Consider the following 266,899-nt stretch of genomic DNA (forward strand, 5'->3'; position numbering starts at 1 on the left):
TTAGGGTTTCCGTTTCTCCACATTGTTGCCAGCACTTGTTTATTGATTTATTGATGGTAGCCATTCTGACAAGTGTAAAATGATATTTCATTGTAGTTTTAATTTGCATATCTCTGATAATTAGTGACCTTGATAATTTTTTCATATATCTACTGGCTATCTGTATGTCCTCTTTGGAGAAGTGTCCACTCAGGTCCTTGGCCTATTTTTTTTTTTTTTTTCCGGATTGGGGTGGGGGTTTTGGTATTGAGTTTTATAAGTTCTTTATAAATTTTGGCTATTAACTTTTTTAAAAGTAAGTTTATTGTTCAGATTATTACAGTTGTTCCCCATAGCTCCCCTTCACCTGGTTCCCACCCCACCCCATGCCCTTACCTATGGATTGTCCTCATCCATAGGTTTTCAATTTTTGTCCAGTCTCTTCCCACACCCCCACATCCTCTTCCCCCTGAGAGTTGTCAGTCCATTCTCTTTCTATGCCCCTGATTTTACTATATTCACCAGTTTATTCTGTTCATCAGATTTTTAATTCACTTGATTTTTAGATTCACTTGTTGATAGATACATATTTGTTGATCATAATTTTTATCTTTACTTTTTTTTTATTCTTTCCCTTCTTAAAAAATACCCTTCAGCATTTCACATAATACTGATTTGGCAGTGATAAACTCCTTTAGCTTGTTCTTATCTGTGAAGCTTTTTATCTGGTCTTCAATTCTAAATGATAGCTTAGCTGGATAGAGTAATCTTGGTTGTAGGTTCTTGCTTTTCATCACTTTGAATATTTCTTGCCACTCCCATCTGGCCTGCATAGTTTCTGTTGAGAAATCAGCTGACAATTGTATGGGTACTCCCTTGTAGGTAACTAACTGTTTTTCTCTTGCTGCTTTTATTTTATTTTATTTTTTAAATATATTTTATTGATTTTTTACAGAGAGAAAGAGAGAGGGATAGAGTTAGAAACATCCATGAGAGAGAAACATGGATCAGCTGCCTCCTGCACACGCCCCACTGGGGATGTGCCCGCAACCAAGGTACATGCCCCTGGGATCCCTCAGTCCGCAGGCTGACGCTCTGTCCACTGAGCCAAACCGGTTTCGGCTTCTCTTGCTGCTTTTAATATTCTCTCTTTGTCTTTTGCTCTTGGCATTTTAATTATAAAGTGTCTTGGTAAGGTCCTCTTTAGATTCCTCTTCTTTGGGGTTCTCTGTGCTTCCTGGACTTGTAAGTCTATTTCTTTCACCAGGTGGGAGAATTTTTCTGTCATTATTTCTTCAAATAGGTTTTTAATATCTTGCTCTCTCTCTTCTTCTGGCACCCCATAATTTGGATGTTGGTACACTTGAAGTTGTCCCAAAGTCTACTTACACTATCTTCAGATTTTTGGATTTTTTTTTTGCTTTCCCAGTGGGTGTTTTTTTGCTTCTTCATATTTCAAGTCTTTGACTTGATTCTTGCAATCCTCTAGTCTGCTATTGGATCTCTGTATATTATTCTTTATTTCAGTCAGTGTTTGCTTAATTTCTAATTGGTCCTTTTCCATATCCTTGAGAGTCTCACTAAATTTCTCAGAGGTTTCCAGAAGATTCTTGAGTAACCTTATAACTATGGTTTTGTACTCTATATCCAATAGTTTGCTTTCCTCCATTTCTTTCATTTGTGACCTGTTTCTTTGTCTCCACATTTTGGCTGCTTCCCTGTGTTATAGAGTGGCTTTGTGTGCTAGGTGTCCTATAGGACCAAGTGGCTCAGCCTCCCCAGTCACCCAAGTTGGACACTCTTGGTGCACCCCTTTGTGGGCTGTGTGCACAGCCTTGTTGTATTTTAGCCTTGATTGCTGTGGTATCACTGGGTGAAAGGTTATGAACTTCTTGTCAGATATACCCTTCTTTAAAAATTGCTAAAAGAACAAGTTAATTTAAGCCAAACATCAAATGCACAGAAAGTCTCTAAGGAGCTTCTAAGAATACAGATGGGTCAATTTTCTTTTTTTAATTTAAATTCTTTATTGTTTAAATATTACATAAGTCTCCTTTTTGCCCCATTGACCTCTCCCGGGCAGCCCCCACACCCTCAGTACATGCTCTTACCACCACCACCACCCACCCCCATTGGTTATTCTCATATGCATGCATATACCGTGTTTCCCCAAAAATAAGACATCTTATGAAAATAAGACCTACTTACAGGTTTCCTTCTGAGTGAAATATAAGGCATTTCCCAAAAAATAAGGCCCCCCTAGGCTAAACATGAGAGATTTGGTCCACTGATTCTGAAAGAAATGGAGTCACAAGAAATTCACCAGGAAATTCAGGAATTGGATTGTTATGATGATGTTCAAGAAGATGTTGACATGATTGTCATTGAATCAATGAGTAAATTCTTGATACTATAGAAGTCACAGTTTGTCTGGTTTGTGTTGACAACTACCGTACTACCGTACCATATACAGGTAATAAATTTCCTTTATTTTCATTTAACAATAAATGTGTACCGTATTCTTCTTCATGGAAAAATAAGACATCCCCTGAAAATAAGACCTAGTGCATCTTTGGGAGCAAAAATTAATATAAGACACTGTCTTATTTTTGGGGAAACAGGGTACTAGTAAGTCCTTTAGTTGGTCTCTTCCCTCTCACCCCCCTTCCCTCATATGTTGGATAATCTGTTCAATGCTTCTATGATTCTGGTTCTATTTTTGTTTATCAGTTCATTAGATTCCACAAATGAGTGAGATCATGGGATATTTATCTTTCTCTGACTGGCTTATTTTGCTTAGCATAAGGCTTTCCAGTTCCATCCATGCTGTTGAAAATGGTAAGAATTCCTTCTTTTTTACAGCAGTGTAGTATTCCATTGTGTAGATATACCACAGTTTTCTAATTCACTCATCTGTTGATGGGCACTTAGGCTGTTTCCAAATCTTAGCTATTGTAAATTGTGCTGCTATGAACATAGGAGTGCATATATCTTTTCTGGTTGGTGTTTCTGTTTTTTTGCTATATAATCCTAGAAGTAGGGTTACTGGGTCAAATGGGAGCTCCATTTTTAATTTTTTGAGGAAACTCCATACTGTTCTCCACAGTGGCTGCACCAGTCTGCATTCCCACCAGCAGTGCAAGAGTGTTCCTTTGTCTCTGCATCCCCACCAGCACGTGTTGTTTGTTGATGATAGCCATTCTGACAGGTGTGAGATGGTACCTCATTGTTGTTTTGATTTGCATCTCTCAGATGATTAGTGACTTTGAGCATGTTTTCATATGTCTCTCAGCCTTCTATATGTCTTTTTTCAAAAATTGTCTGTTAGGTCCTTTGCCCATGTTTTGATTGGATTGTTTATCTTCCTTTTGTTAAGGAAGGTGTTCCTTATAAATTTTGGAGATTAAACCTTTATCAAAGATAACATTGGTAAATATGTTTTCCCATGTAGTGGGCTTTCTTGTGTTTTTGTTTGTTTTTTTGTTTGTTTGTTTGTTTTTTGTTTTTTTTTTTTAATATATTTCATTGATTTTTTTTGCCCCCCTCCCTCCCTCCCATATATACCCTCCCTCCCCAGAGTTTTATGTCCATTGGTTGTACTTATATGCATGTACACAAGTCCTTCAGTTGATCTATTATCTCCCCCAGATCTTCCTCCCCTCCCCACTGTAATTTGACAGTCTCTATATCTTTACTGCTTTACTGTCTCTATATCTGTCTCTTGGTTCATCAGTTTATAATGTTCTTTATCATCCACAAATGAGTGAGGTCATGTGGTGTTTCTTTTTCATTGATTGGCTTATTTCACTCAGCATGATGTTCTCCAATTCCATCCAGGTTGCTGCAAATGATGAGAATTCCTTCTTTTTTATGGCAGCATAGTATTCCATTGTGTAGATGTACCATAGTTTTTGGATCCAATCATTTGCTGACGGGCACCTAGGCTGTTCCAAATTCTGGCTATTGTAGATTGTGCTGCTATGAACATAGGGGTGCATATATCCTTTCTGATTGGTGTTTCTAGTTTCTTGGGATATATTCCTAGAAGTGGGATTACTGGGTCAAATGGGAGTTCCATTTTCAGTTTTTTGAGGAAACTCCACACTGTTCTCCACAGTGGTTGCACCAGTCTGCATTCCCACCAGCAGTGCACGAGGGTTCCTTTTTCTCCGCAACCTCGCCAACGCTTGTCATTTGTTGATTTGTTGATGTTGGCCATTCTGACAGGTGTGAGATGGTACCGCATTGTTGTTTTGATTTGCACATCTCGGACAATTAGTGACTGAGCATGTTTTCATGTGCCTTTTGGCCTTCCTTCTGTCTTCTTTTGAAAATATTCTATTTAGGTCCATTGCCCATTTTTTAATTGGATCATTCATCTTCCTTTTATTTAGTTGTATAAGCTGTCTGTAAATGTTGGAGATTAAACCTTTATAAGTGGTTTTATTTGCAAATATGTTCTCCCACACCATAGGCTTTCTTGTTGTTTTGTTGATGGTTTCTTTTGCTGTAAAAAAGCTTTTTATTTTGATGTAGTCCCATTTGTTTATTTTCTCTTTAGCTTCCATTGCCCTAGGGGCAGTATCAGTGAAGAAGTTCTTTTGGCATATGTCTGAGATTTTGCTGCCTGTGGATGCTTCTAGTATTTTTATGGTTTCCCGTCTGATGTTTAAGTCCTGTATCCATTTTGAGTTTATTTTTGTGAATGGTGTAAGTTGGTGATCTAGTTTCATTCCTTTGCATGTGTCTGTCCAATTTTCCCAACACCATTTATTGAAGAAACTGTCTTGACTCCATTGTATATTCGTGCCTCCTTTGTCAAATATTAATTGAGCATAGTGATTTTGGTTGATATCTGGGTTCTCAATTCTATTCCATTGATCTATATGTCTGTTCTTGTGCCAGTACCAGGCTGTTTTGAGAACAGTGGCTTTGTAATATAGTTTGAAGTCTGGTATTGAGATCCCTCCTACTTTACTCTTCTTTCTCAGAATTGCTGTGGCTATTCGGGGAGTTTTTTGATGGTTTCTTTTGCTGTGCAAATACTTTTTATTTTGATACTAGTGGCCCGGTGCATGAAATTCATGCACAGATGGGGCATGTCTCTCAGCCTACTTTACACCCTCTCCAATCTGGTACCCCTTGGTGGATGTCTGACTGCTGGTTTAGGCCCGATCCCTATGGACCTAAACTGGCAAGGAATTGGGCCTAAACCAGCAGTAGGACATTCCTCTCAAAATCCGGGACTGCTGGCTCCTAACTGCTCGCCTGCCTGCCTGATTGCCCCCTAACTGCTCCTCTGCTGGCCAGATTGCCCCCAATTACCCTCCCCTGCTGGCCTGATCACCCTCAAGGCTTTTATAAGTATAGATATGATCCTTCACAGAAAATTTTACTAGCCCTGCTTTACAATAAGGGCTTGACAATTGAATCACTGGAGCCAGACACCAAGATTTCCTTTCTTTGAATGGTGGAGGGAATAATTGTCTTTAAGTTGCCCAGAAATTAAAATGAGATAATGACTTAGAAAAGTATAAAAGCACCATATAAAGACAACTGTCTTTTTCATGTACTGAAAAGACAATAAAGTGGTAAAATGAAAAACACTATTTTTATTCTTCTCTCCTTCCTTTACAGCCTGTATTTAAACTTTGAAATTTATAAAGATTTCATTCCTATTTTCATTTCTTTACATTCAGTATTATTTTGTATTATTTTCAGGTTTTATATTAGGTACAGAATAGTGGTTAGACAATCATATACTTTACAAAGTGTCCCCTGATATTTCCAGTACCCACCTGGCATCATACCATCATTACAACACATTGACTAATTCCCTATTTAAGTGACAATGGGTTTACAGGTTCCTTCCACTCTTTCTTTTGTGTTTTTTACCTTTCCTTTTCTTTCTCACTTCTTCCCTCATTTTCCTTACATAGTATCTCAATTGGCCATCAAAGCTCAGTGAAGGCACTGGGACACGCTTCATCCATTTTACAGACCAGGAAACTGAGGCCAATTCCAGTTGGCTGTGGAATTTGACTCAGTGCACAGGAGCCCTCAGAGCCATGCTCTCTGCCCTTCCTAAGGGGCAGCTGCCAGGCAAACAGAACAAACCTTCCCATCAGACTTCCAAACATTTTTCTCACGCACCTCTTCATTGTGGATGGTCCACATTCTTTCATCTCCCTGATCCCCTGATCCCCTGCTCCCATTCTTTACTTCCCCCCCCACACCTCTCTGGAGCAGGTGGTAAGCTTCCTACTCACATGCTCTGCTGTGGGGCAGGGTGGGCATGGGCTTGCTTTGGGCCTAGATGGGAGCAGGAGTGACCACCTCTGAAATGCTAAGGCCGCCTGGGCGAGGCAGGTTAGCACTAGGAGTTTCTTTGAATCACAGTCCGGTACCCTGCAGTGTGGCACCCCTCCACTGAAATGGCTCCATCCTTTAACCCCTGCCTCAGGGCTGCGGGTCATTGCCCCTCCTCTCGGGCATCCTTCCATGCCCCTTGTTCCCCACTAGCATCTTGGGGCCACTGCAGAACCTCTCTCTGCAGGCAAGGCAGATCCCTGCCCCTGCCCAAGCCCCCTCTGGTACACCCCGCCTCGCCAGGTTTTTGCCTTTCATCTATGTATGGCATTGGTGACAGCATGCACCTAGAAAGCCTGGTACCCAGAGGGGCACAGGGTCAGTTCTTTGCCCAGAATGCTAAAGGTTGCAGTAGCATTTGCAGATGTCTCCCAGAACCTGCTCGCGAAGGCAGCGCCTGTGTGGGGTGTCCTCATAGAGGGACTGTGAGGCACTGCTCTGTGCCCCTTGGAATGGCCGCCTCCTGGCCTGCTGCTTCGCAAAAGCCTTGGCACTCACCCTGGAGCTGTCCCTCAGGCAGCCTGCAGTCGGGCCTCACACCTCTGATAAGTCTTCACCCTCACGTGGGTCACCTTCTTTCTTCCACATTGGGCCTTCATCCATCCCTCTCTCCTGCAATGTTTGCACTCCAGACCCAAAAGTAAAGGACCACGACCAAGAAGGACAAAGCCCACATCCCATTCTCTGGATTTCCTCCCACACCTCCTCTCTGTGTCACATCTTGAACGGGCACCCTGTGGCCCAGCCACCTGGACTTCCGGTGGCCTGGTAGAGTCGGTCTCTGCAGAGCTGTGAATCCGTGGCCAGAGGCCTGGGGCTCAGCAACCCCACGCCTGCGATGTTCCTGGGGCCACTCAGTGTGGCTAGGTGGGCCCAGCTGTTCCTCTCTGTAGTGGTAATGTTTACAAGGCCCTGTGGGCTTGACTTGGCAGGCTACATCTTGCCTCCCTGGGGCAGTGATATTCCTAGGGCCCCAAGGGCATGGCTAGGCGGGCCTGCTGTCCCTCCCAGAGCCTGCAATGGACTGGATCCCACCAGATGCTCCCCACCCTGCCTGCATATGCAAATTTACCCACCATATTTGTTGGGTTAATTTGCATATTGCTCCTGATTGGCTGGTGGGCATAGCAAAGGTACAGCCAGTTAGCATCTTTCTCTTTTATTAGTGTAGATAGTCCCATTTGTTTATTTCTTTCTTAGTTTCCATTGCCCTGAGTTGTATCAGTAAGGATATTGCTATGACAAATGTCTGCTATTTTGCTGCCTATGGCTTCTTCTAGGATTTTTATTGTTTCCCATGTTACCTTTAAGTCCTTTATCCATTTTGAGTTTATTTTTGTGTATGGTACAAGTTGGTGGTCCTTTCATTTTTTTGCATGTATCTGTCCCATTTTCCCAACACCATTTATTGAAGAGACTGTTTTGACTTCATTGTATGCTCTTGCCTATTTTGTCAAATATTAATTAAGCATAATGGCTTGGGTCATTCTCTGTTCTGTTCCATTGGTCTATATGGCTGTTCTTGTGCCAGTACTAGGCAGTTTTGAGAACAGTGATATCTGGTATTGTGATCCCTCCAACTTTGTTCTTTTTTCTCAAGATTGCTGCAGCTATTTCAGCTCTTTTTTTTATTACAGATGAATTTTTGGAGAGTTTGTTTTAGGTCTTTGAAGTATGCTTTGGTATTTTAATGGGGATTGCACTGAATCTATAGATTACTTTGGATAGTATGGACATTTTAATTACTGTATTTTCCAGCGTATAAGATGACCCACTAATTTTACAGTTAAAACACTTAGGCCTATATTCGCTGTATAAGACTACCCCCACCTCCGAGGCAACACCAGTTCTTTTTTTAATTAAATTTTTAATGAATGACATTTTTCAAACATATCATAATATACCATACATTGATACGATAAATGGAAAGTCTCTTCACAAATGACAATGCTATGAACTTGACCGAGAAACAAGAAATCCAAAAGAGAACATTAACAATGATGGCATCATCTGGAAAGAAAATTACATGAAGAACTTGCAGAAAACGCTTGTTTGTGACTAACTGGGATGATAAGAGGTTTTTCTAGGCAGAGGAGCATTGTGAGCTTAAAATCCTTCAAAATCCTCATTATGTTCTTCTTCTGACATCATAAGTTCATCAATGACCTCTTGTGGTACATTTGTAAGACAGTCATCAATCATATGGATCAAATTCCGAATCAGATGGTGTGGCTTCAGCTTCGGCTTCCCCTTCATCTTGCCACAAGAAGTCATCCTCCATACCGTCCAAAGAATTTGATATGCCACACTTCTTGAAAGACCTGATTACTGTTTCTTCAGTAATATCATTCCAGGCTTTTATGACAAAGTTACACAAAACATCCAATTGTGGCGCACGCATGTTTCCTCCTTTTGTGAATAACTTTTCGCTGCTAACCATCCACTCATTCCACTGTTCTCTAATGCGATCTTTAAATGGCTTGTTTAGGCGCACATCCAGTGGCTGTACCAATGATGTCAATCCTCCAGGAATAACTGCCGCATCTGTGTTTATTCTTGCCAGCCTGTTCTTTGTTCTGGTAGTTAAATGAGCCTTGAACATATCCCACACCAGTAGGCTACGTTCTTGACGAAGTCCACCTGGTCGCCTACTCCATACATTATCAAGCCATAGCTTTACCCCTTCTTCATCCATCCATCATTTTTCATTCACATGTACAAAAACTCCAACAGGGAACTTGATTTTCGGCATTGTTTTTCTTTTAAAAATAATCATTGGTCTTAGTTTGGCACCATCAGCTGTACATGCTAGTACCACTGTAAAACTGGACTTCTCATGTCCTGTTGTTTTAATTAACACTGTTTTTGCACCTTTTGGATTAACAGTTTTATTTCCAACCATATCGAAATTCATAGGAGTTTCATCCATATTTCCGATCTGACTTAATGCATAGCCATGTTTCTTGCACTGTTGTATTACATATTGATGGAAAAGACTTACTTTGCCGTCAAGATCTACAGGTAATTTTTGTGCAATTTTGGTCTTTTGCCTCAGTACCAGATTGTGCCTTTCCAAGAACCTAGTACTCCAGGATACAGTGGCCTTAAATCCTTTGCTGTTTTCTGGGTTAGATTTGGCCCACTGAAGTGCAAACATATGTATTTTGTTTCGTGTCACTACATAACCATTTTGACGATGCTCAAGAACCATGTCTGCTACATGCTTTTCGAGTTCTGGCCAATAATGCACACTTACTCCTTGGCATACTCTTTAATGCATCTTCACTTGTTTTCCAGTCTCGGACCATCTTTTCTATTACTCCATATTGTCTTGCCGCAGCACAGTTATTGTGTTCCTTGGCAAAGTTTACAACTTTCAGTTTGAAACTGGCTTCAAATTTCCTTCTTCTTGCTGGAGCCATGATGGGTTCTTTTCTACCAGCCATTTGTTGTACACCCACTAATCTTTTAGGCAGGGGTTATACAGTACTGTAGCTTCAGCTACACACAGAATGTTCTATTACGGTACCTTTTAACTCACTGTATGTGTCCTGATACAGCAGCTTTGGCTACACAGAACATTCCTGTGCTGCAACTGTATGTACCATGGTGAGCCAATCACAACAAGCAAAGATTCAAAGGTTATAATAGACCGCCTCTCTGACTCTGGCCAATCTGAGCAAGCTTTTTACTAGAACACAGTGTAGCTTCGGGTACAGAACATGTATAATTTGCATGCATAAAAAGCCTGCTTGGATTGGCTGAGTTAGAGAGGCAGTCCAAGCAGCCTTGCAGTGATTGGTGCGGGATCGAGTTGGAAAATTCATTTAGCGGCATATCGAGAAGTTTTTCGGGATATACTCGGCGCATAAGACAACCCCCGATTTTCGGTTGACTTTTTTTCATTTCAAAAATCGTCTTATACGCCAGAAAATACGGTATATTGATTCTACCAATCTATGAACACAGTATATTCTTCCATTTCTTTATGTCTTCCTTTATTTCTTTTTTTAGTGTCCTGTAATTTTCTGAGTACAGGTCCTTTACCTCATGGATTAGACTTATTCTTAGATATCCTAATTCTTTTGTTACAAGGGTAAATGAGATTTTTTTTTAAAAGTTTCTTTCTGTGAGTTCATTATTGGTTTATAAAAAAGCTATAGATTTCTGGGTGTTAATTTTGTATACTGCTACATTGCCAAATTCATCAATTAGTTCTAGTAATTTTTTGATGGAGTCTTTATGTTTGTCTATGTATAATATGTCATCTGCTAATAAGGACAATTTAACTTCTTTTCCAATCTGGATGCCTTTTATTTTCTTCTTGTTGTCAAATCGCTATGGCTAGCACTTCTAGTACTATGTTGAACAGGAATAGTGAAAGCGGGCATCCCTGTCTTGTTCCTGTTCTTAGGGGAAATGATTTTAGTTTTTGCCCATTGAGTATGATGTTGACTGTAGGTTTGTCATATAAGGCTTTTATTATGTTGAGGTATAATTCTTCTATTCTCACTTTGCTGGGAGTTTTTATCAGGAAAGGATGTGGGATTTTATCAAACACCTTTTCTACATCATTTAATATGATTATATGATTTTTGTCTCTCAGTTTGTTTATGTGATGTATCACATTTATTGATTTGTGGATATTGTATCATCCTTGCATCCTGGAATAAATCCCACTTGGTCCTAGTGTATGATCTTTCTAACATAATGCTGGATCTGATTTGGTAGAATTCTGTTGAGGATTTTAGCATCTATGTTCATCAGGGATGTTGGCCTGTAATTCTCTTTCTTTGTAGTATCTTTATCTGGTTTGGGGGATAGGGTATCCCAGTCAATGCTTCTTTTCACAATAACAGCTGGATAAATCAAAATAGAAGATAATTTTATTACGAATTTTTTTTTCTTATAGTGGGAATAAACTAATAAGCATACAGAAATTTCCCTGGGGAAAATTATCTGCTATAATTAGAATTTACCACAAACTTCCAAAACCAATATGTAAACACTAAAAAGATAATATTGAAAAAGAACTTGGTTCATAACATATAAAAAGGTAATGTGCTTGTCTTTAGTATTAATACCCAAGGTTAACCTGATTGGCTAAAAAGAGATTGAGATAAAACATTAGTAATAATAGTAGTACTCAACATTTATTTAGCATTTTTCAGTCTTGTGTGTTGCTCATCACTCCAGGAGATAACAGGTCAGAGAATATCATAATACCGTCATTAATGAGGCAGACAGGCTTGATAAACAGTGTCACAGAGCTGGACCCTGGCAGATGCAGGCCCAATCCAGCTTCTTGCCCACTTCATGTAAGTCCTCAGATGACCGTGCTTATTTTCTGCAGGCTCTTAGCTCTGGGGTAACATTTCAACACTAATTTAGAGTGTTGAGTGGTTACATGACCCACACAAGCTATAGGGCTTTATGTCCTGCACCATCTTTCTGCTTGAGAAAGCCAATGCCCATGGACAGCTAGGAGATGAAGTAAAACATGATGTCATATTACATCAGACCAGGAAAGACAAAGGCTTTGAATTAAGGCAGTGTTGGGGTGGGAGGATAGAGAGGAAAAACAGAGACATCTTGAAATATGCCTTGGCAGAACTTAATATCAAATTATGTACTGGCATGGTAGAATTGGATGAATAGGCCACCTACGTGTTCATCTAAATCATGACTCAAGCTTGATTTTAGAACAAATATATATTCATTAGTGACTGTACATCAGGTTGATAAATTGTTTAATCTGCGTCTTTTTAGTAGGATCATCCAGCAATTATTAGCATTTCTCTATTTCATCTACAAAAAAAAAAAAAAAAAAAAAAAAAAAAAAAAAATCATGGAAGACTGGATTAGGAGCCTTCCTTAAATCCAGATGCATTAGGCTGTGGTATTTCCTTGGCCTGAAGTCAACTACACTCTACAGGCACTGTACTTGTGCTTTCAAAGATTTTATCCTCACAGCAATTCTTGGGGGGATGGGGGGAAAGAGTGAGATGATCCCCATTAGAGTGACACAGGAGAGATCAAATAAAAGATACTTCTTGAGCACATGCAGCAATGTGGTGTAAAATGTGTATGGTAAGTCTTCATTCCTGCAAGAGGGCTAGCTAGGGAATGTTTCCAGTAGGAACAAGTCTTAAGCAAAATTTTGAAATACATGGTAGGTAGGTGTGAATTGGGAAACTAACTCAAAAGAATGCTCAGAGTATCACTGTGATTAATTCACCTGGGCAAATATTGAGGCTCTATGTTGCCCAGCTTTTTGTAACATGGAGTAACAAACAATTTAGGAATACAAAAGTACCTAATACATAAAAGACTCAGGAAACAAATAAAGTTACTGCGTGAATGTAACATGCATTTGACCTAGAGAGTCCCCAAAATAGCAGACCGGACATTCTATCAGTTTTCCCTCCATGATGCAAACACTGGACATCAAGGTGTCAAGTGGCATGCTGGTTTTAGTCTTTGTCCTGTATTCCAGGGTGTTTTGTTTTGTTTTGTTTTGTTTTGTTTTGTTTTGTTTTCAATCTGGCTACCTTACCTGGATATATTTAAAAGAAATCAAAGTCAACCTCTAAAATCAAACTCATCTTCTGTTCCTAATACTCCTGAGTGGTGGCATCCTATTCCTCCCAGTTGCTGAAGTAGAAACCCCATTGTCCTCCTCTGTGCACCCTCATCCTTATAATCACTACTTACCTCCCTGTAGCACTCACTTATTCCTTACACTAGAGGCCAGTGCACGAAATTCGTGCATGGGGGGGGTCGGGGTGTCCCTCAGCCCAGCCTGCACCCTCTCCAATTTGGGACCCCTCGAGGGATGTCTGACAGCCCATTTAGGCCCCTGGGATTGGGCCTAAATGGGCTGTCAGACATCACTCTTACAACCCAGGATTTCTGGCTCCCAACCGCTCACCTGCCTGCCAGCCTGATCACCCCCTAACCACTCCCCTGCCAGACTGCTAACTGCTGTCTGGCAGGGGAGTGGTTAGAAGGTGATTAACACTTAACTGTTCCCCTGCTGGCTCAATAGCCCCTAATTGCCCTCTTCTCCTGACCTGGTCCTCCCCAACTGCTCTCCCCTGCTGATCTGGTTGCCCACAACTGCCCTCTCCTGCTGGCCATCTTCTGGTGGCCATCTTGTGTCCACATGGCTGCAGCCATCTTGTGTGTGGGAGTGATGATAAATTTGCATATTACTCTTTTATTATATAGGATTCCTGTCCCAGTGAGGCAGGGAGCATGTATCAGCCATCTCAGCTTCCTTTTGTCAATCTTAATTGCCAGATATATATCAGAAAATCAGTCAAAACCTCTTGTGCAATCTGAGCATAAAGTACTAAGGATCCAAGGACATGCAAAGGAGCAGCTACATGAAACACACCACACAGGAGGCTATAACCTTAGAAGGGATGGAAGGTTGGAACATGATTTTCCTGCAACTTCTTAAAAATATGTCAGATGTGGTTATCATGAACAATAAGATTTATGGAAATTTCTCTATTTGCCCCCATCACTGCTTGAAGAAAAACCTACAAAAGAACCTGTAAGGGAACGTGAAGTCTTTTTTGAATTTATAAGAAGAGTGGACTGAATAACGACAAAGAAACCAGGACTGAACCAGTCTCAGGAAAGAAGTCCCAAGCACAGATGCATGTTTGCATTTGAATTTGCGTGGAAAAATCTTCTGATTTGTCATTATTCTCTTCTATTCCATTATATTTTGCAGGCTAGTTTGAAAAGAAATGTTCCTCACTGAGAGGCAACACAACTCAGATCTTTGTTTAATTCTGAAATACAAGTTATGCTAATGTGTAGAATTCAGCAGGAAGCAAGCCTCAAGGAAATAAATGTCATGAAATTTGGGGGAAATTCTTCTCGTGACTTTTTATGTTGATTCTGCATCAAGGACAGGTTTTGTTTTTTGTTTTTTTAAGCTTTAGAAACTTATTACAAGGCCATCATTACCATAGAAGTAAAATAGAGGTATGTGTCTGTAAGCTTTGGTCTCCCTCAGAGGTTCAAGTCACAGTGCATGTAAGAAATTAGTCTATTCACTTCGCAAACTGGGAGTTCATGTGTGCTGAGCAACCTCAGCCCCAGTCCCCAAGTCCCAAAGTTTAGTTCTGGCGAGGGCTGCGGACCCTCACCCACAAGGTCCGCTTGCGTTTGCAGAAGAGGGACAGTTATTTTTGCTCTTTACCAGTGGTGGGGGAGAAGAGCTGTTAGCTAATCACTTGGAGCAGGAAGGGAGGGTTTTCCTACAACAGACAAAAAGTCCCTCCCTCAGCAAGGATCAAACCTATCATATCTTCCTGCCTGTGTTAAGAGCAGCTTCTTCAAAAGGCTCCATTTTGAGTTTTTTAACTCAAAGTTTTAAGGTTGACTTAGTAGAATATGTTAGAAATAAGGTGAGCCCCCCCAAGTCAGGGGTCCTGGTAGAACACAAAACATACTCAGGAGCCAAGCAGCAAGGCAAATAGATTTACATAGAAGGATGTGCACACATGGTCTGGAAGCGTCCACACCGAGCAGACTGTCTGCTCGGCTTTATAATCCCTGATGCGTGTGACCTGTTGTTTGCTCTTGATTGGAGATCATGCACAGTCTTTTGCAATTGGCTAATTCAAAGGGAGGGGTTGACCTTTGCTGTTTCAAGATGGCAGCCCCCAGGGGAGCTGCAAGCCATGTGGCCAACATGGTGACTGCTAAGTCATGCAGTCCAAAATGGCGGCTGTTTAAACTGTTCTTTGACAGAAAAGATGATTTGTTTATCCTCACAGAATGCATTAAATTTAGTAAAAATTGTGTTTATATTTCTTCAGATACTGCTTTTCAAATGCAGTCTTTGGTAATTTCTTATGCCTAGCTAGTAGAATGAGTTCTTATATTTTACAAAAAAAAAAAAAAAAGCTTGTTGGGGTGGAGAGAAAAGGTCTTTTTCTATTTCCCTAGCTCTGCAAAGGATAACTTGTTGGGGTTCTGCTTGCTGGAAGCTGCAGTGGTGGGTTGAACCAGAGCCATTTTCCAACAAAGCATCCTAAATTAAACAGTTTAATAAAAATGTCACACAAATAAGAGCTTATCCCCCATCCAAAGGGCAGCCACCAAGAGGAGGGCAGGTCTGGTTAAATTTTTTTAATCCTCACTTGAGGATATATTCTTACAGATATTAGAGAGAGAGGAAGGGAGGGAGAGATAGAAACATGGATGATGAGAGTGAAACATTGATCAACAGCTCTGGTTATTTGATGAGTTCTAAAACACACTAAATTCACTTCTTCACAAGGCAGTAAGTTCTCAGATGAAAAAGACAGTGAGACACATCCAGGCCAGATTTGGGTTAACCATTTGTTATAGTAGGAGTAAAAGCGGGTAGCTTGAGAGCAAAGATCATAAATGTACACAAAGAGGATGCAGAGGGAGATTCCAGATAAGCAGTGTAAACAGCCCTGTGGGTTTCACTTCACTCTTATTGTCTTCAAGATGTGTGTTAAATAAGTCAGCTCCACACCTCAGATGGCTCTTTTTGGGCAAACTGATGGCTCACTGTCTATTCTCCAAGTCCCTTTACTTTTTAGTTTGGAAATTTAGAAAAAGAAGGAAGGGAGGGAGGGAGGGAGCCAAAGCATATAGTCTGAATGTTTGTGTCCTCCCCAAATTCACACATTCAATCCTAATGATATAAGATTTTTGGACTGGAACATGTGTTCCCCCAGGCAGGATAGTTTCCCAGATTCTTTGTCAGAGTTAAAGAATGAATCCATGGGCAGAAGAATGTATAGCAAAGGTGGAAATTTATTGAAGAACAAGAACAGACTCTCACGTGGAGACGGGGAAAGAATCTCACAGCACAGACTCCTACATGGCGAGAGGGCAGAGTCCTGCCAGAGCTCTTGTTTCCAGGGTTTATAAAGGCTACAAATCCCTGTGTGGTGATATACCCTCTTGTCAATATTCCCTTTGATTTGGTTACTATGGCAACTCCTGAGTTCAGAGGTCAAATATCACACAGGACATGTGAGGCTCTCCTCTTTCATTGTTCTCCCATTCCTTCTGGACTTTCTTCCTCCTCTATTTTGTAAACATAGACCTTTTATTACTCCCAGTTCCCTTGTCTTACGAAAATGTAACTGCTGCCCCCCCCCCCTTTGTCTTATGGAAATGTAAATTCTGCTGCTTCGACTTACTTGTCTTATGGTAATGTAACTTCTCCCAGTCTGTAGCCCTGTGTTTTTTTCCATGGACCTTTAATTTTTTAAATTTTTCTAAATCCTGCCTATATCCCCCTAAACTTCCTATTTCAGTAACACCTATGTGACAGTGTTAAGAGATAGGTTCTTTTGAAGGCTATTAAGTCATGAAGGTGGAACTCTCATGAATAGGATTAGTGCCCGAATACAGGAAAATCCAGAGAGATCCCTGGCCTATACTACCCATGAGGATATAACCAGAAGTTTACAGCCCAGACCAGAGCCCTCAGGCAACCATGCTTGCACCAAAAAAACTCAGACCTCCAGCCTCCAAAACTGAGAAATCAATTTATATTGCTGAAAAGCCCAGTCTGTGGTATTTTGTACAGTGATAGATCACAAATGGAAAGTAATGTTGAATGGAAGACAGGGAATACCACAGGGTTGCTTAAACAGAAGAAATTTCTTTCTCACTCTTATCACAATCAGCCATATAGTCCTTGGTCTGATCATCAAATATTACATTAAAAGCCCTTTAGTTCCTGAGAGGTCAAAGGCTAGGGGTATTTATTCATCACAACATTAACTGGACTTGTTTTATGAGAGCATTAACACCCTGCTGTCACTCATATACATACAATAGCTGAGCTCCTGGAAACCACTAAGAAAGAACACAGAGGAGCATAAATGACAATGCAATATTGGTGGCATTTGTGTTTGTCTTGTTCTCATTTCAGTGGGTAGATTCTCAGTAAATTAGTACTTGTTCAGTGACTGAATCATTTACTGCTCATTTGTTGAGCACCATACTGGTTGCTATTATATAAATACAAAGAATAAAATCTAATCCTGCCCTCAAGTTGCTAGCAGCTTATTCAGTAGGTATTAGGGCACACATGTCAAACACAAGGCCCGCGGGCCAAATCCGGCCCGCCAGGCCTTGCAATGTGGCCCGCACAGCGCTGTCATCACTGCACTCCGCTGCGTTCCATCACAATGACGCAGTGACATAGGAGGCTTGGGATCTCGCCGGCCGCCTCGCCAGCGCCGTACTTGCTATCTATTACGCATGCGCATAGATAACAAGTCACGCGAGATTCAGGAGGCGTGACCTATAGTCCGGCATCCGATGTGGTTGTGCGGGTGGCAGAGCAGAGGAGAGAGTGAGTGTGCGGGCATAAAAAATACACAGCAGAAGCTGCCAGTTCCTGGCATAAAGTGCAGGCATAAAAATCGCAACAGAATCTGCTATCTGTACCCAGCCAGGCATTTATTGACTGACTTTTTTTTTTCTCCACTCCATCTGCCAAATCAAGCTATCCCTGTGCAGTTTTCAACTTTTTCCTTCTAACGCAGATTTCCAATAAACTATTGATACATCTTTTACTGCCAATATTGATCCCAAAATGTCCAGGAAAAGAAAAGTTGACGGTGAAGGCAGACAATTTAATGACAAATGGGAAAATGAATACATGTTTGTGCTTAGAGAGGGCAAACCAGTGTGTATATTGTGTTATGAGACAGTGTCGGTGATGAAAGAGTACAATATACGTCGTCATTTTGACACCGAACATAATGTTAAGCAAATATACTTTGGAAGAAAAGCATAAAATTGTTAAAGAACTAAAAGGCAAACTACAATCACAGCAGCAAATGTTTACAAAGGCTACAGCGAAAAATGATGCTGCAGTGAAAGCAAGCTTTATAGTGGCTGAAGAAATTGCCCGTACTTCAAGGTGTTTTTCAGAGGGTGCCTTTTTGAAGCAATGCATGCTAAAAGTGTGTGAGCAAGTATGCCCAGACCAGATACAGAGTTTTCAAAATGTCAGTTTGTCAAGAAACACCATTGCAGATAGAGTTCAAGAACTCTCAGGAAATCTATCATCACAGCTGGCCGAACAGGCATGCAGTTATCTCGCTTTTTCACTTGCTATCGATGAAAGCACAGACAACACTGATACAGCGCAGCTGTCCATCTTTATACGTGCTACGAAGACCGACCTCTCTGTCACTGAGGAACTTTTGGATGTAGCTGCCATGCATGGGACGGCGACTGGTAGAGATATATTTGAGGCTGTGGAGAAATCTATAAATAATTTTAAATTACCCTGGGAAAAGTTGGTGGGGCTAACTACCGATGGCGCACCTTCAATGTGCGGAGAAAAGAAAGGCTTGGTTGGACTAATGAAGGAAAGAATGCAAAAAAGTCACTGCCACACACCCTTGATTACTTATCATTGCATTATCCACCAAGAGGCTATGTGTGGAAAAGTTCTGGACATGAATGACATAATGACCACAGTCATTAAAACTATTAACTTTATACGGGCACGTGGCCTGAATCATCGCCAGTTCCAGCAGTTTTTACAGGAGGTGGGTGCAGAGCATGGAGACGTGCCATACCACACAGAAGTAAGATGGCTGAGCAAGAGTGCAGTCCTCAAAAGATTTTTTTGAGCTCAGAGAACAAATTGCTCTTTTCATGGAAAGTAAAGGAAAGCCCTTGCCTGAACTGTCGGATCCCGCCTGGCTATGTGATTTTGCTATGATGTGTGACATATGCGAGCATCTCGCCCAACTGAATCTGAAGCTGCAGGGACGCAAACAAGTCATCACGAAGATGTCTGACATGATCACAGCATTCCAGCGTAAACTTCAACTATGGAAGTCCCAACTGGAACAGGACAATCTTGCCCACTTTCCCGTTTGTTTGAGTATCTCAACCACTATTTCTGGTACTTTTCCTTCCTTAGTAACAAAGTTAGCCGTTTACTAAGTGAATTTGAGCGGCGCTTCTCTGACTTTAGAACACAGCACTCAGGCTTTGACATCTTTGCCAATCCTTTTACAGTTGATGTCAACAATGTGCCCCATCACCTTCAGATGGAGATAATCGAGCTTCAGTCTGACAGTGGCCTGAAATCAAGGTTTCAGGATGTTGAAATTGAGGACTTCTACCCTCTACTGCCCCCTGACTCAATGCCAGAGCTCCGACTTCATGCTGCCCGTATTCTATCCATGTTCGGGAGCACCTATCTTTGTGAACAGATGTTTTCAATAATGAATCTGAACAAAAACAAGCACAGATCACGCATTACCGATGACAACCTCCATGCTGTTTTGCGGGTTGCTACAGCCCAAGAAATAAAACCGAACATTGACTCATTGATCCGGGGAAAACGGTGTCAGACATCTAGCCAGAAAACAAAACAATGAGCATTTTAGGTACATTCCAATATTACTGTTTTGCTTAATAGCATGTGAGTTGGTTAACAGCACTGTTAAGGAAAAGATTGTTCCACTCATTTTAAATTCACATTTCTGGTTAACATTGTCAGTTTATGACTGTTCAGTAAACCATTCGGCCCGCGATTTAGGCTGGATTTTAGATTTTGGCCCCTTCTCTGATTGAGTTCGACACCCCTATACTAGGGAGTCAAAGAAATTTTAGTGCGATGTTGTAAGCCAGACAGGATGTTAAGAGGAAGTAAATTCTCAGCTCCTGAGGAATGTGACAGGTGAGAACTAGGAAAATAAATGAAACGAAGGCTCAGCAGGTCAGTTGGGTGGATTTGCCTACATCCATTTTGAAGTAAGAAAGTCTATGCCTGTGAGATGAGCTAACAAAGGGTTCTGAAATAAAAAAGTGATCATTGCTCAAAAAAACACAGAGACTCAAAACTAGACATTATCTCATTTCTTCTAAAATTAAAAGATGCTATTGTAAAGGGGACTTTAAGTGATGTTCATATTTTATAAATTTCTAGGCTATTTGTATTACAAATAGTTATGATTAAGTAGCTTTAATGTGTGATAAATGTCAATTGTTTGCTGCTGAATCCTCCCACCCTAACCAGAAACTGCATCTGTCCTCTTCTAGCCCCTCATGAACTGTCCTCTCACCCCTCCCATCAGGGACTTTGTGAGAGAGCACCTTTGCCTCCAGTGTCCAGAGTCTTCTTTGCAGCCTGGTTTCTGCCACTCAGTGAGATGGTGTTCTCCAAGATGACTTTCAAACTTCACATCTGCTTTGCCTTCAACCTCATCTTCCCTACTTTTTCTACTGCATGTGACCATTGTTAGCAGACCCAGCTTTACCCTTCATGACACGTTTTCTGTTTATCCTTTGGGTCAGTGTTTCTGGTTCTGGCATGGGTTTCACTTGTGCCTTCTTTCCCCCATCAATTGAGGATTTACACTGGGCTCCAGAGCTCAAGGAAAGAAGCATAACCCACTTTAGCAGGAAAGGGTTAATTAAGGGTATTACTAATTGTGTCTTGACTCGAGCTGCCATAGCAAAATACCACAGGGCAGCTTAAACAGAAGGAATTTCTTTCTCACCTTTCTGGAGGCTGGAAGTCCAAGATGAAGTGCCAGCATGGTCAGGCTCTGGTGAGAGCCCTCCTCCCAGCTTCACGTGGCTGCCTCCTCCTCTGTGCTCACATGGCGGAGGGCAAGTAGCTCTCTTGCTCTTCTTGTCACAGTGCTAAACCCATTATTGGGCTCCACTCTCATAACTTAACTACCTCCCAAAGGTCCCACCTCCAAATACATCACATTGGAATTAGGGCTTCTACCACATATGTGCATTGTGGAAGGACACAAACATTAGGTCCATAACTAGGTACTTTCAAACTTTCTGGAAGGACTCTCAGAAGAAAATACTTGGGCACTACTGTCTTTCACACTACCCCTGGAGCAGTGTGTCAAGAATATATACCTACAAATAAGATCTAGAGATCAGGAAGCCAAAAACAGGCTGTTGCCACCAGACACAACTGCCTCTTAATTCAGAACATAGACCCTCCTCCCCACCCCCCCAACACACACACACACACACACACACACACACACACACACACACACACAATATTTCATGCAGAAACCAAGAGAAGGAGTCGAGGAGGTGGCTTTCAACACACTTGACCTTCTAAACTTGCAGAAGTGTATCTCATAAGTGGTACCTCATTCACAAACAGAATACAGACTATGGCTTTTAGATATCCAGACTTTTTACATGAAAAAGTCTTACCTCTTCCTTGAATCCACATTAACCAAACACATGTAGCTTTAAATGTCTATTTCTGTAAAAGTAGCACCAACTCAGTCACAAAATTTCCAAACCAGGAGATTTCTTGACTCTTCCTCTCCCATATCCATGCCATATCCTGTTATTCTCCCTCTGCCCAGCCTTCCAATTCCCTCCTCTTCTCTCTCCAGGCTACCCTCTGACTCAGCCCCATTTCCTGCCACCTGATCAGGCACCCTCACTGCTCATTCCAGGTCTTTTAGTAGCTATAGAAGACCTTTCTAAAGCACATTGCTTACTTGGTTATGTCATTGCCAAAGATTTGCACTAAATCCCTGTTAAACATTTGAAAAAATGCCGAACTGTTTGGCATGAAACTAACAGCCGTCCACAATCGGACTGTGCACCTCCCACAGGTCTGCCTTTGTCCTGAAGCTGCTTCTGCCCGGAATGGCCTTCTGCTCTACATGCTCAAATCCTGTGCTCACTTCAGGTTGCAACTCAAGTGTTATTTCCTAAGACCAAAAGTAGGATTCCTTCCTTTGATACTGACTTATAGCATATAATTAAATCTTTTTAAAAGCTATTGCACTTTCTACTTTACAATGTATTTATTTGTGAACATGTTTATCGCCCTTTAATTCCCTAAGGTAAAAGGCCACATCTTACTTGTTTTGGGGTGGACCCCTGTCATTATGTCTTGCACTTTATAGAAACTCAGTATTTAATTAATAGCTAATGCATAGTTTATGGAGTTCTTATGCAATCCAAATATTACTCTGTTCTTTCTTCTATGCCATGAAATTAACTAACCTGAAGAGACAGTCAAGAGAAAAAATGTGTCCCCAGCACCAAGCAGTGCCTGGCATATAGTCATTACAAGCTATTAAACTGAACAGAAGGGGAAATGGATCTTATAAGTCAAGGGAGGAAGGTTTTCCAATGGGGGGATAGTGATAGTGTCCAGTGATTCAGATGGTGGGGAATGCTGGGCCATGGTTCCCACTGAATTTGGGAAGTAGGAATAGTGAGCGGAGACAGAAGCCAGACAAAATAAAGTTAAGGAATAACACATGAGGAAATGGAAGAAATGAGTATAGATTATTCTTTCAAGAAACCTAGCCAGAATAATGGGAAGGAGAAATAGCATCTGATATACATCTGAACTCATGGTCATCTGCTTCTGAGGTGCAAAGAGCTTGGACCAGTCCACATGTGAAAGCAGCAGAGAGGGCTGTCTCAGAAGTGTGCCAAAAGTGCAAAATGACTCAATTCATGCTCCTTACCAATCACAGAGCCTGGTAGTCAAGTGCTCAGTATGCTGTGCTCATGTCTATGCACCATAGTCTCATGATAGACATTATGAAGGTTAATTTTACATGTCAGCATGGCTTACCCATAGTGCCCAACTTTGTGGTCAAACACTGCTAGGTGTTTCTGTAAGGGTGTTTTTGGATGAAATCAGCATTTAACTCAGTAACTTGGAGCGAAGCAGATTGTCCTCCATAATGTGGGCAACCTTCATCCAATCACTTCAGGCTCTGAATAAACAAGAAGACTGGCCTTCCCAAGCAAGAGGGAATTCAGCAACATCAGCTCTCTTATCTCTCCAGCTGCTGCCCACCCTATAGATTTTGGACTTACCAGCCTCTATAATCATGTGAGCCACTTCTTTAAAATCAATCAAAATCATTTTCTCTCTCTCTTTTTCTCTTTCTCCCTCTTTTTCTTTCTCTTTCCCTCTATGTGTGCACACACAAATACACCCTATTGGTTCTGTTTCTCTAGCAAACCCTGACTAAAACAGACTTTAATAAAGCAGATCTTATTCAAGGAAAAGAGTAAAAAACAGAATGTCGATTAGCATAGTTAATGAAGCATAATGAAAAGAACTGGACAGAGCTTGGAGAAAATAAGGTATGGTGGCCTTCTGTGGACATTTTAAAAGCTGCCATGTGGGAAGAGGGAACAGACTTATTTATGGTTCCCAGCAAGTAAAATTTCAATGTCCTAAAGGTATAGAGGCTACCTAGTTTCTGCTCAATATAAAAAATTATAAATATTTTACCACAATTTTTTTTAATGGCTTGGATTTGTTGGACTCAAAAAGGTTGCAGATTTGATTCTCGATCAGGGCATGTATGGGAGGCAACCCATCGATGTTTCTTTCTCATGGATGTTTATCTTTCTCCCTTGTTCTCAAATAAATAAATAAATAAATAAATCATCCTAGGGTGAGTTTTTTTTTTAAGTTAATGGAATATAGCAGAAATCATGGAATTACAAACTTTTAAATGGGTGACTTTTATGGTATGTGAATTATATCTCAATAAATCTGTTTAAAAAATAAATCTTTATCTCCCCACTACATTGTGAACAAACTGAAACTAGGAAATGTATTCTTTCATCTTTATTCAGTGAATAACAGAGGGGCCTGATATATGGTGCCCAGCTAGCTGCTCTTCATCAGAGCTTCACTGATGATTACATGTTCTTTCTAAGTGATCTTTTGCCATAACAGTTTCTTCCTGAACCTGCTAGCTATGTTTGCTTTCTTTCCTTACTCATATTGGTGACAGGCTTCAAAAGATAATGTTTTATTGTAACTGCAATTATTTTATCTCCTTTCTTGACTGAATAAACATTTTGCTTTGGTTATGAAATTGTACCTTCCTAAAAGTATCTAGTACATAATAATAGCCATGATTCTTACTTCCTTCCCAATTTCTTTTAATGTCTACACAACCTTTTTTTATTTAGTTTTACCTCTTCAGAGATAGATTAAATATTGTCATATAGAGAAAGTTAAAATGAAGATTGATTTTCTCTTGCTATGCAAAATAACTGTTAATTTATCTTTTTACATGATTTTTGATAATATGAACATTTTATTTTTTCACTCTCTTGATTGACAATTACAGAATGCAAACTTGAACTAGCTGGAATAAAATGTTGAATTTCTTACAGGGACACTGCTACAGTGTCTCACAGCCACCCAAAGAATGTCAACAGTGATTAGGATGATTTTGGTTGCAAATGAGGTAAATCTAAAATCAAACTGGATTAAACCACAAGGAAAAAATTGTCAGGTCACATGCTTATGGGTGATCAAGTGAATAGCAGCTTCTAAAGACTTACTGTACTTTATTTTCATTTGAAACATTGGCCATCTGACTAGAGAAAAACTATAGGTCAAGACATTGATACAAAAGTTCTGGATGGAAATGTGGCCACATGCTTCAAAAGCTTTAAACATGATATAATCTGTTCTGAAGCTCTCCCTGTGCTCCTCCTTATTCCCTGGCATCACCATGCCTCCTCTGAGCCCTAACTTGGCCTGTGTAGGGACAGTTATATAACATAACTGTGTATAATAATTGTTTATTTAGATGTCTCTTTTCCAATAGATTGAGAGCTCCATGGGGTAGGGTCCTTATCTTATCCATCTCTGTTACCACAGCAACTGGCAGGGCACTTGGCTCATAAATAATGCCCAATTAATGCTATCCAATGTATTGGTGAACAAAGGGATCAAGGACACTTTAATAAGGTTCCCAATACCTAAAGGGGTGGTGGCAGGGGAAAAGGTAAGCAGTGATCTCTTCTTTAAGAATGGAAAAAAGGAGGTGGGCTGGAAGTTGGGAAGTGTGATAAACTCTTTTCAGTAGCAAGAGATGTTATCCTCCTATGAGGGAAGGCTGATCCTGCCCTCTGCATATGGTAAGAAGAGGAAGCCTATCACCCAGAGGTAGCTGAGGTATGCCTCTGCCTTAAGGCAGGGGTGGCCTGGGTGAACTCAGGGAGGCTTCCCATCCGTGATCAAGGTTAAACAAGTGAGCCTTTACTGCCATCACATCACAGGGAACAGCCCTACCTAACAGCCTGGTGTGCCTCCTCTACACAACAGGGGCAAGTGTGCTCCGGAGAATAAAGATCTGTGGGTAGCCTCCACACATCTATGCATCCTCTGAATCTTGCAGCGTTGACTCCAGCACTTCCAGGCTGTAGAGAACTGAATGTCTTTGTCTCAACGCCAAAACAGAGCTGCTGCAGGGGGAAAGTTGTTCATTCTCATAGACTTTGGCTTCTGGCCACGCCCAGCACCTTGCACTGGGCCTGCTCTATGCAAAGCCACCCTGTCATAAGGCCTCTCCTGTGGTAGTGAGCATCTGTTTTCCTCTACCCAGGTTCCCTTCTGCTAACCGGCACAGATGATGCCCTTTTTCTGTGTATTCATGCTTCTTGGAGCTCAGATCATGTACTTCTGGTTGGCAGCCTGACTCCTCCTCCTTGGTGGGCCTGTGACCCAGTCCTCACCTAATCCTCAAGTGTGTCACCCACCTGTGAGAGCACAGAACTCCTCCAGCTACAATGCTTGGCTCAGCAGTAAGCATGTGACCAAGGTCGGTCCAATCTGAATTGACCAGGGACTTGCCAATGCTATCATGAATTGGGTATTGTCTCTCCATTGGGGTTGAAACTGAAGGTATTGAAGTCTGGATTTGCTGATGGCCAGCTTTGTCATAGTTTGGGTATGGTGTGTGTGTGTGTGTGTGTAGAAGCGGGGGGAATCTGAGGGAAACTTGCAAGGGAGTGAAAACTATAGCACATAAGATAGCTCTTTTTGGAAAGAATAGCATTTGGAAGTAGGTAATTATTTTTTATTGGCTTTTTGGTCTTGGAAAATTTAAATTCTGTTAGTTTATCCTTGGTTAATAATGGTAATTATCATGAATTGCTCCAATGAGGATCAGATAACCTAATGTATATGTGTTATACAACCTAATATACATGTGTTTAGGACATTGAAATTGAAATCAGATAACCTGATGTACATGTGTTATAATGAAACATAATATAAAAATGTAAAAAGTTATTTTCATTTAATGTTTGTTTGTTTTTTAATTTATTTCAGAGAGAGGAAGGGAGAGGGAGAGATAGAAACATCATTGATGAGAGAGAATTACCAGTCTGCTGCCTCCTGCATGCTCCCTACTAAGGATGGGGCCCTAAATCCGGACATGTGCCCTGACCAAGATTCCAACCATGACCTCCTGGTTCATGAGTCCACAATCAACCACCGACACACACCAGTTGGGCTATTTTCATTTAAATGTGAACTGTTTAGAAAAAACTAAAAGGGAGGAGAAAAAATTGGAAGGAGTTGAGACCACAAGATCAGTCCCATCCTTCCTACCCCCCAGGACCCAGCATAGGGTTTAAATAATAACAAGACACACAGAGTTAATTAATCTTTATTAAATGAGTGAATACAGGACTAAAGGGTTTATTATAATAGTACAATGTTTTAACTGAAAATCATTTTGTGCAAATCTGATGTGATTGTGGTTTCTGTGGGCACTATGAAAATGTGCTGTTCAGATCTTAAAGATAGTCTGCATGAGCATGATAGACTGATAGCCCTAGTTGCTAACCCTTGGGATCCACCACTATCTGTTGTTTTTATTCTAGCTATTTCTGTTGAGTGTGAAGTGGTATGTCATTATGGCTTTGATTTGCATATTTTTGGACAGTTGATGATGAGCATTTTTTCATATTATTAGTTATTTGCATATCTTTTTTGAAGACATTTCTACTAATATCCTGTGTCCATTTTTAATTGGTCTACTTGTCATTTTATTATTGCATTTAAAATTTTTTTGTACACCTGGATACAAATCCTATAAGAGTTAGGATTTGCAAATATTTTCTCTCATTCTGTGGGTTGTCTTTTCACTTCCTTGATGGTATATTTTGCAACAAAATTGAAATGTATAAAATGCATGCAGTCCAATTTTATCTTTTTCTTATACATTTTGTATCATATCTAAACCAAAATCATAACACATTTACAGTGATATATATGTTTTAGCTCTTACATTCTGCCCTGTAATCCATTTTGAGTAAATTTGATATGAGACAGAAGTCCAATTTCATACTTTGGTATGGGTATCCCTCTGTTACTGAACCTTTTTCTTAAATTTTATTATTTTATTTTATTATTTTTTTATAATAAATCTTTATTGTTCAGATTATTGTTCCTCTCCCCCCCCCCACTCCATAGCTCCCCTCTACCTGATTCCCAACCCCACCCCATACCCTTACCTCCACCACTGTCTTCATCCATAAGTGTAAGATTTTTGTCTAATCTCTTCCCGCACCCCTCAGACCCCTTTCCCCCTGAGAATTGTTAGTCCAGTCCCTTTCTATGTCCATGACTCTATTATATTCACCAGTCCATTCTGTTCTTCAGATTTTTTTATTCACTTGATTTTTAGATTCACTTGTAGGTAGGTATGTATTTGATGTCTTTTTGTTATTCATAATTCTTACCTTTACCTTTTTCTTCTTCTTCCTCTTCTTAAAGAGTACCCTTCAGCATTTCATGTAATCCTGGTTTGGTGTTGATGAACTCCTTTAACTTTTTCTTGTCTGTGAAGCTCTTTATCTGACCTTCAATTCTGAATGATAGCTTTGCTGGGTAGAGTAATCTTGGTTGTTCATCATTTTGAATATTTCTTGCCACTCCCTTCTAGCCTGCATAGTTTCTGTTGGAAAATCAGCTGACAATTGTATGGGTACTCCCTTGTAGGTAACTAGCTGTTTTTCTCTTGCTGCTTGTAAGATTTTCTCTTTGTCTTTTGCCCTTAGCATTTTAATTATGATGTGTCTTAGTGTGGACCTCTTTAGATTCCTCTTTTTGGGGGTTCTGTGCGCTTCCTGAACTTGTAAGTCTATTTCTTTCACCAGGTAGGGAAAGTTTTCTGCCATATTCCCGATCTGTGGTTTGATTCTTGGGGCACATTGGTTTATAGTTGAGTTTCTATATATTTTTTATTTTATACTGTGTATGCTTAATTTCTATCTGGCCCTTTTCCTTTTTTTTGTATTCTTATTAAGGTCCTTGAAAGTCTCACAAACTTCTTGGAGGTCTCATCAAGTTTCTCAAAGGTTTTTAGAAGATTCTTGAGTAACCTTATAAATGTGATTCTGAACTCTGTGTGGTCCAGTCTCCCATTCATGACATGATTCTGTGTCTCCTCATTTATCTGCCTCCCTGTGTTGATGGAGTGGCTTTGTGTGGTCGGTGACCTATAGGGGCCAGTAGCTCAGCTTCCCCAAACACCTGAGGTGGTCGCTCTTGGTTCACCCCTTTGTGGGCTGAGTGCAAAGTCTTAGTGTAATTAAGCCTTGATTACTGTTGGTACACTGGGAGGAATTGACCTCCAGGCCAATTCTCTGTGAGGACCTGCTGTGTCTATAAAGGAAGAACTGCTGTGCTGGAGACACGCCTTGTTTCAGTGGGGTTTTGGTGCTCACTGAGTCCATCTCCCGAATGTGTCACTTATGGGTATGAGGGGTTAAAATTGAGCACTAGGAACACTGGCTTCTGGATCTCCAATGGGGTGCAGTTCAGCTACTGTCTGAGACCACCCTGCAGGAGCTACAGTGAGAACTACAGTCCTCTCCTCCTTAGAGCTGTCTGCACCATGTTGCAGGTTTGTTAGGTTAAACTCAGTTTTTCAGCGCTTGTGCCCTCGTGAATTCTCCTCTTTCTCTTTCAGTCTAGTTGTAGAGCTTCCTTTCAGTCAGCTTTCCCTTGGGTCTTGGGTGATAGACGTTTTGTTTTTTATTGTATTTTTGAAATTATTGTGCATGGCAGCAGATTAGTTGTGTTTACCTATGCCATCATCTTCGTTCCCCCTGAACCTTTTTTTTTTTTTTTTTTTTTTTTTGCATATTAGGCTTTTACTAAATAGGATAGAGTAGAAAAAAAAATAACACAATCAGGGAAACAAAAAGAAAAAGCAATTAAAATACAGAAGGACAGGTTAAGGGAGCTGTGTGACAACATGAAAAGCAACAATATTTGCATAATAGGCCGAAACCGGTTTGGCTCAATGGATAGAGCGTCGGCTTGGGGACTGAAGGGACCCGGGTTCGATTCCGGTCAAGGGCATGTACCTTGGTTGCGGGCACATCCCCAGTAGGGGGTGTGCAAGAGGCAGCTGATCGATGACTCTCTCTCATCGATGTTTCTAACTCTGTATCTCTCTCCCTTCCTCTCTGTACAAAATCAATAAAATATATTTAAAAAATAAAAACAATATTTGCATAATAGGTGTGCCAGAAGGAAAAGAAAGTGAGCAAAGGAAAGAGAACATGTTTGAAGAAATAATGACAGAAACATTTCCTAACCTGTTGAAGGAAAAAGTCACACAAGTCCAGGAGGCACAGAGAGTTCCAGGAAAGAAGAAACCAAACAGGCCCATGCCCAGACACATCATAATTAAAATGCCAAAAATTAAAAACAAAAATAGATTCTTAAAGGCAGCAAGAGAAAACAATTTGTTACCTTCAAAGGAATTCCCATAAGGCTGTCAGCTGATTTTTCATCAGAAACTCTATAGGCCAGAAAGGAATGTCATGAAGTACTCAAGGTAATGAAAAGCAAAGATCTGGAACCAAGATTATTATATCCAGCAAGGCTATCATTCAAAATAGATGGTGAAATAAAGAACTTACCAGACCACAAAATAAATAAATAAATAAATAAATAAATAAATAAAATAAAAAAGGCTATAAGAAATGCTAAAGAGACTGCTGTATTGAGAATAAATATATAGAGAGACAAACATAGGCACACAGAATTAAAATGGCAATAAGTAAGTACATATCAATAATAACCTTAAAGGTAAATTGACTAAATGTTCCAATCAAAAGACTCAGTATAGCTGAATGGATAGGAAAACATGACCCAAATATATGATGTCTACAATAGACCCACCTCAGAACAACACTCACACAGGGTGAGAGTAAAGGGATGGAAAAAATATATCCATGCAAATGGAAAATTTAAAAAAGGTGGAAGAGCAATACTAATATCTGACAAAATAGACTTCAAAATAAAGGCCACCACAAGAAATAACGAAGGTCACTACATAATTCTAAAGGGATTGATCCAACAAAAACATATAACCCTGGTAAACATATATGCACCCAATATAGGGCACCTAAATATATATATATATATATATATATATATATATATATATATATATATATATATATATATATAGAGAGAGAGAGAGAGAGAGAGAGAGAGAGAGATCATCCTAATATATAGAAACCCAGGGTTCATATATATACTTCTAGAGGTCTTTAAGGGAGAGGTCGACAACAATACAGTCATAGTAGGGGACTTCAACACCCACTGGCTTCACTGGATAGTTTTTTCCAGACAAAAATCTAACAGGGAAACAGTAATTCTGATACCGAATTTTTGAACTGGAACCCGGATTCTTTGTTCACAGAATCGAAGAATAAATCCACGGACAGAAAGTGGTATAACATAGGTGGAGATTCATTGAATAACAAGTACAGACTTCCATGTGGAAAAAGGAAAGAGTCCCACAGAATGAACTCCCAAGTAGGGAGGGGGAAAAGTCCCATTGGATTCCTCTTCCCTACAGCTTATAAAAGCTGCAGATCCTGGTGCCTTGATATCCTCTCTGATTGGTCACTATTCCCTTAGACTGGTTACTATAGTAAATCCTAGGCTCCCTCCTTCCCTCTGAGCTTTCTTCTTTTCCATCTGAATGAAGGGCTTCCTTCTCTTTATTTTGTAAATAAAGACCTTTCTTGGCTACTTCCAGTTCCCTTGTCTTACTTAAATGCACCTGTTGTGTTACGCCCAGACTTCGTGATCCCCAAGGACCACCAGGGAGCCGAGTCCTATGCAATAAACAAAAGAGCCTTCACCATGCTAGCATGGGCCCCTCCCACCCACGCAGGCAGCATGGCGGAAGAGAGAGCGAACTTCTCCCAGTCCAGGGGTTTTACTCCGGTGGGTGGTGATGTCACTGCCTCGGCTAACCCTGATTGGTTGGGTGAGGGCTAGGGATAACTCTGCCCTGCGGGGCGGAGTTGGGAGCTCATCCTCACCCCGCCCTGCCCTCTCAGTTGCTGCCTCCTTGTCTTATGAAAATATGACTACACCTAGCTTCCTTGTGTTATGAAAATGTACTTTCTTCTAGTCCCTGGCCCTGTGTTTTTTCCATGGACTCCAATTCTAAAAAATCCCTAAGCCTGCCTATGTCCCCCTAAAATCCTTCTTCAATTCTAAAGGACACACTGGATCAAACTGATTTAACATTTATAGAACATTTCACCTCAAAGATGCACAATATACACTCTTCTCAAGTGCACATGGGTCATTCTGAAAGATAGATCTCATGTTAGTACACAAAACAATTCTCTTCAAGTTCAAGAAAATTGAAATCATATCAGCATCTTCTCAGATCACAACGGAATAAAATTAGAAATCAACTATAGTAAAAATACTCAAAAACATTTAAACACATAGAAGCAAAATACCATGTTATCAAGCAATAAATTGGTTACCAATGAGATCAAGAAAGAAATAAAAAAAGTTCCTGGAAACAAATAAAAATGAATGCAAAACAACTTTAAGTCTCTGGGACACAAGAAAAGCAACCTGAGGGGAAAGTTCATAGCACTACAAGCTTACCTCAAAAAAATTTTTTTTCTAATAAACTGTTTATCCCTACAATATAAAACAAAATGCAAGAAAAGTCCAGAATAAGTAGAAAGAAGGAAATAATAAAAATTCGGGAAAAAATAAATGACATAGAGACAAAAAAATATTAATGAATCTAAGAGCTGGTTCTTTGAAAAGATAAACAGGATTGATGAACCATTAACAAGACTCATCAAGAAACAAAGAGACAGAACCCAAATAAATAAAATCAGAAGCAAAAACAGTGAAGTAAAAACTGACACCAAAGAAATACAAAGGATTGTAATAAAATACTATGAACACCTTTATACCAACAAGCTGAACAATGGGGATGAAATGGAAAAATTCCTAGAAAAATACTGTCTTCCAAAACTCAATCAGGAAGAATCAGAAAACCTAAATAGGCTAATACCAACTGAGAAAACAGCATCAGTAATCAAAAAACTCATAGTAAATAAAAGCCCTACTCTAGATGGCTTCACAGGGGAGTTTACCAAACATTCAAAGAACTAACACCTATCCTCCTCAAGCTATTGCAGAAAAATCCAAGAGGAAGGAACAATTCCAAGCTCTTTTATGAAGCCAGCATTATAATCATCGGCAAACTAGATAAAGACAGTAGAAAGAAAGAATTACAGACCATTATCCCCGATGAACGTAGATGCTAAAATCCTCAACAAAATATTTGCAAATCGCTTCCAGCAATATATTATACTAAAAAGATCATGCACCATTATCATGTGGGTTTTATTCCAGGGATTAAAGGCTGATACATTATCCACAAATCAATAAATGTGATACATCACATAAACAAATTGAAAAACAAAAAACACATGATTATATCAATTAAAATAGAAAAAGCATTTGACAAAGGCCAACACCCATTTTTGATAAAAACTCTCAGCAAAGTGGGAATAGAGAGGTCATCCTAATATATAAAAACCCAGTGTCCATAACGACCGAAGGCTCAACTGAACACTGGAAGTCAGTCCTGCAGTCAGTGCTAGGTTGCCGTGATGACCTAGCACTGACTGCCAAGAAGGCTGTGGATCAGGCCCAGAAAGAGGCCCAGAGACAGAGGCAGGGCCTGATCCACAGTTGTTAATCAGCCCTTGCCTCTCTCTTTCTCTCCAGGCCTCCGAGTGGGCTGCTGATCAGCCCTGCCTCTCTGATCAGACCTGGAGATAGGCCCGAAAACACTGACTGGTACAGAAACTGACCACTCAGAACTAAATCTGGGTGAACTGTGAGGAGCCAGTGGCTGCCTAGGAGGCAGAGCTTTTGATGCTGACTGGCATAGAAACCTAATCTGGGTGAACTGCAAAGACAGTCTCTTCAATAAATGGAAAATTGGACAGATACATGCAAAAAAAAAAAAAAAAAAAAAAATGAAACTAGACCACTAGCCTACACCATGCACAAGAACAAACTCAAAATGTATAAAAGTCTTAAATGCAAGATGGAAAATCATAAAAATCTTAGAATTAACCATAGGCAGCAAAATATCAGACATATTGCATAGCAATGTTTATTGATACATCTTCTAGGACACCAGAAACTAAGGAGAAAATAAACAAATGGGACTACATTAAAATAAAAAGCTTCTGCACAGCAAAAGGAGCCATCAACAAAACAATAAGAGAGCCCACTGCATAGGAGAACATATTTGCCAATGTTATATCTGATAGAAGTATAATTTATAATGATTAAAATCTGGAAACAGCCTAAGTGTCCATCAGTAGATGAGTGGATTACAAAACCATGGTACATCTATACAATGGAATACTACACTGCTTTTAAAAATGAAAGAACTCTTACCATTTGCAACAGCATGGATGGACCCAGAGAGCATTATACTAAGCAAAATAAGCCAGTTGGAGAAACACAAATATCACATGATCTCACTTATTTGTGGAATATAATGAACAACATAAACTGATTAATAAAAATTGATCCAGAGACATAGAAGCATCAAACAGACCATCAAACCTTAGAGGAATGGCAAGGGAGGGTAAGGGATGTAAGAGATCAATCAAAGGACCTGTATGCATGCATACACTGGTAAGCATAACAAATGGACACAGAGCCTGTGCTAGTGGACAGGAATGGGCTGGGAGAGGTCAATGGGAGAAAAAGGAAACATATGTAATACTTTTCAACAGTAAAGAATTGAACAAAAACAAAACAAAACAAACTAACAAAAACACACAAAAGAGACTAGGCAGTGTTGTCAAAGACTTAGAGACATTAAATCATCCCTAGTCCTTCCTTTTGTACACAGACCTTATTTTCCAACGCTGGAAGTATTATAGTGATGTTGAGAAAGGATGATTCTGGATAAATACAATTCCTTAGTAGTTCTGAGGCCTGGAGCATGATGAGTGTAAGTGTCTTAGTTGCTAAATGGAACCCAATAGTCTCTACCTTTTTAATGAGAATCCTGTGGACATTACTTGATGCATAGTAGGAAAGGGACCCCTTTGGAATCATGACCTCTGGAGTAAGTGGGGGGAGGAGTTGGATAAATCTGAAATTGGCCTCTCTTCTCTCTTCCATCTTTTTGTGTATGTTGCTGGATTTAAAAAAAAAAAAAAAAAAAAAAAAAAGAGGGATGATCAACAGAGTGGTTTGGTGTTTCTGGCATTTCTGACCAGAATACTACCTAGTAAGTCTCTTGATCTGCTTACTGGGCTTTCTATCACCTGATAATCAGCCCATCAGCCCTTTATATGCCTTTCTATATCCTGTTTCTTTACACCTGTTGGTGATGGTGAAGTTCTCAGAATCTTCAGGGTGTGCTCCCACATCTGCATGGCACCTTCTCTTGTGAACACTTCCCAGTCCCCACCCTCACCAGGAGAAGGCTGAGCCAGGGGAGGATAGTGCCTGGCGATCCTTGCTGTCCTCTTTGTCTGACTTGGTTCCTCACCTATGACTCACCTTTGTCCTCAGACAAACACCTTAGAAAAGGTCTTGGACCCACCTCCAACGGCCCATGTGTGTCCAGGAAGCAGCAGACAGGCCCAGACCCAGTCCGGGCACCTCATTGATTATTCTGGGCACACCTCTTTCCAAAAGTTGCTTGGCTCAGAGTTTAGAATCCTTTTTGTTTCTTTCTGAACATTAACATGGAAAAGAAGGTAGGAAACAGGCAAGCATTGTCCCTTCTGAAGACCAGTAACAGCCTGAGGAGAGATGGAAGATCAAAACAGTTAAGGCAGCCAACCACCTGTAAGTAGAGAGGTACAAAGCCATGGAATTTATCAGCTCCAGGGCAAGGATTTACTACTGAGTTGTTTGATATCTCACTAGTGCTCTCTTTCCCTCCACAACAGCGTGTGTGTGTGTGTGTGTGTGTGTGTGTGTGTGTGTGTACGTGCTGGCCATATTTCACCTCTCTCACTATGAGGAATCTCTGCCACAAAGAGCACTAGACATTTATTTACTTATTCATTTAAATGTTTCTATAGGTAATAGGTTTGGTTTATAAAATTCACCACCTGGCAAAAATACATGTTTAAAACACCTACATATTACAGCTGTAAATAAATCACCCACTAAACAGTGAGTCCTTCAGGTGGCCCCCATAGAAGTCAGGGCTGTTTGCTTGGTATTCACCTAGGATTGACCTTAGGCTTGTCAGAAATCATCCCAACACTAACATAGTCGAGGGCCTGGGCCACCTGAATGCCAGCTGCTTTCTTTCAGTCTGAGAGCTAACAATTGACGATGCCTGTGTGCAGCATTTTGGGAAAGCTGCACACAGGCATCGTCAATTGTTAGCTGCTCCTGCCCCTATGGAGAGAAAACACAGACCAGAATGAGCCCATTTCTAGGCCTTCTGAGAGGAGGGAAGCAGAATAAGACTGCAGGGGCTGGCTCTGTAAGTACATGGGAGCAGGGTGCTCTGATCCTGCCCCTGCATCCTGGATATGTCCCTTTAAACTAGATATAAGTGGCAATGCCCTCCAGTTCTATTTTCTAGCCCTCTCCTTGCTACGGCTCTCCAGGTATGCTGGCCAACTTTCTCTCTCTCTCTCTCTCTCTCTCTCTCTCTCTCTCTCTCTCTCTCTCTCTCTCTCTCTCTCTCTCTCTTTTTCTTCCTGTATCCACACTTGCTGTTTCTGCTGTCTGGCCTGCCTGTCACCCAGATCTCAATAGAGATTTCTCATCCGAGGTCTCAACTCAAATGCCATCTTCTGGTAAAGATCTTCCCATCTCTGCTTAGGACACATCCTCACCAGCACCACCAGTTATACCTTTTTATTCATTTATCAGAACCTAAAGTTATCACCTGGTTTATTTGACTATTCATCCTTTGTCCCTTTCCCTCTGAAATGTAAGCTCTAAAATGGTAGTGACCTCATCTGTCTGGACCACTGTTGAATCCTCAACATTTAGAAGAGAACCTGACTCATCATGGTTACTCAAAAGCAGATAAATTAATTCTAATCACCTACAACCTAAATGAAAATTGCTCCATTAAAGGCGAGCAGTTTTCAGGGATCTTGGTGCAGTTTAATAGTATGGATGGGTTTTGAGAGGTCCATGGAGCAACTAAATATATGCAAAATATTGTATGTATGCCATTCCTGGAGTGAGAGTCTGGAGTTAGCTTCAAACTCCCAGAGGGTTCTTTGACAGCCTGCATGCTTCCCCCAAACAGGGCCAAAAGCTCTGGTGGGCTCCAGTAACCCTCTAGGTCTGAATCTGCCCTAAGGTGGTGTGGGGGCCCTGACCAGAGAACGCTGGAGGTTAAAGGTCCATTCTCTATATGCATACGTGCAGGCATTAACACTGCAGTATTACTATGTTAAAGGCCCCTTTGTCCTACCCGTGCGTGAGGACAATGATTCAACAATAGCACTATATGTACTGTGCAAGGGCACACTTATATAATCTGCTTATGTTAATGTAGCACAGGCATCACTAATTGGCATGAGACCTCTTTTGTTTGACTGTGTATATAAGGTGCCACTGACCAGCCAGTTGTTGGCTGTTTTGTTTGCAATAAAGCATGTCCTACCTACCTATGGTCACTCATGTGTTCTTTCAATCTTCTACACCCAAAGGGGTCAAGTTCCTAGCTGAGGAACTTACACCCAACATTTGGCATAGTCTGCAGGATTCTGGGGTAAGTACCCCATCCACTCCACCGGGGGGCACGTGGCCTCCAACCGGGTTGTGATATCCTGTAATGGCAGTCCTGAGGCCTTGGAACCACCCTCCCCCCCTCCCCCACCTTGAGGATTGGGAGCAGGTTGAGGTAACTCTAGAGGCGTTAGAGAAGGGTTTGTCATCCCTGATGGACTGGATTCCTAAATACCAGTGGAAGGCTGACGGGCAGATAGACTGGTTGCTCCTAACAGCCTTGAAACTGCAATAACACGAGACGCTGGCTTGGGAAGCTAAGATACATGAGTTGCAGAACCTGGAGTAGGCATTGGAGGCCCGGGTATGCATGCTAGAGCAGGAGGAACCAGGAGAACTAGAGCCAGAAGACGGCTCAGAGGACAGTATTACCGCTGGTGTAGCAGCCCTTATTTTACAGGCACAGCTGATTTAGAAAAGGCATCTGGAGCACAATCAGCCCCAGGAGGCGGGGCTTAAGGGCTGCCCATGGTTACTAAATTATCTAATACACCACCTATACCCCGACAAAACTGAGAGTATTAGAAAAACAAAGCTGGCAGAGGCCCAGGGAGCTGATTCCGCATGGTTCCTAAGGTTGTGTGATGGCAGTGCAGATAGCTTGCAGCTGTCTCTACCGGAAACGGAGGAGTCACCTTCCATAATGACCCATCCTTCCCTGAGGCAGCAACTGCAGATCAGTCACTGTTTGGGAGTTGGATAGGGAGATCATTCCCTGATGGACTGGTTAATGGCACCATCTCGAAGCATTTGGCAGGATGCTGGAGAATTACCAGAAACCATTGGTAAATAGACTACATATGTAGATTTAGTGCAAGTTATATGGGAAATGGGCATGAGGCAGCCATGTTTAATTTGAATACTCATGGCCCTGATGATAAGCATTCTACACGTGTATGAAAGACTTGATTCTTGCTACAACCCCTCAGAGGGCATTTGCTTACTGGGAGCCATTTTGACCTCTTTTGTACACCGTCATATACATGAAGTTACGATGGCCATGCCCAGCTTGGAAGATGTGGAAATTAAGTGGTGAGAAAAGGGGTCACAGCAAGACCTGTGACTGTACAGAAGCCTAAGGTATGTAAGGCGATGTCATGACCCGGAAAAGTGGCAGGGACAGAGCCTGTAAAAATCTGAAAGAAATTTCAATCATTATACTGTTGATATTTGGTTCTGTTGACTAATGAGTTTGCCAACCACTGCTCTAGACCAAAATTTCTCAAATTTCTTTTGAGAGCCAAATTTTTAAAACTTAAACTTCTTCTAATGCCACTTCTTCAAAACAGACTCGCCCAGGCCATAGTATTTTGTGGAAGAGCCACACTCAAGGGGCCAAAGAGCCGCATGTGGCTCTCGAGTCACAGTTTGCCGACCACAACTCTAGACCCATATGCCTCCAGGACTACTTAGAGTTTCCGGATGAAGAGGAGTTTAATCTCCTCAACTGAGGGACAGGCGGAGGCAGCCAATTAGGGGGGACCCTGGAGGACCAGCAGCCACATGTTGAACTCACTATATATTGGTCCCCAACTTGTGTTGACACTGGTAGGTACCGTCACAGACTGCAGTTTGCTCTATGGTAACCCAGACAGATATATTGGCCCAGTGGCCCATATTGGTAGGTATAAAGGCCGAAGTGTCTGTGTGTGGCAGGCAACTTTGATGCTGGGGATTGGCCACCTTCCCCCAAAGGAAAGAAAAGGATGAATCACCAGAAAAGCAGCTAAGTGAAACTAAGGCAAGAAATATGTCAGAAAAAGAATTCAGAATAAGGGTCATACAGTTCATAAACTGGATGGAGGAAAAAATAAACAACTCATGTAAAAATCAAGAAGAAATGTATGAAAAAATCAATAACTTATCTAAGATTCAAGAAGAAATGGAGAGTGATATAGCTGCAATAAAAAAATTTAAAAAAACCACCATGGAAGTAGACTAGGAGAAATGGAGGACTGAATTAGCAAATTAGAAGACAGGGAAGCAAAACATACCCAAACTGAATTGCAACTAGAGACAAAAATTAAAAAACAGGAAGAGAGCCTAAGGGAGCTATGGAACAACATGAAATGAAGCAACATATCAATAATAGGGGTGCCAGAACAATAGGAAGAGCAACAAGGGTTAGAAAACTTATTTGAATAAATAATGTCAAAAAACTTCCCTTATGTGGAGAAGAAAAAAGTCACACAAGCACAGAGTCCTAAACAAGATGAACCCCAAAAAGACCCACACCAAGACACATTATAATTACGATGGCAAATGTTCAGGACAAAGAGAGAATTGTAAAGATTGCAAGAGAGAGACAGGAAATTGCATACAAGGGAGCTCCCATTAGATTATCAAATAATTTCTCAACAGAAACACATCAGGCCAGAAAAGAATGGAAGGAATTTTACAAAGTGATGCAAAGCAAGGGACTGAATCCAAGAATACTCTATCCAGCAAGGCTATTATTCAAAATTGAAGGGGAAATATGGAGCTTAAGGGAATTTATCACTACCAAGCTAGCAATGCAAGAAATGTTAAAGCAGGGGTCTTCAAACTACGGCCCACAGGCCACATGCAGCCCGCAGAGGAGTCTGATCCGGCCCGCCAGGTTTTTTGGGCAGTGAGCGCAGCCGAGGTGTTACAGTAGGAATTAGTAGTTCATATAGTCCGGCCCTCCAGCTCTCTGAGGGACCGTGATCTGGCCCCCACTTTAAAAAGTTTGAGGACCCCTGTGTTAAAGGGACTGCTGTAAAAAGAAGAAATAAAAAGGTAAGAAAAAATGCAGGCACAAAAAATAAAAATGGCTACAAAAATTATCTTTCAATAATAACTTTAAACATAAACAGACTAAATACTCTAATCAAAAGACATTGAATAAGTGAATGAATAAAAAACATAACCCATATATATGCTGTCTACAAGACCCACCTCAGAGTAAGGGACTCACACAGACTAAAAGTGAAGGGATGGGAAAATATCTTTTAGGCAAATGGAAATGAAAAAACAGCTGGGGTAACAATACTTATATCTGACAAAATAGACCTCAAAGTGAAGGTCATAACAAGAGATACAGAAGGCCATTTCATAATACCAAAGGCATTGATACAACAAAAGGATATAACCCTGATAAACATACATGCACCCAATGCAGGAGCACCCAAATATATATATTCCTGAAAAATATCAAGGGAGAGATCGACAACAATACAATCACAATAGGGGACTTTAATACCCTGCTGACATCACTGGATAAATCCTCTAGACAAAAAAATCAGCAACTAACTAGCAATCTGAAATAACTCACTAGATCAGATGGACTTAATTGGTATCTTCAGAACATTTCACCCCAAAGGCAAGGAATATACATTCTTCTCAAGTGCACATGAGACATTTTAAAAAATAGACCACATATTGGGTCACAAGCAAAATCTCTCCAAATTAAAGAAGATTGAAATCATATCAAGGACTTTCTCAGACCACAATGGCATAATATTAAGAAATAAATTAAGAAATAAAAGGAGCTCAAAAAATTTAAACACTTGGAAGCTGAATAGCATGCTATTATACAGTGATTGGTTTACCAAAGAGATCAAAGAAGAAATTAAAAAACATCCTGGAACTAATGACAATAAAAAACAACAACAATCCAATTCTATGGGACAAAATGAAAGCAGTCCTGAGAGGGAAGTTTAAAGCACTACAGGCCAACCTTAAAAAAAAAAAAAAAAAAAAAAAAAAAAAAAAGTGATAAATCATCTAACTCTACAACTCAAAGTATTAGAAAGAGAGCAATAAGAAAATCCCAGAGTGAGAAGAAAGAAGGAGATAATAAAGATCAGAGCAGAAATAAATGACATAGAGACAAAAAAAAATCAATGAAACCAAGAGCTGGTTCTTTGAAAGGATAAACAAGATTGAGGAACCTCTAGCCAGGCTTGCCAAGAAACAAAGAGAGAGGACCCAAATAAACAAAATCAGAAATGAAAGAGGTGAAATAACAACAGACCCCATAGAAATACAAAGGATTGATAAAAAAAAAAAAAATACTATAAACAACTCTATTATAACAAACTAGACAACCTGGAGAAAATGGACGTATTCCTAGAAAAATACAACCTTTCAAAACTCAATGAGGGCCAAAACTGTTTTGGCTCAGTGGATAGAGCGTCGGTCTGCGGACTGAAAGGTCCCAGGTTCAATTCTGATGGAGGGCATGTACATTGGTTGCAGGCACATCCCCGGTAGGGGGTGTGCAGGAGACAGCTGGTTGATGATTCTCTCTCGTCAATGTTTCCAGCTCTCTATCCCTCTTCCTTCCTCTCTGTGGAAAATCAATAAAATATATTTTTTAAAAAAACAACTCAATTAAGAAGATTCTAAAAATCTCAATAGGCCAATTACTATGGAAGAAATTATAGCAGTCATCAAAAAGCTTCCAGTAAACAAAAGCCCGGGCCAGACAGTTTCACAGGGGAGTTTTACCAAACATTAAAGGAAGAACTGAAACCTATCCTCCTCAGCCTATTCCAAAAAATTAAAGAGTAAGAAACACTTCCAAGCTCATTCTCTGAAGCCAGCATTACCCTAATACCAAAACCATATTAAGACAACACAATGAAGGAGAATTACAAGCCAATATCCCTCATGAACATAGATGCCAAAATCCTCAACAAAATTCTAGCAAATTGGATCCAGCAGTACATCAGAAAGATCATATACCATGACCAAGTAGGATTTATCCCAGGGATGCAAGCATGGTACAATGTCCACAAATCAATAAACGTGATACATCGCATAAAAATCACATAGTCATATCAATTGATGCAGAATAAGCATTTGACAAAATCCAACACCCTTTCTTGATAAAAAACTCTCAGTAAACTGGGAATAGAAGGATGATACCTCAACATAATAAAAGCCATATATGTCAAACCCATAGCCAACATCATACTCAATGGGCAAAAACTAAAACCATTTCCACTAAGAACAGGAACAAGACAGGGATGCCCACTCTCACCACTCCTGTTTGACATAGTACTGGCAATACTAGCCCTGTGATCAGACAAGAAGAAGAAATAAAAGGCATCCAAATTGGAAGAGAAGCAAAATTGTCCTTATTTGCAGATGACATGATACTGTACATAGGAAACCATAAAGACTACATAAAAATTTATTAGACTTAATAAATGAATTTGGCAATGTATCAGGATACAAAATTAATGCCAAGAAATCTATGGCATATCTATACACCAATAATTAACTTATAGAAAGAGAGACTAAAAAAGCAATCCCACTTACTATTGCACCAAAGAAATTAAGACACCTAGGAATAAACTTAACTAAGAAGATAAAAGACCTATACAGGGAAAACTACAGAACACTGAAAAAAAGAGATAGAAGAAGATATATACAGATGAAAGTACATACAGTGTTCATAGATTGTTAGAATCAACATCATTAAAATATTCATACTACCCAAAAAATCTATAGATTCAATGCACTCCCCATTAAAATACCAATAGCATATTTTGCAGACCTAGAACAAACTTTCCAAAAATACATCTGGAATAAAAAAGACCCCAAATAGCCTCAGCAATCCTGAGAAAGAAGAACAAAGTAGATGGGATCTCAATACCAAAGATCAAGCTGTATTTCAAGGTCACTATTCTTAAAACAGCCTGGCACTAGCACAAAACAGACATATAGATCAATGGAATAGAATAGAGAACCCAGAAATCGACCTGAGCCACTATGCCCAATTAATATTCGACTAAGGAGGCATGAACATACAATGGAGTCTCTTCAGTAAATGGTGTTGGGAAAACTGAACAGATACGTGCAAAAAAAAAAAAAAAAAAAAGAAACTAGACTGCCAACTTACACTATACACAAAAATAAACTCAAAATGGATAAAGGACTTAAACATAAGATGGGAAACCATAAAAATACTAGAGGAATCCATAGGCAGCAAAATCTCAGACATATGCCGAATCATTTCTTCACTGATACTGCTCCTAGGGCAATGGAAGCTAAAGAGAAAATAAACAAATGGGACTACATCAAAATAAAAAGCTTTTGCACAGCAAAAAAAAAAGAAAAAAAACAATAAACAAAACAACAAGAAAGCCTATTATATGGGAGAACATATTTGCAAATGTTGTCACTGATAAAGGTTTAATCTCCAACATCCACAGACAGCTTATATAACTTAATAAAAGGAAAATAAAAATAAATGATCCAATTAAAAAATGGGCAGTTGCTGGAAAACAAATCGGTTTCACTAAGAAAGAGATGTTGACAGGAAGCCAGGAAGGCTGGTCAACAATATTAATTGCTCTAACCTTTAGTTGAGATATTGTTAGCTGAAGCAGAATCTACCTTGTTTGTCCCGTAAAAGTTTCTGTTATTCCTGCCTAATGGCTACATGTAAATTTCTGTTTATGTTGCCTAAGATGTTTTCCCCAAAGCCTCAATAAAAGGGGATGGCAGGGCCAGAGCAGGGAATAGTTCTCCCATGAGAGTTGGACTACCGCCTGGCTCCCCATATCACCAAATTGAATTTCTTCAAGTCTCTTTTCATTTGTGTGCGGCCCTTCTCCAGAACCTGAACCCTGAATTGGAACTCTTTCTACGTGGGCTGTGAAAGAGAGTCTTATAGGAAATAGATCTAAATAGAATCTTTTCAAAAGAAGACAGAAGGAAGGCCAAGAGGCATATGAAAACATGCTCAAAATCACTAATCATCTGAGAGATGCAAATCAAAACAACAATGAGGTACCATCTCACACCTGTCAGAATGGCTATCATCAACAAATCAACAAATGAAAGTGCTGGCGAAGATGTGGAGAAAAAGGAACCCTCGTGCATTGCTGTTGGGAGTGAAGACTGGTGCAGCCACTGTGGAGAACAATGTGAAGTTTCCTCAAAAAACTAAAAATGGAACTCCCATTTGACTCAGTGATCCCACTTCTAGGAATATATCCCAACAGACTAGAAACACCAATCAGAAAGGATATATGCACCCCTATGTTCATAGCAGCACAATTTACAATAGCTAAGATTTTAAGACAGCCTAAGTGTCCATCAGTGGATGAGTGGATTAGAAAACTGTGGTACATCTACACAACAAAATACTATGCTGCAGTAAAAAAAGAAGGAATTCTTACCATTTGCAACAGCATGGATGGAACTGGAGAACATTATGCTAAGTGAAACAAGCCAGTCAGAGAAAGATAAATATCACATGATCTCACTCATTTATGGAATATAATGAACAACATAAACTGATGAACAAAAACAGATCCAGAGACAGAGAAACATCAGTCAGACAGTCAAACCTCAGAGGGAAGGTAAGAAAGGGTGGAACTAAGAGGGAGTGATCAACCAAAGGACTTGTATGCATGCATATAAGCCCAATGAGCACAGACCACATGGGGGAGAGGGCATGATTGGGGGGATGGGAGGGGCGTAATGGGGGAATAAGGACACATATGTAACACCTTAATCAATTAAAAATTTTTTTAAAAAAAGAAGAAAAATTCTCCCAGGAGCAGGCAGATTTCCATGGCTCATCCACCTGGCCACTGCTGCCAATTAGACATGATCAGTTGAGCAAGACTTTGGCAACGTCTCCTGGGACTTTTATGCTGAGCCATTGAGACTCTTATCTGGCAGAAGCATGGCAATACTTGGCCCTGTATTGGTTATACAGTTTAGAGTAGATAGGGGTAGTTGTTAGGGAAACAAGCAGAGTTAAGAGTATCCACAGACATATAAGTAAAGCAACAGTAATGTAATAAGAATTGTGTTTTCAGCTGGCTGCCTCCAGAGTTGTACCATAACATAACCACTACTGTTAAGGTCCAGAAGTGACAGAATAGAAAGTTCTATACCAGCACAAAACCTGTTGATATAATGACTCCAAGATACTTATAGGTATGTAGAAGATATGGTTGGCCCTACTTCCCAGAGCATTAGACAGGATGATGTATGTAGGGTAGGCCCTATATCTCTAATGGGAATTCAGTATACTACCAGTGGCATCAAGTTAAATGGACTCCCTGGTGGTTTTAACCCTTAGCTATATCCCTTCCTGCAGGAGGAGCAATTAAGGTAGAGTAGGAAGTTACAGTCTTAGCTGAGCATATGGCTAAAGCCTACACAACAAAATCAGACCCGGCAAGCCCTTACCCTAATAAAAGATGAAGCCAACTAAATATGCAAAGTGGTACTGCAGAATAGAATAACATTAGGTTTGTTAACTGCTACACATGGGGGCACTTGTGCTGTCCTACATATAGAACACTGTGCATATGTACCTGATAATCAAGAAAATGTAACCAGTGCTCTGTAAGAGATAGACAGGGAAGTGCAGTCTATACAAGCTCTTTCCCATGACTCCCTCCAAGACTCATGGGATAGACTGTCAGGAGTATAGTGCTAGGCATTTTTGAGTTTTGCTATTGGAGCCAGAGTACTGTTCATAGCATGTTGTAGTTTGTATTACTGTTATAGACTCTATGTTCAAGGAGCTAACATATGGGTCAGGATATCCCATAGAAACCATCCAGCATAAAGGGTGGAGTGTGGGGCCCTGACCAGAGTATGCAAGAGGTTAAAGGCCCATTCACCATACCCATATGTGCAGGCACTAACACAGCAGTATTACTATGTTAAAGTCCCCTTTGCCTTATGCATGCACAAGGGCAATGACTCAACAGAAGCACTATACGTACTGCACAAGGGCACCCTTCTATAGCTTGCTTCTGTTAATGTAGCATGAAGCCACTAATTGGCACAAGGCCTCTTTTGTTTGACCATGTATCCAAGATACCACTGACCAGCCAGTTGTTGGCAACTTTGTAATAAATCATAGTCCACCTACCTACAGTCACTCATGTGTTCTTCCAATTTTCTGCACCCAGAGGGGGTCAAGTGCCTGGCAGAGGAACTTACACCCAACAGGTGGCCATGGAAGGAAAGAACAGGGGCTGGCATGGGACTGTCTTTGGGAATTTCTCAAGGTCATTGTTTCTCAGACAGAACCTATAGTCCTCAAGAGGTCCACCAAGGACCTTAGGTGTCATCATCTGAGAGGATGACAGCCACAGGGGACAGAATTTACACCGAACTTCCACCTAAGATTTCATTCAAGGAATGTTTTCTACTGCCTTGGCAAAAGGAAAGCAGTAGAATGGATGAAAGTCCTTTTATGAGTACTTAAATTTCAGTTCAGCTTATTTGGCAAGAGTTTAAAGAAGAGTCTGTTTTCCCAAGTGTTTATTTCAACTCAGCTCTTCCAAAATCTGGAAAAACAGAGATTGAGATCATCCCTGTGGTGCAGAGGCTTCTGTCTGCACCCCAGACAGGGAAAAGGGCCTCTGAGTTATGCCCGGGGTCTGCAAAACTGCAGCCCAGCCTTTTCAGAATGAGTCCTCATAAGAAGCCTTCAATGACCCTAAAGTACTGGACCTTCTAGGTGGCCCTGCCCTATGCCAGCCCAGGGTGCTGAATTGGCCAGGAAAAGGGAGGAAAAGAAAAAAAAAAGAAGTCACACAACATTTAGGTATTGGCTACCATGTGTAAACGGGTCCCCAGGAAATGAATTGTTTACCATGTCTTCTAGTCCTATTACCACACCAAAAGACCAACTGGCACCTCCCCCAAGGGAGTGAATACTTCCCAATACCATAAACAGAAAAGGTAGGGATAGGATTCATGCCTGAGAAAAGAAATTGAAGGAGAACTGGAATGAGCAGCCTGTACATCGTATTGTATTTTATGGGATCTAAGTCCTCCAGGTAGAATGACATTTTATCTCTGGACCAAGCATAGCCTGTGCTGATGACTTCCATCTCCTAGATAGGACACAGAGGTGCTGCATGTCACCTGTCGGGCTCTGCACGTTCTGAGTTTTTTATTAGTCAATTACTGCCCACCCCTCTCTCCACTCACACTCAACCACATTCTCACTCATAAGATGCTCCTTCCAAAAATATTAACGTTGTGTATGCCTCATAGAATTTAGAAAGAATTATTTTTTCCAAGGTAATAACATTCTGATTTGAATTATTCATTTAAAAAAGAGAGAGGTTTCTCATGGTCAGTAAAAATACTAAAGCACTCTCCAGACAAAGTGATGACTGTTCAAATATAAGTGGATTTTCCTGATGTTGGACAGTTCCCGGACACAATCAGTGCTCTAAAAACAAATTTATTGACCATAACCATTAATTATGTAGTAGATCTTTCGAGGATTCAAAAAATAACACCCATAATGAAAATACACCAACTTTCTTTATTTCCCCCAAAACTATTCAGGGTGAAATTAAATAAAATATGCTTGATATTAGGTAGCCAGACTTTTTTTTTTTTAAAGAATAAAGTTTTCAAATATCCTTACTTTAAAATGAATGTTGTGGGATATGATAAAAATAAAAGTTAAGGAAAAAGAACCTTTTGTGAACCACACATTCTTAAACACACCATCTGGCATCGGGGCAGTGCTGTATATGCGGTGCAGGGTGTGAACCTCCCTCCATTGTCCACAAAGTCGAGGGCTCTCCTGGAGGCTCACTCACCGGCCCAATGTGATGGTGGGGAGTTAGGCATAGAGTGTGATTTATGCCTAATACTGGGCACTTCACACTCCCAGCGATTCAGGAACAGCCATACAAGCACATTTTCAGTATTTTCTCAAGTTGTTTCCTAGAGAAAAAGTTTTAAAGGCCAATTGTAAAGTTGAATGTCACACACCTGGTTCAACATCACACACCTGGCCAACTCCCTCCCCTGGCATGGAATCTGACACATTTTACTTGTCTCCTAAATTGAAGTAACATAAATGACAAAAACACATAGTTTATTTGAAGAGAATATTTGTGAATTCTGAGCATTTAATTTTCTCACTCATGTTTAAAAAATTGTGGTAAAATATACATAACATAAAATTGACCATTTTAACCATTTTTAAGGATACAGTTGTGTGGCATTAAGTATATTCACATTGTTGTGCAATATCACCACCATCCATCTCCAGAGCTTTTCATCATCCCAAACTCCTTAGTCATCAAACACTAACTTTCATTCTCCTCCCCATCCCCTGGCAACCACCATTCTAATTTGTGTCCCTAATTTGTAATTTGCCTTTTTTTGGTACCTTGTATACATGGAATTGTACAGTGTTTGTTCTTTTGTGTCTTTAACTCATTTTGTCAGCTCCTTAGATTCTGCATTTAAGGAAAAGGTAGGAAATGTAGCAAATGGCTAGGTGACTTTTTTAAAGAGCTGTTCATTTTTCTTGTCTATTTTGCTATGATTTATAATGCCATAATAAAAAGATTGCTAAATTGTTGTTTAAAACTTGAATGTTTTTTATTGTCTCACTTTGATGTCACCTGCCTCTTAAGAAAAAAACTTTATAGATTATTCTTAAACTCTTTCTTATGATTATTTTAACTTACTTTTTTTTTGGGGGGGGGGGTTAAATATGTTTAATGTAAATATATTTGCACAATTAAACAGAAGCTTATTAACTTAAGGAAACACATCTTTACTTTTCATGAATTTCTGAATAATGTAGTAGATTTTATTATTTATTTATTTATATGTGAATGTTTTTTTTTATTTATTTTAAATAAATCTTTATTGTTCAGGTTATTACAAATGTGTTCTTCTTTCTGCCCCACCCCCCTCAATTGCTCCCCTCCACCAGGTTCTCACCCCACCCTCTGTCCTTTCACCATCCCCCATTGTCCTCATCCATAGGTGCACAGTTTTTGTTCAGTCTCTTCCCACACCCCCTCTCCCCTTTTCCCGGAGAATTGTCAGTCCACTCCCCTTCCATACCTCTGATTCTATTATATTCATCAGTTAATATTGTTCATCAGATTTTTTAATTCCCTTGGTTTTTAGTTTCACTTGTTGATAGTTACATATTTGTTGTTCATAATTTTTATCTTTATCTTCTTCCTCTTCCTAAATAACCCCCTTCAGCAATTCATATAATTCTGGTTTGGCAGTGAGGAACTCCTTTAGCTTTTTTTTTTATTTGTGAAGCTCTTTATCTGGCCTTCAATTCTGAGTGATAGCTTTGCTGGGTAGAGTATTTTTGATTGTGGGTTCTTGCTATTCATCACCTTGAATATTTCTTGCCATTCCCATCTTGCCTGCATGGTTTCTGTTAAGAAATTAGCTGACAATCGTATGGGTGCTCCTTTATAGGTAACTACCTGCTTTTCTCTTGCTACTTTTAATATTCTCTTTGTCTTTTGCTCTTGGGGTTTTAATTATGCTGTGTCTTGGTGTGGTCCTCTTTGGATTCCTTTTGTTTGGGGTTCTGTTCACTTCGTGGACTTGTAAGTCTATTTCTTTTACCAGGTGGGGGAACTTTTCTGTCACTATTTCTTCTAGTATTCTTTCGGTATCTTGCTCTCTCTCTTCTTCTTGGAGCCCCATAATTCTGATGTTGGTTAGCTTGAAATTGTACCAGAGGTTTCTTACACTATCTTCAACTTTCTGGATTCTCTTATCTTCTTGCTTCTGTGGAGGAGTGTCCTCTGGCTCTTTGTGTTCTAAATCTTTGTCTTGATTCTTGCAATCTTCCAGTCTGTTTTTAGGACTCTGTAATATGTTTTATTTCAGACAATGTTTTCTTTATTTCTAGTTGATCCCTTATTATTTAGCTGATCCCTTTTCATATCCTCAAAGGTCTCATTTATTTTATCTGCCTTTTTTTTTTTTTTAGGATATTCTTGAATAACCTTATCACTGTAGTTTTGAACTCAATGTCCATTCTTTTCTTTTCCTCCATCTTCTTCCTTTGTGTCCTGCCTCTTCTCTGCATTTTAGTTGTTTTCCTGATTTGATAGAATAATTTTGTGTGCTAGGTGTTCTGGTAGAGCTCAGTAGCACAGCCTTCCCAGTTATCTGCAGTGGACAGTCTTGGTGTAGCCCTTTGTGGGCTATGTGTGCAGTCTTGTTGTTAAACCTTGCTTATTGTTGGTATCACTGGGAAGCATTGATCTCCAAGCCAATTGGCTGTTAGGATCAGCAGTGTCTCAGCTAGGAGGGCTTCTGTACTCCACTTGGATGAGGAGGGGTCTCAGGGTGGCTCAGACAATCTTTGGCTCCCTGTCAGTCTCGCCTTAGAAAAGTCCTGTTCACAGTGAGTTTCGCAAGATTGGTTGCAGGCGCGCGCACCTCTTTGGTAAAGGTGCAGACAAGCTTTGGATTCCTGCCAGTCCCTCCTTAGAGAAAGCCAGCCTCTGGGAGAGCTTCTGTGCCCAGCTTGGATGGGGCAGAGTCTCGGGTTGGTCAGACAAGCTTTGTTTTCCCTTCGGCTCCTCCCCAAGTCCCACAGTAATGGCCTCTGGCTTCACACACCTCTGAGAGATCTCTGCCTGCTGCCTGACAGTCTGGCCTTTCCCTGACTGGGGCCGTCTATCAGAGCAATAAGGTGGTTCTGTTTTCCTCTCGAACAAGAAAGTCAGCCGCACGTTAGCCCTCTCTGCGTGCCAGGAGTAAGTCAGTAGGGAACTCAGCCCGGCCCTCCCTCTCCACGCACCAGGAGTAAGCCAGTGCCTTTTTATGCGCACAGTTCTCTGTACCTTCACAGTTTCTGAGGGTCAGAGCGCCTTCTCTCTCCTTCCCAGATGGCGGAGCCTCCTCTTAGCTAGCCGTCCGGTGCTTCAGGGCAATGCCTCCGCTGTTTTCCAGTTCTAAATTCAAATTTGTTGTGGTAGGCTGCATTCGGGTGTCTACCCTATGCCGCCATCTTGGTTTCTCTCCTTAACTTACATTTTTACATTTATTAATTTTTTTAAATTAAAATTTTAGGACCCCCTTCTACTCTTACCCCCTTCCCTCTGGAAACCACCACACTGCTCTTTGTGTTCATGAGTTTCATTTTTATATTCCACATATAAGTGAATTGTATGGTTCTTAGCTTTTCCTGACTGACATAATTTCCTTAACAAAATATTCTGAAGATCCAATCATGTTGCAAATGGAGCTATTTCATTCTTTCTGATGGCTGAGTAGTATTCCACTGTATATATATACCACATCTTCTTTATCCAGTCCTCTATCACAGAACATTTGGTTGTTTCCATCTCTTGGCCACCATGAATAATGTTGCAATGATCATAGGGGGTGCATATATCTTTGCAAATACATGACTTCAAAATTTTGGGGCATATACCAAGGAGAAGAATTACTAGCTCTATTCTCTATTTTTTGAGGAATCACCCGACTGCTTTTCAAAGTGGTTGTACCAATTTACATTCCTACCCACAGTGGATGAGGGTTCCCTTTTTTCCACAGTCTCTCCAACACTTGTTATTGCTTGATTTGTTGATAATGGCTACTCTAACAGGTATAAGGTGGTATCTCATGTAGTTTTGATTTGCATTTCCCTGATTGTCAGTGAGGTTGAACATCTTAACATATATCTATTGGCTGTTTGTATGTCTTTTCAGGAGAGGTGTATTGTCAGGTCCTCTGTCCACTTTTTGATTAGATCATTTGTTTGCTGTTGACTTTTAGGAGTTATTTATATATTTAGGAAATTAAATATTTGTCAGAGTTATTGTTTGCAAATATCATCTCCCATCTGGTTGTCTGCTTCTTTGTTTTGTTGTCAGTTTGTTTTGCTGTGTTTGCTCTGCTGGTGGCTTGCCCTTTTGGGCTGCCCTACTCCCCTCATCCCCTACCCCCCCCCCCCCGTCTCTTTTCCCCTCCCCCCTGCAGCTCTCTGTTCCTCCTAGCCAAAATAAGTGCCTGCTACTGTCAGCTTCCTCTCTGCTCCTGGCTGCAGGGCTGCATCTTCAGGCTGTCTGCACTTTCTTCCCTTCTTGTCTCTGTGTTTATTTCTAGTTGCCCACCTTTAGATGTTTCAATGTGTGGGTCTCTCAGGTATGTGTCTATGTTGAGCAATGATTTCTCTGTTGAATTATAGTTGGTCAACTTGTTGACATTTCATGGGAGGGCTGAGTGGACTAGAGCTGTGGGAAGAGAATCCAGAGTTGGGGGCTCTGAAATTAGAGCTTAGAAGGCAGCCACCTTGAATCATTCCCTCATACTGCAGAGGACATCTTTCTCAGGCATACCTTTACCACCCAGGCAACCTGATTATCCTATATAATAAAGAGCTAATATGCAAATTAGACCAGATGGCAGAGCAACCTTCCTGAACAACCAGTGGGTGGGAGGCGGGCCGGCGAGCCTGCATTGCTAGGCAGCCATGGTAATCCCCTCCCCAAACTCCTCCTCCTGCAGAGGCAGCAGGAAAGGCAGTGGCATGGTCCAAGCCCCTTTGCAGAGCCAGGATGGGGTGTGACCATGGTGCCTTAACCTCCCACAGCCCCTCCCCTGGCCAACCTGGCCCCTGATTGGCCCCCCACAGGCTCACGGCTGGCAAGCACAGCAGCAGTGGTGAGAGCCTCTCCCACCTCCGCAGCAGGTGAGTGGTAAAGAGCAAGGGGTCCTAGACTGCAAGAGGGATATCAGGTCTCAGACTGAGAGAGGGCACAGGCTGGGCTGAGGGACCCCTTCCTCCAATGCATGAAATTTGTGCACTGGGCCTCTAGTTTTAAATAAAATCATATATGAGCTAGTACTTTCAGAAATCTTTTTTTGAGGAAATACTTATCCTCTTTCTGTATATAAGGTGAGACAAATATAAACAAAATTATTCTAGAGTGTATTAAACTATCATGACATACTAAGATGAAACTTCTCCCTGTGTATTGAGCCAATGGGAAGATGGCAGGGGAGAGGGAAGAAAGCTGACAGTTGGGGCAGGAGGACACAGCTCAGACAGGCAGTTGCTTTCCTCTCCCATGGCAACGCATTTGGGTAACTGATAATGTCATAACTTAGTGGTGGACCTGAGGAATGAGAGATTTGGTTTAAAGTGAGAGACTTCTGAAAGCTGATGAGGTCTAAGTAAGACTAAGGCCCTTTCCAATGTTTTTGAGATATCCAGACCAGACATGAGCTACTGATGAAGGGATAACAGTTCCGATCAGCTTGACTGCTAAAATGAGAGGGAACTCGATGATGGAAGGGGGGGCAGGTTATAGGAACCAATCAGAGACAGAAGAGGCCCAAGTCCTGGGGCGGGGGGGGGCCTGGAGAGGGGGGAAGGGCCAAGAAGCTCTGGGCAAGGTAAAATTCCAGAAGATCAATGGGATTATGAAGTCCTCCATACATAGAAAGTGAACTCCAAATTTTCTGAAGAGTGTTAAAGATTCTACCAGCTCTGCATGTGGTAGGACTATTTCAGGCCATATCTTTGTGGAGACACATTTTAGCCCCTTGCTAAACTCTGTTATGGTATAGTTTTTTCTCCATCATATATAATGTCGTCACCTATGGCAATTTTATTACTTTTTTAAATTTACTTAATTTCTAAATAATTCTTAAACAATCAATCAATCAATCAAACAAACAAACAAACAAACAAAAAACTTGTTGGCTTGTCAAGGACAAGAGAGGTGGTTTTCTAAATTAAAGGGCTGTAAAGGACTTAGGGCCATTTGCAGCTGAGATTGATGGTGGTGATGACAGTGGCCCCTAGACATTCTAGGGAAAGGAAGAGGATGGATTTACCTTGTAGTGTCTTCCTGCCTACTTTCAAAATATGACCACCAAGACATATTTTTAAAACTCTTGAAGTGTTTGGGATATTTGAGGTCATGTGGTCAGCTTCCCAAACAATGCAGAGCTATTTGTGGCATCCAACTGGTGCTCAAATGCATCCAGGACAAATACTTCGGGAAAAGAGTTTCCTAAAAATGTTAACAGTCAGGTATACTTTCCAGTCGGGTCATGGGTTTTGCATTTGTCTATTGTGTGGTATTATGGTAATATCTTGCAAGAACTTCTGAAATGAACCATAGAGAGGGAGCCTGACTTTCCTAGAAATCCTGAATGAGTTAAAATGATTATGGATTAATTATGGTTATGACTGGGAGAGTTTATTATAGCTTACATATGTGTGATGGTAATAACCATAGTGTTTATAGACAATGTTATTGTTTTAAGAATGTTACTAGAAAGAGTCTGTACAGATAAATAAAATGTGTACATTATTCATTTAATAGATTAATGGAATCCTTACTTGATCTATTATTGCTAAAGTGTGGGCCTGTGTGTGTGTGTGTGTTCCTGGTATCTCAGATGCAGAGACTCTGATTGCTGAAGATTCTGCTACAGGCAAGCTAGGTTTCCTAATTGGTAATTACCATTTGTTACTAATTTGCTGATTTGAAGAAGCTGCAGAATTTTCTACAATAAGCTATTAAATGCTTTACACATACATCTCGCATTATCCTGAGAGTAAGAATTGTATCTTTGTTGTTTTGTGTTGTTGTTTTTTATTTAACACAATGCCTGGCACACAACTGACAATAAAATTTTGCTGAATGAGTGGATGAATGAATATTAAGGGTAATTTTACTTAAGTTTGATCAGGGGTGGGGAACCTTTTTCTGCCAAGGGCCATTAGATATTTATAAACATCATTTATAAACAAGCCATAAACATTATCAGCTTAAAAATTAGCCTGCTATATTTGGTCAAACATTTAATTAACTCACTAATGCCTTAGCAGGTTCAGAGCAAATGATTTCACGGGCTTTATATGGCCTGCAAGCCAGACATTCCCCACCCCTGCTTTAGATGAAAGATCTGTGAGAACCTTTATACTCATCATTGCATATCTAGTTCCTAGAAGAAAGCTTCATACTTATTAATGCTAAATAAATGGCAAATAGAGATAAGCTTATCATCAAGAGAAATAGATATTAATTTGAAAAAACACTAAGACCAAAATACTTTGATATCTGTGGAAATGGGAGAAGTGTGGAATGTAACATTTATCTAATTCATTGACTGATATGAGTGCCTAAAATGTATCATTTCTGGCAGGAAAACCACATTGGGTTTTGAATATATCAACTCAACTTTGTTGTGTAAGAAAAGAAAGTAAAATCAATAATCAAATGAGTAAGCTAGAAATCATTCTTGGAGGGCACTTGACAGCAGAGGTTTAGAGTTTGATAGATCCAGGCAGATTCCTGGATCAGCCATTTCTAGCTTGCCACCTTGGATGCATTCAGGTTCTTTGTTTGGAAAACAAGAATTTTAAACTATATAGGTTGAAGAAAAATATATTTGCTCAGTGTCCTGTACTTGACAATTCATATTCAGGTTGCTTTGGATGGATAAGCATGAAAGAATTGTGTAAGATAAATCTTCAAAGAAGTAACTGCACAATGGATGGTTATCTGAGTTGAGGTAAGGGCATATTATATGATGGCAATCTTTCTGATGAATCTTATTGAACCACTTGATATTTGAGTTAAAATTCAGACTGTTAAAATTACAACTAAAGCCCAAGTGCAATTTAGCACAATTGTTATGAAGTTAATAACTCTTGAGAATTTAGTTGAGCCCAAAAAGACATATTCCTCTATTCATGTCACAAATACATAAGTGCCTACTCTGCATTTGGCACTTATTAGGCATTAGGTATACAGAGGGAACAAAACAGTCAAAACTCTGTACTGTCCTGGCACTTACATCCTAGTAGGAAATGAGAATAAAATCAACAGCTTCTATGGGAAATAGAGGGAAGGGAATATGGAGTTGGGGGAAGGTAGGCAACTTTAAATCGGATGGTCATAGGCAGCCTCACTGAAAACATAACTTAGAAGAGTACTGTGACGAGCCATGAGACATCTGGGGGAAGAGCAGAGGAAACACCATGGGCAGAAGCCCTGAGGTGAAAATGAGCCTGACACTTGAAAGCTGTAGATGTCTACCTTAAAGCACTAAACTTTGCTAAATAATATATTTTTAAAAGCAAAGAAATGGGGCAGAGGGTGGTTTCCTTTAACGCTATTTAAAAAAATATTTTTAATTGATTTCAGAGAGAGGAAGGGAGAGGAAGAGAGAGATAGGAACATCAATGATGAGAGAATCATTGATTGGCTGCCTTCTGCACACCCTTTCTGGGGATCAAGCCTGCAACCTGGGCATGTGCCCTGATCAGGAATTGAATCATGACCTCCTGGTTCATAGATGGACATTCAACCACTGAGCCACACCTTGTGAAAGGTTGGGCCTTTCACAATTACTTTTGTCTGATATTCTGTTGCCTTTATAACATAAGCACCTGTTTGTGGTGGGCCCTTGAACTTAGAAACATGTCATGATGAAATAGGAATTCCGTGCAACTCTTTTTTCTGTATTTTATTTGGAAAGCATTTAAATATCACTTACTACATACTAGGTGTTTTCTCAATACTTTATAAATGTAAAGTCACTTAATCCTCATTCCAATCTTGAGATAGGTATTATTGTTCTCATTTTACAGGGAGGTAAACCAAGATAAACAGAGAGGTTAAATTAACAGCTAATAAACACCAAAGCTGTGATTTGAACCAGTCTGACCAGCTTTAGAATACATGTTCTTATCCTCTATACCACACAGCCTCTGAGAGGGGTACCTTCTCTCCCACTAGTGAGCTGTGTTACATCACAATGTGACTAAATTCTACTGGATTTATTTGACCAGAAGTCAATGTTATCTTGGGTCTTTTGAGTACAGTACAGTGGTAGGAACATGGATTTTTTTTATTTTTATTTATTTATTTTTTTGTGACAGAGACCTGATTTTGAATTCTGGCTCAGCTCTAGTAGGTGGACAGCCTTCAGTATTCACTTGCTATCTCTATCCAGCCGCCTCTTCATTCATAAAATGAGGTACAATAATTCACATCTACTCTGAAGCCTCATGGTGGGGACCCAAAGTGAGGGAAGAACCAAACTGTCTATACATTGTTCTCTCTTTCATATGTCTATATGTCTCTAGATTTGTCCTTCATAGCACTCATCTATATCAAATATCATCTAGCCTGTTTGTTTAGTTCATGACTCGATAACATCTTCCTCACTTCCAATGTAAGCCCTTAGATGGCAAAGCACTGTTTTATTTATCACTGTATCACAGCACTTATAATAGCATCAGGCATAATAGACCTACAGCAAAAAGCTGTTCACAAATGGCCAATTTACATTAAGCTCTCAGCACAGAGCTAGCTCATGGTAAGTTCTCAACACAGCAGCAGCACGTGTGTTGAGAAGTATCTCCCACTCCTTTGCAATCTTGTGGCTATAAATGGGTGGGGTCTCTGGCTAGAGGTACAGCTGGCATATGTGGAAGCCTTGGTGAACATGAACTGCCCCTTCCAGCCCAGAAAATGCATTTATCCAGGCCAAGAGGTTTGGAGGGGTAAGCGGAGTTGCGATTTCAAATATTTATGAAAGGCATTTGACTTGTAGACTTGACATTCTAAGGAGCACAGAGCAAATCTCACTCTCTTTCAAGTGGCATCTGGCAAGGCCTTCTGTTGTCACTGGCTGGTTAGTGAGAATGTGTGGGCAGAGACAATGCGGCTGTTGAAATCAAGTGTCGAATTTCCTGACCTTCGAGCATTTTAAAAAACTCTTTACATTTCAGCTGCTTTGTAAAAGGGGAGTGGACTCTTCTCAGTTGTCATCGTACCTTGAAGGTGTGAGGACATCTGGCATTTTGCCTGGAGATTGTCAATCTGATCATCATTCCGATACCTCCTGCCCTTCTGGGGCCACATTTCCAAACCTCAGCATTTTAAGAGGCCTCAAGAATTTCTAAGCGCCCTTGTAAAGTGGTTTATAATTTTTATGAAGCCTGTGTGGAAAGTGGTACAGGAGAGACCTAAGGGAGGTCACATTAATCATGTAAGAGGTCAAGTAGGCATTTATCTGACTGGGTCCTGCTTCCTATTTATTCACTTCCTGGAGACTTAGCTAGATTTGGCCAAAGGCCATCATAAGCTTGTGGTGAGAGTGCTCCTTCTTAGGCCTTGACAATGTCCATTCTATGCCTCATCTCGTGTTCAAAACACTTTATTCATCTTAATCATAGACTCTGCCAATACAAAGTGCTTGTGCAGTGGCTTCCAAGTTATGAAAGGCCTGTGGGTGTCATGGTTATCTGAGAGCAGGACTAAGTTATCGGGGTCAATACAGGAAGCATTTGGTTTGCCAAGACAGACTGTAGTGGGGATGTGGAATGAGGCTGGTGGAGTCAGGGCACTTGACAGTGGTAGAGTTGGTTCTCCAGAATTCATCATACCCCATTGCTCTTGTGCCCATTAGCACTTAGGTGATGGAGGAGGGACTCCGTCCAGTGCTGCAGGAACCAGCTGTGAATGGGGACTTAGGTGTGCTTTGGCTTGAGTAGTTCTGATAGTATTAAAAGGTCATTATAGCCATGGCCACTAGAATACCCTATTCTTAACTAGCCATCTCTGAGCTTCACCCAGCCATTTCTGGGCAACCTGAGGAGGCCTCAGCCCAAAATATGATGGCCATTTAAATCAAAGCAGCACATCGTTTTGTACTGGGCTGCGAAGCACTTTGGAAACCAGGCTGAAGCACATGACTGAGGTCCAACAGGGCCTCCTCTTTTCTAGCCTTATACCAAATCTTAGCTACACAATTATACCTTATACCAAATCTTAGCTACACAAATGAACTGAAGAGATGAGGGTCTCAAGTATTAGAAAGTGGAAGAGAGAGACTGGCCAGTCCCACTTAGGGTTCTCCACCTGAGGCAGAGCATCAGAGGAAGATGAGGGACTTTGAACTGATGGCCCTGTCTGTTCTACAGGACATGTAGGCCAATTGAGGCCTATTCCTACCTGCTCTCCTGCTCCTTCTGCAGGAGTCAGAGGAGAGAGGGCCCTGTCCCCTCTACTGAGACCCAGAGCCCATAGCAGACATGTAGCTTTTGGGGAAAGGATGATTATGGGTCAATGTATTATATGTTAATTTAAAAATCAGTGTCTTTTTCATTGTCTGAGAGATTTCTCTATATTCAGGTACTTCTGATCCACATGTCTTCTCCCAGAGACCCTAGTGCCCTCTCCTCAGGCCATGAGCCTGGCTAGATGCTGGAGCCTTTCATTCAGGTGAAGGATTAAAATGTTAACTATTTTTGCTTTGATTACTAATTTTACCATTTTCAGTAACCTTATTTTGTAGAGCTAATTTTTTCTTTTTATGCTTCCCTAGCATTATCTATTTTGAGCCACATGATTAAACTCTGACATTTGTTTTCTGTTTATTCTTTTGGTCACAAGTAAATACATGTTTAAGCAACAACTTCATACAACTCTTGGATTATACAATATAAAAATACTAGAGTATTGCTCTAGCCAGTTTTTGGCTCAATGTTTAGAGTGTTGGCCCATAGATTGAAGGATCACAGGTTTGATTTTGGTCAAAGGCATGTATCTGGGTTTCAGGCTCGATCCTCAGGCCAGGTGTGTGCAGGAGGCAACCATCCAAACATCTCACATCAATGTTTCTTTCTCTCTGTCTCTTCCACTCCCTTTCATTCTCTCTTAAAAAAAAAAAAAAAAAAAAATCAATGGAAAAAATATCCTCAGGTGAGGATTAACAACAGCAAAATACTAAGAGTCTTTTAATTTAAGTTTTGTAAGTAATATAATTTAAAAACTATTTCAAATGTAGTTTTAAAGGTTATATATTCTTTTTTTAAAAAAATATATTTTATTGATTTTGTACAGAGAAGAAGGGAGAGAGATAGATAGTTAGAAACATCGATGAGAGAGAGTCATCGATCAGCTGCCTCTTGCACACCCCCTACTGGGGATATGCCCGCAACCAAGGTACAGTACATGCCATTGACCAGAATCGAACCCGGGACCCTTCAGTCCCCAAGCCAACGCTCTATCCATTGAGCCAAACCGGTCTCGGCAAAAGTTATATATTCTTAAATCTAAAAAAATAAGAAGTGGAAAAGTATTCCTTGTTTGTTCTAAAGCATAGGGCCTGTGGTGCTTGGCAGTGCACTTCCCTGCCTCATCCTCCCTGTCAGTCCTTCCAGCCGCTCTGCTGCTGAGATCGCCGTCTCTTCATGCCCATCGCCCATCACAGAATTCCTCCAAGTTCTTTGACTACATGACAGAAAAGAGCATTGTCATGCAGCGTTCTGAAGGCTTTACACACATTAACATGTAAAATCCTCAGATTATGTCTCTGCTGAGGTTCATGCTATTCATTTTTGCACTGTAAGCATGTAGTGCGATGGGCCTATTGGGCTCAATACATATTTGCACAAAGTTGAAAGACTCAAGTGTATCATACAGCTGATGTGGCTTGCTTGTGCCTGAAATTGGGAACAGACTCCGGAGGTTGTTACCTGCCTTTAGCCCACTGTCTGGTGCCCTTGGAAGCTTCTGGGGACCACTGGCTCTTTGCTCAAGCCTTTCAGACCCACAGGCCACTAACCACAGGGCCACCCCACACGCCTCTCCACTCAGCTTTCTACCACCCCATCCTCCTGCCCAAGAGCCTTCCCCACTTTCTCTGCCACTCTGTTGTCTCCTCTGTCTTCCACTGCTTTCATCTCTTGTGTTGGCTTTTTGTGAAAATATAGGTAGAGAACAGCTCACAAGAAATTACAGAAAGATCAAGCATGGTGGCAGGGCGATGGAATAATCTTTATTGTGCAGCCTCCCACCAAAGTCAGGGTCTTGAGCAAAGGTGGGAATAGGCAGCCCAGTCCTTGAGAGCTTTGGCCTTTGATGGCATCACCACCGTGAGTATCTGGAAAGGCTGGAAGAAATCCCGCAGTCCCTTTCCCATTGAGCACATCCAAGACTCAGGGGCTCCCCTGCATTAGCAGCTGTGCAGACTCCATCACGGTTGCCATGTTACCTGGTCTCCACCATGCTTCAAAGGGCCATTCCAGCCAATGAGTCTGTGACCTCTTGATGTCTCCCAGCACACTATAGTCACATCACTTAGTTGATGTCCAGCTGCAGGTCTCCCTCAGCAGGCCTCCACATTGCCCTGGTGCTCAGCTTTCACTGTTCTAGTCACCACTTGCACAAGCTTAGGTGGTTATTCTCTTCTAAAACCAATGCCTCCCACTCCTTTCCCTTGGTGGTTGCTTCCCTTTCAGTTCCCTCCATCTCATCTGAGTCTCTCTGCTGTTCCAGGGCCCTGGATGTGGTCTCTGTGAGCGTAGAGAGAAATCTCTCTGGTCCTTGGTCTATACTTGATCCCTCAACTATGCAATTCAGAATTGCTTGTGTTCCATGTGGTTGTTTCAGCTGTATCACATTGCAAGCTCACATATAATTTGTTGGCTTTTTTTTCATTCTCCTGAGGTCTTGTTCGGTGTTTGTATTTTCCAAAGACTTTATCTCCTTGCCATTAATAACCATGTTTGAGATTCTTGTCCTCCCTGCGTTTTTTCCACATTGGACCTCCCTTTATTTACTGCCCTTAATTATTGCCTCTTTTGATTTGTGTCCTATTCTCATCCTTCAGTGGGAGGCTTATTTAGTTTCAGTTAATGGACAGCTGCCCACCCCTGTCAGGGAGGCGTGTCACAGAGGAAAATCTTTATGGTACAGCAATGGCACGCACCTCCTCTTGCTTCATAGAGTGCTGCTGATTCAGTTACTCCTGCCAACAAGGCCCAGAATAGAAGCTGCTGGAAAGACTCAGATATATGACCTCTGATGAAAGAACAACTAATTGTTTAACTGGGAAATAGACACAACGACCTATCTGTGCTCTTTTTGTGGGTGAGGATTACTGTATCAAGGACAGAGATGAGCTCTATTTGATATTTATTTCACATGATGTAAAAGAGTTAGTGCTAGAAAAAGGAATTAATTTAGCTTTAAGATAAAACTTCTCCATAGTTAGTCCTGAGGCTTGGAATGTGGGACAAAGAAAGATTTCCTGGGCGCAAGAGGGGGAGGGAGATTGTCTTTTTGATCTTTAAAAATAAAACAAGGATTGTTCTATGGGACAGAAGGGCTCAAGACCAACTCATGTAAAATGAGATCCTTAATGCATTTAGACTCTATCAACATGTTCTGGCTTTAATTCCAGCCTTTTGGACATTATTCTCAACAATCTTATTTTCTTCTAGTCAACAATAATCACTTATCTCAGCATCTTTAGAGTTATTTTGGATTAGGAGCATGCCATAAATAACAAATGAGCAGGTTTACAACAGACATGCTTAATCCTGGAAACTTATTTGATCTCCACACTTCTTATCTCAGACTTTGCATGTGCCCTCAACTCAGAAGCTCATCTCCTACCTTAAATAGACAGTTTCAGAATCATCTGAGGACAGATCTCAACTGTGGGACAATTTGAACTGAATTTCTGCACTACTGACCCTTCCTGGCTACCCTCAGCTGCCTGCTACCTATGAAGTAGAAGTGGTAGATGAGGTATTTGAAACAGAATAAGAGGCCAATGAATATGTTGGTGGTTTATGGTTATAACGTGATGACAGATAGATCATAAGTCAGTTGTTTTCCTTCTTGAGGTCTCACTTTTCCCCACACTAACCTATTTATATTCCAGACTTCATTATATATAAGGTCCTTTCCAGCTCTCTGATTTAGTCTATAGCTCTAGGTTGGCAAGATAGAGTGCCTCACTTCATCCCCACTTGGGCTGAGGCTCATAGAATTGGTTGGGGTTTTCAAAATCCTGTATTTTCCATAATGTGCTACTTTTCCAACATTTTTATGTTTGAGAAAGAATCAGCTGAGATATTGTAAGGTCTGATAGATAACATTCTAGTGTTCCACTGAACCCCCAATCTTTAAAAGTTCCTCAGATTTCCACACCTTCCTTCTATCACCGTTGCTCTCCCCACATTAGTCACCAGGGCCCCTTTGTTTCTAAAGCATGGGAAGTAGAGACTGAGCCCAATCTCTTTCCAAAATCCACAATCAGAGAAAGTGGACTTGCCAGTTAGGCTTTCTCAAGATAACCTGGGCCACTGACCTGAGAGAGCTTTACAAATGCCATCCAGCTCTTAATCTCCAACCCTTTGAGAGCCATCACTGGTTGCTTTGGCTGTACTTAGGATGGAATTTGGTTTTTCTCTGAATAGGTTGTATTAGGAATTCCAAAAGAGGGTTCATCTTCATTTTCAGATTACAGTGACTTGAGATGCTTTGAACACAGGAAAACCAGAGACAGTGGTATCCATTCCTTGTTCCTGAGCAGGAGGTTACTCAGCTCCGAGTCACGGAGTTGTCTAATACCCTTCCAGGCACTTGGTTCTAGTAGGCACAACAGGCAATCTGAAATGAGAAATACAGGCAGAGTTGATGCAAAGGGACAGAGATGTGATAAGGGAAATGATGTTTCAGCTCATCATAGCAGAGCAACCCTTTCATTTCACCTTCATCATACTCTTCCTTTCAGTCTCTCCTTATTTGGCCATCCCCCTTATCTTGCCAATTAAATTAAAATGCTATAGTTCAGGTCCAATGTTTCTAACCCAGTTGGGGATCCAATTCAAGATAAAAATGATTAAAAGTTTCTGAGCGCAGGGCCACAGGTGAGTCCTGGGTTGCACAACAGTGAAGCAGGATATCATCAAAACTGTTGCATGGCTCTGGAAAGGACAAGGCAGGTTTTTCAATACTGAGGCCTAAACTAAATCTGGAAGACATTGCCTCCTGCTGGGACAGAGTGCCACGTGAAGCTTGGCTTCAGGGTGTGCAGACCTGTTCCTCTCCTCTGAGGCTCTGTGTGCACAGCACCTGCTCTGAGTGCCCTTTGTTCTAATGAGAAAATGCAGTGGTGTCTGAGGTAGAATGTGCAATAGATAGAAATCTCAACTTCGGCCAGCAGAGTCATGCAAAGGGAGGGTGAGTGGAATACATAGTCTGTTGCTTAGAGGGACTTCATGGGAACGTGAGCCTACGGCCCTCAAAGAAGCCACAACAAAGAAGAAATTCTTCCCCTTCCCACCTCGCACCAAGATGACTGGTATCAGACCAATTGTCTCAGTTTACCTGCTGAAAAGCAGTGCAATGCTGTTTAATAGCTTCCCCAGGGGGTCTCCGGTGCACTCAGAACCCAAGCAGCCCTATGACACAAGGTGTCTGGAGTGATGACACTCAGGGTCACCTATAAGCAATTCAGAGGACTTCCAAGGCACACTGGTCACTACCTCTGAGAAGCTGCACCACAGTCTAACACCCTCCTGCCAAGAGATGGGTCTGATTCCCTGTAAGGTGGGAACACCAGAGGTGATGAGGAAAGGGGAATTTTTGCCCAGAACCTCATAAGGCCACATCAGGAACTGTGCTGGCTTTTCTGAATGCTCCCCAGGTTTTCCTTCCACAATAAGCAGCAAATGAAAACCAGAACCAACCAGCTAACCCAGCAACTTTTCTTACTTGCAAGCATTTGAACAACTCTTCCCAAGAAGGGTGACCTGCAGTTCTGTAGTTGCTTCAGAGGTCTTAAAAAAAATATATATATATACAGTTTTCACAATGATCTTCTTTAACAACCCTAACAAAAATATTTTTTGCCTTAAAATTCATTTGGTCCTTTTTTAAATTTGTTGGGGTGACACTAGTCAATAGGATTATATAGGTTTCAATGTACATCATTTCTATGCTACATGATCTGTATATTGCATTGTAGCCCATACCACAAAGTCAAGTTATCTTCCCTCATCATATATTTGTCCTTTTTTACCCTTTAATACCTCCCACCCCCCCTTCTAGTAACCACCATACAACAATATGCATCTATGAGCTTCAGTATATCCCACATATGAGTGAAATCATATGGTTCTTAGCTTTTTCTGGCTGACTTACTTTGCTTAGCATAATATTTTCAAGGTTCATTCATGTTGTTGTAAATGACAGTATTTCATCTTTTCTTATGACCTAGTAGTATTCTACAGTATATATGTGACATATCTTTTTTTTATCCAGTCCTCTATCATAGGGCACTTTGGTTGTCTCCATGTCTTGGCCACCGTGAATAATACTGCAATGAACATAGAGGTGCATATATCTTTGAGAATAAATGTATTCGAATTTTTCTGATAGATACCCAGAAGAGGGATTACTGGATCATATGGTAACTATTCTTTATTTTTTGAGGAACCTCCACAGTTTTTCATAATGGATGTACCAGTTTACATTCCCCAGTAGTGAATGAGGGTTCCTCTTCCTCTCCAACCTTTCCAACATTTGTTATTGCCTATCTTGTTAATAATAACCATTTTACAAGTGTGAGGTGGTACCCTATTGTAGTTTTTGTTTTCATTTCCCCTAATAGCTATTGAAGTTGAACATCTTTTCATGTATCTGTTGGCCATTTGTATGTCTTCTTAGGAGAGGTGTCTGTTCAGGTCCTCTGCCCATTTTTTAAGATTGGATTATGTGTTTAGTGCTGGGTTTTATAAGTTCTTTATATATTTTAGATATTAACTTCTTGTAGGAGCTGGTATTTGCAAATATCAATTCCCATTTGGTTGTTCTTTTGTTTAGTTGCTGGTTTCTTTTGCTGTACAGATGCTTTTTAGTTTGATATAGTCCCACTCATCGATTTTTGCCTTTACTTCCCTTGTCTTTGAGGTCAAATTCATAAAATGTTCTCATTTATGTTCTCAAAGGTACATAAGCTTAATACATATATTTCTATTGTTTTCGGTCCTTTATTTTGATCTTTGATCCATTTTGAGTTAATTTTTGTACATGGGGAAAACTGTAATTTAGTTCCCCAGACCCAGGTACATATGCAAATTAATCGCCATCTTTGTTGGGTTAATTTGCATACTCACTCTGTGGGTGTAAGGTACAGTCAATTTACATGTTTCTCTATTATTATGTATGATTTTTCTTCTTCTTTTTTTTGTTTAAATTTGAAAAATAGGGTTTGATAAGTGGTATTGTATGACATCCTATATGGTTATAGCCAAGTTCATGAGTACAAATAAAATAGCAGTTTCCCTCATTCTCTCTTCTGAGTTCCGCTCTGAGAAGACAGGAGATGGGAGCATTATTCTCAGACACAGGAGCCCTGCCCCAGGCCGCTCAGCTCCTAACACCTGCAGAGACCTGGATGGAAAGGTATGCAGAGCAGCGCGTTGGAGGAAATCACACTAGCATGTACAATCCAACACACTGACAAAATTCACCCTGCAGTGGGCTGTGAGGATTTGAACTGCACGCCAAGGAGATGAGGCCTTGCATTCATTGTCTTTAGAGAGGAGACAATCCCGGGTGTGGCATGACTACCATGAGCTGCCTCATTCCCTCGCTTCGGCTGACACGGCCCTACCTGTCCTCCTGGAGTGCAGTCACTGCACTGTGACGGAAATGGAAACACCTCGCGCCAGTGCGAGATTTTGTCACATGACCAATCCTGCAAGTGGCCTTACACTTTTTCATTTCACAAAAGGTTTAAATACCTGGGCCCTAACGTAGCACAAGATGCCTGAAATTCAGAAAATTATGAAAATGACTCTTCTCCACCCCTAAGGATATTTCATCTTTATAAAGTTAAAAATACAAAATATTACAATAATTTGGCCTTTCTCCCCACCAAAGAAATCACATTCTCAAAGGATTCCTGAAAAATACAAAATTCACTTCTCCCTAAACTGAGACCAAGAAGCCAATGTTACACTGCCAAGAAGACCCCAAAGTAGGTGGAAAAGACACTTCATTACTGTTTTAGAAAAATATTTTTTCTTAATCTAGTAATATTTATTGCATGTGATATATTAAAAATCATTTTCTTGAAATATTAATGTTTATTGCATATAACATTATTATATTTAAAATATTTTTTGATAAAAATCAACATCTAAATAAATAAATAAATAAATAATAAATAAATAAAATAAATCATCACACACAAAAACAGTCCCTATTTAGGTCCTTTGCCCATTTTTTAATTGGATTGTTTATCTTCTTTTTGTTAAGTTGTATGAGTTCCCTATAAATTTTGCAGATTAGATCCTTATCAGATATAACTTTGGCAAATATGTTCTCCCATGCAATGGACTTTCTTGTTGTTTTGCTGATGGTTTCTTTTGCTGTGCAGAAGCTTTTTATTTTGATGTAGTCCCATTTGCTTATTTTCTCCTTAATTTCCATTGCTCTCTGAGCTGTATCAGTAAAGATATTGCTATGACATATGTCTGATATTTTGCTGCCTATGGATTCCTCTATGGATTTTTATGGTTTCCTGTCTTATGTTTAAGTCCTTTAGCTATTTTGAGTTTATTTTTGTGTATGGTGTAAGGTGGTGGTCTAGTTTTTTTTTGTTTTGTTTTTTGTTTTTTTGTGTTTTTTTTTTGGTATATATCTGTCCAATTTTCCCAACACCATTTATTGAAGGGTCTGTCTTGATTCCAGTGCATGGGAGCATATGTATTTTAAGTAAGGTTGGTCAGGGGAAGGTTCTTAGAGGGAACCTTCTCCTGAACTGAAGTGTACAGATGAGACTGAATCTGCTATTATAGTCCAAGGGAAGGACAAGTGCAAATGCCCAGGCACCAAAAAGAAGAGAGCCAGCAGGAGAGCAGCATTAAATGACTGAGAAGTGGTCAGGGATGGAGTCAGGAGGAACCTGAAGGCCAAAAAGGTTTATCATGTATTCTAGGAATCATGGGCTCCAAGGCATTTGAGAGCCACTCATTCATTCAGTAAATGGTAACAAAGACATTTACTTCCATTATATATAATAAATGGATATTTATATGAAATAAGTATTTTATTTATTTAATATTTGTAATTAATAAATATAATTAAACAAATAAATATTTACATACTATTGATATAATGAATATTGGGCTAAAAAATACCCATTATCTATCAAACACTGTTCTAGGCTAAAAATATAAAAATGGAGAGATAAAATTCCACTTCCTTTTAAAAAAATATATTTTATTGATTTTTTACAGAGAGGAAGGAAAAGGGATAGAGAATTAAGAAACATCGATGAGAAACATCGATTAGCTACCTCCTGCACACTCCCTACTGGGGATGTACACACAACCAAGGTACATGCCCTTGGCTGGAATCGAACCTGGGACCCTTCAGTCCACAGGCCGATGCTCTATTCACTGAGCCAAACCAGTCAGGTCTACTTCTTCTTTTTTTTTTTTTACTTTTTTTTTTCTTCTTTTTTCTGACACTATTACAGATGTCCCCACTTCTCCCCTCATCTCCTCCCCCACCCTCACATTTGCCTCCCCTCCCCTCTGGCCATCACCCCACTGTTCTCTGTGTCTATGGGCTATGCATATATGTTCTTTGGCTAATTCCTTTAGATTCTTTCATCCAGTTCTCCCACTCACTCCCCTCTGACAGCTAACAGTTTGTCCCACGTATCTATGCCTCTGTTTCTATTTTGTTCATTAGATTCCATATACAAATGAGATCATATGGTATTTCTCTTTCTCTGATTAGTTTATTTAACTTAGCACAATAGTCTCCAGGTCCATCCAGGCTGTTGCAAAAGGTAAGAGTTCCTTCTTTTTTATGGCTGTATAGTATTCCATTGTATAAATGTACCACAACTTTTTTTCTCATTTTATTTTTCCCATCACCATTTAACCCCCTATCTTCCCCTAACTTCACCCCCACTCCTACCCACCATGGGTTGTCCATGTTCATAGATTCTTCCTCTTTAAGAAAAATTTTGTTTAATCCTCTCTACCACCACCCCCAGCCGCCACCAGAGGTGTTTGTATACTTTTTATCTCTGATTCTGTCTCTATTTTGCGTGTTAGTTCAGTTTGTTCATTAGATTCCACATACGAGTGAAATCATATGGTACTTATCTTTCTCTGACTGGCTTATTTTATTTAGCATAATGCTATCCAGGTCCATTCATGCTGTTGCAAAGGGTGAAATTTCCTTTCTTTTTATGGCTCAGTAGTATTACATAGCTATTTTATCCACTCATCTACTGATGAACACTTGGGCTGCTTCCAAGTTTGGCTGTTCTATACAATCAAAGGGTAATGTGCAAATCGACCAAACCACGGAACAACTGATCTCTATGATGCACAATGACCACCAGGGGGCAGATACTCAAGGGAGAAGCTGCCCCCTTGTGGTCAGTGAGCTCCACAGGGGGAGCACAGCTCAGCCAGAAGCCCTGATTGCCAGCATTAAGAATGTCTGACTGATGGCTTAGGCCTGCTCTTCACTAAGCCATCAGTTGCACATCCCCCAAGGGCTCCTGGATTGCGAGATGGCATAGGCTGGGCTGAAGGACTCCCCACCCACCCCCAAGTGAATGAATTTTGTGCACTCGGCCTCTAGTTGTAAAAAAAAATGCTACAATGAACATAAGGGCATATATTCTTTCAAATTAGTGTTTTGGTTTCTTTGGATAAATTATCACAAGTAGAATCACTGGGTTATATGGCAGTTCCATTTTTAATGTTTTCAGATAATTCCATACTGCTTCCAAGTGACTGCATCAACCTGCATTTCCACCAAAGTGTACAAGTTTTCCCTCTCCACATCCTCATCAATACTTGTTTGTTGATTTATTAATCTTAGTCATTCTGATAGGTGTGAGATGAAATCTCATTGTGGTTTTAATTTGCATTTTTCTGATGATTAGTTATATTGAGTATCTTTTTATATGTCTACTAGTTAGATGCCCATTGCACGAAATTCATGCATGGGGGAGGGAGGGGGGTGTGTCCCTCAGCCCAGCCTGTACCCTCTCCAATATGGGACCCCTTGAGGCAGGGGTCCTCAAACTTTTTAAAGTGGGGGCCAGATCACGGTCCCTCAGAGAGCTGGAGGGCCGGACTATATGAACTACTAATTCCTACTGCAACACCTCGGCTGCGCTCACTGCCCAAAAAACCTGGCGGGCCGGATCAGACTCCTCTGCGGGCCGCATGTGGCCCGCGGGCCGTAGTTTGAAGACCCCTGCGAGGGATTGAATCTAAATGGGCAGCTGGACATCCCTCTCACAATCCAGGACTTCTGGCTTCCAACTGCTCGCCTGCTTGCCTTCCTGATTGCCCTTAACCACTTCTGCCTGCCAGCCTGATCACCCCCTAACAACTCCCCTGCCAGCCTGATTGATGCCTAACTGCACCCCTGCCAGCCTGTTTACCCCTAACTGCCCTCTCCTGCAGGCATGGTCACCCCTAACTGCCCTCCCCTGCAGGCCTGGGTCCCTCCCAACTGCCCTTCCCTGCAAGCCTGGGTCACCCCAACTTACCTCCTCTACTGGCCTGGGTCTCCTCCAACTGCCCTTCCTGCAGGCCCAGTTGCTCCCAACTTCCCTCCTCTGCAGGCCTGATCCCTCCCAACTGCCCTCCCCTGTTGGCCATCTTATGGCAGCTATCTTGTGTCCATAAGGGGGCAATCATCTTTGACCACTTGGGGGTAGCCATTTTGTGTGTTGGAGTGACAATCAATTTGCATATTACTCTTTTATTAGATAAGATTGGCCATCTGTATGTTCTCTTTGGAGAAGTCTATTTCACATCCTTTGCTTATTTTTAAAAAATATTTATTTATTTATTTATTTATTTATTTATTTATTTATTATTAAGGTATTTTATGTGTACATATCTTTCCATTGCCTCCCTCCCATTCCCCCTTTGCTTATTTTTAAAACTGAACTTTTTTTTTCTTTTCTTAGTATTGAATTTTATAAGTTCTTTATAAATTTTGGATATTAGCCCTTATCAGATGTATCAACAAATATGTTCTCCCATTCAGTGGGTTGTTTGTTCACTTTGTTGATGGTTTCCTTTGCTGGGTAAAACCTTTTTAGTTTGATCTACTCTCATCTGTTCATTTTCCTTGTCCAAGGAGGTATATTAAACAAAAATTGCTAGAAGAAATGTCCAAGATTTTACTGCCTATATTTTCTTCTAGGATTTTTATTGTTACAAGTCTAACATTTACATCATTGAACTATTTTGAATTTATTCTTGTGTGTGGTCTTTGAAGGTAGTTAGATTCATTTTTTATACATAACTGTCAAATTTTCCCAACACCATTTATGGAATACACTATCTTTATCCGACTATATGTTTTTAACTCCTATGTCAAATATCACTTGATTATAGAGGCATAGATTTATTTCTGGGCTCTCTAATCAGTTCCATTGATCTATGTATCTGTTTGTATGCCAGTACCATGTTGTTTTGATAACAATGGACTTGCAGTACAGTGTGATATTGGGTAGCATGATTCCTTTAACTTTGTTTTTCTTTCTCAATATTGCTGTGCTATTTAGGGTCTTTTGTGGTTTATAAAGTTTTGGTTTATTTGTTCTATTTCTGAGAAGTATGCCATTGGTATCTTGCTAGGAGTTGCATTGAATCTGTAGATTACTTTGGGTAGTATGGACATTTTAATGATGATAATTTTTCCTATGTGTGAACATTGTATATGCTTCCACTTATTTGTATCTTCTCCTTTCTTCAGTGTCTTATAAGTACAGCTCTTTTTCATCCTTGGTTAAACATATTTCTAGGTCTTTTATTATTTTTGAAGCAAATGTGAATGGGATAGTTTTCTTAGTTTTCCTTTCTGATAGTTCATTATCCTATTAAAAGGGTAGTATGCAAATTAACTGTCACTCCATCACAAAGATGGTGGCACCCATAGCCACAAGATGGCGGTGCCCAGTCCCCTCAGCCTCACCAGAGTCTCCCAGCCCTGGGGGGTCTGCTGCTGAGAGCAGGCAGTGTGAGTGGCCTGGCAGAATGTTTGCTTCATTGCTGTGGCAACACCCTAGCTGCGGAGGGCCTCTGGGGGACAGGGGGGATTGCCCACAGCCTCTGCAGCCAAGTGCAGGCTGGGAGAGGAGATGATGGGCCCTCTTCCCACGGAAGCAGTATGGCTCCTGTGGAAGCGGCACGGCTCCAGGTGGTGCACCGTGGTTCCCACCGGCTCCCACAGAAGTGCAGGCAGCCTACTGCATGCAATTATCATGCGATGGGCTACTAGTTGATGAATAAAATGCAACTGAGTTTTGGATATTTATTTTGTATCCTGCTATTTTACTGAATTCATTGATCAGTTCTAGTAGTTTTTTTTATTATTATTATTTTTTTTTTATTATTTTTTTTTTATGGAATCTTTAGGGTTCTTTATATATAGTATCATGTCATCTGAAAATAATGACAATTTTACTTCTTCATTTTCAATTTAGATACTTTATTCCTTCTTTTCTGATTGTTGTCTCTAGGAAATCCAGTACTATGTTGAGTAAGAGTGGTGAAAGCAGACATCCCTGTCTTATTCCTGATTGTAAATGGAACACTCATATTTTTTACCCATTGAGTATGATGTTGGCTGTGGGTTTGTCATATATGGCCTTTATTATATTGAGGTAAGTTCCTTCAATGCTCACTTTGCTGATAATTTTTATCATAAATGGGTGCTGGACTTTATCAAATGCTTTTTCTGCATCTTTCTATATGGTCATGTGGTTTATATCCTTCATTTTGTATGTGGTATATCATGTTTATTGGTTTGTGGATATTGTACCAACCTTAGATCGGGGAATAAATCCCAGTTAATCATGGTGTATGATCTTTTTATGTATTGCTGGACTCGGTTTGCTGATATTTTGTTAAAAATATTAGCATCTGTATTCATCATGGATATTGATTTATAAACTTTTTTTTGTAGTGACTTTATCTGATTCTGGAATCAGCATAATGTAAAATGAGCTTGGAAGTATTCTCTTCTCTTGAATTTTTTGGAATAATCTCAGAAGGATAAATGTTAGTTATTCTGTGAATGTTTGGCAAAATTCCCCTGGTCCAGGGCTCTGTAGATTTGGAGGTGTTTTTTTTTTGTTGTTGTTTGTTTGTTTTGTTTTTTGTTTGTTTGGTTTTTTTTGTTTGTTTTGTTTTTTCATTACTGCTTCAATTTAACTAGTTGTAATCTGTTCAGATTCTCTGATTCTTCCTGATTTAGTTTTTGAGATTGTATATTTCTAGGAATTTATCTATTTCATCCAAATTGTCCAAATTGTTGGGATATAGTTCTTTTTCAAGTTCCTTTAAGTGTAAAGTTAAATTGTTTATTGGAATGCTATGAATTTCCCTCTTAGTACTGCTTTGCCTGTTTTTGGGGTGTTGTGTTCTCATTAGAATTTGTTTCGAGTTATCTCTTAATTTCTTCCTTGATCTCACTGTTGACATATTAATTGTGTAGTAACATGTTTTTAGTCTGTGTTTTTCAATTTTATATTTGTGATTAATTTATGGTTTCAATCTTCTTAAATTTATTGAGACGTATTTTGTGTTCTAACATGTGGTCTATCTTAGGAAATGTTCCATGTGTACTTGAATAGAATGTATAATATATTCTTTTGCTTTGAGGTGAAAAGCTCTGAAGATATCAATTAAATCCATCTGATCTAGTGTGTCATTTAAGACTTCCATCTCCTTGTTAATTTTTCTGTCTGGAAGATCTATCCATTGATGTCAATGGAGTGTTAAAATATCCTACTATGACTGTATTACTGTCGATCTCTCTTTTTATCTCCATCAAGATTTGTTTTATATAATTTGGTGCTACTATATTGGGTGTATAAATGTTTACAAGTATTATATCCTCTTATTGGATTGCTCCCTTTATCATTTTATAGTGTCCTTCTTTCTCTCTTACTATATAGCCTTGGTTTTAAAGTCTATTTTGTCAGATATAAATATTGCCACCCCAGCTGTTTTTCTTTTCCATTTGCATGAAATATCTTTTCCAACCTTTACTTTTAATCTGCATGTATCTTTCATTCTTGAAGATAGCATATATATTAGCCTTGTTTTCTTTCTTTCATTTTTTTTTTTTTTAATCCTCACTAGAGGATATTTTTTCCATTGATTTATTTAGAGAGAATAGAGGAGTGGAAGGGAGAGAGATAGAGAAACATTAGTGTGAGAGAGACATATCAATTGGTTGCCTCCTATTCACACCCTAAACAGGGCTGGGGATTGAGCCTGAAAATGAGATATGTGCTCTTGATTGGAAATTGAACCTGCAAACCTTCAGTCTACAGGTTGATACTCTAACCACTCAGCAAAACCATCCAGGGCTAGGTCTTGCTTTCTTATACATTCAGTTACTCTATGTCTTTTGATTGGGGCATTAATCCATTTACATTTAAAGCGATTATTGATATGTACATATTTTTTAAATAAATCTTTATTGTTCATATTATTACAAATGTTCCTCATTTTTTCCCTCCATTGCTCCCCTCCACCAGGTTCCCACCCCACCCTCTGCCCTTTCCCCACCCCCCATTATCCTCATCCATAGGTGCACAGTTTTTGTTCAGTCTCTTCCCGCAACCCCCACTCCCCTTTTCCCCCAGAATCATCAGTCCACTCCCCTTCCATACTTCTGATTCTATTATATTCATCAGTTAATATTGTTCATCAGATTTTTTAATTCCCTTGGTTTTTAGTTTCACTTGTTGATAGTTACATATTTGTTGTTCATAATTTTTATCTTTATCTTCTTCCTCTTCCTAAATAACCCCCTTCAGCAATTCATATAATTCTGGTTTGGCAGTGAGGAACTCCTTTAGCTTTTTTTTTATTTGTGAAGCTCTTTATCTGGCCTTCAATTCTGAGTGATAGCTTTGCTGGGTAGAGTATTTTTGATTGTGGGTTCTTGCTATTCATCACCTTGAATATTTCTTGCCATTCCCATCTTGCCTGCATGGTTTCTGTTAAGAAATTAGCTGACAATCGTATGGGTGCTCCTTTATAGGTAACTACCTGCTTTTCTCTTGCTACTTTTAATATTCTCTTTGTCTTTTGCTCTTGGGGTCTTAATTATGCTGTGTCTTGGTGTGGTCCTCTTTGGATTCCTTTTGTTTGGGGTTCTGTTCACTTCCTGGACTTGTAAGTCTATTTCTTTTCCCAGGTGGGGGAACTTTTCTGTCACTATTTCTTCCAGTATTCTTTTGGTATCTTGCTCTTTCTCTTCTTCTAGGACCCCCATAATTCTGATGTTGGTTAGCTTGAAATTGTCCCAGAGGTTTCTTACACTATCTTCAACTTTCTGGATTCTCTTATCTTCTTGCTTCTGTGGAGGAGTGTCCTCTGGCTCTTTGTGTTCCAAATCTTTGACTTGATTCTTGCAATCTTTCATTCTGTTTTTAGGACTCTGTATAATATTTTTTAGTTCAGACAATGTATTCTTTATTTCTAGTTGATCCCTTTTCATATCCTCATAGGTCTCATTTATTTTATTGGCCTTTTCTAGGAAATTCTTGAAAAACCTTATAAGCGTGGTTTTGAACTCTATATCCAGTCGTTTCTTGTCCTCCATTTCTTTTGTTTGTGATTTGTTTCCTTGTCTCAGCATTTTCGCAGCTTCTCTGAGTTGGTAGGGTGCCTTTGTGTGCTAACGTGTCCTATATGGTTCAGTGGGTCAGCCTCCCAGTTACCTGAGGTGGACAGTCTTGGTGTAGCCCTTTGTGGGCTGTGTGTGCAATCTTGTTATTAAGCCTTGCTTGTTGTTGGTATCACTGGGAAGCGTTGATCTCCAAGCCAATTGGCTATGAGGAGCAGAAGTGTCTCAGCTAGGAGGGCTTCTGTATTCCGCTTGGATGAGGCGGAGTCTCGGGGTGGTGCAACCAAACTTTGGTGAATCCCGCAAGATTGGTTGCAGGCATGCTGGTATAGGCACAGACAAGCTCCAAAGCTGTCTGTCCCTCCCTAGGAGAGTCCTATTTGCAGCAAATGAGAAAGCTAGCCACTGGAACGGCTTCTGTGCTCCACTTGGATGGGGCAGAGTCTTGGGATGTGCAGACAAGCTTTATTCAGCCCCTCCCTATGAGGGTCTGGTTTCCGAGTCCCACAGTAATGGCCTCTGGCTTCACACACCTCCAAGAGATCTCTGCCCACTGCCTGACAGTCTGGCCTCTCCCTGTCTGGGGCTATCAGAGCAATAGGGTGGTTCTGTTTTCCTCCCGAACAAGAAAGCTAGCTGCACATTAGCTGTTCACTCTTTCCGTGCGCAGAGAGTCAGCCAGTAGCGAACTAAGCCCGCCCTCTCCACACTCTGCAAGCAAGCCAGCAGCGAAGTCTGGCGGCCACCTTTTCGTGCTCACAGTTCTCCGCAGCTTCACAGTTCCTGAGGGTCAGTGTGCCTTCTCTCTCCTTCCCAGATGGTACAGCCTCCTCTCAGCCAGCGGTCCACCACTTCAGGGCAATGTTTCCCTTGTTTTCCACTTCTAAATTCAAGTTTGTTGTGGCAGGCTGCATTCGGGTGTCTACCCTATGCCGCCTTCTTGGTTTCTCTCTGCTATGTACATATTTATTGCTTTTATTTTTAACACTATGTCCCTGTTTTTTCTTCTTCTTTTTCTCTTCTTCCTCGCCTCCTCCTCCTCCTTTTTTTTTTCCCTCTTCCTCCTACTCCTTTTTCTTCTCCTCTCCCTCTCCTTCTCCTTCTCCTTCACTTCTCCTTCTTCTCCTTCTTCCTCTTCAAACAGACCTTTATCATTTCTTGTAATACTGATTTGGTGGAAACAAACCTTTTAGTTTTTCTTGTCTGGGAAGCTCTTTATTTCTCCTTCAATTTTAAATGATAGACTTACTGAGTAATTCAGCCTTGGAAGTAGGTTCTTGCTTTTCAGCACTTTGAATATTTCATGCCAATCCCTTCTGACCTGAAATGTTTCTGTTAAGAAATCAGCTGACAGTCTATGGGAGCTCTCTTGTACGTAACTAACTGCCTTTCTCTTGATACTTTTAAGATACTCTTTTTGTCTAACCATTGGCATTTTAATTATGATGAGTCTTGTGAGCCTCTTTGCATCTATCTTGTCTGAGACTCTCTGTGCTTTCTGGACTTGCGTGTCTTTTTCCTTCACCAGGTTATGAAATTTTTCTGTCATTAGTTCTTAAATGGGTTCTTTTATTTTTTAATTTTAAAATATATTTTTATTGATTTTTTTACAGAGAGGAAGGGAGAGAGTAGAGAGCTAGAAACGTCAATGAGAGAGAAACATCGACCAGCTGCCTCTTGCACTCCCCGCCCCGGGGATGTGCCCGCAACTCTGGTACATGCCCTTGACCTGAATCGAACCCAGGACCCTTCAGTCCGCCGACCGACGCTCCACCACTGAGCCAAACCAGTTTCGGCTCAAATGGGTTCTTGATTACTCGCTTTCTCTCCTCTCCTTCTGTAATCCTTATGATGTGGATGAAGTTATGCTTCATGTTGTCCAAAGGTCCCTTAAATTATTTTCACTTTTAAACAATTTTGTTTCTTTTTGATGCTACAATTGGGTGTTTTTTCCTACTTGGTCTTCCAAATTGCATATTCAATCCTCCATTTCATTCAATCCACTCTTTATTTCTTCTAGTGTATTCTTTATTTCAGATATTGCAGTCTTCATTTCTGACTGGTCCTGCGCTATGGTTTCTATGTCTTTTTTATACTTTTGGGCACCCTTATAATCATTACTTTGAACTCTGTATCTGACACATTGCTTACCTCCGTTACAGTTAGCTCTTCTTCTGGACAATGCTCTTGTTCTTTCAATTGGGGTCTGTTTTTGTTGTTGTTGTTGTTGTTTTATCTCCCTATTTTGGCTGCATCTTTGTGTGTTTGGTTCTGTGTATTAGGTAGATTTGCTATGCCTCCCAGTCTTAGTAGGTGGCCTTATGTAGTATGCGTCCCATGGACCCAGTGATACCGTCTCTCTGATTACCTAAGATGAGTGCTCTAGGAATGTTCTTTGTGCACATTATATGTGTTCTCCTATTGTAAATGAATATTGATTGCTGTTGGCTCATTTGTGTGTGAGATCAACCCTAAGGCCGGCTGAATATGAGGCTCGACCACCAACAGAATGTGCAAGCTGTTGTGCTGGCACTGGTGAAATGAAGCAGAATTCACCTCTGCAGGGTTTGGTGCCTGCCAACATCTCCTTGTGATATGTTGTTTGTGCAGTTTATTGGATCCTTCTCTGTTTTTGTGTGAAACTGGCCAATGGGTATTATTGATTTTGGGCCTCTTCAGAGAGACTCTGGTAGAGGTCTATGACAAAAGTTGCCTGTGACCGGTCCTGAACAACTTGTTTGGAACTATCGGCAATCGACGGCCTGTGACTCCCTCTTCTAAGCTTGGGTGAATGCAGAAAGCACCAAGCTGCACACCAAGGCCAGCTTTTACCAGGTTCTGGTCCAGAGGTAAGTCAGCAAAAGTCTCAAAGCACAGAGAGATTAGCCTCCACCTGCAAATTTTCTGTAGGGTTAATGAGTCACTGAAAGAGCTTCTGGTTGTGGCACTCAACAGGGTATAAGTTCCATAAGGTAGGGCAAGAGGCATTTCAGTGGGCTTATTGCTTCCCCACAAGCTAATACAGCATGGAGGAAAGTGCTCTGCCAGAGAAAGACAGCTTCTAAAATATGGGGGAATGACTCAGCACAGGGATTCTGGCATCTGATCCTTCAGCTCTCTCCCCAGAGCCACCAAACCCAGACTCCTCATTTGTCTCTGTCCTTCCTCTGCTGGAGCCTAGGATGAATGGCTGTGAACAAAATTTTGTGTGTTTTCCTTTAAAGAAGTTGCCTGCATTTCTAGCCATCTCTTCCTGTTGGACAGAAACCCTACTGCTTTTCAAAGCTGGATGTTATGTGGGTGCCTTTCCAGGTTCTGATGCTCTAGGCTTAGGAGCCCAGCTTGAGGTTTAGACCCCACACTTCTCAGGAGTAACCCACCCTCCCAAAGCTGAGATATCTCTCCAGAACTTTGACTGCTAGAGAGCCTACCATCACTCTCACACCTCCATACTTACTACCAGTCTCTATGTGGCCTCTTCTATAAGTCCTTGGTTATAAGGCTTCTCTCTAGCTAATCTTCAGTTGGTTATTCAGAATGATTTTTTAAATAATTTAATTGTAATTCCAGTTTGGTCCTGGGAGAAAGCTAGTTAGCTTCCATTTAATATATTGCCATCTTGATCTCACCACAGCTCTTTTATCCATTCCTCTACTGATGGTCACTTGGGCTGTTTCTTGATCTTAACTATTGTAAATCATGCTGCTATAATTATAGGGGTGCATATATTATTTCGAATTTGTGTTTCTGGATTCTTAGGATATATTCCCAGAAGTTGGATCACTGAGTCAAAAGGAAGTTTCATTTTTAATTTCTTAAGGAAACTTCATGATGTTTTCCACAGTGGCTGTACCAGTCTACATTCTCAACAATAGTATATACTAGGGTTCCCTTTTCTCCACATCTTCACCAGCACTTGTTTGTTTATTTATTTATGGAAAACTACACTTTCTATGCTTTTTTTGTTTATTTGTTTGAAGCCTAGTGAGAAGAAAAACATTCTCATAATCAAGAACTAATATGATTATTGCTAAAATAAAAAAGGTATAACAGTGGAAACCTTAGAAGAAAGGACACTTTAAACTGTGCAATGAGTTTAGGGAAGACTTCATCTAGGGATTATATATATATATGCAATTATTTGTTATGAATATTAATGATTTGGACTTGAAATTTGAATTCCCTCAGGAGACCATAAGGTAAGACCAGGAAGTGGGCAGAGCAACAGTGGTTAGAAGATGTGAGAGAGTATAGTATATTGGGAAGCTCAGCCATTTCAATAAGCCTAGAGTATAGATTTGGGTGGAGTGGAGTGAGAGTCTGGGATGAAATAGGAGACTGGATGATGAAGCTGATGTGCTGAACTGGCACCAGATTATGAAGAGCCTTGATTGTCCAATTAAAGAGTCAGGACTTAACATTGTGACAGGAGAGGGATCAAAGGGCTGGAGAAGGAGGTACATAATTGTAGCATTATCATATTAGAAAGCCATGGGCAGCAGTAATGTGGAAGTGGAGATCCCTCTACTAAAGATAGGCATTCAAGATGAAACCCAGCCTGGCGTAGGAGGAAGGTCACTGGATTTGGAACCAACAAACTAAGGATGAAGTTGGGATTCTCTAGGTCCATGCAGCATCTCCATTTGCAAAATGGTCTTGTGTTTAGGATTGGGCCACTGTGTTACCCACCCCAGCCCTCTCTCTTATTCCTGGTCTATCATCCTCAGAACTCTGGGGCTCTACGGATCACCAGCTAAAACTGTTAACCAATCTCTAAGGTTCCTTCTAGCTCTATCCTAGTGTTGTAAGGTGAACGAGGAAGTCATTTGCCCTGTTATAACAATCCCATGCCTTCATTGTGCATAAAAATGTTAAGAAACCTGGGATCTCCTTTAATTTTACTTTAGTATGGAAAGTCACTTCTTAATTGCATTGCCTGGCAAAAAGATCATGGCTTAGGAAGTTATAGATTCAGGTTTCAAATTCCTGCTCTCCCATTTGCTGCACTAAAAAAAAATCTTATAACTCTTTATACTATTTATTATCTTCAGGGCTGGTTATTTAATCTCTTTGTGTTCCAATTTCTTCATCTGTCAGATGAAGCTAGTAACACTATTCATAGGACAGATGTAAACATCAAATGAAATAATTGATGTTAAAGTGTTCCATAAGAGATGTTATCAAATGTTACATATTACAATCATCAGAACACCAAATGAAGAATCAGTTTTAAGTATATTCATCAAAGAAATTTTTTAGTGTAAAAGATCTAGCTGTAAAGTACTGAAATTTTTTCTAAATAAACAAGCCCTTAATATCCAGATAAATATTATCTTCAAAGATGTTCTTTCGTTAGGCAATTTGTTATTCTGACCATGTTGTTGTTACTTAAGATTTCTTTGAAATGTATCTATTGATGCTGTCTCCAAAGTTATTATATTCTTGGTAGTGGTAACTCTTTATTGAAGTGAATTTTGGTGAAAACCCATAGCATCATAGGTAATGAATATAGGGGGCATCAACCTAGATAACTTGAATGTGTTTAAAAATAAAAAATACTGTATATGCCATGAGCTTGTTTTCTTGTGTGGTAGGTTCTACTGTACTTTTTAATGTATGATTTTTCTAAAATTCAGGTTCCTGGCCTACACAAACAAATTCTACTGTTAGTTTAAAGAAATGTGGAAATTTACAATTGAATTAGTTTTCTTACTAATAAAATGGCATTCTGGGCCTTTAGACCAATGTGAGAAATGTCCCAGGTGCCATTCCTAGGCTCCTAAATCCCAATGTTAGAGAGCAGTACAGAAATTTGTGTTTAGAATGATCACAGATTGATCCCCTGGGTGATAATATTACATAGGTGGGGCTGGCTTTTGGGGAAGGGAGAAATTAAGCTTTATAATTTGAATCTTGGGGAACAAGTTTCTACTGGACTCGTGAAAATGATGCTTGGGAGCTGCAAATGATAGAGCTTCTTTCTCTGATTCTGTCTCTGAGACAGGGGCAGAATCACCACCCTATTGTCTGTATCCACAGGTTATACATATATGCACACAAATTCTTTGGTTGATCTCTTCCCACCCACCCACCAACCCCTGCCTTCCCTCTAAGATTCCACAGTCTATTACATGTTTCTATCTATGGATCTGTTTTGTTCATAAGTTTATTTTGTTCATTTGATTCCACATATGAATAAGATCATGTGATACTTGTTTTTCTCTGACTAGCTTATTTCACTTAGTGTAATATTCTCCAGGTCCCTCCAAGCTGTTTCAAAGGGTAAGAGATACTATGCAGCAGTAAAAAAATAAAAAATAAAAAATTACTAGAGATTTTGATTTTAGAGTTTTATGCTATGTTACCCATTTGTTTCACAGGGGACTGTCTTACAATAAGGTGTATTTTATAAATACTTCAAAGTTTGTCTCTTACTTCTTAGTGTCTGCTTCACACTGGCATTGCATTCATAACCAAGTACATACACTGTATAAATGTATAGTAGTATATGGATGAATGAAGGAATGGCCTCTTCTCTAATGGGAATTAGACTTGTATTGATAACATCAAGGGAAAGTATTAAAATTTAATATATCGAGGTGTGTGATGAGTGCCTCTCTGTGAGGCAGCCTGCCTCCCTAATCAGCTATTAAAGGATTGCCAACAGTGTTCTGTAGATCTTCTATTTACTGTAAATAGTCAGACAAGTTAAGGAAAATCCCTCTGCAGTGTTCTGCTGGCTAAATTCAGCCCCACAACAAAACTGATAGAGCAGAGCTATTTCTGTCTTAAATACAAATCCTTAATTCCATTAGAAATTAAGATAAAAAGAAAGAATCTTCTGTTGTTATACACTAATTGAAACCTGCTTCAGAAGACCACCCATGGTTCCAGAAAAGGGGGTTTTGCTTGTTAAGTTTTTAAAATTCAAGTCTTTTGGAGAGGCTAATTTGAAAGCAACCATAAATCACACTAACTCAAATGCCACTGGTGGTTCAAGAAAGGACCTGACCCTGGTCTGCTTAATCTCCACAGCAGACACCTTGTGACCTTCCTCTGGCTGAGATGTGACATAAGCAATGTTACTGTGAACTGTTGACTTGATTCAGTGTAATTATATGTCTAGAATCACATACCAGGCCTTATTGAAAATTCTTAGATATTAAAAATGACCAAATGATACATTTAAGCTGTATGTATAAACCTTATTGGATGCCAAATGGGTTTTTAAAAATCAGAAAATATCTTATTGAGTTAAAATAGGACAAACAGACAAATTCAGGATAAATAGCTAATAGCAAAGAGATCTTAATAATAGTGGTAATGATGAAAATGTCATTTATTTAACTATAGAATACTTTAGATCTCCTGTTAGAAACTCATAAGCTTGATTTACTTTTCCAAATCAGCCTACATAGACACCAATCTACATAAGCCAAGAGGCTAATGGGTCATGGTGTGGAAAGGGAAAGAAACTAAAGTCCTTCCCTTGTGAAAGCCAGTGTCCTTTAACACCACAGACTAATCAGCTGAGAGAATATCTTGCTTTAAAATAGCCCCTTTCCCCCCAGGACGTTTAAAGCCCCCTTTTAAAATCTAATAATACTAAAGGTCTGATGCACAAATTCATGCATGGTGGGGACCCTCTGGGTGGCCTGTGGGGATCAGGTGGAAACCCGTAGTCCAGCGCTGCCTGCATCTCCTACCTGCCACTCATGCTCATCCAGGCCCCACTGTGCCTGCTACAGGCTTGCACCAAGTCAGCCCCAATGGGGAGAGGCTCATGCTGCTACAGCACTGCTCACCAGCCTTGAGCCCTGTGTTTGGCACCCTCCTGAAGGGAGTGGCCTGCAGGATCAGGCCAAAACTCACTCTCCAACATCCCCCCCAGGGGTCACAGATTGCGAGAGGGTGCCGGCCAGGCTAAGGGACCCCACAGTGCATGATTGGAGCCAGGGAGGGACTGTGGGAGGTTTCCAGGGTATGTCTGGCCTATCTTGCTCAGTCCCAATTGGCTGGACCCCAAAAGCAAGCTGACCTACCAGTTAGAGCATCTGTCCCATGGTTGTCAGTGCACATCATAGCAACTGGTTGGCAGGTTGACTGTCTGCCCCCTGGTGGTCAGTACATGTCATAGAAAGCAGTTGAGTGGCCTTAGCATATCATTAGCATATTACTCTTTGGTTGAGCAGTAGACCAGTCACTAGATGACCAAACAATTAGCATATTAGGCTTTTATTATATAAAACTAGAGGCCTGGTGCAGGAAATTCATGCACTGGGGGAGGGTCCTTCAGCCCAGCCTGCACCCTCTCCATTCTGAGACCCCTTGGGGGATGTTTGACTGCCGGTTTAGGCCCCATCCTAGAGTGGGTCCTAAACTGGCGGTCAGACATCCCTCTCACAATTCAGGTCCGCTGGCTCATAACCACTTGCCTGCCTACAGGCTGGATCAGCACCTAATCACTCCCCTGCCAGCTTAATGGCCCCCAACTGCCCTCTCCTGCTGGCCTATTGGCCCCCAACTGCTCTCCTCTGGTGGCCTGATCACCCCTAACCACCTCTGCCTCAGCTCCTACCACTGTGGCTTTGTCCGGAAGGAAGTCGGACAGTAGGAAGATGTCCAGTCTCCTAGTCTAATTAGCATATTACCCTTTTATTAGTATAAATAAAGGCCTGGTGCATGGGTGGGGCTGGCTGGTCTGCCTGAAGGGGTCCTGAATCAGAGTGTGGGTCCCCTTGGAGGGCAGGGCTGGCTTGGGCGAGGGGCTGAGGGATGTTTGCAGCTGGCCATGCCCCCATTGGGGTGAGGGTCCCTGCTGGAGGGTGTGGCCAGCCTGGGCGAGGGGCTGCCGTTTGGGGTTGGTTTGCAGGCCGGCCAAGCCTCCAGCTTTGTCCGGAAGGTCTTCTCTTATTACTTATTACAAGCATATTAATTTTATTAGTATAGATAGGTTACTGAGGGGAAGGAAGGGAAGAAGAAATAAAGGGATTGCGGAAGGAAGGTAAGAAGCTAGGAAGAAAAAGGAAACTCTTACAGTGACCAGTGTTTCTCTGTGGAGTTATCTTTTTATAGTCCATGCCTCTCTAGGAGAAAAGCCTATTGCTGTCTATGAAGAATTGATACCAGTACATAAAACTTCTTCCATAGGTTCTTCCTTCTTTGTGTCATGAAATGAAGGGGAAGAAAGAGATCATAAAATCTTGATACCAAAAATTCTCAAATAACTCAAAGCATTTTCAGTAGCTTGATAATGCCTGAGAAATATAGGCAGTCACTAGTAAGGATTTCAAATCTTCCTCAAAGTTTGAGGGGCCAAAAGGGTTATATTGGAAAGATCAGAACTTAGTGAGACTCTCACATGGGATAGCAATACGGTGTACATTCACACCATCAATCACTTTCTTCTAGACATGAAAATAAGAATACCAGGTAACAATTTTATTCACAAATAAAAAAGGTATTACAAAACTATTCATATAAGAAAATTCCAGTATGTAAAAAAAAAATAATAATGAAATCTAAATTGAATCAAGCTGACTACCTTAAGGCAATGGTATATTTTTTACTTTTTTTGGTTTATATTTTTACTAGCATAGACAGTAAGTAGTGCTTAACCTAGGTGACAGCAACATTAACTTTATCTAAAGTAGAAAAACTTATATTTAAAATATATATTCCGTATACATAAAATTAGAAAACTCATGCCTTTATATTGTTGTCTTTCAAATCCTTGTCTCATTCTTGTAGATGACTCTTTGCAACATTAAAAGTCACAATTATGCATTCCCAGCTATGTTATTACTTAATGAGTTCCCAGCTTCAGCACTCTAGCAATTGAGTTTATTTGAGTGATAGAGGGTATTCCAACAATATGAAATGCAAAGTTGATTTTCCTCAAATGTTTACAAAGAATGTAGAATATAACACTGTATGTGTCTATAGTAGTGGGGTAAAATGTCTTCATATTAATAAAAATAATGCAGGATTTTTCAAATGCAGTGTCAAATCAAACTGACTTTTGACTCTAAATATTTATCTACTGATAAAAAGTGATGTTTCAGGATTTTTTGGCCAGTCTCACTCTCATCAATCTAGCTTTCTCCAGCAAGTGTTTGTCTTTAAGTTAATGAGGGCTCATATGGAAAATATATTCAGGTTACAAAAATGAGCACAACCTTGGCTTACTTGATCATCCCTCTTTCATAACAAAAATGATCAAATTGCATACAATGGAACACATATATGAATTTAAAGAGCATTTTTATAGACATCTTGTGATCAATTCCTAAATATTTCACCTGAGTTTCCTAAAGACAATTCTCATAAGAGTTGGTGAGTTCCAAAGTTTAAGAACTATTGGTTTATGGTTAAACAAAACAAAACAAAAAATACAACACGCAAACAAGAAGTAGAAATGAATCGATTATGACTGGGTGCTCAAACAAAATTGTGAGTTATCATGAGACACTCTAATTTCATATTTCAGTTAAATGAACTGAGGTCATGAGAAGGACAAACCCAGACAAGCTAACATGCACATATCAGAGCCTGAAACTATGGATAGAGAAACTGTTCTAGCCACAGAAAAGGGGATCATTAGGCTTTACTAATCTCTTACAAAGAGAGAAATGTCTGAGGTAATAAATGAGACAATAATGTCTAGGTTTTAAAATGTTTAGTTTAGGCAAAATTCACTGATTTGGATGGGATAATTCTGAAACAAAATATTTTAGTACATTCTAACATACTGATGCTCAAAGGTCTTTCTTTTTTAAAAAGTACAAATGGGACAAAGCTAATGGAATCAGTTAAAAGGCCAGATCTAATCATGTAGGTTTAAGAAAGAAAAAATAAATTCTGTTCAATTAACTTTTCTCTGGGCCATAAAAGATGCAGAGAAATGAGCCATCCCCAGTTTATGTCTGATCTGCATTTATTTCTCTCTTACCTATAGAGATATTTCTAGTGTGTAAATTCCAATGTGAGAAGGGATGGGGTAAGCATCTGAACAGAAGCTCCACACTTAAATCAGAATTGTTTGGCTAAGATGGGACATTATTGTCCTAACTAAGCTGATGAGATCAGAGGGAAACTATAATACTGGTTAAACTACAATGCAGTAGTTATAGGCTGTTCACTCAGAGGCCGCTGACAAACTGCTTTTTCTCCTGGTTATAATATGTAGTGTAGTCTCATAAGATTGTTCACTTGGTGATATGTTTCAGTAGTAAAGGGACCATATATGTTGTCATTTCTAAATTCCTTAGTATGAAAGGCAAAACACCACAACAACAAAACAAAACAAAAAACTCATAGATACAGAGAACAGGTTTGTGGGTGATTAAGAGAAAGAAAAAGAAAAAGATCATTATCTTAATAAATACTTTTCTATAAAAGAGAAATTCTGCATCTTCTGTCACAGAGACAGAGTAACAGATGCTGCCATACCAACTGATTTCCATAGAAATATTCTCATCTTTGTATGCAAGTCTCTAGAATGTGTGTGTTCAGTGGTTTTGGACTCAGGGTGATGGGTGGCCTTTCTCCACCTTGTTCCCTGACAAAGTCCTCTCATGACTAGCTCCAGAAAGTAGGTGTTTGTGAGCTGCTGGTTGAGGTTAGAAATGTTGATTCTTTAAAAGACTTCTTTTCCTCTAATTTCTAGTTTGGTCAATTGACTTCAACTAATAAACCCAATATTTAGGCAGGCAGAATGAAGTCAATTCTAGCCTTCCAAGTCAATTAGTTTAGATGACCAAAAAGTGACCTTCCTCAAATAGAAACATTCATTTTTAACCCATTCTACATAAAAAGTAAGGTAACTAATCTAACATTGACTTTTAGTAGGATAATTGACTATGTAAAATTATTTTAAAAGAAAATATATCGATAGATGAAAACTTATACTTTGGATCTTGAGTCTTGTGAAATCACATTCACCATGAAAATACACAAGAACCAAAATGCATTTCTGGTTCTTGTTATTGGTCCATAACCTTCCTGGCTGCCAACTCAGTGCATCAGTCCTTGAAGACATACTTGTAGCATAGAAGCTTCTTGTTTAGGAAAGATGCAAAGCATCATGAGTGCCTGCAGTCTTGTCCTGTTCTTCCTTGAGGTTTCAGCTTACAGCTGGTCTGGCTCAGAAGCAACTGGTTGAAAGGCTTAAAAAGTCATCAGTTTGATTCAGATTTAAATTTCCCTCCAGAAGCCATGAAAGGTCCAGACTGCTCAGTCCATAAGTGTAAGTGGAGGCGTGTGTGCCCCTTGGGTTCCATATGTGCACCTCTAATCCAGGAAGAATGGAGTCCTAAAAAGCTCCCTAAAACAGCAACAGAAGGAGAGCTTTAAAAACCATACCTTACAAATTAAAACTGGGAAACTGTAACTGTAAAAAAAAAACAAAACCAACAACTATATATAAAACTTTTACTAGTAATTCACATGAATTTAATCACATACAGACAAGAAGCTCATGTAATGGTGTTCATATATCCAGTACCCATGTACTTTGAGAATAAAATGAAGATTCCATAACAACTCATAGTCACTCAATATTTGCAAACAGAACTTAAAAAATGATAATGTAACCCAAGCATGTCAAACTCACGGCCCACAGGCTGTATGCACAGATTTTTGCGGTCCAGCCAATACAACGGTATGTAAGAAATGTTTTTTTTTGTGTTTTTTTTTTTTTAAATATATTTTATTGATTTTTTTACAAAGAGGAAGGGAGAGAGAGAGTTAGAGAGCCAGAAACATCGATGAGAGAGAAAAACATCGACCAGCTGGTACGTGCCCTTGACCGGAATCGAACCTGGGACCTTTCAGTCCGCAGACCGACGCTCTACCACTGAGCCAAACCAGTTTTGGCTAAGAAATGTTTTAATGAAAATTTTGTAACTTAATTTTTACAATATCCTGTTATACATATCTTACCTAATAAAATGGTAATATGCAAATTAACTGTCACTCTGTCACAAAGATGGTGGTGCCCATAGCCACAAGATGGCGGCGCCCAGTCCTCTCAGCTCCATTGGAGTCCCCCAGTCCCTGGGGTGAGGACAGGGGAAGGGGGAGGCAGCTGTTGAGGGCGGGCGGCATGAGCAGCCTAGTGAAGCGTGGCAATGAGGCAAGCATTCCATGCCCAGCTGCAGATGGGCCTCTGGGTCATGGAGAGCCTCTGGGCAGCAGGCTTGGAGTGGCCAGGCCCCATAGAGAGCTACTGGTGCACGGATTTGTGTGCAGGGCTACTAGTTATTAATAATGAATTACAATGTTCGCTAATGACGGATTACTGTAATTGTGTTGCATTCATTTCCCTTACGCACCTTATGCACAGGCATACCATCTCTTTCCTCTAATACTAGCAGTGAATGTTTTAGCAGTCGATTGTCATGTCATCAGTCTTATATTGACTTGTTTAGTGTGCGCAACAGGAAATATTTTGATTTCAGAGAACAAGAAAAATAGTTTATTTGTGTTACGCTTATTAATTTGTGCAGTTATTCAGTGTCTGGTAAGTTAATGTTCAAGAAAAAATATTAATTTTTATTAAAATGTTTTATTACTTTTTGTTAACAATGACTCATTTATTCCAGTCCTTTGTTTTTGGCATGTCTCTCTGGAAATAAACCTACATTTTTATGAAAATTAAAGCTTTTGGTTTTTTTTTTGCAGCCCACATAAACTTAAACCTTGTTTATTTGGCCCATGTTAGCCTTTGAGTTTGACATGTTTGATGCAAATCATAGCAAACAAAGTGTATTAGCAAACAATGCTGATTACAAACTCATTTCAACATAGAAAACCTATTTCTGTGTTGTACTCCTTTAAAGTAGAAAGATCTTAGGAGCCTTTTTACCCTTATTTAAAAGAGCAAAGATGATTAATGAACAGTGCCATTTTTCATCTTTGCATTTAAAACTTACACTAAACTAGTGGAGAAAATTTAGAAATAGTTTGGGAATGAAATTCCCCTTATAATGCTCTCCTGGGTATACTCACACTCTTCATAGGGCTGATGTACTCTGGAAAGTAGATCCCTTAGATTTGTCCTTATCACAAGAGGGCAGTGACCTCACCTCATGAGGGACGAGGCACTGGCCAACTGGACATTACTGTATATACGTAAGATCTTCATTTTATGCATTGACTCTTCATTAACTTGTGTACCACTAATTTGGCACTAGTGACATATTGGATACATTTATGAAAAAAATTCTTCCCGAGGCCTAAGGAGATTGTCTGAAAAGAGAATCTTCTGAAATACTCTTGACAATCAGAGATAGTTTAGTCAAATATGTCAATCAATAGATATAATAATAACCACATTAACATTATTGTGGGAGTCACATTATATTCATTTTGTAAATAAGGATATAGAGATTTTAACAGGTTAAAAAACTAGAATCCAAGCCATTTCATATCTTTCTTACCATTCCTCCCATTGTTTTATGTTGACACTTAAAACGTTGGTTAAAAAAAACATCACCATAAAAGCTTTTCCTATAAGTAAAGAGGCTGGCCTCCTTCTCCCAAACATCAAAGCAAATGATGTCCCAAATATCTTAGGTCTGGGGAGGGAGAAAAATTAAATCATACAGACCTAGGAAGGCTCTGACACCTGCTGGCTTTATTCTGAGCCATAACTCTCATCACCAGATTCTGGGTGGTATTAAACAACCCACAAGAAAGCATTGCATTTGGAAACAAATGCTTCATGTATTAGAAATCTGAACTTTACACCATATAAAGACAAACATGCTGTCTTTATATACACGTGTAGCAAATCATATTGTACAGCTTTAACTTATACAATGTTATATGTCAACTGTATCTCAATAAATCTTGAAAAAAGAGTGAATAGATATTAACAAACTGAAAATATAAGTGAATGCCTAGGGAGGAATTTAAAGTTTTATTTGAAATAAAATAAAATAAATTTTTAACCACTTAAAAAAAAAAAAAAGGTCTGTTATGGCTATTTTTGCCCTTACACATCTCCTAAATGGAAATCCAGTGCTTTCCTGAATTATGAATGAGCCCATGCCAAGGAGCCCAGCTGACTAAAGATGACCTCGAGGAACTAAAAGTCCTATACTTGGTTCATAATAGTAAGCTGCTGAAATCAAATTTTTAAATAAGTATATTCTCTACCTTAGAAAATTAGCCAATTGAGGGAAGTCTGAATTGCTTTTTGGAATCTAATGGATTGGATTCCAGTTAAATATGTAGCTGACCCTTGAAATAAAAAGGATCAATTTCCCAAAGAGATACAGTTGCCACTATCTCCTATTTTATTTTGAAGATTAAGCTTCTTTCACCAAGTTTTCCACATTAAGTAAATGCATCCCAAGAAGTACTTTTCAGAATCTGGAAAATGTTATCTTTTAGAATGGGCTCAAAATATTATTAGCTATTCTTCACCCTAGTTAGTTTTGCTCAGTGGATAGAGCATCGGTCTGCAGACTAAAGGGTTGGAGGTTAGATTCCAGTCAAGGGCACATGCCCCGGTTTCGGGCTCAATCCCCAGTAAGGGCGTGCAGGAGACAGCCAATCAATGATTCTCTCTCATCACTGATGTTTCTATCTTTCTCTCCCTTTCTTTCTGAAATCAATAAAAATATTTTAAAAATATATTATTTGCTATTTTTAATTTTAGAATAAAAATGAAAAGGATTCATTTTTTGAATTCAGAATGTCTTAGATTTACTTAAATTATGTAATAATTATAAAGCATCCTTGTAAAGCTAATAAAAACCTTTCATTAATAAATTACATTGTGCAACTTGAATGTAACACTTCCTCATTCATTTTATGTGTAATTATAACTTTCCAAAATAATTTGTGTTGAAAATAACTTTATGCAGATCATAATCACCTTAAGAACACTCTTTGAAAAGGAATTAATATCATTATATTCACTTATAAACTAAACTACATTTCTAAAATTTTACATTAATATAACTTTGATAATAGTACCTACCAACCCTATGTCCACCTCACCAACAACATAAACAGAAAAAGGTAGAGAATGAGTTGGTTTTTACATAACTTGGTATCAAGATGTTTCATTCCTTAGTATTTACATCACAAAATTGAGGACAAGCTACAAAATTAAGATGAGTGGTAATTCTATTTACTGACAATAACCTGAAATACCAGTAGCACAATCATTTTAGTTACTCAGAATTTCCCCTAATGATGTATGGGAAGATGTAATAGGTATTTGTGAAGGGAACACAAGCAAGTTTGTTATCAATGCCATTTGGATTGATAAACAAACAAACTTCAACATCTTGTACTGAAAATAGAACTCATGAAACTCTAAGAGTTCTATGACTTTTATTTTGGAGTACCTGCCAAGGCCTCCCATTGGGATAGTGAAATTAGTTTTAAAGGGGGTGCAGTCCTCTCTATGCATCTCTGATCTGCTGTAAGGCCAGTTACCTGCTCTGGACTGCTGGGAGTCCTCAGCCCCGAAGGTTTGGGGGCCACAGCCATCCTTGAGACCTACCCTCAGCTCAGCTAACTCTTTTTTTGTTGTTATTGTTAATCCTCACCCAAGGATATTTTTCTAATGATTTTTAGGGAGAGAAGAAGAGACAAGAAAAGACAGAGAGAAACATCAATGTGAGAGAAACACATCAATTGTTTGCCTCTTGCAGGAGTCCCAACAGGGCCCAGGCCTGGGAGGAGCCTGCAACCGAGGTATGTGCGTTTGACCAGAATCAAATCCGAGACCCTTTGGTCTACAGGTCGACGCTCTATCATGAAAGTTATAAAAATTAGGGATGGCTCAAGAGAATAAGGTCAGTAAAAGTCTTTCCCAACTACAGAGATATGCATTTTAAAAAAAAATTTACACCACTAATTATTAGATGCAAATTAAAACCACAATGAGGTACCACCTCAAGGCTGCAGAATGGCTACAATCAATAAATCAACAAACAAGAAATGTTGGCGAAGATGTAGAAAAAAGGGACTTTAGTACACTGCTGATGGGAATGCAGACTGTGCAGCCACTATGGAAAACAGTGTGGAGTTTCCTTTAAAAAATTTAAAAAATGGAACTGCCATTTGACCTAGAGGTCCCACTTCTAAGAATATATCTAAGAAGCTAGAAGCACCAATCAGAAAGAATATATGCACCCTTATATTCATAGCAGTGCTAAAAAAAACAACTGTCATACATTTACACAAATGGAATACTATACAGCTGTAGAAGAAGAAGAAGAAGAAGAAGAAGAAGAAGAAGAAGAAGAAGAAGAAGAAGAAGAAGAAGAAGAAGAAGAAGAAGAAGAAGAAGAAGAAGAAGAAGAAGAAAAAGGATCTACCATTTGAGACAGCATGGAGGGGCATGGAGAATATTATGCTAAGTGAAATAAGCCAGTCAGAAAAAGACAAGAATCACATGATCTCACTCATATGTAGAATCTAATGAACATGATAAACTGATGAATGAAAAACATCCAGAGACAGTGAAGCATGCCATAGAATGAGGTATTTGAGATGGAAGTGGGGAGGGCTGGAAGAGATTATCCAATGAACTTTTATGCATATATGCATAGCCCATGGACAGACAATAATGTGGGGAAGATCTGGGGAGAGGCAGGAACAAGGTGAAGAGGTCAATGTGGGGCGGCAGGGAGGGACATCTGTAATACTTTCGACAATAAAGATGAATTAAAAAAACCCTATAAGTATATATTCTTCTTTAACACATAAGAAGTTATGAAAGATGGCAAACTTTATCAGGTTCCCTCACATATTGTGGAAGGAACAGAATTCATTCCCTATGGTCTTCCAAAAGTCAATGCTTTGTCCACAGTAAAATCAGTCATTGCCTTACCTGGAGGGATGTCTGAGTTTGAGTGGTTCGGTTAATGATATCTCCACTCGTTTGACCTAGCTGGCTTCTAGTAATTAGTGCATCCTGAGTTCGCACTGGTTCTGTCAGTGGGTTGTATCTAAATAAATCAGTAGCTTCTGTAAAGTTTTCAGAAGAAGCTTGAATTGGAACAGTGCCACCAACCAAATCCTGACTACTGTTTGAATCCAAGGATTCATTTTCTGGGTTGAGAGAATAAATATCTTCTCCAGTGAGTTCAGGATAAGAGTCACAAAAGGAGATATCATCACCATAAATGGGATTTTGCATCAGAGGCCAGGCATCCGAAAACTCGCCACAGATGGACTGAGAAAGGGACCCGAAGAAAGATGGCATGGTCTCTTCCACCGGACCTGCATTTCTGAACACATGTTCAAAAGGCTTTTAAGTGTTCTATAGGGAGAAAATACATGACTACAACACAACATTCCAATAATACTTCCAAGTTTTCTAGATGAAATAGCAATTTATTATCAGAATTCCAGTTGTTATAAACTTGCTTTAATACAATAAGCTTAATTCCTCCAATTACTTTAAAATTTAATATACTTAGTTTTAACCAATGTAGTTATACATAATACAATGTCTAAAACATGCAGTTTCTTGGGTTTTAACTGAGTTTGAAGGCTGTTCTAAAATTCTATGAGTACATGACATGTTAAAAATTACTTGCAGATACAGAAGTGTCATAAATAATAAATATAAGACAAAAATAAAATTGAGAAGCCCTAGCTGGTTTTGCTCAGTGGATAGAGCTTCAGCCTGTAGCCTGAGGGGTCCCAGGTTTGATTCCAGTCAGTGGTACATGCCAGGATTTGTGAGCTTGATACCCAGTAGGGGACATGCAGGAGGCAACCGATAGATGATTCTTCTCTCATCATTGATGTTTCTATCTCTCTCTCCCTCTCCTTTTTTCTCTGAAATCAATAAAAACAAAATAAAACAATAAAATTGATGGTAAAATATAAAAAATGTTGTATTGGATATTAGTAACCTTGAGAGATTGACCTAATTCTTGCCAAACACATGCTCCCTCCAATGACCAGAATGGCATTAATGATATTAAAAAGTGATGGCCCATGAAATATTTTTAAATTTTTCAAATGAAAATTGGTAAATGAATGTAATGCATATTTGCACAAGGATTATGAAATTATATTGCTTAAAAAATACCCAGTTACCTCTCCTGAAGTGTGGCCTGGGAATGCACCCTGCAAGCAAGAGTCACCTGGTCGATGCTGCAGGAGTCATCACAGCACAAGGATGGGATCAAGTGAACAGGCCCTAGGAAAGACAGCAGAGTTATGAAGCATAATGCATTTCCTGGGAATATTCTCTTTAATACCAGTTCAACATTGTTCTTGAAACTAACTATTCCCTTTTGGGTAACTTTTTGGGGAAAGAGAATATGAGTCTTAATTTTTCTCTCTGTTTTTATCTTTTAATAAAGATGATGAACTATTTATACGCTATACCTAGAGTAGTCAAAATCATCCTATCTAATCAAGAGGGAATATGCTAATTGACCCTCACGGCATCACAAAGATGGTGGTGCCCACAGCCAACAAGGAGAGAATATGCTAATTGACAACCACTCCCTCAAAGATGGTGGCACTCACAGACACAGATGGCAGCACCCAGTCCCCTCAGCCCCGATGGGGTGGCAGGTGCCCAGCTGCTCGTGTGCCTGCCTTCAGAGTTCCCCAAGTAACCAGGGCCAGCTGAGGCTTGCGCTGCCAGCAGTGGCAGCAGCAGAGATGTGATGGGGGCATCATCTTCCCCTGATCACCAGGTCACCTCCTGTCCCTGAGGGCTCCTGGGCCCTGAGAGGGGGCAGGTCGGGCTGAGGGACCCCTGCTCCAGTGCATAAATTTTCATGCACTAGGCCTCTAGTAGAGATATAAATTATAATGGCGATTGCCAGGTGCTGGAGGAGGAAAAACGGGAAGTTAGTTTATAATGGGTACAGAGATTCAATTTGGAAAAATGGAGAAGTTCTGAAAAATGGATGGTGGTGATGGTTGCACAATAATGTGCATGTAGTTAATCCACTGAACTGTACACTTAAATTTACTGAAGAAAAAATTTAGATATAAAGAGAGACTAGATACACTTAAAAATAAATCTTCCTTAGCCCTATAAACTAGAAATAAACACTGTCAATTTGATGAACAGCTAGATTTCTCTCTATGTATACACACATATAATTCTAATTTTATAAAACCATAAATATACTAAAGCATCCAGGCAAATACAAAGATACACATATATATGTAGAGAAAAAGGCTTGAAGTAATTATATGTATACATGTACATATATGTTTATGTATATTCAAATTTAACATGAGAATCATCTCTTTACTTTTATAAACAGGAGAATAATATGAAACTAATATTTCCCTTTTGGAAACATATTGAGATGCAATTGAAAACCAGTGTTAAGCAGGATGGACACCCAACTTATTTTCATCTGAATCTCTCTCAAACAGGCCAAAACTTGTGCTGTCTGAATAGGTGTTATTATGACCATGAGCAACTCACTTGGATTCACTACCAATTAACTCAACAAATGTGTCATGCTCACTGTGGAATTTCTCAAAATTATTTGAAAGCAAAAGGCACTCCCATTCCGTATAGAAAAGTTTAGTTCAAGGGCTCAATCAATGAAAGTATAAAATGAGCATAAAACAGCCTAAAGGGCTTCCACTTGCCAAATCTAGGAAAATTTGAACATCAAAATAAATTATTGCAAAGGGTTGTAACCCATTGAATTAGGTCCACTAATTAAAGTAAATAAATGGAAAGAAGGGGACATTCTTTCTGACCATAGTAAGCCAACTAATAAATGTAGAAAGAATGATGCAATTAGAAAACCAGCAATTGTTAACCATTATACTCAGGTAAGAATCATCAGAGGACGCTAAAGTACTGGGCCAAAGTTTGGAAGCAATAGGATGTTTACATAATCTCAAATAACCTCCGACAAAGCTCCATTAATTACCAGGAACAATGATTATTTTTGAATAAGAGGGAGGGAAGGAAGAGGGAGGGAAAGTGGAAAGCAAGGTGGCAGCTGGAGGGAAAGTGCAGCTGCACTTTGACTACTCTAGGTATAGCGTATAAATAGTTCATCATTTTACGTGTCCCACCCTGCCTGCAGCAGAGAAAGCTTGCAGACACCACCTTAACCAAGTGACCCTAGTTAATCTGACCAGAAATTAGATAGATGTACTTCCTGATATGGGGCACTGAGAAATACACAACATCACCTCTGTGGTATTTCTGAATCTAATCTAAAAGAAAAAAAATCAGAAAACCCAAACTGAGGGTCATTCTACAAAATTATTGGCCTGTGTTTGTCAAAAATATTGTCATAAAACACAAAGATTAAAGAAATATTCCAGATTAAATGAGAGTAAAGAGACAGAACAAGTAAATAAGTGTTATCTGGGTTTTCTTTTGCTACTCAGGACATTATTGAGATAATTAAGAAAATCTGAATATATTCTGTATATTATATAATAGCAATAGATTCAATGTTACTTTCCTGATTTAATAATCATGCTTTATGAAAGAGACTAATCTTGTTCTTAGAAAATAAACACCAAACTAATAAGGGGTAAAGGGACATCATATCTGAAGATAATTTTTAAATGGCAAGTGAAAAAAAAATGTGTATATATACACATGTAAAAATGTGTGCTTATATGCAAAATATACAAAACATGTATGAATATATATATTAGGGGCCATTGCAGGAAGATTCCCTGCAATGCTTCTCTCCCGCCCCCCACCTCTCCTGCTGCAGTGGCAGCGGTGGTGGTCGTGGACGGGGCAGGCTAGCGAGACTGGGCATGCAGGTGGCTCAAGCTGCTGCTGCTACCTGTCCCACCCTGCCTGCCCAACCTGCCGCTGCAGCTGCACTTTCCCTCCAGCTGCCACCTTGCTTTCTACTTTCCCTCCCTCTTCCTTCTATGCTGTCTTCAGTCTTCACTCCTCCCTCCCTCAGCATATGCAAATTAATTGTCATCTTTGTTGGATTAATTTGCATACTCGCTCTGATTGGCTGTGGGCGTAGAGATGTATGGTCAATTAGCATTTTTCTCTTTTATTAGTGTGTGTGTGTGTATATACATACACACACACACACACACACACACACACATATATATGGCGAGGTGCCAAGCAGGGCTGCAGAGCTGCGAGGCTGGGGCCTGATCTCCATAGACCACCCCAAGGGACCCCACTTGTGCACAAATTGTGCACTGATCCTCTCCTATATAATCCTATATAATAAAAGGCTAATATGCAAATAGACCAAATGGTGGAACAACTGAACAAATTGGTCCCTATGACCACCAGGTGGTCCCTATGACCACCTGCTCCACCATTCTGCCTTGGCCAAGGCAGAATGGTGGAGCAGGTGAGCAGCGGTGCAAGACCAAGGCACTGGTTGCTGTCATTGGGGTGAGCCTTTGATGGTTACTTGAAAATTCTTTGCTCTCGTGCACCGTGGTCCCTCCCAGTAATCACACCCACTGCCAGCACCGGAGCTGCCATTTGTACCCACTGCCAGTGCCAGCCCCACTCACATCCACAGCTAGTGCCAGAGCCACTGCTCGCACCTGCTGCAGGAGCCCAGTGCCAGTCCAGATCACTCAGTATCATCAGTGGGTGTGAGCAGCAGCTGTCAGCCCTGATCGCCCTGAGGGCTTCTTCACCTCCCCCTGCTCCTGAGAGGTGATCAGGGCAGCGACCACCACTCACACCCGCTGCTGGCGATAGCCCCAGTGGTTCTGCATTGTCAGCGCGTGCGAGTGGCAGGGGTGGGAGTGGGGCTGCCAGCAGACAGAGGATCTGGGGCTGAGGCAGGAGGGGTCAGGCAGGGTCACGGAGGATGGCCAAGATCCACTCCTGTGCCTACTGCAGCCTTGCAGCCCGCAGTTCCTTTCAAGATGCATGAATTCGTGCACTGGGCCCCTAGTGTTAAAATAAAAAGTTAAAAGAGAAAAGGCACATTAATAAGGAGGAAGCAATTTAAATGAAAAACTAGGCATTAGCATGGGGGGATTAAGCTCGGCATTCTAAGAGGACATAAAACAAGGCTATCTATATATTTAATTTTCCTTTTCATACGGAAGTTCAGGTGAGACAGAGTTTATGCAATGCTGTATTTTATTACAATTACAATTTGAATTTCTATCTTAAGAAATTATCCCTCACTCTGATTCTGTGTCAATGTCATGATACAGTATCTAGGAAACAATACTTGGGGCATTTTGAGGATCTAGTAGCTATTGGTAGCTGTCTAAGAGTCTATCATCAGTGTAGGCAGAGACAAAAATAGATCCCTACATAACAGTCTTACATTCCATTCTTAAGTATAATTCCTAAAATGGAATATAGTCATGATCAGTAGAAAAAGAATTATGTTGTAAACTCCTTATTCACATATGAGATATTACCCTGTTTCCCCAAAAATAAGACAGTGTCTTATATTAATTTTTTCTCCCAAAGTTGTGCTAGGTCTTATTTTCGGAGGATGTCTTATTTAGGGGAAACACGGCAGATCGAAAAGCTCAATCCTGCAATTTCTTGAAAAGAAAGATTGAGCCGAGGCCGGTTTGGCTCAGTGGTAGAGCGTCGGCCTGCGGACTGAAGGGTCCCAGGTTCGATTCCGGTTGGGGGCATGTACATTGGTTGCGGGCACATCCCCAGTAGGGAGTGTGCAGGAGGCAGCTGGTCGATGTTTCTCTCTCATCGATGTTTCTAACTCTCTATTCCTCTCTCCTCCTCTCTGTAAAAAATCAATAAAATATTTTTAAAATAAAAAAAAAGAAAGAAAAAAAAAAAAGAAAAGAAAGATTGAACAGTGCCAAGAGAATAATCCATCTCATTGGGATACATTTTGCTTAAAGAATGAGACAAAGGGTGATATCAGTATTGCTTCAAAGGTGCTAAGAGAATTGGGAAGTGAGGAGAGGAGGGAGGCTAACAGCTAGGGCAGGTTTCTAGAAAGGGTTGTTGGCCACATAAAATTTTACTCTGCAGAGGAGATGAGGTCACTATAATGGGGATAAGAGTGGTGAGTGTAAGTGTAGAAACCTTGAGTTAATGATTTAAATAACTGGTAATGGAAGTTGGTACTACCTTTGCCCTTTTTGTCCACATCAGAAACCAATGCCCACTTGAATTACTTCCCTGAACTTTCATTTCTGTCAATAACTTATCAGACAATATGGTTTGTGGAAAATCCTGTCATAGGGCTTTTTCCTCCACCTTCCTGAAGAAATCCAAGACCGTAAGGTGAATACATGAACTTTAGGTGTGAACCCAGTAGAAAGGAAGGGATACAAAATCCTCTTCTACAAAAGTTGATAGTGTTTTAGATCAAATGATTCAAAACAACAAATACACGTTTGCTCAAAATTGCTGAAAACTTTTAGAATTTTGATCACTATTTTCTTCTTAATATTTAAGTGATACAACATACACCAAACATTTGAATAACCGTAGAGAATAACTATTTAACAAGATTAGCTTTAAGTAGAAACCAAGCGGAGCAACCTATCCTTGGGACAAACTGGAACAGAACAGTTCCTTGCAGCTTCAGTGTCATTTATCTGGTTTCCTTAAAGGATTCACAACTGTCTGACTTACCGCAGGTCTGGGCTAAGTCCCGGTGGCACTGACAGCAGGCTCTGGGAGCAGAGTTATTGAGCTGAGGTCTGTCAAAACAGGACAGTTCAGAACCATTGTACTGAATGTCCTGGGCTCTCAGAGACCCTAAAGGAGGGGGTGAGAATTCTGTCAGTAAAGACAATTTCCTCTTTAAAGGACTTCCTTCACATCATATTACAGACGAGTACCATCTTAGCATTTTTTAAAAGGCTATCATTCACATTTTAAAATATTTCTTCTTACACAAAGGCACAAATATTAAATAATTTGTTAAGAAAGCTCAAAATGGAGAGTACTTATGTTGCCAGCACTTAGAGCAATTTTTATTTTTGCCTAGTGGCACAGGGACATCCCTGCCACCCATCAGTCTGCTCCCTCAATGCCTCTTTGGGACAAAAGACTGTGAGATTTCTTTTCATGTGCTCTCTGCCCCTTAAGTAGCTCCTTGATTATCATCTTACTCAAGTCTCTCGTGGAACACGAAAACGACAATGATGATAATTGCACTTCACCAATGCTGAGAAATAGAAAGAGCTCAAAACTTACAGCTGGGTTTTTTCTCCATAAATTGTCTCTTACAATAGATGATGCAGAGAATGAGCAGAGCCAGCAGGACAGTAGCCAAGGCACTGCAAATCACGGCAGCCAGGGCTGTGTCTCTCGGGCTGGAAGCTGTGGACGGGATCTTCACGAGGTTGACCTTGCTGGTACCTGAAAACCAGACGAATGGAATCAGCATTCTCAACTACCCAAAAGACTCAGACACTTACACTGACCTCGGCTGTCATTATTAACAATGGCCTTCATGCAATATAAATCAAACCCCAGGAAACCAGTTGGAGGTACATAAAGATGGCTCAAGCACTCCCTCCTCTTAGAAAATATCTTGAATACTACAGCTCCACCCTGAACTGGAAATTGTGTAATGTGCTGCTCCTTCCTTCCCACGACACACACCCTCAATACTGCTGCAGGAAGGTGCTTTTAGGTCCCCTAGACCAGAACCATTTGTGAATTTGGGAATTTATCATCTTTATCTCTGTGTCCCCAGTACTTAGCAATGTGTTTGGCACATAGTAGGTACTTCACATTTATTTCATTGGAATTAAGTAACCTACATTTTAAAATAGACTGAACTATGGTATGCTTTTAAGGGCAACTTTAGGGAAAAACCAGAAGTTGGGTCATTCAGGACCTAACACTAGGTCCCCAATTTCTGACACAATAAACATTTTTAAATCTTAGCTGTTACATTACTGAACAACATCTATTTGTAGAGAAAAGACTGACACTGTTGTTATCTGATGAAGAGGCATTCATACTGATGTGTTAAGAAAGCATCAAGAAGAGATTCTGTCTTTGAGGATGACACTGCTTTGTGGCTAAGGGCCGAGAATTGGAGTATCCTACTGTCCAGGTCAACCTGTAGATGTGTGACCTTGAGCAAATTAATGTCTCAGAGTCTCAAGTCCATATCTGTTCATCAGAGGTAGAAATAATACCTGCCTCACCTGGCTGGTGAGAGGATGAAATGGGTGATCATAAAAGCAAGCCTTGTACCCAGTACTACAGAACCATGGTCGGCAAACTGCGGCTGGCGAGCCACATGCGTTCTTTGGCCCCTTGAGTGTGGCTCTTCCACAAAATACCACGGCCTGGGTGAGTCTATTTTGAAGAAGTGGCATTAGAAGTTTAAGTTTAAAAATGTTGGCTCTCAAAAGAAATTTTAATCGTTGTACTGTTGATATTTGGCTCTGTTGACTAATGAGTTTGGTGACCACTGCTATAAAACATTAGCATTGTAGCAATGAAGAGCACAGTTGGCACTTAATCTTTGGGTACTGGGATGGACAAACTCAGTTTAGAAATCTATATTCAGTGAAGTCCCATTTAACTAGCCTCAAAAGAATTTGAGAGATGAAAACCTAAACAGAGGGATTTTAATTTCTCTGGCTCCAAGTAACTGCCCTTGAGCTGAGGTGGGACTCCATTTTGCTCCCTTCAGTTGCTTTCAGCTCCTTAGCAATACCCAGCAGAGGCTCCATCCTGCCTCATAGTAGCATGTGCCGCTCATGTAATTTTAAGTTGTCTAGAATCCACATTAAAAAAGGAAAAATAAACAGGTGAAATTAATTTATTTTTCTTAAGCTAATTCTTAAAATATTATCATTTCAATGTGCATTCAATGTAAAACTTATTGACATCTTTTGCATTCTCTATTTTATACAAAAATGTCAAAGTCGGGTATGATTTCACATTAACAGCACATCTCCATTTGGACTAACCATATTTCAAGTGCTCACTGGTCACATGTGTCTAAGGCAATCATAATGGAAATTGAAACTCTAGAGATTAAAGGCTGGTAACAGGCAAGCCAACTCAATAGCTGACACCTTTCTCCCCATCCCTGGCTACACATGACCCTGAGGCTAAAACCAGAGAGAATGTTTTGGGTTAATATTATTGAATCAAAAATATAATAGGAATGACTGTCTTAGAACATTGAATCTCGGTATTTCTAGGCTCAATGATTCTGAACCCCACTGATAAGTTTTATTGCTACCTGGAAAGAAAATTGTTCAGAATTTATATAAGCTATATTCCTTGGATAAACAGGAATCATAATCAAATCACACATTTTAAAGAATATTCCTTATGAACATGGTTAATATCTTTAATCACAAACACTAACAAATAGATAACTGACAAGGGATTTATATCCTATGTAAGTAAAGTATTAATAGTAGACTTAATTGAAGGGGAAGTTATTTGGAAAATAGAAGTATTATGTGGACCAAATTGGAAAGTTGTGGCAAACTGCCATCTCATTTATGTTTGTGAGCAAGGCAGTTTACAGGCGTGCGATCAGGTCTCTTAGCTTACACTTTCCATTAAACCACCTGGCTCTAGTGGTCATAAAAATGAAGTATTATAATACATGATGTAAGTTGAAGATATCAAAGCTTCTACTTATGTTGTAACTATTAAGGTAATCAATTAACATAGTGTTGGATATTCAAAAAACCCTACTAAAATAGGGATTTTAATTTAATGATTAGAGTCCTGTAAGTTTCTTGTTTAAAATCTCCCTAAAACATATTAGTCAACTTATTTATCTTGATATAAAAGGAACTCTTTCTGACTTATAAACAAACTGAAATGCCCCAAAATGGAAAACGAATTATTTTTATTTTTTAAATATGTTTTTATTGATTTTTAGAAAGAAAGGAAGCAAAAGTGATAGAAAGATAGAAACATCAATGAGAGCAAGACATTGATCCACTGTCTCCTGCTCGCCCCTTACTCGGGATCAAGCCCACAACCCCAGCACATGCTCCAACCAGGAATCCAACCATAACCTCCTGGTCTAGTTCAATGCTCAACTACTGATCCACACCTGGGCAAGAAGTTTTATTTTTAACTTGATGGTTGGGATTCAGAATTTATTTCCCCAAGCCAATCATGAAATTCTTGCTAATATATACTTATTCATGATTGAAAACTACAACTATAATTGCAATTTTAAAGGAAACAAGTCCCTTCTCTCTATCCCTTTCCTGGGCATCTGAAAATGAAAAATGCAGTAGTTTACCACTCAACTTTTGACACCTATATAAGAAAAGGCACCTTGTTAACTCAGACACCCCCTCAGAAAGTTCCTGTGGGAAGTCAAGTTCTGGAATGCATACTCCCTTTTTTTTTTTTTTTTTAATATATTTTATTGATTTTGTACAGAGAGGAAGGGAGAGAGATAGAGAGCTAGAAACATCGATGAGAGAGAGTCATCGATCAACTGCCTCTTGCACACCCCTGCTGGGGATATGCCCGCAACCAAGGTACATGCCCTTGACCGGAATCGAACCCGGGTCCCTTCAGTCCCCAAGCCGACGCTCTATCCATTGAGCCAAACCGGTTTCGGCATGGAATGCATACTCTTGTTTATATGTATACATGTATGACACTTATAGCAAACATAATCTTTTCTATTGGAAACTAGTGGCCTGTTGCAGAAAGATTTCTGCAAGACTTCTGGTGGGCTTCCCTCCCGCCACTGCCACCTCTCTCACCTCCCTACCTTTCCCGCTGGCTCCGCCCGCCCTGTCCCTCCCCACCGTGCCTGCGGCCACCACTGTCACCATCTCCACGGCCCTGCGTGCTGCCACTACCGCTGCACCCACTGCTGCAGCTGCCTCCGGGGCAGCACCCATCCGACCCGCCATGGCCGCTGTCCCCCTATGCCTCCTGCCTCAGGGCCACTGTGCACCTCGCCCCACCCCACCCCGCCCTGCACGTGCTGCCAGTGCTTTCCCTCCAGCAGCAGCCACCTTGTTTTCCACTTTCCTTCTCTTTTCCTTTTATGCAGTCTTCAGTTCACTCCTCCCTCCATGTATGCAAATTAACTGCCATATTTGTTGGGTTAGTTTGCATACTTGCTCTAATTGGCTGGTAGGCGTGGCTGGTGGGTGTAGTGGAGTGGTGGTTAATTTGCATATTACTCTATTATTAGGTAGGATGGGTTCATCATTATTAGGTTCAATTGTCACATATAACAATCTAATCTAATAATAGGGAAATATGCAAATTTGTCCATTACAGCGTCATGGGTCATGACTGGATCAGCAGGCAGCTGCAAGCCTGGGGAAGGATAGGATACAATAGGAGGGGAAGGAAACTGCATTCGGAAAGGGGTTACCGTTGGGGGGGGGGATGCGGAGTAGGTGCACCCAGTGAAGGGTGGGGTGCAGGCAGCATGGAGCAGGGAGCCCTGCCCAGATACAGGAGGAGGGTAGTGGTGATCATTGGCTGGGAGGCGCCCATGGGTCTGGCAGAGGTACTTCTGCTTCTCGGCAGGGAATAGGAGCAGGACAGTGGCAGGGAGGTGGGTGGTGAACACCTGGCTGAGGCTGAGCTCTGAGTTGGGAGTTAATGTGCCCCTGCCCTCAACAGAAGCTTTAAGAAGGGAAGGAAGGAGAGAGCAGAGTTATAAAGGAGTCAGTAGAGAGCAGAGTTAAAGAGGAAAGAGGACGTGTGAGTAAACGGTAGGAACTATAATGAAAATCAAGTATAGTCATGTACGGGGGACATATTTTAAAAGTAGGAGTCAGAAAAGAAAATAGATAAATGATAGTGAATAATTAGGCAGGTAGATAGATATTAAAATAGTGGAAGTAAGTAGAGAAATAGGCAGGTAGATAGATATTAAAATAGTGGAAGTAAGTAGAGAAAAATCTATGGGAAAGGTAGGATGAGAGAGAAAGGGGGAGGGAAGAAAATTTTTAAAGGGGAGCTGGTAGAGCTTAAAAGGAGAATGGGAAGAAGGAAGAAATGGGGGAGGGAGCAAGCCGGTCTGAGGGAGGACGTGAAGAAGAAAATTAAGGTGGTAAGAAAGGAAAAGGGGAGGGAGGGAAAGGTAAAGATAAAGGAAAGAAAGAATGTGGGAAGGAAAGGAGGGTAGAAGAAAGATGAGAAGGATGATGGAACAGAAGTAGGAAATAAGGAGAAAAGAAAAGTTTATGAATGATGAATAAGTAAGAAAAAGTGTTACATAAAGGAGAGAGAAAAAAATGTGTGACAAGGAGAAGCCAATAAAGAAGTCAAATACAACTGTGTGTGAAGGGGGTAAGATTAAAAAAATAAAGTTAATAGGGGTGACCAAGCTGGCAGGGGAAGGCAGTTAAGGGGGTTGGGGCCAGCAGAAGAGGGCAATTAGGGGGATATGGCCAGCAGGGCAGGGAAGTTAAGGGGTTCAGGCAGACAGGGCAGGGCAGTTAGGGGGATCAGGCAGGCATACAGAGTGGTTAGGGCAGGCAGGCAAGTGAGTGGTTAGGAGCCAGAGGTCAGGGATTGTGAGAGGGATGTCCAACCGCCAGTTTAGGCCTGATTGGGGTCGGGCCTAAACTGGCAGTTGGCCACCCGGAGAGCTCCCAGATTGGAGAGGGTGCAGGTCTGGCTGAGGCACCCCTCCCCCCATGCACAAATTTCATGCACAGGGCCTCTAGTAGAGACATAAAATGAAAGCTATAGGAGACCAATCTATCATTTGATTTTGGCACAACCCCAGAAACTCATTTACATAAATTTCTGTTAAAAGCCCATTTTCTCTTTGAGTTAAGCAGAGAAAAAGAAAAAAAAAAGGGGGGGGGGGGGAAAGGAGGTTGGTACTAATTATATGAAGTAGTGTCTACACTCTATTAAGTTCTGGTTAATTGAGATGTTTCTGTCCTCAGAAAAAGGTCTATCTGCTATAAACTAAGAAATAATGCTTTGCTGACCTGTGGCTGCTGTAATTATATTGAGATTAAAGATTCTTCCTACCCACATGCTTTGATCAAATTCTATGTCCATAGTTCACCAAGCATACTAAATGTTAGTAAGGAATTTTTCCCCAAACCTTATTAGAATGCGGACCGTACTTCTGAAGAATTGGGACTAGAAATACACTTTTGGAAAGTTTTAACTTTTCTGAAATACAAAGGCATCTCTTACCCTAACCAATTAAGTTATTAAATGCCACTGTAATCTTAGCATTACCCTCTGGCAATTTACTTCAGTGAGAACTGTTTTCTTAGCTTATATTTTACATCGCATTACATACATGACATAGGTTCATTTTTATATTATACATTTCCTTAGGAGTTCAGCTCAACTGAACAATGAGGTACTGAGAATCTATTATACTATACATAAGACATTCTACAAGTCATTCAATACATTGAATAGAATCTGAATAGAAGAAAACAGAGGTCACCAGCAAAGTTTGGCAAGTTATAAAGTCCACTTTTACCCTTTGGAATACTGAGGCACACAATCCTAATAGCAGAGATGCTCTCTTCACACTTCACCCCTCTGGAAGTAGCTGGAGGGAAGCGTATGCTGAAGAGATCTGGGTTATTGGACTGACTAGTCATGGAAAAGTTTTGGAAGAGGAAGTTTTCAGACCACATGGTTGACTGAACATCCGAGTTCTTTCATACACCTGTACACTGCTCACACACCTTCAGTGATTTAACCTTTCCTACCAGTGAGGCAAAGTGCTGACAGTTATTGCTCACTCTCATTGGGTGGATGAGAAAACCAAGACTTTTAGTGACTTGCTCAAGGTTACACAGCAAAGTGGAGACTGCTTGAGAATTGGAATCAGGCCTTCTGATCTTTTCCAGTGGATCAGTGTTCCATGGATGCATGTAGCTTCTAACAGAGTAAAATATTCTGTGAGATAGCAATAGCAAAATGTGGCTCAAGTCTGTTTCTGTGAAGAACATGCTCAAATCTGTGGCTCTGTGTGGAGAAACCAGCCAGCCACAGAAAGATCACAAGACAGCAGACCTGTTCACCTGTGCTTCAGAGCTGGTTCTGCCCCCCTCTGCCTCCATGTGGGGATGCCAGGAATGATGGAGTACTACCGAAGTGGGAGGAGAGGATTCAGTTATGGAGGTAACTGAATCTGGAAAGGGCTGGTTAGAGAGAAAGAGATGAAAAGGGCTTGCAAAGATGTCTGCTGGAAGTGTCAGACTGGTCAGTGCACTCTGCCTGGGTTTCCAGGGCCACCTCCTTTGTGTAACCATAGCTCTGCTTTTTATTAATTTCCCTACATGTTTAACCATTCCAACTTTCTAACAGGCTATGTTTAAGAGTCTCATGCTCTACTGACTGAGCTGGCTGGGCAACCTAGCAGACTATGTTTAAAAACATGCTAAACAAAAGGTCCTTCTTCCCAGACTCTACTTCTAACAAAGGGCTCTGTTCAGGTTTGGGAGGAAGGGAATGGGTCTCCAAAATGAGGCTCTCACCTCTTTCTACCCTGGCCATGAACAAGACTTTGTGCCTCTGAATCTCAGTTTCCTTACAGGGAAGATTAAACAGTGCCTCATTATGCAGACACTAAGATCCACCATGGGAATCACTGAAAATTTCTCTTAGGACTGATAAACACAGTGTGAAATTAGCTTCCATATACACTTGGACAGGACAGCTATTGAGAAGTCCCATGATCTCTCCATGGGACTTCTTCTGATTTCTTCCTACAGAAATAATCATGACCTTCATATTAAAGAATAAGATGAAGTAGGATGTGTATTTCACTACTCAGGATTTATATTTCCAGTTTGAGCTGCTTTCCGTAACAGTAGATTCATATATCCAATAGTCTGAGAGGGCAGGGCAGGGCGAGGCTAACTCCTGACTCCATTTTGTACTGTGGGGCAGGGTGGAGCTATCCTCCATTTTGTGTAACTGGAGCCTAGCCCTCACCCAACCAATCAGGGTCAGCTAAAGCAGTGACATCACCACCCCTAAAAAACCCCTTGACCTGTCGAAGTTCGGCCTCTCTTCTGCCACTCTGTTGGCGTGTGTGGGACAGAGCCCATGCTAGCATGGAATTCAGGCTTTCTGCAATTGCATCGGACTCGGCTCCCTGGTGGTCCTTGGGGATCATGAAGTCTGGGTGTAACAAGTCCATTGAACATTTCACTTGGATGGAGATGTGTCTTAAACTCAACATATCCAAAAATGAGCTCTTCATTGTAATCATGACCCACTCTCTTTCTATCCCTCCAATTCCCCATGGCTCTCCCTCAAATCTTTGCTACCTGTCATCTCTTTGTGCTCCATTCTTCTCCGGGCTGCTGCTGCTTCAACGGTCGTAGGTCCTTCTTCAAATGTTACCTATTCAGTGAGGCTTCCCCACCAAACTCTAAAATCACAGTCTCTCTCTAGTGCTTTTTACTCACTTCCCTGCATTTATCGGCATATGAGACTTATATATTTAACTTGTTTGCTTCTTGTCATTCTCCACTATGGTGGGAATAGAATCCTTCTTACTTCCCTAACACAACCACCTGGTTTGTGTTTAAGCTGGGCCCAGCAAGAGCTCACATTTTCCAGCCTCCTCTGCAGCTAGGTGTGATTATATCTCTAAATTAGAGTCAATAGAGAATGATGGCGGAGGGGTGGTGCTTGAGGCTAAACCAACAAGTAGTTAGCATAATTATGCAAAAAGTCCTTTAGAAGGCTAATGGACTTCGATATTCAGCAGGGCTGAAAATCAGCATAATATTGCTATTGGCTGAATGACTGAAGGCAATTCCCTAACCTGATAATCCTTTTATTGTTTACCAAACTTTATTATTGATATGCTGTTTGCTTTGCTAAAGGGCAAATGTGTATTTTAGTAAATAAAAGCAAAGAGGACCAAAAAGTCAGAGAGCTTCTCTGCTAGAGAGAAGTCTCCACCTGGCTCCCCCATGTCTTCTAAACTTATATTTTTTGTCCAGTGTATCCATTTGTGCACAGCCCCTTCTCCAGACCGTGAACCCTCGCCACAAATGGATGGGTATTCACAGGGTGGTAAGCAGAAGTGATGTATATAGCACCTGTGTCATCGCCAGTTTAGGTACAAATTACCTGCCCAAGACTTCCCCTTCACTGTGGGATGGAAACTGGATGCAGCAGCTGTATGATCTTGATTCTACAGATGAGAAAGATGTCAAAAGGCTGCAAAGCCACAGGAGCAAGAAATGTGGCCCTGAATAAAGTGTTTCAGCAGAACAGCTTCACCAGGCTGACTGGGCTGGACTGTCTGAATGGAACGAGGAGCTTCTATGTTACTGAGGCTATAATATTGCGGTGTGTCCTTATTACAATAGCCTAGTCTTTGCCCTAACCAATTAAATCCCTACCTAAAATATAGGTTCCACAAGAGCAAGGATTTGGGCCAGTTTTATTCACTACTGTACTTCTAATAATTACAAGATTTCCTGGCAAACAGTTGATATCTGACAAATATTTGATAAATGATGAAATAAATTAATGTTTGTGAAAAAAACTGAAAAGCCCCAAATATACCAACAAATTTATTTAATTGGGAGCTGTTCAAGCAATCAGATGTGATTATGTAATTTGACTTTGAGTGGTAAACACACAATGTAATATAATTAGATGAGTATCGAAACATAGTAGAGAAGCACAAGTTGTAAATGAACTAATTATGCTTTCTATCTGGACTTCCATTTCTGAGATTATTTCACCAATGCCTTGTGTTTTCATCAGTGTTTAACACATGAAGACAATATATCAGGTATCTTACTGTATCACATATCCCTCTAGAAATACCAACAAAATTGGAAATATGAGCATTTTGACTCATTGATGAGTTAAAATTCCATATTTTGGCATATGGAATTCCATTAACAATTAGTTCTGGACTAAAAGCATATGATTGAGACATTTCTAATAATTTTCAGTAAAATATTTTATCTTTGACTTTTATATTTGTTTCAAGAAAACTACAATTCAACCCATTGCTTTCTGTGCTTTACCACCATCACCATCAAAAAGGCCATGTTGAATAAAGGTTTAACAAAATTAAAACCTGATGAATTTATCTCTAGCCATGTTCTTTAATTAAAAACAATTATTAACAAAGAACTCCTTGCAGTCCTTCTGAGGGAAGCATATAGTTCTATCATGTAAGCTTTATCTTGTTAATCTAAACTGGTTAAACAAAAATACCTATGGTAATACTCAACATATGAATTCCAGATGTACCACAGAAGAGTCTGCCAATAAACAACATAGTTTAATTTTTTAAATCCACTTTATACTAAGCACACTGATACTGGAAGAACATACAAGATTAAGTCTGTATCATTTACTTTTTTTCATTCTAAAGACTTTGGTCTTAAAACTATGTGGTCTGTTTTTCAATAACTGATAGAAATATTATTCCTAAATAAGACTTTCCTATTTATACAGCTAATAAGTAAGTAAATAAATAAAATAAGTAATAAATTGGACAGAGTTTCAAAATTGTAGTTAAAATATGAAACATAAAATTTACCACTAATGACATTGAGTATATTCAGAATATTGTGAACCATCACCACTGAATTCCAGAGCAGTTTCATCACTGCCCCCCCTCCCGCACCCCCGAAGAAACCCCATATCCATTAAGCAGTCATTACCCATCCCTCCTTCTCCCACTCCTGGCAACCACTAATCTGCTTTTTGTCTATGGATTTTGCTTATTCTAGATAATTCATATAAATAAAATCATGCAATATTATGTGGCATCTTGTGTCCAGCTTTTTTCTCTTAGCATCATGTTTTCAAGGTTCATCCATGCTGTAGCACGTATCAGAACTCTTTCCCTTTTATGGCTGATATACATGTATCCCCCACTTTTGGAAAATTTGTCCTTTGCTATCTTGTTTTTACTGAAGACCTGGGTTAGTATCTGTTTTTGGAAACCAAAAGAAATCCAAAGAGCATTTTGGCTTTTATGAAAGAAGGTGAAAGGGAAAAATAGCATTCAGCATTTGTTTTGCAGTGCCTCATAGAGGCAGAAGAACTCAAATCATTAAGAGTGGCACCTGCTCTGGCTGGTGTGGCTCAGTTGGTTGAGTATCACCCCGTGTATGAAGAGGTCACAGGTTCAATTAGCAGTCAGGGCATATGCCCAGGTTATGGGTTTGATCCCCACTATGGGGTATGTAGAAGGGAGCCAATTGATGGTTCTCCCTCATCGATGTTTCTCTCTCTTCTTCTCTTTTTTCTCTCTCTAAAATCAATAAAAACATATTTTAAAAAAATAAAAATAATTTTTTTTAAAGAGCTCTTTCCTGGGAACCACACTTAGAATCTCAACATTGCGCGGTCAGGGCTTTAAACTGTGTGAGCTTCTGTGCTTTATCTCAGTTTATTTTGTGCATCTGTTAGCAAGATGTGTCCCTAAAGTAATTGCCTCTTAGCTTTATGCCATTTGGTTTACAAAGGATTTCATAGGAAAGCTCTCCTTTTGTGTATTGAGGGGAACTTGTACTTCATTTTGTTTATCCATTTCAGATGATGGACATTTGGGTTGTCTTCAACTTTTGGCTATTATGCGTAGTGCTTCTATGAACATTCTTGTTTAAGCTTTTTCAGTATATTTTAAAACTTTTCACAGAAATACATAGGAATTGTTCCACATGCTATCAAAAGATACATTATTGTTATTACAATATAGCATTAAGTTAATAAGTCAATCATATATTTAATGTTATTACACTAAAATATTAATTAATGTCAGGAAATAAGTCTATTTCCTGAGCAAGAACTAAGAGAAGAGTGCAGGGGGATGATGTCAGAGAAGCTGGTCAGGGTAAGTTCATGTAGGGATATATAAATGGTAGTGATTAGTTTGGTATCTGTTCAATGAATAATAGGAAGTACTCAATGATAGCACAGCACACATTCTTCTCAAGTGCATGGGGAATTGTCTCCATATTTTAGGTCACAAAACAAGTTTCAATAAATTTAAGAAGACTGAAATCAGACATATTATCTTTTCTAATCACAATAGAATTAAACCAGAAATCACTAACAGAAAGAACTGGAAAATTCACAAATGTGCTGAAATTAGATAATACACTTTTAAATAACAAAATGGGTCTAAGATAAAATTACATAAAAAAAAAAAGAAAATATTTTGAGATGAATGAAAACAAACATATAAACCAAAACTCATGGGAAACAGTAAAAGTAGTGTTTAGAAGAAAATTTACTAGTATAGCAGTAGATGTCTACGTTAAAAAGAATATAAAATCAGCAACCTAACCCTTCAACTTCAAGACATTAGAAAAAGAGCAAACCAAACCAAATCTATCAGATGAAAATAAATAATAAGGATTGAAGCAGAAATAAATAAAGCAGAGAATAGAAACACAATAGAACTAATAAAGCCAAAAGTTGGTTCTTTGAAAAAATAAAAACTGACACAATTTCAGATTGACTAAGAAAAAACAATATTCAAAGTTCTAAATATCAGAAATAAAAGAAATAACACTGCTACTGATTTTACAAAAATAAAAAGGATTATAAAAATACTATTCAAACTGTGCACCAACAAATTGGGTAATCTACAAGAGATGGAAAAATTCTTAGAAATACATGAACTAACAAGACTGACACAAGAAGAAACAGAAAATGAAAATAGACAATAACAAAGAGAGAATCAGCCGAGATGGGTATGGCTCAGTGGATAGAGCATCGGCTTGGGGACTGAAAGGTCCCGGGTTTGTTTCTGGTCAAGGGCATGTACCTTGGTTGCGGGCACATCCCCAGTGGGGGGTGTGCAAGAGGCAGCTGATAGATGACTCTCTCATCGATGTTTCTAACTCTCTATCTCTGTCCCTTCCTCTCTGTACAAAAATCAATAAAATATATTTTAAAAAAAAGAAGAAAAAAAAAAAAGAAACTCTGCTTCCTGCATTGGACTTTATTTAAAAAAAACAACAACAAAGAGATAGAATCAGTAACCAAAAAGCTCCTGGCAAAGAAAAGCCCAAGATTAGATGGCTTCACTGGTGAATACCACCAAATATACTTTTAAAAATTAACACCAATCCTTCTCAAACTCTTCCAGAAAATGAAGAAAGAACACTTCTTAACTCATTGTATGAGGCCAACATTACTCTGACACCAAAGTCAGATAAAGACACTACACAAGAAGAAAACTACAGATCAAGATTCCTTATAAAAAAATTATCCTCAACAAAGTAGTATTAAATCCAATTCATAGCATACATGATTACTAGAGGCCTGGTGCACGAAATTTGTGCATGGGGAGGGGGCCGGGGGGAAAGGGTCCCTTAGCCCGACCTGCATCTTCTCCAATCCGGGATCCCTCAGGGGATGTCCTACTGATGGCTTGGGCCTGCTCCTTAGGGTTCTCTGCTCTCCACAGGGCCTGCCTGCTCCACACTGCAATTATGGGTAAGCAGGCCCTGCTGGGTGCCACCTGTGAGCCCGCTTGCCTGCTTATGGGTTGCTGCATCTACATCCAAGCAAGCCCTGCTGTCTGCTGTCAAGCTGCATGGATGGCCTGCCTGCGGGCAGGTCTGGCTGCCTGTCCACCCTGGAGTCACTGGTCTGACCCTGCCTGGCTTCCCGGGCCCTTCAGCAGCCATAGCCACTGTGGGTCTGGCCCTGCCTCCCTCTCTGGCCCTTGAAACAGCCTCAACAGCTGCTGATCAGGCCCTCCCCCAGCACAGGCACGCAGAGGCCCCTGCTGCCCCGCCCCAGATGCTGCATGTGCAACCTCCTCCTGTCCAGTCGACCCGATATGGCATCCTGGTTAATTAGCATATTTCTCTACTATATATATATATATATATATATATATATATATATATATATATATATATATATTTCTCTACCATCTATATATATAGACTAGTGGCCCAGTGCACAAAATTCATGCACATTAAAAGGGAATTAAAGGAAATATTTTAATATTGCTATTTGCCCTTTCTTTATAATAGAAGTGTCAGAGATAAAAGGAAATTAGTAAAATGTATATGAAAATATTATATAAATTTATTAATAAATAAACAATAACAAACGACATAACAACAACAAATAGATTATACAAAAATATGATATAAAAACAACATTGATGCAAATAATGACTGATAAAGTGGACGCACATAGGCAGCGTCACGTTAGCACTGGACAGGCCTGTGCACTTCTCCACTGGGGACTGCCCCTGGGCTGGGTAGCCTCTGGGCTGGGCTGCATGGGGGCCTTTCCAGAGGCCACCCCAGGCTGGGCTGCGTGGAAGTCCTCCTGGTGATGGCAGTCCTTGCTCACCTGCTCCTGCTATGCATGTATCTTGTTGAGCAGTCGTGATGTTATAGTGCCCCGGACAATTTGCATATTCCTCTATTATAATATAGGATACTCTATGGTAAATGGGATCTATCCTAGGAAGGCAATGATGATTGATCATACAAAAATCAAATCAACCACTGTAATATATATAATATATATAGTAATAAATGCATAATATGCTAATTAGAACAAACGACCTTCCAGACAAAGCTGGAGCCGCAAGGGAAGTCAGCAGCTGGAGGGAAGCCTGGATCCCAGGTGCCAGAGGGAAACTAGTGCCAGCAGCTGGGGGAAGAAAAGGCTACTCTTAAATGAATTTCATGCTTTGGGCCTCTAGTACAATAATAAAACGAGAGGAGGGGGGGGGAATCACATGATCACCTCAACTATGCTGAAAAGCACTTGATAAAATTCAATATCTTTTCATGATAAAAACACTCAATAAATTTAAGACAGTTCCTGCCTGCACCCACCCTGAGCCAGTGGTTCTCTACATACCTAGCACCCAGGGAGACTAACTGTTCTCCAACAGAAAAGACACTGGCACAGCAATGGTGGCCAGGTTTGGACTAGACTACACTGGTGTATTAGACTACTGTAAACACTGACTATATAGTACATTAATGGCACATAACAACTTAAGTACAAAGCATTGTTATCCTATCAATAAAATTTTGTTTGATGGAAAACCCACAGGATCATTCTGCCTGCAATAGTATTTTGTATTTCAAAATCCAGAACCATGCTGTTTTTAGAATATCCTTTCATATCCAGCAGTGCATACTGCTGTGAAAACCGTCTTCCCTAATACTTGGGTCTTTCTCCTCTTTTCCTTCCCTTCAGCAATACCTTGGTTCTGACTTATTTATCTCAACTGCAAGGCCTCCTAACAGACCTGGGTCCTGCCAGGTCAGGCCATGCTGATTGCTACTCTGCTACCCATATCGGCTACAGGAGCCTTTTTATTATTATTATTATTATTATTGGTTTAGGAGATATCTATGAAATAAAGACAAAGCGTGGACTCTGAGAGCCTCGTTCTTTCATGGTTTGCTCCCCAACACTAAAAAAGAGACACCAGGGGCAAGGGAAGGACAAATGTACCCAGGGTGGGGATATGGTTGAGCATAGCATGGCTCCAGTGCTATGTTGAGTAAGAGTGGTGAAAACGGACAGCCTTGTGTTGTTCCTGTTCTTAGGGGAATGGTTTGAGTTTTTGCCCATTGAGTATGATTTTGGCTGCAGGTTTGTCATAGATGGTCTATATTATGTTGAGGTATGAGCCCTCTATTTCTGCTTTGCTGGGAGTTTTTATCAAAAATGGGTACTGAATTTTGTCAAATGCTTTTTCTGCATCTATTAATATGATCATGTTTTTTTTTTGTCTTTCATTTTGTTTATGTGATGTATCACATTTGTTAATTTGTAAATATTGTACCAGTCTTACATCCCCAGAAAAAATCCCACTTGGTCATGGTGTATGATCTTTTTAATATATTGCTGGATCCCATTTGCTAATATTTTGTAGAGGATTTTAGCCTCTATGTTCATCAGAGATATTGGCCTTTAATTCACTTTCTTTGTTGTGCCTTTGTCTGGTTTTGGAATTAGTTTAAGCTGGTCTTGTAAAAAGGTCTTGGAAGTGTTCCTTTTTCTTGAAATTTTGGAATAGTTTGCAGAAGATAGGTGTTAGTTTTTCTTTGAAAGTTTGGTAAAACTCCCTTGGAAAGAAGCTGAGCAGACCAAGCCTTTTGTTTGCTGTGAGTTATTTTCATTCCTGTTTCAATTTCAACAGTTGTTATTGGCCTATTCAAGTTTCCTATTTCTTCCTGATTCAGTTTTTGAAGATTATACTTTCCTAGAAATTTTTCCATTTGTCCAGCTTGTTGTCATATAGTTATTCATAGTATCTTCTTACAATCCTTTGTATTTCTGTAGTATCAGTTGTTACATTACCTCTTTTGTTTCTATTTATTTGGGTCCTCTCTTTGTTTCTTGATGAGTCTGGCTAAAGGTTCATCAATCTTGCTTATTTTTTCAAAGAACAAGCTCTTGGTTTTATTGATTTTTTTGTATTGATTTTTTAGTCTCTGTCATTTATTTTTACTCTTATCTCTAGTATTTCCTTCCTCCTATTTACTCTAAACTTTTCTTGTTGTTCTCTAATTCTCTAAAATGTAGTGTTTCATAGTTTATTAGAAAATTTTCTTATTGCTTGAGGTAGGCCTGTAGTGCTATGAACTTCTTTCTCAAGACTGCTTTCACTGTGTCCCATGATTTTGGGTTTTTATGTGTTCATATTCATTTGTTTCTAGGAAGTTTTTGATTTCTTCCTTGACTTCATTGGTAACCCATTCATTGTTTAATATAACCCTATTTAGTCTCCATGTATTTGAATGTTTTTATTGTAGTTCATTTGTAGTTTCATGCCTCTGAGATCTGAGAAGATGCTTGATACGGTTTCAATCTTCTTGAATTTATAGAACTTTATTTGTGTCCTAACATGTGGTCTGTCTTTGAGACCGTGCACGTAAGAAGAATGTACATTCTACAGCTTTGGAATAAAATGTTCTGTAAATATCTATTAAATTCATTTGATCTAGTGTGTTATTAAGGGTTGCTGTTTCCTTGTTCACTTTTTGTCTAAAAGATCAATCCAGTGATGTCAGTTGGGTGTTAAAGTCCTATACTATGATTGTATTGCTGTCGATCTCTCCTTAAAAAATCCTCCAGAGGTTTTCTTTTTTAAATATATTTTTCCTATATTGGGTGCATATGTTTTCCAAGGTTATATCCTCTTGTTGTATCGATCCCTTTAATTATTATGACATGGCCTTCATTGTCTATTTTTATGGCCTTCATATTTTCAGATATCAGTATTGAAAGGAGTTCAAGCAGAATTAGGTAGACAGAGAAAGAGATGGAAGAAGAAGGAATCACAAAGGGGAAAATGTGAAGGGAGCCGGGGACGAACTCAGGATCTATTTTCAGTCAGTAGACACTTACAGGGAAGACCCCCCAGGTAGGGTCTCCACATAGGGGACTGTAGGAACCGGGTGACAGAGTCTGGCAGCCCCTCTAGGGAGGTGCCAGTCACCATACAGCTGGCGGAAAAGGAGATGGCCCTGCGCCCCAGGCTCTGGGTAGCTGGCCTTTTGAACCCCAATTGAATCCATCAATCAGGGTTACCCTGCTGCCGAGTGTTCTGGGCCAGAGACCTAATGCGTCCTCTCCTCTCCATCACTTTCCCAAAGCAAACAGTTTACTTCCAAAAATCACACTGGTTGCAAGTTGTTTACTTTTTCTCTGAATTTTACTTTTTTTTTTTTTTTACAATGAGCATATATTATTTTGAGAATTGGAAAACAAATATCACAGCAGTGAGAAGATGTTGTAGAACTAAACCTAAATTCGTTTCTTGCCAACCACGTGTCCACACACCCCTACTTGATATCTCTGCCACCAAAGGGGCCTTGAATTATTTTTCTGAACTCATCTGGGATCTGAGTTCATTTGAAGACATTTTTTTTTTATCCACCCCCAATAGACCAGCTTAATAAAAGACCACATTTATGTAGTGCCTTCAAGATAATGTAATTATGGGAAAAAAGCAAAGACATAATGTGCTAAAGTTAATGTAAGGATGGAGGAAATGCTTAAATAAAGTGTGCTGTGTGAGACAAGAAAAAAAAAAAAATAAGAAGGGGGAATTGTGGAGCTAGCTGAAACCACAAAATGTTTTGCAGAAGAAAGGGAAGCAGAAAAACAGGATAGATAGCTGCAAAGTAGGGTATTTTAAAACAAGGATGTTTTTCTTGCAAGTGCAAAATAAAATGTTGCAAAAAGTCGAGGAACCAATCAGAGAGTGGCACAGATAGACAAAGAGTGGGCCTTTAGCAGATATAAGGGGAAGAGCAGAATGCTCCCAGGGCAAGCAATTTGGGTTCCATCCCCGAGTGGGGAGCCATGTTTGCTTGTAATACACTCCTGCTTTATTTGATCTCCTCTGGTTCACGGCTTCATTCTTCTATTCTGTGAGACACATTCCAGGAAGAATTCCTGGTCACCAATTCAGGTATCGGTATTACTAGCCCAGGTTTTTTGTTTTGTTTTTTAATTTTCATTTGCATGGGGGAAAATTTTTTCCATTTCTTCACTTTTATCCTGTGTGTCTTTTGTTCTGAGGTGCATCTCTTGTAGATAGCAAATATATGGGTCATGTTTTCTTATCCATTCAGCTACTCTATTTCTATTGGTTGGAGCATTTAAACCTTTTAGATTTAAGGGTACTATTGATAGGTATTTATTTCTTGCCATTTTAAACCATTATGCCTGTGTTCCTCTCTCTCTCTTTCTTCTTCTTAAAATAGTCCCTTTATAATTTCTTGCATTTCTGGTTTGGTGATAATAAACACTTTTAGTTTTTGTTTGTTTGTTTGTTTTGTTTTTATCTGCAAAGCTCTTTATTTCACCTTAAATCCTGAATAGTAGCCTTGAGTAGTCTTGGATTCAGTACCTAGGTTTTCATCATTTTATATACTTCATGCCTCTTCCTTCTGAGCTGAAGTGTTTCTACTAAGAACTCAGCTGACAGTCTAATGGTAGCTCCTTTGTAGGTAACTTTCTGTCTCTCTCTTGCAGTCTTTAAGATTCTTTTTTTTTTTTTACTTTAATGTTTGCCATTTAAGTATAAATGTGTATTGGTGTGTGCCTTTTGGGGTTCAGCTTGATTGGCACTCTGTGGTTCCTGAACTTTAGTGACTTTTTCCTTAACCAGGTTTAGGGAAATTGTGTGTCATTATTTCTTCAAATAGGTTCTCTATTGCTTTCTCAGATTCTTCTCCTTCTGTTATCTCTACAATGTGCATGTTGTTATGTTCCATGTTGTCCCAAAGCTCGCTTAAACTCTCCTCCTATAATATATTTTACTTTTTTTCCAAATGGCTGCTCCAACTGGGTGTTTTCTTCCACCTTGTCTTCTAACTTACTGATTGGGCCCTTTGCTTCTTCCAATGTATGTTTAATTCCTTCCATGGTATTTTTATTTCAGCTATGTCATTCTTTATTTCCTCCTGATTCTTATATATGGTTTCTACTTCTTTATATTTTTATGCTGGTATAGTTCTCAGTAAGTTCTGTAAAGTTCTCATTAAGTTGTTTGCAGTTCTCACTAAGTTGTTTGAGCACCCTTATAACCATTACTTTGAATTTTTTATCTGACAAATTGCTTGCCTCCATTTCATTTAGTTCCTTTTCTGGTGATTCCCCCTTCATTTTGGCATTGTTTCTTTGTCTCCCCATTTTTGCTGTTCCTTTGTATTGTTTCTATGTCTTAGATCAAACTGCTATATCTCCTAGTCTTTACAGTGTGGTCTTATGTAGTAGATGTTTTGTGGAGTGGTCTTATGTAGTAGGTGCTGTCTCTTAGATCTCCTGAACTGGATGCACTAGGAATGCCCCTTGTTTGGATTATTTCACTTCTCTTGTATTTGAGTCTTGAATGTTGTTATCTTATTCGTGGATGCAATATCCTCTAAGGCTGGCTGACTGTGACCACATTAGAATAGAACAAAATAAAATAAAATAAGAAAAGAAAAGAAACAGAACAGAAACATACACACGACCCTCTACAACAATAATACCACAAAAGAAAAGAGACTTAGGAAAGAGAAAAGAGAGCAAGAATGAGAGAAGAAAAGAAAGAAAAATTATGAGGAGAAAAAAAGGGGATAAGAAAAAGGAATATGAAATGAATAATGAATAAAGAAAATAAGAATAACGACTAGGGGAAGAAAAATGGTATAATAGAAAAGAGGAAAAAATTTTAAAAGGAAAGTAGATGAGAAATCAGGAGAAAAAGGAAAACTAGAATAGGAAATGGGAAGAGAAAAATTAGATATATAAAAGAAACAATAGAGACTAAAATAATAGAAAATCAATAAAACAGATAAATAAGATATATTTTAAAAAGAGAAGAAAAAAGGGAAGAAAAAAGAAAAAAAAAAGTGAAGTGGTGTTTGTCTCAGCAGTTTAGTGCCTCCTGTGAACTCCCTTTGGATCCTGCTCTACTGATGATTATGGCTAACTGTTCTGTCTGCTAATTCTCGGTCCCCAGGGAGGTACTAATTGTCAGGAACTGTCCTCCTTTGGCTTTCAGCAACCTGTTTGAAGCTCTAAGCAAGCAATCTGCAGTTTCTGAGTGTCTCCACAGGATGTGGCTGCTGAGTGGGAGGGGCTCAGGTGCACTTTAACCTGTTAACCAAGCGGGACGTATAAATACATCAAAGGTAAACAATTTCGGGAATGGGCAGAACGTATGAATACGTCCTGGAAATATATGTTGCGCCCTGAGAGGGACTGTACCGTATTTTCTGGCGTATAAGACCACCCCCTAATTTTACAGTTAAAACATAGGTTTGGGCCTATATTTGCTATATAAGACTACCCCCCACTTAAAAGAAAAGACTTACTTTGCTGTCAAGATCTGCAGGTAATTTTTGTGCAATTTTGGTCTTTTGCCCCTGATTTTTGGTTGACTTTTTTTCTTTTCAAAAGTCGTCTTATACGCCGGAAAATACGGGTATATATTTTTTGTAATCTTTATAATTGTTTGTAAAATTTATAATTTTTTAATTCGATGTTTCCATTTTTTTGTTGGTATTCTTTTCTATTTTTTTGTAATTTTGTATTTTCCTTTGTGTTTTATATATAAATAAATGAAAAAATATATATCATTTATTTTAATTAAGTATAAATAAATAAAAAATAATAATATGAAATTACGTCCTCCAGGCATGACGTACTGACAAGTCCTAGTGAAAGAGTACGCGCTCATTACAGGTTGTGTAATTAAAAAGGGAACTCCCCGGTTAACAGGTTTTAAGAAACACCAGGCCCAGGGCTGGGCCAACAAACTTCCTCAGGTTCCCCAGGCTCTGCCTCTGTCCACCTTCACCTGCCAGCCAACTATCAATCTTAATCTTTCAAAAGTCTGTTTTGAAAGGGCTTTAGGTAGAATCGGGAGTATAGACCTCTGGGCCTCCTGTTAGGGGGAGGTGCTGTTCAGATTTCAGGGAAAGTGATGTGTGTGTTTCCCTGTCCCAGCGCTACTCTGTGAGTGGCCCAGAATATTATTCTGCCCTCAGCTGGGTGGAGAGCCTTGTATGCAGTTCAGTGGGATGAGCTGGATCCTGGGAGTTCCGATTAGCTCTCCTGTGTAAGGAAGCACCAGTGAGGTTCCTGGAACAACCACAACCCTAATTCAGTCACTGCGACTGCTTGGCCTCTGTTGCTGTCTCCTCTGCAAAGGTTAAGATGCAGAGTGTGGCAGGCAGGGCTCCTAAGGGTGTGGTGGGCTTTATCACCTAGGGCAAGTTTTACTTTCTTTTTTCTTTTTTTTTCTTTTTTTCCTTTTCCTGAGCTTCTGAGAGGGGCTGGTGCCTCTCAGAAGAAATGGGCATTTTGGTTAGGGGAGGGTATAATGACCAAATGCTGGAATCCAGGTTGTTGCTTTTCCATAGCTCTCTCCAGTGCTTCCCACCACAGTTTCTCCTTAGGTACCTAGAGTCCACACCACCCTCCCTCCACCAAAGCCTTGGGTGAGTAGCTGCAAACAAACACCTGTGCTCTGGGTTTAAAAAATAAATAACAACAGCCAAAACCGGTTTGGCTCAATGGTAGAGCGTCGGTCTGAGGACTGAAAGGTCCCGGGTTTGATTCCGGTCAAGGGCATGTACAGTGGTTGCGGGCACATCCCCGGTGGGGGGTGTGCAGGAGGTAGCTGGTCAATGTTTCTCTCTCATTGATGTTTCTATCTATCTCTCTCCCTTCCTCCCTGTAAAAAATCAATAAAATATATTTTAAAAATAAATAAATAACAACAAAAAACAAAACTGAGGTTTTTCTCTGAAACCAGTTCCAGTCTACCAGCTCTGGTCTTCAGGGTAGCCTTTCATAGTTGGATATTACGTGGGCCACTGGTTTCAGCTCTGGTGCTCCGGGCTGTGGAGCCCACCTTGGGTCTGGGCCTTGATCTCCTCAGGGAAATAACCCTCCCAAAGCTGAGAGATTCCTCTTCACCCTCAGCCTGCCACTGTGGAAGCTAGGTCAGCCCCTCTAGCAACTTCCCTCTTCCTACTAGTTTCCAGGTGCCTTCTGTCCTTCCTTTACGTAAGTCCCCTCCTCAGCTGGACCTCAGCTGGTATTTCAGGGTGAATGTTCCCCAATTTAGTTGTATTTCCAGTCTGGCACTGGGAGGAGGGGAAGAAAGGTCTGCCTATTCAGCCATCATTTTTCCCCTCCAGTTTCTGCTGTTCTTAATCTTGCTTCCAGGTCACTTGGCCTACTGCTCTGTTTGCCACCAGAACCATGTAGTTCAAATGTTACCATGCATGTTGTTAACAATAAAAGACAGAAAGAAAGCAAGAAAGAGAAAGAAGAGAAGACAGCTACCACAGACAATGGCTGGTAAGGCAGAAGGTGAACAGCAGGCCACCACTGCCATAATTGGGACCATGGGATTGACTAAAGACTTTTATTGCCATGTGCTGTTCAGAGAAAGTCTGTTATGCCAGAGCAAGCACATTACTTTAAGATTTCTCTTTGGCATTTGGTGGATCCTAAGTATAACTGTTTGGTTTGTTAATTAAGATAAACACCATAATTAACACTAAAATAATTATAAGCCACAAAATGGTAGCAGATTGCCCACAGAATTTGTCTGCAAACAAGAGCAAGTAAAATAATGCTTTCCTGCATCCAAGGGTGTTTTTCTTCTTTTTATTATCCCACATTCCTATAAGGTTTCGCTGTGTTTATTTGACTGATGAAACAATGAAGCTTTTAAACTTCTACACCACGAAACAGAAAAGACACCATAAAAGAAACACATTATTATGGCCTTGAACATCTGTGCTGAAGGATACACAAGCTCAAAAATAGTTTTGCTTCATTTGGGACTAACAGACAAGGTTGCCATCTGGGAATTGAAACAAAGATATGAAACTTGGGCTGCTGCCCTCCCTGTTCCTGCAGAGACTTTGCTTAACCCTTTGGGTGCCAGGCTCCATTTAAAGGCCTGGACTCTATGTCCACATGAAAGCATGGTCTTGTTCACTTTATCTCACAGTGGAGAAGGCACAGTCAAGACAGGCACACTTTCATCTAGGGACTCTACATCCTGTAATTCTCAGGTTTCCTGTTATTAGTAAAGTGGATAACTTATTTATCTCTCTGCAGTATTAAAAGAAGCAATGTTCTGTGAAATTATTCTAAGATTATGAAACTCAAATTATTTCCACCTGTTAGCTTCCTCTTAAGTGTGTGTGTGTGGGGGGGAGGGGGGAGATGGGACACATGTGTGTGTATATGCATGTTTTAATATGACTGGGTCTAAATTGAAAAGAAAATCTTTATTTACACTGTGGTCTTGCTATTTCCTATTCCAAAAGACTTAATATTGCTTAATTTACTTATAATTTTACAGTTGGCAGAACTTATGATAAAAAACAGAACTCTGGGTTAGGTTGGAAAGAACACACTTTTCTGGAGGTTTGGAACATGAAGAAGATTCAGGAAATCAACCAAAGCTTCATTCCTCTTTTAACATTATAACTAGAGGCCCAGTGCATGAAATTCATGCACAGAAGGGGGGTGTTCCCTCAGCCCAGCCTGCATCCTCTCCAATTTAGGACCTCTTGGGGGATGTCTGACTGACTGCTAGTTTAGGCCTGATCCCTGTGGGGCCTAAACCGGCAGTTGGACATCCCTCTCGCAACCTGGGACTGCTGGCTCCTAACTGCTCACCTGCCTGTCTGCCTGATCACCCCTAATTGACCTCCCCTGCTGGCCTGGTTGTCCCCAACTGCCCTACACTGCCTCCAACTGCCCTCTTCTGCTGGCCAATTTGGTTCTGATTGGCCAGTTTCTATGCCAGTGTCAAAAGCTCTGCCTCCTAGGCAGCCATTGGCTCTCCATAGCACCCAGATTTGGTTCTGATCAGTCAGTGTTTATGACAGTGTCAGAAGCTCTGCCTTCTAAGTAGACATTGGTTCTTCACAGCACTTACATTTGGTTCTGATTGGTTGGTTCCTATGCCAATCAACGTCAAAGGCTCCGCCTCCTAGATAGCCATTGGTTCTTCACAGCACCCACATTTGGTTCCAATTGGTCAGGTTTCTATGCCAGTCAGCATCAAAAGTTTCACCTCTTAGACAGCCATTGGTTCTTCACAGCACCCACATTTAGTTCTGATTGGTCAGTTCCTATGCCAGTCAGCATCTCCAGGCCTATCTCTGGGCCTGATCAGAGAGGCAGGGCTTAACAGCAGCCCCCATGGAGGCCGGGAGAGAAAGAAAAACCTGGCTTCTGGTAAAGCTCAGAAAGAAAGAAGGAGAGAAAGAGAGGCAAGTACTGATCAACAGCTGCCACTGAGGCTGTGGATCACACCCAGCCTCTCTCTCTGGGTCTCAGCCCCCTGGGCAGTCAATGCTGGGTCACCAGGCTGTAGCTGGGCAGTCAGTGCTGGGTCTGCCCGGCAACCCAGCGCTGGCTGAAGGACTTCCAGGTTGGTCAACTTTTGGTTGTGATGGGTCATTACAACCCTGGCTTTTTATATATCAAATTCTTATTTGTACATGAAAAAACTAGGGCATGGGAAAGTTAAATAACTTGTCTGAAAGTTAGGTGTTAAGACCAGGACTCAAAATCTAGCCCTCTTCACAGTGAAAATTAAATTAGCGAGTCCCAGAAAAAACATCAAGTTGATATTGGTTTTCATTAATCTTGGGAAGATCAAATGAGGTAGTTATGAGAAAGTGTCCTTTCAGTGATAATTTGTATTAAAAGTTAGAAGCTCCCCCCTGATTTTATTTTTCATATCTTTATCTGTGTCTCCATGGCCTAAAAAGAATAGAAATCATTTATGATGAAGTAAAATTTATGGTACAATGTAAAATCTTAAGTTAACCTTTTCTAAATCTGTGTTTTGCCTGAGTTTAGGGAAAAGAAAAAAAAATTAACCAGATGCTATTCTGCAATCTTCTTTGACATCACACAGAGCAAGCAAACATAAATATTATATTATTAATATAATGAATAATTAAATAAGTTAAATGTATTTCAATTAAATTAAATTAATTAAACTAATAATTATTGAGAAAAGGGTGGAAAGCCTGGTTCTTCAAAGTGTGTATTTATTGTATCAGCGAAACATAATTGTGTTTAAGTAACCACCTTGCTTTGTCCCTTGCTTCCCTGAAGTTTATGCTCAGTAGCAGCCAGAAGATTTTTTTAAAACTTCAGTCAGTCATGTCACTCCATCTCCCTATGAGTAAAGTTCAGGTCTTTACAGTGGCCTACAAACCCTACTCAGTCTACACCCTCCCTACAAGTCCATCCTCTCCATTCACTGTTCTCCAGCCTCTGCTGGAGGGCCCTGTCCTAGGTTCACCTTATTTAGGCCTTCTCTGACTACCTTGTTTTAAATAAACCCCTATTCTGAAGCATTAGAATGTCAGCTCCTTGAGGACTGAGAATTTAGTCTGTGTTTGTCACTATGGGTTCCTCAGTGCCCACATCAGTGCTCACAGTAGGACACACACACTCTCTCTCTCTCTCTCTCTCTCTCTCTCTCTCTATATATATATATATATATATATATATATATATATATATATATATATATATATATGCCTAAGTGACCGTTTGACTGTTCAACGGGTAGCTATGATGCAGACTGACCACCAGAAGGCAGATGCTCAATGCACAGGCATGAAAATATGGAACAAACTGATGAATCTCAGAGGGAAGAGGGTAGGAGGGAGAGCAGGAAGAGAAGGAAGAGATTAACCAAAGATCTTATATGCATATTATAGGCCTGGTGCATGCATTCATGCACTGGTGGGGATCCCTTGGCCTGGCCTGCGGGGATCGGGCTAAAACCGGCAGTCCGACACCTCTCAAGGGGTCCTAGATTGCAAGAGGACACAGTCCAGGCCAAAAGGACCCACCAGTGCTGAGCCTCTAATTCAATATATTGATCAATGAACGAGAGAACAAACTCATATGCAGGTAATTTACAACATGGGAGAAATGTCTCTATGATACATTTTGCTGAGATCTAGGTTAACGTTAGACATTCCGAACATATTCCCTGGCATGTCTCCTGAGTTAAACAGTCCAATACAAACTTAAAAAGTAATTTTTCTCATTTTGAAGAAAAGCATGCTTCCTATGAACACTAAAAACCTTCCCAGAAATGACTGCTTTTCTATTAGATTTTCTTAAATTTGATACTGAAGATCTTGCAGAAAATAATCTAAAGACAAAATTCACCTGCCATCCATCTCTATGATCTGCACTCATTTTGTTTCCTGTAATTGCTGCCTTCTGTATGTGTAGCTTCACCATGTATAAAATACAACTACTTCAGTCTTCAAACACAGTTTGGGGATATAAAAGAATTTTTCTGAAGGCCTGAGAGTTGGCTGAAAGATTGTGACATCTCACAATGTAGAAAACATTACTTAAAAATTAGGCATGGCCAGTAAAGCATAGGAAAAATAATTCAATAATAATCTTGATAACTCTGTACGGTGCTGCCAGTTGGGGTGCTGGAACACTATGTCAACTATATGATGTCTAGCCACTAAGCTGTACACCTGAAACAAATGCATAATAAAATTTTAAGTTAAAAAAAGACAAAATTCAGCATTTAATGGGTACACACACATATCACTGTTCATTTGTAAAAGTCCACAACTTAATGATACAGGCCTGCTGGATTACATATTTTTAAATAAATTGTAATTAATCTAACATTCATTTAATTTAATGATGCCCTGTAACAAACCACAACCTGTTTCTTCATGAGTAAATATTTAAACCAGCACATTGACTTTTTTTATTTTTTTAAATATATTTTATTGATTTTTTACAGAGAGGAAGGGAGAGGGATAGAGAGCTAGAAACATCGATGAGAGAGGAACATTGACCAGCTGCCTCCTGCACACCCCCTCCTGGGGTTGTGCCTGCAACCAATGTACATGCCCTTGACCGGAATCGAACCTGGGACCTCTCAGTCCGCAGACCGATGCTCTATCCACTGAGTCAAACCGGTTTCGGCCAGCACATTGACTTTAAATGTCTAAAAGAGACTGCAGATAAAGACAGAGAAGCTAGATTTATAGCTGACTAGATAATAATCAACTACTGCTATTCTCAAAGCCTCTGGCCTGGTCATCGGCAACTCAGTACGCCCCTGCCTCCCAGACCATCACAAACCAACTAGAACTCTCCAAAGCATCCCAGATTCAAGGCACAGGGCCACCTGATTCAGTCAGGCACTTATACTTTTCTTCACTTGGAACAAAGTTAATGGCTTACCCATATTTAACAGTTTTATATTGGGAGAAAAGGATGAATGTAGAAAACAAGAGTTTAAGAAACTAATAAGAATTATTTATTTCTATAACTTTAATGAAATTAGTGCTAAGTAAAGATAAATCTTTGAAATCAGTAATCATCCAACACAGTTGTATTTATAGCAAATATATAATATATTCCCCCCTCCCCCCTACAGGGGCTATTGCATTTAAACTGCCCAGCTATGTTTTTAAACATCCTTGTAAATTGAGGACCTTGCTGTAATAAATTTTCAGACAATAGTTGTTGGCCTTAATAAGAAAATAAACTTTTAAAAGGATTATGTTTGAAGTAAATCATTCTAAAATAAATAGTTTTCTTAACAAATTTGTAATATGATCATCCCCCAACTTGTTTTCATGTCCAGAATAATAATGAGAACTATAATTATTGTATTGAGTGGTATTAGAGAGAAAACTTTAGGGGTTGGTCATTAGGCTGTATGGGTCTATTTGCTCCACACTCAATGTCACAAAATTATAGTGTAGTTGAAGTTCTTATGGCTTGCTTTTTGTTGTGTTTTGACTCCTCCCTGCTGTACTGCAGTCTAGCTTTTCACTTCTTGCTCCATCCATTTCTCTGCCTTTATTAGCTTCTTCCCACTCTTCTCCTTTACTTCACCAGGGTTGTTTGGTTTGGCAGAACAAGGCTTGCAATAAAAATAAAAGGATTCCATGGGAGGGCTCAATGGCATTCCTCTCAGTAAAGTGCTCCAGTGCCTGGATTCTGCAAGATCTGTTTCTTTTTATCCACAGAAGCTACCTCTGATTACTACCAGTATTACTTTAAATTTGTTTTTCAATAAAATAATGAAATTACATATTATTGACAAAAAGAAAGGATGATATAAAAGACACGCAGGGAGCAATGGGCAGTGGGAAAAAGAGAAGAGCAACAGTACCCTAAACCAACAAATAAATTAGTGAAAACAAAGGGAATCTTTCCTTCAAATGTTAGCTGGGAGGGCTGGCTTTTCAATTTGTCTGCCATAAACCTTGGGCTGTTTTGGCTGTTTTACCAAGTTTTCTTTGATCTCATTGTCCTCCTATTCCCCACCCTGAAAGTCTAACAGGAAAGAACTCCATTGTTAAGACTTCACTTTAGGAAGCTCCTATCTCTACTGCCTGACCATTTGCTCATGTCACACAGCAGCACTCATCTTGTTCCCCAAACCACCCCCAAAGCAAGACGTGGCAGCAATCCCCTAGCCAGACACTGAGGAGTCTTGGCCCGAGGACCACAGACTATTGAAAACCTTCAGTAAACTGAACCCTTAATTAGTTCAGTGGCTTTGTGGATCTATCTTTATCCTGCAGAGGATCTAATAAGTCTTCTGGAAAGCCAGGCCCCTAAATATCGCAAACTCAGAACTCTGCTGCAGAAGCAAAAGAACATACATAGATACAATAAAAATCACATAATTTTTCCAAAACAAATGTAAATATTTTTGAATTTCATGCATCTCTTATGCATGCCATTATATAGGCATTCGCTGTGATTACATTCATTGTTTAAATACCTCAGAATGCAGAGTACTACCTGCTGGGAGGATACCAGGAATTGGTTTCTTCACTTCAGTGAATTGGTTAAATCATTCAGGTAAAGCTTAAGTCAGCTTGTAATTCACCTCCCCCTTCTCTTCCTGCTCCTTCTCACCTCCTCTACCCCTCCTTTAAAACTGGAAAACTCATATTGGTATTGATTTCAAACACACCCGATTTATTTCCTTTTAGATTTTTTTTTTTTTAAGAGGCATTTACAAGATAACTTTACTGTAAAATTATTTAACATTGCCTGTCAAGAGACAAAAACAGTGATACCTCTCTACACATAAACACATTGTATCAATTCATTAGTGAGTAAGTAGGAAAGGCACCTACACAGATGTGAAGAGCAGCAATGTGGGTAACAGGAGCCTTAAAACCCCTGTCATCCAAATACCTACATGGTACTTTACTCAATAAGTAATTATTAAATACTTTAAAATATAAAATATTTTAATACTTTAAGTAATGTGGTTTATTACTTGTTGATACAGCGACCTGCTGTTTCTTGAGTTTTAAACCATGTAAAGTTCCTAAATAGTTTCAGGTCAACAGAGTTGCTTTCCTTCCCCCCTCCCCCATCCCACCACACACAAGGGCCACTTATCTGATCACTTATCTCTTTGTAATCACATGGCTTGTTTTACAAAGCCCCCCAAGAACAAAGCAAACATCTAGGTTAAACACACTTAAATAAAGCTGGACTTCAGTGAAAACAGCTTTGAATTTTTTCAAAACCATTTGTTCCAACCAGTGTTTGTTCCACATTAAGTAAATACTGCTAAAAGAAATCAGACAAAATCTGCATTTCTTATCAGTCACAGGGCAGAATGAAGTTCTAAAATTTTGTGTGTGTTTTTCTCCATTTCTTCTTCTTCTTAAAAAAATAGATTTTATTGATTTTTTTACAGAGAGGAAGGGAGAGAGATAGTTAGAAACATTGATGAGAGGGAAATATCTATTAGCTGCCTCCTGCACACCCCCTACTGAGGATGTGCCTGCAACCAAGGTACATGCCCTTGACCAGAATGGAATCTGGGAACCTTCAGTCCGCAGGCTGATGCTCTATCCATTGAGCCAAACCAGTTTCGGCTCTTCATTTCTTCTTAATGCTCTAAATGGGCACACTAGGAAGTGAGGCTCAAAGAGGAATAATAAAGCAAGGATTTCTATGGAAAGGGTCCCTTTATTCACTTACAAATTACAGTGATGTCACTGATGGACCCTGGGCTCCATGACCAACCAGTCATTCTCATAAACTAACACTATTAGTGACTGGCAAAGAGGTTATAGGTGGCCTAATCAATTAAACTCATACATCCATCATTATCTGCAAGGTTGGGAGCTTAAATCCCATGCTGTTTGGGCATGGGGCATGAGGCCTTGGGCAATGGGGCAAAGAGAAAAGGGACCAGCCTAAGTAGTCTAGCCATTCAAGTGACAAACACAAAAATCCACTGCAGCCTCTTTCCAGGTATTTTCCATTGTTCACCCACTTCTGGAGGTGAAAGACCAGCAAGACAAACATCAAAACAACTACATCATGAGATCCTCCCCGTATGGGACCAATCTCAACTGCCATACCTTCCACAGAGCATACCTGGTCAGGGCAGGCCAAGAGACAGGTGCAGCCATTATTTGTAAAAGAGCAGGCCAGCAGGCAGATAGTTGTTAAGGAGTTCTCTCTGTGGCAGGTATGCCTCTGGACACTGTCTCATATAGTTCATTCTAAGATCTGCTAACAAAGAGTAAATGGAAGTTCAAAGTGGTGAGATGATTTGCTCAAGGTTACACCATCCGTAGAAGGCTGAGCCTAAATGTGAATCCAAAACCTCTAGCAACAGGTCTCATACTGTGTTCTGCTCTACTCTACTGACTTTGATAGACGCCACATTTTTAGGCCTTCTTAAGCCTGGGGCAATATAAATCATGATGGAAAGAAATTTCTTTCTTGTTTTCAAAATCACTTTACAAGGAATACAGGTGTGCTCTGCAAAGAGAAACTTACATTTAGACACTTTATTACAAATTTCAGCTGTAGAGAACCTATTAGTTATCTGATGGCTGAAATCCTGGCAGTCTCCTATTATACCATTTCCTGTTGAGTGGGGCAGTTATACAGACAGTGCTAGCTCACTGGTCTTCTTTGAACCACTACCTCTGCTGAATACCAAATCTCTGGGCAATTACTTGGTTCTTTTTCAAGACAACAAGTCCCCCAAATGCTAGGAATAAGATCTCAAAACCCAAGAAGCATTAAGGGTAGAGGGAGCAAGGAAGGGAGCCAACAGATTGGAGACCCTGCTCATTGACAGACACTGTCAGGTGACTTACATATACTGACTACTCAGTACTTACAACAACCTTCATAGGTAGGTAACCCCATCTTACAGGGACAAAACCTAGCCCTTGGAGAGTTAAGTAAGTCACTTGGCCAAAGGTACACCTGTCGTAGACAAGTATGGACTTGGGTGGCACCTTGGAAAGTTGACAAATACATGAGAAGTTTTCAATCCTGTGTTACTTTGGTTTGCTTCAGGTATTATAGCAATACCAAAAAAAAAAAAAAAGAATTACATTAATTTAAAATTATTCTTGTGTTATTAGCACAGTCATCCCTTTTAAAAAGTTGTATGTAGCTTACTATATATTTAGGAAGCAACTTACGCATATGCTGGGGCTGTTTCAGAGGTACCTGAGTCATCCCCACAGAAGCCCCTTCAGATATCCTATGAGGATCAAACAATGTACTGCTATGACCACAGACTTCAGCTGGACCCTTGTTACCAGGAAACTCGCTATTTTCTCTCACTGGCCTCCCACTCTCTGTAATGAGAACTTCAAACTCCTGTGCTCTTCCAGCCTCCGAGTTCCTTGCCTCAGGGGAACAGGGTGTCTTCTCTGTCACACACGGAAGCAGGGCATGTGAACCTCCCAACCTCATCACTGAATGACAAGCTAATGCTTATCTTCCCCTCTCCCTCCCTCCCAGATTATGGCAGAGATCTCTTCCTCCTCCCAGATAAGGCCAAGGGAACATTTTAGCTTCAGGATCCTTCTCCAACAAACCTTATGGTGCCTAGTTATTATTTTGTTCTCTCAATATGAAAACATGCAGATGTGTCTACACTAGAAAACTAACTAAAACAAAATCCCTCCCTTGTCTGCATATTCCATTTCACCTTCACAGGCAAACATCTCAGAGTTGTCTATAATGGTCTCCATTCTCTGCTTACATTAACTTTTTGTTTCATTTTAATGTGACTCCATTTTCATTATTCATTAAAATGGTTCTCGTCAATGTCATCAAAGACCTCCAAGGTGAAAAGGGCATTTCCAGTGTCAACAGACTCAACTTGCATACAGCATCCACTAGTATGCTTCAGGCCACCATACTCCCCTGGTTTCCCCAGACTTCTCTGGACCCTCTGTTTAGTCACCTTTTTAGAATCCTCCTCCTCTAGCTGATCTTTTAAATCACAGCTCTAAGCCTTCCCTAATATTCCTACATCATTACCCATTAATCACCCTCAGAGTACCCTGGATCCTTATAAAAAAGGATTAAACAGTCACTATTTTGCCTCTACATGTGCTGTATCTCAATATTGTTTAACTCAGAGTAGTTATTTCACAACTCCTCCACTATGCTGTACCCTCCCTGAAGAAAAGAACTGGGGTCTATCTGTCCTTCACTGTGTGCATGGCACTTAAATGTTTATTCAACAGGTAAACGGAAAAGATTCTGTCTCACAGTGGTATCTAATTAGACCAATCAGATTTTGTCCTTCAGGAGCTGAAAGAGGAAAGTCCAGACCAATGCAGTCTAGTGAAAGTATGAAGGAAAACCAGGAGATATAAGGAGAGGCTGCAGCCTGAGCAAGTAGCTGTGTGGCGCTAATGCAGGGCTCAGAGTCTCAGGCTGCAGGGGACCATCATCTCCAGACTCTATGGCTGCCTGAGGTTTCAAGCAAGGGCTACCCCTGGGTTCTAGAAAGTTCCTGCTTCTCTCAGTACTGCCCGTGTCCTTTACTTGAGGTACCTTGAGTGCCATAACTGTCTTGTAGCTAACTAGGAGTCGAAATAATATAGGAGCTCTTCATGGGGGTAAAAAAAAACAAACAAAAAACACACAGAAGAAGCAGATTTTTTGTGAATAAGTTGAAAAGCCCAAAGTAGGAGAAATGAAAACATAAGGCGCCTTACATAATTTCCCCCCAAAACGTGAAAATCTCTTTTGAGGAGATTAGTTGTGTTCTGGAATGATTCCCAAGAACTGTGCCAAAAGCAGCAAACTTTCCTTTACAGAACTTAATAAGGATTAACTCTCACTAAAGACCACCAGACTCTTGTTTCATGATTTAAAAAAGTATTAGCTGTGCACACTATATCTCTGACTTTGAAAAATAATCTATGTTATTTTGCTTTCTAAAAAGTTTCATATATGGAGAAATATGTCTATAATATAATTTAAGCTACTTCATTTTCTTTTCAAATTATAACTTAAGTAGGGATTTCCAAGACATTAAAAGTTAAATGTGAAAACTACATTTGAAGACTAATATATGATGTCAAACATAGTCAGATCCCCGAAAGCAAAAATTTCCAGTGCCTCAAACTTATGAGTAGATTATTAAATAGAAAAAATTACCCCAGAACTTTCCAATTTTAAATTGATTAATACCAATTTCTTTACTAAATCTTTTCATGGTAGTTTTGGATGAAGATCATAATCTTTGCCTTTTGGACAAAATAATGACTGAGATGAACCACTCAGCAAGACCAAGTTGCTACCTCATTTTAAATGGCAAGAGAACATGTCATTTATAGGTTGTGTAGCATAAAGAGGCTCTTTCAAGATCTTTTCTATGTTAGATTTTTAGAGTTTTCATTAATTATGAAGCAAACTATATAAGAAGAATTCAACATGAAGCAGTTACATCAGCCAGCAGAGGACAGCTTAGTTTGGTTTTTCTTAGAGAGACAGCAGCGTGTGGTGGAAAACATACCACTTAGAGTTAGACAGACTTAGGTTTGAATACTATCTCTGCCAATTACCAGCCAGCAATGAAAAGTTATTAACATCTCTGGACCTGGTGTCTTCCAAATGTTGGCTGATGGTGTGGTATTGAGTAAAACAAATTGTTTCTCAATGATGACTAATACATAACAGACATTCACGATTACACTCATTAATTGCAATGAATCATTTGGTGAATATTTGGATATTATAAAAATGAAGGTCAAAATACATTTCTTTAAAAGTTAGAGTCTGCATTTTCTTTTCTATCACTTCAAAGGAAGAATAAAAAGTAATGCATTTGATAAAGAGCATAATAATATGGACTATAAAAGTCCATGAATTGGTGGGAAATATAAGTACTATGTGACCTTACCAAATAATGCAATAACTTTCAATTAGTTCAGAGGAGATTTTTGTCACAGAAAGAAGAGGACAAATCCTATGTATTAAAAATTATATCAAAACAACCCCTAAATATAAACACTGATTTTACCAATGCTCCCCAGAAAGGCATGAGCAACCTGTGCTTGGGACAAAAGCCCTCCTGCCTCCTCTGTCTATGCCTGCTCTTTCTGTGTACAGTGAAACACAGTTCACTAAAGCCCTGCTTAGCAAACATAAGCATGAGCTGAGCACATCAGAAAACCTGCTGATTTCTTTCCTGGCCCAACACCTGTTGGTTTTCATTGGCCAGATTTGTACTTAGGATTCCCATTCAAAAAACAATGCAAGCTCATAAAACTTGTAACAAATATCTTTCATATCTAAAGGAAAAGTATGGTCAAAAAGACTAATTAATATTGATATAAATAAAAAAGGCACAATTTGCAATTATATGCCCAGGACACAGTGAATTTCTCTTCTTATTTATTAAATGAGAAAAGTAAAGAAATGAATGAAGTGAACTAAGATTCCATTTAACAATACATTAATTAGGGCAGGCAATTCATGGAGAGGAATGTGTCTGGAATGGAAGACACCACATGACAGTGCCTGGGGACTAAGATGGGAAAATACAGGAATTAATGGGGCCATGGCACAAAGACATTATGCATTAGGATTTAGACCAGCTAGTTCATTGGAGTTGCATTATATATATATATATATCATATTATATACATATATAGTATATATAGTAGTATACACACACACACACACACACACACACACACACACGAAAAGATAAGAGTTTGAATGGAGTACAGGAGCCACAAAATATCTATATTTCACTTTGAGATTCAAATCAATGGACATAGTTTTCTGGCTGAGGCACACAACAAAAGAGCTTTATGTCCTGCTGAAAGCTTGATAAAGGAGTGCACACTATAAGCCCCACAGGAGAGAGAGATTTTGCTCCATTTGCCAATGGAACAAATGTGTTTTTTGTTTTTTTTAAAGGCCAAGAGCCCTTTTGCTGTGTTTGTATGAAGTTCACTCACAGTGTGGTTCATAAGGAGGAGGAGGGTCTCCACAAGGTACACACTCCATGTCTTGAAAACCAACAAGTTTTGTCTTCCTGTAAAACCTAGAGGAAAAAGGAAAATAATCCTTGTTAGCTCTTTTATCTAAGCTCACAGTTGCAGTGAACAGATTACATAAATTACTGGCAGTCTCCATTACCAATTCTATTGTTTAAAAAAAAGTTCTCAAAGTCTTAAATGTAGTACTATCTTAGACAGACATCCTTAAAAAGACCTCTGAGTGTGCAGTGAATACTTAAGAAAGGCCAACTCCACTAAACATAACTTTGTAGATTTTACTTAGTCTCACATTTTCTATATTTGGGGAGAGGGTGCTGGTAAGGGAATATGAAATCAATTTAAATGATAAAATGCCTTATAAATAAAGTGCTAGTTTTTAACATTTGAAAATCAAAGACCAAAGAATCCAGCAAACCATAAAAGCAATAAAAAAAAAAATGTAGTGAGGTGCTTATATAATTTTGATATGGGGATATCTTTCTAGGTATGACAAGATTAATTAATATTAATATAAATGGAAAATGACCCAGGAGCCAAGAAGAAAGAAATTAACAGCTTTAATCTTTGAAAACACACACACACACACACACACACACACACACACACAGAATATTAAAGATAACTAAAGATCTAAACAAAGTATCATTAACCTAGTTAATGGGCAAAAGAAAATTGAAAAATAGTTCTGATCACAGCATTTTCTATAACTTAAGTTTGTAATATTAAACTTAAAAGTTATTAAGGTGAAATGAAAAAGCAGGCAAAGAACATTAATTCCCAAAAGAATACATTTCATAATTTTTAGTTTTAATAATTAAAACTAAAAAGAATGATGCCATTGCTTTTTAAATTTAACACTAAAATATTTAATCTCACTATTATTCAAATAACTATTTCATAACTATTACAATGAAAATGCACCGTTTTTACTTAGAAAATTGCGAAAGTGTTGGTATAAGGCTAGGCAAATAGGCACACATATATATTGCCAGTGGGAATAGAAATTGCCACTTGCAGGAGGGCAATTTAGCAATACAGCATCAGAATTCCAATAGTTTATTTATACCCTTTACCCAATAATTTTATTTCATGAAATGTATCCAAAAGAAATAATCAGGTAGGTAAAATTGTATGTATAAGAATGCAATCATAGTATCTATATATATAAAAGCCTAAGCAAACATTTGACTGTCAAACCAGAAACTATGACAAGCACTGACCACTCAACACAAGAACTGCCGAGCTGTGGTGACTTGGAAGCTGTGGTTCTCAGGAGATGCACCCAGAATCAGAAAGGAAGGAGCTCTATTTTAGGGTGAGTCACCTGAGAACCTCCCTCTCACAATCCGTGACCCTCGGGGCATATGGGAGAGCCAGTTTCAACCCAATCTCCACAGGCCAGGATGAGAGACCCCACTAATGCACGAATCCGTGCACTGGGCTTCTAGTTGTTTATAAAAGAAAAGAAGCCAATTAGGCACAATCCCAATATCCAACATTAGATATGACCAACTACGATGGAACCAAGGTAAAAGAATAAAAGGTGTGCTTCAGAAACAATGATGCAGACCTACCATCATAATTTTTTTAATTCACAAAGTATCATGAAGTGAAAAAAGAAGTGTGAATAATATAATTCAATTTTATACAAACACACTTTGGTATAGATTCTTTCAGACTATTTACAAATGCAGCTAACTACATTTATATGCATATATTAGCAGTGAAAAAAAATTATATATTGAATATTAACAGTGATTATTTGTTGATGGTGAGAATTCAAGCCATTTTCTTTCCTATAGAAAACTTTCTACTTTTCTACGACAACAGAGGTTTAGAGAATAAATTTACAGATCAAGTATATAGAAGACAGGTAGATGCAATTATTTTGTAAAATTGGATAATGTAGTAACAAACCTGTATAATTTATGATTGAAATGAAATTTGCATTTTGAAACTAAGTAAATTACCTCAAATGTCCAATAACTTCCTTATTTGCTCATTATTGCATTTTCATTTGACTATGAATATCTGTCCAAATGTTTGTAATAAATTCTCACCAAATGTTAATTAAATGTATTTATTTTGGAATTTATAAAGTCAAAATCAAAGAACAAAGTTGGAAGATTCACACTTCCTGATATAAAAATATTACAAAGTATATTAATCAATGCCATGTGATACTGGCATAAAGAGAGACACGTAGACCAATGAACAGAAAAGAGAACCTAAAAATAAACCCCCATGTATATAGTCAAATGACCTTTGACCAGGGAACAAAGACCACTTAATGGGGATAGGACAGTCCCTTCAACAAATAGTGCTGGGAAAACTGGATATCTACATGCAAAATAATAAAGCTGTCTACTTATCTTAGCTCATATACAAAAATTAATTCAAAATAAATTAAGTAAAAGATCCCAAAGTATAAAACTCATGGAAGAAAACAGGAGAAAAGCTTAATGATATCGAATTTGGCAATAATTTCTTGGATATGACACCAAAAGTCAATCAAAAGGCACATATGAAACAGGCAGCAAAAATAGAAATGCAAGGGGACTATCTCAAACTTAAAACTTGTGCATAAAATTATACAATCAATGTATACTTACACCCAAACTCATTGACTTGTATACTAGTATACTAAATACCTTAATAAAATGGTTAAAAAGTAAGTCACACTAAAATTAGTTTTAAATTATAATAAAATAATGATTCCCTCTAAAATTAAAAATAAAATATACAATCAACAGTAAAGAGCAACCTACAATATGGGAGAAAATATTTGCAAATCATATTTTAAGCCAAATGAGCACTTTTATTTTTTAAAATATATTTTTATTGATTTCAGAGAGGAAGAAAGAGGGAGAGAGAAATAGAAACATCAATGATGATAGAGAATTATTGATAGGCTGCCTCCTGCATGCCACACACTGGGGATTGAGCCCACAAACCGGACATGTGCCCTGACTGGGAATTGAACCGTGACCTCCTGGTTCATAGGTCAACACGCAACCACTGAGCATGCCAGCCGGATTAGATGAACACTTTTAAAACACTCTGGAAAACTTGAGTAAAAGTCACTATGTGATTATTATCTGCCTCATACATTCATGCTAACTTAGAAAAAGATGTAATTTTAGACTAATCTTATAAGTAAACTGTGAAAAATCATTCAAATATCTACTCATTTCTGACTTTCCTGCATCTACTCGTAAGCACTTAAAGAATGAGCAAACACTGTGGAAACTAAAAGCCATGGGCTGAGATGACAACAGGTTAAGCAGGGGAAGCACATTTGATGGGAGCGCCTGGGGAGACCATACCCTCTTCCACACTGCAGCAGCATATCTCTTTCTTCGTGGAAACCTAGTCCTTGTACCCTGTGCTTTCCCCAACTCTCTCTGGGCACTGCCTACCTCAGCCCTCAGCCCTTAAGTCAGGCATATGGTGGGCATTATCTCCTGTGGACCTTTTCTTCTTCCTGTCCTCCAGAAGAAGACAGCAGACATACACAGACATGCTTTTATCAAAATTGTAGAAAGGAATAATAAAGATATTTAGTGTATTCTCCTCAAATAGATTTGCATAGGTCTAAATTTTGGGTAATGATATTAATAGGTATCAATGTTTCTGAGATTTTAGACCATTACTTTTTAATTAAATAACAGATTTATTGAAATATTTTACAAACCATAGAATCCATGGAGTTAAAACACATAATTAAATGGTCTTAATATATTCATGGATTTGTGTAGCCATCAGGTACAATCCATTTTAAAACGTTTTCATCATGCCAAAGAAACCTCTGTACCCCACCCCCATTTTCCTGACACACCGCCACCACCACTATCACCACCAACCCTAGATAACTACTAGCTTATTTTCTGTCTTTATAAATTTGCCTGTTCTGGATATTTCATGCAATGGGATCATACAATAGTTGGTCTTTTGTAAGTGGCTTCTTTCGTTTAACATTGTTTTCTAGGTTCATCCATTTTGTGACATGTATCAGTAATTCATTCCTTTTTATTGCTGAGTAAAATTAAAATGTTTAAATATACTCCATTTTGCTTATCCATTCATCAGTTGAGGGACATTTGGATTGTTTCCACTTTTGACTATTATGCATAACTAGAGGCCCAGTGCACAAAATTTGTGCATGGAGAAGGGTGCCCCTCAGCCCAGCCTACACCCTCTCCAATCTGGGACCCCTTGAGGGTAGTCAGATATCCCTCTCCAATCCAGGACTGCTGGCTCCCAATTGCTTATCTGCCTGCCTTCCTGATTGCCCCAACAGCTTCTGCCAGCCAGCCTGATCACCCTGTAACCACTCTGCTGCCAGCCTTATTGATGCCTAACTGTTCCCCTGCCAGCCTATTTACCCCTCACTGCCCTTCCCTGCAGGCCTGGTCACCCCTAACTGCCCTCCCCTGAAGGCCTGGGTCCCCCCCCACAACTGCCATTCACTGCAGGCCTGGTCACCCCAACTTCCCTCCCTTGCAGGCCTGGTCCCTCCCAACTACCCTTCCCTGCTGGCCTAATCGCCCACAACTGCCCTCCCTTGTAGGCCTGGTCCCTCCCAACTGCCTCCCCTGCTGGCTATCTTGTGTCCACATGGGGGCAGGATCTTTGACCACATGGAGGCAGCTATTTTGTGTGTTGGAGTGATGGTCAATCTGCATATTACTCTTTTATTAGATAGGATAGAGGCCTGGTGCAGGGGTGGGGGCCAGCTGATTTGCCCTGAAGGGTGTCCCAGATCAGGGTGGGGGTTTCTTTGGGGCATGGGGCAGCCTGGGCAAGGCGCCTGTGGTGGTTTGCAGGCCAGCCATGCCCCTGGTGACCCAAGTGGAGGCCCTGGTATCTGGGATATATTTATCTTCTACAGTTGAAACTTTGAAGCCTGGGGCAGAGCCAAGCTTTCTGCTTGCTATGTGGCAGTAGCCTTTTCTGTTTGGATTTATTTACCTTCTATAATTGAAACTTTGTAGCCTTGAGTGGAGGCCTAGGCCGGCAAGGGCAGGTGGAAAGCTTGGCTTTCTCCATCGCCGGGGAAACCCAAGCCTCCCCCATGCTCTTCGTGGCCTCAGCCATCTTGGTTGGATTTATTTGAATACTCGCTCTGATTGGATTGTGGGTGTGGCTTGTGGGCATGGCTTGTGGGTATAACAGAGTGGTGGTTAATTTGCATATTAGTCTTTTATTAGGTAGGATGCTGCTATGAACATTTGTGTGCATGTTTTTTCATGGATGTATTTGCAATTATCTTGGTTACATATCTAAGAGCAGAATTGCTGGGTCACATGGTAATTATGTTTAACTTGAGGAACTGCCACACTTTTGCAAAATGGCTGCACCATTTTACATTCCCTTCAATAGTGTATGAAGGTTCTAATTTCTCTGTTTCCTCACCAACACTTGTTATAGTTTGTATTTTTGGTACTAGCCATCCTATTGGGTGTGAAGTATGCAGTTTTAATTTGCATGTTCCTGGTTGCTAATAATGTTAAGCATTTTTTCATGTGTTTATTGACTATTTGCATATCTTCTTTGGAGGAAAGTGTAACCAAATCCTTTGCCCATACTTTAATTTGCTTATTTGCATTTTTATTATTGAGTTGTAAGAGTTCTTTATATATTCTAGATAAGAAATTATCACATATATAATTTACAAATAGTTTCTCTAATTATGTGGGTTGTCTTTTTATTTTCTTGATGGTATCTATTGAAGCACAAAAGATTTAAAATTTAATTAAGTATTTTTTTATTTGGTTGCTTATGCTTTTGGTGTTAGACCATTACTTTTTAAACAGTTTCAGTGTTGAGTCTTTGCATAAGGCCATGCTTGAGCCACAGGCTATTTTCTACTTCTGCCTTTCAGGTCCAAAACATTTTTTCCTCTTCTGGCTTCAACAAGGGCCCCAGAGCTATCACCATGCCATTTGATCAAAAGCATCCCAATTTTGTGGGCATGTTCTGGCCAAGTCCAGCTAGAGTCCTTCCTCTGCAGTGAGTTAGAGCATGGCTTATTACATTAGATTCCTGGATGTGACTCGAAGCTTCACTACATGCTGGCTAAGTGATTTTGCCTGAATAAACTTCAGCCTTGATAAGGCTCACTTTCTTCATGTTTAAGACACTGCAAACATTATAGTACATCACTCACATAAAGTACTTAACCAAGTGACTGGCACATTAGAAATAATTAATGTTTGCTTCTCCTGTAATGTTGTTGTTACTGATTGTTTTATCTCTGCAACAAGCCTGTTTTCCACAGCACCAGGAATCCTGGGTTTTCTCTCTTCCATCTTTGGTTGGTAACAAGGCTGCACTCTACTCCCATCAAAGTATTCTGATATTATGCTTTGTCTCTCTTCCTTTTTACTTGGTGGGTAATGCCTATCATTCCCTAACAGATCATCACCCATGCCTCCCTAAGCCCCACTCTTTATACGGAGTTTATCCCCCAACTGCCTATTTTATCTGGCACAGCTACCCAGTGCTCACCCAGGACACTTAAAAACTTAAAATGCCTCCTCCTGGGCTTTGCCTCTCCACCTGGCCCAGTCTAGTTCTCCTTTCCTTCCATGACCTGGGTTCATTTTCAACATTTAAGGTTTTCACTATTCATATGTGTCCACTCCCTTCCACCCTCTCTTTTCCTACTCAACTCTTTCTTCCTCCTGAAGATACCCTGGTCTCTTTGCAGCTTCTTAAAAATACCAGTTTCATGTCCACCTTGGGGACCTGCCTCTAGCGGTTCCCTGTATCTACAGTGCTCTTCCCCACACATCTGCTCTGTTAATTGCTTCAAATCTTTGCTCAGATCTCCCCTTTTCAGTAATCTGGCCTACTACTGCAACTTATCGATCCATTCCATGAGGCGTACCTAATCCCCCTTAGTACTGTAGGTTTCTTCCCCCCGCCCCCACCCCACAGAAATCATCTTCTGTCTTTCTGCATAATTATGGTACTTCTTTAATATTTACTGTTCATATTTTTTAAAAACCTTATTAGGATATAATTAGCTAGTTTATTAATAATAATAGGAAGAAAGCAAAGGGGAGCCCAGACATTATAAGCATGGTCATATAGGCATCTTCACCAGGAACCTACAGCTTCACACTCCCCAGGGAACTACTGTAGGAAGGGATGAACAAAGAAGGGGGTAAGGTGAAGGGGAGAAGGGAATACTTGCCTGTCAGTCTAACCTGGAGAACAGTCAATTGGACAGTGGGGTGGACCCCAAAGCAAGCCCATGAAATTTTGGGAATACATAATCCCCAGAGTTCCCACTCTCTTGTTCTCTTTTGCTCTTGGCTCTCTAGCTCCATGGCCCATACTCACTAGTGTGCTTTCCTGTTCTCTCTCATAGCCATGTGACCTTAAGCAGCCACCCCACACACAATGGACTGCAGCTGGAAACACAGGCTAAGCTAGCCAGATGCTGAACTGGACTGGACTTCAATGTCAAATAGAAATTCTGGATAGTGGCCTTAATTCTGGCCCTGTTGAATACAAAATTGGACTTCTTCCATGGTGAGAGGTACAGAGATGGGACCTTGGATGGGAACCCCTTAATTTCACATCATCAACAAAGCTTTACACAAACCCCATCCTCCTTTGGGGGCCTCAAAAAATTATTTTCCTTGACGCACCCCAAGAATGCCACTTCTACTGGTAACAGCTTTATCTAAAGCAATGCTTCATGGCTGCTGGACAAATACAGTCAAACCTTGGTTCTCAAACATCTCCCACTTAGAACAGTTTGATTCTTAACTAAGTTGTTCACAGAAAAAAATGTCTCAGTTGTAGACCAAACTTCCAATTTGAACTTGAAACCCCTTTCATGCTGATACCTCAGAATGACAAAAAGCATCTCTCAGGTAACAAACAAAGGAGAGAATGCTTTAGTTGCTGACAATTTTAAAACTTGAAGAGGCCATCAAGAGTGCTAATGTTGCCCTAACTGGTTTGGTTCAGTGGATAGAGCATCGGCTTGAGGACTGAAGGGTCCAATTTCGGTTAAGGGCACATGCCCAGGTTGTGGGCTCGATCCCCAGTGGGGGGCGTGCAGGAGGCAGCCCATGAATAATTCTCTCTCATCACTGATGTTTCTATCTCTCTCCCTCTCCCTTCCTCCCTAAAATCAATAAAAGAAATACATTTAAAAAAAAAAAAAAAGAGTGATAATGTTGCCAAGAGTGTGAAAGTGCTCACAAAACAGCAATCACAGGCAATTGAATAGGTAGAGAAACTATTGTTGATCTGGATAAAGGAAAAGTGGTGAGCCAGTGATAGAATTTCAGAGGCAGTGATAGATTAAAATTTCTTAGTTGGGCCTAAACCAGTTTGGATCAGTGGATAGAGGGTCAGCCTGTGGACTGAAAGGCCCCAGGTTCGATTCTGGTCAGGGGCATGTACCTTGGTTGCAGGCACATCCCCAGTAGGGGGTGTGCAGGAGGCAATTGATTGATGTTTCTCTCTCTGTTTCTAACTATCTCTCTCCCTTCCTTTAAAAAATCAATAAAATATATATTTTTTAAATTCTTAGTTGGGGGTGAGGGAAAGGTGGTTTGAAAATTTAAGAAATATGTATTTACAAATTAAACAGCACATTAGACATGTACTGTATATAGTAGTATAAAGGTTAAAACAGAAAATCATTTGTGGGTCTGGAATGGATTAATTCAATTTACATTATTTCTCGTGGGAAAGAACAAGTTGGTTTTCGAACAAATTGCTACTCTAACAGCCTTCCAGAAGGAATTAAGTTGGAGAAACCAAGTTCCACTGTATCCATTGAAATGAGTGCATGGTCATGTTTTGCATTTCTTGGATCCCCAATGAGGATGAATGTATGTGAATTGGCTGTTCATTCTTTGGTACATTTGTTCATGTTTTCTTTATTATTGGTACTAGGGGCCCAGGGCTTGAATTCATGCACCTTGAAAGGAACAGTGGGCTGTGAGGCTGCAGTGGGCACAGGGGCGGGTCTTGGCCCATCCTCCATGCCCCTACTTGGCCTCTCCCACCATGGCTCCCAATACCCTGTCTGCTGGCAGCCCTGCTCCTGCTAATGCCACTCCCACATGCTGTCAGCCCTGCTCGCATCTGCTGATGGCGCGGAGCTATTGGGGCCGGCGCCAGTATTGCTGCCCCAATCACCCCTCAGGAGCAGGGGGAGGTGGAGAAGCCCCCAGGGGCGATTGGGGCTGGCAGCTGCCCTTCGCATCCCCTGAAGGCGCCAAGTGATTGGGACCAGTGCCAAGCGCTGGCAGCGGGTGTGAAAGGCGGCTCCAGGGCTGGCAGCGGGTGTGAGTGCCAGGTGGGACCATGGCACGCGGGAGCAAAGAATTTTCAGTAACCACCAGAGGCTTACCCTGATGACAGTGACCTGGAGCCCTGCATTGGTCTGGCGCTCACCTGCTCCACCAACAGCCTCAGCCGACACCCACCATGTTCCATGCTCTGCTGCCTGCTGCTGATTCCCACCATGTTACATTTGCACCCCCTGGTGGTCAGCGCACATCATAGCAACTGGTTGTTTGGTTGTTCAGTTGTTCCACCAGTCAGTCTATTTTCATATTCGCCTTTTATCATATAGGATACATCGATTTGTACACCAGTGGGGTACCTTGGCCTGGCCTGCGGTGATTGGGCCGAAACCGGCTCTCTGACATCCCCTGAGGGGTCCTGGGTTGTGAGAGAATATAGGGCAGGCCAAGGGACCCCACGGGTGCACAACTAGGGCCATGGAGGGACTGTAGGAGAGCTCCAGGGTGTGTCTGGCCCATCTCACTCAGTCCAGATTAGCCGGACCCCAGCAACAAGCTAACCTACTGGTTGGAGCGTCTGCCCTCTGGTGGTCAGTGCACAGCATAGTGTCATAGTGACTGGTAGAACAGTCAAATGGTCAGACAATTAACATATTAGGCTTTTATTATAGAAACTTTTTAGAATTCTGTGACATTATTCCTTTCTTAGTATATTTACTCATTTTATTTATAACAAGCGCCTGTCACAGTCCATGGCATCGGCACCAAGAATCTAGTGGTTACTGTTGAGATACAAACTCATGTACACCTAACAAATGTGTTCGGGTTAATATCAGTGCGCATCCACATTTGGGAAAGGAAACAAAAAACGCCTGGTTAAGAACAATAGAATAATTACAAGGGGGAAAATCATCCAACCTACCCTGGCAAGCAGTCCCCGCAGACAGCATCACTGGTGACAGAACAGTTTGCCTTCTGGAAGCGGTTCACCACTGCACAGTCCAGGCACGGCTTGCATTTCTGAAAGCCCCAGTCCGCCTTGAACCTGTGCAGCCGGCAAGTCACACACTGAGCATCCTCCCCGTAGCCAAAGCCACATTCCTGGGGGGTTAACAGGCAATAGAAAGCTATTCAAACACTGCAAGCAGGAAAAAGGAAAGAGGCCGGGGTGAAAGGGAGACCTGTTCTAGTGATTACTGAGTGCCAGCCCTCCTGGAGACAAAGGCAGCTCTCTAAGCAAGTTCAAATGTGTCTCCCACTGCTAATCATCTCTCTTACTCTGAGAGGTATACTTAATCATCCACTTTATTCAAGAAGCCACCATCATTTGAATAATAATGGTTCTCCAGGACCCCCACTGCTGCATTATTGTAGGTTATGGCAGAATTATGGCACTTATCCCTTTTCTAATTAAGCCAGTCTTGTGAATGTTCAGAGACTAAAGTCAGGAAAATACTGAGATTAAAGTCAGTGAATATTCAGTATTCACTTATCAAGGCAGAAAACAAGTACTTTGATATCAACAATGGTATTTTAGAAAATGAGGATAACCATAATATGAAATTTCACAAGTTTACAAACCCAGAAGTCTATCCAGTAGAGAGCACCCTAAATGTTCAGCAGCTTAACATTGTCTGATAGTAGGAAGATTCTTACATATTTCTCTAAAAAACATTACATTCTTGTTTGGATAAACCTGTGTGGTGCTGAAGCTCTTAAGTGTCTCTGAACTTGGATGTCAGAACATAGTACTCTTCCAAGAATGGGCAAAACAAATGGCTCTTTGACCCACATTATGATCCTTTCCACGTGTTTGGGAACTACTAGTAAACAAATTACAGCAGATCACCTAATGTAATTATAATGCAACCATAAAAAGAATGAGGCAGATGTGTATTTGTGATTGTTCAAAAAATAATTTAGCATAATACAGAATTAGAAGTATGATCCTATTTCTTGAGTACTAACATTTGAATACTAACATTTATTGGGTGCTTATTCTATGCCAAGCACTTTATACTTATTTTCTCATTAATTCATACTCCTTTCCCAATGAGATAAGCACTATCATTATTCAATTTCATGGATATAATTATGGAGCTTCCCAGAAGGACTGCACCTTAACCAAGGTGACATAGCTAATGTTAAAACCAGGATTTGAATCTACACAATTTAATTCCAGAGTTAGACTCATAACACTAGGATCGGACAGTTACTTTATCTGACATATACACAGGAAGAAGTCTGAAAGATTACATACCAAATATTAACACTGTTTATCTATACTTTATGATGGTTGCTATAAATGGTTGGTCATTAAAAAAAAAAAAAAAAAAAAAAAAAAAGTCAGCAGCCTGAGAACTACAAGAAGAATGTGTATACAAGAGCATGCTAATCCAATCCACACACAAGACTGTATGCTCAGAGGGAGTAAGGGCTTTAACAAAATGCCTCAGGCTTAGCCTCCTCAGATGTAAATACGGATGCCAGAATGCAAATCTTAACTAGCTCAAATTCTCATTTTTAATAGAATTTATATATTTTAATTCCTTCATCCATATTTACATACATAGTTATCTAGGCAATATTTACTAACCAAAAATTAAATCAAAACCAACACAAAGGACAGTGTAACCTATAGTCAATAAACTACTCAATAAAGATATTAGTAATAACATTCCAATCTATAATATGGAATGTTATTTTTTTTTTTTTAACTAATGGACTAATTTACATTTTGGAGGAGTGAAACCTTCTTTTCTTTTGTTTACTCTGCCTATCTTTCAAATGTATACCTTGAACATGCAAAACAAAGATAGGATGATTTAAAAAAAAAAGCAATTCTTTTCACCTTCTTAATTCTGAGTGCTCTAGCTACACAATTGTTCTAAACCAAAGCACAGGCAGGAGGTAAAAACCCAACCACTTGATTTGAAGAACTAATTCACAAATTAGAATTCCTTTAAAACCATTAACAGGAATTAGAGAAATTGAATTACTATTCTCAATTTTTATAATTCTGTAATAATTTAGGTATCTTTTGCAAAAAGCATCCATTACTCTAGTAATAAAAAAAATAAAGATATATAAAGAAATTCAAAAATATTTCCTTGGATCATGTATTAGGTCTTTGTGGAGAGACCAATACTTTGTGTGTGTGTGTGTGTGTGTGTGTGTGTGTGTGTGTGTGTGCTCTGTCCCTGGGCAGTATGGATCTGCCTGGAGAGAGAAGCGTGTCTGTGCTGAGAACTTTAGCTGTTGAGAAAGCTCAGCTAATCCAAAGGCTTTCTTTAAGTATGGAAGGGAGGCTCCACCCCATCTCATAGGATCAAGGCAAGCATGTAACCCCTGGGCAGCCCCTGGACGGCTTGGACCTCCCCATTCACAGGCTCACCATCTCCACAAAGACAATTTTTCAAAATCATGATTTGATCCAGACAGCTTGGATGGTAAGGGTCTCATATACAAGTGAAAACACAACAAAGATGGGGAAAAGGGAGAGTAAAAGGGAAAACAAAGGAAGAGAAAGGAGAAAGAGACAGAAGAGGTATATTAACTGGGAGTAAAGTTTGACATTTTGTTTTTCAAGCCAAGTTGGTAGAGGAGAGAAAGTGTGTATTTTCCTACATTGAAGCTAAAGTCACATGAGTTTAAATGCCAACTCTACCACTTGTCAGCTAAGTTATTTTAGAAACTCTCTGATCCTCAGAGACATGGAGATAATAACACCTGCCCTACAAAGTTGTTTTGAGGAATAAGCAGCAAAACCTTTTAAGCCTCTAAACTGTAAATGAAGCACCGAGTGGGCATTCATCAAATACATGAGACCTATGGCAACTTTTCTGATTAATGTATAATCACTGGGAACAGGGAATCTTCAGACCCCAATTTTTTCAAGGTTACTTAAAACATTGCCTTTCATTTAAAACATTTTTACTAAATAAAAATTTCTCTAAAATGAATCGCAATTGCCTGCCTTTTAAAAAAGGGTAATCTATATATATACAATATAAAAGCTTAAGCAACCATTACAACTGGTCACCTGAACGATCGGTTGCTATGACATGCACTGACCACCAGGGGGAAAATGCTCAATGCAGGAGCTGCCCCCTGGTGGTCAGGGTGCTCCCACAGCCAACCTTCCACAGTCTTTCACCTCCCCTCCCCCACCAGCTGACCCCAAATGCCCCAATTGCCCCAATCACTGACCAGGCTGAGGGACCCCACCCATGCACAAATTTGTGCACCGGGCTTCTAGTTAAAATATAATTTAACTTTATCTGATTGAGCCAACTGCTGCAATATGCTATAATACAAAAAACTAGGGACTTCTGTGTATATGTGAACAGTTCTGCTGTTTTCACACCCCTGGCAGGAAGTCAACTGTCATTTCCTGTTCTTGCTGAGTGTCATTGTCTCCAAGGATTCACTTCGTCTCTCCAGTCCTAAGAAACTAGATTAAATGATCCAAATAGAAATGAACTTGAACAAATATAAATGTGAGTTTTATATTTTGAAAAGGATCAGAGACTTTATGCTTATTTTTGAATCCTGACTGTATCCTGGAGTTTACATTATACACAGAACTATTTTAACCAATGCATTTTTGCCATAGATCACTCTGTGTCATTTACATGTCATCATATTTTGTAGAATGAGGGTGTCATGAAAAAAATTGAGGGTCTATTCTACACTGGCCCAAAATCATGACACTTTCCCAGTTGTACTAGGGTTCTCCTCATTATTTCATGAGAAGGACTCTGTGGTGTGTGTGCATATGTGTGTGTGTGTGTGTGTGTGTGTGTGTGTGTATGTGTGTGTTTGGCAAGGAAGGATAAGGAGGATAGGGAAGAGTAAGTCAGTCATTGGCCTGGGCTTCAGAATAAGATATGTGTGTTTTATTTATTTATTTATTTTGGAACATGGTCTTCCATTAATAGCAATTGAAGGTATGTACTTGGGCTTTAAAATAATCCTATAGTCTTTATTTCTGAGTAAATAAAGACTATATTCAGGCACCTGGCATCTTAAAAACTTGAAGGAAATACCTCCCCTGAATCCCTGAGAAAATCTTTTTACTAATAAATGTTGATGTGGGAAAATAGATACACACATTTTTTAAAATACAATTAAAAACAACAACAACATTGCTGTAGGATTCCTAGTTCTGAAAATCATGCAATAAGTTAGCAATTCTTTGTACTTGACATCTCCCTTTACCACTCTTTCCCAAGAGCCTATCATAGCACCTGGTACTGACAAGGATTCTTTGCTTGATCAAACTTTAGTAGGTTCCTGAAGCTTCTCCTAGGCCCATCTGTGCTAGCCCTTGCAAAATCCAATTTTGGCAAGACTTTCACTAAGTCAATTTAACCAGGAGCCCCACCCTCAATATCTGATAGAGTTCCTTATCCTCCCCCATCCCCAAGGTGATGCCTGAACACCATGTCAGGTCGGCTTTAGCCAGAAATCCCCTCATTCCTGACCCTCACCCTGCTCTTTGGTTCTAGTTCCCCCTTGCCCATGCTGTATTTGGAGTCAAGCCCAACCTCTCTCCCTGCTGTAAATCTCATTGCACTGTCCCTACATCTACTGTGAAGGTCCTGAACGAAGTCGACCTTACTATTTTCATCACTGAATTTTTTTTTAATAATACACAATAGGCTGGTGAGTAATAAGTGCTTGCTGTATAAACAAATCGATGTATTTTGTTTAAGGCAGTATTTCCTAAAGTTATTTTTATTTTATTCCAGGGAGCGAAACTGTGTAAAGTTTATGAAAATGTCTCCCGCTTGGTTAGATCCTGCTGGTCTGGTGGGGAGGACTGGGTGTGGGGACAAATAAGGGTGAGGGTCTGTCTGGAGTGGGGGTGGAGGTGTGAGCAGCCTTTTTTTGCTATGATTTCAGGGCAAGAGAGGGCCGGATCCATCTGGGCTGCTTCCACCCAAGCTGGCGGCAGGAGTAGCTCTGTCACTCTGCCCGATACTTTTAGGCCACATTTGGTGGCTTCCCAGTAGCAAAATGACTCAAAGTAAACAGTCCTCAAATCCCCTTCTCCCTTTTCTCCCTCTGCAAATCCAGCACTGAACAAAAACACAAGTGGATCCCACCTATCCCTACATTTCCGAGGAGCAGCTCCTCAGGCCACAGGATCCTCACAGACCATCAACTGTCCAGAAAACACATTCTGGGGCCTTGGGTCTAAAGCTCTATTTATTTGTACAGCCAATAAGCTATTACATTTGGTTCTTTGAACTTTAAAAGTTCAAGTCTGCACAAAGAAGAAGTTACTTGTGGAGAAAATCTAGGGCATACAAATGAAAATGACAAATTAGATTTACATGGCTGGTGTTTAGAAATCAGCTTTTTAAATTTCCTTTCATAAAACAACACCAAAGACATACCCCCTGACAACTCTCAGTTTATGAAAATCTGTAGTTAAATTTTTATAAGGAAAATTACAAGCTAGAGCTTGTTAATATTTTCCAAACACCACAGGGTTCGATTAGGACAATCAAACATAAAGTGAGCAACATAGCAATTAAATGGCAAAAATGAATCTTTTTCATGCTTGCAAATTGCATTGATTTTTGTGTGTGTGATTTTCTTCAGATGGATGAAAATAGTTTTCCCAAAAGCAGATGTCTTTAAAAATATGAAGCCAGACATGCAACCATGTGGAGAGAAGTATGCTGCTGTTTACAATAATTAATTTTCTCATATTAACAAAGTCACCCCAATAATTGGTTAGAAAAGCTTACTTTGAAAATCATGCCAGACACTTGAAGTCTGTTTCAAGTAGTTTATCCAAAAATGAGTTTCCTGATTTACTGCTGGGAGGCAATCATGTTAAAAGCACATTGTTGGCACAAATGCTCAGTAAAGAGGAGGGGCCGTGGCTGAGCAAATTTTAGAGTAAGAAGTAAAAACTATGTAGTCACTCAAGGAAACAAAACTCGTCCTCTCTCACATACACCAATGGTGCTTATTCTCATGAGCCAAAAGGATGTCTGTGCAATACTCCTGCCCGTATGCACTGCTCCAGACACCCAGCATGTACTTCATATGGAGCAATGTAAACAACATTTTGTATTTTTTTGCCTCAGAAGTGGAAAAAGACACTATCAATTACTATCCTTCTCATAAACTTTCAAAAATTAAACCTTGTAGAGGAAGAGAGAACAACTAAATATGGCTCAATGGATAAAATCTCAAAACAGACTCCAAATGGCTCAGTGATGGGGCACGGTTTTCCCAGAGATATAAGAAAACTAATTAGTAAGCTGAATTACTAAAAAGAACCTAAATAAGAAGTGATGCTTGGGGCTTTCAGGGAGGGAACTGGAAACCAAAAGAGTTAATGGGATGAAACTGCTCAGGATGGCACAAGAAGGCACACAAAGGGTAGGCACCACCTAGTATGAGGAGCCACAGGGATGGCACCCACTTCGCAAGACCAAACAGGAGCTACAGAGGAGCAGAAACAGGTGGGTGCTTTGAAACCAGTGGCCAGGATGGAGGCTCGAAGCAGAAAGAAGAGGACGGAGGCTGACCAGGAAGCAATTCCAGCACCACACACTCGCAGCAGGTAAATGCGTTTTGGATAGCTCTCTGTTTCAGAAGTGGGTTCTCAGTCAGAACATCTGAAGGAAAGTTCATGATTCTAGAACAGTACTGTCCAATACAACAGCCATGACCTCAAGTGGCAAAACATAAATTTAATTAATTGAAATGAAATAAAATAAACAATCCAGTCCTTGGTGACATAGCCACATTTCAATATGTCTTAAATAGAAAGTAGAATAATAATATGTATTACTATAATACTAGAGGCCCAGTGAATGAAATCCGAGCACAGGGTGGGGAGGTATCCCTCAGCCCAGCCTGCACCCTCTCTAATCTGGGACCCCTGGAGGGATGTTCAACTGCCCGTTTAGATCCGATCCCGTTTAGGTGGGATCGGGTCTAAATGGGCAGTCGGACATCCCTCTCACAATCAGGACTGCTGGCTCCCAACTGCTCGCCTGCCTGTCTTCCTGATTGCCCCTAACTGCTTTTGCCTGCCAGACTGATCACTCCCTAACCACTCCCATGCCAGCCTGATTGATGTCTAACTGCTCCCCTGCCAGCCCATTTACCCCCAACTTCCCTCCTCTGCCGGCCTGGTCACCCCTAACTGCCCTCCCCTGCAGGGTTGATCTCCTCCAACTGCCTTCTCTTACAGATCTGGTCCCTCTCAACTGTCCTTCCATGCTGCCCATCTTGTGGTGGCCATCATGTGTCCACATGGGGGCAGAATCTTTGACCATATGGCGACAGCCATCTAGTGTGTTGGAGTGATGGTCAATCTGATTATTCTTTTATTAGATAGGATAGAGGCCTGGTGCATGGGTGGAAACCAACTGGTTTTCCCTTAAGGGTGTCCTAGATCGGGGTGGGGATTCCCTTGGGGTGTGGGGTGGCCTGAGTGAGGGGCCTGTGGTGGTTTGCAGGCTGGCCAGGCCCCCCAGGGACCCAAGCAGAGGCCCTGGTATCTGGGATATATTTACTTTCTACAATTGAAACTTTGTAGCCTGGAGCAGAGCCAAGCCTCCTGCTCGCTCTGTGGTGGCAGTCATTTCTGTTTGGATTGGTTTACCTTCTATAATTGAAACTTTGTAGCCTTGAGTGGAGGCCCAGGCCAGCCAGGACAGGTGGAAAGCTTGGCTTCCTCCCCTAGCCTGTTCTCTCCAGCTCTGTGGATGCTGATATTTTTCTTGAAATTTATCTTCTATAATTGAAACTTTGTATCCTTGAATGGAGGCCTAGGCCAACCACGGTGTGTGGAAAGCTTGGCTTCCTCTATTGCCTGGGAAACCCAAGCCTCTCAACTGCTCTCTGTGGCTGCAGCCATCTTGGTTGGGGTTAATTTGCATATTACTCTTTTATTAGGTAGGATATTTAGCATTTTAGGTAAAAAGCAATTCATTATTTATAAATGTAGTCATCTGACAATTAATAAAAAGTTGTCTTAATAAAAAGACTAAATTTTACCCTTGACTTTTTTTTATATGTAGTTTTTAATTGATTTCAGAGAGGAAGAGAGAAGGAGAAAATCATCAATGATGAGAGAGAATCATTGATCCACTGCCTTCTGCACACCCCCAACTGGGGATCGAGCTTGCAACCCAGGCATGTGCCCTTGACCAGATTTGAACTAGGGACCCTTCAGTCTGCAGGTAGATGTTCTATTCACTGAGCCAAACCAGCTAGTGTAGGGGATAGATTTTTTAAAATAAAAAATATTAGCCAAAACTGGTTTGGCTCAGTGGATAGAGCGTCGGTCTGCTGAAAGGCCCCAGGTTCGATTCCGGTCAAGGGCATGTACATTGATTGCGGGGCACATCCCCAGTAGGGGGTGTGCGAGAGGCAGCTGGTCGATGTTTCTCTCTCATCGATGTTTCTAGCTCTCTATCCCTCTCCCTTCCTGTCTGTAAAAAATCAATAAAATATATTAAAAAATAAATAAATAAGTAAAAAATAAAAAATATTAGAGCTGATAATACCTTCAACCTCTGGTTTGAATCTCCAGAAATAATATTGAGGTTATAGTCTCTGGGTTCAAAGAATGAAAGTTAGGGAGCATTTCTTAGAAATCATTTATTCAACTTGGCATCTATAAAGTTTCATTTAGATTTTCACAGAGATTTGGGAAATGAAGAACTTTTGAGGGGTGGAAATATCATAGTCTATTTTCTTCCTGGGCACTATTGCATTTTTAACTACTTTGTTCACTGATCCTAGATATGCAGATCTTCTATAAAGAATATTTATATAACCAACAGAACAAAATCTATGTTTGAAAATGCATGTTACTAAAATCCATAAATTAAAATATATCAGCTGAGATGCTACAGTTAAGTAGATGTCACACAGAGTTTGAAGGTCAGCCAGTTTTTTTCTTTTAAAAAATATATTTTTATTGATTTAATCGAGGAAGGGTCAGGGAGAGGGAGATAGAAACATCAATGACAAAAATCATTGATCAGCTGCCTCCTGCATGCCTCCTATTGGGGATCGGGCCTACAAACATGCGCATGTGCCCTGACCCATAACCAACTGGTTCATAGGTCAAAACTTAACCATTGAGCCACAACGGCAGGGTGAAGGTCAGCCAGTTTCAATCCAAAGGCAAAGCTCAGGATATGGAAAGCCACCACTTATTTAACACAACAACCAGAGAGAGGCCCTGCACCAGGAATTACTGTGGAATGTATAAATCTTAGTGTCCTGGTGTTTGTAGATCATTGATCAAAAATCTATGAATGACAACACTCAACTTTAAATAATGGCAGTCTGTAGGGGCAAAAAGTGACTTCTCTATTAAAAGTAACTTTAAATAAAAATAAAAAGTTTTGTTCCTTTTCTAACAAGAAGACTTTGATGCTTTATTTAGAACAACAACAAAAATGATACATCAATTCTCCACAACTAGTAACATCTTCAAAAGGTCAGAAAATAAAGCAAAAAGATATATATTTCTGAACCTGCTCTCAAAAAAGAAGAGCCCCAAGAATATCCATGACTTGGAAATATGCTAGCATACACACATAGTGTTTCTTAACAAATAATGGCTAAAATGAATATATTTTAAAATAACCCTGGGAGTAACATACACGCAGTCTGGGGAGACTGGTAATACTTGCATTGTCAAAGAAATGTTCAAAACCCTGGTTTGGAAAAGAACTACTCTCTTGGAGCATCATTACTTAAGAGACCATTGAGCTCTACTTCTTGACTAGCAATGGTAACATTCATTTATTTTTCCGTAATTGCAATTTATTTATTTTCAATGTTTTAGTTTTGTTTTAAATCTTTATTGTTGAAAGTATTCCACATGCCCCATTCCTATCCCCCACAATGATCTCTTCTAGCCTGATCTCATCCCAGGTCTTCACCACCCTATTGTCTGTGTCCAATAACTTGTATATGCATACAAGTTCTTTGGTTGATCTCTTCCCACCCAGCCACCCCCGCCTTTCCTCTGAGATTCTCAGATGATAATATTCATTTTAAGAAAGAAAAGTCTAAGTATGTGAGCATTACCACTTTCTGTTATCAATACTTTATTTTTAAAATATATTTTATTGATTTTTTTTTTTTTTTTTTTTTTTTACAGAGAGAAAGAAAGAGGGATAGAGAGTTAGAAACATGAATGAGAGAGAAACATTGACCAGCTGCCTCCTGCACACCCAACACTGGGGATGTGCCTGCAACCACGGTACATGCCCTTGACCGGAATCGAACCTGGGACCCTTCAGTCCAACACTCTATCTCTACTGAGCCAAACCCGTCAGAGCATCAATGCTTTATTTTTAAATCTTTAGTAAACTTTCAATTCTTTTTAATTAATACTAAAAGTATAGGCTTTAATAATTCTAGCCTTTTAATAAAATATAATAAACACTAATAATAAATAATGACATTTATTGGTTTCTGGTTATTAGAACCTACTTCTTTTATCTCAGTAAAACGCACAGTCAAATGTATTGAAGAGGAAATTGTGTCCTATTTAGCTAAAGTGACACAATGAACCAAGAATTCTGCCATGGTGTCCACATCTTCACTAGTAATTAACTAAAAGAATTTAGCTAAAAATACTACATTTAAAGAACACAGTTCTACAACTTTGCCATGCATACCATACCTTAGACAACTCCATGCCTGGTCCACACTGCTTGCAGAGAACACAATTTCCAAACCGATCCTTGAATTCTTGTTGTCTACAGTCCCCTGTTTCACAAATCACTTTACATACCTGAAAAAAAAAAGTTTCATAAAGCATTATATTAAAATAAGTTAATTGCATTTTTTGCAAGGAAGACACAATATCATCAGTATAATTCCATAATCACTGAATGTAAACATTAAGTCAGAGTGAGGCCAATTTAATTTTCACTTTTGAATATGTAAGTGGAACAAATAAATTATTATGTCTGAATCTTTTCTGTATTCTCTGAGTGAGGTTCCCTTTTTCTTGGAATCAACTGCTGTCTTCCTCTGATACATTTCTGAGGACCCAAGGTAAAAAATGACTTAAGAGATGCTCTCTTTTTTTAGTCTATTAGTAAAAGAACAGTCATGCAGAGACCCAAGGTCCTTTGCAATCTCAAAGATTCTGATTTCCAAAACTATATTTTTGATTATCAAGAAATATAAGCATATTCAAGGATAATGAATTGAATAAATAAATGAAATAAATTAGTATAGCTACAGGAATTATCCTTTATCCTTTACACATATCCTATTATCCTTTATCCTATTATCTTTAAACATATCTGCTACCCAGTTTTGATGTAAGAATTTCAACCTTTTCATGTGAACTGCATTTATTTAGAGATTGTCTTTCAAAAACTTCTGACAATCTTGAAATCAGTAAAACTCTTGATGATGATGAAGATGACAATGGTAGCCAAACACTCTGAATGATTCAAATTAAAAGTACTATGTAAATATGAACTTATATGCTTACTAATTACCATTTAACCATTTAAATAGGACCTAATGATATACTTTGGTTCAGCATAGGACTTAAATAGGAAGATTATCTATTTTGGCAAAAATGTAAGGTTGTAAGTAATTTTCAAAATATAGCCTTGTTTCTTATTTTATCTGAAAACAGTATATTCATTTTATATACTATAACCCTACAAAATTGTGTTACTCTGCTTTCTTAACAGTATTTTGTAAAAAAAAAATTGTCCAAAATAATAGAATATCAGATTGGTGAGAACATTCACTTCAACCTTTTATCATTAGCAGAAATGCCCTCAATGACATTCCTGACTATAATTTTGTTTTCCAAAATGAAAGCTAAATACCTCTAGGAAGTATTGGCAGAACAGTGGCTGCTGCTATGGATAAAGCCTATCACACACAGGTGCACATTAAATTGTTTTTGATGGCTATAATAATGAGCAATTATTCAGTACAAATTACCTACACTTTGTAGCAGAAAAATCTGTAAGGATATCTGCAAGCCTCCTTATAGAAAAGCAAAGACAGAACTCTGAGCAGATAGAAGGGAGAGTTCATGGTGGAATTTAGGCCTACAACATGATTTGGGGCTAACTGTCTAATGATCTCTTCCTGCCTCTCTTAACTGTCCTTGACTACCAATCTTAGAGGAGTTTGGTTTCATTTGAGAGAGGTAAGAGATTCCCTCCCACTGCAAAGCAACTGCAATGATTTTGAGAAAGACTACCCAGTGTCCTCCTTGGTTCCAATGTTTCACTATCTCAACGGAAAGAAAGGAAGCTTTCCTTATAGCTGCCTGAATCTCAGACTCTAAATGGACCCCATTTCCTCTTATTTTGCCTTCCAAGAAGACTGAGTACTGTCTTCAGTGTAAATAATTCTTTTCATAGTTGTAGATCATAATTATATCTTCAAACTAAATAAGTTTCAGTTCTTTTGAACACTTTCATAGATTTTTTGTGTCAAGCTTTCAAACATGAAAATCTTCCATCTGTCCTTAATGCTTTTTGGAACCTAGGATATAAATAATTATATTAAAATAACAGAACTTTCAAAAATCAATTCTAAATACTTCACAAACTGTGTGAGTCATGGCTCTAAGTCAGATTCGATGGTCTTGTTAGGTGCTGTGGGAATCCCTGTAACCCCAAAGTAATAACTATTATGGGGCTGCAAGTAACAAATAAAATATAATTTTGACAATTGTTACAAATGTCCAGATTCAGGAGCAATCTTTGACTTATTAGTTAAACGTAACAATTATAAAATGCAATTTGAAAGTAAATTTTAAAATATGGAATCAGACATAGAAAAGTTTTGGTACAATGTATATAAATTTTTCCACCACTCTCTTTTATTATTATTATTATTTATTATTATTATTATTATTATTTTAAAGAGACAGGGGGAGGAAAAGAGTGAGAGAGCAAAGCATCAATCAGCTCCTGCACATACCCCAATGAGAGACTTAACATGCAGCGTGGGCATGTGCCTGACCTGGAATCAAACCAGCTACCTTTTGGTACATGGGACGACACTCAACCAACTGAGCCACACCACCCAGGGCTCACCACATTCTTATGAAAGTAGAGTTGACTTACCAAATAGGCTAGTAAAGCTACAATGGTGAAAAATGTTTTCTCTTGTTCTAGTAGCACTTTTAAAGCCATGGTTCTTATTAAATGTACTTATTGTTGAAGAGTTCTAAAAGATAAGAATATAACAGATAACATTCATAACAATTAGTGACTGTGCTCTATATTTACTGTATAATGTTTATTATTTGCTTATATATACTAGATAACAGTATTTATGTTTTAAAAAGGATCATCTCTTAAAAAGGTACAATAGGCACATAATATGTAATATTTAAAAATGTAAGTTATTAGATTAACACTTTGTCTTTACATACACACCATATGCAAAACTCCTACTGGTTTGAACTCTCAGGCCTTTATTTTCTACCCAAGACTCCATAGTGTCCAATCTACTTCACGCAATAGAGAATTACATTTAAATAGTGAGAATGTAAACCTTCTATTCCATGGATTCAATAAGCACCAACAGGATAATAACAGTGATTAAAAAAACAATTAACACCTGCTAAACGTATGTGCCAGGTACTGTTTTCAGCATGTTAACTCATTTAATCTTCAACTACTCTAGAAGACAGATACATAGATACTATTGTTATTCTCATTTTAAAGAGGGGAAACTGAGGCTCGGAAAGAACTGAGTCAGTTGCCCATGGTCACACTGCTAGTAAGAGGCAGAGCTAGGTACAAACCCAGGTGGGTTGGCTGCAGTGTCCCTGGGTCACTATACCTTGCAAAACAATCTGTTTGGATCTTTGACCTTAATTCCACTAAGAAGCAGACACAGCTAACATTTGCCATTGTTTCCCAAACCAGTTCAGTGCAAATTATATACTAGCAGAAAAAAATATGAATTCATTTAAAAACATCTAAACTTAATTTACAAGTGATGAAATTCGAGGCACTAATATAATATTTCAATAAAAGATAGTCCAAGCCTCTTTATCTTCACCAGAAATTATCTAAAATGTAAAAACAAATGTAGATCCGGAGCATAGCATGGGAATAGACTTTTTAAAAATGAAAACTTATCTGGTGGCTCCATCTATAAGGTAGAGAAATAAGGGTTCAGTTTCCCTTTCGTGTTGAATCTTCTGAAAGTAACAGAGACCCTGGGCAGATAATTTGACTACTTCAAAAGAAACCATAGCAGAGAACCAGAACTGTGGGCCAAATAGCTCAAGAAAAACAATAACAAAACAAACAATAGCAAAGGAAGCAGAGTTGGGCAGGCTGATGGGTCAACTGGTAGCCACGCAGTGCACCTGAACACAACCCAGAGAGTCATTTCAGCAGCCTGAGCAGGTCCAATTATCAGGGCAATAAAAATATCATTTTTAAGTTTGTCAAATGAATGACTCATTTTTAGAAAATCAAGCAGCTTTTATTGCTTTTCCCAGCTTCTTGGCCACAGCCTTCCTTTCCCCCCTTGCATATCTCAGAATCACCCAGCAATTATCCAACCATGCAATTCATTGCTTGTGTAGACACAGGATTGGGGTCAGAAGATAAAATCACATTCCATGAAAGGTATGCTGCAAGTTATCTTTCTCAACATGATCTCAAAAAAATTTTAATGTTAATTTTTAAAAGTAAAAAACAAACACAAAAATTATATTGGATCAAACTATAATAATATGAAAAATAGGAGATATATATATATATATATATATATATATATAGCATTTACAAAAAATATGAGGAAAAAAAAGATTGACAGAGTCATTGCATACCATAATTGAGCAACTAGTTTAGACAGAATACTCTCCTGGCATCCTGTACTAATGACTGAGGAAGGCAGATAGTTACAGTAGCATATTCTTATAAAGGCAATTGACAACAAGCTAGAAAGCATGATTTTGACTTCATAAAATACATCTATTTTATATAAAAAATATTATCAACTAGGGGCCTAGTTCACGAACTTGTGCACCTGGAAAGGAACTGTGAGCCGCGAGGCTGTGGTGGGCACACGGGAGGATCTTGGCCCATCCTCTGTGCCCCCTGTGCCCCAGCCCAGCCCTTCCTGCTGCAGTCCCTGGTCCCCTATCTGCCCTGCTCCCTCTACCACTCCCACAGGCTAATGGCACCAGTGCTGCTTGCACCCGCTGATGGTGAGGAAAAATTGGGGCCAGCACCAGCAGTGGGTGTGAGTGGGGCCAGCACCAGCAGTGGGTGTGAGTGGCAGCTGCTGTGCCGATCTCCCCACAGGAGCAGAGGGAGGTGGAGAAGCCCTCAGGGGTGATTGGGGTTGGCAGAGCTGCTTACACCTGCTGATGGCGCCAAGTGATCGGGACCAGTGCTGGGTGCTGGCAGCGGGTGGGAACAGCAGCTCCAGCGTCAGCTGCAGGAACGAGTGGGGCCAGGGCCAGCAGCAGGTGCCAGTGCCAGGCAGGACCACGACGCGTGGAAGTAAAGAATTTTCAGTAACCACCAGAGGCTTACCCCGATGACAGCAACTGGCACCTGCCTTTGGTTTAATGCCCCATTCACCTGCTCCACCATCCCACTGGGGCCTATGCCCACCATGGTCTGCGCTCTGCCGTCTATTAATAATACCCACCATGTTCTGTGCACGCCCCTTGGTGGTTAGTACATGTCATAGTGACATAGCGACCGGTTGTTCGGTTGTTCCACAATTCAGTCTATTTGCATATTAGGAGATACATATATATATATATATATATATATATATATATATATATATATAGGCTAAAGGCCCAGTGCAAAAAATTCATGCTGGGGGGGGGGGGTGTCCTTCAGCCCAGCCTACACCCTCTCCAATCTGGGATCCCACAAAGGATGTCCGACTGCCTGTTTAGCCCCGATTCCAACGTCCGATTGCCTGTTTAGGCTCAGTGGGATGGGGCCTAAATGGGCAGTAGGACATCCCTCTTACAATCCAGGACTGCTGGGTCCCAACTGTTGCCTGCCTGCCTGATTGCCCCTAACCACTTCTGCCTGCTAGCCTGATCAACCCTCTAACCACTCTCCTGCCAGCCTCATCAATGCCTAACTGCTCCCCTGCCGGCCCAATTGCCCCCAACTCCCCTCCCCTGCAGGCCTGGTCACCCCCAACTCCCCTCCCCTGCAGGCCTGGTCACCCCCAACTGCCCTCCCCTGCAGGTCTGGTCCCTCCCAACTGCCCTGTCCTGCTCACCATCTTGTGGCGGCCATCATCTTGTGTCCACATGGGGACAGCCATCTTTGACCACATGGGGATGGCCATCTTGTGTTGGAGCAACAATCAATTTGCATATTACCTCTCTATTATATAGGATGGCTAGGTTTATATTGTGGCACTCTGGGTGAATTTTTCCCTTTTTTCCTACATTTCTTTATAGTGTAAATATTTCATTAATAATGAAGGAAAAGCTAAGTGACATGGTCCTCCTTGAAAAGTTTATAAAAGAGGTAGCAAGATAAAAACCATATAAACACCACCAAAGAAAAAAGAAAATGAAATAAAGTACTATTATTTTTGCATCACAAGAAGGTATTTTTTTAAGTTTATAGGGTAGAAAAAATTAATAAAACTATACTTTATGTGCTGACTTCTATTGTTCTCCCAATACATGCTCTAAATTGAATAGTTTGAATGGAAAATATAAAAGTAGCATTGCCTTGCCTAAACTTCCTGTATAGGTAGATTTTTCTGCACAAATTATATTCTAAACTCCTTAGTTTTGCCCCTATGCCTTTTATAATCTCACCGGATGCCTGCCAGTCTCATCACTGGTGACTCCTCTCATTGCCCTCCCAGCTCAGCCCTACCACCATCCTCATGCTTCTCCTGAATACCTGTAATCTTGTTCTGGTTAACAGGCCCTCCTCGATCTGGAGGGCCTTTCTCTTACTGAGTCCTTACCAGAAGCAGCTCAGCTGTTACCCTGCTGTCCGTAACCACGCACAGAGAAGAGAGTTGCTCCCTATGGTCCTATAGCCTTTCTTCATTCACACACAGTATTGATCATGTTGCACAACAATTATGCTTATTTGCATCTCAGTTTACTCACCAGATTATATGCTCTTTAAAATAGGGAATACACATTATTGCTCTTTGTATTCTCTGTGTCTAGCATATAAGGGCTAGACATAAAAGTACTCAATGAACGTTTTGGGAATTAAGTGAATGAAGAAGCACAAAACAAGGTAGACTATATTGTGGAAAACAGGTGAGATTTGGTTGCATATAACAGACTTGATTCACCTGTGGTGAATAGAATAAACATTCTAATATATATTATTTTATATAATCTTATTACATCTTCAAGGCATTAAATAATACAGTAACATATTTTTTAAAATCCAAATTCACTTCTAAAAATGCAAGATTTCTTACATTGGGGGCTGGAGACTAAAATGTGCCACTGAAATATGTCACTTCTCTTTTCTGTAACTTCCCTTTCATCCTGGGTTTTTATATCAAGAGGCTGGGATACTCTAAAGTCCTGGTTTACCCAACATGGGTAAAAATAACCTGAGTTTGATTGGGAACTGTCAGGGGAAAATGGCAACTAGAACATCTGATTTTCAGTTCCATTTCTTAGCACTATCACATTGAAACTACCAGAGAATAAAATGGAATTATTTTCTGGGAGGCCTGGTGAGGATTAACTGAGATAACACATACAAAGTGCCTAGAACAGAATGAAAGCATAATCAGTGGTGGCTATTGATGTTGTTATTGTGGCTGTTGTTCTGAAGAACACCACTTATTAGCTGTGTGACCTGGACAAGTTACGGAGAGTTCATTGATAGAAACTGTTTCTTGCGTGCCAGAAGTGCTAAGTAAATGTTAGCAATGATGACTGTCATTATTAATGATACTAGAGACCTGGTACACAAATTCATGCATGGATGGGGTCCCTAGGCCTGGCCGGAGATCAGGGCCAATCAGGGCATCTTGCCCAGTCCCGATCACGGCTGGGCCAATCGGGGACTTCTGGTCAAGAGGAGGGACCAGCCAGGGGGATGGACCGTGGGAGGTTGACTGTGGGAGCACACTGACCACTGGGGGTGGCTTCTGCATTGAGTGTCTTCCCCCTGGAGGTCAGTGAATGTCATAGCAACTGGTCAACTGGTCATTCGGTCATTAGGTCATAACAGTCACTTAGGCTTTTAGAGGCACAGTGCATGAAATTCATGCATGAGGGGAGTGGGGGATCCCCTCAGCCCAGCCTGCACCCTCTCCAATCTGGACCCCTCGAGGAATGTCCAACTGCCAGTTTAGGCCTGATCCTGACTTAACCCCCCTGCCAGCCTGGTCTCCCCATGCAGCCTGCTGCTCAGTTGTTTGGTCGCCCCTCACTAACTCCGCTACCAGCCTGTCACCATGCAGCCTGTTTGGCCATCTGTTTGGTTTCAATGGTCACTTAGGCTTTTATATATATAGGTAGAAGATTACCATGAGATCAAAGGATCCAATGTATGTGACAGCCTTTTGATGTTGTAATGTGTTAGACAAATATGAGACATTTTTCAGAGGGTTTTAAACTTTTAGACACACAGGCCTGCAGAAAGCATCTATCGACTAAGAACTAATCCAAAGTTTGAATTAAGCATCTCTAAAGTCAAGTACTATGTTAAGGTTTCACAAAAATATAACTTTTCCCCTTACTACCACACTCTAAAGGTGACATTCATCCCCATACAGGTAAATGGGAGAGAAAACGGTGAGTCAAAGGACACGTGTCTGAGTAAGGTGGGAAAAAAATCCAATTCATGTCTGCTGACTCCACACAAAACAGGGCTCTTGCCCATTCTGCCAGGTTGACTTCCTGTTGTATCCTGTGTCACAGCATTCAATGGCTTCTTCCATTTGGCATAGTAGAACTATATCAACAAAACTAATCAATAAAAACAATTTAACAAAATAATATATTTCATAATTTATCCATTTGTTCAATACACCCCGATTAAAGAGCTATTAAGTGCTTGAAAGGAGGCAGCATCAGATTGGGAGGACACCTACAAATGTGCACTTTTTTTTTTTAATATATTTTATTGATTTTTTACAGAGAGGAAGGGAGAGAGATAGAGAGCTAGAAACGTCGATGAGAGAGAAACATTGATCAGCTGCCTCCTGCACACACCCCACCGGGGATGTGCCTGCAACCAACGTACATGCCCTTGACCGGAATCAAACCCGGGACCCTTCAGTCCACAGACCGACACTCTACCGCTGAGGCAAACCGGTTTCGGCGACTTTTTTTTTATTTTATAGAATAGTTTATTGATTTTTAGAGAGACAGAAAGGAAGAAAAGTATCGATGTGAGAGCACAACATAGATTGGCTACCTCCTACATGCCCCACTGGGGATCAAGCCTGCAGCCTGGGCATGTGCCCTGATCAGAATGGAACAAGCAACCCTTTGATACATGAGATGATGCCCAAGCAACTAAACATACCTTAGTTGTAACTAACTTAGAGCAACTAAGATGCACTTTTGAGGGCACTCCTAGCTTAGCAGAGGTGGTGAAATCTAGTGGGGTGTTATGAGTGTGACCTTGAATTTTTTGGAATAAAATGAACTACTTTAAGGAATGCTTTGGCATTCATGAAAAAAAAAAAAAAAAAAAAAAAAAAAAAAAAAAAAAAAAAAAAAACAACTTTAATGAAATAACAAGTGCTTAAGTACCAGTATTTAAAAGTAAAATAAGGCAATAAAAAGGTATTTATTAAAATTGGTTTTAATTTCTGGGAATTCAAGGTTTGGCTGAAAAAGAAAAATGCTTTTATATACTTCAATATTCTATTTATTTGGGAATACTTATCAAACATGAAATACAAATTATTGATATTATGCACAATGGGTTCACTGGAGTTGTCAACAGTTTGCCAAAATACATAGACTAGACAACATCTACTAAATACTTGGCAACCATTTTGGCAAAATGTGTGCAGAGAAACTTGCCCTAGCTAAGCAATAAGAATACTAATAATTCTTGATTTACTGTATTCTAGGAGTATGGGCTTTCTGCCTCGCTATCTGCTATTCAACAATATCCGCCAGGGTGGCAGTACCAGAAGAACCAGGCAAGCAAAAAAGAAGAGATTGGAGCCTAAAGCCCGGAGCTGGCAAACATTCTGATAAGCTGCACAGAAAGTGGCTGCTTATCAAATCAAACAGCTCATCTTGCTCATTTGAATGAATGTTAACTAACATGATTGTGTCCTAATTGGCCAGCCTGTAAAGAAGATAAATCGAACAGATGCTGAAATGCACACTTTTTCTACTTCCTTGTCCAAATCATGAAAACCTGTGCTGGTATGTCACCAAGCAAGCAGCAGGGCCTCAGAAGAGGCAGTTCACAGGAACCCCATTGAGGAGGAGCAGTCCTAAGCCACATCTATTGGCTGGCAGATCACTGGATCTCATAACACTGTGGTTATTTCAGCCTGCACTTCCCCCAACTGTTGCTCCCTCTTTGGCTCTGTGCCTTCCTATACACCTACCCTCATCCACCAGGTCTGCCTCTCAATTTATCAAAGTTCTCCTGGAACCTCCCCGAATGAGCACTTCTCCTTTGTTCTTCCATAGCACCCTGGACTTATGTATCTCACAGCATAATTATCTGGTTACTTCTTTCTCTTGTAGCCCTTGTGTTGCCAGCAGCAGCATTATTTTCTGCAGTCACCACACTTTTATTATTGTTGTTGTTTGTTAATCCTCATCCAAGGATATTTTTTCCCCATTGACTTTTTAGAGACGGTGGAAGGGAAGGGTAGATGCAGACAGAGAGAAACATTGATGTGAGAGAGACACATCAATTGGTTGCCTCCCGCACCTGCCACAACCTGGGCCAGGGATCTAGCCTGCAATGGAGGCATGTGCCCTTGCCTGGAATCAAACCCAACCACCACCCTTCAGTCCGCAGGCTGCCCTCTAACCAAATCCAGCTAGGGCAACACTTAATTTTTAGAATAAGTTTTCAATATTAAAATGAATAATGTTTTTGAAAAATTAGAAAATTTGGCCACCATGAGTCCCTCGACTAAGCAACATGAGCTAGAGCTGAGCATCAGGTATTCCTTTCAAAGAGAAACATATACTTTGTAAGGCTCAGTTTCCACCATTTCCTATTGTTGCATTGGGCTCCCTTCATTTTTCACCAACCAAGACATTGGAATTTACCGCCAACTATTGGGGTTTGAGGACTTAATGACAAGAAATGTGACTTTGCTCTAGAACTGTAATTCACCCCAAAAATGTTCCCTATAGATGTTAAATGAATTTTAAAAAGTATTTAATTAGGGCTACTATTTTACCTCAGGGTCGTTGTAATGACTAAAACAATATATGTGAAAAATATGTGCACCTATAACTTGAGATTGAAATATAAGTTACTGTGATAGAATACAACTTTGGTCAGGACCCCATTTCTTGTAAATAGTGCAATAATAATCACAATGATTTTCATTGCACTAAGGAGGGAGATCTGATATTTATCTTCCTAATTTAAACAAATCAGTAACCTTTCCGAGAAAGATTTTTTATTTTTGATCTTATAATTGACCCAAATATATGACTCAGAATAATTCCAATAACCTGGATAATTTTTCAGAATAAATTAATTTTCTTTATTTTTCCATTCTTTGAAAGCCATTGGATTTATTATCAAGCATGTAGTGCATGCAATAGGTAACATTTTCCAGTAAAACTATATTAACATTATGTAATACAATATATCCAACTCAGACATTTTTCAATATGCAATAAGCTAAAATATATTTTTTAAGTCAACATTAAAGTAAACCAGCAGGCTTACAATTTATAAAATCATCATTGAAATAAAGCCTGTGATATACATACAGAATTTTACATTTTAATGTGGAGTATAATAATAAATGGCCAAGAAATAATGTCAGTACTATATACTAAGAGAATGAAAAAAGAGAACAATAACCCCTCTAACTTCTCCTTATTCTGTACCTTAGCCTGCAATTTCACTGTACTCTGAAAATTGTTCTTCCTACATCATTGGCTGTCCTTTCTGTAGCCTAGAAAACTCGCAAAGGTGTGCTGTAATAAAATAGACATATTGTTGTTTGATGAGAAATGAGAATGATTTTCCTTATTTTCAAATCATGAAATATTTTTTTACTAAATCTCTACATACTCTAAAATGTTCTTTTGCCAAATACAATATCTTCAATTCCTCCAAAGTTTAAAAACATTAAGGACTGCTCAGTGTCAGGCTCCGATAATTTTTTCTTAACAAAACTTAAACTATGATAGAGTTTTGAAACTAATTCCTTTTATTTCTCTGAGTTGCAGACTCTATCATCTTTGTCTTAGTAAAATAACCATAATACAGTGTTCTTGAAATGTTCAATAAAAAAGCATATTGTAACTAAGGTATTTTCCCCAAAATTCATAAATGTTTATCCTAAAATATAAATAGAACAATTGCAGCATTAAGGACTAAAGGCACCTCAAGCATCAGCCCAATCTATTCTAAGAGAATTGTGCACAAGCATTTCTGAAACACAGCTGTTTACATTTTTATTTTAGAAGTGAGTCTGGATAGATTCCAAAACCACTCTCTGCAACATGTGTAGTGTTCTTCTCCAGTATAAGTAGCCCCCATTCTTTTTAGAATTTCCTCATATTAGACCCAGCTAAGGCAACTCAAGAGCGGCCAAATAAAATTTCATTTTCAGATATACAAGTTCCCTTGTCTCTATAATTGCTGATAGGTGTTTGTTCTCTTTTTAAAACCCAGGTTTTAAAGGGTACATATTCTGTGATGTGTGGACAAGAAGATAACCCAATACTGTTTAAACATCTTACTTTAAATGTAAACATTTTAGACAGATAAAATACGAAAATACGATGAATGGACTCATTGCCCAACCAGTAAATCATGAAAAGAAGTTGTGTTCATATTGGTTTATTATTCTTTTTCTTCAGCTAGAAAGTTACTTTAAAAAGGCTATGATCTTTACTAATTAGCTGCTATGTGACCAACGTATTTAACTGTTTAACTGCTCCTGGTGTACATATACTCAAGGTAGGTATTCTTTCTCAACCTGAAGTCAACACAGAGATTGTTGGCCTTCTCCAGAATTTTAAATGCTTGATTTTACATATTGATTCATCAAATTGAAATGAATTTGCCTTTTTCCTGTATTAAAATGCCTGAGTCTTCCCATGTTGTGTTGATTTTTAAAATATATTTTAATGATTTTTTTACAGAGAAGGATAGAGAGTCAGAAACATCGATGCGAGAGAAACATCGATCAGCTGCCTCCTGCACACCTCCTACTGGGGATGTGCCCACAACCAAGGTACATGCCATTGACGGTAATCGAACCTGGGACCCTTGGGTCTGCAGGCCAGGCCGATGCTCTATCCACTGAGCCAAATCAGTTAGGGCCTATGTTGTGTTAATTTTTGAATGGTATGACTGATTAGTCATAGGGGATTGGGTTATGGGTGAGTTCAGAGGTTGAAATAGGTTAAAAAGGAGAATCAGCCCAGCCAGTGTGGCTCAGTGGTTGAGCGGTGACTTATGAATCAGGAGGTAACTGTTTAATTTCCAGTCTAGGTCAAGACTGAGGCACAATCCTGGGTTGCGAGCTCGATCTGATCCTCAGTGTGGGGCGTGCAAGCGCCAGCCAATTGGTGATTCTCATCACTGATGTTTCTATTTTTCTCTCTCCCCGTCTCCCTTCCTCTCTAAAATTAATAAAACAACAACAACAACAAAGGAGAATCCAGTGAATGTTAATAGAATTCCTCATTTCTGTATCAGAATACTTCACTTGATTCATATATTAAACTAGTAAATTAAAATAATACTTTAAGCACAATATGTGACTACTACATCTCTCAATTCTTTTCTCAGCAAGTTTTCTGGGTAGGAAAAGCACATTACATTGCATTTTCAAGTGAATAAAAAGCCTTCCTATGTCCTTAACTTCACATTCAAGATCCTGCCTGAACCCAGAGTCTAGACACTCCGATTGGCCTAGTAGCTCAGTTAAAGTGTCCTCCCAATGTGCCAAAGTTGCAGGGTTGATACCCAGTCAGGGCACATAAGAATCAACCAATAAATGCATAAATCAGTGGAACAACAAATCAATGTATGTTTGTTTTCTCTCTTCCCCCTCCCTTCCTCTCTCTAAAATCAATACATTTTTTTTAAATTTAAAAATTGAGAACTTCAAAGAACTTAAAAAAAAATGACACTCTCAATCAAAGAAAACAAATAACTGCCATTATGCCCCAGAAAATATTAACACAACATCCCAAAATTAGCACTAACTATGGGGGCGGGGGGAGGGAGGGGGGGAATCTAACATGGCCTCAGTAATAAAGTAAATATCATATGACATTTTCATGGGCTAAAAGTAAAGAACTTACAGAGCTCATGATAACACACCATGCATTAATGTTAAGGCAATATTTTAAAAATGAAATGGCATCTCTATTTTGTATTATTCCAGAACTTGATAAATATTATGCAAAGAAAATTTCTTTTTAAGTACCCACATCCCTGTGCATAATAATGTTAAAAACTGTTTTCTACAGTAGGATTCAATTCTCACCTCCTCTAGTTATATATCTTTAAACCAGATAATAAACAGTGTTTGAAATAAAATAATTTTTAAATTACATTGAAAGTAGCATTGGCAAAAATGCCTAAGGAAGCTGCACAACAGAAAACATATTGAGTAAATCTCAAACTAATGGAATATAATCCTCCCTTTTGCATAAAGTGTCTGATCATGGAAAACAAAAGACATTAAAATAAATTTGTCTGTTTGCATAAGAAAACTGTTTCTTGTTTACATAAAGAAATCAACTTCTAGTAAAGAAAAATTGTCACTGGAGTTAAAACCACAACTTCATAAATATTTTGAGTTAAATTATTTCAATTAAAGAAATACCAAACAATGCTTATAGTTTTGTTTGAAAATTGAGTCCTTTTACTAAATGCAAAAAGAAGGTGACATGGATTTCTTACAATGGTAAATGTAGGTTTGATGCATAGTTCTCTACCATCAAAACAGACCATTGAAGACTAGTCGCTAAATTTCTATTCAATGAAATGGCATCAGAGGCTGTGAATGCTGACCGACCTCTCTCACTATTCTATGCTCTACCCATCGTCACAGTACTAATAGGCTTACATTTGCAAAACTTCCCCCCCCCCCCCCCCACACACACACACAATGAACATGTTTATGAACCACTTACAAATGGTGTAAACGTTCTCTTTCTACCTCCTCAGCGGTAATGGGTCCTCTGGCCTGCACCGGCTTCCTCCTGAGAAGTGCGCTCGGGGCGCGGGCTGGAGGGGTCTCGGGCAGGGGCCGAGCGCGGGGGATTCAAGGCCAGAGTGAAGCGCACGCAGATGGATTTCTGTGCTTACACTCGTCTGCTTTAGAAGCAGACTCACATTTACAAGGTCCCTGGAGAGAAAGATTCAGTCCTGTCATTCCGCAAGCCCACAGAAATCGGGGTGCGTGCACACCCTCCGGCCCCTCCAGCAACTGCGACCGAAGCTCCGGCGCCTGGGAGCGCCTTCCCCGCGTCCCAGGCTGTCACTCCTTCCCCCGGCCCCTACCCTGCACCAGAGCCCCCGCCGCTGCCCCTTTCCCCCATCGGGCCGCTGGCCCCTCTGAGGGCCGCCATCTCGCAGGGGTCCGCGGGGCGAGGGCTGCCAGCCGGGCCGGCGGGAGGGACACCTACCTCCCCGCCACCTGGGACCTCTGCCGCCGCCCAGGAGCCCGCGGGCCCGGCCCGGGGGGCACAGGAGCGCGCAGGGGCCGCCGCACAGGGGCGAGGTCCGGGCCGGACCGGGGTCCCCTCCCCGCGCACGCGGACCGCGTCCAGGGACCGCCCTTGTAGCCCGGCAACCGCCGCCCCGGCCCGCCCCCGGCGCCCCGCACCGCCCCCGGCCCGCCCCGGGCTCGCCCCGCGCCCCTCGCAGCCTCCCTTCCAGCCCAGCTCGCGGTCCTGGGCTGGGGGAGCCGGTGAGTGCGACCCGGGGCGCGGATGGAGCTGGGTAGGGGCTGGGAGAGACGCCAAGACCACCGAGAGCTTCACTGTTAGACGAACTGCCCTGGCGAAGGGAAGGAGCCTGCACGTGTTTCCCAGAACCTTTGTGCTTTTCCTTGCGGGTCACATTCTACCCAAGCCCGCTTCGCTTAGGCACAAGGAGCAAAGGCCCCTGGAAAACGGTGTGATACATTTGCTCTGGTCTATCAAGATCACGATGGCCTAGCTCACCACAGCCGCCTCATTCATTCATTGATGGATTTTTCCAGCAGATGCTCACTCAACACCCTTTCAGGGTTTTTGTGCCGGTTAACTGTGTCCACGCCAAGACCAGCTCAGTCCAACTCTCAGGATCACCAAATACACTCAGAGCCACTGCGGAAGTAGGGAAGCACAGAGTCTGGCCTCCGTGTCTGCATTAGTGCTTTGTATAGGTTTTGACACTTCTGAACTTAAATTTGATAACATATGAAGCAGAGGGTACCCACTTTGCAGATTTGTTGGAAGGAGTGAAAAAATTATGTATATAATAAAAGTACTTTTGCATCAGTAGAAAGCTATAGATATATAAGTAATTATTGTTTTACCTGTCCAGTGAGTGAATAAATAGACCAATACTTTCAAACCCAAGATACTGGGGATGACGTATGTGTTGGTTTTGTTTTTTCCATACAACTGCAAGTCTTTTTGGATGAAGCCAAGTCTATGTTTTATATGCCACAAGGCCCATACAGGTCTCTCAATAAATATTTGTTGAATGAATGAATGTTATTAGACTTAATTACTGATAACCACAATTCTTAATCCATACTGAGAACACTGTAGTGCTGTACCAGTTACTTGTGAAAAATACATTAAAATATTATCATCCCAAGTATTACACATCAAGATTGTCTTCTTCAAACTTTAACTTGGTCAGAATAGAAATCAAATAATGACTTATTTGTAAATGATTTACAAATGATATACACTAGCTTATTTGAACCTCAAAGCAAGTACACATTTCCCTGCCCTCATAGCTGTTACCTAGTACTACTAAAGATTCAGTGTCTTGCACTAACATGCTCCTTATTATACTGAAGTTATCTGTTTGTCTGGGTTCTTCTCTCCAACTAGACTTCAATCTCCTGAGGACAAATCTTTTCTTAATATCTCAGAGCCTAGCTAGCATGTAGGATACTCAGTAATTTGTTAGGCTAAATTACCACATCTTCCTTCATAAGGACTCCAGCATTCACCCCTTCTTCCTCTTTTTCTCTTGGTCTTATCACTTCCACCAAGGTACAGGCCCTCCCCACCTTTCACTACAGGGTTTGAATATTGTTAGACCTTTCTCCTTGCTGTTTTGTCCAGTGGACTTATTTCAACCTCCCTGCCATTACTGTCACCATCCAGTAAAATTATTAACATTCCTTATTATAAAGAGTAATCCTTGAATTAGGATTCAGAGATTTCCAGGTTTTCATATTTTTCCACCCATATTTTCAGCCTTACTTCTCTTCTCTAGACTTTATATTCTTTACTAGAGGCCTGATGCACAAAATTTGTGCAAGGGGCTGGGACCTCACAGCCCCAGCTTCATCTGGAAGATCGTTCATCTGTCTGGTCTAATTAGCATATTATGCTTTATTATTATTATAAATACTAGAGGCCTAGTGCATGAAATTCATGCACTTGGCGGGGGTGGGAGGGTCTCTCAGCTCCACCTGCACCATCTTTCAGTCCGGGACCCCTCAGGGGATGTCCGCCTGTGGGCTTAGGCCTGTTCCAGAACTGGCCTAAGCCAACAGTTAGAAATCCCTCTCACAGTCTGGAACCCCCCACTCCTTACTGCCAACCTGCTCGCTGCTCTTTTCCACTGCTGAGAACTTAAACTCCTTCCTCTGCGGTCACACAACTGTCACATGCCAGGCAGTCACTCGGAAATATCTTGGCACTGGCTAACTTACAGAATTCTCCCTTCTCTCCATTCTTCTGAGTCAGACTCTGGACATTGACTGTGGCATTCTCTTGGTCATTGTTTTTGTTTTCTTTTTTTTTTTTTCAAAATGTTACAAAGTTTATGTGAATATAACATACAAAGATGCAGCCTCTTTTGTGGGAACAGGGAAGGACCGGGTGGTTAAGAAGGCACACAGAACTGCAGCAAGCACCAGGTGTGGTGAGGGCCAAGGGGGAGAGGAGGTTGGCACAGGGACCGAGGCCCTGGAGCCGTTGCTGGGGAAGTAGGAAACCCCTCTGAGTGCCACATTCTGAGGCTGAACTAAATGGTCAAGCTGAGGCAGAGGTGGGTGGCCATATCAACCATCTTTTGTTGTTTACCCTTTCCTACCCCAGCCCTGCTGTAAAACCCCAGAGCCCTGGATTCCAAAGGCCCCATCCAGAGTAGAGGCCATGGAAGGGGGTGAGAGGAAGTGAGTAGGGCAAGTTTGAAAGCTGATATGACTGTGTGCTGAGGGATGGTGGAAACAGTGGTGAGAGTAACAGGGGAAGGGCTCTCATACATACCCTTCTGTGGGGGCCACAGGTGAAGGAGGCCAGGGGAGTAGGGTAGGGATGGGCACCATGGCCCCAGACTCTTAGGCATCCCTGTCTGTCCTCTGTGGTGTACATGGAGGAAAGGGGCTGCCTCTGAGGAGGGGCCAGGCCAGACCAGGTGACCAACTTGAGTTCTAGCTGAGGTGATGGTCCTCACCCTGAGCTGCTATCTAACCGGTGAGGGCAGAGGACCCAGTGCCTCCTCGCTTCTCAAAGAACTTGTAGTCAATGAGGAATGTGGCTCCCAGCATTCACTCTCACGTCCAGATCCAGCGGGAACTGCAAGCCAAAGTCATCTGCATCCGGGAGGGCTTCTTGGAAGCAGCCTCCCCCGTGCCCACCCCGCCCACTGCTTGCTGATGTGGCCCACACTATGAGACTCATCCAGAGTCTTCACCTCAAAGTTGGTGTCTGTGCCACAGCCACAGGTCCAGCAGGGCCCCACCACTCGCAGGATCCTATGGCGATCGGCATCTTGAATGGAGAACTTGGGGAGGAAGGAATGCCAGGTCTGCAACACATGGTCAATGGTGGTGTTGGTGGCAACTGTGCTGTCATCTCTCGGTCCCCGGAGTCCACCAGGTGGACACGAAGGGGCCGGCCATCCTGCAGCACAGACGTGCACAGCAGTTGCTCTCTTCAGCCGCCTGACCCAGGGCTGTCCAGCCCCTGAGTTCAGTTCATGCCGGTTACTTGTCTCCCAGCCTAGGAGCATTTCCACTCACGCAGCCCTCTGGTGAATCAGGATCTGATCAATCAGCACCAAGAATTCGAGGCCAGAAGGCCCCTTGGACAATGGCAAGAGGGAGGCAGCAGGCCCCACGAAGGGGAAGAGAGCGAAGCTGGGCGCAGGGGCAGGCACGTGGGCAGGCACTGCCACTGATCCAGGCCCAGGATGCTGCACCTGCTCCAGGTACCCAGCGGTCACAGGTTAGGGAGGAGGGGGCGAAGGGGTGCAGCTTGTGGGGCAAGTATTCTGCCATAGGAAAGGAATGAGGGCTCGCGGGTTGTTGCTATACCAAAGCTTAGTTCTAGAAGTGGAGGCAAGGTTGGGGACAGCCTGACAGACACAGAGACAGACACAAAGACAAACAGGCATATGTGGAGAGGTGGCTGCACCAGGCACCCACCCAGAGGCTCTCAAGTGGTGCCTCTGACTCGGGGAGAAACCAAAAGTGTCAGCAGGCGGGGCAGAGTACCTGGAACCCTTGATTCCCTCTGGAGTTTGCAGAACTGCCCCCTCCTTTTTTCTCCCCTTCTCCACAGAGGCGGCTGTTGGAAGATGGCAGGACAGATGGATTCACAATCAGACTGATGGCCCCACCTCCAGGGAGGTTTCCTGACCCCTCTGCATCTCCTGATCACCTGAAGCCCCTAAAATAGTCAGGGTGCCCAGAGCTCAGAGGCTCCTGAGAGCTCGTGGAGGCAGGCCCTTGGTCATCAGTTTTTGTTTTTTTACTACATTTCTTCCCTGTGCAGTGATCACACTTCATCTGGAGTAGGGCAGGCTCGAGTGACCGGAGGAAGCATGGGGAGAGCAGTCGTTGCTGGTCACCCCTGGCACTGCTGGCGATGGCCTTTCTTCTTTGTGGAGTGTCTAGGGAGGGGAAGCGGCCTCAGTGCCTGAGGCCGAGTTCCAGGAGGCTAGCAGCACTGTTGGGATTGTGCCAGTAGCACCGGTCCATTGGTGCCTGGCCTGTCCTCTTGAGATTGAACCTGCAGGACTACTAAGGGAGTTAGTCCCCACTTCCATCCTACCTCCACCACCGATTGACTGGCATCTGAGGGCCTGGAAGAGGGACCAAGAGGTCTGCCTTCCAGTAGCTCGACAGTCACCGCTTGTCAGTCACCACTGCCACCAATTGATCAGCTCCTGCTCCCTCAGTTCCCTAGCCTTGTGTTCAGTCATCCCTCTAGTCATGGCGGCACCTGGGTTTTTATATATATTAGGATTCTGGCCAAGCTGGTCTGCGTGCCTTGACTCAAAGTACCCTGAACTTGCCCTTCTCTTTGCTCTCTAAGCTTCCTCTTCATAGCCACCTATTTCCCTCACCTCTCTGATGCCTGACTTATCTGACTCTCACAACCAACTTAAAAGTCACAACTCCCACCAGTCTCCAAGGTTTGTGGCCATTTTATTAGGATGATAGTACTTGCCGCATTCTCTCATATGTGACTGAGATTTCTTCCTCAAGGAATTAATAGGAGTTCTACTTTCAGAGAAGGGCTATATTTGTTCAAACTTGTATCTCTGATAGTATCAAACATTCCCATAAATATTCAACAAATGTTATTTTGCCAGCTCAGGAACTACCTCTTTGACTTTAGCCAAATGTCCTTTCTTCTATGGTCACCTTTTGTCCTTAGAGCCAGTGACACATGATGTAGTTCTTGCATCATTTCCTGGGTATGTGATTGATTTTCCCAGTAAGCTTATTAGTTCACAGTGGAGAGAGACCCTATTGCGAACATACACAGTCTTTGGCATCAGATTATCTAGCCTTAGATCTTAATTTGCCATTCACTAGTTGCATGCCCTTGGAAAAGTTACTTAACCTCCCTAAATTTCCATTTCTTCAACTGTAAAATGATTGGTTTCATTGGTGGTTATTAAATAAGATAAGATATTGAGATCCTGTCACATAGTAAGTGCTCACTCAATGCCTGCCAGTCAATATTAGCAGCAGCATTCCTTTCGTAGGGCAGACAGTGCCTAGCATGAGTATATAAATGATAATAAAAATGATATTTGACAGTGGGGACAAAGATGATTGAACTTCTGTGATCTAGCTATTAAATTGATCATATTCTCTAAAGAAAGTTAATATATACTCCCCACTTTACCTCATTTTGAAAGTATATATGATCTGGAGATAGTATCTGAAGGAGAATCCAGGCCCACAATTAAGCACCAGCAGTGGTACAAAACTGTATGATCCCTGGGCTCATTCAGAATGAACCTGATAGTTGGAATTGGGATGCAAGCACTTTTCTCCCTTTAAAAGACTAGTATTAATGGGTTGAAATTTTTACTGTAAAAGCCAAATGTTACATAGATCTTGATTGAGGTGCTATTGCTTTAGGGTTGGTATTTCTGAAGTTAGTTTTAGCAATATCTAAGCTAAGCATTATGTCTATCCTATATAATAAAAGCCTAATATGCTAAGTGTCTGGTTGTCCAGTCATCATACAATCAATCAAAGCATAATATGCTAATGAAATGCAAAGGTCTCTCAACCGCTAGCTATGACGTGCACCGACCACAAGGTGGCAGGTGCTCCAACTGGTAGGTTAGCTTGCTGCTGGGATCCAGCAGATCTGGACTATTGAGAAGGGCCAGATATGCCCTGGAGCCCTCCTGCAGTCTCTCCCTGGCTGGCCAACTTCCTGTGTCCCTTCCTGGACCTAATCTTACACTGATGGGGGCCCTCGGCCTGGCCTGAGCTCTCTCAAAGTCCGGGACTCCCTGGAGGATGTTGGAAAGCCAATTTCAACCGATCCCGCAGGCCAGGCCAAGGGCCCGAATTTGTGCACTGGGCCTCTAGTTTAGAATATTTTACCCACAAAAGTTGAACTAATGAAGCAGAAAACTTCTCCTTTTTTAAAAAGTATATTTTATTGATTTTTTACAGAGAGGAAGGGAGAGGGATAGAGAATTAGAAACATTGATGAGAGAGAAACATTGATCAGCTGCCTCCTGCACACCTTCTAATGGGGATTTGCCCGCAACCAAGGTACATGCCCTTGAACAAAATCGAACCTGGAACTCTTAAGTCTGCAGGCTGATGCTCTAGCCACTAAGCCAAACCAGAAAGGGCTAGAAAACTTCTTGAAAAATAGTTCAGTGATAAGCTAGCTCACTGGAAGAAAAGTTAATGGAAAACAATTTGACTTCCTAGTAATTCCTGGTGTAAATTATTATTCCTGGGGAAAATGGAGTACAATGAAAGCTACATAAAAATTCTGATTTTTGGCCCTAACTGGTTTCGCTCAGTGGATAGAGCGTCAGCCTGTGGACTCAAGGGTTCCAGGTTCGATTCCAATCAAGGGCATGTACCTTGGTTGTGGGCACATACCCAGTAGGGAGTGTGCAGGAGGCAGCTGATAGATGTTTCTCTCTCATAGATGTTTCTAACTCGCTTTTCTCTTCCTTCCTCTCTATAAAAAAATCAATAAAATATACTTTTTTTAAATTCTGAATTTTGTATCTTAGGTCACAGTGACTGTACCTAGTAGGTACTCAACAATTTGTTGAATGAATTAATGAATGGGGTAGGAATCTCAAAGTATAACAAAATTTGCCAAATATAGTTAAAGGCCCTGGTAATCAGGACACCTACCTTCCCTGTCACCTAAGAGGCTCCAACCACCACGCTCCACAGTGAGTCCTGCAGGCCCCGGCTGGAGTGGAGGCACAGAGACACACTGGCAGTTAATTAGAACTTGTCCCAATATGCCAAAATTTTGGTTCAATCACTGGTCAGGGCACATATAAGAATCAACCAATGAATGATAACTAAGTGGAACAACAAATTGATATTTCTCTCCGCCTTCCCCCCACTCTTTTTCTCTAAACTCAATCAATAAATTTTTAAAAATCAAATATAGTTAAGAAAATAAGGAAAAAATTAACCAAGACCCAGGATTTAAATAATTCCCAATACCTCCCTTGCTGCCAATTATAGACTATCAGTGCAGGGTTGGGACCAAATGTTGAGTGACTTGCTCAAGATCATAGACCAAGTTAATAATAAAGCTAAAATAAAAATCCAGGCTCCCTGAATCCTAATATAATCTTCACTATGCTCTTATTGCATAAAACAATACACATAAAGAGGCCAGGGAGGCAATTTATTTCGTTTTTCTAATGTTAAACTCATGACATTTACAGAACAAAGTTGTTGTAAGTTGTAGCAATTGCACTGACTTTGTAAATTTATGACACCTCTGTTGGCCAGACTCTTTTCATATGTTTAATGAGAGAAAAAATGGGCCACTGACTGTCCGCTTCTCCTTCGGATAAATATGGTTAATTTCTCTGCATATGGCTGAATTAAAAACCAGGCTCACTGGGCAGCAGCCCATGAGGCGAGGTCATGGGGCTACCAAAGTATTAGAGACATTTAACAAGATGAAGAAAGCTGTACTTATCATAACTCATCTCAGAGAGAGGGTAGTTTATGTTGGAATAATGTTTGATAATTTGTTCAACACCCCCACCTAACCCTTCACACCAAAGAGCAAAGTAAAATCAAAGTGAATGGTGTTAAAGAACTTCTCAATCTAAGGATGTGAAACTTGGTAACTTCTGAGTGGTGATTTCAGCAAGTGGATAGATTTGGAGTCAAAGCTGAATGACTTTTGACAGTAGAAGATAAATTAAGCACAGCCACAAGGGAGTCTCTTTTTGCTCTCCTTTCATTGCCCATTCTTCTAAATTGGGCTGACAAATTTTTAAGAATTATTCTTTAAAGGGGCATCAAATTATTAATTTTTCCAGGGTGCCTTGGACTGGCCCAGCAATCAAAGGGGTGTCTGACCAAACCAAATGTGGATGCTTGAGTTTTGGTCCAGTTGTGAGGCAGAGAAAGAATAGATTATATCTTGAAGTTATTTATAGCTGAAAATCCTAGGCCAACTGATGTAAAACACTATCAAAAGCTTCTAATAGTTCTCATAAAATATATCAAAAGAAAGAAAAAACACAGAACCCATTTTTAGCCAAAATTTTGGCTACAATGTTTGCTAACAATTAAATTCAGCTCTATTTAATTCTTATAACAGAAAGAATTAACTGCTTAACCCTAGAACAAAAGAACCCAGATATATTCTAGTGCTACCATTTAATTAGCTCTGTGATCTTGCACATGTTATTTGACCCTTCTGAGATTCACTTTCCTCATTTGTCTAATGGACATGACAAACCTAGTTGTATATTTAAATGAGATAGTGTTTTAAAAAATACTGTTAGAGTTCCTGGCACACAAGTAATCAATAAATATTACTGAATTAATTAAAACTGATGAATTAATTAATATTAATGAACATTACTAAGTAATCACCTATAAAGCTTTATATGAAACCTTTATGACAGTGATAAAACATGACTGGCAGACATCTATTTGGCCTCAAGAGCAGTGTATATGTATACAATTTACAGCCAATACATAAGTTTATTCACAAGAAATATATTAATTTTTCCCAAGGAAAAAAAAAACCACAGAAAGTTAATGAAAACATATTCAAGGATTCTTAATGTAATCACAAATCTATATATAACTTCATGTCTGGACCACAAAAGTAATACGGAGCACATATCGTGTACAAACCCATGTTGAATTTGCAAACCAAAATCTCACAAATTCCACTGGTGATCTCTCTTGAGGAGTAACAACCTCTAATTCACAATTTAACTTTTCATGACATCTTCAATTCCTTGGAAACATGAAAAAATGTGCTTATATAATGCCAAACTTGTATACTGTTTGCTCTGACCTAGTGATTCCCTGAGACCCCACCCCACCCAATTTAAATCCCACCCAAGCTGTGCACAGTGGCTTTTGCATATGAATGGCCTGTCCTTTTGTAGCCTAAAACCTAACACAAATAATTCCATATTGTATTGATATATTAAATTTGGGGGGAAATTATTTTAAAAATTATAGTAAATTATGTGCAGCAATAATTGTGTTTAGACTGCTTAGAAATATATAAGCAAAAAGAGCAGTTGGGAAATAACCAGACTAACCCAGTTTGACATGTCTATTATGGAAAAAATAGACTCAAAAGAATATTGTAATAGGAAGTAGCTAGCTCTATGCTTCAAACTAATACTATTCTCTGATCAGCTACCCAGTGTATTTGTTTTAGCAGTTGTTGAAAAATGGACTATGGATGGTGAACAAGAAAGAACACTGGACTATGCAAAACTAGCATATGACCTTAGTTAAGATAGTCAAGTTACTTTTCTCTAGTCCAGTTTCCTCATCTGTAAAATGGCTATAAATATTTCACCCTGGCCCTAGTCGGTTTGGCTCAGTGCATAGAGCACTGACCTGCAGAATAAAGGATCGTGGGTTTAATTCTGGTCAAGAGCACTTGTTGGGAACAACCAAGATGGTGGCATAGGTAAACACCTGTACTTGCTGCCTCTCACAACCACATGGAAACTACAACTAAAAGACAAAATAAATATCATCCAGAAACATAGGAAAGCTGGTTGGGTGCAAGTTCTACAACTAGAAGTAAAGAAAAAAAGTTCATTGAGACTGATAGGAGTTGCGGAGGTGCGGAGGTGTGGAAGCAAGCACGATACGGCCACAACTGGGTGCGCTGTTGTTTTTTTCTATTGGGAGGGAGATACAAGCTCCAGATTGCTCTGAACTCCAGTTCCAGGCTAGACTCTGGGGACCCAGACTCATACAGGGAGAAAGTGGACTATCTGGCATTGGGCCGGAACACGAGGGTGGCTTTCTCTCAGAGGTGCTCAAAGCAATCATTGTTCCTGCATGGGGGCACATGACACAAAGATCCAGGGACCTCTCCAGTGCAGTGCTGACTGTCAGCTATTGCTGTTTGCTCTGACCTAGTGATTCCCTGAGACCCCACCCCACCCAATTTAAATCCCACCCAAGCTGTGCACAGCAGCTTTTGCATATGAATGGCCTGTCCTTTTGTAGCCTAAAACCTTACAAACTGCAGCAGGGTCAGAGAGCTCTAAAACTTCCCAAGGAATAATGATCACTGAGAGCACTTCTGAGGCCTTGCTTCACAGCTGGGCCTCATCTGGGCACTTCCAAACCCCTGGGTGCACAACAAGACTGTGAACCCAGACTACAAAGGGGTGCACCTAGAGTGTCCACCTCAGGTGATTGGGGAGACTGAGCCACTGGGCTCTATAGGACATCTAGCACACAAGACCACTCTATCAACACAGGGAAGCGGCCAAAATGCAGAGACAAAGAAACATGTCACAACTGAAAGAAATGGAGGAAAGCAAACTATTGGCTATAGAGTTCAAAACCATGGTTATAAGGTTACTCAATAATCATCTAGAAACCTCCAAGAAATTTAGTGAGACCCTCAAAGATATGAAAAAGGACCAATCATAAATTAAGCATACACTGACTGAAATTAAGAAAAATATACAGAGATCCAACAACAGACAAGAGGACCCCAAGAATCAAGTCAAATATTTGAAATATGAAAAAGCATAAAACACCCAACCAGAAAAGAATAAAGAATCCAAAAATATGACGATAGTGTAAAGAGCCTCTGGGACAACTTCAAGCATACCAATATCAGAATTATGGAGGTGCCAGAAGAAGAGAGAGAGCAAGATATTGCAAACCTATTTGAAGAAATAATGACAGAAAACTTCCCCTACCTGGTGAAAGAAATAGACTTACAAGTCCAGGAAGTGTAGAGAACCCCAAACAAGAGGAATCCAAAGAGGACCACACCAAGACACACCATAATTAAAATGCCAAGGGCAAAAGACAAGAAGAGAATCTTAAAAGCAGCAAGAGAAAAACAATTAGTTACCTACAAGGGAGTACACATACCACTGTCAGCTGATTTCTCAACAGAAAATATGCAGGCCAGACAGGAATGGCAAGAAATATTCAAAGTGATGAACAGCAAGAACCTACAACCAAGATTACTCTACTCAGCAAAGCTATCATTTAGAATTGAAGGTCAGATAAAAAGCTTCACAGATAAGCCAAAACCAGTTTGGCTCAGTGGATAGGCCTGAAAGGTCCCAGGTTCGATTTCGGTCAAGGGCATGTATCTTGGTTGCAGGCACATCCCCAGTAGGGGGTGTGCAAGAAGCAGCTGGTCGATGATTCTCTCTCATTGATGTTTCTAACTCTCTATCCCTCTCTCTTCCTCTCTGTACAAAATCAATAAAATATATTTAAAAAAAAAAAAAAAAAAAAAAAAGCTTCACAGATAAGAAAAAGCTAAAGGAGCTCATCACCACCAAACCAGTATTATATGAAATGCTGAAGGGTATTTTTTAAGAAGAGGAAGAAGAATAAAAAGGTAAAGATAAAAATTATGAACAACAAAGTAAAAACAAATACATATCTATCAACAAGTAAATCTAAAAATCAAGTGAATAAAAAATCTGATGAACAGAATAAACTGGTAAATATAATAGAATCAGAGGCATAGAAAGGGAGTGGACTGACAATTCTTGGAGGGAAAAAAGTGTGGGGGTGCAGGAGAGATTAGACAAAAATCATACATCTATGGATGAGGACAGTGGGGGGTAGGTAAGGGTATGGAGTGGGGTGGGAACCAGATGGGGGGCACAAAAGATGAACAACTGTAATAATCTGAACAATAAAGATTATTATTATTATTATTATTATTATTATTATTATTTAAAAGCACTTGTTGGGGTTTCAGGCTTGATTCCCAGTAGGGGGCCTGCAGGAGGCAGCTGATCAAGGATTCTCTCTCATCATTGATGTTTCTATCTCTCTCTCCCTTTCCCTTCCCCTCCTAAATCAATAAAAGCATATTTTTAAAAATTGCACCCTGCTTATTTTATGAGGATGATCTGATCAATGCCATTTCACTTATGAGAAAATTGAGTAGTAAAGTGATTCTTTTAAGGTTACATAGCTAATCAGTGACAGAATCATGACTAGAAATAAAATTCTTTTGAAGAGTTGGACTTTTCAGTAACAAAGCTGTCATTGAAACAATAGATAGGAAAGTGCTTTGAAAAATTTAACATAAGGGTTTCCTTCAGTAGAAATACTATGGAGTGTATATACTTAAACTACAACCAAGAGCATCATGTGGCAATTAAGAAATGCCTTTGAGATTGTACCTTACATTCAGCAATAGCCATCTTTCCTTTAAAATCAAATAGATTCTGTTTCATTTCTTAAAGAAGATACAAGAAATAAACAATTAACTGAATTAATTCAGGGACTTGACTGACCCAAGTTAGTTTTCTACAAAGTCTAAATTAATCAGATAATTGCTAATTCTGCTTTTTGTTTTGTGCTCTGTACAGTCTGCATTTGTTGACATGAACCTAATAACAAGAATAAATAGTCATTTAAAAATTATTAAGATCCCAAATCTGAATTAAATCTTCAAGTTCCTAAGCACAGTCTTTCTTTAGGCATCTTCTCCAGTCATTCATTACTTTAAAAGTTTAATTTTCTTTATCTGAATGTGAGCATTAATACTGTTTTTGTGATATAAAGAGAACTTTTGAAGTAAACAAATGGAAAAAAAATTCAACCTAAATGATAATCCAGGATATTGTTAACATGTTTCATTACACTGTCAGTAAAACAAAAACGTAAATACCTCTCTTGGCATGACTATATAAACAGCAGTTTAGTCTTTTAGATTCAATTGCTACTGACACATTGAAAAAATATAGTCAGTTTAGTATGGTTTAAAATAATCTCCACTTAACAGCTATCAATGTTTTAAAATTAGGCAAACAGTGCTAATCAACCTCCTAATTTCAGAAGGAAAGTTTAGAAAGTAATTTAATTAATTGGTTCTGAAAATTAATTACATATGTAATGAGCCTCATTAGACCTTTCCTGCTCTGTCCGGTAGCTAAACTGATTAGAACATCCCAATATGCCAAGGTTGAAAGTTCAAATCTGGTCAGGGCACATATAGGAAACAACCAATGAATGCAAAAATAAGTGGAACAACAAAAATCGGTGTCTCTTTCCATCTTCATTTCTCCCTCCCTCCCTTCTTCTTCTCTCTCTCTAAAATCTATAAATAAATAAAAAAGAAAGAATAGACTTCCTGTTTCATCAGAATTTCAGATTAAAGGATGACTGGTCTTTTCACTTATAATTTCTTTGTGGTTCACAGAGCATAAAATAGACTGTTGGTTGTGATGATCATTAAATATTTTACCCTAGTAAATTTAGGACTAGAACATTAAAATAAACTGACCTGAACATCGAACTCTTACGTTTTTACTGTATTAATTTCTTGCATCCCAATGTAAAGATTTTACTTGGTGTGTATGTGCAAGAGTGTGTGTGGAGGGGGGGAGTAAAGAGAGGGGAGGGCGGTGGGTTACTGAATTGACAAAAAAAAAAACACACCAAAAAACCAATTTACACAGTTAACTTTCAAATTTAGCACACCAATATATTTTGGTTTTGCCATGTTGAATATAAACTAAGTAAAAACAATGTAATATAATAACTGTGGATTACTCAGATAGTTTTCATAAACAGTTGGCCAATTGTAGCTTACAATAGCTGTCACTATACATTTAACATAAATGCTAATTTAAAAATATTAAACTTGTAAATGTTCTGGTAAATACAGCATGTGCTGTTTTCAAAGGTTACAGAATAGCACTACAGGAGTTTTAAACCAAACTTAGCCCCAATGTACCTTCACTGTTTTAAAATTCTTTAGTTTTACACATTAAAAACTGTAAACATGTTTGAATGCCTTTTCAATGATTCCTTTGAGGATTCAAACTGCATAGAGAAATGTATTTGATAGGTTTACATCTTGGAGGTGAGAGAATAAATAAACTACGGAAACAATATTGCCAGAGATGTGCTGTCCTCTTTAATATAAGAAAGCATTGGCATCAAGCAATGTCCCACTGCCTGTTTACTAAGAAAAGTAACCTGTAAATACCTAGAGCAAGTACAGCTCACAGACCTCCGGCTCTGGAGCATGGGCTGCGTGCTGAAGTTAGCTCTCTTCCTTTTTTGTCTGGTTTGAACAACTCATTCCCAAGTAAATTTGCATGGAAGATTGCAAATCCTTTTGTACAATCTAGTAACATGGCATCCAGTATCATATTTACTCTGACACAGTTATAGAGCATAATGTAGTAGTCAAACATAGAAACGCTTGCTCTTAATTGAATAAAACCATCTTTTTTCTTAGAACACAAAGAAAAGATGAAGTGAAAGCTACTAGAAAATATAAAATGCTGTACCTGCAACGTGCTGAACTCTTTCCAGTACTCACCCTTCCGGCAACTTCACTTCTCCTTGGCAGCGCTGCTGTGCCAAATGCTTCTACCTTCCCAAAGCTGTGTGTCAGCACAAGCCCAGACGAAACTTCAAATCCAGGAAAATAAAATTAACCATGCAGATCAAAGGCAGGGAGCAGGGAGATGAAATGCCCGTAATCTGATCTGTGATCAGTTGCAGAACATCAAAGGCAGAGCTAAATTTATATAGAAGCAAGGATATCAAGAAAGTTCACTTTCAGCAGGTAGTCACCCTCCCGCCTCTTAGTCCACAAACTCTTTTGTTTAACACGGATCACGTCGTTTTCTCCCCCCACCCCCACCCCCCACCCCCCACCTTTTTTTTTTTTTTTTTTTTTTTTTTTTTCCAAGAAGGCAATACCGCGGCTCTCCCAAGCTCGGGCTGAGTGGCTGGATCCTTACCATAGCCTTTTCGGTTCCCAAGCTGTGTTGTGGATTGTGTGCTGGAAGCTGCCTAGTGCCAGCGGGTTCTGCTTTATCCCTTTCATCTCGCTGAACTGCAGATCCCATGACATCATTCAGCGCCCTGGGACTGGTAGGAGAGTTATAATTCAGCCTGTGGGGGAGTACAGCTCAAGAGAAGTCAGAGTTTGCCTGATTTTAGACTATTGTGCCTCTGGCAGGACAATTTCTGTTATCTGCTTCCCAGTTGGAAAGTCAATTGCTGCTGGATGATCCCAGTATGATAAGATCCCTGATCCATCCAAGGTTCCAAATGGCAGCATTTAATTGAGATAAAAATCACTTTTTTTTTTTTTTTTTTTACAAAGACTGTCAAATATTCAGAATAATTAAATACCACTCTAAGATCATTCCAGAAAAAACCAAGCGGCACTGTCAATTGGAAAAGATATTTTTAAAAATGTGTTTTTGTTTTCAATGTGACAAGTTTTTGAGGATTTTAAATAAACTGTCTTTTCTTTGAAACTTAAATTATTAGAATCAACTGCCAATTAAACAGCAATGTTTTAATTAAAGTAATTAATGGACAGGTAACAAACAATTAATCAGTGATTGATATCTGCCACTTTCTCACATAAGCCCTTGGGCAGAGACTTAATCTTAGTTTAGGTTTTAGTTTGGGATTCTGAAAATTTGATTTTAAAACATGTAGTTCTTAGGTGGGTATACTTCATTAACACCTGTGAGCATTTTAAAGTTTACAAAAGAAAAGCATTATTTAAACACAGGAAAGGTACCACCCCTGTGTTTACTCCAGAGCTGTGTCCCTTCCTTTTTACAGCTAATTCTCCTAACTCCTAACTCACTAAAAATCATCACCATAAGCTAATTCTTCATAATTTAAAATTAAACCTATTACACATTATTTAGCATTTTTATTACTGTTTGTTAACAATGGCAGTTCAATAAAATAGAATTATTTTTAGTATTTACCAAAATAGAAGATAATAAGAAATTTCATCTTCATTACAACCCAGGATACAGTGCATTTCTGAATTCCAGACCACTTTCATGGAATAAAGGAAAACTTTCTGTTTTGTAATGGAAACTTGCCAACTTTTAGAAGGTCAAACAAAAATTTTTTTCCAAAACAAAAGACAGTAGAATTTAATCATTTTTATATAAAAAGGAACCTGTACCCCCCTCTCTCATTGGCCTTGTCCATTTTTTTCTGATTTGATATTTGAAAATGTAGTTCATGATGTATTTATTTCCAGATTTCTATGATTCCTGAACAAATTTTAATAGCAAAATATTTGCTTTAAAGTTATTGAGTTCAGCTGAAACTGGTTTGGCTCAGTGGTAGAGCGTCGGTCTGCGGACTGAAAGGTCCTGGGTTCGATTGCAGTCAAGGGCATGTATGTTGGTTGTGGGCACATCCCCGGTGGGGGGTATGCAGGAGGCGACTGGTTGATGTTTCTCTCTCATCAACGTTTCTGGCTCTCTATCTCTCTCCCTTCCTCTATGTAAAAAATCAATAAAATATATTTTTTTAAAAAGTTATTTAGTTCAGTATAACATTTAGTCATGTTAATTTTTCAAGATTTCTTTTATAATTTTTCTACCTCATAAGTCATTTCTCAAAGATGCCCAGAGCCTAGGTAGTACTTGAAATGCAGGTGTGGTTGGTTCTCCATGACTTCCTGAGAGTAGACTAGGAAAGCTCCTGTGATACCCAGCCCACATATAACATTTTCTTTTAATACAAAAACATTATCCTATCTAATAAAAGAATAATATGCAAATTGACCATCATTCCAACACACAAGATGGCTGCTCCCATGTGGACACAAGATGGCCACCACAAGATGGCCAGCAGGAGAGGGCAGTTGGGAGGGACCAGGCCTGCAGGAGAGGGCAGTTGGGAGGAACCAGGCCTGCAGGAGAGGGCAGTTATGGGTGACCAGACCTTCAGGGGAGGGCAGTTAGGGGCAAACAGGCTGGCAAAAAAGCAGTTAGGCATCACTCAGGCTGGCAGGGGAGTGATTAGGGGATGATCAGGAAGGCAGTCAGGTGAGCAATTGGGAGCCAGCAGTCCTGGATTGTGAGAGGGATGTCCGACTGCCCATGTAGGCCTGATCCTACAGACAGTCGGACATCCCTCCAGGGGTCCCAGAGTGAAGAGGGTGCAGGCTGGGCTGAGAGACACACCACCCTGTGAACAAATTTTGTGTACCAGGCCTCTAGTATATATACATTTAAAAGGACAAAATACTTCCAAGTGGGCATTTATCAATTTCTTCTCTGAGTTAGCCCAGCATGAAATCCATACTCCATCAAACTGCACCCAGGAATAAAGTTTTCTGATACACTGACATATTAAATCATAGATGTTTAACAACTACCGTGTTTCCCCGAAAATAAGACATCCTCTGAAAATAAGACCTACTTACATGTTTTCTTCTGAGTGAAATATAAGGCATCCCCCCGAAAATAAGGCCCCCCCTAGGCCAAACATGAGAGATTTGGTCCACTGATTCTGAAAGAAATGGAGTCACAAGAAATTCACCAGGAAATTCAGGAATTGGATTGTTATGATGATGTTCCAGAAGATGATGACATGATTGTCATTGAATAAATGAGTAAATTCTTGATACTGTAGGATTCACAGTTTGTCTGGTTTGTGTTGACAACTACCGTACTACCATACCATATACAGGTAATAAATTTCCTTTATTTTCATTTAACAATAAATGTGTACCGTATTCTTCTTCATGGAAAAATAAGACATCCCCTGAAAATAAGACCTAGTGCATCTTTGGGAGCAAAAATTAATATAAGACAATGTCTTATTTTCGGGGAAACAGGGTAGATGCTCTGTAAGGTTATTTGCATAAGAAAGTAAATTCTAATGTCTTGATAGAGTTCAATATCAATAGAAATAGGTGAGGGACTGATTTAGGATTCTTAAAGTTCCCCTGGATGTTTATAGGAGGCATATAGGACTTTAATGAGAATCAGTCAAATGATCCTCAATTTATACAAACCTCTCCAAGGAAGATTTGCAGTTCAAAATATGTCTAGCAACTCAATATTATCTCCAATGGAAGAGTATATTCACCAAGTCACTGAAGATTATTTTGAATTGATCCTTCTGTGGCCAAGTACCCCCAGGTGTGAGATGAAAAGTAACTGAGGTAAGGGCCCCATCTGTTGCCAAGAGCAGAGTGTGGCTAAAGGCCCCTTAGAATGAGTAATGACCTTCTGACCCCCGATCATTAGTGCTGTGCCCCATCCTACTGAGCTCCCTTCATCCTGGACATGTGGACTGGACCATTGTTATTGCTAAACAGCCTCATGAAGGGGAGCTGATTCAAAACTTTCCTCTTTGCCCTCCAGGAAGCTTAGATTAGTGAAATTGAATCTGAAGCTATGGTGATAAGAAATATGCTACTATGAAGTTAAATATTCCTATATGAAGTTATAGTATTTTATTGATGATTTCTAGGGCCATGGCATAGTATAATATATGTGGCTTTTAAAACTCCTCCTTGCATTTCAGCCAACTGGTGTGTAATAGGGCCAGGCAGCAATCTGATCTGAGGAGCTCACGGTTGCATTTCATTGCATTTAAGACTGGGGGAAAACCAATTGTTCATATCCAAGAACAAAGGGGGCTTACTAAGGTTCTTCAGGAGTGTCTCATGTACCCCCACTGAGTGTTATTTTCTTTATAATATCTGAAGTATGCTTTCTTGACATGCAAATCACATAAACTCCTATTATTGTGAGATATATGTTCAGGTAATTCATAACATTTTTTCCATTAAGTTTCAAAGTTCTTGGAGTTACCACACACTCTTTTGTAGTATCATTTTTTCTAAAGTTTCTGTTCATAGAATACATCCCTGATTATATCAGAATAAGCACAACCTTATACATAAGTTGGAAGGAATAATTTTGGAATTTATTTCATTTGCACGCTTTTGTGTGTGTGAAGTAGTTCCCTGTAAAGGAAAGAGCAGGGACACTGGAGTCAGAAAGGCCTGGGTTTAAATATCTCTCATTATTTGAAATGTAATAACAGCTAGGACAATTGGGACAAACTACATAATCTCTCTTAGCTCCATTTTCCTAAACTACTAGCAGGAAACAACATCTACCTTGTTAATGTTGTTGAGACAATAAATGTACATAGAGAGCTTCAACCAATCCCACTCCCGGGTATTTATTCAAAACAATGCACCTCCATGTTCACTGCAGAATTATTTACAATAGCCAACATATAGAAACAACCTAAGTGTCCTTAGATGGATGAGTTGATAAAGAAAATGGATATATGTAATGGAATATTACTCAGCTTTAAAAAAGAAGGGAAGCCCTGATCAGTTTGGCTCAGTCAATAGAGTGTCGGCCTGCAGACTCAGGAGTCCCAGGTATGATTTTTAAAAATATATATTTTATTGATTTTTTATAGAGAGGAAGAGAGAGGAATACAAGTTAGAAACATCGATGAGAGAGAATCATTGACCAGCTGCCTCTTGCACACCCCCTCCTGAGGATGTGCCCACACCAAGGTACATATCAATACCTTTGACCAGAATCCAACCTGGGACCTTTCAGTCCACAGGCCGATGCTCTATCCACTGAGCCAAATCTGTTTCGGCCCAGGTTCAATTTTGGTAAAGGGCATGTAACTTGGTTGCAGGCACATACCTAGTAGGAAGTATGCAGGAAGCAGCTGATCAATGTAAAGCAAGGCCTCTTTTTCTCTCCGGGCCTGGTCAGCAGCCACACCTCTCTTTCTCTCCAGGCCTCCTCAGGGGCTGTTGATCAGCCCCACCTCTCTAATCAGGCCTGGAGATAGGCCCAGAGACGCTGACTGGCATAGAAATTGACCATTTAGTACTGAATCTGGGTGAACTGTAAGGAGCCTATGGCTGCCTAGGAGACAGAACTTTTGACACTGACTGACATAGAAACTGACCAATCAGAACCTAATCTGGGTGAACTGCGAAGGCAGAACCTAAGGTGGGGGCTGAGAAGGGGTTTTAAGAGTAACAGCTGTTTGGTATAAGGTGTAAGAAAGCAGTTCAATTTTTTAGGCTGGCAGTCCAAATGTAGGGATTATGTATTTTTTCTGCCAAGAGCATCTCCTCCTGCTGAAAAAGGCTCCCCTCTGCCCCCATTTAAGCAATGCTGTCCTATATAATGTATCTATACTAATAAAAGGGTAATATTCTAATTAGACCAGGTTGACTGGCCATCTTCCGGAAGTCCAACTTCCTTCTGGACAAAGCCATGGCGGTGGGGGCTGAGGAAGAGGTGGAAGTTGGGGGTGAGATGAGGGTTGCAGGGAAGGAGAGTTGGGAATGAGATCAGGCCGACATGGGAGGACAGGTTGGGGCAAGATCAGGCCATCAGGGGAGGCACTTAGGGAAAATCAGGAAGGAAGTGAAAGAGGTTAGGGGTGATCAGGAAGGCAGGCAGAGGGTTAGGGACAGTCAGGAAAGCAGGCAGGTGAGCAATTAGGAGCCAGCGGTCCCAGATTGCAAGAGGGATGTCTGACTGACAGTTTAGGCCCAATCCCTGTGGTGGGATCGGGCCTAACTGTCAGTCAGACATCCCCCATGGGGTCCTGGATTGGAGACAGTGCAGGCTAGGCTGAGGGACCCCCCACACCCTCGAATTTTGTGCATCAGGCCATTAGTTTGAGAATATAATAGAAGTAATCCTGTTATTTACATAATTTAATATTTCCTACAACTTTTGAGATATCATACTATATTAGTACAGTTTTGATAATATTATTATACTTAAAACTAGTGACCTGGTGCATAAAATTTATGCACATTAAAAGGGAATTAATTAGAAGAATTATTTTAATATTGCTATTTGCCCTTTCTCTATAATAGATCTGTCAGAGATGAAAGAAAATTAGTAAAATGTATATGAAAATCTTCCTACTGTCAGAGTCTGGGGCACTCTATGGGAACTAGAGTCAAGTTCTTGCCCATCCATGCACACCTCAAAATCGTGTGAGGCCCAGACCCAGCTGGCCCCATCCCCACTGGGCTAGATCCAGACCCACTCTCATCAAGCCCTGCCAGGTGGGGGAGTGTGACCTCAGGTTGCCTGGCCTGGTGCTGGGGCAGGAGGCACGGCCTGAGGTCCCCTGGCCCCAGGCCAAGAGGACGTGCCTTAAGGTCCCTGGACCGGGCCAAGGGGCATGGCCTGAGGTCCCACGTCAAACCCCACCAGGCAGGGGATGCAGCCAAAGGTCCCCTGGACGAATACCATTCTATTGAATAGCTACTTCCTGCTGGACAGGGACATTGACAGGGGCAGCAGTCAGGTTCCCATAGGAGGTGGGCAATCTAGGGGTCCAATAAAGAAGGATGTGGCTTCCATTTGTGGTTCCACTGGAGAACTGTTTGTAGCTTTAGCACTTCTAGATAAGAAGAAAAATAATATAAACAAGAGTCCAAGAAGAGGGGATAGCTAACTTCTTAGCGATAACATTATTTCTTTAATTTGTACCCAGACTTCTGGGGTGAGAGATTGTGAAGCCCTTTCTTTTAACCAACCTGCTTGTTGGAGGATTTGAGTAATTCATTACCCTACCTCTTTGGAAGTGTTTATATAGATGCAGTGAGAATTATTAATCATGACACAAACTCTACTATTTGACCAGTAAATTATTGAGGTCTTCTCTGTGAGTAAGAACTATGTGTGCTGAAGAATCTATAGACTTCTGGATATCCCTACATTAATCTGGTTTGTCCTTTAGAGTAAAGAAAACCTGGACATAGGGGACTTCTGACCATTTCCCTTTCCTCTATAAAAAAGATATAATTGTAAAAGGGTGTTGTAATTAATACTCTCTTCCAGGGGCTAGTATTTCCCCATTTGATATGTGGTACTGGGGCTAATTCTGGATACAAAAGAAAATTAAGGATTTTGTCTTTAATGTTTGTAGATCAAAGGAATTCTAATGCAACTCAATGAGCTGCTCTCCTGGGATGTCGATGATGAGCTTCTCAGCTAAAAGAAAACCCACAGAAAGGTCTTCTGTGGCCCTTTCCAGGCAGGGATGTCCCTCTCCCAAACAAAGAGCATCAATACTTAGTGCCTTGTTGCATGTGGCAGGCGAGTGAGCATCTGCTAGGCTAGCCACCTTACCAGGGTGCCTATAACCTGGGTTCTATGAAGGATGCCAATAGTGTGCGTCACTGACAGGATGGACCTATGGATTGCTCACACGTACAAGCATAGTCCTACCAGCCACTCACCCTCTTCCAGATGTGGCAATGTCTGAATTAATCTGTGTCCCTGATTGAAAGTGCCTGAGATGGTTCTAATGTTTCTGAAGTACCTATCAAGTTTTTCAAGGGAGTTTAAAAAGGAAGTGACTCTAGGCCGAGGCTCGGAGAATTTGGTCCATTCCTACAGCTCTAGGGGGAGTACAAATGGTTTCAGCTTTATTCCTATGTCTGCCCTCACTATCAAAATGTCTAGTTTTTTTTGTCCTGGTCTCCCAAGTCTGAAAGTAAGGAGGGATTTATGTAGAAAGTGTGGAACCCTACTTTAGCCAATATTAGGACTATATATCTATGGATAAGTTAATTTCCTTGATGATATAGGTGTCTAGTTATTACCTACCTGGGAAAACAGGGCACTATAAGTAATTCTGGAAGGCCTGTTTTAGTCACTTTTTGTGCAAATTTTACTTTGGATCAGATGGGCCTCCAGCCAATCTGAAGATCAGGATGTGTGTGTGTGTGTGTGTGGGGGGGGGGGGGGGGCAGTCTGATGCATCATATATACTCCTGTCCATACGTCTTAAAATTCCTCTGCCTTGGGAATAAAATGGCCCCCCTTTCTCCCCTTCCTTTCCCTCTCCCTTTCTGTATTAACCACTTGCTCTGTGTCCTTAGTTGGGGAAGATTACAGCTTATTAGTAACAGCCTGACTATAAATTTGTCTACGTGGTTTGGCCTTTATTTTAACTTCCTTATCTCTATTGCCCTGTTCCCTGTTACCTTGGCTTACTGGCTTGTGTCATTTATATAGCTTCCTGTCAACATTCCTCTTCCCATTCTATCACTTTCATGAACCTTTTTTACAAATCTTACACCTTCAGAAATAATCAGCTTAAGAACCTAGTCTCTATTTCCTTCAAAATGAATCTCCATATCTTATGGCTTCTATAATCCCACTGTATCATTTCCAATGAATAAATCTTAGAAACCTCTGCCGAAATCGGTTTGGCTTAGTGGATAGAGCGTCGGTCTGCGGACTGAAAGGTCCCAGGATCGATTCCGGTCAGGGGCATGTACCTTGGTTGCAAGCACATCCCCAGTGGGGGGTGTGCAAGAGGCAGCTGATCTCTCTCATCGACGTTTCTGACTCTCTATCCCTCTCTCTTCCTCTCTGTGGAAAATCAATAAAATATATTTTTTAAAAATAAAAATAAAATTATTAAAAAAAATCTTAGAAGCCTCATTTCTAATAATGAAGAAAAGTAAACAACCAGCTTTCCTTAGATTGCTGGTTGTTTACTTAGATTGACCCTTATGAGCATATTTAAACACTTAGTTTCAAAACACTTTTAAAAAAAACATATATATTTTATTGATTTTTTACATAGAGGAAGGGAGAGAGATAGAGAGATAGAAACGTAGATGAGAGAGAAACATCAACCAGCTGCCTCTTGCACACCCCCTACCGGGGATGTGCGTGCAACCAATGTACATGCCCTTGACCAGAATCGAACCTCGGACCTTTCAGTCCACAGACCGACACTCTATCACTGAGCCAAACCGGCTTCGGCTCAAAACACACTTTTAACAAAGATAAAGACATTATAACAGCTCTAAATTTACTTTACAGACTTTTGCAATCAAGACAAAAGCAGGTGATCTAGTGATCAATGAGTTAACAGCAAAAAAAAAAAAATAAATAAATAAAATAAAAGCGAAAGAGAATCACCCACTTGAGACAGCAGCCAAATTAAGTGGTTGCCCAGCAATGTCTCCAAAACTACAAAAGGAATAGTGAGGGGGTGACAGAGTCCACTTACTCAGTGTGAAAAGATGACACTGCACAAGCCCCACTTTGAGCACCAATTCTGATACATGGAATTAGCAAGCTTGGACTCTCCTCACAGGATCTTGTCCTAGGAAATTGGAAGAAAATTTGAGGATTAAAAGATTCTTTTAGTAAAAGTGTGGAAATTTATTGTAAGTATATACAAATTCCCCCTGAAAAGGGGTACCCAAAGGGGAACTTTCCTGGGAAGGAGTCCCCAAATGGTAAAAACCTGCTCTGGTCTCTCTAAAATGGGAAAAACCGAGTCCTATGAGTCTCTTTGTCTATGGGTTAATAAATGCTGGAAGCTTCTTTGTCTCTTCATGACACTTTGTAATAGGACCCTTCCTTATTTTATGTCCCCTGTGCTTTCCTAATTGGCGACATTTCCCCTTTACCCTGCATGGTATCAGTTTCAAAGTTTCAAAGCTCACCCAGTGTCCCCTCTTCTCCTTCCCCTTATCTTGTAACACTCTTGTAAATCTGGTGGCTAGGAGCTGTCTCTGCCCATCATGTATGTATTCCTCTCCCATGGGCCCCCTCCCCCTATTCTGCCTCTCCTGTCTCTAACTCCTTTCATTACCTCAAATCATCTCACTGCAGCTCTGTTGCCTTTTGTTCTTCAGTTTGGCTGAAGAGATTCCAAAGTCATTCTTTTTAATTTTTTTTTCCTTTTTTTTATTAATCCTCAACTGAGGGTATTTTTCCATTAAATTTAAGAAAGAGTGGATGAGAGTAAAAGAGAGACACACACACAGAGAGATACGTCAATATGAGAGGACACATTGATTGGTTGCGTACCACACATGCCCTGACCAGGGCCAAGGATCCAGCCTGCAACCTAAGTATATGACCTTGACCAGAATCAAACCAGAGATCATATAGTCTGCAGACCGATGCTCTATCCACTGAGCCAAACTGGCTAGAGCTCAAAATCATTCTTATCTGCCATATCAAACTAAAGAACTTTTTTGAGCCCAGGCTGGCTTTCAGATAAATACATAAAATATATTTTATAATTAACTGAATGTTTTCTATTCCCTCTTCTTCCTATTTAAAATTCATTCTGATTAATAGAGATTGACAATGCTAACAGAAATGCTAGTGGAATCGTGAGAAATATAGAGACAATAAGAAATGTCTTCAGAATAATGAGACAGACTAGTAAACCATGAAAAGTGGAATAGGGGAATCAAGATAGATAGTTGAAGGACAAGCAGTTTACAGTTTTCTAGTAAATAACAAAATTCTATCTTCCCTAACCAAGGACTTAAGAGTAAATGGTTTACAATTCTCTTCCCCAACCACAGGGTAAGGGAGATAGCAGACATCCAATTAATTCCATTTGTGCCAACCACACCCAAGGACAGATGAAGTTAAGAAAATAAATCTTATTTTGGTGCATCGGCATAAAGCTAATGAATATTTTATTGAGATATTCTTCTTCTAAGACCGCCCCTAAACTCCCAACCTTTAAAACCCTCAAGACAGCCCTAACATAGATCACCAGTCTTCAGACTGAAGGGTACCAGTTTCTATTCCAGTCAAGGGCATGTGCCTTGGTTGTGGGCACATCCCCAGTTGGGGATGTTCAGGAGGCAGCTGATCAATTTTTCTAACTCTCTATCCCTCTCCCTTCCTTTCTGTAAAAAATAAATAAAATATATTAAAAACAAACAAAAAAACACCTCAAGACAAAGGACCCAAGGCCACTCTCCCTCCTGGGAGCATGTCTACTCCTTTTCCTTCCTCCTCTTCTTCCTCCACTGGCATGCATCTCCTAAGCCCCAAGGGTCCCCAGCAGTCTTGCAACCAGGAGAGCAATGGGCAGCTTGACCCTGGCTAACCTTCTGAAGCTGTCCCAAAGAACCCCTTTTCTCTGACTTTTCAGTGAGCCAATAGCAAGGCTCATTTCCTTTCTCATATTGATAACATTTCTAGAGAACCAAAGCAGCCCTGACTAGGCTCTCTCGTGTTGCTTCTTCTATCGCAAACCCTTCCATGTTTCACTGTTACTTTCAAAATCACCTGGACTCACATTGTGAAATGTTTCCTGCACAAAGTCAAGAACCTACATACTACCGACTGGCAGGAGCACACACACACCCTCTGGGCTAGTTTCTGATCAGTAATAATAATATCACCAAAAAGAAAGAACGATTAAATGCCGTATTCTTTTACAAGCTCATAAGATTTCACTATTATTTTTTGTTAATTAAATGTCTCTCTAAAATGTTGTTTTAATTTTCAAGCCCTGCCAACTTAAGTGTTAATAGCCTTTGTATATTAACCAGGCTTCTTGGGCCACAGGAGTTCCCCACAAGAGGCTTATTTGTCCTCTTTTTTAAAATGCTAAATTTTACCCAGCTGGTGTGGTGCAGTAGTTGAGCATCAACCTATGAACCAGGAGATCACGGTTCAATTTCCAGTTGGGGCTATGGTTATGGGCTCGATCTCCAGTAGGGAGCATGCAGGAGGCAGCTAATAAATTATTCTCCCTCATCATTGACATTTCTATCTCTCCCTCTCCCTCCTTTCTTTGAAATCAATTTTTAAAAAAATTTTAAAATGTTAAATTTCAATTATTGGTGTGTGTGTTTTTTATTACAAAACCCACATATTTATTACAGAAAATTGGGTATGTACAGAAAACCGTAAAACACAAAAACAAACAAACAAACAAAACCACAAATTCACCCATATCAGCCATAATTCTAATTTATTCTTCTTTTGAAATGAATATATGTTTAAATAATTAAAGCAAGAGGCAGAAGCCTCATTCTTTCCCCAGAGGTAACTTACCTCTGTCAACAGCTGTTGAACATACTTCTAGATAGATATTTTTTTTTATTTGAGGACATGAATGTAGCTCAACCCCTGCTGTTGCTACCTCTCTTGTGACTGCCTTTTTCATTACTGGCAAATACTGAATAGAGAATGTAACTAACAACTAATTTCTACCAAAGGGTTTCTTCCTTTCCTATTTATTTAACCTCTGGTTGGTATCTTAAGTGCTACTTCAGTGTGATATTTAATACAGAAAGGGCGTTGCTGCTGCTTTATCACATAAATGTATCTATGTGGGAAGTTTCATGAAAAAAATGTTTCTGACAATCATGCACTTTATAGGGAATGTCTCTAACATTGGGGGAGAGATTGCAAAATAACACCATCCTCAAATGAGGCTCCTAAGAAAAGGGTCTCTTGTGCTGGAATTTGAATAGAAATTGCACCATTTCTTTTTTAAAGGTCCAGCAGGAAAAGAGGAACATGACTCAGACATGAGAGCATCAGGACAAGAGTCTGCAATAAGAACTCAAAGGACACTGAAATATGTACAGTGACAGTGAACTCTTTCCTTTTTCATTGCCATTACACTGGGTCCATTTTGCCAACCCATGTGATGAGGAACCTTCCAAATGTGTGTCTGTGCGGGCACACATACATACCTCACACACACAACTTCCACACCCCTCCTTTCCACACACTGCCACACTCACCATACGTACACACCACACATCACACACAAACTCACCATGTGCATACACACACACACACTACATAACACATCACACATACATGCAGCAAACACATGGCACATATGCACACACCTTTCATTGTTTTAAAATAAAAAGGTAGCGATGCTGTACTTTGCTGTATTGTTGAATAAGTTACTTTTGTATGCTAAATAGATCAGTCTGGTACCCCTCGCTCCTTACCGCCCACCTGCCATGGAGGTGGGAGAGGCTCCTGCCACCGCTACTGCACTCGCCAGCTGTGAGCTTGGCTTCTGGCTGAATGGGGAGAGGGGAGTGCCGGTCAACCAGGAGCTGGACTCACTGCTCCTTAGCCCTGGTCCAGCCCCCCCGCCCACTGGTGGGGCAGGGAGGTGATCTGGGCCCGGGCCAGAGGGGGGTTGTGAGAGGTTGAGGTGCCGTGGTTGCACCCCATCCCACCTCTATGGAGGCCTCCTCTCCTCCCACCTCTAGAGAAGGTGCAACCCTGGAACCACCATGGCTGGTCTGGTGGTGCAGGAATGCTTGCCCCACCCTCCACCCACTGATCATTCTGGAAGGTCATCCAGAAGGTCATTAGCTAATATGCTAATTAGACTGTTCCGCCATCCAGTCTAATTAGCATATTAGCTCTTTATTATATAAGATATTGTCAATATTGCCTCCAAATCTCCTACTTGCATTTTAAACTTGACTGTGTTTGTATACTCCTATAACACAATTGATCAATAGATTATTCTTAGTTTGTTGTATGCTATTATTTATGTACAGACTCTTCTGATTTATTACTTTATTATAGCACATTTTGTTTTATTGTATTGCACTTTTATCTCATTTTATTTTACATGTTTTCCCTTCTACCCTTATTTCCAATTTTATCTACTCCCTTCCTCTAATATCTACCATTGTATACTAATGCAAAATTTAAAAGTTTGACATTTTTTCCACCAGATCTGGATGTCTTATGATTAGGGAAGCATAGCTTCTCCAACTAGAGTATCCTTGTTTTATCAGCAAAATTAAGTTATCAAGTCACTTTCAGGGCACTGAGCTTACATTTGGGAGGGTTTCAGCATTTGTATACCTGATAATATTGATATTTTTAGGATAACTATTTTTAAGGTATAAATAACTTCTTTAGATGTGACAATGCAGCATACATTTTTACACTGGTATAAATTCTCCAATTATGATCCAGAAATGTATTAGTTTCTCTCTGGTAGAGGGAAAAACAAACATTTCCCCTTCTTCCCCCCAACAGGCCTCAAAGTCTCAGCTCCCTTAAATCTATTTTCCCATAAGGTCATGAGTCTTACTCAGGTCAGTTTGCTAAAACAAATTCCATAGACTGGCTTGCTTTATAACAAACATTTATATCTCATAGTTCCAGAAGCTGGAAGTCTAAGATCAAGGCACTACTAGCTGGCCACCTCTTCCTGTCTCCTCACATGGTATGAGGGAAGAGTCAGAGAGAGACGAAGTACACTCTCCCTGGTCTCTTTTTATAAGGGCACTAATCCCATTAAGAGGGTTCTATTCTTATGACCTACTCACTTCTCAAAGGTTCACCTCCAAATACCCCCAAACTGGGATTAGGGTTACAACATATGAATTTGGAGTAACACACAAGAATTTGGAGGAGCACAAATATTGAGGCCATAATATTGTTTCATTTCTTCTTTTACCTATAGAATGGAGACCAAGCTTTCTTATGACTATGTCATCTAACCTCTATATTGCTTCCAACCTGATTTCTTTGCAACTCTGAACAATAGCATAAACCCTGATTTCGTTTAGCAATGCACACCAATGGCTAGCACAGTGCCCAGTGCAATGAGGAAATTTCATTGAATGGATAGGTGAATGAGTATGTGCATGAATTAATTTAGTTCTCATATGTGTGTCTTTCCACTCTTCTCAGTGCCTGCTGTGCACCTCCTATCCTTGCTCTCCTTCCTGCCTAATTTTGTCACATCCTTAAAATTCTTCCTTCACTTATAAATTGCTGGAAACACATAAGGAGGAGGAAACTTGTCATGCACTAATGGTGGGAATATGGCTGTATTTATTCATTTTAATTCTGGTAACGTGTCCTGTGTATGTGCAAGGGTCATTGACAAGGGCATCCATCGCAACATTATTTGTGTGGCAGATAATGACATGATAGCTTCATCTCTGCCCTCAATGAAGAAACTTGGAGATCAGTTTGTGGTGACATTTGCCATGATGTCCCATGTGGAGGCATTCTCAGGTAACAATGTGGAAATGTTGGTAACAGTAATCAGGCCATGAGAGAGGTTGACGCACCTTTAATATAGTTTGGCCAAGGTCTTTTATCTTTAAAAAACAGGGTCTACCTTTTTTTGGATTAAAAAAATCTCAGTAAAGTGGGAATAGAGGAATTACACCTCAACATAATAAAGGCCATCTATGACAAACCTACAGTCAACATCATATTCAATGGGCAAAAACTAAAACCATTTCTCCTAAGAACAGGGATAAGATAGGGATGTTCACTTTCATCACTCTTATTCAAAATAGCAATGGAGGTCCTAGCCACAGTGATCAGACAAGAAGAAAAAATAAAAGGCATCAAATTGGAAAGGAGGAAGTAAAACTGTAGCTATTCATAGATGACATAATATTGTGCATAGAAAACCCTAAAGATTACATTTAAAAACTAGTAGATTTAAATAATGAACTTGGCAATGTAGCAGGATATAAAATGAATACCCAGAAATCGTTGACATTTTTATACACCAATAATAAACTCTCAGGAAGAGAAATGAAAAAAAAATTTACTATTGCAACCAAAAAATTAAGATACTTAGGAATAATCTTAACCAAGAATATAAGAGACCTGTACTTGGAAAACTGTAGGACATTGAAAAAAGAGATAGAAAAAAATATAAACAAATGGTAGAATATACCATGTTCATGGATTGGTAGAATCAACATCATTAAAATGTCTACACTACCCAAAGCAATCTATAAATTCAATACAATGTCTATTAAAATACCAACTACATATTTCACAGGTCTAAAACAGCACTACAAAAATTTATATGGAACCAAAAAGACCTGGAATAACTATAGCAATCTTGAGAAAGAAGAACAAAGTTGGAGGAATCACACCACCAGATATCAGATTATAGTACAAAGCCACTGAACTCAAAATAGCCTTGTACTGGCACAAGAACAGGCACATGGACCAAAGGAACAGAACAGAGAACCCAGAAATTGACCCCAAGCCATTATACTCAATATTTGGCAAAGGAGGTAAGAGCATACAATGCAGTCAAGACAGTTTCTTCAATAAGTGGTGTTTGGAAAATTGGACAGGTACATACAAAAATAATGAATCTAGATCACCAATTTACACCACACATAAGAATAAACTTAAAATGGATAAAAGACTTAAATGTAAGTTATGAAATCATAAAAATCCTAGAAGAAACCATAGGCAGCAAAATCTCATACATCTCTCATATCAATATGTTTGTGGATATATCTCCTAGAGCAAAGGAAACTAAGGAGAAAATAAACAAATGGGACTACATCAAAATACAAAGCTTCTGCACAACAAAAGATCATCAACAAAACAACGAACAATAAAGCCCACTGAATAGGAGATCATATTTGCCAATGATACATCTGATAAGGGGTTAATTTCCAAAATATAAGGAACTCATACAACTTAACAAAAGGAAGATAAACAATCCAATCAAAAATGGACAAAGGACCTAAATAGACACTTCTCCAAAGCGGATATACAGAAAAAGTGCTCAAAGTCACTTATCACCCAAGAGATGCAAATCAAAACAACAAGGAGGTACTATCTCACACTGTCAAATTGGCTATCATCAACAAATCAACAAATGACAAGTGCTGGTGAGGATATGGAGAAAAAAGAACCCTTGTATACTGCTTCTGGGAATGCAGATTATTGCAGTCACTGTGGAAAACAGAATGGAGTTTCCTAAAAAAATTTAAAATGGAACTCCCATTTCACCTAATACTCCCACTTCTAGGAATATATCCCAAGAAATAAGGAATACTACTCAGAAAGAATATATGCATCCCTATGTTAATAGCAGCACAATTTACAATAGCTTAGATTTTGAAACAGCCTATGTGCTCATCAGAAGATGAGTAGAATAAAAAAGCTGTGGTACATGTATACAATGGAATACTACACTGCTGTAAAAAAGAAAGCTCTTACCATTTGCAACAGCATGGATGGACCTGGAAAGCATTATACTAAGTGACATAAGCCCATCAGAGAAAGATAAATATCACATGATCTCACTCATTTTAAAAAAATAATGAACAACATAAACTTAAGAACAAAAATAGATCCAGAGATATGGAAGTATCAAACAGACCATCAAACCTCAGAGGGAAGGCATGGGAGGGCTAGGGGATGGTAGTGTCCCTCAGCCTAAATGGGCAGTCGAACATCCCTCTCACAATCCAGGACTGCTGGCTCCCAACTGCTCACCTGCCAACCTTCCTGATTGCTCCTAACCGCTTCTGCCTGCCAGCCTGATCACCCCCTAACCACTCCCATGCCAGCCTGATTGATGTGTAACTGCTCCCCTGACAGCCTGTTTGCCCCAACTTCCTTCCTCTTCAGGCCTTGTCACCCCTTACTGCCCTCCCCTGCAGGGTTGATTACCCCCAACTGCCCTCCTTTGCAGGCCTGTTGCCTTCCAACTGCCCTCCCTTGTTTGCTTGATCACCACAGCTGCCCTCCCTTGCAGGCCTGGGGCCTCCCAACTGCCCTCCCTTGATAGCCATCTTGTGGTGGCCATCTTGTGTCCACATAGGGGCAGGATCTTTGACCACATGGGGGAAGCAATCTTATGTGTTGGAGTGATGGTCAATCTCCATATTACTCTTTTATTAGATAGGATAGAGACCTGGTGCATGGGTGGGGACCAACTGGTTTGCCCTGAAGGGTGTCCTGGATCAGAGTGGGATTCCCTTGGGGCATAGGGTGGCCTGAGCAAGAGGCCTGAGCAAGAGGCCTGAGCAAGAGGCCTGTGGTGGTTTGCAGGCTGGCCACATCTCCTGGAGACCCAAGCAGAGGCCCTGGTATCTGGGATTTATGTATCTTCTACAATTGAAACTTTGTAGCCTGGAGCTGAGCTAAGCCTCCTGCTTGCTCCATAGCTGCAACCATTTCTGTTGGAATTTGTTTACCCTCTATAATTGAAACTTTGTAGCCTTAAGTGGAGGGTTAGGCCAGCAAGCGCAGGCAGAAAGCTTGGCTTCCTCCATTGCTGGGGAAACCCAAGTATCCCTCCTATTTTCTCTGTGGCTGTAGCCATCTTGGTTGGGGTTAATTTGCATATTCGCTCTGATTGACTGGTGAGTGTGGCTTGTGGGTATAGCAGAGGTATGGTCAATTTGCATATTACTCTTTTATTAGATAAGATGTCTGTATGACTTGATATATATAGCATGTGCTGCTTAAAAGTAGAACTATAAGAATATGGAAGAATTTGAATAACAGAAGAGGGTGGAGAAAGATCCAAGATGGCAGCATAGGTAAACATCTAAACTGAGGCCATGCACAACAGTTTCAAAACTACAACTAAAAGACAAAACGTCTATCACCCTGAACCACGGAAAACCTGGCTGAGTGGAAGTTCTACAACTTGACAAAAAGAGAAAAGAGCATTCAGGGCACAAATGCTGAAAATCTGAGGTATAGGGGCGCGTTCACGATATGGGCTGGCAGCAGATCCTGGCTGGTGGCAGGCGTTGCTTTCTTCAACCTAAAGAGAGACAAGCTCCTGATCTTTCTGAAATTCAGTTTCTGGGGAGAAGCTGGACTGTCTGCCATTGGGTCGGAAAGTGAGGATGGCTTGCTTGCAGAGCTGCACACAAGAATAATTGTTTGCTGTGCTGGGGCACAAGATGCGGGGATGCAGTTGGAGAAGCAGAGACAGCTCACTGGCAGCCATTGCTGTTTGCCACACCCTAGCCTAGTGACGCCCTGAGACTCTACCCCACACAATCTACAAACACACCCAAGCTCCAAGCAGTGACTTTTGCATTTGAATGACCTTCTCTATTGCAGTTTAACCTAGCAAACTTGAAACCTGGTGCACACAGCTCCAAAGCCTCCAAGCTTCAAGCAGGAAGGAGAGGACTGTGGTTCTCACTGTAGCTCCAGCAGGGTGGCCTCAGACAGTAGCTGAACTGCAATCCATTGGAGATCCAGAAACCAGTGTATCTAGTGGTCAGTGTGAGACATCAGATTTCAACTCCTCATATCCATAAGTGACACATTCACAAGGCGGACTCAGTGAGCACCAAAGTCCCACTGAAACAAGGCCTGCACCATAAGCGTGTCTCCAACACAGTAGTTCTTCCTTTATAGACATAGTGGGTCCTCACAGCCAATTGGCCTAGAGGTCAATCCCTCCTAGTGTACCAACAGCAATCAAGGCTTAACTAAACAAATCACATTTATAAGGTTACTCAAGAATCTTCTAAAAACTGCTGAGAAACTTGAAGACACCTTTAAGGACCTTAATGAGAATACAAAAAAAAAAAAAAAAGACCAGTCAGAAATTAAGCATACACTGTCTGAAATAAAGAATATACAGAAACTCAACTGTATATCAATGTACCTCAAGAGTCAAACCAAAGATCTGGAATATGAGGAAGCAAAATCAAAACAAAACACCAAACTAAAGAGGCAGAAAGAAAGAAGAATCCAAAAGTGTGAGGATAGCATAAGGAGCCTCTATAAAAGCTTTAAGCATACCAACATCCAGATTTTTGGGGTGCCAGAAGAAGAGAGAGAGCAGGATATTGGAGGCCAATTGGAAGAAATAATGACAGAAAACTTTCCCCACCTGGTGAAAGAAATAGACTTACAAGTTCAGGAAGTGCACAGAACCCCAAACCAAAGGAATCCAAAGAGGACCACACCAAGACACATCATAATTAAAATGCCAAGGGCAAAAGACAAGAAGAGAATCTTGAAAGCAGCAAGAGAAAAACAATTAGTTACCTACAAGGGAGTACCCATACGACTGTCAGCTGATTTCTCAACAGAAACTATGCAGGCCAGAAGGGAGTGGCAAGAAATATTCAAAGTGATGAACGGCAAGAACCTACAACCAAGATTACTCTACCCAGCAAAGCTATTATTCAGAATTGAAGGTCAAATAAAGAGCTTCACAGACAAGAAAAAGCTAAAAAGTTCATCACCACCAAACCAGAATTACATGAAATACTGAAGGATATTCTTTAAGAAAAGGAGGAAGAAGGAAAAGGTAAAGGTAAAAATTATGAACAACAAAAAGACATCAAATACATACCTACCAACAAATGAATCTAAAAATCAAGTGAATAGCCGAAACCGGTTTGGCTCAGTGGTAGAGCGTTGGTCTGCGGACTGAAAGGTCCCAGGTTTGATTCTGATCAGGAACATGTACGTTAGTTGTGGGCACATCCCCAGTAGGGGGTGTGCAAGAGGCAGTTGGTAGGTGTTTCTCTCTCATCGGCGTTTCTAGCTCTCTATCTCTCTCCCTTCCTCTCTGTAAAAAATCAATAAAAATATATATTAAAAAAAGATTAATAAAATAAAATAAAAATCAAGTGAATAAAAATATGAAGAACAGAATGGACCGGTGAATATAATAGAATCAGGGACATAGAAAGGGAGTGGACTAACAATTCTCAGGGGAAGGGGGTTTTGAGGGGTGCAGGAAAATATTGGACAAAAATCTTACACCTATGGATGAAGACAGTGGCAGGGATAAGGGCATGGGGTGGGGTGGGGAATCAGGTGGAGGAGAGCTATGAAGGGGGGGGGAAGAGGAACACCTATAATAATCTGAAAAATAAAGATTCATTATTAAAAAAAAGAGGGTGGATGTTAGTTAAATTTTAAATGATGGACAATAGAGGCAAGAAAGACAGTAAGATACAGTGTTTCACAAACAAGGGAAGTTATTCATGGTTAGTTTCTGCTATGGCATGGTAGATGTAATGTTTCACACTGTCTAATTTTGCAAAAACGATAATTGCTATTTGTTGGAAATATTTTCTGATATTCTGGGTATATTGTTCTTTTTTTTTTTAGTTTTACCTTTACTGTTTCACATTATGTCATATCCAAGCAAGCAAAATAAGAGCTTGCATTCTTTGGTGTTAACACCTTTTAAATATTTGTAGACTCTTATCTAGTAGCCAGGTATCTCCTCTCCACAATTACTTGGCCTGTTGACACACTGCCAGGTCTTTTGATCTTAATGCACAAGTCATTCCTTTGATCTTTTGGGTAACTTGCTCTGGACCCTGTCAGTTACATCAACTTCTGTTAACAAATATTGCTCTGCACAGTCCAACTGTAGTCTTCTCAGATTCCAGAGAAAACATTCCTTTATTGAACCATGATGTATATCTCTGGAGTATTTGACCCAACTTTCTTTATTACTATAACTAGATTTATGTCAAACTTACAGTTAAACAAGCTAGCACTCAAGTTCTTAACAATAATAAAATATAGGATAGCTTTACCTGTGGGGTAACAGAACGGGCTTTTTGTTAGCATCTTCTGATAATGAGTTCATCTCCACCTTCTTCTGATTTGTTTTACTGAAATTTGTCAAGCATTTCAATTGAAATAGATAAGCTTTAAAATATACATACTGCCCTGGCTGGTTTTGCTCAGTGGATAGAGCATAGGCCTGTGGACTGAAGGGTCCAGGATTTGATTCCGGTCAAGGGCACATACCTCTGTTGTAGGCTGGATCCTTGGGCCTGGTTGAGGTGTGTGCGGGAGGCAATCAATCAATGTGTGTCTCTCACATTGATATTTCTCTCTGTCTCTCCCCATCCTTTCCACTCTTTCTAAAAATCAATGGGAAAATATTCTCAGGTGAAGATACCCCTTCCCAATTTATATATAAATAGATGTGTAGATATATACGTAGAGAGATAGATATGTAGATATCTAGATATGTAGATACATAGATACATAGATACATAGATATATAGATACATAGATACATAGATACATAGATACATAGATACATAGATACATAGATATTCAGATATATAGATATATAAATACTACTAGAGGCCTGATGCATAAAATTCATGCAAGACCCTCACCCGCTATGCTGTGGCCCCCACTCTCCACTGCACAGCCATGGGCCCCTGCCACCTCTGCCGTCTCTATCTCTGCAGGTCTCCCCCTCCCTCCCTGCAGTTTTGTCTAGAAGGATGTCTGGTCTAATTAGCATATTATGCTTTTATTATTATAGATTAGGAGGAATACATTGACCTAAATTCACACTGATATGTAACTACACTAACTATATATATTGTTAGTCGGCAACTAAGTAATTGCGGGTATCACACATATATGGCTTCAGTTGAATTTTTAGGTTTGCAGACGTAGTACAAATGTAAAACACATTTTGTTATTTGATAGTTGGCTATTCAGCTGTTAATCAGTAAAAAAAGTTTTTTGATCTGTTTTGTAGTTTTCGTTTGGCATTCGTTGAAAAATGGAAAATCAAAAGGAACATTTTCGTCATATTTTGCTTTTTTATTTCCGCAAAGGGAAAAACGCATCGCAAGCTCATAAAAAGTTATGTGCTGTTTATGGTGACGAAGCCTTAAAAGAACGGCAGTGTCAAAATTGGTTTGCTAAATTTCGTTCTGGTGATTTTTCACTCAAAGATGAAAAACGCTCTGGTCGTCCAGTTGAAGTTGATGACGCCCTAATCAAAGCAATAATCAATTCGGACTGTCACAGTACAACACGTGAGATTGCAGAGAAGCTTCATGTATCACATACATGCATTGAAAATCACTTAAAACAACTTGGCTATGTTCAAAAACTCGATACATGGGTTCCTCACGAACTGAAAGAATCACAGTTAACGCAACGCATTAGCAGCTGCGATTTGCTAAAGAAACGTAATGAAAATGATCCATTTTTAAAACGACTGATAACTGGCGATGAAAAATGGGTTGTTTACAACAATATCAAGCGGAAAAGATCGTGGAGCAGGCCAGGTGAACCAACTCAAACAACATCAAAAGCTGATATTCATCAAAAGAAGGTTTTGTTATCAGTTTGGTGGGATTACAAAGGAATTGTCTACTTTGAACTCTTACCACCCAACCGAACGATCAATTCTGATGTCTACATTGAACAACTAACGAAATTAAACAATGCAGTTGAAGAAAAGCGGCCCGAATTGACAAATCGAAAAGGTGTTGTATTCCATCATGACAATGCAAGGCCACACACATCTTTGGTCACTCGGCAAAAATTAATGGAGCTTGGTTGGGATGTTTTGCCACATCCACCATATAGTCCTGACCTTGTACCATCTGATTACTTTTTGTTTTGATCTTTACAAAACTTGAATGGTAAAAATTTCAATAATGATGATGATGTCAAATCGTACCTGATTCAGTTTTTTGCTAATAAAAACCAGAAGTTTTTTGAACGTGGGATTATGATGCTGCCTGAAATATGGCAAAAGGTCATTGATCAAAATGGGCAATACATTACAGAATAAAGTTATTTAGTTCCATGAAAAAATTGTCTTTGATTTTCTTTTTTAAATCCGCAATTACTTAGTTGCCGACCCATATTTCCTAGAATAAGTTTTTAATTCTGGTGCTTAGAATTAGAAAATTAACTACAGAGAGAGGAAAGAGGCTGGGAGAAGGTTGCAAAAAAAAGGAGTAGGAAAACTCAAGATAAATCTTGTATTGTGTATTTCATACATTAATTGGTGCAGGGCCCATTCTGTCTTGAAAGCTCCTTTGGGTACTGGATCAATGCCTTATATAAATAAGTTGGTAACCATTCTTAGCATCTCATATGATCTGTGGCCCAGCAAATGATTAATAAAGATTGGTTAAATAAGTGAATGACTAATTTCTGTTAGGAATGATCTGTTTCTCAAATTTGATCCCTTTGGTTGTTATTCTTTCAATGGTTGGATTAGCATCTATTCTCATTTATTAGCTATTCCTTATTTTTTAAAATGATTTTAGAGAGAAGAAGAGGAAGGGAGAGAAAGGAAAACATTGACTTTGTTGTTCCACCCATTTATATATTCATTTGTTTGACTTTTGTATTTGCCACGACCAGGGATCAAACCAGCAACCTTGGTGTATCAACTAACTTAGCTACCAGCCAGGGTTAGCTATGCCTTATTTTGTAATATGTTATCTCTATTTTTCTTCTATAAATTCCTCGGCATTCTCCAAATCTATTTTTTAAATAATATTTCTCATTTTCATGGGTAGGTTTCACTTGGCTATTTACTCTTGTTTTCCATCATCAAAAAACAAACAAACAAACGAAAACACAGGTTGGATGCTATTCAGAATTGTGCCTGCTTAATCTAATGTGAATTAATATGAGGACTATCAAGAGAATACTATATCTTCAAGATAAAATGTTATATTCCCTGAAATTGAGATCTTTGAATAAGTAGTAACAGATCCCAGTATCTTAATTACCATGAAAAGTGTGTAAAAGAAAGCAGAAATCTCTAAGGAATTTTTACCCAGACAATAGCGCTTTGTAGATTAAAACCAGCCCCACTGAGTTACCTTAAGAAGTAAAATAGAAAACTTCTGTTAGAGGCCAGAGAATCTAGAATTCTTCATGACTAGCTTTCCAAAACAGACCTTGCTACTTAAGGCAGTTATTGAAGTCTGTGAGTGACATGCTGAGAGAAATTCTGCTGAAAACTACAAAGAGACAGAATGTTGTGGTGGCATCTACAATCAGAGTTTGAAAAGACTCATACTTCAAAGAGTTTTTAAGTTGGATATTTGTTTTTCTTTCCTAGCATATTTATTCTGCAATGTCATATGCTGTACCTGGAAAAGGGAACATTTTCCAACAAGAATTACTCCTTGTTCTTAAAGTGTTAAGAATTTTTCTTTGCATATAAAATGTTTAGAAAAAGACTTTTTTTCTTGGCTTCCTAGGTGACCAGAATTTTTATTAATTTTTTGTAACACAAGCAAAAATTATTTTATGATTTATTTATTTTTAATTTAATAAATCTTTATTGTTCAGATTATTATAATAGTTTCTCCTCCCCCCACTCCATAGCTCTCCTCCATTCAGTTCCCAACCCACCCTCTACCCTTACCTCCCCCCCACTGTCCTCATCCATAGGTGTACAATTTTTGTCCAGTCTCTTCTTGTATCACCATACCCTTTTCCCTCTGAGAATTGTCACTCCCTTTCTAACACAAGCAAAATATTATAGTAGACACAGAGAGTATAAAATATAGCATTGACCTAAAGAAGTTTATATGTGGTGACAGAGACAGTCGTGTACCTAGATAACGTAACAAGCAGTGTTGGTAGAAAGCATATACATGAAGGCTCAGTGTGGCATAAATTAGGGTTTTGATTCCAAACTGAAATGATGAAGTTTAGCTTTCTACTGGTGTGGTGGAGATTATAGGTAGTAGTAGGTATTACTTTTTTCTCAGAAGATGTTTTCCCTGTATTCATGAAGTACAATTTAAATATATATATATATATTTATTCATTCATTTATTTTATTGACAATATTCCCTCCTCCTCCCTCCTCACCAGCTTTGCCCCCACTCCTCTTTCTGGTGCCCAGGCAATAATTTGGATTGTAAATCTGGCTGAATGTACAGCCATTAAGTTCATCCACCATAAACTCATTTCCTGCCTTTTCCTTCTGTGTGAGCGGTAAGCTTCTCAGTACACTGATCAAACAGGAGTTATTTTCCCTCTCATCCTTTTTCCTGAAGCTAATGAAGCAGAGTGGGCTAAATTACTCTCAAGTAGAAGTTGGACTCTTTATCCTAGAGTGTGAGTGTATCTGGATCACATTTTCTCGCGTTATCCAGGTGGACTTTTCAGGAACCTGATGAAGAAGAAGCCTCAGAAACCTTTGCCCCCTCCTTGTGCAGTTCATGCTCTGCTCCAACAGCACCTGCTTCCTGCCATGCTCCTTTCCTTCAGGTGAGCACAGGACTACAGGACTGAGGCCCAGGGCCTACCCCCAACTCCCCTTCACACCTGTCACCAGCCCCTGAGGGAAACCTGCAACTGCTGGTAGGGGAGATTCTGTCCAGAAGACTTGTACAGGAGAGGTCAGAAATGAAGGGGGAAAGGCCATGAAGAATAGGCTTAGGGGAGTTGATCCTGCCAATTTAAAAATTATTTTCCACATTGATCTTGGAGTCAGATACAATTTTATATAAATACTAGAGAGGCCCAGTGCATGAAATTTGTGCAGGGGGGGGAGGGGGGGGGCGGGGTGGAGGTGTCCATCAGCCCAAACTGTACCCTTTCTAAACTGTGACCCCTGGGGGATGTCTAACTGCCTATTTAGGGCCTAAACAGGCAGTTGGACATCTTTTTCACCATTTCAACTGCTGGCTCCCAACTGCTCACCTGCCTGCCTGATTGCCACTAACCACTTCTGCCTGCCAGCCTGATCACCCCCTATCCATTTCCCTGCCAGCCTGATTCATGCCTAACTATTCCCCTGTTGACCCAATAGTTCCCAAATGCCCTCACCTGCATATTCCCTCTTTATTAGATAGGTTGTTTTCACAGTGTACCTGCTGTGGTCTTGACAAACCAGTAAAATGTAAACCCAAACTAAAAGTGTCATAAAATAAACTCCTTAAACAGGAATTTCATGAGACCTTGGAAAGGTGATATCACATGGTTGTTTCTTTCTTTTTCTTGATGTTTCATCTTTTGTTCTTTCTTTCTTTTCTTCTTTTATTACTTTTCTATCTCTAATCACTCTGCTGGGGGCAAGGGAAATTCCAAGGCTGTAGGTGTGGGGGGAATCACTCCATGGGGGCACAGGCCCTTTGGAGGCTGACACCCCAGGCTGCCCCAGGGAAGGAGATAGCTCTTGGGGGCACACCTGCCTCCAAGGCCTACACACACACACACACACACATACACACACACACACACACACACACACACCCCAACTGTGAATAGGAGCTGATCCTGGCGTGGGTGGTGGTGGTTGTGGGGCCTCCCAGGCTCACAGCCCAGGCTGAGGCTAGGAGCAGATTGTCCATGGGGTGGAGGAGTAGGGGTTGAAGGGGATGGGGTGAGGGCATGGCCACCAGCCAGGCCTATCGTCCAGGTCTCAGCTGGGAGCTGATGACACCAGGAGTGCCCACCGCCTCTCAGGTCACTGCCCAGGTAGTGCGGGGGGGCGGGGGGGGGGGGGAAGGGACCACTGGGGCAAAGGGCAGGTGCACACCGCCTCCTACCTCCGAGGCTACTGCCTGGGTCTTGGCTGGGAGCTGATCACACAGGAGGTGCCTGCAGCCTCCCAGGCTACTGCCCAGTCGCAACTGGGAGCTGATCGCACCTGGGGTGCAAAGCCGCCTCCCAGGCCAACAGCCGGGGTCTCATACTGCCTGCTCTCAGTGGCAGCCCTACCTGGGCCTGAGAAGTTGTCTGGCATTAATATTGCAACAATTTTAGAATACAACTTGACAGTTTTTACTAAATCTAAAATATATTTAACCTCAGCTTCAGAAATTCTAGTTCTAGAATATACACATAAGAGAAATGAGGGCATATGTTCACAAACAAATATGTTCAAGAGATTTATAGATGCTTTATGCATTATGGCCAAAAACTGGGAGGAAAAATCAAATGTCCACAGTGAGAGTTTAAATAAGTAGTTGTGTTATATTCATACAGTGGCCTATAGTTATCCATAGATATCCTTAAGGATTAGTTCCAAGAACCCATGGATACCAAAATCTCTGGGTATTCAAGTCCCTTATATAAAATGGTGCAATATTTGCATACAATATATATTTGCATCGAGGCTACAGCAGAGACTGTCTACACATCATATTATTTGTGAATTCAGTGCAGTGCTTGATGCATGCCAAATTCAAGTAAAATCTTTTAAACTTTCTGGGACTTTCCCACCCAAGAATATTCTTGATCTGTGGTTGGTTGAATCTATACCAAACCCACAGATATGGAGTACTCCATAACATTTTTAAAAAGTAGTATACTGGTATATACAACAACATAGATGAATATCAATGATGTTATGTTGAGTAAAATAATCTAGACACATTAGTAAATATTGCATGAATCCATTTATATGAATTTTAGGAACAGACCAATTTAATTGATAATGGAAGTTAGAATAGTGATTATCAGGATCAGAAGTGATATAAACTGGGATGCAGCACAAGCAAAATTTACAGGGTACTAAATATTTTCTAAATATTAATTTATTTAGCCAAAACCGGTTTGGCTCAGTGGTAGAGCGTCGGTCTGTGGAGTGAAAGGTCCCAGGTTCAATTCCGGTCAAGGGCATGTACATTGGTTGCGGGCACATCCCCGGTAGGGTGTGTGCAAGAGGCAACTGGTAGATGTTTCTTTCTCATCGATGTTTCTAGCTATCTCTCTTCCTTCCCCTCTGTAAAAATTCAATAAAATATATATATTTAAAAAAATAATAATTAAATAAATAAATAAATAAATATTAATTTATTTAGTGATCAAATGGGTTTATCTAGAGTAATAAAAGAGAAACATACAAATGGACATTCACTCTGCTATGCCCACCAGCCAATCAGAGCGAGTATGCAAATTAATCCAACTAAGATGGCAGCGGCCATGGAGCTGAAGCAAGCAGGAGGCTTGGGTTGCCCCTGTCAATGGAGGAAGCCAAGCTTCTCACCTACCCTGATCTGCCCTGGCCTCCGCTCAAGGCTATAAAGTTTCAATTATAGAAGATAAATCCCAACAAATATGGCAGCAGCCATAGAGATGGAGCGAGCAGGAGGCTTGAATTTCCCCCAACAATGGAGGAAGCCAAGCTTCCCACCCTCCTTGGCCTGCCCTGGCCTCCACTCAAGGCTATAAAATTTTAATTATAGAAGATAAATAAATCCCAGATACCTGCCTCCAGCCAGCACTGTCCTATGCTTGGGTTGCTGGGGGCGTGGCTGGCCTGCAAACCACCATAGACCCTTTGCCCAGGCTGCCCCACACCCCAAGGGAACCCCCACCCTGATCTAGGACTCCCGTCAGGGCAAAGCTGTAGGCCCCCACCCATGCACCAGGTCTCTATTTTTATCTAATAAAAGAGTAATATGAAATTGACTATCACTCCAACACACAAGATGGCTGCCCCCATGTGGTCAAATATGGCTGCACCCATGTGGACACAAGATGACAGCCACAAGATGGCTGGCAGGGGAGGGCAGTTGGGGGGCGGGGACACCAGGCCTGCAGGGAAGGGAAGTTGGGAGGGGACCCAGGCTTGCAGTGGAGAGCAGTTGGGGGGAACCAGGCCTGCAGAAGAGGCCAGTTGGGGGTGACCAGGCCTGCAGAGGAGGGCAGTCAGGGGCAATCAGGCTAGCAGGGAGCAGTTAGGCATCAATCAGACTGGAAGGGGAGGGATTAGGGAGTTATCAGGCTGGCAGGCAAAAGCGGTTAGGGCCAATCAGGAAGGCAGGCAGGCAAGCAGTTGGGAGCCAGCAGTCCTGGATGGTGAGAGGAATGTTCTACTGCCCATTTAGGCCAGATCCCAGTAGGATTTTAAAAGACTGACAATAACGAGCATTTAGACTGCGTTGGGCGGCTTCCTTTCGGTGCCTGCTTTCCGCTTCTCCTCGCCGCTTCTCGCTCCTCCGCCTCGCACAGCATGTCGGGCCGCGGTAAGACCGGCGGCAAGGCCCGCGCCAAAGCCAAGTCGCCGTCGTCGCGCGCCGGCCTGCAGTTCCCGGTGGGCCGCGTTCACCGGCTGCTGCGGAAGGGCCACTACGCCGAGCGGGTCGGGCCGGCGCGCCCGTGTACCTGGCCGCCGTGCTGGAGTACCTGATGGCCGAGATCCTGGAGCTGGCGGGCAACGCGGCCGCGACAACAAGAAGACGCGCATCATCCCGCGCCACCTGCAGCTGGCCATCCGCAACAACGAGGAGCTCAACAAGCTGCTGGGCGGCGTGACCATCGCGCAGGGCGGCGTGCTGCCCAACATCCAGGCCGTGCTGCTGCCCAAGAAGAAGAGCGCGGCCGTGGGCCCCAAGGCGCCGGCCGGCAAGAAGGCCACGCAGGCCTCCCAGGAGTACTGAGGCCGCTGCCCCACCACAAAGGCCCTTTTAAGGGCCACCACCGCCTCGCGGAAAGAGCTGAGCCGCCCCCGCCCGCCGCCCTCCCCGCTCCCGGCGCTGCCCCGGTGGCCCTGCCCTTGGAGCGGCCGGCGGGCCGCGGCCCTGACGCAGCGCCGCCGCGGCCTGGGCCGTGCAGTCCTCCGGCTCTGCCGCCGGAGACTCGGACCCTCAGGTGTGCGCCGCCACCCCGGGCGCCAGGCCCCAGCCTTCCCACCCGCTCCCCTGCGGCCTCCGGGGCCCGCGGCCCGCGGCCCGGGCCGTGCGCTCCCCCGGACCCGGTGCCGGCCTGGCCTCGCCCCGCGCGGCAGACACCGGCACGTCCGGGGTCCGCACCCGGGCCCGGCCTCGTTGGTCTCCGAACGGAATTTAGCAGCTAACCCATCCAAGAGCAGGTACTGGAAGTTTCAGATGGACTAGTTTTGTTTATTAAAGGATTTTTTAAGAAAAAAAAAAAAAAGACTGACAATAACAAGTGTCAGTAGGATCGGGCCTAAATGGGCAGTTGGACATCCCTTGAGGGGATCCCAGATTGGAGAGGGTGCAGGCTGAGCTGAGGGACACCCCCACCCCCGAGCATGAATTTTGTGCACTGGGCCTCTAGTATACATAAAAAAGACATCAAGCTCTTCACTTAAAATTAATCTATTTTATTATATAGAAGATATTCACCAACTTAAAATAGAAGTATAAAAAATAATTTAACAGACAACAATATATGTTATTTTCTTTGTTTAATGTTATCATTTGCCATATTTGCTTTAATTTTTTGTTGGTGATTAAAATATAAAACGAGATTTTATGATGGCAGCAGGGAGGATGGCAATGAGGGAGAGAGTGTGAATGAGTGAGGCAGTGAAAGGAGTGTGCAGATGTATGGTGTATGTGTGTGTGTTTGAGTGAGGGACAGTTAGATCTTACAGGACCTTTGGGGACTAGCAGACCAAGTTCACCTAGCCAGCTAACTTCTGCAATGGCTGTAATCACTCCCAGAGTGCTGGCCACAGAGGCCAAACCATCTCGAAGGGGAGAGTTGCTGTGACTGGGAGCCCAATCTTACATCCAACCAGGTTCTAAGACACCACCCATGATCCTACAACTACTCTGGCCAGGGACCTGCTGCCTCAGCTGCTGATTCAAGGTTACCTGGACTTCAACCTTCCCAACTGAGGGATCCTGTGAGTTCCAGAGGACACTTCTCTCCCACCAGACAAACACTTTAGCCCTTGGTTCCATGGCTACACGCATACATGCACAGCCAAGCCTTATGCAGCAGCCCCAAGCACTATAACTGCTTCAACAGCCAGTAAAGCAGCCAGGGCCTATGACTGCCTGAGGAGCAGCCACCCTGCAAACCCCCAAGGAGCAGCCAGTGCTCGTGACCACCTGCAAAGCAGCTGCCCTGCAACTGCATGAGGAGCAGCTGCTGCTTGCAACCACCCAAGGAGCAGCCACCACCCAGGACTGCTTGATCTGTCACCAAACCCACTGCCACAGCCACAGGCCCTGCATGACTCAAACATCTTGATGCTTTAGTGAGAGCAAAAATGGAGAGAAAGAACAACAACCCCCAAAGTAAAGAAAAGGAGGAATTGCCAGGAAAAAAAAAAAAAAAAAAAAAAAAAAAATGAAACAAAGGCATGCAATATGTCAGAAAAAAATTCAAAATAAGGGTCATACAGTGAGTTTATAAACCAGATGGATGAGAAAACCAACAATCTATGTAAGAATCAGTAGGAAATAAAGAGTTATATAGATATGGAAGCTTTCAAACAGTAGACAAGGAGAAGCATATGACTGAATTAGTGAATTAGAAGACAGGGAAGCAAAATACACCCAATCTGAATTGCAATTGTAATTAGAGAAAAAAATCAAAAGACAGGAAAAGAGCCTGAGGGAACTTTGGGACAATATGAAACAAAGCAACATACATATAATAATGGTTTCAGAACAACAATAAGAAGAGAAAGGGTTAGAAAACTTATTTAAAGAAACTATGTCAGAACACTTTCAGCACAGAGAGTCCCAAAGAAGATGAACCCAAAAAGAACCACAACAAGACATGATGAAATTACAATGGCAAATATTAACAACAAAGAGAGAATCTTAAAGACTACAAGAAATAGACAACGAATTACCTACAAGGGATCTCTCATTAGATTATCAAATGATTTCTCAACAAACACATCAGGCCAGAAAGGAAGTATACAAAGTATACAAAGTGATACAAAGCAAAAGACTGAATCCAAGAATACTCTATCCAGCAAGGCAATCATCAAAATTGAAGGGGAAATCAGGAGCTTTGCAGACAAAAAAAAAAAAAAAAAAAGGGGGCTAAGATAAGGGAGTTTATCACTATCATGTGTAGTTGTGTTTCTTTTTGGGTTCATCTTCTTTGGGACTCTCTGGGCTGAAAATCCAGCAATACAAGGAATGCTAAAGGGACTATTGTAAAAATAAAGGAAAAAAATGGTGAAGAAGAAACACAGGCATAAAAAATAAAAATGGCTACAAACAAATACCGATCAATAATAACTTCAAATATAAATGGCCTAAATGCTCCAATCAAAAGACATTGAGTGTCTGGATGGATAAGAAAACATGACCCATATATATGCTGTCTACAAGAGACCCACCTAAGAACAAGAGACTCACACACATTGAAAGTAAAGTGATAGAAAAATATCTTTCAGACAAATAGAAATGGAATAAAAGCTGGGGCAGCAATACTTATATCTGACAAAATAGATCTCAAGTGAAGGCCATAACAAGAGATTAGAAAGGCCACTTCATAATATTAAAGGGATTGATACAACAGGAGGCTATAACTCTGGTAAACATATACACACCCAATGCAGAGACACCCAAATATATTTTTAAAAAACTTCTGGAAGATATCAAGGGAAAGATCAACAGCAATACTTTCATAGTAGGAGACTTAATGCCACATTGACATCAATGGATAAATCCTCTGGACAAAAAAACGACAGAGAAACCGCAATCCTAAATGAACTAAATTGACATTTTCAGAACATTTTATCCCAAAGCCATAGAATATACATTCTTCTCAAGTACACATGGGACATTTTCAAAGATAGACCATGAAGAGGGGCACAGGCAAAGTCTCTCAAAATTCATAAAGATTGAAATCAGACCAAGCATCTTCTCAGACTACAATGGCATAATATTAGAAATCAGCTACAATAAAAAATTTAAATGCTTGCAGGCTGAATATCATGCTATTAAACAATTATTGGGTTACCAAAAAGATCAAATAAGAAATTAAAAATATCCTGGAAATGAATGACAATGAAAATACAATACAAACCCTATGGGACACAATGAAAGCAGTCTTACGAGGGAAATTTATAGCATTACAGGCCTACCTCAAAAAACAAGAAAAACTGCCGAAGCCGGTTTGGCTCAGTGGTAGAGCATCAGTCTGCGGACCGAAAGGTCCCAGGTTTGATTCCAGTCAAGGGCATGTACATTGATTGCGGGCACATCCCCGGTAGGGGGTGTGCAAGAGGCAGGTGGTCGATGTTTCTTTCTCATTGACATTTCTAGCTCTCTATCTCTCTCCCTTCCTCTCTGTAAAAAATCAATAAAATATAAAATAAAAAATAAAAAACAAGAAAAACTGGTAATAAATTATCTAAATCTACAACTTAAAGAATTAGAAATACAGCATCAAGAAAAGCATAGGATGAGCAGAAGGAAGGCGATAATAAAGATCAGACCAGAAATAAATAAAATAAAGGTGGGAAATCAATGAAAGCAAGAGCTACTTCTTCAAAAGGATAAACGAGATTCATGAACCTCTAGCCAAACTTACCAAAAGCAAAGAGAGAGGACCCAAATAAACAAAATCAGAAATGAATGAGGCAAAGTAACAACAGACCCCAGAGAAATACAAAAGATTGTTAAAAAAATAATAATAATAATTTAAAAAATTATATATATATATATATATATATATATATATATATATATATATATAATGAAAAACTCTATTCCAACAAACTAAACAACCTAGAGGAAATAAACATATTCCTAGAAAAATACAACCTTCCAAAACTCAAGTAAGAAGAATCAAAAAAGTCTCCGTAGGCCAATAACTAAGGAGAAAATTGAAGCACTCGTGAAAAAGTTCCAGCAAACAAAAGGTCAAGGCCAGGCAGTTTTACAGGAGTTTTATGAAACATTCAAATAGGAACAAAAACATATTCTTCTCAGATTATGCCAAAAAATTCAAGAGGAAGGCACACTTCCAACCTCATTCTATGAAACCAGCATTATCCTAATCCCAAAACCAGATAAAGATACTAAAATGAAAGAGAATTACAGTCCAATATCCCTCATGAAAATGCTAAAATACTCAACTAAATTCTAGCAAATCAGACCCAGCATTACATTAGAAAGATCATACTTCATGACCAAGTAGGAGTATTCCAGGGGTGCAAGGCTGGTACAATATCTGTAAATCAATAAACGTGATACATCACATAAACAAAATGAGAAACATAATCATATCAATTGATGCAGAAAAGGCATTTGACAAAATCAAACACCCTCTCCTGATAAAAACTCTCAGCAAAGTGGGAATAGAAGGGTCATACCTCAACATAATACAATAAAATTCTTATATGAAAAACCTTCAGCAACATCATACTCAATGGGCAAAAACTAAACCATTTTCCCTAAGAACAAGAACAAGACAGAGATGCCACTTTAACCACTCCTGATCAATATAGTATTGGAAGTGCTAGCCATAGTGATCAGACAAGAAGATGAAAGAAAAGGCATCCAAATTGGAAAAGAAGAAGTAAAGTTGTAATTACAGATGACATGATATTATACATAGAAAACCCTAAAGACTCCATCAAAAAACTACTACAACTAATTGATGAATTTAGTAATGTTTCAGGATACAAAATTAACACCCTGAAACCTATGGCTTTTTTATATACCAACAAGAGGCTCAGTGCATAAATTCATGCACAGATGGGGTCCCTCCGCCTGGCCAGCAATCGGGGCCAATCAGGGCCGTCTCACCAGTCCTGATCAGGGCCAAATGGGGCCAGTGGCTGGTGACTGGGGAGGGTCCAGGAGAGGGATTTCAGGAAGGCTCTAGGGTGTGTCTGGCCCTGTCTTGCCCAATCCCAGTCAGCTGGACCCCAGCAGCAAGATTACCTACTGGTCAGAGCATCTGTCCCCATAGTGACCAGTTGGTCAACAAGTTGGTCAACCACTGGGTCAGACACTTAGCATATCAGGCTTTTATATATATATAGGTTGTAATTCACGGTGCAGAATGCTTAGCATGCACTTTCCCTCCAGCTCCTGGTCTTGGAGATCTCATGTCCTTCCAAAGCTCTGCTCACCCTCTTCAGCTACCACACTAAGTAAATTGCATCATGTGCATGGAAATCCTTTGCAGGCTCCATGGTGTGTCTTTACCTCACTGCAGTTCCGATTACCCCAACATAAGGAGAGACACCCTCATTATCAGGTAACACCATTATGGAAAGGCCCTTGCTCACCCTACTGAGCAGTTTTAAATAGGCCATGGGTTGCCCTAGATGGGATCAGCGAATAGAGCCATGGCCTGAGGACTGAAGGGTCCTGGGTTCAATTCCAGTCAAGGGCACATTCCTGGGTTGCAGGCTCTATCCCCAGTAGGTGGTGTGTGGGAGGCAGCAGATCAATTTTCTCTCATGATTGATGTTACTATCTCTCTCTCCCTCTTCCTACCTCTCTGAAATCAATAAAAATATATTAACAAAAATAAAAATAAATAGGCCATGAATCAAACATCACTGCAATCCATCCATCCAGTCTCCTCACACCCTCTATTTTCTTCATTCCACCACCCCCCCCTTCCCCACACTCTACTGGGGTCTGTAAAATGGGGTCATGATTTTTACTTCAACCTAAGGTGACACTTCCACATGGCCCCCCTTCTCTGCCCATCTCTGTCCCCAGTCCTATGGGGACTATCCCTCCCTCTCTTCCATCTAACTTTGTGGGCTCTGCTCTGCCCCCTCCTCCTGTGACTTCCTGTCTGCAGCCTCCACCTTTCTCCTTCCTGGGGGCAGAGCATGGAGCTCCCCAAAGGCTGTGTAGGTCAGGGCTATGTGGGATTGTGTGGAGCTGTACAGGGTGAGCCCAGTTGGAGCCTCAGAAGAGAGCAAGAGTGACGGGTCATGGGGAAGAGGAGGGAGGAACAATGAGCCTGCCCCCCACCCAGCAGTTTTCTAGGCCCCTGCACAGCTGTTGCCCTCTGACCCTCACTACCTCCCTTTTCCTTTCAAGTTTTGGACTCAGTTTCTCTAACTCAGCCCTGCCCCCCTCTCTGCTGCATCCCTGGGGGCTTGAGGCCACTCCTTGACCTCTAGCAGGCACGTTTGGCCTGCCCCATTTTAATGGTGCTACCCACTCTCCGGGAGTAGTTAGTGAAACTTAATAAAAAGAAGCAGCTCTGAAGATTATTAATTGCACACTGAGAATGCCACAGGCTGCACAGCCCATGGCTCTCAGATCAAGCACATGTCACACAGTCCCTCCTGGCTCCTGCTACTGCCCACCTCCACCCACTTCCTTCTGCTGACACTGGCCAAACTTCGGGAGCTTCCTGATGAATCCCACCTCACACCTCACTTTCTAATCTAGCCCACCAGTGCCCACAGCAAGCTAACCTACCAGTCGAAGCATCTGCCCCCTGGTGGTCAGTGCATATCATTGCGACTGCTTGAGTGGTCAAACTCCCAGCGTAACTCTGGTTGAGGGGACATTTTGCATATTAGACTTTTATTATATAGGACTAGAGGCCCGGTCAGTCTCTAATGTGCCTCAGAAACTCCACACCATTGTGCAAGGTGTTTTCTAATAAGGTGGATCAACTGTCTTCCACCCAGACAAAACCACCTAGATAGCAATTGTCTGTGTGAGAAAGATGACCTCTTCAGCATGAGGGAATGACTCAGCTCAGGAAACAGGGGTAGCTGCCTTCTGGGCTGTACCCTCAGAGCCCCCAACCTTGGCTTCTGCTCCCACAGCTCCAGTTCACTCTGCCTTTCCTCTGCCAGAGCCCAAAGTGAGTGGCTGCACAGGGAATTTTGTTTCTTGGCCCTTTAAAAAACAAGAAAAATCCTACCTAATAAAAGAGTAATATGAAAATTAAGCAATCACTCTGCTCCACAAGCCTCGCCCACCAGCCAATCAGAACAAATATGCAAATAAACCCAACCAAGATGGCTACAGCCACAGAGAGGAGGAGGGAGGCATTTCCCCAGCAACAGAGGAAGCCAAGCTTTCCACCTGCCCTGGCCGGCCTAAGCCTCCACTCAAGGCTACAAAGTTTCAATTATAGAGGGTAAACAAATCCAAACAGAAATGGCTGCCACCATGGAGTGAGCAGGAGGCTTGGCTCTGCTCCAGGCTACAATGTTTCAATTGTAGAAAGTAAATATATCCCAGATACCAGGGCCTCCGCTTGGGTCACTGGGGGGCGTGGCTGGCCTGCAAACCACCACAGGCCCCTCACTCAGACTGCCCCACTCCCCAACAGAGCCCCCACCCTGATCTGGGACACCCTTCAGGGCAAACCAGCTGGCCCCCACCCATGTACCAGGTCTCTATCCTATCTAATAAAAGAGTAATATGCAGATTGACCATCACTCTAACACACAAGATGGCTTCCCCCATGTGGTCAAAGATCCTGCCCCTATGTTGACACAAGATGACCACCACCAGATGGCCAGCAGGGGAGGACAGTTGAAGATGATCAACCCTGCAGGGGAGGGCAGTTAGGGGTGACCAAGCAGGCAGAGGAGGGAACTTGGGAGCAAATGGGCTGGCAGGGAGCAGTTAGACATCAATCAGGCTGGCATGGGAATAGTTACGGGGTGATTAGGCTTTCAGGCAGAAGTGGTTAGGGGCAATCAGAAAGGCAGGCAGGCAGGCGAGCAGTTGGGAGCCAGCAGTCCTGGATTGTGAGAGGAATGTCCAACTGCCCATTTAGATTCGGTATCGGTGGGGTCCCAGATTAGAGAGGGTGCAGGCTGGGCTGAGGGACACCCCCCACACCCTCATGCATGAATTTTGTGCACTGGGTCTCTAGTATATATATATATATATAAACTAAAGGCCCGATGCACAAAATTCATGCAAGAGTAGGCCTTCCTTCCTCCAGCTGCCGGCACTGGCTTCCCTCACAGCCCTAGCTTTGTCCAGAAGGACATCTGGCCTAATTAGTATATTATGTTTTTATTATTATAGATATTTATTAATTTCATAAAGGATGTGAGAGGGAGAGAGATATGGAAATATCAATGATGAGAGAGAATTATTGATTGGCTGCTACTTGCATGCATTCTACTGGGGTTCAAATCTGCATCCCAGGCATGTGCCCTGACCAGGAATCCAACCATGCACTCCTGGTTTAAAGGTTGACACTCAACCACTAAGCCACGCCAGCTGGGCAAGATTGACACACTTTTAAACAAACTTATCAAAAAAAAAAGTCAAGGAATCCAAATAAATAAATCAGAAACAATAAAAGAGACGTGAGAACTAACATCACAGAAATACAAAAGATTATGAAAAAATACTATGAACAAATATATGCCAACAAATTGAATAATCTGGAAGAAATGGATAAATTCCTAGAAATGTATAATCTTCCCAGACAGAATCAAGAAGTAGGAAATCTGAACAGGCTGATTACAAACAATGAAAATAAAGCAATGATTAAAAACATTCCCAACAAACAGAATTCCTGGACTGAATGGTGTCACAGGTGAATTTTACCATGCCTTCAAAGCAGAATTAACATCTATTCTTCTCAAACTATTCCAAAAAAATTCTCAAGGATGAAAGATTTCCAAGTTCATTTTATAAGGCCAGAATTGTTCTGAATTCAAAACCTGATGAGGTCATTACCAAAACGAAAATTAGAAGCCAGTACCCCTGATGATGAGCAAAATCCTCACCAAAATATTAGCAAACCAAATTGAGCAATACATTAAAAATATCATACACCAGCCAAAACTGGTTTGGTTCAGTGGATAGTGCATCAGCCTGCAGACTAAAAGGTCCCAGGTTCGATTCCAGTCAAGGGCATGTACCTTGGTTGCTGGCACATCTCCAGTGGGAGATGTGCAGGAGGCAGCTGGTCCATGTATGTTTCTAGCTCTCTATAACTCTCCCTTTCTCTCTGTAAAAAAATCAATAAAAATATTTTAAAAATATATATCATACACCAGGATGAAGACAGATGTATTCCTGGAATGCAAGATTGGTTCAGTATCCACAAATCAATTTAATGTGATACACCAGATGAACAAAATGAAGGATAAAGTTTTATGATCATATCGGAAGATGCAGAAAAAGCATTTGACAAAATCTAGCATCCATGTATGTTAAAAACTCTCAGCAATGTGGGAATAGAGGGAACATACCTCAACATAATAAAGGCCATATATGACAAACACACAGCTAACATTGTACTCAATGTAAGAAAGCTAAAAACATTTTCCTTACAATCAGAAATAAGACAGGCATGTTTAATTTCACCACTCTTATTCAACATAGTATGGAAGTCCTACTCACAGCAATTAGACAAGAAGAAGAAATAAAGGGCATACAAATTGGAAAGGAAGAAGTAAAATGTTATTATTTGTAGACTAGAGGCCCAGTGCATGAAATGTGCATGGAGTGGAGGGTGTCCCTCAGCCTAGCAGGTACTGTCTCCGATCTGGGACCCCTCGAGGGATGTCCAACTGCCTGCCTTCCTGATTGCCCCTAACCACTTCTGCCTGCCAGCCTGATCACCCCCTAACCACTCCCCTGCTAGCCTGATTGATGCTTAACTGCTCCCCTGTCAGCCTGATTGCCCCTAGCTGCCCTCCCCTATAGACCTGGTCACCCCTAACTGCCCTCTCCTGCAAGTCTGGTCCCCTCCAACTGTTCTCCCCTGCAGGCCTGGGTCCCCCAAACTGCCCTTCCCTGCAGGCCCTGTTGTCCCCAAATTCCCTCCTTTGCCAGCCTGGTCACTCCTAACTGCCCTCCCCTGCAGGCATGATCGCCCCCAACTGCTCTCCCTTGCAGGCCTGGTTTCTCCCAACTGCCCTCCCTTGCTGGCCTGATCACCCCCAACTGCCCTCCCTTGCAGGCCTGGTCCCTCCCAACTGTCCTCCCCCGCCATCTTGTGGCAACCATCTTATGTGTTGCAGTGATAGTCAATTTGCATATTACTCTTTTATTCAATAGGATATAGGCCTGGTGCAAGGGTGGGGGGCCAATTGGTTTGCTCTGAAGGGTGTCCTGGATCAGGGTGGGGGTTCCCTTGGAGCATGGGGAAGCCTGGGTGAGGGGCCTGTGGTGGTTTTCAGACTGTCCATGCCAGCCGGTGTCTGGAATTTATTTATCTATAATTGAAACTTTGTAGTTTTGAGCAGAGCCAAGCCTCCTGCTTACACCATGGCCGCAGCCATTTTTGTTGGGATTTATTTGTCTTCTATAACTGAAACTTTGTAGTCTTGATTGGAGGCCTGGGCCTGCCAGGGTGTATGGAAAGCTTGGCTTTCTCCATTGCAGGGGAAACCCAATCCTCCTGCTCTCTCCATGGCTGCAGCCATTTTGTTTGGGTTAATTTGCATACTTGCTCCTGATTGGCTGGTGGGCATGGCTTGTGGGTATAGCGGAGTGATGGTTAATTTGCATATTACTCTTTTATTAGATAGCATGACATGATACTAAATATAGAGAACTCTAAAGATTCCACCAAAATACTACTATAACTGATAAATAAATTCAGCAAAGTAGCAAGATTCAAAATAAATATTCAGAAATTATTTATATTTTTATATACCCATAATAAACTATTAGAAAGAAAAACTAAAATACAATCCAATTTGCAATTGCATTAGAAAAATACCTAAGAATAACTTTAACTAAGTAGGTAGAAGACCTATGCTCAAAAAATTATAAGACATTGAAGAAATGAAATGAAGAAGATACCAATAAATGGAAGCATATACCATGCTCACAGATAGAATTAACTTTGTTAAAATGTCTATACTACCCAAAGCAATATATCTATAGATTTAATGCAATTTCTAACAAAATGCTAATGTCATTTTTCACAGAACTAGAACAAATGATCCAAAATTTTATGTAGAACCACAAAAGACCTTGAATAACCACAGTCATGCCCTGGAACTATACCTTGCCAGAGGCAGGTGTGTTGTCAGCCTAACCTTCAGCTCAGGTGCCAGGGTTTCATTATCTAAATCCAACCAAGCATCAGAAACAAACACAATTGTCCTGGCCCACCCAGAAGTGACAATTACAAAGAAGCCACAAAAATGCACATAATATCCTTTAGCTTGGGCTTTAGTAAAACTTCCTGCTATTTTGCTGTAAAAAGTAAATGCACTGTATTGGCTCTGGGTCACTGTCTTTCCATCAGAGGACAGCTGTCCCACCCGGCCCCAGCTTTTTCCTTCTATCTCTGTCTCTGTCTCTTTCTTTAATTTTTCTCAATCCCCAGCTGCTCCTACTCAGGAACTGGACTGCTCTTGAGCTGCACTGGATATGAAAAAGAGAGAAATATTTATATAGGTAATTATAAAAGATGTAAAATATAGCATAGGGAGCATAGTCTAAAATATTGTAATAGCTACATATGGTGCCATTTGGGTACTTAAAATATTGGGAGGGGGAGGACAATTTTGTAAAGTATATCATTGTCTAAACTAGGGGTGTCGAACTCAATCAGAGAAGGGGCCAAAATCTAAAATCCAGCCTAAATCGCGGGCCGAATGGTTTACTGAACAGTCATAAACTGACAATGTCATAAACTGACAGCGGAGTGCAGTGATGACAGCGCGGTGCGGGCCACATTGCAAGGCCTGGCGGGCTGGATTTGGCCCACGGGCCTTGTGTTTGACACATGTGGTCTAAACACTATGCTATATGCCTGAAATAGCCTATTTAATAAAGAGGGAATATGCAAATTGACTATCACACTGTCACAAAGATGGCAGTGTCCATAACCACAAGATGGTGGCACCCAGTCCCCTCAGTCCCGCCAGAGTCCTACAGTCCTTTCAGCCCATCCAGGGGGGTGGCAGGCACATGGTGCGGCTGAACCTACCTTCAGCTCCCCAGCTGCCCAGGGCCAGCCTGAGGCTCAGGCAAGCCTCAGATGGTGGCTTTCCAGCTGACGCCCAAGGCGCAGACAAGCCTTGGATGGCAGCTGCCCGGCCGCCCAGAGCTGCCCGAGGCTCAGGTAATCAGAGCCAGCAGAGGCTTGCACTACCGGCAGTGGCAGCAGCAGAGGTGTGATGGGGGGGTCGCCTTCCCCTGATCATTGGGTTGCCTCCCACCGCTGAGGGCTCCCAAACTGAGAGAGGAAGCAGCTGGGCTGAGGGACCCTCTTTCCAGTGCATGAATTTTCATGAATCGGGCCTCTAGTAAATATATATATATATGAAGTAATCAGCACCCACTAATAATAAATACTCTAAGCAATCTACAATACATAAGGAAACTTTTTCAGTCTGATCAAAGCATCTGTGAAAAGACCTGGAGCTAACAACACATTTAATGAAAAGACTGAGCATTTTCTAAGACTGGGAATAAGGTAGGATGTCTGCTCTCTTCACCTGAGTTCAACATTGCCAAAAAAGAAAGAAAAGAAGGAATAAATGAAACAAGAAATGGAAGGATGGAAGGAAGGAAGGAAGGAAGGAAGGAAGGAAGGAAGGAAGGAAGGAAGGAAGGAAGGAAAGGAGATTGAAAAGGAAGTAGTAAAACTGTCCTTAAACAGCACCATTTACAATGTCATCAGAAACATGAAATACCCAGTGATAAATTCAACAAAATGTTGTACAATCTGGTCACTAAAAACGATAAAACCCTTTTGAAAGAATTATCTAAACAAATGAAGAGATACACTGTTTATAGATTGAAAGATTCAATATATATTTAAAATTTTTAATTGTGATAAAATACACATAATATAAAATTTACCATTGTAACCGTTTCTAGGTGTATAGTTCAGTGGTGCATGCACAATGTGCAACCAATCTTCAGAGCACTTTTCATCTTGCAAAACTGAAACTCTATACCCAAATAGTAACCCCTCATACTGTCTCCATCAGCCCCTGGTAAGCAACATTCTCTATTCTCTTTCTAGATACTTCATGTAAGTGAAATTATGCAGTTTCTGTCTTTTTGTGACTGGCTTATTTCACTTAACAGAAAATCCTCAAGGTTATCTATGTTGTATCATGCACCAGAACTGCCTGATTTAATGCATTTCTAGTAAGTTCTCAGTTGATTCTTTTGCTACTGGTTTGTGGCTCACACTAGTTTAATTTAATTCTGACAAACACATATGAGGGAGATACTATTATTTCCCCCATTTTAAACATAAGGAAACTGAGACAAAGACTGAATAATGTGGGTTCGCCCTCCTCTTTCCCCAAAGGAAGTGGTAAGGCTGGATTTGAACCAAGGCAGTCTGACACTAGTTTGGGATTTTAAATGCTACACCACACAGTGTCCTATATAATTAATTCCACCAAAGAAATCTTATACACTTAAGACAGCATCCTGGCAGACTTATTGCCATCTACTATAGTTTTAAAGATATTATCCCCAGAAGGCAGCAAACATTTCAGTCAGTGAAGTAAGCTATTGGCAAAATCTTGGTTAGAAAAAGAATAGTCATTGTGATATCTTTCAAATTAAGTTAGAAACTAAAAAAGGTAGAAGTTAACAGAATAGGTGGTTAAACCTTATAAACCTTCAAATCTTTCTGGAATTTTAAGGTTTAATCCTGAATGTGGATTACTATTTCCACTGAATTGAAAAGCTTTTTAAATCTATTTACAGTTTTCTCTTCTGGCTTCCTACTAGGCTGAGCAGGTCAAAACGTGTTACTTAAACTCAACAGAAAACATTTCCAAGTTGAGTTTAGTTACTATGGAGTCTACAATTTCAGGCATAGTGGACAGACAGAACATATCCTAGATCTAATGACTGTGATTTTTAACCTAAATGGTATCTGATATGCTCTAAATGTCTATAGTCCTTTTTTTTTTTTTTTTTTTTTTTTTTTAATATATTTTATTGATTTTGTACAGAGAGGAAGGGAGAGAGACAGAGAGTTAGAAACATCGATGAGAGAGAGTCATCGATCAGTTGCCTCCTGCACACCCCCTACTGGGGATATGCCCGCAACCAAGGTACATGCCCTTGACCGGAATCGAACCCGGTCCTTTTCGTCCCCAAGCCGACGCTCTATCCATTGAGCTAAACCGGTCCCGGCTGTCTATAGTCCTTTTTAAAACTAAAGTCAAGGCAACATTAATCCATAGTGGAGACAGTTAAAAAAATAAAAATAAATAAAAACGAAGAGAAAAACATATATTTCTAAATGGAATTCTTGGATTGGAACCTGGATTCATTGCCCGTTGGAGTCAAAGAATGAATCCATGGACAGAAGATGGTATAGAAAAGGTGGATATTTATTAAAGAACAAGTACAGACTCCCATGTAGGGAGGAGGAAGAGTCCCACAGAACTCCCACACAGGGAGGGGGAAAGAGTCCCACTGAGTTCCCTTTCCCCATGGCTTATAAAGGCTGCAGATCCTGGTGCCTTGATATCCCCTGATTGGTCACTATTTCCTTAGACTGGTTACTATAGTAAGTCCTGGGCTCAAAGGTTGAACCTCACATGAGACATGTGAGGTTGTCCTCCTGTCCCCCCACCCCCCTTCCTTATTGTTTTCCTGTTCCCTTTGGGATTTCTTCTTCTGAATGAGTGAAGGACTTCCTTCCCTTTATTTTGTAAATATAGATCTTTTGCTGTTCCCAGCTCCCTCCCTCTATGGAAATGTACCTGTTGCAGCTTTTCAGCTCCCCTAGTCTAAGGAAATAGAGTAGTACCTTCTGTTGCTCTGCAGCCCTGTGCTTCCTCCATGGTACCCTTAAATTCCAAAATTTCTCAAATTCCTAAAACCTCTTTTTCACTCCCCAAAAATTCCTGTTTCACTATCAGAATGTCTGAAGTTAGATGGATCTTCAGAAAATCCTCTACAAGTCTGCTTTCTCCAACAACTTGTCAAAGGAAAACAACATGTGAAGGGATCAATGTATGTACATGCATGATATAAATGTGTCTCTGTTAGTTTATAACTATTTCACAGCATCAGTAACAGATGACACAAGAATTGGAAGATTATCACTGCATCTCTATCCATTTCTCTATGTCAAAGGTTAGGGAAACTCCCCTACTTGTGTTGTTCAGTATCTAGTAACTGGTGGTCAAGAAACAACTCTTTCAACCTAATTTAAGTCCCTTTAGGTGTTAGTTTCATTGCACTGACATTCTTTGTTGTGGTTGTTGTTGTTCTGGTGGGAGGCCGTCCTCTGTATTGTAAGATGCTCAGCAGCACCCCTGGCCTTGCCTCTGCATGAGAGGAGCAGCTGCTCCAAAGCCCCACTTAAGAGCGTGAGAAAAATCAAGACATTGCAAGCGTCCCCTAGGCCGGATAAGCGTAATGTCAGTTGTGAGAACCACTGATTTGGACCCATTCATCTTCTTCTATTTAAATCTCTGCCACAAGGACAAGGCCATGCTTTACAGATCTTGGAAACAAGCATTAAGTAATTAATAATTAATTAATCCTTTGGGCTTCCCCCTTCCCCCCTCCCTTTAGAGTGTTAACATAAAAACATTAAAACCTGTAAAGAATTTTTGTGAGATTATTTGAGCCAAACTGTCTAGAACTGCTGGGAAGCAGAACCTCCATGGATTGGGATAATGCTCCTGAGAATGGAGGTTTTTCACCTTGTTTTATACATTACAATCAAAGGAGGAGATGTAAATGGGTTACATGAAATCCATTGGTGATAGATTAGGGAGGCGTGAGAAAGCAAAGGCTGGAGGTGAGGGGGAACATCTGGAAATGGATAAAAAGTAAAATGGTAGATACATACTTCTTTTACTTAGGTGGGTACAAGATAGTTAATAGTGAACAATTAACATGAGGACAATAACAATGAAGGAATTTATTGGTTTCACCCTGACACTCACAGGCATTTGGTTGTGCCCCAGGGGTCCAGAAAAGGGAAGTTACAAGTTACTCTATTTCATAGGTATGTTATCTTAGATGCAAAAAGACAATAGGTTCAGTTAAGGTAAAGATTGACTTTTGTCAGAGAAGATATGGGCCTACAAGAAAGCCCTTTTCTGGAACCAGACATTTGACCAGTGAGTTTTCCCCTGGGGGACCAGTTGGAGCTCAGGCCTGCCTTTAGGGGTAGAAGAAGTAGCTGATCACTACTTAGGCAAATTGTTTGCCTCAGTTCAGGACTTTCTGCAGGTGGAAGTCAAAAGGGACTGACTGGTGTGTGAATGTGAGTGCGAGAGCCTGCATGAAGCAAGAGCTACCTTGTGTTGTCCTGTGTCTCTGTTAACTCAGAGGGGATTACACAGTCTGACTGCAAACATGGGAAGTAGCTCCTCTAAACCTGCTGCCTTAGAATGTATGCTAAAGGATTTTAAAGCTTCTGCTCCGGGCGCCTGAAGGAGACTAGGAGTCTGCGGGGTCACTCTGTTTGTGCCGGGATTCGTTGGCCCTGCCGCTACCCTCAGTCCATGAGGAAGATGCTCGCTGTGTCTCCCCTGTGCTGTCAGGCGCTGCCCAGAAGTTGGCAAGCAGAGGGCTGGCGGCATCCCGGAATTTTGCAAATGATGCTACATTTGAAATTAAGAAGTGTGACCTTCACCTGCTGGAAGAGGGCTCTCCTGTCACCACAGTGCTCACCAGTGAGGTTGGGCTCAGATACTACAAGACGATGCAGACTGTTCGCCTAATGGAGTTATAGGCAGATCAGCTGTATAAATAGAAAATTATTGGTGGTTTCTGTCACTTATGTGATGGTCAGGAAGCTGGTTGTGTGGGCATGGAAGCTGGCATAAATCCCACAGACCATCTGACCACAGCCTATCGGGCTCATGGCTTTATCTTTACTCGTGGGTTTTCTGTACAAGAAATTCTCACAGCTTACAGGACGTAGAGGCGGCTATGCTAAAGGAAAAGGAGGATCAATGCATATGTATGCCAAGAATTTCTACGGGGGCAATGACATCGTTGGAGCTCAGGTGCCCCTGGGAGCTGGGATTGCTCTGGCCTGTGAGTATAATGGAAAAGATGAGGTCTGTTTGACTTGGTATGGCGATGGAGCTGCTAACCAGGGTCAGATATCTGAAGCTTACAATATGGCAGCTTTGTGGAAATTACCTTGTATTTTCTTCTGTGAAAATAACTGCTATGGGATGGGAATGTCTGTTGAGAGAGCAGCAGCCAGCACTGATTACTACAAGAGAGGCGACTTCATTCCTGGGATGAGGGTAGATGGAATGGATGTCCTATGTGTCCAGGAGGCAACAAAGTTTGCAGCTGCCCATTGTAGGGCTGGAAAGGGGCCTATACTAATGGAGCTGCAGACATAGTTACCATGGACACAGCATGAGTGATCCTGGAGTCAGTTACCGTACACGAGAGGAAATTCAGGAAGTAAGAAGTAAGGGTGACCCTATCATGCTTCTCAAGGATAGAATAGTGAACAGCAATCTTGCCAGTGTTGAAGAATTAAAGGAAATTGATGTCGAAGTGAGGAAAGAAATTGAGGATGCTGCCCAGTTTGCTACAGCTGATCCTGAACCACCTTTGGAAGAACGAGGCTATCACATCTACTCCAATGAGCCACCTTTTGAAGTTAGGGGTGCAAATCAGTGGATTAAGTTTAAGTCCATCCGTTAATGGGAGACTGCATGTAGTGGATGGTCAAATCTTCAGTGGGCTGTTTGACAGCAACTGTGAGGAACTCTTGTTCTCACCCATAGAATGTATGTAGATTAAGGTAGTAATTGCATGCAGTTTATACAGTATTGCATTAAAGGTTATGTTAGATTTATATAGGTCTAAATAGGTAACACTTTGCTTAACCTTCAGATTATTTCCTTACAACAGTTCTATTTGATCTAGTTTGTACACTATTTTAACAAGTAATTTTTGGTTATTGAAAGGAAAAACAATTCTTTGTATGCCTGTCCAATTCTGCCACCTTATTGTTGGGAGGGAGTGGAGGGGCTCATTCCCCTGTCTGGCCCAACCCCACAGCTAACAACAGTATACATTAATGCACACACACAGCAATAAAACAACATTTACTATAACCAGGCAGTGAGTAGAGGGACAGTTCCATTTTTAAATAGGACTACTTCACATCATTTCAGAGGTCAAATAACTTTAAGTGCAATTAACCAATTACTATTAACTTATAACCTAAAACAGTGATTCCCAGCCTTTTTGTTAAAACGCCCATTGTTTTATCTTTGCAGCAAGTGCTATATAGGATGTGCTGATGTTTTTTCATTGAAGCAAATTAAAATTCATTTTTAAGAATTCCATAATACTCTGGATGCCAAAACTGTGGCTCACATTACTGTTCTCACAATACATACCGTTCTACTCACCTTTAACATGTTGATAAAACAGGCATAAAACGTGAAAGCCAATGAAAACATTTTATTAACTATTTAGAACTTCAAGTTTTTAAATTGTTCATGGTAACTTATATGTGTCTGTATGAGAAACTTTTAACAATAAAGATGTCCTCTAATTCTTTAGAACTTTAAGTTTTTAAATTATTCGTGGTGTTTTATGTGTGTCTGTATGAGAAATTTAACAACAAAGATGTGGGCTCCTTGCTCCCTCTGTCCCCTGGCTTTGCTGGCTGATTCAGCCTCACCTTGGGGTTGCTGGGCCCCCTGACTCCGTCTTCTGTCCTGGGAGACTGCACTTCAGAGCCTGCAGAGGAGCCCACCACTATGAAACAAAAAGAAAAGTTTTCTTTAGAGTTAAAAGAAAACTTCACAGAATACTTTAGAAGCCCTATAGCAAAAAGCATAGTATATAATTCTAGATGTCCTATCATATTGTAAAAACTTAGTTAAAATAGAAAAGTATGTTCTTTTCACACATGAAAGTGACATTTGTGCCCCAGCAGGAGTGGGATATTGTCTTAGAGGTATATGCAGCCATGCTGATCTATTCAGAACAGCCCATTTAAAGGTGGGAACCAGAATGTAGGCTGCAATTTGAAGACGTTTTGGTGTAGCTCGGAATAGGGAAAGTGCTCATTTCGCCTTCGTGCTTTTCCTACAGAGCCTTCAGCTTCTGTCACCTCTTGGCTTTACTCCCAACTTGAACCTGGGAAAACTGCAGAGTTTAGAGTTTTCTAAGCCATAGAAAAAGGAATTAAGTTCAATGAAGGGAGAAAGGTAGCAGCAGTTTGTTTTCTACTATTGATATATTTAAAAGCATAATCACATGAAAAAAGTTTTTCTCTATTGTACAAAGTGTTCTGAGGCTGTTCTTACTGCAGACCAAGGTATCTGAGTTCTTCCTGAGTGATGTCATTAAGAATATCAGAAAGTTTGTAATCTTCTTTAACAATCTGAAATAAAGATCAAATAGAATTGTTTTTTGGGGTTATGTTTAAATTTACCTTTTCAATAGTATTTGCATGTGCTCCTTGCATTTGCAACCAGTCTACAAGCTTTTGATATGTTCTCTGCCCATAAGGTGATGCTGGGTTCTCTGTAGTAATTAGAAGTTTGTTTTATTGTATGTTGATGTGTAACAATAAAACTTCAACAGTGACAAGGAAATAAGAAAAGAAGAAGAAGAATTTTAAGAAGGGCCCAGACCACTTCCTGTAATGCAGATGTCTCTCTGCGAAATCAGGGGTCACCAGCTTATGGCTGAGGATGGGAACCATGAGTGTTTGTTGATATTTTATGTCTCTTTGTTGTTTAATTTGTTTAAAGATAAGGCAAGTTCCACTTTGGGGGAAGCTCTGTGTGTGTGGTAAGGCTGAACATGTGATAGAGATTGCAGGATGTCCCAGCAGCTGCCAAAAATCCTTATTCTTGGGGATCATCCTGCTCTTTCTGTCAGGGTATTAGCCTGCCAGAAACTTAGCTAGTGAGATTTCAGTCTTTATGTCTGTAAAGTAGGGACTTTAATTTTCTCTTCCCTAATTTATGATTTTCTATGCTGGGTTAAAATTTTAAGATTCTAAGGTTAATTTAAAAGTGTAAAAATTATAAAGGTTGCAACCCAGGAAGGTTTGAAACAGAGGCCAGCTAGTTCCAAGAGTGCTTGTGATTAACAAACCATTATCCTCCTCATAAGAGGCAAAGTAGGAGGGGAAATGGAGAGAAAAAAAAAAAAAAGAAAGAAAAAAAAGCCCGAGGTTTCCAAATGGCAGAATGGGAGGCTTGTACTTGCTCAGCTTGGCAGGGCAGAGAAATTTGCAAATCCCCACCCAATATCACATCCATTAAACATCGAGTTGTCATATTAGCCAGGACGTCACAAGGACTGGAAGTGGGTGGCCGCGCCTGCTTGTGACGTTACAAACCTGCATAGGCCAGCCTTGGTGAAAATGAAGCTGGCTAAGAAGCAGTCACAACTTTGCAGCTTCTTTGCCAGCCAGGAAATGGGTGAGCAGTAGGTATGTCCTCCCAGAATTTTCTCTGAGACATTCAAAGTATATCGTATCTGTGATGTTACTAAAATATAAAAATTTAATAGCCAAACTGAAAATAATTAATTCTGTTTTCAAGACCAAATCTTTAATGTTACAATTGATTTAAGTTTTAATAACATTTAAATTGGGAATATTTGACTTGAAATTACATAAGGAAGTAAGCTATGTAGGCTGGGTTGGGTAACAAGATTAATGCTTCCATGACAATGGGTGGTTCTTGCTCTGGGGCTTATGACTCCGAGACAGAAAGGGCAACCATGGTTATTGGTCAATAAAATGCTTTAGGTAATAATTGGCTTTAAAAATCTCAAAGTTCTTAAGATATAATTAATACCCTGTTTCCCTGAAAATAAGACAGTGTCTTTTATTAATTTTTGCTCCCAAAGATGCGCTAGGTCTTATTTTCAGGGGATGTCTTATTTTTCCATGTAAGAAGAATACGGTACACATTTATTGTTAAATGAAAATAAAGGACATTTATTACCTGTATTCGGTACGGTAGTATGGTAGTTGTCAACACAAACCAGACAAACTGTGAATCCTAAAGTATCAAGAATTTACTCATTTATTCAATGACAATCATGTCATCATCTTCTGGAACATCATCATAACAATCCAATTCCTGAATTTCCTGGTGAATTTCTTGTGACTCCATTTCTTTCAGAATCAGTGGACCAAAACTCTCATGTTTAGCCTACGGGGGCCTTATTTTCGGGGGAATGCCTTATATTTCACTCAGAAGGAAACCTGTAAGTAGGTCTTATTTTCGGAGGATGTCTTATTTTCAGGGAAACACGGTAGATGTAACTAAAATGAAGAATTTAGATAAAGCTTTTCAGTAATAATTTTAAATGTTAATAAAAGTCCTGTCACTCAAGAGGAGCCTGATTGTGCTCTCTATTGGAGGAAGGGGTCATTTCTCTTTCTCCCTGTAAAAGCAGAGAAGCCTAAAAGAAAACAAGGACAATGAGACCTTTGTCCTGCCTTCCCCTACCTATGCGACCCAGGGACAATCTGAAGGAATAGCCAAGATGGTGAATTACAATCCCAGCCTCCCCTTGGGAGGAGAGTGATCTTGATAAGGCTCCAACTGCCATGAGGCCAACTGTGCCATTAGAAACCAGCTTTTCTAGGTTTCAAAATAAGTTGAAGCAGTAAAAAAGAGTTAAAAACTGCTGGAAGACTTAAGTGGCTCAGCTGACTAGCTAGACCAAAAGAAGGGAGAGTGATTTGAAAGTCAGCTCTGGCTATCTGGGAAAGGGAGCACCTGGCTGGCCCTGGTATGCTTCCAGCAGATGTAAGATTTCCAAACCCATAAGCCCCAGTGGGACTCGGAACCTAAATAAGGCCTTCAATATTCAGCAAAGCAAAGAAGAAGGGCCTTCTGAATTTTACCAAGACTAAAAGATCAAATGAGAAAGTACTTTGGGCAAGACCCTGAGGACTTGTTGGGCCAAGAAATATTATAAATTACATTTTGTCACCAATAGTTGGCCTGACATCTCAAGAAAATGCTAACATAATGTTCACAATTGTAAATCAAGTGACCAAGGGAAGGGCTGGCCCAGAGAGCCAGCAACAGAAGCCACAACAGTAACCTTCTATGTTATCTCTAAGGAAGAATGTAGCAGTTTAAATCCAAGTAGCTAGAGCCTGCTCCCTCTCTCTCTAGCCTCATATACCCTTACATGTTTTTCCAAAAGTCTTAATTAACTTAAAGGCTTTGGAGCATTGCGGGGTTAAATGATAAACATCTAAATATTTTTTCAAAAACCTGAGACATTAACCCCTAGACAAGTTTTAATTTGCCTGTTCTTAGATTTTATTATAGAAAAATCTCTTGTACTTTGTTGAAGGTATGTTTTTTTTAAAGTAACAGTGTGTTTAAAATGTGTTTATAAATGTTAATATAAGAAATGCTGGCTGTTTACCTTTTGATAATGATCTAAAAATTAAGGTTTCTGAGAGTAAGAATTCTGATACATTTAAAAAATATATATATTTTATTGATTTTTCACAGAGAGGAAAAGAGAGGGATAGGTAGCTAGAAACATCGATGAGAGAGAATCATCGACCAGCTGCCTCCTGCATACCTACTACTGGGGATGTACCCCCAACCAATGTACTTGCCCTTGACTGGAATCGAACCCAGGACCTTTCAGTCGGCAGACTGATGCTCTATCCACTGAGCCAAACCGGTTTTGGCTCTAATACATTTTAAAGAAAAAAAAAGGTCTGTACAAGTTGCTGATGGCATGACAGAAAAAAAATTAAAGTAGAAATACTTAGTGCAAGGTCTTAGGCATGGTTTGCATTTTTGAAGGACATAGAAAAAAAATGTGAAGGCTAATTTGAAAGTGTGAAATTTGTGAAGGTTGTGTATGTAATGAAAATAAAAAAAGAAATATTAAAAGAAAATTGATTAAATAATACAGGCCAGTAAGCCAGGACAAGCAGAACAGGGAAACTGAGATATTTAAACAGCAATTTGAAACCATCTAGAAAATTCTGTCTTCCCTAAACCAGGGACATTTAAGAGTCAATGATTTGCATTTTCCTCCCTAAACAGAGGGTAAATAGCTTATGCCAAAGTACTCAGGAAGACTGATGGGAGAAATCCAATCAGTGTCATTTGCTATCCACACCCAAGGACAAATGAAGTTAGAAAATAAGCATTATTTTGGTCAGTTCTTTTCTAGTAAAATAATTGTTATATTAATCAGGTATTTAATAAAAAGACCATCTTTTAATGATAGGAATTGAAGTTTTGCTGGTCTATGTTCCCATCTAATACAATTTAATATTTAATATTTTGGTAAAATCAAGTTTGACAACCTTCAAGGGTTTGAATTAAAAAAACACACACACAACTTTCTCTTGATCTAGAATTGACTTTAAATCATCCCAATAGGCTCTAAAATGCCTCAAATGTTTATTTTCTCTCTCATGAAGGAAAATTTTATACTAAAGGTACATAGGAACCTTTGTCAAATACAGTTATAACTAATTGTTATTGGTTATAATATTACAGAATGTTGGGCTTTACAGAAAAGACAACATTCCATGTCATCTGCATTATAATGAAATCCATAACCATGTCATTTTAAATTTCTTTTTGTCATTTGGAGATAGTTACTGTTTTGTTATAATGCATTTGGAAAATATTACATCTTTTGAAGAGTCAATAGAAAGGACTGGCAAGGAAAATCAGAAGATCTTAAAGCAGGTCAGTGTATTTTTCTCCCTATATTATCCCTCTGAAATTTAGCAATTCTTAATGAATCATGGCAATGCATTATTATTGAATGTATAAATTCAATAAGTCTGGTTTCCATGGTTTGCAGAGAACTCCATTGCGATAGCCAGAGAAAACTGTACTGGTGTCATGAACTCTGTCCCCAGGACTGGTGCTTTCAAGTTTGTATGAGACAGAAATACTAGAGCAAGTTCTTTTTGTTACTTCAAGTATACTCAATGTTATTAACATTTTAAATGAGTATATTATATCCAGGCTTCCAGCATAATTGATGTAGCTTTTTAGAGTTATTGTTGAAGTGGGCAAGACACTTAACCTGCCTCCAAGTACTATGTAATAGGAGTCATTCTACATTTTGATAAAGAGTAATGGTGTGATGTAGAAAGAATGGTCTCTAGGAAGTCAGAGGAATCATGACACTGACACTTGCTAAATGTAGCTTTCTCTTAATCTGTATCAGAGTATCTCACTCAGTATCTGTGTTGGAGACAAGCCTAATGATAATACTTGTCACCTTACCTCAGTTCTTAGGTGTGAACAAACTAGATTGTAGGAAAGTACTTTTGCATACTACTAAGAACTATACTAACTCTATTTCATACTAATGAGAACATAATGATATTGTAGAGGTTATTTTCCTTATATTTTAGAAGCATGTGCACATCAAGCCCTAAGTCATATCATTTTAATCATGAAAAATCAGAAATAAGAGAAAACTGAATGGATGTTTCTACTTTTAGCATTGTTTGAATCAGTTTGGGCTGCTATAACAAAATACCACAGACTGGGTGGCTTATAAATAACAGAAATTTATTTCTTACTTTCCTGGTGGCTGGAAAGTCCAAGATCAAGGCACCAATAGGCAAACTTGACCTCTGGTAAGAGCCTGCTTCCTGGTTCAGTCTTTTTCCTGTTTAAGTCACAAGGTGAAAGGGGTGAAGGTTCTTTCTGGGGTCTCTTTTATAAGGGCACCAATCCCTATCATGAGGGCTCCATCTTCATGGCCTAAATCACCTTTCAGATGCATACCCTCTAAAACCATCATCTTGAAGATTACAATTGCAACAAAAGCAGTCAGTCTATAACAAGCATTTTAATGCAAAATAATTGTGTAAAATTTCCAAGGAGCTAATCTCACCAGCTTGTCCGTATGCCTTTTCACCCAGTTTCCCTCACTGGGGTTTGATCACTGGAAAGGCATACCCTTGCTGTGAAATGGACAAACTGGTGCATGTGAAGATGAACAATGGTGTTCTAAAAGCAGAGCAGTTTTGCTATGAGAAAACATGTCAGGTCAAATTTCTCTGAAGCCTGCAAAAATATTTCTTTACATGTGGAAGACCAACACAGTGTATTGTTGCTACTGGCCCTCACCCAGTTCCTTGCCATGGAGTAGAATTAGCCAACAGGAGACAGATCTCTCCAGAGGCCACCCAAAGCCAGAGATTTGCCACCAGCAGCACTAGATAGAGAAAAGAGTGCTTTGAACACACAAGCCTTGCATTTGAATGAACTTGCATCTGCATTCTATCCAATACATCTATTCTCTATTTAGTATATATTTAAATTGATTCTACTATATTCCTAGATATTCCTTGCTTGTGTGTGGTATTTTAATCCCATTATTCTCTTCTGGCAGAATGGTCCTAGTGATTACCTGTGATAGATAATTTTTAAAATCCCAAGGATTGTAAGAATAGGCACAGCAGTCAAATAATCATAGTCTTTAGACATAAATTATTACAAAATAAACAAATCCATACTTTAAAGCAATGAAAAAGATTACATATTAAATTAACTTACTGTGCATTGAGAGAACTTCAGAAATCTTAAATTGTACTTAGTATTCATTAAAATGAGAATTATTACTATTTGTTAAAGTAGGTCCATGCTGTTTTGGCAATATCATTTAGCTTCAACCCACAGCTATTAAATTACCCTTTGTTGCTTTCAGTGAAGCAGAAATGCCCACACCATTTTGAATAATTCTGAAGTAAGTTTCCAGAAATGCTCAGTGAAATAAGATATACTTACTTGAGTTTTCCAATAAGAAACTTCATAACCTTAAAGTAGCACTGTCTTTGAACTAAACAATTAGGGTTGTCTCCAATGAGATAAAGAATGTGGTTGTAAAAGCTCATTGGAGGTGTGTCTTATATTTGTTTATTTTGTTATTCAGAAACAATGAACTAAAAAATAAAAAATTTCAGTTAATTTTTTTCACTTGTGATGGAAGCTCTCCATTAAGCACACACACACATCACACACACACACACACACACACACAACACACACAAATTTATTAAGTACTGAATTTTAGGTTGCACTATGATATATACTGAAACCTCCTGGACCAGGTTTTAGCCTTGTTATTGTGACAGGAAAAAAATAAATAAGTAAATAAAAGGCCACATGCTAACCTGATAAGCTCAGGGAAGGCCTGCATGGCAGTCTTACAAACTTAAAGACCTAAAGTAACCACAAAGGTCTGAAACTAAACTTTAACTAAAAGCAGTTATGGTGGGTAGTCAATTCCTAGGCTGGCATTTTCCCTGCCCAAGCTCAATTTTTACCTTAACTGAGCCTATTGTCTTTTTTGCATCTATGATAACATATCCTTGAAATGTCTGGGTAACTGTAACTTCCTATTTTCCAGACCCCTTGGGACACAATCTAATGTGCCTGGGCGCTAGGACAGATACCACAAATACCTTCATTGTTATTGTTATTATGTTAATTGTTGACTGTTAACTATCTAGTACCCACCTAAGTATGTGTCTATCATTTTACTTTTTATCCAATCCCAGAGGTCCCCCCTCTCCACCACCCCCCCTGACTCCCGCTTTGCTTTTTCCTGCCTCTCTAGTCTATTGCCAGTGGATTTCATGTAACCCACCTACATCCTCTCCTTTGATTGCAATGTATGAAAATAGATGAAAGACCACCATTCTCTGGAGCATTATCCCAATCCGTTGAGGTTCTGTTTTGCAGCAGTGGCAGGCGCAGCGAGCTAGGATGAGAGGCAATGGAGCTGTGCCGGGCCTGGCTGGGGCTCCTCCTCGGCCACCTGCTACTTCGGCATTGCTACATCCCCAGAGGGGTCCCAGATTGCAAGAGGGCACAGGCCAGGCTGGGAGACCCCACACATGAATGAATCTATGCATTGGGCCTCTAGTATATCAATAAAAACATTGCAGTTTGATAAGTGGTATAATAGTGGTACAATACAATAGACAGCAACAGCATTAATGGATGCTAATGTATGCATCTGGAAGATTGAGTGGCAGTTTACCATAGGAATAATGGTAAAGGATACATTTTATAGATTTTTTTTTCCCCCCTGTGTCTTAGGAAGCATTTCAAACCACTTGCTACACACCTGTTTTTGGATAGTCCTCAAATTAAACACATCCAAATCTAATCTCTTATCTTCTTAGCCACCTACCATATGAGCCTTCATCCACACATCAGTTCTTTCTTTGGACTTCCTAGTACCAGTTGCTGCCACCCCCATTCTCCTGATAATCTAAAATCTCATTCTTGATTCTTCTTCCTGATAACCAACCATGTCAGATTCTGAGATTCTCCCTTTAAATGTCTCTTGAATCCTCCCTTTAAATATCACTTGAATCCACACCACCTTGGTTTAAGTCATCAGTACGTTATCTCAACTGATGTCCGTAGCCCCGTGACGGCTCCACTAGTCCAGGCTTTCCATTTTCTGCACCTTCTATCCAACGTGCTTGGAGCCCTGAAAATAGAGCTGTGGGTTTATCATGTGTTGGGTCTTGCTTTACATATATTAACTTATTTAGTCCTCATGCCAAATTGACTAGGTAGGAATGTTATTATCCACCCCAGTAACCGGTCCAAGTTGACACATCTAGTAGATAACAGAACAGGGATGCACCCCCACAGTTTGACTCCAGAGCCCATCCACCCATCACTTACTAGCCAGCATTGCCAAAGCACAGTCTTCTTAGAAAACCACCAGGGACTTCCCTTCGCCTGCAGAACACTATCGCACTTGTTAGAGCCTGGAAGGCTCTTGAAAGTTGGCCCTCAAACAGCTCTTTCATTTCCTCTCTGTAACTCGGTTTTTTGCATTGAGTTTGTCCTAAGGACAAACACATGACCCTTTTAAAACAGTGCCTAGTGCCTGGTGCCTAAGGTACTGTTGACTCGTGCCCTCCTACCCAATCACTTATGGAATTGTATTGATTCTTACTTAAATATCTCTTGAATCTACACCTTCCTTTTCAATTAGTGGCTACTGTTATTATATGTGTCTGTTTTCTCACCAACTGCAGGTTTCAGTAAAAAGTTAATCAGCAACTCTATGACATGCTGGGTCTTCTCTTTTTTTATTTGGCTAGGCTGTTCCCAGCCTGGAGTGTTCATTTTGGCTTATGCAAATACATTATCCTCAAATGACACAGATCTCCCCCACCTTCTTTCTGATTCATTTTCGGATATCTAACCTAACATCTCTCCCTTCTCTGTTTCTCAACCAGTCTGCTCAAGCCTCTGGGATAGCCTTACACCATTCTGCTTTTGAGCAGACATGTGCATATCCTCATAATCTTTTCCTTATTTGAGATAATAAACTTCTAGAAATTCAAGAGCATTATGTTTTCATTTTTTTCTTTCCTGGGCCTAAGGTTAGTGAGTTGTATTATTTTATACTTAATATTTACTAAATAATATGGGTAATATGAAAAATGATAGGTGAGCTCTGCAATCATCTGGATCATTCACTTGATAACTTAATGCAAAACTTGAGTAGAAAAATTAAACACCAGTAAAATTAAGAATGAAAAGGATAAAACATACCTCAAACATTTACATTTAAGTGTGATATTAGAATACACTAGGATCAAAATGTGTCTTAAGGTATAACATCTGCAAATAAAATAAGAGTTAATGGGCTGAAACCGGTTTGGCTCAGTGGATAGAGTGTCAGCCTGAGGACTGAAAGGTCACAGGTTCAATTCTGGTCAAGGGCATGTACCTTGGTTGCAAGCACATCCCCAGTAGGGGGGTGTGCAAGAGGCAGCTGATTGATGATTCCCTCTCATTGATGTTTCTAACTCTCTATCCCTCTCTCTTCCTCTCTGTAAAAAAACAATAAAATATATTTTAAAAAAGAGTTAATGGGATAATGTGTATCTATAAAATATGCTATCTAATACAAGCTTATAGGATATTAAAAATCTATATTCACACTACAGATAAATTTAAAAACCTGCATTGTGGAGCATATAAAATTCTGTGTTTGGTTAGAGTTGGGTTGGAACAAATAACTTTGGGGATGAAGTGGAGCTACCCTAAATCCTTTATTAATTGCACATAAACACAACCATAACTAAATAAAGTGGAGCTTTGTTTGAGTCCTAGGATCTTAAGAGTCTGGAGTTGGAGAGGGGAGAGGGGGAGACTGTTATGTCCCCAGAGTGGGTCCTGTAAAAGTGTGGTGATGAAAACAGAGGAAGGGAGGAAGGCAGGTTGAGAGAGGTTGCCAGGAGCCAGCCACCTGGGTACACTGGAATGCAGGTGCTGATAAGAGAAGTGAGCCACTGGGGGGAACCAAGCCTAAGCTTTGAAGCCAAAGCAGAACATCTTGGAAATGATCCAAGTGGTAGTGAGATGATTGAAGGTTTATGTAGGCTGTCCAATTATATCTTTGACTATTACAGAAGAGTGGGAAATGTGAAAAAATTGGTATACTCTTCTACCTGAGTTTGAGCACTTTTAGTCCAATGTTGACACAAGTTGAAAGAAACAAATAATCAATTATCAGACAGTCAGCTATCTCAGTCACATAGGACAGAATCTCCAGTCTTTCTAGGGTCATTCTATCATTTGTAAAATTAGAATGCATTTTGAAGTGTGTGTGTGTGTGCGCGTGCGTGTGTGTGTCTGGGAGGGGATCTTCTTTGATCAGCATTCCTGTAACAGTGGTCTCAGTAGCTAAGGATCGTAGATAGCATATGGTGGCATTTTCAACCTGTGGGCTCACTGGGATCTGAATAGTAGAGCCTTTAACATAGGATTGAATTACAATTTATGGATCTGTTTTTTAAGAGAAACACATTAGGAAACCCAAGACCTAGATTTGAGTCCTGAAACTACTTCTTGTAGATGCCTTACCAAAGTTTATGAAACTCTGCACATAGTATCTGGCACAGAAATAAATTTGGGTCTATTTTATTCTCTTTCTCTGGTTTCTCTGGTGCTTAACAAATCATTAGACTTCTCTTGTCAACTGGCAAAAATAAGTGATAAAAGAAATAAATTGAGGAGCAGAAAAGTTAAGAATTTGAAATTTGAAGATCATATCCTAATATATAAAAACCCTGGGTCATAACATCTGGTAATGATGGAGATTCAACCAACTGGAAGTCAGTCCTGCAGTCATGGCAACCCAGCGCTGACTGCTTCTGCTACAGGCTTGGTATCCCAAAACTGACTGCTGAGGAGGCTGTGAATCAGGGCCAGAGAGAGGCCTGAAGAGAGAAGCAGGGACTGATCTGTTGCCTCTGTGGCAGCTTTTGATCAGGACTTGCCTCTCTCTTTCTCTCTCAGTCTAGGCAGCAGCTGCACCTCCATTTCTCTCCAGTCCTCCACCAGGGCTGCTGATCAGCCCCTCCTTTCTGATCTGGCCCCTTTGATAGGCCCAGAGACGCTGACTGGCATAAAAACTGACCAATCAGAACCAAATCTTGGTCAACTGTGAGGAGCCAATAGTTGACTAGAAGGTGGAGCTTCTGATGTTGACTGGCATAGAAACTGACTAATCAGAACCAAATTGACTGGTAGAGGAGGGCCGTTGGAGGCAAGATCAGGCTGGCAGGAGAGGACATATGGAGAAAACCAGGCCTGCAGGGGAGGGCAGTTGGGGGTGAGATAAGGCAGGCAGAGGCAGTTGGGGGTGAGATCAGGCCAGCTGGAAAGAGCAGTTGGGGATGAGATCAAGCCAGCAGAGGCAGTTAGGGGTGATCAGACAGGCAAGCAGAGGGGTTAGGGGTAATCAGACAGGCAGGCAGAGCGGTTAGAAGCCAGCAGTCCCAGATTGCAAGAGGGATCTCCCCCAAAGGGTCCCCAATTAGAGAAGTTACAGTTGGGCTGAGGGAACTCCCCTTCCTCCATGAACAAATTTCATGCACTAGGCCACTAGTAGGAAATAATCAAGCAGATTTTACACTATTCAAAACTTCTATGATCATTTTAATATACAAAGTGCTTTACACTTTTTAAAATATATTTTTTTATCGATTTCAGAGAGGAAAAAAGAGGGAGAGAGAGATAGAAGCATCTATAATGATAGAGAATCATTGATGGGTGCCTCCTGCATGCCCTACACTGGGGATCCCTCAAACCAGGCATGTACCCTGACTGGGAATCGAACTATAACCTCATAGTACATAAGTGAGTGCTCAACCACTGAGCAATGCCAGCTGGGCTCAAAGTGCTTGACATTTTTAAACTGATTTTGTTTATTCTCCACAATTCAACATTTATGATCAGTTACCACGTAAATGGATCATTATTTCTGTCATTAAATAATAACAATAGTAAATTGCTTTGACTCAGTCTTGATTATATGAGATCTCATATCTGATTGGAAGCAGAAAATGTGACAGAAAGAGGGATACAGAAACATAGTACACAGGATCCACTAGATCTGAGGACTCTGAGTTAGTCCTGAGACCTACCAGGCAGGATAAGAAGAAGAGTGTGGAATTCATGGAGTAACATTAAAAATAACTTATCTCTCTTGGGAATGGCTAATGATCTTGACTATATCTGTAGTGAACTTCTATTACCTGGGGGGAAACATAGAAAATGAGGTGAGAGCTAACAAATATGAAATTTGTCATAATGGCTAACATATTGTAGATAAACTTTATGTCCAGCCCAATGTGTGGAATTAGCAACGTAGTACTTCATTATGGAAGTAGCATAAATTGATATAAATAAGGAGATTGACTGTCATTTCTTCCAAAAGCAAAGCCCATGTACCATGAATATCCAACTTGAAATATATATATATATTTTTTTTAGTGACCATTTATACAACATAATTTTTGCACCACCTGCTGGAAAAGAACAGGATCCTACCTCTCATTTACAGAAAGTCACATAATTCAATTGCTGGTAAGAAAAGATTGGGAAGCTAAAATTCAATTTTGTTTATTGGAAACATGTAGCTACCACTGCTAAACAGCTTCCAATTCCTTGTCACCAGCTTGTTAACAAGTTTTTTAATGTGCCAGGTGATACGCACAGGTGTTTTCTTTCTGAAAGTGCTATAATAATATGAGAAGATTATTCTGGATTAAGTTAGTGAAAAAGATATTATTATTTTCAGTGATTAAGAGAGACAATCTACCTAGTACACCTGTCTTAACACCCAGACTAATTATTTTTCTGGAAAGCATTTTCAGGTTGCCCCTACTTAAAAATGCTGAAGCAACATTTTTATGTATTTATTTGTTTTTGACAAAATAATATTTAGCTTTTTGGGACTGAGTAACACTTCAGGAGCAATCCAAGAGTATCATTCTCTACCTTGAGTGTTTGAAGTGGCTTTCTTGAGTGAGATTTTTTATACTGAGACACCTCATCATGCTCTTTATGCCACTTTATTTTTAAATATATTTTATTGATATTTTACAGAGAGGAAGGGAGAGAGATAGAGAGCTAGAAACGTCGATGAGAGAGAAACATCGACCAGCTGCCTCTTGCACACCCCCTACCAGGGATGTGCCCGCAACCAAGGTACATGCCCTTGACCGGAATCGAACCCAGGACCTTTCAGTCCGCAGACTGACACTCTACCACTGAGCCAAACCGGTTTTGGCTCTTTATGCCACTTTAGAAGGAATTTAGTTTTCCTTTCTTTCTTTCTTTTTTTTTTTTTTTTTTGTCAGTAGGGATGAAAAGTCTGAGCTAAATTAATAGGGGTCAAAGAGACTGAAGATTTAATTTATCATTCCCACCATTGGTTTATATATATATATATGTATTCTGCAGTTGGAAAACTGGATTGGGAAATGGGAATTTAATGGAGTTCCAAGTGCACCTGGAGTTCAGAACAGGAATGTTCCCTCCATCCTTCTCCACACACAAACTTTATTTTATGTGAGGGAGAAGTGGTTTATGAGTAGATGTGATGGAACTCAAATATTTTTCTTTAAATAGCCATTCCGTTCCAAATTTGGTTGCCCTAAGTAATTGGAACACATTTCTTTATTCTCTTAACACATATTTATGAATTACTTTTTGACTGAATAAATAAATGTCTTGGGTCTCCTTTATCTTCATTCATTCGTCTCTCTTTTATCCGTTCCACCCATTTTTATTCTATTCCATGCCACTGAATTTCAACTCAACATTGATGATCAGTTATCACATAAAGGATCTGTATTTGGAAGATACTGGGGAAGACACAAATATGAAGATGTGGTTCAGATGCTCAAAGAATCTAGTGCTTACTCTGGGAGAGATGAAAAATTCCCCAAACTCCTTAGTACTATGTTATCATTCTTCTTAGAGGAACATGTAAGTAAAATTTACATGCTGAAGAGAGGCAGGTTAGTTGGATTGGGTGAACTAGAAAAGAGCCTAGAAAAAGAATGAAGCAGAAATATTTAAAAGTAAATTAATACCTCAAATCCTCATTCTTTCTTTTAACTGGAAAAATTCCTTTTCCAGTCTCAGATTCTTATTTGCTTATGTCAGCAGTTTCCTGCTCTTGAAGTACAGGTGCAGGACCTAAGTAGAGAGTCAAAGGAGGCCAGGTATTTAATAGACTCTGTTAAGACTCTCTTTTGATAAAAGTTCAAAACATTTCAGTAGCCTTTAAAAAAGAGCAGGTTAATGTTTTCAATCAGATGTTAGAGCTGTTAATGATAAGCATTTTTCCAAATGTTGCCTCAGTTGGGAAGTAAACTCTAAAGCTCTGTTTGTTATTTTAAAGTGGCATCTGGAAAAATACTTTTGATCTAATATTGAAGTCCTTCTTGAAGTACTTAAGCTGCTCCACATGGAACCAGATGTGTAGAATGTGTCTTGGGTGGCTATTTCAAAGACTGAGGAATCGAATTCATGTTTGGTGACAACATCAATGTCTTCCAGGCTCTCATAACCCTTTGGTTTTCCAAATAAATCCATGAAACAGATGTGACTAAAGGATATTAAAGAGATGCCAATGTGACATGAACTAGCTACATTAAAAGCACAAGTGGCTTCCTTTAGAAATGATTCTTGGTTTGTAGTTTTTCATCTTGTTTAGATCAATTTCATTTCTGTCATAGATAAATGTAGTAATATTTAGTGTCCTTTAAAACAAAGGAGCTACTACAAAAGTTGTGATTGTATTTTGAAATAGTTTATACAAATCTGGAAAATGCAAGGTGATGGAAAAATCTCAATAATTTTCTGACAAAGAAGTTATATAATGGCAATAAACAAATTTTCTCTCAAAATATATTCTATATTTCTAGCCAATTAGAAATTCTCTGATCAAATAAAATCTTAAATAATTTTAAATAAATGAAAACAATGTTTGAGGGAAGGCATATAAGATTTTAATTAAAATATTTAGATTCTAAATAACTCATTATTAAAAGATAAATATACAGTCAGTTCATTGATAAAGGTTAGTGAGCATAAAAAAATAACCTTGATCTGTTATAAATGCTTAAAAAAAGCTAATATCCTTGCCTATAAATTGTATTTTGAGGTATAGTTTCCTTTGGTTAAAGTACCTTTGCAGTCAGCATTTTTTCCTTCTACATGTTTGTTTCTGATCTAACAAATGATTGGCCAGTCTTTTCAGTTTAGATATGGAATTGTCATTCACCTCTTCTCTGGAGAAGGATTTGGTGGGGTTGGCTTCTGGAAACACATTCTTGCTCTGCCATTTTTAATTGCAAAAGAAAACTTGCTAAGCTGGGCCCACAAGAAAGTCAGACAGAATTTTGCTCTGTTCCATTACCACAATCATAAATTCAATCAGCTGTGATCACTGCCAGGCTGCTCTTTTGGAATAATCTTACACTTCTGAGTTAGGTACAGTGCTACCCGCTTGAAGGGTCCCCTGGGGAAATTCTGCTTGTAGGAGCAGGCCCACCCAACCACTCTCACTGCAGGTCTCAACCTTCAGCTTGCCAACACCCCTGGCCATAATACTCAATTAAAAAGGTATGTGCTCCCTGTTTGGCAGTCTTGGATTTGTGATACCAGAACTTAAGGCTTTGATTATAAACATTCAACTTCTGGTATTTGTAATTTAAACTATAAAAAATCACTCCAGAAAAAAATTGTGGTTTGTGGCCCTATAACAGAGTAACTGTATTTGTAACTTTTTATTAAGAAAAAAAAAAAAAAACAGTCATCTGCCATTATTTAAACTTAAAACTACTTACTTCAAAACTTTAAACAATATAATTTCTTGGGACAGTCTTCAACTTAATGAAAACTGGTGTTCATCTAACTGCTGTGGTATGAGAGTTCAATGGACATTTTGCCTGCTTTCTTCAGGGCTGATATGACACCAACCAGAAACATTAACTATATAAGGACAAGTTAACACAGAAAAACAAAGATAACAATAAAGCTATTTATTAATCAAGATATTATTTTATCCAACTGAATTTATTCAGTTAGCCCCCAAAACCATACAGGTTTCAAGTGTATAGCTCAATAAAATATCATCTGCACACTGCATTGTGTGCTGATCGCCCCAAGAAAAGTATCTTTCTGTCCTCATTTTACTCTCCTTTACCCACCTCCACATACCCCCACCTCTTTCTTTTGGGCTATCATCACATTGCTGTCTGTGTCTATGTCATTTACATATACCTGGTATTCTAGGGGCCCAGTGCACGAATTCATGTACCTTATAAGAAACTGTGGGTCACAAAGCTGTGGTGGGCACAAGGGCATGTCTCGGCCTATCCTCTGTTCCCCTGCTCTACCTTTTCTGCCATGGCCTCCAGTCCCCTGTCTGCTGGCAGTCTTGCTCTGGCCGCCACTGCTCCCATGTGCTAATGGCATCGGCCCCGCTCACTCGCACTGACAGTGCAAAGCAATTGGGGCCAGTGCCAGCAGTGGGTGCGAGTGGTGGCTGCTGCCCCGATCACTCCTCAGGAGCAAAGAATTTTCAGTGACCACCAGAAGCACACCCTGATGACAGTGACTGGCGCCCCACCTTGGTCTGGTGCTCCTGCTCACTTGCTTCACCATCCCACCATGGCCAATGCTGTCCATGTTCCACACTCTGCCACCTGCTACTAATACCCACCATGTTCCGCTTGTGGCCCCTGGTGGTCAGTGCAAATTATAGCAACGGGTTGTTCAGTGTTCAATTGTTCTGCCATTTGGCTTATTTGCATATTAGGGTTTTATATAGATATAGATATAGATATAGATATAGATATAGATATAGATATAGATATAGATATAGATATAGATATAGATATAGATATAGATATAGATATAGATATAGATATAGATATAGATATAGATATAGATATAGATATAGATATAGATATAGATATCTTTTGCCTAATCCCTTCACCTTCTTTCATTCAGTCCCAATCCCCCTTCCACTGACAGATATCAGTCTGTTCTATGTATTCATGCCTCTTTCTATTTTGTTCATCAGTTTATTTTTAGAGTATATTTTTGAAAAAAATTTGTTTTAGAGATGGAGGAAGGGAGAGAAAAACATCAGTGAGATCAGTTGCTTCATGTATGGGATGGAACCTTCAACCTAGATATGTGCCCTGAGGAGTTGAACCCATGATCTTCCTGTGCACAGGACAATCCTCCAATCAAGTGAGCCACCAGGCCAAGACTGTCAGTATATTTTGTTCATTAGATTCTATAAATAAGTGAAATTATATGCTATTTTGTTTTTCTCTGACTGGCTTATTTCACTTAGCATAATAATCTCCAGGTCCCTCCATGTTGTCTCAAAGGGTAAGAGATCTTTCTTTTTTAAAAATATATTTTATTGATTTTTTACAGAGAGGAAGAGAGAGAGATAGAGAGTTAGAAACATCGAGAGAGAATCATCAATCAGCTGCCTCTTGCACACCCCCTACTGGGGATGTACCCACACCAAGGTACATACACTTGACCGGAATCGAACCTGGGATCTTTCAGTCTGCAGGCCGACACTCTATCCACTGAGTCAAACCAATTTCAGCACGAGATCCTTCTTTTTAACTACTGCCTAGTATTCCATGGTATAAATGTACCAGAGCTTTTTTTTATATTTAATATATTCATCTACTAATGGGCACTTGGACTGTTTCTAGATCTTGGCTTTATATACTAATAAAAGGGTAATATGCTAATTAAATCAGATAAACCAGACATCTTCCCATCATCCAGACCTCCTTCTGGACAAAGCCAGAGGCAGTAGGGGTGATCAAGCAGCAGGGGAGGGCAGTTAGGGGAGATCAGACCAGCAGGTAGAGATGGTTAGGGGCAATCAGGCAGGCAGGCAGGCAGAGGTGGTTAGAGGTGATCAGGCAGGCAGGCAGAGGCCATTAGGGGTGATCAGACAGGCAGGCAGGTGAGCAGTTGGGAGCCAGCAGTCCTAGATTGTAAAAGGGATGTCTAATTGCTGGTTTAGGCCTGATCCCTACAGAATAGAGCCTAAACAAGCAGTCTGACATCCCCTGGGGTCCTGGATTGTAGAGAGTGCAGGCTGGGCTGAGGAACCCCTCATGCACAAATTTTGTGCACTGAGCCTCTAGTTGTAAATAATGCTACAATGAGCATAGAGTTGTAGATCTTCTTTTGAATTAGTGTTTCAGGATTCTTAGGATATATTCTCAGAAGTGGGATCATTGGATCAAAAGGCAATTCCATTTTTAATTTTGTGAGAAAACTTCATAGAGTTTTCCATAATGCGCCCTTAGCACATGGGGCTGCATCAGTTTGTGTTCCCACTAACAGTGCCCTAGGGTTCACTTTTTTCCACATTCTTGCCAGCACTAGTTGTTTGTTGATTTACTGATTGTAGACATTCTGGAAGGTGTGAGGTGATATCATATTGTGGTTTTAATTTACATCTCTCTATGATTAGCAATGTTGAGTATTTTTCTATGGTCTATTGGCCATCTGTATGTTCTCTTTGAACAAGTGTCTATTCAGGCCCTTTGTTCATTTGTTAATTGGGTTATTTGTCTTCCTGGTATTGAGTGTATAACTTATTTATATATTTTGGAAGTTAATCTCTTATCACATGTATCATTAGAAAATATGTTCTCCCATTCAGTGAGTTCCCTTGTTGTTTTGTTGATGGTTTCTTTCTCAGTGAAAAACCTTCTTAGTTTGATGTAGTTCTATTTTTTTTCCTTGTTTCCATTGCCCGAGAAGATATATAGGCAAAAAATATTGCTATGAGAGAGGTGTGAGATTTTGCTGCCCATGTTTTCTTCTAGGATTTTTATTGTTTCGTGTCTTACACTTAAGTCTTTTAACCTCTTTGAGATTATTCTTATGTATGGAGTAGTTGGTGGTCATTTCATTTTTTTATAATTTAAATTCTTTATTGTTTAAAGTGTTACATAAGTCTCCTTTTCCCCCCAGTGACATCTCCCCAGCTGCTCCAACCCCCAAGCACATACCCACACTTCCCCTCCCGCACTATATGTGTCCATTGGTTATGCTCATATGCATATATACAATTCCTTTGGTTGATCTCCTATCACCTCACCCCCTGCCTTCCCTCATAGGTTGAAAACTCTGTTTGATGCTTCTGTGACTCTGGTTCTATTTTTGTTCATCAGTTTATGTTATTCATTATATTCCACCAATGATTGAGATCATTGATATTTATCTGTCTCTGACTGTCTTATTTCACTTAGCATAATGCTCTCTCTCCAGTTCCATCCATGCTGTTGCAAATGGTAAGAATTTCTTCTTTTATACAGCAGCGTAGTATTCCATTGTGTGGAGGTACCACAGTTTTCTTTTTCCCCCCACTTTTTATTAACGTATTATATGTGTACATATCTTATCATTGTTCCCCGCCACTCCACTCCCATATGTGCCCTCACCCCCCAGTATTTTGTGTCCATTGGCTATGCTTATATGCATGCACACAAGTCCTTTGGTTGATCTCTTATCTTCCCCACCTCTCCCTAACCTTTTGTAATTTGACAGTCTGATGTAATTTGACAGTCTGTTTGATGCTTTACTGCCTCTGTATCTATCTTTTTGTTCAAGTTTATAATGTTCTTTATTATCCACAAATGAATGAGATCATGTGGTATTTTCTTTCATTGATTGGTTTATTTCACTTAACATAATGCTCTCCGTTTCCATCCAGGTTGCTATAAATGGTAAGAATTCCTTCTTTTTTATGGAAGCATAGTATCCCATGAAGATGTACCATAGTTTTCCGATCCAGTCACCTGCTGATGGGCACCTAGGCTGATTCCAAATCTTAGCTATTTTAGATTGTGCTGCTATGAACATAGGAGTGCATATATCATTTCTGTTGGTCTTTCTAGTTTCTTAAAATATATTCCTAGAAGTGGGTTTACTGGGTCAAATGGGAGTTACATTTTTATTTTTTTGAGGAAATGACATACTGTTCTCCACAGTGGCTGCACCATTCTGCATTCCCACCAGCAGTGCATGAGGGTTCCTTTTTCTCTGTATCCTCACCAACACTTGTCATTTGTAGATTTGTTCATGATAGCAATTCTAACAGATATGAGATGTTATCGCATTATTGTTTTGATTTGCATCTCTTGGATAATTAGTGACTTTGAGCGCGTTTTCATGTGTCTCTTGGCCTTCCTTCTGTCTTCTTTCAAAAAGATTCTAATTAGGTCCGTTACACATTATTTTTATTGGATCATTTATCTTTCTTTTATTAAGTTGTATAAATTGCCTATAGATGTTGGAGATTAAACCTTTATCAGTGATAATATTTGCAAATATGTTCTCCATACAGTGGGCTTTCTTATTGTTTAGTTGATGGTTTCTTTTGCTGTGCAAAAGCTTTTTATTTTGATGTAGTCCCATTGGTTTATTTTCTCTTTAGCTTCCATTGCTCTAGGAGCAGTATCAATGAAGAAGTTCTTTCAGCATATGTCTGATATTTCTTTGCCTGTGGATTCCTCTAGTATTTTTATGGTTTCTCTTCTTAAGTTTAAGTCCTATATCCATTTTGAGTTTATTTTTGTGGTATGAGTTGGTGGTCTAGTTTCATTTTTTTTTTTTTTTTGCATGTATCTGTCCAATTTTCCCAACACCATTTATTTAAGAGATTGTTTTGACTCCATTGTACGTTCATGCCTCCTTTTTCAAATATTAATTGAGCATAGTGGTTTGGGTCTATATCTGGATTCTCTATTCTATTCTATGGGTCTATATGTCTGTTCTTGTGCAATACCAGGATGTTTTGAGAACAGTGGCTTGTAATACAGCTTGAAATCTGGTATTGAGATCCTACCTACTTTATTCTTCTTTCTCAGGATTGCTGTGGCTATTTGGGGTCTTTTTTTTATTACCGATGAATTTTTGGAGAGTTCTTTCTAGATCTGTGAAATATGCCATTGGTATTTTAATGGGCAGTGCATTGAATCTATAGATTGCTTTGGGTAGTATGGACATTTTAATGATGTTGATTCTACCAATCCATGAACATGGTATGTTATTCCATCTGTTTACGTCTTCCTCTATCTCTTTTTTCAGTGTCCTGTAGTTTCTGCTTATAAGTCTTTTACTTCCTTAGTTAAGTTTATTCCTAGGTAGCTTAATTTTTTGGTGTGATGGTAAATGGGATTGCTTTTTTAGGCTCTCTTTCTGTAAGTTCACAATTGGTGTATAAAAAGGCCATAGATTTCTTGGTGTTAATTTTGTATCCTGCTACATTGCCGAATTAATTTATTAAGTCTTTTAGTTTCTTAATGGAGTATTAGGGGTTTTTATGTACAATATCATGTCATCTGCAAATAAGGACAGCTATACTTCTTCTTTACCTGTTTGTATGCCTTTTATTTCTTCTTCTTGTCTAATTGCAATGACTAATAGTTATAGTTCTATGTGGAACAGAAGTGGTGAGAGTGGGCATCCTTGTCTTGTTCCTATTCTTAGGGGAAATGGTTTTAGTTTTTGCCCATCAAGTATGATTTTAGCTGTGGGTTTATCATATATAGCTTTTATTATGTTGAGGTATGATCCTTTTATTCACACCTTGTTGAGAGTTTTTATCAAGAATGGTGTTGGATTTTGTCAAATGCTTTTTCTGCAACTATGTGATTTTATCTCTCAATTTGTTTATGTGATGTATCATGTTTATTGATTTGCAGGTATTGTACCATCCTTTCATTCTTGGAATACATACTACTTGGTCATGGTGTATAATCTTTCTGATGTACTGCTGGAGCCGATTTTCTAGAATTTTGTTGAGGATTTTGGCATCTATGTTCATGAGGGATGTTAGCCTGTAATTCTCTTTCATTGTGTTGTGTTTATCTGGTTTTGGTATTAGGGTGAAGCTGGCTTCATAGAAGGAGTTGGAAGTGTTCCTTCCTCTTGAATTTTTTGGAATAGTCTGAAGAGGATAGGTTTTAGTTCTTCCTCTAATGTTTGGTAAAACTCCCCTTTGAAGACGTCTGGCCCCAGGATCTTGTTTGCTGGAAGCATTTTGATGACTGCTTCAATTCTTCCATAGTTATCAGCTTATTGAGCTGTTTAGATTCTTCCTGATTGAGTTTTGAAAGGTTGTATTTTTCTATGAATATGTCCATTTCCTCCAGATTGTCCAGTTTGTTGGAATAGTTATTCATAGTATTTTTTAACAATCCTTTATATTTTGGTGGGGTCAGTTGTTATTTCTCCTCTTTCATTTCTGATTTTGTTTATTTGGGTCCTCTCTCTTTTTTCTTCTTGATGAGCTTGGCTAGAAGTTCCTCAACCTTGTTTATCCTTTCAAAGAACCAGCTTTTGGTTTTGTTGATCTTTTGTATTGTTTTTTTGGTCTCAACGTCATTTATCTCCACTCTGATCTTTATTATTTCCTTCCTTCTGCTTACACTGGGCTTTTCTTTTTGCTCTGTTTCTAGCTTTTTGAGTTGTAGGGTTCAGTAATTTATTGTAATTGTTACTTGTTTTTTCCAGTAGGCTTGGAGAGCTATGAACTTCCCTCTCAAGACTGTTTTTGCTGTGTCCCATAGATTTTGTATTGTTGTATTTTCATTGTAATTTGTTGCCATGATGGTTTTTATTTCTTCCTTGATCACTCTGGTAACCCAGTCATTATTTAATAGCATGCTGAATAGTCTTCCATGTGTTTGATTTTTTTTGGATTGTTTTTATTGCATTTGATATCCAGTTTTATGCCACTATGATCTGAAAAGATGTTTGATATGATTTATATCTTCTTGAGTTTGAAAAGACTTTGCCTATGACCCAACATATGGTCTATTTTTGAAAATTACCCATTGCACTTGAGAAGAATGTATATTATATGGCTTTTGGGTGAAATGTTCTGAAGATGTCATTTAATTCCATCTGGTCTAGTGAGTCATTTAGGATTGATGTTTCTTTGCTGATTGTTTCTTTAGAGGATTTGTCCAATGGTGATTGTGGGGTATTAAAGTCTCCTACTATCAATATGATTGTATTGCTGTCAATCTCTCCCCTGATATCCTCCAGGAGTTTGTTTATGTATTTGGGTGCTCCTCTATTGGGTGCAAGGATTTATCCAGTGATGTCAGTAAGGTATTAAAGTCCTCAACTATGATTCTATTGCTATTGATCTCTCCCTTAATACATCCCAGAATTTTTTTTAATGTATTTGGGTGCTCTTGCATTGGGTGCATATATGTTTACCAGAGTTATGTCCTCTTGTTAGATTGACCCCTTTAGTAATATTAAGTGGCCTTTCTTATGTTTTCTTATGGCCTTCATTCTGAGGTCTATTTTGTGAGAGTAAGTATTGCTACCCCATCTTTTTTTCATTTCCATTTATCTGAAAGATATTTTTCTATCCTTTCACTTTCAGTCAGTGTGAGTCTTTTGTTCTTAGGTGGGTTTCTTGTAGACAGCATATATATGGGTCATGTTTTCTTATTTATTCAGCCACTCAAAGTCTGTGGATTGGAGCATTTAGGCCATTTAAAGTTATTATTGATTTCTGGGTCAAATGGGAGTTCCATTTTCAGTTTTTTTGAGGAAACTCCATACTGTTCTCCACAGTGGTTGTACCAGTCTGCATTCCCATCAGCAGTGCACTAGGGTTCCTTTTTCTTTGCAACCTCGCCAATACTTGTCTTTTGTTGATTTGTTGATGTTGGTTATTCTGACAGGTGTGAGATGGTACCGCATTGTTGTTTTGATTTGCATCTCTCGGATAATTAGTGACTTTGAGCATGTTTTCATGTGCCTCTTGGTCTTCCTTCTGTCTTCTTTTGAAAATATTCTATTTAGGTCCATTGCCTATTTTTTAATTGGATCATTCATCTTCCTTTTATTTAGTTGTATAAGCCAGTGTTTCCCAACCTTCTCTCATGATGAGAATCACCTGGTGGAGTTGTTAAAACACAGATTCCTGAATCCCAACTAAGAAGTGCTAAACTAGAATTTTTGGGAACATATAGGTAAAATTGTATACTTAACTAGTGCTCTAACACAGATGTTATATACAGAGCACTAAGTTAGATATGCAATTTTACCTATATGTTCTCAAAAATTCTAGTTTAGCACTTCTTAGTTGGGATTCAGGAATCTGTGTTTTAACAACTCCACCAGGTGATTCTCATCATGAGAGAAGGTTGGGAAACACTGGTATAAGCTGTCTGTAGATGTTGGAGATTAAACCTTTATCAGTGATAACATTTGCAAATATGTTCTCCCATACAGTGGGCTTTCTTGTTGTTTCGTTGATAGTTTCTTTTGCTGTAAAAAAGCTTTTTATTTTAATGTAGTCCCATTGGTTTATTTTCTCTTTAGCTTCCATTGAAATCCCACTCCTAGGAATATATCCCAAGAAACTAAAAACACCAATCAGAAAGGATATATGCACCCCTATGTTCATAGCAGCACAATCTACAATAGCTAGAATCTGGAAACAGCCTAGGTGCCCGTCACCAGATGATTGGATCAAAAAACTATGGTACAGCTACACAATGGAATACTATGCTGCCATAAAAAAGAAGAAATTCTCTACTGATGGGCACTGGGCTGTTTCAAGACCTATGTTCTCTTCTAGGGTGAGGGGAAAAAGGAAAAAATAAACAAATGGGACTACATCAAATTAAAAAGCTTCTGCACAGCAAAAGAAAGTATCAACAAAATGAAAAGAGAACTCACTTATATGGGAGAACATATTTGCCAATGATAAATCTGATAAAAGGCTAATTTCCAAAATATATAAAGAATATATAGAGATACACATAAAATCATCACCAAGATTTCAGACCATCCAGTTTAAAGCCTGGCTGGTGTTACTCAGCAGACTGAGCATCACCCATGCATCAAGAGGTCACCAGTTGCCAGAGATCACTGGTTGGATTGCTGGCCAGAGCACATGTCCAGGTTATGGGCTCAATCCCCAGTAGGAGGCATACAGGAGGCAGCCAATGGATGTTTCTAACTCTCCCTCTCTTTTCTTTTCTCTCTAAAACCAATAAAAACATTTTTAAATGGGCAAAGGACCCTAATAGACACTTCTCCAAAAAGGACATACAGATAGCCAAAAGATATGTGAAAAAAAATGCTCAATGTTACTGACCATCAGAGCAATACAAATTAAAATCACAATGAGATATCACCTCACAGCTGCCAGATGGCTATCATCAATAAAGCAACAAACAACTGCTGGTGAGAATGTGGAGAAAAGAGAACCTTTGTGCAATTTTGGTGAGAATGCAGACTAGTGCAGCCACTGTGGAAAACAGTATGGAGAGTTCAAACAAAATGGAACTGCATTTTGATCCAGTGATATACCTTCTGAGATTACATCCTAAGAATCCTGAAACACCATTCAGAATGAATACATGCATCCTTATGTTCATAGCAGTGTTATTTACTATAATTCAATTTTAAACTGGTTGAGAATGATCATTTAAAATAGAAATATGATTCTGAAAAAAGAAACAAAGACTGTTACTAGGCAAAATTGTGTATCATAATTGAATGCAGTTCTTTAAAATCTAGTGGTTTCTTTATCAAACAAAGTTCTGGTATTTCATTTGAACCACATTGAAATGGCCTTTTTCTGAGAAAATGAGCATTTTCAAAAGTAGCTTAAAATAAACAATTACCATTTTAATGTGAAATGCTATGTTTAAGAAAGATTATAGCATTGTGTTCCAAATTTTAGTGCAAAGGAAATGGAGATAGTGGAGCTGGAATGCTTCTACTCTATTGCCAGCTCTTGAAAGCTGATATGTCATGGGCATCTGGCAGAGTTAGAGTTCGAATACAGAAGCCACCCCTACCACTGGTATTAACTGAGGTCTCTTTAGCCTCTTTCAAGTATGCTTTTATATGCCTCATTATGGTCACATCTTTTCAAATGTAATAGCCTAATTGTTAAGATGATCTAATATAGAGCATAATAAAAGACAATAGTCAATAGGTAATATGCCATCTCTGTACTAGGCACATTTAGAAAAAAGGTTTTATTGATTTCTTAGAGAGAAAGAGGAAGGAAGAAGAATATAGAAATAGAAGCATCGATAAGCGAGAAACATCATCAATCGGCTGCCTCCTGCATGCCCCCCACCAGTGATTGAGCCTGAAACTTGGGCATCTGCCCTGATCAGAAATTGAATTGGTGACCTTTTAGTTCCTGGGATGACCCTCACCCACTGAGCCACACCAGCCAGGTGGCACTTTTAAATGTTACCTCATATTATCCAATTTAACCCTCAGACAAATTTAGGGGGTTGGTACTATCATTATTCTCAGTATCACAGATGAGAAAACTTGCACAAAATCTCAAAGCTTAATAACTGTTAAAACTAAGGTCAAACTCAGGGAAGACAGTCTCGTTATACCTACCCATCAGCTTGTTATTGATTTGCTCCTTATATCCCCCTAAAACTCAGCAGGGAGCAGCATCAGTGTATCTCTGCTGCAACAAGAGGCAGGCAAGGAATTCCTATCCTTCTCATACCCAATTCCACAGTGTTCTTTCCTTTCAACATTTATGTAAACCTTGAGTTCAACAGTTAAATTGTAAGCCTGGTTCTTTTATCTTTATTTCCATACATAATTTCTTCTTTATTACAAGGTACATAAATTGGGTGATTTACAATTCCAAAAGGATGGGCTGCTCAGAAGCTAATAATCACCATTAAGTTATATAAAATCAATTTAGCCAGCAACTAGAAAGCTTGTAAGGATTTAAATCTATTCCTTCACCAGTGTCCTTACCCACTTAAAGTTATTTTTATATCTATATTGCTACTATATGGCATCTATTTCCCACCCTCCAGGAAATACAACTTTCTCTAAAATCTGGGTCTCCAATATCGTAAGTTCAAAATGCAGTTGGTTATAGCCTGTATGAACATATACATCAGACTCTCACTCTTGGAGTAAGGCAAAGTGAAGGGCTAAAATAGCAGGAAGCAAATGAAATCATAATAAAAAAGCTGATCTCTATCAAAGGATTTCTTGTAACCAGGACTTTTCTGAGTGTCTTCCATAAGTTAACTTATTTAATATATACAATAGCCTTACTATCAACAGCTTGGCTTCAGATCCCAGCTGTGTGACCTTGACCCACTTAACTTCTCTATACCTCAGTTCCCTCAACATAGACAATGGGATGGTGAAGGCTTGGGGCAGAGGTGGGGGACGGACTAGGAGGGGTCAATGGGGGGAAAAAGAGGACATATGTAATACTTTCAACAATAGAGATTTTTAAAAAATATATATTTTATTGATTTTTTGCAGAGAGGAAGTGGGATAGAGAGCTAGAAACGTCGATGAGAGAGAAACATCGACCAGCTGCCTCTTGCACACCCCCCACTGGGGATGTGGCTGCAGCCAAGGCACATGCCCTTGACCGGAATTGAACCCGGGACCCTTCAGTCTGCAGGCTGACGCTCTATCCACTGAACTAAACCGGTTTGGGCAACAATAGAGATTTTTAAAAATATTTTTAAAAATGGTACCTACCAGTGTATGTTTTAAACACTATGGTATGTATTTTATACATGTACTCACATTTAAGCTCATGACAGCCCTGTAAGGTATAGAAATGAAAGAGGGGGAAAGATCAAAAGTCAAAAGATCTTGAGTGAGACCCCAGAGCCAGTAAGTGGCAAGTCTAATACCCAGCCCTGACTCTACTTGAGCTGACAACTCAACTGCTAAGCAGCACCATGAAGGTTTAAGAGCCTGCTGTCTGCAGTAAGGCCATGGGAAATGCTGGTCGAATCTGATTGCCATGAGAAGTCTGTCTGTCAGAAACTTCTGATGATATCAGAAATGAAAAGAAAAAAAAAACACAATCTCATTTATATTTCTGTTTGTAAAAACCAAATGTGTCTATTTGAATATATGAGTAATGTTTGAAAATTGGAACATAATTATTGGTAAGGAATTCTTTCCTGAGGCTTTGTTAGCCCTGAAATAGTGAGTGGTACTTAAAGATTTATAATTGAATCCCATCTGGCTGGCTACTACCAACCAGCTACTATTGACAACCACATACAAACTTGAAACCATGATTTGATACTTAAGGTTTTTATTTTTTTATTTAGCCCTTTTTAAAAATACATATTTTTGTTGATTTCAGAGAGGAAGGAAGAGGGAGAAAGAGATAGAAACATCAATGATGAGCAAGAATCATTGATTGGCTGCCTCCTGCATGCTCTTTACTAGGGATCTAGCTTGCAACCTGGCCATGTTCCCTGGACCGCAATTGAACCTGGAACCCTTCAGTCCTCAGGCTGTTGCCAAACCAGCTAGGGCTATATTTAGCTCTTTATCTTATAATGTTTGTCTAACTGTAGCTCTTGTTCATTAACTGGGCAGTGCATTTTAACAGTCTCACAAAACAATAGTACTGATTTAGTGAATAAGCTTTTGGCCGTATTTGCTTTCCATTTGTATTTGTTTTAACATCATATAAATTGTAACTCAGAGAATTATTTTTTTCCCCAGAGAATTATTTTGATATTGTGATTTATAATAAAAAATATATTATTTGGTCCCTATTTCTAGCACAGAACTCCTAAAACCATTGGAATTTCCTAAGTAATTAGAGTGATAAATGTGTCTTAATATTCATTGCAAACCTCTTTCAACCACACCTGAATTTATTTTAATGGCGTGACTTTTGGAAAGCACCTAAAGATGGGAACTGGTAACCCGGGGAAGTAGCTGTGTGGTTGGAAGTTTGGAACTTTCAGTTCCATCTCTCCACCCCAACATCCAGGGAGGGGAGAGAGGCTAAAAGTTGAATTGCTCACCAATGGACAGTGATTTAATCAATGATTACTAGGTAATATAGCATTTATAAAATTAAAACACACACACACACACACACACACACACACACACACACCCTACAACTTAAAAAGGATGAAGTTGGGAGAGTTTTAGGGCTGATGAACACATGGAGATTCCAGAGTATGGAGCCCCTTCCCACTTACCATGCTCTTTTCATCTCTTCCATATTGCAACTCCTAATTTACATCATCCTATATAATAAAGAGATAATATGCAAATTGACCACCATACCCTCACACAGATGGCAGCCCCAATGTTGTCACAAGATGGCCTCCACAAAATGGACAGCAGGGAAGGGCAGTTGTGGGCCATCAGGCCATCAGGGGAGAGCAGTTAGGGGCAATCAAGCCTAAAGGGAGGGAAGTTGGGGACAGCCAGGCATGCAGGGGATGGTAGTTGGGGGTGACCAGGCCATTAGGGAAGCAGTTAGATGTCAATCAGGCTGGTGGGGGAACAGTTAGGGGGTGATCAGGCTGCCAGGCAGAAGTGGTTCGGGGCAATCAGGCAGGCAGGCAGGCAAGTGGTTGGGAACCAGCAGTCCTGGATTGTGAGAGCAATGTCTAACTGCTGGTTCAGGCCCTATATGTGAGGGTGCCTTAAGGGGTCCCAGATTGGAGAGGGTGCAGTCTGGACTGAGGGACAACCCTTAACCCCCAAGTGCATGAATTTCATGCACCGGGCCTCTAATTTTATAATAAAGCAGTAATCTAGTGTGTAAAATGTTTCTTTTATTTCTATGAGCTGCTTTAACAAATTTTAGAAACTAAAGGGAACCTCCAATCTATGGCTGGTTGATCAGGAGCACCAGTGACAAACTGAACTTTCAATTGGCATCTTAATTTGAGGAGGTCAGACTTGTAGGACTGAATCCTTAAGTTATTGGGTCTGATAAAACCTCCAGGTAGACGGTATCAGAATTGAGAAACATGCACTGGAAATTAGAAGGAAGAGATTGGGCACTGTTTTGTCTCAGCACAACTCTTGCCAGTCTGTCTCAGTGCTTGTTGCTCACTCCTCCCTGGAGCAGGAGCCTTGGGGATAAGCAAAGCACAGGGCACCCCCACCTTATCCTCAGTGCCTGCAGGGCTCCCCATTTGCACATCAAGGTAATGAGCTGAGGCCTGAGTTTGTAAGTTCAG

General features: G+C 40.2%; 2 protein-coding genes and 2 pseudogenes across 7 annotated transcripts; 2 read left to right on the forward strand and 2 right to left on the reverse strand.

The window, feature by feature from the left end:
* Nucleotides 1-84,939: 84,939 nt before the first annotated feature.
* On the reverse strand, nt 84,940-187,655 carry TNFRSF19 (TNF receptor superfamily member 19). 4 transcript variants are annotated; one of them, XM_084879433.1, is made up of 11 exons: nt 187,574-187,655; nt 187,147-187,238; nt 159,605-159,707; nt 157,174-157,284; nt 146,410-146,588; nt 136,165-136,250; nt 100,637-100,801; nt 100,070-100,195; nt 94,591-94,693; nt 93,371-93,770; nt 84,940-87,838 (listed from the first exon to the last, which is right to left on the reverse strand). In XM_084879433.1, the coding sequence occupies exons 3-11, from the start codon at nt 159,671-159,673 to the stop codon at nt 87,827-87,829; spliced, it is 1,251 nt and encodes a 416-aa protein (XP_084735559.1). In that variant the 5' UTR covers nt 159,674-159,707; nt 187,147-187,238; nt 187,574-187,655; the 3' UTR covers nt 84,940-87,826. The 4 variants fall into 4 exon arrangements, with proteins under 4 accessions (XP_084735559.1, XP_084735558.1, XP_084735557.1 ...); XM_084879432.1 differs by having other exon boundaries at nt 187,147-187,347; nt 187,574-187,607; XM_084879431.1 differs by lacking the exons at nt 187,147-187,238; nt 187,574-187,655 and adding exons at nt 171,808-172,022; nt 172,303-172,460.
* LOC311618603 (phospholipid scramblase 3-like) lies at nt 175,320-187,681 on the reverse strand (annotated as a pseudogene). Its single transcript has 2 exons — nt 187,574-187,681; nt 175,320-176,053 (listed from the first exon to the last, which is right to left on the reverse strand). The product of its transcript is annotated as a phospholipid scramblase 3-like (transcript).
* A 29,129-nt stretch (nt 187,682-216,810) lies between these two features.
* On the forward strand, nt 216,811-217,585 carry LOC311619014 (histone H2AX-like; annotated as a pseudogene). Its single transcript has one exon. The product of its transcript is annotated as a histone H2AX-like (transcript).
* A 16,484-nt stretch (nt 217,586-234,069) lies between these two features.
* LOC311620319 (pyruvate dehydrogenase E1 component subunit alpha, somatic form, mitochondrial-like) lies at nt 234,070-235,197 on the forward strand (the record flags this gene model as incomplete). Its single annotated transcript, XM_084879625.1, is given in 2 exon segments — nt 234,070-234,883; nt 234,885-235,197. Coding segments are annotated over 2 exon segments (807 nt in total). The 5' UTR covers nt 234,070-234,389.
* Nucleotides 235,198-266,899: the final 31,702 nt, after the last annotated feature.

This window comes from Pipistrellus hanaki (assembly GCF_964339955.1).
Source record: "Pipistrellus hanaki genome assembly, chromosome: 3".
NCBI classification, from domain to species: Eukaryota; Metazoa; Chordata; class Mammalia; order Chiroptera; family Vespertilionidae; genus Pipistrellus; species Pipistrellus hanaki.

Bases quoted from the DNA above. Each gene is read 5' to 3' on its own strand.
- TNFRSF19 (XM_084879433.1), bottom strand. From the start codon at position 159,673: ATGGCTTTAAAAGTGCTACTAGAACAAGAGAAAACATTTTTCACCATT. The intron at 157,285-159,604 runs GTAAGTCAACTC...TTTTTTTTTCAG, and splicing joins TAGCTTTACTAGCCTATTTG to GTATGTAAAGTGATTTGTGA. The intron at 100,196-100,636 runs GTAAGTTTTGAG...CCCCTCCTTTAG, and splicing joins TATGGAGAAAAAACCCAGCT to GGTCTCTGAGAGCCCAGGAC.